The following is a 288,358-nucleotide window of genomic DNA, read 5'->3' as shown; positions in this document are numbered from 1 at the left end:
CTCCTCTGCCCAGCACACTCTATGAACGTGTTCTCATTTCGTCTTCACACCAATCTTACCTAAAGGTGGGTATGGTCACGGTCATCCCGTTTTTCCAAGGGCATTAATGCAACTTACCTAGAGCCAACACAGAATTTCTAACACAGAAATCTGATCCTGTCACTGTCTTTAGTGAAAACCGAGCGCATGGTGACCAGAGTGTATTTCCTTAATTACTCACCAACTTGATTTTTGGTAACAGCAGAACTGATGTTCTTCCCGTGCGCACAAGGAAAACTATACCAGTTATTAAAATACTGAAATACATCTGAGCCAGTTGGTACGCAGCCGCTGGCCCAACCTCCCCACAAAACCCCCTACCCTGCCCCATCACTGTAGCGCCTTCCAGGGGACCGGTGGGCCTCCCTGGGTGTCAAGTGCTGCTGTGTTCTGATTGGTCAGTGCCCACCTCAGGCTGGGTGTCACCCCCTTGGTGAAGGAAACCTATGCACATACACAGGCGTGTGGGACACATTCTTTACATTCACACCTGGCCCTATGCACTTGCCCACAGGGGACCCGGGAACTCAGAAGTGCCGATGTTAAGTTATTTAAACACAGACGTCGTCAGCCTGAGGGGGTTCCAATGTCTCCGTAGCTCACATTGGCAAACCAAAACCAGCCTGTAAATGTCTCAAGATTAAAGAAAATTGAATTCTGGAACACTGAAAAGAAATTTTAAAAGATAAATAAAAATTTTAAAAAATTAAAAAAATAAAGAGAAAAAAATTTTAGAAAAATTGAAACCTAAAGCAAACTTAATCACAAACAACTAAGCTATAGCTTCGGCTATAGCTGATCAGACGATTTCCTTGTTTTGCTTCGGGTCTCCCAGAGGAGTCTTACCCCTAGCTCAGGCAGTGGGGTGTTCCTCAGAGCACGTGCTCTAGCACTGCCCAATTTGAATTGACTGTGCTCACATAAACTCTCAAAAATTTCTGTTACGCTGCAGTTTATCTTTCAATGCCAGGACTCTGCCCAGCTTCTACGTACAGACCCCAGGCACGTGCGTGCACGCGCACAGATACACACATCCACAGGAATGCGCGCACACGCAAATGAGCAGGTGCGCCTCCCTCATACAGACCCCAGCTCGTGCCTCTGGCTGCCTCTCTGAGGCTGCCAGACATTCTTCTTCCCAGGCTTACTGCCAGCCTCGGCTTCTGAAATGCTCTCTTTCCTGCTCCATGTTGCCTTCAGCGGCTCCCTGGAAATCCAGGGCCGTGCCTCTCAACATGCGGAGGCAGAGAGGAGCGCAGCAACAACGGTCAGATGAAGGGGGACCGAGAGCACGTGCTTTGTCAGCCTGGCCTGGCACGCTGAGCACACACCGCAGCTCAGAGGGATAGAGGTCGCCTCGATGAGGAGAAGTCACCCGGTTGCCAGTAGGCAGGTGCTTTTGCCTGCAGCCTGCAAGCCTCCAGTAAGTCCTTCCTTGGGGAAGGAGGAGGCTTTGGTTCCACCAGCTTCCGGTGAGCCCCAGCTTGGCACCAGCTTCAGGGAAGGGACCAGGGACGTTCCTGATGCTTTCCAGAGGGTACTCTGAGACACTCAGGGAAGGTGGCCTTCCTGTCAAAGTGATAGAAATCTCCAAGAATGCATCACAGCACTTTGCTCTCAAATGAACTCCTGTGCAGGTCAGCTCACAGCTCTTGACTTGAGCACAGATGGAGGTGGGGGCTCCCTCAGCTCCCTGCCTCTCACTCCAGCGAGAGCCAATACGGTGCTGAGACAGGCCCAGGAGTGGAGATGGGCTGTACTTGTTCACCCAACAAACACTAAATGAGCACCTGCTACGTGCCCGTTGCCCTTCAAGGAGAGAACAACACAAGAAAATCACTTGATCCCGTCTGGAGTAGCTCTGCCTACACAGCCAATCCCTTATCCCCAGGGAGCACAGTGACATTTTGGTGGTTGGCCTCTGCAACATCTATTGGGGCCACAAACTTCCCTTCTGTTCTACGATGTATCTGGGTTTTAGAACCTCTCACATCCCTTCTAACGTAAACTTGTTTACCAGGGTAAACCTCCAGAGACGTCTAATCTCTCATGGCCAGGAGAGCAACTGAGCCTCCAAGGACAGACCTGCAGGGTCTGGAGGTCTGAGGAGCGCAGTGTCAGCCGTGGTCTCTGCCCGAGAAAGGAGCACTCCCTCCCAGCACAGGAACCGGGCTGGATCTCACTTTACCGGGAGTATCTCACTTTAGTAAGATGCCCCGAAATAAAACCCATCCCACCTGAAGAACTTCACCTAAAGGCTTGTCCATGATCCTCACTCACTTTTAGCTGCATACCAGCTGTCTCTGTTGCATTCCAGAGCTGTTTGGGGGATTTTCCAGCCAAATTTCTGTTCTCCAGCACTAGAGGGGCCACCCCAGGACAAATTCACTCTCAACTGGGGCCACCCACCCACCTGCCTATAGCCTGAAAGTGCCTTGTGCCCTTTCTGTGGGCCAAGGCCACGTCCCACAGCATCTTCACACCCAGTGAAGGATCAGGCACAGAGTAATGACCCCATACACATACTGATTGTGCTTTCCTCCGGCAGAATCAGCTCAGTGAAGGCAAGGTCTCTGTTTCAGACCCTCTCCTTTCCTGAACACTCATGTGTCCTTCTCCCCACCACCCATCACCTCTGTACTTGTACCACCTGCCTGCCAGGTAGACATCAGCTGAAGGAGTCAAGGTAGGGAGCCCATTTTCTGGGTAACTCCTGCCTCCAGGGGGCTGGCTCGAGTCATCCCTGCCACTTGTCTCCATCTTCCCCTCGCACCTGCAACCCACCGGGGGCAGAGGAGGCAACATCTGCACACCGGCTGTCCTTAGCCCAAGGGCACAGATATTTTATATGCAGCCCTGAGGTTCAGGCTAAGGCCCACTATTGGCTCCAAGCCAAATTTCCAAATTAGCTAAAGCTCAAAATGGACCAAAAAGGCTCAGCCCAAGAGAGGGATTTACAGAGCGTCGACCAAGCCATGGGTGTTAAGCTGATGGTGCATTCCTCACTGACTAGAGGACCAGTGCGGAGCAGACCCCTGGAGCTACTCTCGGACCCCCAAGTCCTCTCTAGAAGGGGGCTATTCTTCCCTAGCCTTGCCGCCCAACTTTGCAGTTCAGGGCAGGAGGCGGGGGTTTGCTCCATGTTGGACCACAGTCACTGTCCCTGACAACCAGCTGGATGCCAGAGAGCCTCAGGCATGGCCAGTGGTAGAAAGCCTTGCTGTTAAGCCTGGAGCAGAACGGAGCTTTGCTCTCTCCCCTTCCTGCACCAGGAACAGTACAAGAAGAGAAAAAGACAAGAACAAAATGCTGCTCTGACTTTGACTCACCTTGGTAATATCTGCCGTTTCAAGTACCTTCCATCCCCGGGAAACGTACTTGGAAGAAAACTTCAGCCCCCTCAGTAACATCAAGAATTCACACAATGTCGAGCATTTCCACTGAAATGACAGCTATACTGAGGCCTGAACTGTACCCCGCGCTCTCAATGCCCAGAACAAGGCAATCATGTGGCTCATATTCTCCAATGAGTGACAAGAGCCAAGTTATTTCTGTTTGGTTTGGTTTGGGGTTTTGTCCGTTTCTTAAGCCTCTCACCATGTTTTGTTCATGTCACACCAGGAAAAGCCCTAGATGTCCAGCCCATCCAAGAAGACAGGCATCCTGGGGCCCGTGAGAACTCAGGGCTTCACAGGAAATCTGCAGGACTAAGCGTAAAGCTGAGATGAGGACCCCACGTCCCACAGTCTGAGAAGGCGAGTGAGCATTGCTTCCTTTCTCCTCCTGGGGCTATTGGTGCTGGTTGTTACTCTCGTGTCTCTCTCTCAGGTTCTGTCCACTTCTTACTCTTTGTTCAGTTCTGTCTTCCAACGCCTGGCTGAAAACTTTTGGGGGGATGAAAAATCATGGCACCACCCAATTTATCAGATGTCCAGGGGACTTGAGAAAAGTGGGCATTCACCATCTGGCAAGTAGAAGGGTTTTGGGAAACACAGAACTCGGGTCTGAGCAGGAGTCCTATTTCAGGTCTTAGTTCTGTCCCCAGCATCCCGCGAGACCTTGCGAAAACCTCCTCTTCCCTCTAGCTTCGGTGTCCTTAGTTTCTTGGAAGGAGGCCAAAGGACAGAAAAATGTGGAGGGACCCAGAGAGCTGCCCTCCTGGAAAAAGATGCTGAAGTGAATGGGGTCCAACCAAGGACGGACCGATGAGGCTACTGTCCTGGCTAAGGTACAAGGTCAGGGCCTTCTCCTTGGCCCTTGGAATCATGCAAGTAGTCAGGTTCCCTAGACCCATACGAGGTAGGAGAGCACAGGCAGGGGCTCTTTCTTTCAACTCTGGGGTGCACGGCAGACTTCCTAAGTCACTACATGTAGCAAAGTCCCCAGGGCAGCAAGCCAAGCTATAGCCGGGCCTTTCTCTCACCCTGCGTCTGCAAGGGAAGTTGGTTAGCATGGTCTTACTTACTCAGTGTGAGCTTCTACAGGACAGAGGTCTGGCCAACCAGCCCTGAGGCAGTTTGCATGTTCTGTGATCTTACATGTGAGTCTTATTGAAATCTTAGGCTCAGAAAGACTAAGACACCATAACCTCTCCAAGAGTGAAAATGGGTAGTAATCTCCACATCCTCCTGGGATTCTCAGTGTTTCTGTGAGATGCCAACACTGTGACAACCACGTTTTCCTCTCCGCCTTCCCTCTGCCCTGGGAAACAAGGCTGGTGATGTGTTTTTGAGAATCAGGCAATGGGAAATTGGACCCCAGAAAGACAGGTGGAAGGCAAGCAGGGAGCCGGGGATTGCTCGCCCATATGATGCTGGGAAATGAACCAAACCAGCACCTCCCCAATCCCCCCTTTCATCCCTTTGCCCCAAGTGAAGCCCCAACCATGAGGATTCCAGAGTGTGCCTCACAGGCATCCCAAGACCCAACTCCTTATGAAACATTACCATACTCATTTGGGCACAATCAGAATTTTTTAATCATCTTCCTGAGCCTCAGTTTACAGGGATAGATCATTTCCAGATGTGATTCAACATACCAAAAAAAAAAAAAAAAAAAAGCACACTCATTGATTAACAAATAATTTCTAGATGGCAAATACATGTGACTAGAATCCCCACTCACAAGTTGTATCAAATTTTGTTTGAGTGGGAGAGATGTCAGCAACCCGCACCCGCTGACCGCCCGCCCCTAGAGAAGTCAATTTCTTTTCAGCTGAGGGCTCTCCCCCAGGCTGGCTCCAGGAGCATCTTCTTCCAACCAGATCAAACAGGAGCTGGAGAAAGAGCTCTGGCCCTTACCAGATCCCCTCTACCACTTTTACTGATGACTTCCCACAGCCCCTGTGCTTTGAACCAAGGGCAAGAGTAAATGATACCTAGAGGAAGAGTTCTGGGCTGCCAATCAAAAAGAAAGCTTTCTCATCCCTTCTCAACAACGAGCTGCCTATGTGAGCTTCAGGGAGACATTTCACCTGTCCGTTGTCCTCGCTCTTCGTTTGGCTATTTGATTTACAAATGTTTCTAAATCACTTACGCACTAGTCCCTGATTAGCCTAGGTGTGTGTGCCCTTGTCCACAAGCAGACATTGCTGACCGATGGTTGCACACTTTCCCAAAGAAGGTTCCCAAAGAACCTTCAGCCTCAGCACCCCCCACCTAAAATCTACTTCTGCCTGGGATAAGGACTTAGTACAGGTCTGGTTGGACTTGGTGTCCTCAGTGGAGCTGGCAATTCAACAAAAGAGGCGGATCCCGTCACAGCTGCCGCAGAAGGTGATGGGAACTGAAGATTCCAGAAAGGGAGGCATCTGGGCTTGGTGTGTCGACCCTGATGTAGGAGCTTACGGATTCAAAGGGGGGTGTGCCCATCCTAAAAAGAAAATAAAGACCCTGAGAATTTGGAAGGATGACCCGGAGCCAGTCAAAGTCACTGGACCAGCTTTCGTTTTGACCAGACTTAGCCCCAGGAGCCGACCCCTGCGCACACGGGGACACACTTTGCTCTTTCCCTGGCCTCTCAGAGCCCCTGCAGTTCCCCTAGAGGCTCCACATTCCATCAGTTAATTGGTTTGTTCCTCCCATTCTGTGGCAGCCGATGTCACGTGACATGTGCATTATTCTCAACCCTCTTTCAAAGGGAATCAATTCCTCCAGTGACCGTAAGTGATTCTTCGTTCCTGCATGTTTCCTGGGGCCACTGGAAGGACGGATGCGCCTATCAAAAGGGAAAATGTCTGCATCTTGGGCTGCAACCAAGCCACAACTTAATTTCCTCCTCTGGCTGTACTTCTGGAGAAGTTCATATGAAAAATGGGGCTGGGGTGACTTTGTCTCAGATAAATAGGCCACACTCTGTAACTGGACAAACAAGGTGCTTGGCTGGAAATAAGATGTTCTTTGGCTGGCATCTCCAAAACGTGACAGATTCTTCCCAGATGCTATTTAAAGCACGCGGCGAGCTTTCCCCGCAATGTAAGCATTGCTTACACCGGACTTTAAAAATCAGGCAAAGTAGAAACATAGCACCAGCAATGTTGATTTTAAGAAAACTAATGTTTTCCAAGCACATGCTAGGGAGCAGTCCCTGGGAGAAGCACTTTGCCAGTGTTTTCTTACTTAATGTTTACTGCAACCCTCTGATGAATCCGGGGTTATAATAAGGAAACTGAGGCTCAGTGAGGTTAAGCAAATTGCCCAAAGACACACAGTTAATAAGTGATACACTAGAGGTTTGAACTCAAGCATAACTTCAAAAGGCGTGGCCTTAACTGCTGGAGGCCATGCCTATCGGATCTCTGTCCACCTCTGTGCTCCTGGCTGAAGCTTGTCACCATGACAACAAGCCCCGATCTGGGCCACAGTGATTCAGCGATGATCAACAACTCAGAAAGCCTTTCTGTCTTTCTCCCAGGAAGTCTGGGGGCCATTTTCCACAGCTGGGGGCCCTCTGGCTGGCAGAGGGGCTGGAATGCTAGGTCTCAGCCTCAGCCGAATGGTCATTGTTCTGAGAGAGAGACAGGCAGGTTTCTGATGAGCATAGAGCGGGCTGAGAGGAGGTATGTGGCTGGTTACTGCCTCACAGAAGGGACGGAAATGCAGCATGAAGGCCAAAATACAGAGAGTTGACAATGTGTTACTTTTACAGCCAAAAGCCAGTGTTTCAGGCAAAGCAGAAATTCTATACTGAGCACACCCCCCTGTCACAGCCCAGGATGATGACTTTCAAATGCAAATATAAAATAACACACAGAAATTTGTCATGGATCTCAGTTAATGACTCTCTTTTACCCTCCAGAAATATCCATTACCACCGGCAAGCATTTCCAGCCACAATTTCTTTCCAGCTTCGTCTACATCTCTACATTAGGCCCAGCTTTTCATTTCCTGTAGAACAGTGGTCCTCATCTTGTGGGTCTGGATCCTTATCATATCTCAGAACTGCAACAAGGAGCCCATGAGGCTGTTCACACACTAATGCCTGAAGCCTTCGTATGTCTTATTTCACATAAACTTTGACTACTTTTTTAATCCCATTTGATGCTACCATGACTAAAACATACACATTTGTTTCACAACTTTCTCAAATTTACAGTAACTTGGTTATTAACTAATTTTCCAAACATTAGATTGTGAAAGGCCATCAACCATTCTGTGAGGTTTTGGGAACTTTTTGACATTAAAAAGGAATCCTTATAATCTCCCAGACATTGAAGTTCTTCTCAGATTCCCTTTGCACAAATTATCTGATGGCCTTCAAAGGGCTGGAAGGAAATCCTTAAAGCTACCAAAAGCACAGAGGACACCTGCGGTTGATTGCAAGAATTACCACAATTCTTTGCGGCTTCTTGCATCAAAAGGTGGAATCTATGTCTTGAGCTGCTGATTGGGTTTGGATGATAGAACTCAGAGAACATGATGTTCCTGGGCCTCAGGAGTTTCACACATTTCCATAGGCTGTCTTGGGAGCTGTTACGTGATAAATCTAGCTTTGCCTGATGGAGGATGGGAGAGCACCTTGTAGGGCCCTGCACCTCTGGGAACACTATATTCTTGAACTTGGCTGACACTGACCCCTGTCTTAGTCAGCTTGGACTTCTGTAACAAAATATCATAGACTGAACAGATTAAACAACAAACATTTATTTCTCACAGTTCTGAAGGCTGAGAAATCCAAGATCAAGTTACCAGCAGATATGGTGTTAGGTGAAAACAGGCTTCCTGTTTCTTCATTATATCCTTACATGGCACAGAGCAGAGAGGAAGGAAACAAGCGTGTCTTGAAGACACAAGCATGTGTCTTCAAATAAGGACACTAACCCCATTCACAAGGGCTCCACCCTCACAACCTGCTCACCTCCCTAAGCTCTACTTCCCAATACCATCTCATTGAGGGTTAGGATATCAACATATGAATTTGGAAGGGGACACAAATACTCAGTCCCTAACACCCTCTAAAGGCAGAGCCTTCACAGTTGCCAAAGAAAGGGATCTGAAATTTCAGAATGAAGTTAGGACAGTTAGCGCCCCTTAATTTTTTGACATCTCGCACCTGTTTGCTGTGCTCAGGTTAGCCAGACTGGAGATGTCGCTTCAGCACCCGTCCCTCCTCCCTCCAGCCTTGTGTATCTCACCCTACATTCCCTGTGAACATGAGTCCTTTTTATTCTCTCATTCCTCCTACTGGGATTTCTATTCTGACCCATTCTGTCAAAGGTTAAGATTATGCTCCAACCATTTTCAGCAATATACCTCAGATATTTTTTCCATAATAGCTTAAGTCCCTAATGCAATTGTGAACAAAGTGCCTGAACCATCTGACCACTTCAGGGGTCCAGGGTCCCTGGAGAGTCCATCAACATAATACATTTAAATCTTCTAATTAAACCGGGTCAGAACTAGTAATATAGGAATATGTCCAGAAGATCCATGTCCCCATTTTCTTATGATGCAAAGTCATCTCCACGGTCAACTGCTGTGAGAGGTAAGGACCAGAAGACAGTCTTCCTGGGAAAGGTTCATCCTCAGGTTGCAATGCTCAGCCTCTGGGCCAGGTCTTAGTCTATGGCCTTTCTCTTCTGACTGTTTCAAAAATTCCTTTTCCTCCTATGAGGTCACTGTTCATCAGTAAATCCTTGAATCGAGGAACTGCAATATTTAGGAACAACTTTCTGAGAGAAAAAGATCAGAATTTAGAGAAGTTTGCTTTAGTCCAGAACCCAAATAGCTGGATGGGCCAGCCTCTCTCTGTGAGACCCTGCCAGTCAAACCTAGTAGGATCTGGACTCTTCCTGATACAGAAAATAGAGCTTTTCTTTAAAAAATAAAACAAAAATTTCCCCCCAAAACAAACCTGGTATACTGGCTCTAACTATTATTCCCAGGATACAAAGGCGGGGAGTGGGAAGTGACCCTTCTTGCCCAGCCTGTTGAATGCCCTGGTAATAATTTCCAAATACTTGGATTGAAAGATATTTTGGTTAGTCTCACAATAATACTGGAAGCTTATTCCCAGGAAGGAGTGAGAGTTCATAGCCAAAGGAAGGAGTGCCTGTGTCATAGTAATTATCATCATTAAGTCAGTTCAACATTATGTAGGGCTCTGGGTGCCCCCACAGCCCCCTGAGTTCAACCCCATCAGGTTCTGCTCACTGCAGCATTAGAGTAAACCCTTCACCTTGCAAGTACTACCTGGGAGTGACAGAAGACTGTTCACAGGAAAGAGTCTGTCCAGAGACTGCTACCACCCTCCACAGAGACCTCAGAGCTAGCTATGGTCCAGGCTGCAACAAGCAATAGATCTTTTGAGACAACCAACTCTATGCCTAGATATGTCCTGGGTGCTGCTGAGCACAAGGGAAGAGAAAGGTCATCACCACCACTGTCACCACCACCACCACTATCATCACCACCACTATCACCATCATCATTACCATCACCATCATCATCACCATCACCACCACCATCATTGTCACCATCATCATTACCATCACCATCATCTTCATCATTACTCTCACCATCATCATCATTACCATCCCCATCATCATCACCATCACCACCACCATCATCATCACCACCACCACCACCATCATCATCACCACCACCACCACCATCATCATCACCATTACCATCAACTTCATCATTACTTTCACCATCATTACCATCACCATCATCCCCATCATGACTATCACCACCACCATCACCATCATCACCATCACCACCACTATATCCATCATCACCACCATGACCACCACCATCACCATCATCATTACCATCATTACCATAATCTTCATCATTATCCTCACCATCATCATCATTACCATCGCCATCATCATCACCATCACCACCACCACCATCACCATCTCCACCATCACCACCACCACCACCATCATCATCACCATCACCATCATCTTCATCATTACTTTAACCATCATTATCATTACCATCACCATCATCACCATCACCACCACCATCACCAGCATCACCATCATCACCACCATCACCACCACCACGACCACAATCATCACCATCATCTTCATCATTACTCTCACCACCATCACCATCATCACCATCGCCACCACCACCACTACTACCACCACCACCACCATCATCATTACCACAAAACTTATATAGATTGGTGCAAGGAAGAGTTCAGTATTAACTCCTTTAAGTAATCACAACTCTATGGGACAGATATTAACAATATCTCCCCTTTCACAGGTGAGGAAGTTGAGGCATGTAAAGATTAAGTAACTGGCTCAGGATCAGCCAGTTGCTGATCAGGTGCTAAATAGTAAAACTGAAATTTCCCCCCAGGTAACAAGCACCTGAGTCTATGTTTTTCATCCTTCCATGAAAAGAAATGGACTTCCAGCCCTTGGAATGGATGGACATCCAGTGTTCCTGCACACAAGAAACAAGAGAGCAGGTACCTGGAGGATTAAGTAAAAGAAAGGATGTAGAGAGTAAGGACTACAGTGGGCAGAAAGGTAGTTGACTAGTGATGGAAGTCTCTCCACATTCCAGCCACAACATGGTGAAGCATGCTTCTACTGGGTCCAACACTATGACAATCCTGGGGATATCATAATTTCTCTCTAAAAGTTGCCCACACCTGGATCATACTTTGTCCTGGGACACCACATGGGACATCATGACTGAGTTGATCCTAAGCTTGTCATATTGGGAAGAACTAAGTCCTTCTGCCAGAGCACAGAGCAAGCTCAGGGCTTTTTGGAGTACAGTACTGGGAAGGAGCAAGGTGGGTGGGCAGAGGAAAGAGGTTTAGGTTGGTATCCTTGGGACCCTCTCACCAAGCTTCACAGTGGCCCATTGACGGAGAACTTAACTGATAATTCCTACCACAGCTGTCACTCCCTTGCTTACTCAAAGATACATCCAAGGGACCCAGGCCTAACCATTCCTAGGAAGAGGTATTTCATATCCTTAAGGCTGAACTCTATTTCTTTGGATCGTGAAACAAACTTGAGAAGTTAGTCTTAGGTTCATGAGCAGCTATGAGCCAATAGGACATGGGTTGTGAGTTGCCAAGCGAAAATCCAGACAAGGCAAAACAGCAGCAAATGGTTAGTGCCTGATATAGGAGAGCATGTGAACTCCTGAAATCAAGAGTTGTTTGAGAGAGAAGACAATAACAAGCAACCTAATTGTAGCTACATCTTATTTAGTACCAGACTCTGTGTTCAAAATTACACACAAAAATCACATTTAATGCACATTTGATACAACAGCAGTGCAAATTGGTTCTCACTTGAATAAAGTCTGGCTTTCTGGTTCTGTTCCTTTGTGAAACCACTGAAGTGGTAGAAAAATAGACTCAATCAATACTGTAGCCCCTCAAGGAAATACCAAAGTGGTAGCACCATGCTAACGCAGAGAGAAACGTCTAAAGATTGTCATTCCCTAGTTCCCTCTGTTACCATGGTTCACCTGCTTGATGGATGCTCTGAAATCCTTTCTTCCCTCAGCCCTAAGTGCAAGAGAATTGCTCCCAACTGAGCCTGCACAACACCACCTCCCTCTCTGCTTTCCCCACTCTGTCTTATTCTGAGCCTGTAAGTAGCACCTGGCATTTGCAATGGAAATCCTATAAGGCTCTGTGTTTTACCCTCACCCTCCCCAATCTGGGTAATAACGACTCCAGAACTATCAGGCAAGGATAGTGGATGCTTCTTAGCCAGCAAGGGGAGGGCAGGGGATGGTAGAGACAGAGCATTTCGTATTTGTTGGACCATCATAAGTGAATTGTCAGCCATAATTTACAGATAAGAGAACTGAGGCTCAAAAGTAAGTACTTTCTCAAAACACACTAATAAATGGATTTGAACCCAGGTCATTTGCAAATAAATAATAAAAAGCCACCACTATCCGAATGCTGTTAGTTCATGTGGAATATATATGCTCTTCCCACCACTCTCTGCTGGATTGATATACAAAATATCTTACTTTTTATTTTTGACCTCCGGGATATCACAAACACAGATGCACAACCTGTGCATACACACTCACCACAATACACACTCATGCACAAGAAGCACACTCTCACAATCTCACCCACTGTGTGGGTGAAAACTCAGGCTGCTTGTACGCTGACCAATGGGAGCCTGTTATGGGAAATGGCTCCTGAGAATCCAGCACTTCTGCATTTAGCCTTGTCTGCTAATTTGCAAGGAAACAGCTTCTTTTCACCAATGTAGAAATAGCCCTAAGTATGTTTGTGCTGCAGTAAAAGAGGCGGCTGACCAACATTCAGTTACTGGGGCCATACACGTAGGCCAACCAGCTAGGGCACATCTTGCTACCCACTGGGAAAAGAGAAGGGAAGATGGAGTCTGCCTCCTGGAAGACGTAGTTGTTTGTTTTTTTTTAAATAAACACTTTGTTTATATTTGTAACAGAGAAACATTTTGAAAAATAAGGATTACTTTTTTTCTCTTTTGCATTCCCTTATGCACGACCTAGCCTTTAGCCAGCTGAGGTATATATTGGGTGGGTGAGGTGGAAAGGGGGTGGCTGATATTGTTATAACAGGAATGCATAAAGGAAGAGTTAATGTTCAGTTCTTATTATTGAAATACGATTTCACAGTAAGAGGATAGCCTGAAAGCTAGCCATTGACAAGAGAGAAAGGATGTTCTAAATCACTTTAGCTTCCATTCAACATATTGACAATCAATCAGGCAATATTTATTGAGCCCCTTCTCTGTACTATTCCAGAAGATTAGTTTTGTCCTCAAGAAACTCAGGGCAAAGAGACACACCACAAACGAATAAACCGAGGGAAGGTAATATTAGGCATTAATAAGTGCTATGAACAAGATAAAATTGGATAATGGGATATGGTGTGTGTGTGTGTGTGTGTGTGTGTGTGTGTGTGTGTGTGTGTGTGTTGGAAGGTGAGCAGAGGGCCTGTTTTATTTAGAGAGGTCAGAAAAGTCTTGTTGTGGGGGTGACATTTAACCTGAGACCTGAGAAATGAGATAGCAATCAAGCAATGATCTAAAGAACACCATTCCAAGGAGAACTAATAGCAAGTACAAAGGTCCTGAGACAGGAACAAGTTTAGAAAATCGGAGAGAAGGACATAGGTCACTGCTGCTGGAGTATTATAAAGGAGCAGAATGGAGAAATTGGGAAAAGAGGTGTACAGAGGATAGATTCTATAGGGCTTTGAGACTAATGCAAAATTTTAAATTTTATTCTTGTTGCACTAGCAATCCATATTGTTTTAAGCATAGAAGTGACAGGATCTAATTTATATTTTTAAAAGATCACTCTTGTCACTGTGTGGGGAAAATAAACCCTATGGCAGTATGGCAGGGTTTCTTGAGCTCAGTACCTTCTGGGCCAGGTGACTCATGGTTGTGGAGGGGCTGTCCTGCGCACTGTCAGATATTGGGCAACCTCTCTGGCTTCTGTCCACTAAATACCAGTGGCACCTTCCCCCCAGTAACAACAATAAAAATATTTTCAGACATTGCCAAATGTCCCTTGGATGGAGAAGGATTGCCCCCAAATGAGAACCTCTGCTCCTTGGAGACACAAGTAGGAGTCAGAATCCCAGTTAGGATCCGTAGCTATGGTCAAGTGAGAGAGATAGTAGCTTAGATGCTGAGGGGCTCTTCCTCTTCTTAAAAGGGCACTAATCCCATTCATGAGGGCTCCACCCTCATGACTAGTTACCTCCCAAAGACCTCATCTCAAAATATCATCACATTGGTGAATAAGATTTCAAATATGAATTTGGCAGATCAAAAACATTCAATCCCTAGCCAGTGGCCTAGGAAGATGTGATTAGAGAGGCCTGCCCCCCCCCCCCCCCCCCCGCCATCATGAGTCCTGACACCATCCCCAGAGGCACAATGTTACCTCGTGGAAGAAGTTCCTTCAATGCCTATGGTATCTTAAGCTGTCACCAAACCAGCAGGCAGAGATGGCCACAGGGAACTTCTGTCCCCAGCTCCTTTGCCAGCAGCACCGGCCCAACTGGGGTATTTGGATGGGGTGGGGAGGAGGATGGGAATATAAACAGAGTTAATACTTCAAACACCAGCTTTCTTAAGCTGCACTCTACAAAATATAGACCACTCAATTTTGTTTATTTTTGACTTTATACTTGCATTTTACTGAAACACATTCTTTGTATATAAAATGGGACCAACTTGCGATTCCATGCCTACCTTTCAATCTGGCAGTGAATCAGAAATCCAGGGACCTAGTTCTTCCATTGGCTCTGACACTTGCTCTAGAACCTGGGTGGGGTTCTTTACGTCTCCAGATCTTCCTTTCTGGGTAATGAAGGGATTAAACCTCAAGCTCTCTAAGCCTTCCAGCTCTAACCAACTAGGCTTTGAAGAATGAGCAAGGTATGACAGCATGCTTCCTGCCCACCCTCCTCCACTGTAGACAATGGGGGGAGAACTGAACCAGCCACCACAATCCTTAATTTTTTGATCCTCAATTCCTCAACCTTCAGGACACGCTGGATCTTGCTTCTCTTCTGGAGGTCATTCCTAGCCCTGCGGAGCTGGCCGTAGGGACTGGGAGTGGTAAGGAGTAGTCAACCAGGAAGACTTGAGAACAGTTCCCCTGGTGGCTAGGAAAACCCATCAGTAAGAAGGACCCTGTTTTCCTTCTTCATTCCCTCAGCACTTCCTTGAAACTGAAGGGAATGACATCACAACAAAACAAAGTTGCCAAGACATACTCTACAAAAATGTCCTCACATGGTTACATTTTCTGCAAATTATAGCGTTTGGAGTATAAATCAGAGTAATTGTTTAAATCAGAGTGACTGTTGAAACAGATTTCCAGTGATCAAATCAAAAACGCAATCATTCTTGCGGTCGCTCCGGTGCTTGGAGCCCCACATACTTCTGAAACTGTCGGTTGTCAGTTACACGGAGTGTTTACATTAGCATGCTGCCCTACAGAGAAAATATATATTTTAAGAAGAAAATGTGAATCCAGGGTTACAAGAATGTTTCTCAAACAGCTAAGTCATCTTGTTTCAAGTAAAACCAGATGTTTGCATCAAGAGAAAGCCAATCATTTCTTTTAATTATGCTCAATGGTCAGGCCACCAAGAATACCCACATGTGTACACATGAGCCGGTGGAAATCAAAGGCTTTGTGACAGAGAAAGCAATCAGTAACTCCCAGACCACCAAATGGCATCCCCAGCACCAGCTCTGGGCACTGTTGAAGTTCGTTCTCTGAGAAAGCCAGGATCCCCAGCAAGGCCAGGCTTAGGAAAGGATTCTCTAATCAAGGCTGAAGTTCACAGAAAAGGCACCTCAACAGTTCAACTATCCTCTTCAGTGCCCTCCCGGGACACTTCTCCATCACCAAAGGCTCAGGAACGTGACTAAAGACAGAGCCCATTCCCCTTGCCTTATCCTGAAGGAGATGCAGTGGGGGGTTCCCACACCAGCCTGCATCCCCAAGTCGTGGAGGAGCCGGAGTTCACAGATGACATACCTGTTGGCTTGGTCCTTGCTCAGGTGCACGATGAGGTCTGATGGTCCCGGGGGAAACTCATCCAGGTGGCTGGCATTGTTATCCCTGACAGGTGGGTAGAGGACAAGTCTTGGGAGCTGTCAGCTTCCGTCTGAGGTCTAGGCTCCACCCAAGAGAAGGTCCACTCTCTGAGCAGATATCACTGCCTGCTGGGTGTCTTTACTGGTGGACTCACAGAATCTCGCTCTAGGAAGATCCTTTAGTCAAAATGTTTCCCATAATCCAGGAGAATGGCCATGCCCTTGAGACTTCCTCCAAACACAACCACAATATCTGAGCCTTCCCCCAAGTGGATTGCAGGTCCTGAATATTTATTCTAAATAAGGCTGCAGAATCTGAGTATTGCTCCTAACAGTGCTGTTAGAATTCTCCTTTTAAATCGGTTCCCCAAACTTCATTGTGTAGGTACCAGCCTCACAATATCACTACATACTGTTATTAGTTTTCTTTAACTTAACATGCCTCTTTTTGTTCTTACTTAAATAGCTTCTTTAGGCTTTTCCTAAACTATTCATGAAATCACATGTAAGATGTGTTTGTTGTATATCCTTTTAATATGTGTTAAAATAGATATATGCCATTAAAATCAATGCCACTAAATAAATAACCACGAAATAAAATATATGCCATTAAAATATATTTGTTGGGTCACCTGGGTGGCTCAGTTGGTTAAGCCTCTGACTTTGGCTCGGGTCATGATCCTGGGGTCCTGGGATCGAGCCTAGCATGGCGGGGGGATTAGGTGGGGGGGGGTCCCTGCTCAGCAGGGAGTCTGCCTCTCCCTCTGTCTGCTGCTTCCTTGCCTGTTCTCTCTCTCTGTCTCTCTCTCACTGGCAAATAAATAAATAAAAATTTAAAAATAAAAGTAAATAAGATACATTTGTGAAAATAAATATATGCCATTAAAATAAAAATACTTGTCCGTGTCTTGGCTAGAATTATGTCATGTGCTCCCATTGGTACTCACCCACGGCTTTGGGAAATCCAGCTCTAAATTTGTGCATAGAAGTCTAGTGTTTCTCCCAAATCTTTAATCAATTTATTTAAATGACATGGCAATAAATGACATCCAAGGCCATACCTCTCCTTCTCTATGATTCTGTGAGCCCTAAAACCAACTTTCAGCGTGGTGTTTGCTGACGGGAGGATTAAAGCCCAGGCTTCATTCGTCCCAGGAAACAACCACCGTTTCCCATCAAGAGAATGAAGGAGAGACATTTCCTCCATGATTCATCATGACGGGGTGTAGACAAGAACTCAAATACACGCTTCTTGTTTTCTCAGAGTCTTCACTTGTGCCCCCAAACTTTCAGGGATGTTTCTGGGTTTTTTGGGCTTTGTTTGTTTGTTTTCCAAAGAGTCCCAGCATGGGAAATGGAAGCAAATCTTATATTATTATTACGCTAAGGGCTCTGATTTGAACTCAGCCTAGAAGTCAGAGCCATGTCTGTGAAGCAGGCCATTGGTAATCACTTCTAGGCTGGGGTTGACTGGTAATATCCTCAAAACCCAGCCATCATGGCGCTTCCCGAAGTCAAAAGACAGTGAATTGTTTAAAAATAAATCACTCCTACTTTAGGCCCCCGATGCCCATAAAATAGTGGGTTTAGTAACATAAATGATTGTTTTAAAAAGTGCTTTGACTCCATTTTGCCAAATGTTTACTTGGGTCTTTCCAGCACATCAACTGAGTACCCTGACTTGGCTCCAGGCCCTCTGTCCTATCAGGTAATTGTGGGTTCACACATCCAATTGCTTCCCACAACACTGGGACTTCATAGCCCAGAAGCTTCATCTGAAGGACAACTGTTGAGATTCCATCTATCCCTTCGACCATTCAGCCTTTTAACAAACAACTGTTCAGCACCTATTAAATGCAATGATCCAAGATACTTGCTTTGGGGGATTCAAAGATGTATTCCTCCTGCTGACAACTGACCTTTTTCAATCCAGAGACAGTGCCGGGAGCATTTAGTCCTCTTAATTTGTTAGAAATAAGTCTCAGAAAGATAGAGCATGCTGTTTAGGTGAGAAATTTTTTCAGAAAATCACTTCTTTTGGAAGAGGTTGAGTCAAAGACTGAAGGGAATTTAATTAGAGCTTTAACTGGAGATGCAAATAGGTGCTAATACCATCAGAAAAGGAAGAGGTTGGTGGAAGGGGCAAGACAGACAAACTCTGTGCCTGAAACATCTGGGCTCTCCTTTGGCAGCTCCAGAGAAGAGATGCATCCAGGTGCCTGGCATATAGCAAAATGCCCCAAGCAGGTGGACCTCATCAGGCTATGAGGTAGGTCCCCTGGAAGGAAGCTTCAGCTCTTGGTCCCATTCAGCATTCCTGACATTAGGTAAAGACACCCACAGGGAAGGAGACCAGCTGTGGGTAGTCAAGAAGAGATAGCACCAACTTGAGACTCAGGGGTCTCATACTGCCCACCCCAGAACCACTGTATTTCAGCCTGGCCATGCCAGGCAGTGCCCCTACAATGAACTCCACACTGGAAAGCCAGCTGCTGTCGAGGCTGGTGAAGGCTGCTACCTTAATCCCATAGCCTGAAGCCTTCCGTCTTCCCACACTTTGGAAGAGTTACTCAACATGCCAAGGTCTGTCCTGTACGCTCTCACACAGGAGTATTTCTCAAGGCAGGAGCCTTGGAGGAGACCTCACAACATACACATTGGGGTACCACACACTTCTCCTGGGAGTGAAGCTCACCTTGCCCCTTCGCAGAAGCAAACAGAATCTAGACAGCCACAAGCCAATCGACAAACCCAGTTGGAAGTCCATGGCGGCAGCAAGTTACCGAGCTCACCGCCAGAGGGCAGCCCTGCACACAGGCACAACAGGTCTCTTCCCATTTGAGAGAGGAGAAAACTAAGGTTGGAGGAGGGGTTAGCAAGGCTCACAAGGGGCATAGGACAGAGCCAAGCTCAGAACCCCAGCCTCCAACCTCCCAGCTGGCCCTTCTCCACTTGCCCCCAAGATGTCAGGAAAGGGAAGTCTGGGAAGGTTTGTGTATCTTTATTTATAGTCAATGAAGTTGCAGCAGCTTCTTCCCTCAGGGACTGTGGAATTCCCCAGCTGTCCCTGGGGTGCTCTGACCTTTTTTACTTTGAACCACTGCAAGAAATACATTGCACATTGCACTATCATTTACTATTCTGTATATCATACGCAAAACTGAAGCACATTTTTTACAAAGTAGTATCTGTATTTTTGAGATACATTCTGGTATTTTCTTTTTTTTTTAATTTTATTTATTTATTTGACAGAGAGAGCGCGAGCACAAGCAGGTGGAGTAGCAGGCAAAGGGAAAAGGAGAAGCAGGCTTCCTGCTGAGTAAGAAACCGGACATGGGGCTCAATCCCAGGACCCTGGGATCATGACCTGAGCCAAAGGCAGTTGCTTAACCAACTGAGCCACCCAGGCACCCCATTCTTATATTTTCAATTGTACTTGATTCTATGTCTCCTTTTACCCTTTTTTTTTTTTTTAATGCTTGACCACATGAATTTCACTCCCCACTAACTGGTTACAGGCTGAAGGGTGGCCTGAAGGATATTCAAGGCCAACGCACGGCCATCCCTGTGTGACCCAGGTCCTGCAGGCACATAGGAGAGGTCTAAGGACCGTGAGTTTCTCACCTTGAAGGAGAAAAATGGCCCAGGGACAGTGTCAAAGGCAACCTTGACTCACCATTCAGCCTCACTTAATCCCCTCAGCAAACACTAAGTCAGCCCTCAGAGTTCAGCCCAGTCCTTAGCCAGCTGGCCAGGAGGTGATTTCTGGCTTCAGAACTCCCTGGGGTCAGCCTTCAGGTCCTAGAAATCAGGTAGGGTCCCCATTCAGAAACTCTGTGTGAAGAAGACAGGAATGTGGGGGAACCATCTGAGACCAGAGGACCAGAAGAAGCTTGAGGCCTAGGGCCCTCACCAGACAGAAGCTTCAAGGGGAATTTTTTTGACCAGAGGCCAGAACCTCAGAGCAGGGGCCCAGAGGCAGAGTCCCCAGGATGCTCTCTCCCACAGCCAATATGGGACTCCCCCAGGCTCAGGCCACAGCCCCCTCCCCCCTGGGGCACAGGTAATAGATCTGCCCAGAAAGTGCTTCCTGACCTTCTGTCAAGTAGTTCACTTGCTCAATTTCATCCTCTTGCTCCCCACATGTTACTTTATGAAGAAACCCGAAGGAGGAGACATCTATCACTGATTAACCTTCAAGTGACTTTAGAGTTCTGCTTGAACCCAAGAGTGGCTCTTCAGTCCAGTTTCTTGACGTCTGGAAAGAGTCCTGGTGAGGCCCCAGCACTGGACTAGGACTCCCAGCTTCAGTCCTGGTATTCATCTCTCATGGGGGCAAGAAAATTCTCCAAACCTTGGGGCCAGGGCTCTGTCCTGAGGATGATGGCTCAGTCCCCCTCACAGGCAACTGTCCCTTACTTCCAGGCATAGCACAGTTCAGCAACGTGGTCCTAAAGAGAAAAATGACTCTGAAAGAGTTGAGTCAGTTCCTTGCAAGTAGTATATATTGGATGTCTATGGGGTACAAAGCAGTGAACTTAGCACTGAGGAAAGAAAGAGGTGGAGTTCACCCCAGTCCCTGCCTTCATGTTTTTCCAAGCTTGGGTAACAGGGCTCAGAGGAGCCTCCCAGCCTAGCCTGCTCCCACCCTGCTCTCTCCCTGAATCCTGCCTCATTCACTGTTTGATCACATTTGTTGGCTCACTTAGCTGCTGCTGAAATAGTGTCTCTTCTTTGTGAGCAGGTCAGACAGGTAACTCTGCTGGCTTTGAATGAAAGGAAGGGGCCATGAGGTGAAGAACGCAGGCAGCTTCTATAAGATGGAAAGGAAAGGAGCACCTTCACCCCAGGGTCTCTGCAAAGGAACACAGTCCTGCCAACAACTTAATTTTAGCCCAGTGTCCAACTTCGCCAGAACCATGAGATACAGATTTGTGCTGTTTTAAGTTACCGAGCTGTGGCGATATAGCACAGCAGCGATAGGAAGCTAACCCAGACGTTGGCCATTTCCTCTGGAGCCAGAACCTGTTGACCTCTCTTCTGTGTTCAGAGCAAGAGGAGAGAGATATCCTCATGTGAGACAAAGTGGACTTCTCTGGAAAGCCAAATTTCAGGAAGAGAATTATCTAGTTCCGCCTTCAAGGGGAAGGAATCAGGAGCTGGTTCTTTGAGGGGTCGAGGGAGGTGGACCGCCTCAAGGGAAACCTGCCCTGGAGAATGGAACAGATGTCTAGCCTCCCCACACACATCCTGTCTGCTGCAGGGTGCAGGGGGAGGGGCAGACAAGGAGCACCAGGGCCCAGCAGACCTTAACCCCAGAGACTCCCATGCAGAACAGGCCTGCACCTGCCCGTGGAGTTGGCTGCCTTCTAATGAAGCAGGGGCAGGTGTCCTGTGCGCGGCCCCTGGTTCTGCCGCGCCCAACCTGGATTGCAAAGCCTTGAGGTCTCAGTGTAACACAAGTGAGGAGGGGGAGCCGTGGAAAGTCACAGATCCATGGGGCGCCTGGGTGGCTCAGTGGGTTAAAGCCTCTGCCTTCGGCTCAGGTCATGATCCCAGGGTCCTGGGGTCGAGCCCGGCATCGGGCTTTCTGCTCAGCAGGGAGCCTGCTTCCCCCCTCCCTCTCTCTCTGCCTACTTGTGATCTCTCTCTCTATCAAATAAATAAATAAAATCTTAAAAAAAAAAAAAAAAGAAAGAAAGAAAGTCACAGATCTTGTACCTTAACTCTCTATGGGGGCACTTTTACTCAATTTAGTTATGCTGTAGGGAAAGAAGGACTTAGGACCTTCTTATGCCTTCACATCTCTTAAAGCCCTGGTTCCTGCCTTATCTAGGACCAGACTGACACTCCCACCTCCCCATTCCTCTCTCCAAACAGGGCACAGCATGCTGCATCATCGGGCCTTTCCAAGGACTCAGCAAACAAATAATGCGGAGGAAGCGGGGGCTGTCTCTAGGATGTAAGTAGCCTCCAGGGACCAGGGAGGCCCCTGTGGTCATCAATCACCGGCTCTGGCCAGCTGCACCCAGACATCTTCATGCTGGTTCACACCGGTCCACACTGCTGTTCTGGTGCAGCTCCTGTCCCTGAGGATCTTGGTGTCCAGGTCCCTGCCTCCCCAGGGCACATCACGCCACCCCCTCTGAGTGCTGACCCCTCCTTAGGGCACTATCTCAGGCGGAGTGGGCATCCATTGTGATTCCCAGAACCCAGAGCTCCCTCCTGCCCCATCTGGTCTCCCGAAGTCTCCTTCTGGACCTGGTGGGGTGGCTGAAGGGGAGTGTCTCTTTCTTTATGTTTCCTGCAGAATATCCCTCCCTCCGCCTCTGTCATACCCTCACTCACTTCCTCTACCTCTGTCTCTATCTCTCTCTGTCTCTCTCTCCCTCCTTTTCTCTCTCACCTTACACCCTTCCCCCGCCCCCCACCAGGCTCTAGCATCATCTCTTCAGTGGCTGTAGACATTGTGGAAACAAAATCCAGGGAAGACAGTCTCGCAGATAGCTTCTGCTTTCAGCCCAGCCGCAAGTCTCCCGAGGAAAGAAGCCCACAGCCTGCTAACTGCTGGAAAGGCGGATGGAACTTAGGAAAAGACAGGAAGGGATAAAAACATAATTAAAACCTTGAAAGCTTACCCTGACACAATACGCATCACAGCCATCATTTCTGCAACCATGTATCCAATAGCTCGTGAGCCAGTGCCCACTCTGTGCCAGACGGTGGCTGCTGAGGAACAGTGGTCCACACAGAAGCAGGGTCCCTGCCCTCACGGGCTTTCCTGCCAGGAGGAGCCAGACAACACACTGTTAAATAGAGAAGCAGGGAAGCATCCATGCCCCGCAGAAGACAAGGTGCTCAATGTCCCCAAGCTGGCGATTGCATTAGATGAGAACTGGGGGGTTGGAGGGGGGTCAGAGATGGTTCCTTGATGTTTACACCTAGACCGGAATGACCGAGGACACAAGAGAGACCAGGACTCACCTTTCATGTGCTGAGCACGTCCCATGCATTGTTTTATATGATTCTCACAGCTAAACTAAAGAACACCACTATCTCCATTTTACAGATGATGAAACTGAGGTTTGCACAGATTCGGTTTCTTGTCTGAGAAAAATACAGCCGCTGCAGGGGAGTGAGGAGCAGACCGACCTGCGGTGTGTCTGGTTCTAAAACCAGCTCCCCCCGACTCTGCTAGGAGAGACTCTGATTGCATCCCTCTGGGAATTTTCCCAAATGTTCCAGACAGAAATTTCTTTCCCACTAGGTGCTGACATCTCAATCTTTTCTCTTTGGTCCCCTGGCAAGGGCAACCTGCGAGGCAGTTTCCATACTTGTAGCTGTCTGTGTGAGAGGACAATCCTGCCACCAGCCACCTGGACTGGCCTCGCTCTGGCTTCATGCTGCCCTTCTCCCCGGGGCAGCCGCCTTCCTGCCACCCTTCTCCACGGGCTCGGGCTCGGACCACCGCGCCTCCTTGCAGCCCTGTCCTGCAGGCCTGTGGCTGGGGGAGACCTAGACCAGACGGGCTGCAAGGAACCCCGAGTGACCGGCCAGTGGTATTCAAACCTATTTTTATTCACAAAAAATCTGTTCTGTATTTTATTCAGCTTTGGGGCAAGGAGAGGTCAGCTCTCTTCACCTCTGCTGTAAGATGAGAATAGAGCAGGAAATGAAATGACAGGGAAGCCAGCCCAGGAGAGGGAGCAGGGCAAATTACAGGGAAATTAAAAACCTGTGTTCAGATCAGAGCGGAGGGTGTCAAAGCTCCCCTTCCACGGGGGCCCTTCTCCCCAGGCCGCCGGCCGTGTAGATGCCTCACTTGACAGACACCATGTGAGGGCCGGTGACTTGAGCGCTGGTGGCCTAGCACAGGTGTCACCCATCCTGGCCTCCCAAAGGAGGTTCCGGCTTCCGCCCACCGCGCATGACCTGCGCTTCCTCCTCCAGTGGGATGGCCGGAGCGAGCCCTGCAGCTGGGTGTGCTGGCGGCTGGACCACCTTCAGCCTCATCACGGTTCCTGAGTGACTTCTGCATGCAAGGCAGAGGGTCCGGGGGCCATCAAGTCAAACACGTGTGCAATTATCTGGAACTCTGGTTAAGCAGCTCTCTGTTCCCTCAATCTCACAGAGGCATGACTTTAGCTCTTGCATATCCTTCAAAGCCCACCTCAAATGCTCCCTCCTCCACTCAGCCTGCGCTGAACTGGAGCAGAGGCTGCTGTTTGGGTCCCACTGTCCCAACAACTGGAAAATGCCAGACAGGCAAAAGGTTCTCCCTTTTCCTCTTGGCCTGCTGGATGTAGAGACCTAATTTCAATTGTAGCCAGAAATTAATCTTTGAGCACCTGTTATACGCCGGGGCACTGTGCTGGGTCCTGGGACAATGGATGAGTTTCTGTCCCCCAAGATCCCACAGTATGGCAGGTGAGAGAGGTAGATGTGCTCAGCGCAGTGTAGTGCAGGGGAGACGCCGAAGAATGGGACGGAAACTTCTACCCGTTGTGGGAACACAGAAACGAGAGGCTCAGGGTGAGCTGCTTAGAAAAGGAGGCATTCAAGTCAGACCTTGAAAAGTAGGCAGAATTCCATTTTATTTGGCTTTGTTGGTTTGTGTTGTTGCTATAAGAAAGACAGTTGTGGAACCCTGAGGGAGGAGAACGGAGGCTACACAGAATCACAGGACACAGCACTTAAACCTTGGGGGGCACTCGGGGAGCAGTGGGGAGATCCAGCTGCCACAACAAAATACCACAGATGGGGGGCTTAGACAACAGAAATGTATTTACTCACAATTCTGGAAGCTGGAAGTCTGAGATTGAGGCATCGGCGGGTTGGTGTCTCCTGAGGCCTCTCTCTTGGGTTTGCAGGGCCCCCTCTGCAAACCTCACGTGGCCTTCCCTCTGCGCACACGCAGGGCTGGTACTTCTCTGTGTGTCCTCATCTGCTCTTCTTATAAGGACACGGGCCATATTGGATAGGGAGCTCCACCCTAATGGCCTCATTTTAACTTAATTACTTCTTTCAAGGCCTTATCCCCAAATGCAGTCGTATTCTAAGATCTTGCAGATTAGAGCCGCAGATATGAATTTTAGGGCAACAGAATTCTGCGCACAGGGACAGCATGCTTGGGGGAAGGGATCCAGGGGGATCTAGGGAGAAGGAGCAACATGGCTGCGAGACAGGGAGAACCTTAGGTCAAGGGCAGATTTCATCATCTCTTGAGTACACGCTAATTCATCTGGTCATTGTGCTGTAGGTTACTGTGATCAAACACCTCCCAGAGTCACTGTGTGCTAATAGATGTTAAGCAAACAAAAGACAAAGTCCATTGTCAAGCTTGAGAAGCCAATTTCTTCCCTGCTGGTCTTCTCAGGGCCCCTAAGTATGCTAATGTGTGTTGCAAATCCTCAAGAGCAAAACTTGATCACAGAGGCCAACTTTGAACAACACCTCCCGTGACAAAGAGTGCAGGGAGCACCGCTGAAGGGAGCCAGCCAAGATTTTGGAGCAGAGAAGCAATATGATCAAATCCTAAGTTTAAGGACTGGGCTTGGTTGAATACCAGCCATCAGAGACCGTTGAACACCAGCAGCAGGGCAAGGGTATGTTCTAGAAGGTAGAGTAGCCTATGACAGAGCGGAGCTATCTGACCTTCAAAAAGGCTGCTCTGCATGCGGCCTCATCGACCCTTCCATCTAACAGATATGAATTAGGGCCCCACTGTGTGCAGACCCTCTGGTCTCCCAACCCGCTGGTCCCCCAACCCAGAAAGCCAGGGCCAGGGCATACCTCCTCCCTCCTTTTTGGGCAGGTCTTCTGTTCCATGTGGATGCAGGCCCAAGCCCTGGGCCCCCCTCTCCTCCCCTTTCAGTACACAGAGACCTAGGACACATATGAGGGTGACTACGACCTTCCTGGTGCCTCAAGGCTGAGCCGAGGCCCTGCTGCTCTGGTCCAACAAAGCAATTACAGGGAACTCAAACGCATTCCTTTTGGAGCAAAGACTTCTATTGTCCAACTCCCGGGAGTCCCAGGAGGCACAGACACACTCCTAGGTCATTCTCAAGAATGGGGAGGTTCAGTCTCCGCTGAAGGCCGGGGCAGATTGCAAGTGCTGATTTGGGGAAAATGAGACCCAAGTATCGGCCTGATACCTGCAGAAAAGATTGTGCGGGACAAGGGCTGGAAGGAGCCTATAAATGGGGTGGCCGGGGCATGCTCCTGGGGTGCAGGATGGAGCCCGCAGGAGAGTGGCCAGGACCTGCTGGAAGGGGGAGTGGTGTGCAGAGATGGAGGGCACCGGGCAGGGAGCTGAGAGCCCTGGGGCTCCGGCCCTCTCTGTGGTCCTCCCCCAGGGCTGCTAAGAACCCAAGTGAGATATTTACACGCAGCACTTTGTAATCCGGGACTCTCTGAAGCAGCCCCTTCCATATATTAAAAACCCTTTTTTTTTTCTTTTTGGCTGCGTTTTTTGCCGGGTAATGTATAGGATTCGTACCCCCGTGTATCACCCAGCCTGCAAGCCTCACCTGGAGGCAGAGGAGCCCTCTTGCCCAGACTGTCAGTAATTACAATTAAAGAAAAAAAGAAAAATGGGAAAAAAAAAAAAAAAAGAGCTAAGCATTTCCCAGGGTATCTTTGTTTATATTTTTTCTTTCTAGTTTTTTTAAATTTTATTTCACGGAGTATTTGTTTTTATGCCACTACCACATGTCCCCATGTCAAAATGCCAGGTGCCCTCCAGGGCCAGGGGACGTCCTCTTGTCCCACACCTCCCACCCCGCAGCGCACACACTCTTCAGGAAACAGGCTAAGGCCCTATGGTGAATCTGGCCCGGAGGAGGCAGACAGCCTCCCCACCTCCCTCCCTGGGCTTCCTTGGTCATTCCTGAGCAGCTCCACGGGTCAAACCAACAGCCTGCTCCCATCCAAGTTCCCTTTCTTTGCCAGCTGGTCACTGGCATCTGCTGGGGCTTAGCCACAAAGGCCCATGGCAGAAATGGACACAGCCGTCCCTTCCTAGCGGGACCCATCTTCCCTCTGGTCCTGAGCTGGGGGGGGCGGGGGGGGCAATTAAGTACCCTGCTTACAACCAATTTCTCTTTGCCACAATCAAGCCAGTGACTTCGGGTGTCCCAAGGGACACAGAAATAAGAGACAGGTGTCCCTTAGGCCCACATCACCTCCTCACGGTCTGTGACCAAACATGGCCACCATTCAAAAGATAGGTGGCACAATTCCACTCAGCGGCTGCCTCAGATAACCCCGTGATACCGCCTTCCTGAAATGTGGCAAAAGCCCTGGGGGCTCCCCATCCTGCCCTTTCATCTTGGCTCCAGGCCGTGAACACCCTTCCCCAGACCTGAGTTTCTTCATTTGTAAAATAAACTCTAGAATCCCTTCCAGTTCCCAGAGTCTATAATCCTGTTCCCCTATGGCTGAGCATATGTAATGTTTATTTTGGGAGAAAGGGATTTTTTTTTTTTTTTTTTTGGCTTTGAAAGTGTAACTTCACACTAATAGTCATTTTGGATGACATCACACAAATTCAGGGCTAAGTGAGTAGCTAGAATATTGCTGTAGCGTGCTCTCTGTGGGGAAAACAGAATGATTTGGAAAGTCTCCTCTCCCTCTCCCCCAAAACATACGTTTTGAGCACAGGCACAGACTCTCTTTTTCAGCTTTACTTCTGAAATGGAATTTTGCCACTTTCTTCCAGACTGGAGGGACAGGTCGGGACACCCCCTCCTAAATCTTCTCAAAATGCAGGGGGGCACGGTGGGGGGCGGCAAGCAGGTGGTGAAAATGGAGTGGGTGAGTCTGTCAACAGAGAGATCGGACCTCCAAACAGAGCCTGGTGCTTTGCCCCCAACACTGTGCTTCTCTAGGGCTAAGGTGCCTAGTACTCCGGGGGATCTTCAGACGAGCGTCACACAGCTGTTGGGGCCAAATGGGGACAGGTGATCCTTTAACCCTTTGAGCATCAGCAGCCCTCCCTTTCAGCTTTAAGACCTGCCAGATGCCAGGGGGACCTGAGCCAAGAGGGCCAGCAACGTCCGGTGATATCAGCAAATGTGAGTGACACTACACTCTTTTTGGAACGCAGTTGACATGAAACAGAGTCTTGGGTTAAGGTGGTTCATAAACGTGAGGGGTTGCTACTGAGGACCTCACTATCTCCCCAGAAACTTTAGGGGTTTAATCCCAAGAGAATGTTCTGGGAGGCACAGAAGGGATCAGGTACTTGAACGGCCTTCAGGCTATTGAGTGCGGTGAGTGGTGTTGCCCAAGACCTCAGGTATAACCCTAATCACAGACGGTGCTGCAAGGTTGGCAGGGGCCCGGTAGGGCGGGAAGCAGCAGGAACATCAGAACCTCCAAGTAGGGCCGGCTTTACTGCCCAGTGGGGACCGAAGACTTGGGGAGGTTATTTTCAGGGCTTTTCTGATCTGAAATCATGCAGGAAATCATGCAGTCTCCCCCTGCTTCTCTCTGCAACAGGCCAGCACACCCCAGGAACAGACCTAAGCTCAAATCGTGAATTGCTAGGTCACAAGAGGACAGAAATCAATCACACTGTTTACAGAATCCTGTCAGCACACGCCGGAGGGAGCAGGCCAGCCCCTGCCAGGGACATTTTGTGGATTCCTTGTAGCATGTTCGCCCCATCCTTTTCTTATTAAACATTCAAATCCTCTTCACGTCCTCTGAAACAGGATTCTGTTGTCTTCTCACCCACTGAGAACCAGTAATCAAAGACACATGTCCGGAGCCACACTGGACTGGCTGTCCCCAGGGTCCCAGTTCTACCACATCATTCACAACACACACACAGACACACACAGCCGGGAAGGCGTCACGTCACGCAGACACTGCAAGGCCGGGGCCTCCCCTGAGACTCAATCTCTCAGCCTCTGCCCTGAAAGTCTAGAGTTGTCCCTGCAGAGCCAACCCCCCCAACCCCTCCTCGAGGCCTCAGCACAAAACACCTGGTTCCTGCAGGTGTTAGTGAGGTACGAGCTACCCCCTTGTTCGCATGGAGAAACTGAGGCCCAGATGAAAGAACCAGCTGGCCCAGGGTCACAGAGTTCTCTGCCCGGCCTCTCCACGCCAGTTTGGCGCCTGACCACTGATCATCACTGCCCTCCTGGCACTCTAACTCGTTATCTGACGGTGTCCTTCACAATCAGAGACTCAGAGCCTGGCTCAAAGTCTTAACACTGCTTCGTAGAAGTTGGCTTGTGCTGGCTCCTGACGGCCGATTGTTAAATGTTCCAGAATCTCGCTAGTCAGGTGTTTCAAGGTTGGTATTTTGAAATTGCCTGTATTGGATTATTGGTAATCTTCAAATGCCAAATGCTTCAAATCAGGGTTTTTTCTTTTCTTTTCTAGAGAATGGTTTATCAGCACATCGCTGCTGGCTAGACAGGATCACTGGGACTTCAACGAGACCTCTGGCCTCTGTGAGCAGGGGAGATTTATCAAAGCGTCCGCGGTTGTACGAACAGAAGCTAACTCTGGTAAGCACAAATGTGACTTTTAGGAAGGCTATCGGGTAGCTCACAGAATCCACAGGGAATATGGAGAATCCAGACCAGGAAACAGGCTGGAAGCCAGGGTGGCAAGGCAGGGTGTGCTGGGCCATTGAGGCCCAGGGAGGCTCACCTCTAGGCTGCCGGATGCTCGTCACAGGCCCTGCCACCAGGGGGCGCTGGACCTGGATCTCGGGTGCTTCCACCTTCTGCCAGAAAGGAGTCTAAATAGTTCCTGCCTCTTGGCATCCCCCGGCTCTGGTTCTGAGTGGGTGCACTTGATTGGCTGACTTTAAGTCCTATATCTGCAACCCCCAGCAGGGAGGGGCTTAAGGAGCAATCTCAAACCATTTCTGCTTCCGTAGCAGGAGGTGGGAGGCTCACACCTAGTGGATTTCCCAAACAGACAGAATACTGAAAATGCCAACGGCAGAACCACTCTGCTCGGACCGTAGGCTGATGAGTGGATTGGCCCTAGAACCCTCCCCTCAAATCTGCTCCCACCCTTACAAAACTATTTCCCCTCCTCTTCCCATTTAGTTGGGATTTTACAACATAAATCTTTCTTTTAGCCAATAAGATCCTTCTCCGAAATGGAATAACCTTCCCCATTCTTCCAGGGCTCCAGGGGCATATGACTCACCTCAGTGTGCATCAGTGTATTCTGACATTTTCCTTTAATCTCCTTGATTCAGCTCAACTAAGAGAGTGGGAGTCACTCAAAAACACATACATTAGTAGAAGAGTTAAGCATGGATAATCCAGAATAGCAGGTAACCCATGAAATAATTCCATGTGGCTCTGAGTGATGGCCTATGAATTTTTAATTATAAAAGGAATTAGAATTGCCAATGTAAATTGTGACTGCACAATCAATGGAGATAGGGCTGCTTATAGTCCACAAGTCCAAGAGTGCCTTTCAGCCTATAGACTATGAATGGATGGTACCACTTGTGCAGTGCACAGCCTATGCAACTGTATGTGGTAGCCCTGGAGGAGGCTGTTCGGGGCTTTCCGGGCAGGAGGGGAAGATAGCTAGGAAGACAGCAACCAAAGAGGACATCAAATTGATCACATCACTGAGATAAGAGAACAAGATTTAATACATAAAATTTAAGTGTACACATAGCCCACAAATACCTATAGTAAGGGGTCTTCACATTTATCCAGACTCACCCTAATTTATATTAAAGAATTAGGAGAAGGACCAAAGAACTTCTCAGTGTTAATTAGGCTTATGAAAAACAAAAAGTTAGGGACTGTTTTAGTATCTGAGGATGAGCTGGTGGGAAGAGGACAGGACTGCTGGGAGGCAGGTGAGAAGACACTGAGCTGCTCGTCAACCTGTCCTTCAGGCTGTGGGAGTCACGAGGGGCTGAGAGAAGACAAGCACAGGGCTTGCCCTGCTTCCCCAAAGGCATGTTCCTTCATAACATGGGAAAGAAACTTCGAGAGTAACAAGTACCCAATGGAAGAAGACTTTGGTCTCTAAGTGATCCCACGTTTGCAGCCTGTTGTTGATTTCACTCTGAAATGAGAAGACAACTCGCCACTGTTCTCTCGAAGGCCACAGCCACAGGCCTGCCTCAATTTTCTGGTCGTCCCGGCAGGCCACAAATCCCCAGCAGGAGTCTGAGCTCAGCCAGGCCCAGGCAGCAAGGCAAATATCCAGGGCATCCGGCGGGCCCTCAGGGTGAGGAGGCATGTGGGCCCCTCAGCCTCAGAGCTGAGTTCTCTAGTTCAACTGGAACCAAGCTGGGCTTGGGCCCCTGTGACCAGAGAACAATCCCTTGGCTGGTGGTTACCAGATCTGGGCTCCAGTCCTTCCACCATCCGGCTCACAGAGCGGCTGAACAAGCCCCTTCCCTTTCTAGGCTCCAGAGGGAGGCTGCGTGAGCTCCTGCCCCTCACTGTTATGGCTGCTAAAGTTCTCAGGCAGCTCTAGAGACCGATGCCTGACCCATAACTGCACTTGAGGAACAACACGGACCCAAGTGCAAAGGTACGTGCCCCTGTGTTCCCTTGTCCCTCCTTTTGCCACCCCCCAAAACCTGTTTGCTCAGGATCAATCCAGCCTCCCAGTAATACGCGCCGCCAGGTAGCACCTCTCAAAGATTAAACAGGAAACATGAAGGCAGAAACGTCCCTGGAGAAAACGCCAAAAAACATGTTTAATAATCCAGCAGGGGAAAGGCCTTTGTGAACATAAAACACACAGAACCTCAAAATCCACAAAATATGAAATTGATAAATTTGACTCAATTTCCACATAAAGAAGAAAAATACCAAACAGCAAGTGAAAAGATAAATGGAAACCTAGAAACAGTATTTGGGACTCCTCTCGTACAGGGAAAAGATGAATTTACTTAATACGTACAAAGCTGGCGTGGTGTTGGAGGACGTCTGATAAAGGGCACACCTTTTCCTACTAAAAGTCCAAACCAGCTTGGAATAGGAACACGAGGAGGCAAACGAGGATCTAAATATCAGCTTTGTTACTGACAGAGATATTGGAGAATGCGACTTGGGCGAGCAGATCAGGGGTCTCCTCATGCTGGGCCCCTGGATGAAGCACATCCGCCCCCCAAGCCACAGGGAGATCTTAAGTACCTTCACTGCTAAGCTCGGGGCAGAGCCAAGGGCCCCTGGGAGCACCTGTGTCTGCAGGCAGGTGATCCCAAAGTGTGAGGGGAGAGAGGTAAGGCTTATCCTCTTCCTCCTTCCAAACGTACTATCAGACCATTTACCCACTTCTCCACAGCTGGAGTGAATGAGGGGGCAGAAAGAGGACAAGATTTACACTTACTGGCATCCTTTTACTTGGAAATATAAAGCCATGGAGAAGGGAAATGCCTCCGTCTCTTCCAACAAATTCCCAATAAATCAGTAGAAAAGGCCATAATACAATAGAAAAATGGGAAGAACATGGGGGCACATTCCAAGCGTCAAGGGTCTTCACCTGTAAACAGATCAGGCTGGAGGAGATGATTTCTGAGATCCCTCCGGGCCCACAGAACGAGTTAAAGACAGATCTCAGAGCTTGTCTCAGTCAGCTCAGGCTGCTATACCAAGAAACCATAGACCAGGTAGTTTAAACAACAAACATTGACTTCTCACTGTTCTAGAAGCTAGAAAATTCAAGGTCAAGGTGCCCACGGATTTGGTGCCTGGGAAGGGCCCTCTTTCCAGTTTGCAGACTGCCACCTTTTTGCTTTGTCCTCCCATGGCTGAGAGAGGACTCTGGTCTCTCTCTCTTCTTATACGGGCACTAGCCCATCATAGGACGGACTTCATCTAAACTCGTTGATCTACCGCACACTCCCACCGACGAATACCATCACACCGGTGATTAGGGCTTCAACCTATGAATTGGGGAGGGATGCAAATGTTCAATCCACAGCAGGGCTGATAGGCGAGTAGAGCTGCTGAAAACCATCTTGAAAGGATACATTGTGCTTATCACACACCCTCCTTACAACCCTCCCCTCCCTTCCCTTCTGTCTGACCACCTGCTTGCTAGCTAAAGGCCTGGATTACAATTCTGGGGAACCTCAGTCTCTCTTCCAAGTCTTCATTCCCAGACCATTGCGTAGCCTGAGCCTTCACACCCATTCTTCAGGGAGAGTGAGGACTTTGAGCACAAGCCAGAGGGTAACTGGAAACCCCTTTGCTCTTGTGGTTCTCAGATCTGCCCCCTGAGGACCTGCACATTCGAGCTTGTTATTGTACTCATTTGCTAAAGCCCAACAAAGAACATGCACCTGAAAAACACTGAAATTTGTTTGGTACTTGGAGTTCCAGGGTATAAAACTGGAGGTTAATCTTATACTCCTGCACAAGGGAGAGAGCCGAGGAACCAGAGAAGTAGCTTTCCAAAGCACACAGCTGGCCCTGGACATCTTCCCAGCTCGGCCAGAGAAGGAAGGGTGGGTTGCTCCCCAAGGGCCAGGCAGTCAACGCCTCCACAGGCAAGGGGTCCAGCCAGAGGAACCCCATAGCCCAAGGTCCCTGGCAATCCTGAAGTATGGCTTGCAGGTATGATGGGAAGCTGCTAGAGCCACCTTCTTCCACCAGTCCTCTAAGGAGCATGGCTTATGGTTCTCATGACCATACAAATATCCAAAAGAGATGTTTAAACCATCAGAGATCCAAGCATCTGTCATTGCTCAACAAGCCACTCCAACCTGATAGTATTAAACAATGATCATTTATTATTATTGTTGTTGTTGTTGTTGATATTTTCATGGTTCTAGAGGCTGACTGGGCTCAGCCAGATGGCACTCTTCCAGGTCCCTCATGTGGTTGTGGTCAGCAGTGGCTGGGGCAGGAGAAACTCTAGACATTTCCGCACATCTAACAGACAAAGAGACCGGGACCTCCGCTGAACACCTCCAGCGTGGCCTCTCCATAGGGCCTGGCCTCCCATACTTTTGTCTTGGTTACATTGCTGCTCTGTGATGTGAGGTAAAGGGGAACAAAGAGGTGTGGGCCACGGTATCCACCCTCCCTGAACTCAGTCTCACTTGGAAGATGGAGAAAAAAATCAAGACGGGCTAAAGAGCCATAGGAAGTAGCATGAGGCCGGTGGTGTGGGCAGAGGAGAGATGAGTTTCCTTCAGCCTAGAGAGGGGTGCTTCCCCACCGTGCCAGACAGTATGCTGGGGGTTTGGCATAAACTTGACACAATGGACGGTGCCTCCGTTCTGCCATTGTCCCCACTGCTGGTCGAAAGTGTGTTTGTTAGCTTTGTTTGTGTTTGTTTTATGTTGTGTTGCTGTCATGCTGGAGTGAAGACAGCAGGGAAATTAGTTTGGCCCCCAGATAAGAATGGAGGGAAAAGTTCTAGTGTGACCCAATTCCCCTTCACCTTGAGTCATTTATTGCTCTCTTGGGGGGTTCAAGTTGACCCAGGGGAGGGTGGCAAAGCAGTCTGGTGCTCGTGTTTGGCATGCAAGGGTCAGAGCTGTCCTAGGAGGCCATGTCGAAGGTATGCGGGAGCTGAAAAAGCCCAACGGGGACACAAGCCAAATCCCAGACCATACTGAGCACCACCCAGCTTGACAAGTCAAGTTCACGTGATGAGCCCAAAGCAAACTGAGGTAACCTGACAGTGAAAGAAGCCAAGAGTCAAAGATGGACCGGAACAGGACTGAAGCCAGGGCCCCATCGCGAGCACGGGAGCAGCGTGTGGACCGCCCCGTGTGGGCTGTATAGAACTTTTTGCCCTGTGGTGTTTGGGGGAGTCAGACCCTCTGCCGGACAGCTGGATTTCTGCTTGTGTAACAGCAATGATGGTGAAGGCGCAGTGAGGGCTACCACGTGCCAGGCCCGCTGCCAAGCAGGTACCGTGCCGCTGTCCCTTAATCTTAACCCTGTGGGGCATTAGTATCCCCATTTTATAGAGGATAGCTAAGACTCAGAGAACTGTGCTCCTCGGCAGTCTGCCCCGTGTCCACGCAGGTGCCTCCCCAGAGCCACTGGCGAACCCACAAGGAGCCCGGGATGCTGTAGCCTCTGCTCTTCTTTGTCCGTGAGAAAACAAGATGAGTGACTTGCCTGAGGTCCCACAAAGCTGGTGAGTGACAGAGTGGGGATTCGAACCCATTCTAACTCCCCAGTCTAAGCTCTCTGCACTGCTCCGAAGGCTCTTACTTTGGTTGGGTGGGGGAGGGGTGGGGAGTCCTCCCCTGCAGCCCAGAATGGTCTGGAACAAAGTTAAGGAGGAAAAGAATGCCAAACAGAGCTCTCTGGAGCCCCAGCAGGGGGAAGAAAGCAGATTTTTAACAGAGGTGAAGGGCAGGGCAAGGAGCAATGCTAACCATATGCCATCTCCCATTTTTCCCTTAAAAAAAGAAAATCACCTTGTCATTTTTTAAAATTACCTGTCCTGAAGAGGGAGAGGAGCAGGTACTCCAAAGAGCTAGACACCTGCTTTCCTCACCGTCTGCTTCCAATCTGTTATCTGGCCTGGCACATGTCTCCTGTTCCTGGGATGTTTTAAGGGGCCTTCCTAGCTGGATCCAAAGAAAACATTCATTTTGATTACAGAAAAGAGGCGCATCTGCTAGCTTGGATTTGTGGGAGAGCCCATAATCCCTGCGTTTTACCTCCTATTAGCCCTCTTCTCCAGGAAAGAAATGTCCTGCTCTTTAAAGTCAAGGCCATAAAATTGTGACAGCTCGCTCGCAAACAGAGCTGACTCTGGAACATGAAACGACCCTTCAGATAAAATATACAGCTCAGGTGTGGGAGGGAGAGGGCCGAGGTCTTAAAACGGAATCAGTTGTTAGTTACATTTTGTTTGATGGATCTAGCTGGGCCATTCCCTACTGTAGAACATCACCCGTTCCAACATTTTGGACATATTTCCCATTAGCCCTTTATTTGAAATTTTATGTTTCCCCTCATAAAAACCTTCAGCAGATTACTGTGCTGGGGATGTTTATTTATAAGTACAGCTGGTCTCCCTGCGAGTTGCTTTTATTGTGGGGTTGCCTGAGTGTGCCCTTTGTGCAACAGCAAAATGGTGGGACTGCAGCCCAGCAACCAGCATTATCTCAAAGATGAGGAGATGCATGGGGGGCGGGGAGCTGGGGGTAATAGAGGACGTCAGGCAGGACTTTGAGGTTTGCCATACAACGGGGCACTTAGGAGCCATCTTTCGCCTGCCTGCTATTGTACGCACTGGGAATGGGCTATTTGGGGCTGCTAGAAGGGGAACACGAGATGGCCATCTTCTCCGCCCAGGGGCTCCTGTCCTGAGGGCACCTCCCTTCAGTAGGCAGGGACTGGCTGACTTTGTCGCAGCAAGGGCTGTTCCTTCCTGAGCTGAAGAAGAGGACTGAGTACTGCCCAAGACCTGCCAGGACTGCTCTAATCTTGGATGAAGAATCATCCCTTCCTTTTCAGGGTACATGACAATCACATGTCTTGAAAGTTTCTTAATTTGTACTGTTCTTTTCTTCATCCTCCTGCTTCATTATTTTTGCACTAAAGATGGGCAATATCATTCTTTTTAAGCTGGGTCCTTACCAGGTTGTGTGTGTCACTTTATTATTAAAGACCACCAAGCTATATGTTCTTATCATACGTTTGGCTGTGTAGGCACCAGGCATTATGGAAACACTTAGCAATATCACCAGTGAGTATCCCCCCAGATTCAGCTGTTTCCTTCTAGACCTAACAGCAACCCTGCCCTTTGGTTGTCAGGAAGTTCTGTCTTCTCTTGGCCTATATATACCACACTTTGGGCCCCTCTAAGGCCATACAATCTATTTCCTCTCCTTCCCTTTGACGAGTCCCCCCAAATCATCCTTTCCCTGGACAACCTGTCCTGGTGCCCTCCTGCTTTGACTCAGAATCCAAATGAGTGTTGGCAGGTAAATCTGTTCCATCTTCCTTGGCTGGTGGATTGTTCTGTTGGTGAGACAACTAAGCTCCCACCACACATACCAGCCAGTATGCATGTATGCAGTCTTGGCAAAACCATGGAGAGATAGCTTTTTATCACCCACATGTCTTTTGATTACCCAGACAGTACCAGAGGCAGCAGACAGGAAAACCAAAGAAAGAAATAGCAAGAGACTGAAATGTGTCTTACCTTTGCTCTCAGAAATGTTTGGTGATGTCCAAAGCACAAGAAAATGCAATCCCAGGATCAACTATTGAAAACTACTCACATGGTCTTTGGAGAGGCAAACACCCCATTCCCCAGAACTCCTTATGAGTCCCTCACCTCCTTGTTCTGTAACTGGTGCTCAAAGACCCTCTGAGTGTCAAGAAACTCATGCCATCCCCCCAAATTCTGGAGACTAAAGGGGGAAACAGAGGTAAAAGTGACTGTGGTCACAGGTTCTGGTCATTTAAGGGGAAAGATGACAGTTGTTGGCATAAGTAATCTCTTGAAAATACTTATGATTGTAACAAAGATGTTGCCCTAAGACTTAAAAATTTTCATTAACCCACAACAGGATAGAAGGCCCTGGGAAGTTGGGAAGAGCAGAGACCCATCCCTTATGCATCTGGGGCCTGGACCACACCACACTTAGGTACTCAAGGGGCAAAGTCTGTGTCGCACTCTTGCTAAGGTGTTCTGATCTATACATGGCCTCACTTCCATCAGCTCCCCCTGCTTGGTTAAACTCCAGGGTCCAAGTCTAAACTGGCCAAGCTTCCAGATTACAGTTCCTTAGGATAGAGAAGCCTTTCTGTAGGACAAGTCTAGAAGCAAGGCTGGGGTACTTCCCACGCCGGCAATTACCCAGGATGCTCCGGACTCTCAGAGGGTGAGGACCAGGACTTGGGATGGATGGGGAAGACTTCCTGAAGAAGGAGAGAACTGAGCATGGAAAGAGGATGAGAGGCAGTGCCTGAGGAATGGGAGTGTGAGAACCCAGCCAACAGTCAGCAACATACTTGCAGAGGGAGGAATGGACAAGATCAATTCATTAAACTAATTCAGGAAAGGATGTGGGTATCTTTGAACATCTCTGCTTTCCAAAGCTAAGCCAGTCTCCATGGTACAGAACTCTGGTTCCTGAGAAACATGTCTGTGCCCTTGGAAGCATTTGACCCATGCCACAAGGTCCAAAGACTCACACCTGGCACTCCCAGCCCCAGGTATCCCCCTCAGAACTCTTGGCTCCAGGCTCAGAGGAAATGAATCCTGAGAGGCTCCTTTTTCAGCTAATATGATCCAAGAACTGTTTTTTTTTTTCCTTATAATAAACAACAGAACTACAGTCCTGATTCCTGGATTCCAAAAACTGTAGCTCTGGTCCTTCCACCAAAGGCAGAAGGTTCACACAACTCTTAGGGAGAGGGAGAGCCATGCAGGGAAGGATTGCTCAGGGAACTTGCAAAGACCAAGATTCCTTCCAGAATTGCTTCTGACTGGAGGTACAGACCGGAGCTGCTTGGAACAGGCTTGCTTCTCTGATCGATGATTTTATCGAGAACCTGGTTGTCCTTTTCTATGTTACCCTGAGTCACAGACTGCTGAGCAGAGGCAGACCTAGGCAGAGCATCAAACTCTTCCCCGTCACTAGACAGGGCAGAAGTCCAGTCAAACCTCCCAAATAAATGAGAGCCTTTCCCAAAGCAGGGGCACAGGGAACTGGACATGGCTTTGGGAAAAGGTCCCAATGCTCCCATTCTCTTCCAGACCCAAAGCCTGCTTCATTTCAGTCTAAAATTGTCTCATGCTGCTTGCTACATGCCAGCGCCCCAGTGAGGGCAGAGGGGGGCTAACAGAGTTCTGGGGAGGTCTCACGCACGCAGGCACACCCCCACACAGGCATACCCAGCATAGCATGTCTTAGGGGCATTGCTATTCCCCAACTTACCCTGAGGGAGTTAATTCACTTGCTGAACAAGGCTATTGGATGAGTCTCACCTATGAGGAAATAGATTGCCCTCCCACGCTCCCACAAACGATTCTGCAGCCAATGCAGAGGGTCCATGAGAAACACCACGCATGTGTGTGTGAGGACGTGGGCACCTGGGCAGGCCCCAGGGTCAGCACAGCAGGAAGTCCTGAAGGAAGCAGGCTCCCAACACATCTCGGGATCGCACATGTTCTGGGTATTCTAGGGCTCCCCCGAGCTCCAGGAGTGGGTGGGCAACAGCTGCTGGCAGGAGGCCAGGAGGAAGGAAAAGTGAGGAACATGTCTCCTTGGGGTCCAGCGGCAGTGACTGCAGCCCCTAGAAGTGGCCCAGGAATGCTAGGGGGGCTCGGAAGGCTGCCCATTTGTCGTCCTTCTCTTTCTGGGAGGGCCAACGACCATCTCCGGACCCTGTGTCCCACACAGTGCAGCCTCCCGCATTATCTTCTTCGGGCAGCCTCTTGGTCCCTGATCCAAGCTCTGCCCACCGCAGACCCCCAGGTCTGTCCTCATGAGCTTTCCTCTAGCCAGGCCCCCACTCTGATTTTGTAGAGTCAACTTTTAAAAAATAAATTTTTGCACAGTTAACAAGGCCAGAGGTTTTGCTTGTTTTTTTTTTTTTGTTTGTTTGTTTTTTGTTTTGTTTTTTAAATGGGGGAGGGCGCCTGGTTGGCTCAGTCCATTAAGTGGCTGCTTTCAGCTCAAGTCACGATCTCAGAGTCCTGGGATCAAGTCCCGCATCGGACTCCCTGCTCAGTGGAGAGCCTGCTTCTCCCTCTCCCCCTGCCTGCCACTCTGCCTACTTGTGCTCTCTACCTCTTTGTCAAATAAATAAATTAAATCTCTAAAAAAATAAATAAATAAAGTGAAAAGGGGGCACACGGAATATGTGCAAGCCATTAGATTTATTAATTCAGCCAGATTTTTTTTGAGATTATCTCTAAACAATATATAAGGACCAAGGAATGTGGGGCAGAGTGTCAGCCTCAGGGGAGAGTGGGGCAAAGTAAGATCACAGGTGAGAAGAGCTTTGGAAATAATCATGCGTTGGATATGCTGAAATGTTTCCAGGATTATTCCTACCATGGCCTGGTCCCTGCAGTCTGGATCACCAAGGGCACTCTTTCCTGCCAGGGGGGTGTCCCGCCTGGGCTCCAAGTGCTGACTCCCGGAGGCTGATTCGGGTTTGGGAAGACGCTGGGACAGTCACTACATCTCACGGGGCTGATTCTCAGTGAAGGGGCCCCGGAGTTGTCAAAAGACAAAACAGCCCTGAGTTCCCTTCCAGTCTTATGTTCTACCAGTCCTTGGTCCTGCTTTGTCCATCGATCCCCTGGGGAGGACAGGGCTTCTGCAGGTTTTCAAGTAGAGCTGACCCAACCTTTCACATGGGTGCAGCCAGATCTCCATGGGGCCTCTACTAGTCGCGCGAGTGAACGCAGTCACCTCCCTTGCAGGTTCTGGGCTGCAAAAGGTGAAGGGACTCCACGAATGCTCTAGTTCATGTTTCACTGTGGACTGGAAGAAAAACTGCAGAAAAATAAACCATGTCAGTCAGCCCTGCTGTGTAAACAAGGGGTCGATGATAACCCAGGAGAGAGTTTGCATTTCTTTATGGAGTAGCCAGCCACAAAGATCCAAAAACAAACCTGCTCTTTTACGGTGATTTGGAAAAGGAACAAGGGAAGCATTTGTTTGACCTCTGGGAGCTACCCTGACCCAGCCCCTCGCTCCCTGAACAGCCTCTCTGCGCAGCAAGTCTGTGGTTCTTCTACGGCCTGGACCCCCACTCGGGGGTCCACCAAAGTCCCAGGGGGCCTGAGCGGAGGCTTCCAGCTGACTCCTGCCGACTACCACCCTCAGAGGCATGGCTGGGATCTCCTCTGGAGGGCTTTGCTTGCCCACTAGGCATCTTTGTGCAAATTAGGAAAAGACAGCCTCTACCTTGCAGAGGCAACCCTGGCTTGGCAGGCAGACAGAACCTTTGCCGATTCAAAAAATGTGCCTCTCCCTCTAGATCCATGTTCTCTCGAGGGCCAGGTAACTATTTTAGGCTCTGCAGGCCAGAAGGTATCTGTATGACTACTGAACTCTGATGTTTGTCTCATGAAATCAGCCATAAACAATTCATAAACAAATGGATGTGGCAATGTCCAAATAACAATAAAAATATTGTTATTTATAAAAATGAGCAGTGGACCTGATTCAGCTCATGGGCTGTTGTTTGCCAATCCCTGCTGCAGGGGGATGTAGGCCAGCACCAGGGCTTGTAGAATGACACTGCCTAAAACACATCCACTTCTCATCCCTTCAATTGTGCACATCCTGCACAACCCTACACGGTGGACCTGCCTCTGAATCCCCAAGCTGCTGGGGATTCAGAGGCAGGACAAACTTCTTGGACCTGGGATGGACCGACCCAGTAGTCTTAGCATCCCTGAAGCCCTACCAACTCTCCCCTGTTCCAACAGCGTCCAGATCTTGGGGTCAGAATACCAGTGGTACAGACCCAAAGCCCCTTCCTCATTCCACTGAGTAGCCCCAAGCCTGTGAACAGCACTGAGCATGGCTTTTAAAATCCGACTTCTTCTATCACGCGAAGAGATCAACACAAGGTCTGCAAACGCAGGAAGTCCAGCAGAGCCAAATCAGAGGGATTCTCAGAGGAGCAAAGCAGCGTTTCTCCAGAGACCTCTCCTTTGGCAAAACACCAATTAACCAGTGAATAATGGGTTAAAGTGGAAGATTAAGATAGTTGGCAGAAACAAATTATTTCTGGACATTTTCCACCTTTTTCCCAAACAGTCTTCCAATTATAATTAAAATATGGCAGTGGCTTCAAGGAAACTGTGGACAGTCCACAACGTTGCAACACAAGAGGAATCAATGGAAAACCCATTTCTTAGAGCACCAGAGAGCAGCCACAGCGGTCGTTTGCAGGAACTGATCTGACGTTAAGTAGAATACTCTGTTGTATGACATCACCCTGCCTTTGACCTTCAGAAATACCAAAACCTTACTACCCTGTATCCTGACATTTAAGTCTTTCCTGTCGTCTAATGAGGTCACATTTGGTTAGAAGGTCACTTGTCATTTACCATGCTGAGAGAGACATATTTCAGTGAAGCTCCTAATTCACAGTTAGTCACGAAGTTGTGGACAAGGTTACAACATGTGCTGGCCTAGAGACAGTGGAGGCCCTTGGACGTAGCCAGGCCATTGTGGGATCACACTAAAAGAATGAAAAACAACTGAAGGAGGCTGGCATTCCTTCATGAGCTGCAGAGTCTGGCCCATGTCACTCTAAATTCAATTATCTAGAAGAAAGTGTGGATTCATGTTAATATATTTTACAAGGTCTTATAATTTATCTTCTTTTGTTTTTCTTTATGAATAACAGATTTTCCCTCGGTTAAAAAGCACATTGGGGGTTGGTTGGATGAAAGAAAGAGCAAGAGCCACTTGATTTTTCCTCAGTGGACAAAGCCCATACAAATTCCTTTCCCCAAGATAGCTTGGCAGAGATTTGACAGGGAGAAGTGTGAGGAAGTACATGGTAGAGATCCAGATGCACCCACACTTCATGCTGGGGGGAAGGAAACCAGGTGAATGGAACATTCTAGAAAGACGTGATGGTTGATGATTACTCCAAAACCTCCCTGGCCCAAGAAGGTGAGGGTACAGACTTTATGAGCAACAGGAGGAACTATCCAAATACCACACAGAATTCAGCCCAGGAGGACACAAACCTGTATGCCAGAGGTGAGGATTTGATGTCATGGACATGGAGATTGACTTGGTTGGGAAAGGCAAAGCCTTTTCAGATAGCTCACTCATGACACCACCATATTCTAACATCATCTCACAACTCATGCCTTGGGCAGGGGCCAGAGTTTACCCAAAGACCTCTGATAGGAATGCTTCCTGCCATGCCATGCCTCCTCCTTGCCAATAGACACCCAAAGGATGAGATCTCATACTGGTCTCCTTCATGTTCCTGAGGCTGCCACATGTTGTTGTGGATGCAAATCTGGTCAAAAGCAGCTATGGAGAACCTTGGTGTAATAGTTTGAAGAAGCAAGGTCAGTTTCATTCTCTGATGGAAATGTGAGAACAGTATAGAGTGAGGTCTGGAAAGGGGGGAGATTTTCCCCTTCAGCCGACGGAGGCCTGCCTGGAAAGGAGAAAAGGCTGTAGCAAGAGGGCAGGGGGACATCAGACAGAGTGCCAGACTGGTGAGATTTTCCCACAGTGATTAACACAGATTGTATTTTCCAAGAATGAATTTAATAGGATCTCCTATTCACTTGCTTTTCTGTAATGTGATCTTGGCACTCTCTCGCCCCCTTGAATCTGAAAGGGCCCTTGGAAGATTTGACAAATAGACTGTGGTGGTGATGGCACCAGACCAGGTCAGCTTCCTGGCTCTTGGGATCCTACCTCTGGAAAAATCAGCCACCCTGCAGTGAGAAGCCCAAGCCACTCAGAGAGTGTTCCAGTTGGGTGGACAGTCCCACCAAGCTCCCAGCTGATGGACATATCAACTGCCAGCCACAGAATCAAGCCATGTTAGATTCTAGTCCAGCTGAGACTTCAGACAATGGCAGGCCCAGCCACCATCTGACCGCAGTCACAGGAGAGACCCCGGTGAGGAACCATCCAGCTGAGCCTGGTAAACCCACAGAACTTTGAAAGATAATAATAAACTCTTGTTGTTGTTGTTGTTTTTTAAACAGTGATTTTTTTAAAAAGATTTTATTTATTTATTTATTTGACTGAGATCACAGTAGGCAGAGAGGCAGGCAGAGAGAGAGAGAGGAGGAAGCAGGCTCCCGGCAGAGCAGAGAGCACGATGTGGGGCTCGATCCCAAGACCCTGGGATCATGACCCGAGCCAAAGACAGAGGGTTTAACCCACTGAGCCACCCAGGTGCCCCAATAAACTGTTGTTTTAAGCCACTAAGTTTTGGTGTGATTTGTTGCCTATCAATGGATAGCCAAAATGTATGGTGTAATGTACACACTGACCAACTGGAATTGATGCTGACTGGCAGTAGGGCCGGAGCACAGTCCTTAGAGATCTCCTGCTGTGTCAAATGATTATCCTTTAATTTCTGGGGGAAGGCCAAGGTGGCAGAAAGGCACTCAGGGAGACTGGGGCAGGAAGCATGTCAGTATATGAACACCAGTTATGGACAAACTCATGAGCACCAGCTGGACATCGTCCTTGGCCTCCGTCATGCTAGAACTCATGCCTACATCCTGGCTGGGTCATGTCACTGGGGAAGGCAACCTATACCCAGATCCTAGGACTCAACATTTTCACCATTTTTGTACCTTTTTCTATCCATGATTGCACTGGGTCTTCACAATAGTCTTGAGAGGCAAACGTTACTGGCCTCCATTTGACAGGTGATGAAAACTGAGGTCCAGAGAAATTAAGTAGGGATGGAGGCAATGATGGGAAGTGTATTTGTTGAGATACTTTATTTCTAATTCTGGTTCTGACACCACCTCTGTCTGGGACTTTAAGCCTATGCTGTGACTTCTTAGAGCCTCCCCATCTCTCAAGTGAGAGAAATGGAAAGATGATCGTTGAGGACCCATCTGGCACCACCATTCTCTGATTTTGTGACTTGCCTGAAGTCCCCAGGAAGGGGACAGAAGAATCAAGACCTGGTCTCAAGGCTCCTGACTCCTTGTGCAGTGCTCACATGACTGCCTCCATAGCTGCCTTCCTAAGACATCTCAGTGTTATTAGGCAATGGTGAAGCCAAACCCTATCCCTAGCTCCTAGACAGGAGACTATATTCGGGTCTCATTCAGATCTGCTTCTGCCTCTGGCCCCGGGCCTTCTGTCCTGATATGTGAGAACTAAATCCCCACCTTCATGCTTTGTAGGGGAGTACATATGGGGATAAAGAGAGAGGGGGATGGAGAGAGAGATGAGGTGCGGAGTTGATTCTGAATCTCAGCCAGATCTGCCCAAGCTAGCCCTGAGTAAATCTTGCGGCCACCACACAGGAAGCTGCTAATCAGGGCAGACACTGTCTTATTCAGGGGTCCAGGGCCCCTGTCCTGACCTAGTCCTAAGGCAGCATCAGGAGGTGATGAATCTTTCCTAAGATTGTGTGGTTTCCAGGAAAGCATTCCAGAATCTGAAACCGGCTTCAAAGGAATGCCTATCTGCACCCTCCCTCCCTGGCTGGGAACCAGCTCAGGGCACCTTATTCTTATTAGGCTGGAGATGTCTTAGACACTAAGCTTGAAAAATGCACCAAGGATTTTGACACAGATGGGGAATGGTGTAGCTATGCAGAAAACCCCATTGTTGGCAGCACTAGACTCTCTGAAAGACTTCTGGGACAGGAATTTAATTCCTCTTCATTTCACTTTTCCTAGCTTTGAAATAGAAATGAAAACAAAATTGTTTTCATCTTATCACCTTCCTATACCTGTGAGGATGGGACGGAGTGGAAGCTGAAGCATCTGTTACCCACTCAGAGGTGCAAAACTACAAATAGTCGAATCGAATGTGAAGGAGACTCTCCAGGTAGAGAACAAAGACGAGTGTCCAAACTAGGCAGTTGGAGGAAAGGAGGCCTGAAGTGAAAGTTAGGTTGGAGAATTGGGAAAGATCAGGTTGGAATGAGTAAATATGATTGAATAGGTATTTGGCCCCACACCTCCTATTCCTCCCTCCCTGGAGTGCATACGTGTGGTGAGCGTGGTGAGAAGGAGTGGGCATGTGGGTCCTTATAGCAGCTGTGAAGGGGCAGATTGTTCTTTGTTATGTATTGCTCTCATTTGAACCTGGGTGTGAGGCTTCCAGTGGGTGTCCCACCTTGTAATGTTGTTTTCTTTTTTAAGATTTTATTTATTTATTTGACAGACAGAGATCACAAGTAGGCAGAGAGGCAGGTAGAGAGAGAGGAGGAGGCACGCTCCCCGCCGAGCAGAAAGCCCGATGCGGGGCTTGATCCCAGAACTCTGAGATCATGACCTGAGCCGAAAGCAGAGGCTTTAACCCACTGAGCCACCCAGGCACCCCCCTTGTAATGTTTATTTTTAGGTATCAATTTGACCAGATCACAGTACCCAGATATGTAGTCAAATGCTAGTCTAGGTATTTCTGTGAAGGCACTTTTTAGATGGCACTAACATTTAAATCAGTGGATTTGGAGTAAAGCAAATTACTCTCCAGAATGTGGGTGAGCCTTGTTCAATCAATGGAAGGCCTTAAGAAAAGTTTGATGTCCCCCAAGAAGGAAGGAATTTTGCTTCCAGTCTGCCTTTGGATTCAAGACTGAAACATCAACTCTTCCTTCTGTTTCCAGCCTGTTGGCCAAACCTACAGATTTTGGACTTGCCCACCTGAATCCTCCCATGAGCCAATTCTTTAAAATAAATCTGTGTATCTAAACCTAAGTCTATACCTATATAATATATGTAAATATATGTCAAAGGAGAATAAAGAAATGATTGGAATGACATCAGGTTGGTTTGAAGTGGACTGTGAGCAGACGATGAGAATCCTGTGACAGACACATTTAACAGCACCTCTTTCTCAGCGTACCCAGAAAATGTATACCTTCCACCAAGACTTGCTCTCTGCCCTCCTCTCCTCTTATTTGACACATTTTGCCTGGTTGGTCTAATCTTCTTTCATCTCTTTAGCCACATTCCTTTTGTGGACAATTCCCAAACCTCTATCATCAGCCCTGACCTCTCTGTTGAGCTCCAGAGCCGTGTGTCCAACTGCCATTGGACAACCCTTCTGGAATTATCACTGGCACCTGCGACTCAACATGTACATCATCCCTCCTGTCCAAAACCTGTCCAAAAACCCTGATAACCCTCCTGGTGAATGGCATTATCATCTGCTCAGTTTCCCAAGTTATTATCTTAAGAATCAAGAGTGACTTCTCTATCCACCCCAGCTTTCACATCCAATACTCACTAAATCCTGCTGGTGTTGCCTCTTAGTGTTCTCCCCATGATAAAGTCACTGCCCTAATTCAGTACTCATCTCTGGCTTGAACGATCAAATACCCTCTAGTTGGTTTCACTGGTCCCACCTATAGTCTATCAACAGGATGCCCCCAAGTTGCCCTGCCCTTGTGTTGAGACACTTTCTACAAGGAACATTTCCCTACTTCTCAGAGGTGATGAGAATATACTGGTGTGAACATATCTAACTCGAGGGTGGCTACTTGCAAGTAGTAAGGTATTATGAGTCAACCTCCTCCAGGCAACTTGGGGTTGTATCATTTTTACATTCTCAGGTTTGCTGAGATCCTTTGGTCAATCTTCCCACATTAGTCTGGAGAGCATAAATAGAATTCTCTATCCCTCAAACCTACCAGGAATGGGACAAGAATGGAAGGGAAGAAAGGTACTCCAGATGACCTAGGTGAGCTTCAAGGCACATTTGTAGCGTAATGTGTCCTCTGGGGGAGTTGGCCTGAGCTATCAGCACCTTGGAGAGCGCCAGCTCTGACCTCTGTTGGGGAGCTAACCCGACCAGAGTCGGATTCTTCTGAAGGAGGTGACAGGGGGAGGGAAAAAAAAGAGTTGATGTTGAACACCTCCGTTAGCCAGCTACCCAGCCTGGTAATTTCCAGGATCCCAAAAATACAAATGGCCCTGAAGTCAGCCCAGAATTAGGTTTCAGGGAATCCGCAGCCTCTGCTCATGTGGTCCACAAGAGGTTGGTGGTTATGCTCCTGAATCATAGCTGAGCTAGTTTAATGCTAAAGACTGGTGCTCCACAAGTTTTGGTGCCTAGACTACACAGGATCCAGCAGCTTTCATGATTTCATTTCAGGTTAATTGCCAATGAAAAGACAATCCCCCTGTGAGTTACCCCATCTTTCTGGACTATTGCCACGTATGCTTCCTGGAGCCTACCCCTGTCATCCCACTATGGACATTCCAGCATCTCAGTCCTAGCAGCATAGGATGAACTGGGCAGCAAGGACAGCAGTGATGTGTGAGCCACCTGACCTCTGGCTCAGTGCCCATTTCGGGGGTGGGGGAGGTTTTGCCTCTGGTCACATGCTCAGTGAACCCTGAGGAGATTCATATACTGCGTCAGTCTCTGCCCTGTTCTTTGTTCCTACTGGAGCAGAAGCCTCTAAACCTAGAGTAGAAAGGAGTGGATCTCCCAAGTAAAGACATCCTATGTCTGTGGGGTGACAGAAAATATCTTTGCTCCCTGGAGATAACGCAATTATTCCTCCACTCACCTTGCTCCCTCAGGTCCAGCCTCGCCCTACTGCCGCCATCTCTGACCTGTGCTTCTATGGAACAGCCCTGCTGAGTCCCAGAGCTGAGCTCTCACAGCCCCCAGTCTGCTCTCATTGTTTGACATCTTCAGTGCCCCATTCAGTTTTCATGACAGCTCGGACAGGTAGATGGGACTTTTTTGTTATCTTTCCTTACAAATGAGAAGGTCCTAGAATAAAGGTTAGCTGACTTGCCTAGACACACAGAGCTCCTGACTCTAGTCAGGTGCTCTTTATAATTTCTTAAAAACTGCCATTAAACCAGGACTCCACAGTGGTGCCCAGAAACACTGCAGCATGAGCTTGGAATGCTGCCAGTGAAGGAAAAAAAAGCTACACAACTAAAAGTAAGAAACCTACCTTTTGAAGATTATACTCATCTGCCGAAGTTTGTCCAAGTCCATCTGCTACTCTCTGCCTTCAGAGCACAAGCAAAAGTTCACCGGAAGCCGGTCAGCAGCTTCCTCTGAGGTTTTGGAGATTTCCTGGGGACATTTCCACCCCCTCACACATAAATGTCAACCAAGGCTCCAAGAGAAAGCACAATTCTTTTTTAAAAAGACTCGCTGGCAAACATTTTGATCCCTATTTATTTTGTCAAACTTGCCTTTAACTCTTCAGGTACAGTCTCCTCAAAAACAAAATCTGAATCCCACAAAGGGAGACATATTTAGCTTTGCCCTTGACTCCAAGTCCCTGAGAGACATGGCCATACATAGGAGATGTTTCTGATCAGTCCAGAAAATTGGTGGGAAGAGGGGGGGGATGCCTCACCAACCATAGCTGTGATCAGCAGCAGCCATAATGGTGCACATTTTGGTCTCAAAGGATAACATTTTCCTTTAAGTTTGGTTACAGTATATCACTCCATGTTGTATCATTAGCCATACTGGACCAGACAAAACTCAAGACCACATGGGGAGCACCATGCTGGAAGCCAGTAAGTTCACACTCCTCTCACCCTCTTCCTCTATAGTTTCCTGCACTTATAAATAAATGCGACATCACACAGGATTAGCCAAGATGATTTCTAGGGCAGGCACGGCTTATTCTCTGGGAAAAAAATCCTCTTCATTTTTGTTTGACGACTCTTGAGGCTGTTATACACAAACAACGAATCATGGAAAACTGCATCAAAAACTAATGATGGGGACGCCTGGGTGGCTCAGTTGGTTAAGCAGCTGCCTTCGGCTCAGGTCATGATCCCAGTGTCCTGGGATCGAGTCCCACATCGGGCTCCTTGCTCAGCGGGAGCCTGCTTCTCCATCTGCCTCTGCCTGCCACTCTGTCTGCCTGTGCTCACTCTGAAAAATAAATAAAATCTTTAAAAAAAAAAAACTAATGATGTACTGCATGGTGACTAACATAATTATGATAATATAATAAAAAATTTTTAATTAAATTTTTTAAAAAGGGTCAGACCCAGGGCTATCCCTGTTCCAAAGGGCAGAAAACAGCCTCACTTCAAAATGCCCCACAGGATTGGGCTTTTTCTTTCCCTGCTTTTTCCTTGGGCAAAATAGGCAGGATGGTCTTATTCTTTTGTTACTTTCTCTCCTCACTGCTCAGTGACCCTGTCCTGCAACTTCAGTCTCTCAGGGCCCTCACGCTGTCTCTGCTCTCAAGGAAGAGGCAATGCCGGCCACTTACCCACCATGAGAATCAGACCCTTAGCTCCCTCTTCAGAAGTATTGGGATCCCTACCCTCCATTCCAGCTAGGGAAGGAGAGGTTCTATTTCCTAGGAATGGGTTTCAAGTCTTCTTGCAGGAGGAGGAAGAATGCCTGGGGACAGGAGAGACTAAAAGAGACCATTAGCCAGTTTCCCTGTAGGTAAGAACAACCCCGGAAAGGGCCACGTAAAATGCTGCCAGCAGCTGGGTGTTGGGCACCTGCCAGACAGAACCAGGGGTCAGGAGGAGCAAGAGGCTGAAGAAAGCAGTTCTGTGTGGCACATCCAACATGCTCTAGAGCGAGGCTTTTCTGGCCTTCCTGGGTGAAGCATGGGAAACTCTGGGTCGCTCTGAGCCATGGCCCGCAGGGAAAGTGCCATCTGTAAGCTGGGAATTCACAAGAGGTCACTGCTGCCCCTCGGAGGCACAATATGAGGTCCGCCCAGCCAGGAGAAGCAGGCATTGGGAAGGAAGCTGCGCGAGTTCTTCATATTCAACCCGAACACTTGGAAAATGACCCATCATCTCTGCCTTAAACTTTTCCATACGCTCAACATTATTAGAATTTCTCCTTAACTACACAAATCATCCTCAGGATCCGGGACAGCTGGACGAAAAAATGTTTCGCTCTCCACCCTCTCCCTTGAGTTCTTATAATGAAGGTGCTTAGTTAACACGAATCACCAGCTTTGCTTTTTACTTTTTTGACAGATGAACAAACATAAAACCATCATCAGCATAGAGGCCTGGCTGACCAAATCGCTTTCAATTACCCATCACCGGGGCAGAATTCTCTCGCCGAGATGGGAAGACACGGATGGAGATTTCCAGGTTGTACTGTTTGCTCCAGGAAGCAGCCTGTGTTCTGCTCCTAGTGGGACTACAAGAAAGCCTTAAATATACATCAAACTATGGCGTTGGGGTATCTTATTAAAGGACAAATAACATGGGTGCCTGGGTGGTGCAGTGGTTTGGGCCTCTGCCTTCGGCTCAGGTCATGATCTCAGGTCCTGGGATCGAGCCCCACATCAGGCTTTCTGCTCAGTAGGGAGCCTGCTCCACCCCCCACACCGCCTGCCTGTCTACTTGCGATTGCTGTCTGTCAAATAAATAAAACCTTTTAAAAAATAAATAAATAAAAGACAAATAACAGGGGTACCTGGATGGCTCAGTTGGTTAAATGTCTGCCCTCGGCTCAGGTCATGGTCCCGGGTCCTGGGATCCAGTCCCATGTTGGGCTCCCTGCTCCGCAGGGCGTCTGATTCTCCCTCGAACCCTCCCCCCTGCTTGTGCACTCTCTCTCTCTCATGCTCTGTCTCTCAAATAAATAAATAAAATCTTAAAAAAAAAAACAAATAACAATAAAGACACCTTTTTACTCAGATGAATTAGGAGAGATAGAGAATATAGTTGAAAGAGCTCTGAGGTGGGGTGCAGAAGACCTGGGTTCTCACCCCAGCCCACCACCTAGTCTCTGTGTGGTCTTGACATGTCCTTGTCATACTGCATCTCTCAGTTTACTCATCTGTGACACAAACGGTGAACTCAGTCAACAAGTCATATCAATACACTCTGGGCCCTAGAGAGCCAAGTTACTTTATGGATTCTAGAAACGTATTATTTCAAATTTATATATATATATTTTAATTTCTTTTCAGTGTTCCAGAATTCATTGTTTATGAACCACACCCAGTACTCCATGTAATACGTGCACTCCATATATTTTAAAAATATCTTTATAAGTTTGGGATTATAAAATAAATACATTTGTCTAGCTGATCTATTATTCATACCCTTACTTGTTATTTATTCACTTCTTTGTTATAAGCTTGAAATTGTACAATAAATATATTTGTCAATAGGATTTAATTAATTCTCATTAATCACTAATAAATATCACTATATTCCTAAAATCCTGCCTTGTCTGGTTGTGTAGTTCAAGCTTCTATACAAAATTTCATTTGAAAAAATGGCTCCAGTCTTTACAAATCTTAAAAACCACTGGACTAATTATCTCTAATTTTCCTTCCATCAAGAGGATACTTTATTTAAATCCTTCTCTGGGGATAGGAGAATTGTATGATTTCAGGAAGTTTCTGGCTTAATCAGAACATTCATAAAAAAGAAAAAAAAAAAACAAGCTTGATTCCCACATCTATAAATATCCCTGAATAGCTCTGCTCCTTTTCCATGGTAGAGGAGTCTTGACGAAACAGGTTCAGAGCAGTCCTAGTTGTGCGCCCACACTCCATGTCAGTTACCGTGCAAGACACAGAGGGTACCAGAAACAGGGATTCTGCCCCATGGATCTCACAGCCTCATGGTGGAGACTTGCCCGTAAACAGCTGACAGGGGCACAGGCAGAATGCAGCCAGGGAAGGGGAAGAAGCCTAACCCAGTCTGAGTACCTACTCTGTGCTGGACTCTGTAGCAGGCATTACACACATCACTTTATTTATTCCCTGAATTGCTACTCAAAACATTTTGCAATATTGTTTCTCTCTTATAGATGAGAAAATCAAGATGGTTGGTTACCCAGGCAGTGAAGAGCAGAGACAGGTCTCAGACTGTCACCACCCCTCCCCCCAACTACCTCCTAGCAAGTGGTGAGTAGCATCAGAAGCCCCCATTGGGGGACACCAGGGAGAGTGTAATCCATGCAGACCACCCCCAGCAGTCAGGGAAGGCTGCAAGGAAGAGCTGGCATCTGAGCTGGAGTTTGCAAGACGAAGAGAAATTCTCCAGGAGGTAAAGAAAGGAGATGTTTCCTAAGTAGAAAAGACAGTGTGAGAAAATCACAGAGAGAACATGAGGATGGCTGTTCAGGTGACAGAGAACATCTTGTGCTGCAGGAATGAGAAGGTTGAGAACACAGCGATGAGAACACATCGATGAAGCAGGTAGGGTGTGATCCAGGAGCAGAGCATGGTTCCCCAGGGCTAGAGACCAAGACTCAGCCTGGAATGCCAAGCTTCATGCCATCCTGTGCTGCCAGCTGCCTCTCCCTCCACCCTGGCACAAGGACCCTGGCCGCCAGCAAGTCCAGCAAGTCAGACTAGCCTCTGTGCCTTTGTGCACCTGGCAAGCTCATTCTAGCCCACTTGTGCCTGGGAAAGTCTTTCCTGTCCTTCCAGACCCCACCAAAGTGCATCTGCTAGATGAAGCCATGCCTGATCCCCCATAACTAGATGTGATGTCTCTTCCTTCTGAATCCCCAGAGTTCTTTTATTGGTTCAAAGTTGGGCCTCAGTGGATGAACATGCAGTGAATGTGTCTTAGGAGGAAATATTCTCTGGCAAAGATGCTGAAATGGAGTCTGGGGTATCAGCCTCAATAATATCTCTATGTCAACTTCACAGTTCAGCAACCAAAAAGCCCCAGCCTCTGGCCTATACTCCTTGTAGCTCAGGGTCCTGGAGTCCCTAGCCCCAACACTGTGAAGCCAGGCGTGGCCCTGGGTGCAGCGCACTCCAACTCCTTTGTCTGCATTTTCAGGACGATTCTCAGCACCATGGCAGAGCTCCAAGCACCTAGAGGGGCCAGGAAGTGTTTGTCGAACCCGGCTGAACACTAGTCCTAGCTTTCCCAGCAAATTCCCCTCCTGGGCATTATGCATCTTTTCAAGGAACTCAGGAACCTCTGACTATGACCATATTACTAACTTGCAGGAAATACTGTCATTTTTGGATTAAATGTAAAGTTAAATTTTCTCAGATTAAAGTTTATGTTTCTCCCAACAAGCAGGGTTTTCACTGCAAGCCCTGTTTCCAGGCCATTATCCAAGGGCTTCAGTCTGCCATTCAGACCACAGGCCCAGCTCAGACCACACGGCAGGGCCCGTGCACACACACACACACACACACACACACACACAGAGCCGTCCTCCCCCTTGGCCTCTGCTCCTGTATTCCCTCAATTCTCCCGGTCCGCTGCCCAGCCCGCAGGCTTCTACCCTCTTGGGAAGCTTGTGGACCAAAGGGCTGTTCGAGTCCTCTGCATCTAAATAAATTCTATCTTGCTGGCCAAATTTTTGCATGAACTCTGTCCCTAAATGGGGGTCTGAGGGCAGAGTGAGCGCCTTCTCTTTCTCTCTGATCCGCACGGCCTGGCAGAGAACTGGACCCTCCAAAGTGCTCAACAGAGACTCATCCTACAAGCTCTACTTCCCGTGCAGACGTGGAGCTGGAGCCCAGAACTTTCTTGGACTGGCCCTGAGGGAAGCATTTAGAACAACCTTCCAGAACAAAGCCTGGCCTTGAAGGCCAGCTCGGCATGCACAGAACATCAAATGGCTGGACATGAAAGGGCCGGGAAGGATGCTTGCTGGAGAGGCACTTAGCCCGGAAAACCTGAAACCATCTACTTGACGGAGGGCCGCTAACCACAGCTTCCATGAATGATTAATGATTATGGCCAGAGCTTATTGTAAACAGGCAAGTGACAGCAGAGCCACTACCCACCCGCAGGCCCTGCCCGCGTGATTGATGAGCCACTGAGGGGTGCAGAGGGGCTGCAGAGGGGATGGGCCGACTCAAACTGCAGCTGCCCGGGAGCACCCATCCTTGGGGTGACCTGGAGGGACACCAGTGTTCATGTTCCGGTGGCGAGGGTTTATCTCAGTCACAGGATCAAGCCAACCCACACTGACCATCTACCTGGGGGACGGGGGAGGGCGCAAGAGGGCTGGGCTCAGCTCCCAGGAGGAGAGAGATACCAAAATGGATGAGAAATGACCCCTGGCCTTGTAGCATCTCTAACCAGTGCTGTGCATCAAGAAATGGAACAATAGTTCCACAACTACCGAGAGAGTGCGTGGTGCTCTGAGAGAAAACTGAGAGCTCTATGCGGACAGAGCAGGCTGCCTGGCCCAAGACACCCTCCCCCAGCCTCCCGATGCCATTGCCAGCCAGAGACAGCCTCCCCTGAGCCCTCGGTCATTTTCAGCAGGATTTGCACGTGAGCAAAGAGAGTAACTGAAGCTCCTGTGGTCATGCTTTCTCCATCCTTCACCAGAGAAGGAAGGCAACGCTGTGTCCCTACGGCTTCTAGAACGGCTGAACCAGGGTTTCTGTGCCCCCTTCCAAAGCCAGCTCCGTTGGGAGGCAGGTCCTGACTCTGACACACGGATTCAGTACAGCCCAGCCGGATCCACGGGACACAGACTGTGGGGCTGGCAGAGACACGGCTCCTGCCCTTGGGAGTTTGTAGTCTCGTCAGTGAGGCAAGCTTCCCTCACGGGAGACACAACAGAACAAAGCAGAGCCCCCAAACATGCCGTCAAGAGACAGTGAGGAAAGGGAGAGTGATGTGGAGTCGAGAGGCCATGGAGGGTGGCCAGGGAAGCTGAGAAGGGCCCTCGAGCCCTCCCTGCCGCTCTCCCCCGCCCCCTGGGCTGCAGGCCTCTTCCTGCCAAAGCCACTATCCTGTCCAGTCTGGGCCACCTAAGGGCCCAAGCCCACCCCCTCCAACCTGGAGCTCCAGAGGCACCTCTGAGCAGGCCTGAGGCAGTGGCGGCAGCAGGTAAACCCAGCAGGGACCCGTGAGCTGGCGCAGAACCGGGCTCTGAGGTGACCCAGAGAGCCGGTCGGGAGCCCAGGACGACCCTTGTGGGGGCCTGGCCGTTCTGCAGACTCTGGCTCTGTTTCATCTTAATACACTCCTGCGTGTACCTGACATTGGATACTCGTCCTAGAGCATGCAAATCTAATAAATTCTTGGCTCCTGCAAGTTTCTTTAAAAAATATAAAAGAGGATCATATATAAAGAAGTTGATTAATATACACCCTGGTAAAACAGGCTGGAACATCTGTGTATTAAGTTCATTTATTAAATTACACCAATCTGTATTTTAATGAGTGAAAGATACAGTACTTATTCTGTCATCCATCAAAATAAACTCAGGAAATACTTAACATTATAATCATTTTTCTTGTTTGAACACGAGTTATGAAATATGAACCCCACACTAAGAATGCTGGACTTGCCATCATGATCAAATATGTTTTCACAGGTGCAGCAAATATTCAGTTTTCATTTCTTTCTCCAACTGTTGAAAATATAAACCATGCTTTCTAGTTCGTAGCTGGGTAACATCGCCTTCCCTCCACATGGCAGCCATTATTACAGACTTATTACCCCACTGTCTTTCTTTCCCCAAACACACTCCTCCTAAAGTTGCTTAGTAATGAAAACATAGGCTTCTGTGGGGCCCCCTCAACTCAGGCTCTTTTAGCTCAGGCTGGGCACCGTCCCCTTTTCCCCCATCCTGGTGGTATCTAGATCCTCTGGGTTAAGGCCTGAGTTTCAAAAGCCATTTGAAGCCAACCGTACCCTTGGTTGAAACACAAAAGACATTGGGCTTTGGTCTTACTGTTGAGCTCCCCCTGGCCGTGGGGGACCCATGCTCCACTTCTGCCCACCCAGAGACCCTGCTCCTCAGATGAGGAACAGCTTTCATATGGACTAGAGCCTGAGGAGTGAGTCCGGGCTTTACCTGGGTTCAGCTCTCCCAGAACCAGAGACCGCACGACCCGTTGGAGCGATACCATTAACAAAGCAGCATGGGCTCCGTGAGCCTCAGAAGGCTCTGCTCAGTGGCCAGTGGGAGCCCGTCGAGTCACAGGAGCCTGGAAAAAGGTCCCAACTGGGGTAAGGTGCTGGACCGAACCACAAGAGGAGGCTGATGAAACCGGGCTTCTGTCTGCTTACCATGCCTAGTGGCTCCCCATCGCCAGAAGGTAAGTCAGACATCAACTAAGACATCAACTGTCTCTTTGCTCTCATTCCAGCCACCCCACCCCGAACCCCTAACGTACACAACACACGTGCTTCTCTCCAGCCCTCCTGAACTGCCTACTACTGGTGGACAAATCCTGAGCTCCCTTCCTCCCCAGTCTTCTGCCCACACCATTCCCTCTGCCCGGGAAGCCCTTCTCCTCTCCCTCTTCTTCACCTGGGTAATTAAGTCGGCTTGGATCTCGGGCCCCACCAGTTGGGAGAGCCAGTGAGGGGAACCACCCATTTTGACCACTAGGAGTCAGAGAAACTTCACAGAGGGATTGTCCCCCATGGGAAGAAAGGGAAGGCAATCAAGGCAGAAGGAACCCAGTGAGCAAAGCCACGAGGACGTGGAGACTCCAGAGCTGTTTTGGGGATGGGTAGAAAAATGAAAGGTAAATGGGTGTCTGTGGGGAGGAGGGCCAGGGCACATGGGACAGCATGAGAGCTGGCCCAGCTGAGGGAAGATCCTATGTGCCCGGCTAAGGGATTTTATGCTACAGACAATGAGGAGCTTTTCTCTCTTTCTTTTTTTCTTTTTTTTTTTTTTTCCCAAACTCTCCCTTTTATTCTTGGCGTATTTCAAGAAAGTCCTGAGCTGTGGACATTAAAAAATATAAAATGATGAATGCAACCATTTCGGAGTAGTATAATCCCAAAATAATTTCAATCACCGAAGATTTCCTTCTCATGTTTTTCAAATGTTTACACCTAAACACTCGCTTCACTTTTGGTGAAGAACATTAAGTTTTTTGTTTTGTTTTGTTTTTATCCATCATATAAAGCTAAAAGGGACCCAACCAGTTATGCTCCCTGGATAACACAATACTAATAAACAATAAGGGGCTTTTGAAGGGTTTTGAAAATTCAAGAGATACGTCCAGATTTGTATCTTAGAAATAAAGTTTAGTTGGGATTTAGTGTCAAGAGTAGGTGTTTGGGGACAAGGCCAGAGCAGGCAGAGGCTAGTAGGACACAGAGTAATAGAGGCAGGTGTGTGGAGCTGCTGTGAAGGCAGTGGTGGTGGCAGTGGCAGGACACCCTCCGCCCACTCATGCCAGGGACAGCCATAGCAGGTGTTCAATAAGCCTTCCTCAGGAATGTCACTGATCGCCTGGGTTCCCCGAGAGCACAGCTGCAGGCCTCTGCTCTTCTCTGCCCAAGGGACCCCCGGTGTCCTCAGCCCGACCTTCTCCTAGGCCCTGAATCTGTTTGGCCTCTGACCTGAAGGCCTGCTGGTTCTCGCAGGGAGCTAAATGAGGGAGGCCCCAGCCTAAACCCTTCCCCCTCACCTACCCCACACTCACCACCACAAAAGCCCTGCAACCTGAAACACCATCCTCCTGGATAAGGTTTAGAAACTCCATAGAAAGATTGCAGAAGGTTATACCCAGGGCAGTTCATGGAAAGGAAACAGCTCCTTTTCAGGGCGATTTTCAGAGCAGACACGACACAGGCGCTGGCCCATGGAACGGCCTGGCTGCATTCCTGAGTCAGGGTCATGAAGGACCCCGGTGGTGCTAGACACCCCTGTGAGCACTGGATTGTGGAGCGGTCTAGAGGGTCCCAGGGGAGTGGCTGAGTTGGTGGTTGGGCCAGGTTAGGGAGGCGGCATTTTGGGGGTTCGAGCCGTGGCCATTTTAACAACTGATTTCAACTGGATAAATCAGCTTTACTAATGAGCACATAAAGACATTTCCAAAGTCCCCAGTAGTCGGGGAGATGCAAGTCAAAACAGCAATGAGATACCACTTTCTCAAGTCACATGGCAGGAAGACGTGTGCCCCGATTCCCATCTGAGAAAGGACTTGCTGTCCACCTGCGAGGGTGTCTTCAACAGAGCCGTGTTCAGGTTCGGCCTCACCTATCGTGGGCAAAGTGGGAAAGAAAGGCCAGGCCTTTGCAGCCAGCACAGGACACTGAGGGGCAGCAGTGACTCCCCAGCTGCTTTGCGAGGTCAGCCACAACCTGCCCAGCCTTCCCCAAGCCTGCATCACCCTTCAGCTTCCTCCTCCCAATTTTCCTTCCTCCTCCTTCCCTTCATAGATGTTGATCCCTAATAAATATCCTCTTGCTCACCAGATTCTGTCATGACGCCTGTTTCTGAAAAACCCAGCCTGCAACACAGGAAAGTCAATCTCCTGCTTTGCGAGGGATAGAATACATGGGCAGAGCCACTTTTGAGAGAAAGCTGACAATTCTTTTTTTTTTTTTAATTTTTTTATTTTTTCAGCATAACAGTATTCATTATTTTTGCACCACACCCAGTGCTCCATGCAATCTGTGCCCTCTACAATACCCACCACCTGGTGCCCCCAACCTCCCACCCCCCACCCCTTCAAAATTCTCAGATCGTTTTTCAGAGTCCATAGTCTCTCATGGTTCACCTCCCCTTCCAATTTCCCTCAACTCCCTTCTCCTCTCCATCTCCCCTTGTCCTCCATGCTATTTGTTATGCTCCACAAATAAGTGAAACCATATGATAATTGACTCTCTCTGCTTGACTTATTTCACTCTAAAGCTGACAATTCTTAGTGTGCACTCCCAGGTCTGGGTGTCCACCCCAGACAGGCTCAGTCACCCATCCACACGGAGAGGTGGCCAAGGATGGCCAGCCCAGGGCAGGTTATGGGAAATGGAGCTGTCACCAGGGAAAGGGATGTGTGACAGTTAGTGAACGCCCATGTGGGATTCCCTGCAACTGAAATGCGTTTGTGTACAGCAACTTGTGGAGTTCTCAAATGCAATGTTAAGTGAAAACGGAAGCAGAAGCTAAGACAAGGATCTGAGGGTAACTAGTTTGCTTGGGTAGGGATCACAGGAAGAACTGGTAGGTGAGTGGGGAAGGGAGATGTGGAGGGGAAGAGGAGGGAAGGGGAGGAAAGGGTTGGTTACAGAGCAGGGCGCCTCTGTGGGCAGCTGGGCCTCCCTCCTGCCGAGGATCTCCAGGGAACCCCCTAGAGCACACCCCAGGGTTGTGAGAAAGCTGGGGTTTTATTGCTTAATGGACTGAGGACTGTTCCCAGGGATGATGTCCACCCTGCCCCCTTCCAACCTGTCCCACTCTTACAACAGAGAAAGTTCCTCTCAAGTCGCAAGAGCAGGCAATAAACAGTGAGCGATGAAAGGATCTGGGGGGTGGGGCATTGAGAACAAGTGCTCCAGGAAGAAACCCTGGAGCACAACACCTTCTGCAAAGTAAAACACGCCCTGCATTTTACATGGCTGCCCATAGGTCTAAATGGAATTATGGCAGACGGTTTGGAAGTACATGTATGAAATGCACAGAGCACTATCCTCATTACTGCTCAACCCGTTGCCCCAAATTCTATGCGTCCTGCAACCATGGCAGTGGACCCAGGACAAATGAGACCGACCGCAGTTTATCAGTCACATGTACTCACAGCCCTGGGACGGAGGACACCACAGAGCACACAGGGCCATCGGGGGCCGCACTAGGGAGCAGAGACAACCCACAGGGGCCGCAGGCAGCAGGCATTTCGGGGCTGCAGGGTGGGGTGCCCCTGGCTCCCTGGGAGAACAGGACTGGCTTGTTTGAATAAATCTACAGGCTGGCAAGGAGGAGAAATCATTAGATCTCCGACCGAATGGGATGCGGCTGGTCCAGCCGGTGGGGGACTAACCCCAGGAGGAGAGAGTTTCCTGCTGGGTGGGGACATGTCTGGCAAGAGCAGGGACTTCACAGCTAGGCCTGTGGGGCTCTGTGCGGCTCAGCCCACAGCATTTCAGGCCTTGCAATATAAATGGGTTCCTGCAGAGGGAGAGAATGGGACAGAGATGGAGGAAAAAATAAAACACAAGGCCTTGATGGTAGTGTGACTTGAACTGGGACACATATATATACTTCACTTCTGTACACTCGAGGTCCTCAGAAATAAATAATATTATTAAAAACGACAACAAGAAGCAAGAAAGAATGCGGTTCAGGCTGGGGGAAGGGGTGGGCTAGGCTCTCAAGTACGACCAGGCTATAGGCCAGAGGCCTGTGTTCTCAGCAGAACAGAAAATGCTATTTGTTACAAAATGTCCTGAGAGTGATTGCCCACTGAGATAACAAGAATAGAAGGAAATAAAACTTCAAACAGAGTTTAATGGCTAAGCGAAGCCAGTTGGCTGGTCAGGCAGGCAGCTCCGTGTGTGAGCAGAGCGGGAAGAGCATCCAGTCAGGCCGAGGGGCTGCAAGGGGCCTCCGACTTGTTTTCTCTGCCACTTAGACGCTTTCCCCAGGAGCAGTGCTGGTGTTACCTTCTGGAGTCCACAGGGAGCCATGCAGAGACCTGGACACCCAATAAAATATAATGAGGCAGGTTATATCATCACGAAGCTTCTAGACGTCAGGGCTTTTCAGAAACATTGACAGGGACAGGCTGAGGTCAGCCACTGCAGATACATCTCCCAGCCTGTACCACTGGCGGGGAGATAACAAAAGGAGTGTGGCTCATCACAGCACCGTCTGAGAGAAAACGGGAATGCAAGTTCAGTCTGGGGCACCCACAGACCTCGAGTCCCCAGTTCGAGACCAACTCTTCTATCAAGCCTGCCCCCCCATGAAGTAAGTTGTCAGTCAGGCTGAAGGAAGTACATGGAGCCCAGTACAAACATGCGGAGGGCTCTTCTTGGCTGCTAGCTGCGAGCAATCAGACAGCTTTATGAAGAAGCAATGTTTCTTAGGGACCTTGCACTTTAAGGACATCAAGATGGTTCCCAGTGACATACTCCCCGACCTCACCCACAGAACAGGCTCCATTACCCATTCACTTGGCATGTATTTACAGCACAATCATTTGTGCATCTTATCACAGGGAAGTGAAAATAACATCATTTGTGGAGGAGGAAAGAAGGAAGAGTACTCATAATAAAACAACCACACACACACATGTGCGTGGTCACCGGGCCCAAAATCCTCAGAGAACGTTGATTCTGTGGGAGTCTGAGGTGGGCCTCAGAGTCACGGGGTCAGGAAGATGGAAGAGATACATTAAGCACAATTGCTGGGGAACATTCTAGAATACGTGGCATTCGTAAAAGAGCTGTTCTGGACTGAGAGACACGCACATTTTCGCAGTCAGACAGTAGGCACTCATTTATCCCTGGCTCTGGGTTAAGCCCATGCACATAATGGGGGAAATCCCTCTGTGAGCACACCAGTCTTTCAGAGCATTCATGCACAGTCCGAACTGTGATGATCTCACAGAGTTCAAGGTTACCCAGCGATGGTGCCCTTGACCCTACCCAGGGATTTAACCACACCCCAGGATCCCAAGATACTGCTTTCCCTAAGAGGCACAGCCATGCAGAGACACCAAACCTTGGGAAGGGCTCTAGGGTAGAAAAGAGGCAGGAATCACCCAGTTTCCCTGTGCTCCGCATCCTATAGCAACTGTAGGCCTGGCTCACAGCCTCGGGGATAAACTTCTGGCCAACTGCTCTTGGGCCACAGGCTCTGGGAGTCAGGGCATAGGTGTGACGGGTCCCATCTCTACTACTGATGTACCTTGGCCCAGCCGCTCCCACTTGCACTTTGCTCTGCCCAACCCAGCTCAGAGGGCATTATGAGGTTCAGATGAGGAAATAGGAAAACAAAGTTTTGTGAAATGCAAAGTTCACACAATCCTATGTGCTTAGGAACAGCTCTTCAAAGCCACAAGCGCTAAGGACACAATCGGCAGGAAAATGATTAAGGAGCCATAGATAGTCTCTTCTATGTAATGCCACTGCCACTCTGTCCCTGTTCCTGTTCCAACACTGGGCAGAGGACCACTTCTAGCCAGGAGACAGTCCTGCTCACTGTAGTATGAAGTAGTATTTCCCCTCTGCTGACCTGGGACACAGGAGAAATGGAGAGACAGAGATTGAGAAATAGGCTCCTGTGTAAGCCAAAGACTCCTCTTAGGAGAGATTTCCAGATTTAATCTATGACAGAAGGAAACAGTCAGGGCCAGATGAGCACCTTGTTTGCCCTGACTTGCTCTGTATCTTAGTGGGGCAGAAGAGAAGCTTTCCAGTACTGCAGATAGAGGAAGAGAGGGGAAAGGAAACTAAAAATCCTAAAGAGCAGTCTGAATAGGGGAATCTCCTACTAGCTTGTCTCCTTTTTCTTATTATAGAACAAGGTCTATCTCCTGTCCAGCCTTCAGTTATACTGTCAAAAAGTAAAAGTATTTTAATTTCTCAACCTTAGGAGGCATCAGGTTTAAAGATGAGGAGGTGATGGGGTGCACGGTACATTTGTGTGGAGAAAAGCCTGGCAGAGTGTAGTTAAACCCTAACACTGCTCCTTTCAGGGAGATAGGCTTTATACCTGACATGAGAAGCTTTCTATGATATCCGAATTTTGCATAACTGTATGTGACTTCTTGCCAAAAGAACAGTAGATTCTTTACATAAATGGAAGCATAAAGAACTATTTAAAATGTGGTCATGGGGTGCCCGGGTGGCTCAGTCAGTAAGCATCTGCCTTCAGCTCAGGTCATGATCCCAGGGTACTGGGATGGAGGCCCACATTGGGCTCCCTGCTTGACAGGGAGCCTGCTTATCCCTCTTCTGCTCCCCCTGCTGTGTCTCTCTCTATCAAATAAATAAATAAAATCTTTTTTAAAAATGTGGTCAAGTTTGAAAGAAATTGAAGATGACACAAATGAAAAGATATTCCATGTTCATGGATTGGGAGAATACATATAGTTAAAATATTGATACTACCCAAAAGAATCTATAGATGTAACACAATCTCTATCAAAATACCAACAGCATTTTTCATAGAGCTAGAGCAAACAGTCTAAAAATTTGTATGGAACTGCAAAAGACCCTGAATAGCTAAAGCAATCTTGAAAAAGAAGAACAAAATTGGAGGGAACGCAATCTTAGATTTCAAGATATACTACAAAGCTGTAGTCATCAAAACAGTATAGTCCTGGGACAAAAATAGATACATAGATCAATGGAACAGAATAGAGAGCCCAGAAATAAGCCTACAGTTATTCTAATTCATCTTTGACAAAGGAGACAAGAATATGCAATGGGAAAAGACGGTTTCTTTAACAAACAGTGTCAGGAAAACTGGAAACCACATGCAGAAGGATGAAACTAGACCACTTTTATACACCACACATAAAAATAAACTCCAAATGGATTGAAGACCTAAACGTGAGACCTGAAACCATAAAATCATAGAAGAGAGCATAGACAGTTATTTCTCTGACATTGGCTATAGTAACACCTTTCCAGATATGTCTTCTGAGGCAAGGGAAACAAAAACAAAAATAAATTATTAGGACTACATCAAAATAAAAAGCTCTACACAGCAAAGGAAACAATCAACAAAACTAAAAGACAACCTACTGATGGGAGAAGATAATTATGAATGACATATCCCATAAAGGGTCAGTATCCAAAATATATTTTAAAAACCTTACACAACTCAACACCCAGAAAAACAAATAATTCAATTAAAAATAGGCAAAGGACATGAACAGCATTTCTCTAAGGAAGACAAGCAGATGGCCAACAGACCCATGAAAAGAGGCTCGACATCACTAATCAGGGAAACGCCTATCAAAACCACAATGAGATATCACCTCATGCCTGTCAGAATAGCTAAAATCAAAAACACAAGAAAAACAAGTGTTGGTGAGGATGTGAAGAAAAAGGAACCCTCAGGTACTATTATTAGGAATGCAAACTCTTGCAGCTACTGAAAACAGTGTGAAGTTTCCTCAAAAAATTAAAAGTAGAACCACGATGTGATCCCAAAATTCCACTACTGGGTATTTATCTGTAGAATAAGAAAACACTAATTCAAAAAGATATACAAACCCTCATGTTTATAGCAGTGTTCTCTGCGATAGCCAAATTATGGAAGTGGCCCAAACATCTACTGATAGATGAATAGATAAAGAGTATCTTTATACAATGGAACATTATTCTGCCGTGAAAAAGAATAAAATCTTGTCATTGCAACAACATAGGGGGAACTAGAGAATATAATGTTAAGTAGAATAAGTCAGAGAAAGAAAAATACAATTTCATTCATATGTGGAATTTAAGAAACACAACAAATGAACAAAGCAAAAAGAGACAAACCAAAAAAACAAACTCCTAACTGTAAAGAACAGGTGGTTACCAGAAGAGAGGTGATGGGGGGATGGTCGAAGTAGGTGATGGGGATTAAGGGGTGCATTTATCATGATGAGCACGGAGTAATGTTTGGAAACAATGAATCACTATATTGTATGTTTGAAACTAATATAACACTATTTGTTAACTACACTGGGATTAAAATTATTAATTTTAATTATTTTTTAGGCCCTTCCTACAGATGGACATCTGGCTCTTATTCACAGCGTCCATCCCATCTTGTCATAACACTTTTATTTTTATTTATTTTAATTATAATTATTAAATTTACTAAAAAAATAAAGTGTGATCAAAGTCATTTGCTTTGGTCACTACAAAGGAGCATGGAAGTGTGTGCTCAGGGAAGCTCTGAGGGGACCGTAGCCAGGGGCTGCAGGAACCGGCCCCGGGCACAGTCAGGAGCCTGCTAGGCAGAGCAAGAGAAATTGAAAAGCAATCACCAAAGAGGTAGATGACCAGAGGGAGAAGGGCAAAAGAGACTCCTGATAGCAGGTCCTGATTCTGAACAGTATTCATTAACATGACGCTCTTGTTTTTAACTATAAAGCCCTGTTCCTTTGGGAATTTTTTGCTGTTGTCATTACTATAGGGGATGGGAAAGGAAGCCTCAAAAGGGCCAGGCATATCAATGGGACAGGATCTCTGTAAGGTTTGGTTTGGTTTTGTGAGAGAGAGAGAATGGAGGAGGTAGGGGAGGGGCAGAGGAAGAGAGAGAAGCTTAAGCAGACTCTGAGCTGAGCACAGGTCCCCTGTGGGGTCCCCTCTGGGCTCGATCTCAAGACCATGAGATCATGACCTGAGCCGAAATCAAGAGTCGATGCTTGACCGACTGCGTCACCCAGGCGCCCCTCCATTAGGTTTTTAAAAGAATGAAACTGCTGTCCCAAATCAGGGAAAATAAGTGACAGGGATTATCATACTTACAAATATTGAAGAGCTAGAAGAGCAATACAGATCCTTCTCGTCCAGTCTTCTCATTTCCCAGGGAGGAATTGGGGACTTGGAGAAGTCTGGGCACGGGCTGTGGTCCCACTGCATGCCCCGCCAGAGCCAGGACCGGGATCTCCGCGGCCTGCCTCCCGCCCAGAGCGCACTTGTGCACCTGCCCCCTGGCCACGCAGCCCGTCTGTGCTGTGAGGGCGCGTCCTTCAGAAGTCAGAGACGCAGAGCTCCATCCCAGGTAGCAAAACTTCTCGCTCAGAGTCTGAAGATAGGGTCAGACTCTCAGGAGACTCTACCTGACAGCAGAGGGGCCAGAGAACTCCTTGGTCATTGTTAAAGCATGAGCTGGCATCTTGTTCCAGCCACAGGGTGAGTGAGCCTGAGAAGACAAGTGCGCGGACACCGACGCTTTCCTCACACTAGCATCACATTCGCTAGCACCTGGGCTCCATAGCCTCTCAGCCCAGCCCCGACGCCAGCAGCCCCACAGATCCCAACTAGCAGCTTTCCTCCCCACAACGTGGGTGCTGGACGGAATTATAGAAGCAAGGGCAGAGGTGTGGGTGGAGTGAGGCAGGAAGGAGAGGTGGGGTTTATACAGATCCTACAGCAAGTTTGGAGCCCTGCTCACCATTCCGGTGTGCGAGTCACCTGTTTTCCTATAACTTCCTCTTTATTTTGAGTCCCACTGCACTGGGGCGGCAGAAGCTTAATCTCAGGGACCTCTGCTTTCCCTGGGGCTGTGTGTGTTCTGGGAAGCTCACGTAGTGCTAAGGGACCGGCTGGGAGGTCTCATGGAGCCTCTGTAGGTATCCTCCTTCTGGGCCATCAGTTTTCAGTCGTTGGCAGGACATCCCTCATTCTAAGCAGAAATCCCTTTAGATCAGACTATACCTTTAGCTTTCCTGTGCTGCTCACGAAGGCTCATTTTATGCCATGTCGGGGCCGGAGGACCTTTCCAGATGGAACTGCCACCAGGCCGACCACAGAGTTCTTTATCAAACTTCCTTCCCCCAGGATGGCCCTTCCTACAGACGGCACAAGTGGACATCTTGGCTCTTATTCACAGTGCCCATCCCATCTTGTCTTAACACAGAGTCCTTGCTTCTCCCTTAAGAGTATCAGCTTCTGGAAATGTATGTCAAGACAACCCTTCATTGTCCCTGCTTCCTAGTTTTCCCATCCCCTTCCGGAGGGACGGAGCACAGAACAGCCTCACTGCTTAAACTGGCTGAGTGGAGAGGGAAGGGCAAATAGTTAACTATAGGGAGAAAGAAAAAAAAAAATCCCATAAGTTCATGTCACAAAAATGTTGCCATGCTACTCATCCCATTGCTATAGGATGTGGATCTGAAGACAGCCCTTCATGTGCGCTGAATCTTGCGGGTGGGAGTATCCCTGAAGAAGCTGACAATAAATAGGGGAGATCAAGCATTTGTGGGCAATGGCAGGAGAGGAGAAATTCTTCCCTCTCTGGTCTCTCCTTGGCCCTAAAGAAGCCCGAGGGTCACCTGGAGGAGGAGGCCTGTGAAACACCAAGATGGTAAGGAGCATGGCAGACATGCTGTGCAGCACTTCTGGGCAAAAGGATGCCCTTCTGAGATGACAAGTTACAAAAAGATGCCACCTTCTGGGCGGACACAGCCAGGACCAGAGAGCAAGGCCTAGCAGGCAGAGGGCTGCATTCCAGTCCAACAAGTACCTCCTCATCCCCACCCCCAGCTACCACCACCCACCCCCCTGCCTCGGGCCATGTATTTTACACCTGGCACCAACTGCTGAGTAGGACCCGGCTACTTTTTGTTACAAAACCATGTTGCATTTTAGATAAGATTTCAAGGGAACCTGCAGGAGGGCATGGCTCGATCCTCAGTAATCATGGGTAGTTAAGAAACTCAAAACACCAAGGTCATCAGACATTCACTGTCTGAGGTCTTGGTTAACTCTGGTCTGTTGTTTTTGTTAAGGACCTCCACCTCTCAGGTAATGAGCCAAAGCTCGAGAATGACACGTCCAAAAAGTTCTGCGCTCAAAACTTCCCCGCTACCATAAATGGTTTTCATGTGTTAGGTATCGGTGCTCCCCGGTGTCCACACTGCGGGACCCTCTGTGGGGAACACAGAACTTTAGAAATCACCTCCCAAGATTACAAAACGATACACAAGAGCAGAGCAAAGACTAAAACTGTTAAGCCAGCCCCCCCCAACCCCCACACATGCCCAATTTTCTGGTAACCCCGATCATATCTGATGCAAAAGCTGCTTCTAATCAAAGGTGGTTGCCAAGCTGTTTTAATACTTTCCACATTGGACATTTTCACTAGTGCATGGTGGATCGGGAGGCCCGTGCATAAACAGACTGTCAGGTTGAGGAGGTATGCTCTCGCAAAGGAAAGCCTGCAGAAACACATATGGAATGATAAACCTCCAAGAACCTCCTGCCCTCACTCACAGTGACCCAGTGGAAAATTGCTAAGCAAGCCACCAAGTTAACCTGATTCAAAGCCGCTGTTTACACTGTGGGAGTGAGCTGTTCAACTGAGGCGCTTTCCAGGATCATCGGAACCACAGAAACAGGAAAAATTACTGTTGTGACAATTTTCCCACTTTTACAAAGATGGTATGGAACCGGGACCATTCTAAATGCACGCAGGAGAAATTGATTTGTTATGTACCATCGATGCTGCTAGCCTGTCAGTCAATGAATGGGAAGCCAGGAGAGTGTTAGGGAGGGTGGGAGACAGGGAAATACAGAGTGTTTATGATTTTATGGAGAAGGTTCCGATTTTGCACACATGACCGAGAGGGGAAAACATGTTCTGGATCTGCAGAAAAGTCCTGGATGGCAGGGGATTCAGTGGGCCACCGCAGAGCAGACGGCGTCTCGCATGAGGGGATGCCGCTGGGGGTCGGCTCAGCTGTCATCCTGCCCACGTTACTCTGGGACAGACTGTGCACAAACTCATGTAGAAGGGACAGCAATCAAACCCTTTGAAAAGCATGACTACGAAATTTTGGAAAATGTGAGGGTGGGTTCGATGTCAATGGGGGATTAAGATAATTTTTCACAGAAGACACATGGCCTGCCATGCCTTTGAAGGAGAATGTAATCAGTGCCTTGGGGATGGATTGTTTCCATGTGTTTATTTGTCAACAGCCTAATGAAATAATGCAAAAGCGGTGAGGATGTCCCAGCCCTGATCTTCCAACCTGGGGTGCTAAGCAGCCCACCAGGCTTGAAGGAGCTGGGCTCTATTTCCTTCCCCAGATCCAGAAAAACCTTCAGCTCTCAGAGCCATGTTGATAGGGTTGCACGTCAGTGGGGACTTTGCCTTTCCCCCATTGATCCTTTCCTCATTCTGCTCCAGCACACAAGGAACCTGAATGCCTTCTCCCCTTTGCTGGGGTCTCCTTCTTTTATGTAGAAAATGGTCCAACTTCCCTGTCATCACAGAGCTGGGGAAAGGGACTTTTTAAAAGTCTTTTTTAAAGACTTTTTTAAAGTGATAACAGTTGCTAGGTCTAATGTTTGCTTTGTCCATGGGGCCAACACCCTGGCCCTTTGGCATGGTAGACGGGATGTTACTTTGGCAATCCTGGGCTCTATCTCAGGCCAGGTAATGGGCTGACCCTGGATAAGAAAACCAACATCGGCCATTATCATGGACAAACACCTGTAATCATTTTTAAAATGTTTTGTAGTGAATTCATTAGGTTATAAGGATGCTTTTCTCAGAGACACTCTCCTTAAGTCAATCCGTCTCTTAAAGGGGTGGGGAGGGAGTAGTAAAATTATTCATAATAATACAGAAAAGAACAAGCACAAGCTTGCTTGTCCAGACCAATGTCTAGGTATGCCTAGGTGGTACTTTGGAAAGAGGTTTGCACCCAGGGAGCTCCCCATATTTTATGTCATCTTGATATTTCATATGAAACATTTAATGAACTCACTAACACGTGCTCCTTCTCTGAGGCTCTGGTCACACCATCCCCATGTCTCTCTTGGTTGCCATGTCCTGATGCTCCATTAGTAGCCATCTAATGCTTCATACACACTCAACAATGTGTGTCCACTGTTAGGGAATGATTTCTGAATCTGGCTCTGAAAACCAGTCACATCCAAAATTACCTGAGGGCTTTTGAAGACCATGAGCAATGGTAGGCATCAGAAGTAGATGTTCTCCCCTCAGGGACCCTATAGTCCAATGGCTGAGACAGAAGAGAACAGATGATTACAGCACATGCAAAGAAATTATATGGCAGAAAGGCAATCAGAGGGGGCACAGAGGAGGGGTCATGAAGTCCACTCTGTCAGGGATGGGAAGACCTCAGAGAGAGGGGATGTGGAAGTTGAGTCTTAGAAGATGAGCGAGAGCTACCCAGAGCATCATCCATCATTCCCAGGACTTTTGATTTTCCTATTCTGCATCAGACCTGCTCATACAGCTGTTTATAACTCTATACTAACCCCTCAAAAATCCTTCCCTAAGATGCTGACAGTTGTTGCCAGGTTGGATGTCTACAGCCACAGTGCTCCTGGCCTTGGCAAGCGGAGGCTGACTCTGCCATCACCCGGCCCTGAGCCGGCCAATCCCAGGGAAGGAATCTCTCAGACTCACCTCATTCTGCAAAGATCTCTCAGGCACACACGCTGCGACCAGGCCTGTGTGTTCTCAGTCATGGCATGGCTGTGTTAATATCGGTCACTGTTCAATTTAGAAAAGAAACAAGTGGGACCCTGAAGGCCTTTCCTTGGCTCCTGTTCCTGCCCATGTTTGTCCTTAGGCCTCTTTCCCCTCCCCTGGGGTGCTGAAAGCCTTCACTTTCACACTGCCCTTCCCTGAACACGGGGATTCCATCCTCCTGTTTTCTAAAACAGGGGACTACAATGTAGCTGAAGAACCAAGGCTCTGTGTATAGGAATCAGGGAGAGTTTTGAGGATGGTTCGAAGGACAATATTATCTTCCCACATGTGCAGGCCATCTGTTTTGCCTGTAGTTAGTTGGGGAATTCTTCTTTGCTTCTTAAAAACAACAAAAGTAACTTATCTGTAGTCTATGCCATCCTTCACCAGAACTCCCAACTGGTCGGGTTCCTCCACCAACCAGACTGGTTTGGTCACCTGCAGCTGTTGGGATATGGATGCTGGAGAAGATCCTTTGGGTTGAGATCAATTGTATAATCTTCTCCGGAGCCTCTCTCAACTGCAAGAGGCCCTCTATGCCCTTCACTTGTAGGTACCTGGCCAAAGCACCAAGAGATAATTCACATGGGGTGTGAAGAATAGAGAGCTGCCAGTGGGTTCCCAAGGAGCTGCCATATCCGAGGCAGAGGAAGAGGATCCTATCAAGGACAGTGGTATGGCCAGCCAGATGGAGGGAATGAAAGGGGTGAAAGCCAGCATTCATTCCAAAAGGATGCCCTGGTGCCAGGGACCACATGCCCCAAGGAAACCAGTTAGACAAGGCCTATATGGCTATCCACCAGACTCGGAGATCAGGAGGCTGTTCATGAATTTAGCAAGAGAAGCTTCAGTGCGGTGGTGTAGATGGCAGCAGAGGGGACCGTGGTGCTGTACTTCAAGCCCCCAAAGGTGGTGTACCTAATGCCCCCGAGTTATACACTTACGACACTTGAAGGGGTCAGCGTGGTGTCTTGTATGTTATATATATTTTACCACACACACAAAAGATAAAACACCAAAGGTGGGCAGGGTAGGGGTGTGTGTGCGGGGGAGGCAAGGAAAGAAGAGATGATGGAGGTGGAAGAGATATGAAGTCATGAATTTCTGCTTTGTTTTAAGACAGGAGTGACTGCAGCGTGTTCATAGGCCCAGCGGAATGAGCTGCTAACAATATGTGTCAGAAGACTCGATGGTCCAAAAAAAGGACACATGAAGGAAGTGAAGTCAAGGGCAAACCAGAGGGACTAGGCTTGGAAAGGAAGAGGACTGACTCCTCCTGGAGAGCCAGAGTGAAAGAGGGTGGGTCAGAGTGAAGTCGGCCCCCCAGGGTCGCAGTGAGACAGCCACATGTGGCATGGTGGAAAGTGCGAGACCACTGTGGTAAGGCTGGAGAAGGTGCTCACCTAGACATAGGTGGAAGGTCTCCTAGTTTTCATACCAAGTTTATCAAGTAACAAAAGGCGATGAGTCTTCTGTGTACTCTTGGTCACTTGTTCTCGTCCTGACTCCAGCTGCTAAAGTGTCTTCAAGAGGCCACCTACACACGTGCTTCTGGGCCCATAGGTCAGAGTGTCAGGCCACCACAGCTGGGCAGAAGCCTACGGGATTCTGACTGGACTCCCAGCCTGGCTCTGAGCAACCAGACATGGCCTGGGGATGACCCCAGTTGGGCAGCAGCTCCAGAAGAGCTGCGGGGACCGGGAAGACCTGCAGTTACTGGGCCCTGTTACTTAGGCTTCCCGTCTAACCAGCCAGGACAACACACACCAGACATGGCCAGACCAGTGGGTTCCTGCTTCTCTTTTTCATCATCACGTGGTTGTTGTGATTGCGGATGGTACCGTTACCATCATTGTCATTATTGTAGTTGAATTCTGCCCATGGGATCTGAAGGCCAATGTGGAACACCGAGGCAGCACAAAAGCATTTTTTTATCTTGCCTGCCTTGTATATTAAGTTTCAGTTTTATGGGATTAAAACCAGCTGAGGTCTGAGGGCCTCCTCAGGCCCACTTGACTACCTTCAGGCGTCCTGCTGTGGTTTGCCACCCACAGTGGTGAGGACCCTTCTGGGATGCAGACAGCAGGGCCTTAGGCCGGCAGGCGGGTGGTCTGGAGAAGCCTCTAATTAAAGCTCCTCAGACCTGCAACCATGGGATCCTAACCTCTGCTTCTCAGTGTCTGAACGCATCTCAAATCCCAGGCCTTTCTCAGGATTCTGAGGGACAGAAAACCCCGTAAGTAAGGGGTCTGCATGGAGAGTGGGCATGGAGGTGAAGGTTGGGCTGGAGGCTGGATCTGGCTCACAGTCGCCCCGATTTTTCAGATGGCAGACATCTGTGTCAGCCCAGGAGAGGAGCAAAGGGGGAAGAAAGCCAAGGGAGCAAGAGCCACCATCATGGTCTGGATTCAACTGCAGGAAGAAGCCCCTGGGAAAAGGAGTGTAAACACCCCATTCCAGAGCTTTTTGGGGACTCGTGGCATCATCTCTGGGCTCCCCAGCAGTCCAGTACACCTTGGCTGGAGCTCTGGAGTTGAGTGAGCACGGACACTCCTGCTCCTCTACTTCCCCACCTGGTCTCAGAGGACCTGTCAAGGCTTCCTGCACTCAAAGTCCCCCTTGGTGAAATAATTCCCTGTGAGAAATATGCATTCATTCAATAAAATATGTTTATTGAATTTCTCATGTGCACCTGCTTAAAACACAAAACCCCAAAAGAGATTCAACTCTGAGTGCCCCCTGAGAGATGGTTTTCACACTGGGAATGAGCTGCAGATCTCTGATAGGCAGAGAACCAAGAGTGGTGGTGGTATGGAGTGGTGGGTAAGTAGCTCAGAACAGGATTGGGTCTTGACTGCCGTCTTCAAAGACTTCCCAGACTTCTTGTGTGCAAAACTCCTTGGATACCACAGCAAGATGCCAGAGAATTCTTTGAGACTACATTCACGTTGTTCTTTCTGAAGGCTGTGATAAGAGTCCCCAGAGCCAGAATTCCAACCCAGGATGTCTTGGTTATAAAGCATATGTTCCTCTAGCTTTGTTTCAGTCCGACTTCTCTCTTGCATGCTCCCACAGGTGTTTTCTGGGACAGCATGCATTCCCTGGTTATCTTGGGGGATGTGTGCTCCCACTGGATGTACTTAGGGGTGGGCTAGAACAAAGAAGCCTGCAGAAATGAACATGGAAAAAATCAATCCCCATTGGGCCAGAGATCCTTGCGCACTGGGCTCAATTTTTGTTCTTCTGTCCTAAAGGGAAAATCCAGACAGAATCCAGGGGCCAGAGGACACTGTCTTCAGAGAAGCTATTGACCTCCTGGGTGCTCCAAGCTGATGTGGTGAGAATGGGAATGGACAAAGCTGGGGAGTTGGAGGAAAGACTAGTCCTATTCTTGGAGTAGCTGCCCATCATTGTGACAGAAAGGAATGGAAACTGGCCCCTTAAAGGAAAACAGATTTAAGAATGAGAAGAAAAGCTTTCTCATGGAAGGCATGAAGTGTAAGATCAGAAGGAGTGGCAAACAGAAAGAAAAAATACCAGCAAGAGAGTAAAACCCAAGACAAATTATATGAAGATGGTGAGAGTGAAGAAGTGACAAATGCACAAGAGTTACGTTGTCAGATAGTAGCTAGCCTCTAACTTGGGCTTTTTCCTGGTTTCTCTGAGAGCAAAGCTTGTTTTCACAGGCCACGATCAAAGAGGGTCATCGCAGCTTTCTTGAGCATGTCTACTTGCAGAAGATTAGTGACACTGAGAAAGGGTAAGGTTGGAATCGAATTCTTTTTTTTTAGTGTCTTTTTTAATAATTAATTTTTTTATTTTTTTATAAACATATAATGTATTTTTATCCCCAGAGGTACAGGTCTGTGAATCGCCAAGTTCACACACTTCACAGCACTCACCATAGCACATACCCTCACCAATTTCCATAACCACACCACCCTCTCCCAACCCCCCTCCTCCCAGCAACCCCTCAGTTTGTTTTGTGAGATTAAGAGTCACTTATGGTTTTTCTCCCTCCCAATCCCATCTTGTTTCATTTATTCTTTTCCTACCCCCCAAACCCTCTATGCTGCATCTCCACTTCCTCATATCAGGGAGATCATATGATAGTTGTCTTTCTCCGATTGACTTATTTCGCTTAGCATAATACCCTCTAGTTGGATGGAATCGAGTTCTAATCACACCCCAGCATATCAGACCAGACCCCCCATCCAATCAGCTCACAAACGTGTGTGGATTCATGTCATAGTTCTGCAACTTACAGACTTATGACTTTGGGCAAGTTTATTTAAATTGTCTGCATCCTAATCTCTTCATCAGTAGAATGGATTTATTATCTACCTCAAATAGTCATTGTGGGGTGGGTCTACATTAGATAAGATAATGTTATAAACACCTAGTATTATACCTGGCATACAGTAAGCCCTTTCTAAATGTGATCATTCTACTGATCCATCTGGATTTCTTGCATTTAATTACATTTCCTGGAGCAAAATATCTGGGACACCTCAAAAATTAGAGTGAACTTAAAAACCAGGCAAAGCCCCGCTAACATCCAGAGATGTTCCGCTATGCTTCCTTCCAGTGTTTGACCACCCTTCAAATGGCCAGAAAATAGGTCCCACTACTCCCAGCCCCCACCACCATTAAATAGCATTTGGATTATTGTTTTAGCCCTCTGTACCCTTGACAAGGGACTCTGAGTTATGAATGGCGTGCTGCAGCCAGGGTACTAACAAATCCTGGCTTATGTCTCCACCAGATGTGGTGAATGGGTAGGACACACCAAGTTACTCTTTGTGCTCTAGCATCGCAGTCATTTAAACTCCATGATCCACGCTAGTTCAGTAGTGTAGTATCCAATGTGGGTTTTGTTTGAATATGTAAAGAACTTACATGAGAAGCTCTTCATTCAATAGACTTACAATGATGAAGGCAAAGTGTTTCCCAACACAGACATGAGAACCACTTCTTCACTGTTCTCTGTATTTCCTATGGGGGCAGATGGTTTTCTCAGTAGAATTGCTCCTCTGGAATGAAATAGAAATTAGAAGAGAAGTACACATTTTTACTTTTCATTCAGTTTTTCATAGCAAATAGAAGTAAAATAAAATGAATATACATGTAATGTACATTATGTGTATATAAAATACTGTTATATACATTATGTGCTTTATGTATATGAATTATGTATTATATATTACATGTCTATATAAAATATTACGTGTGCATGAAATGTCATAAAGATCACATAGTAACTGTAGCAAAGGCAGTAATACTCACTATGCAGTTTGTTTGCTCTCTTTCTAGCCTGTCTGGTCAATAGATTCTGGTCAGAAATAAGACTTGCCACTTCAATGAGATTTCTCTGTGCTTCTTTCTTCCTCTGTTTTGGCAAATGGTTTGTTCCACATAGGTGTAGCAACAACACGGTGGAGAATCCATTAACTAGATCCCAGGAGCAGAGCCCCATCTCCCAACTAATCCTTTGGCTGGTTCACAATGGACAGGTAGCATGAGGGGTAAACCCTTGTTGTGTTAAGCCACTGGGGTGCTGCAAGTAATTTGTTATCCTGATATACCTTACCCTATCCTGGCTGATACCATAACTGTTCCTTGAAATTCTCTAAATTAGACCTCAAGTACAGTTTTAAACTCAGAGTGAATAGAAGCAATGATTGTATTCTATGATCCTTATTCAAATTGATGTTAAAAATCAAGTAATCACTCAATTTTATTAAAAATATGTAAGAGTTTTCCTCTTAAGCCTGGATAGTTTTAAAATTCCAAACTGTTTTAACTAAATGAGGTCTAGATGCTTTTAAGTCTTCAAAGTTCTTCTTATTTCTAGACCATCTTTCAAGCAAAGGGACTCTCCATCATAACTAATAAGAACACTTCCAAATCTAGTAAGACAGAGGGCTTGGAGTTGTGTCTCACTTGTATTACAGAAGGGGTTCACCAGATATTTTTGTGACAATAAGATAATTGAGCTAATGCTTACAATGTAAAAAAAAATAATAATAATAACAAAAACAAAAACAGCAGCCCTCTGTCAGCTTTATGGTTTATGGGAGACAAGATGAAATGGTAAGGAAACATTTTTCACAATTCTTCCATCCCAGCTGGAGCCAAGTGATAGAGAAGGAAGCAAACACACTTCAGAGGATTGAGCTCGAGACTAGGAAGTGAGAACAACGTACTGCTTGCTGAATTCCTCACCTCACAGAGGTTTTCTGAGGATTAAATGGTTAAAACGCTTTGAAGATGACAAATGCTTACGAGCTAAGCATTGTTATTATCTGAAACTATTATTACATCAATTCCTTGTGTAATCAAGTATTATTATTGGAAGCGCTGCAAAAAAATCTAATCTTTGGAGATTTTCAGCTCTATTTGCAGAACAAAGGGGCATGGGTATCATTCATCCTAAGCACTTCAGACATGTGAATCAAAAGTATCGAGACAGTGAGTGAGTATTTCTTGTTTGCCCATATTTCAACTAATAAGAACTTTGTATTTATTGGCATGACCCAAAAAGCAATATGGTACTTTGGGGAGGAAAAAACCCACAAGATTTAGATTCTAGAATAAGGTAAAACTAAAATGGAACCTACCCAAACATTCTCAGCTGAGATTAAAACCCCTCCTGGCTATTTGAATAAATTGTTCTTTAAGTAATTAAAACTGTAACTTATGGTCTTTAGTAAATTCTAGCAATTTCTCTGTAGTCAATTTCAAGTATTTTCTAACTGGCTTCCTTCCAAAGAGTACACCTGTGTGTTAGTTGAACAATGTCTTACTGAAAGATGAAATTAACTAATTTTGTTTGATTTGGATCTTGGTTAAAACTCTGAAGTTAGATATTTATATGCAGAGCCACATAAAGAATACTAGCTTAAATTATTCCGCCAGGGACTATAATAAGATTTCCATTTAGCTAACAGAACATTAGAATATGCTTAGCTAATGAAAACAATTTATCTCTGTTTTTCTATCAAACACAAGAATTGGAGGAGGGGCAAAGAGTTATTATTTTAAGTATAGAACTTCTAGTATTTTAACTTTCTTCCCTTCCACACTACATCCTCTTCCTAAACTTATTCATTTTCGTTTCTGAACTTTGAAAAGACCTTGACCTACTTTAATTCATGAAAACCCAATAAAACATTGTTTTGACTTTAAATAATGGGTCTTTCATGCCTTTGATCCCCCTTTCCCATGTAAAATAAAAGCCTAATGATTCCTATAAATGGGAGGAATAAAGTTTATTTCAATAACTATTTTCATTTTATGAGGGTAATTTAAGTTTTCACTTTTGTCCATTAATTATATGGGATGTCACAAGTGTTGGAAGATGGGATTTGTTTATGTTTCCAGTTTTGATCTCAGTTAGTTTTTGCTTTGTATGGAATTAACACGTAAGATCACGGGTGCCACCCTCCACCCCTGTACCACCTCAAGAGTGCAGGTGCACGCAGTAAGAACCTACCAGCATTCTCAACCTTACTACAATTCCTGAACAAGCACACTTTCCGTGGCCCCACCATGGCCTCCAACGAGCCCCTATCTTGCTGTCAGAACATGCAAGCTCTCCTTACCCTTGGACATGGGGACTTTATACACCCTTGATGGGAAAGAACGCAGCCGGTTTCCCATGTCATGAGCTCTGGGACCCAAACCTAGTCAACATCGGGAGAGATACTGAAGTTTATGAGAGGAGACTTTCAATTGTGCCTTGTGTGCCTCCTTTATTACCTCCCCAGTTTTCGCAAACTGCCTTGGGGAAAGTAATAAATGTTTGTGATTTTTTAAAGAGAATATTCAATTCTGCAATCAAAAAATTAGAGAAACAAATGAGGATAAATGAAACCAAGCATGGAAACAGATATCATGTGAGTAACATTTTGAAAAAAAAAAAAAAAATTAGAACACACATGTGTTAAAAACAGACTGGAATGGATGGAAGGCCCAAGTAGACACTAAATATTCATGAGGCATGTGAGCCACCAAATTTTCATGAGGCACTAAATAAATATTCATGAGACCTTTAATGAGCCACTTGGTGGTGGTACCTATTTAACCCCCATTTGCTGTCAACCCACTACACTGTTTGCATGCTTGTTCTGCAGCAGTATTCATGGGACACTAGTGACCCACAGGCCTAATGCCCAAAGAGTAGCATTTGCATTTTTGAAGGGCATATGTTCTAAAACTTTAAACAAACACACACACACACAAGAAAGTCCTAATTATATTAACATATATATAAAAATCCTTATAAATCAGTGAGGAAATATAAACACAAAAAAAATTGGCAAGAATTATAAACATGCAGATTTAGAGTAAGAAAAATATATGTTAAAGCATATTTTAGAAGTATTTAAGATCAAATAAAGAGATAGTCTTTCCGATACTCTCTTAGCCCCCACATTGTAGCTCCTCCAGGGTTGGGATGGGACCAGGGAAAGGCAAGAAAAGGCAAATGGATGCCTCACGGTTGGGACAGACAAGCCAATGGTGGTCTCCCATCAGCACACATGTGGTTCCTTGGAGGGTCACATACTTCTCAACTTTTACCTAGTTTACCAAAACAATGTTTTTCGAAGCATTCCCAGAGATGTCTTATGTATGCTGCCTCATACATAAGACTTCATGTGGCTGCTTCTATGCCAGTCCTTTTCCTGGAAAACTTCTTCAAGGATTTCACTACCCTGAAGTCATGATGTCTCCCTGCACAAAATGAGGAGACTGGACCCCTCCAGACTCTGCATCACCCTTTGTCACACAGCTTGAAGAGAAGCAAACAGCGACAACCTTACAAGACAGAATTCCATCACGAACCCGACTAAGGAGATTCAGTGGCAGAAGAATTCAAAGAATTCAAAGGACCTCCTCCTCCTCCCATGGTGTGGTCCACAGAGTAGCCATTAGGGTTTTATCCCTCCATCCTTCCTTCATTTCCGTCATTCCTTTTCTATGTTATCTTCAGTTTATAGCATTACTACTACAGTGGAGTCCAGCAACATGGCGTCACTGGGCAGGTCTTAGAAAGGTAGAGCCTTAGTCCTACCTGAGACCCACTTCATCAGACTCTGCATGTGAACAAGATCTTCTGGTCATTCGAAGGTACGTTAAGATTGGAGAAGTACTGATTTCTCAAACAGAATTTCTGGATTCTCCTGCTCTTGTCTCTCACGTCCATATGTGTTCTTAGCCGGGGTGGCTCCTTTCTCCATCAGACTCCACCTCGTAAAGCTGTCCTTGGCAACATTTTAGTCTCCGCACCCCTTCTTTCCGAATTTCTGTTACCCTTTCTTGTGACCTTTGGCCTTCCCTTCCTGCTGATAAATGCCCACTCAGGCTCCTTGGCTCCATTTACCTTCCTCCCAGAGAAGCTGGAAACACACTCCAAGGATAGCTGGGACTGGATCGAGGGACCCCGCCCTGCCTCTTCTAGTGCCAGACATGATTTAATCATTCCCAGAGTTCAGAGGTTTATGACTTGTTTCTTGTAGTTCCAAACGTGTGGTCAAGATGCTCTGGTGTTGGGTTGGCAGGACTAATGGCTTCTTTAAATATTTTCCAATTCTGCCCTTTCAGACCACTGCTTCTGCTTTGCTCTCACTTGGAAATATGAATGTAGTGAAATCATGAGGCTTCTGTCAAGTTTGCCTTTAAACTTTAATGCTGATTAAGTCCTTATACCAACAGTTTCTATGAACTAAATCTATTCTGAAAAAAGGACTATCTGGAATTGGGACCCGAAATCTTCCCATAGGTTCTTGGATGTAATTTCTGAGTGTGCTTTTGTTTCCTAGACAAGGCAAAAAATTTTGAATTTGAAATCCAAAAAGGTCGTGGATGACTTGCGTATGTCTGGGGTACTCGGAGAACCCACCTGCATTCACAGAGTGAGGTGCTTTTATCTGAGTATGCACACACACACACACACACACACACACACACACGCACACACACAACTGTTGTATCCTATTGTCCAAATTTCTTGTCCCTGTCAGAGATGGAAAAAAAAAAGGTTATCTTTAGGGAAAAAATCAACTCTTAAACTGGTGATATTATGCATTTTATAGGCATTGGACTATTGAGGACAATTCAGCTGAAAGACATTACTGGTTACACAAATCGAATGACGGATGCTGTGGTTCACGCAGGCCACAGAAGAAAAATATAGGTAAACTTGACTCCATTAAACTTGAATACTTTTGGGGGTGTCTGGGTGTCTCAGTTGGTTAAGCATCTGACTCTTGATTTTGGCTCAGGTCATTATCGCAGGGTCCTCAGATGGAGCCCCACACTGGGTTCTGCTCTCAGAGCAGAGTCTGCTTGTCCCTCTCCCTCTGCTCTTCCCCCAACTCATGTGCACTTGCTCTCACTCTCTCTCTCTCTCTCTCTCAAGTAAATTAATAAATAAAATCTTTTAAAAAATTCAAAACTTTGGTACATCAAAAGACACTATCAACAGAGTGAGAAGGCAACCATGGAAAAGGAAAAAATCTTTGTAAATCATATATCTGATAATAGGTTAATATCCAGTTATATAAGGAACACCTACAACATAACAACAGAAAAGCAAAGAGCTCAATTAGATAATGGGCAAAGGATTTGATATACATGTCTCCAAAGAAGACCTGCAATGGCCAATAAGCAGGTAAAAAGATTCTCCACATCACTCATCATTAGGGAAATAAAAATCAAAATCACAATGAGATGCCACCTCCCAGCTACTAGAATGGTTATAATTGAAAGGTTTAAAATAGCAGACATTGGTGAGTATGTGGAGAAATTGGAACACTCTGCATTGCTGTTGGGAATGTAAAGTGGTGCGGCCATGCTGGAAAATAGTTTGTTGGTTGCCCAACAAAACTAAACAAAGAATTATCATATTGAACCAGCAATTCCACTCATAGTATACATCTGAAAACAGGGATTCAAACAGATACTTATATGCCAATGTTCATAGTAGTGTTTTCCACAATAGCCAAAAAGTGAAGATAACCTGAGTGTCCATCAACAGATGAATAAATAGATAAAGAAAATGTGGCCTATACATACATTGGATTATTATTCAATAACAAAAAAGAATGAAGTTCTATGCATACAAAAATATGGGTGAAACTTGAAGACATCATGTCAAGTGAAATTAGCCAGAATGTTGAGGATAGGCAAATCCATAGAGACAGAAAATGGATAAAGTTTACCAAGGGCTGGGGGAAGGGAGAAATCAGTAATTATTGTAGAATGGGTAGGTCACTAGTTTCATACAGAGAAGCCATAGACCCCTCCCCATGATGGACGGAATCTCAAAGAATTGGGGGCCATACTTTAAAACTACCACACTCTCTGTAATAGGTTGAATTGTGTTCCTCTCCCTCAAAAAATATGGCCAAGTCCTAAGACCTGGTACTATAAATGTGAACTTTTTTGGAAATAAGGTCTTTGTAGATCTAATTAAGTTAAGGATCTTGGCATGAGAACATCTTGAATTTAGAGTGGGCCCTAAATCCAATAATTGGTATCCTAATTAGAGAAAGGAGAGAGAAATTTGAGATGCACAGACATAGAGACACAGGAAAAAAGCCAGGTGAAGATGGTGGCAGAGACTGGAGTTATGATAAGCCAAAGAATGGTGGGACCACCAGAGGCTTTGAGAGGCAAGGAAGGATTCTTCCCTGGAGACTTCAGACGGAATGTGGCCCTGCCAAGGCTTGATTTCAAACTTCTGGTCTCTGAAACTGTGGTAAGATACATCGCTGCCATTTAAGGCTGCCAAGTTTATGGAAATTTCTTATGGCAGTTCTAGGAAACACTACACCTGTGAAGAAATGAAGAATTGTGTAAGTTTTTAGCTTTTGTCTCTTCCAATAAATTTGGGGAGTCAGTATAGAAACTGTTTTCTCTACTCTTCTTACAATATGGCAGGGTGTCTGATAATAGTGCTGCCATCTTTGAACTGCCCTTGGTGGCAAACCAAGTTCAAGAGCACTATCACTCTGCTCCTGCTATCTGCTATCACTCTGCTCATGATACTCCCATTATTTCAAATAAGCAATTGTTGGTTTTGTTCCTCGGGATGAGCCATCTACTTTACAGAACTCTGCTCTGCCAGCTTTCTCTGAGACATCCAAGACATGCACCATCTCCTGATTTCTCCCATTTCATCTCCATGGCATTTCTTCATATATTGTGGTTCAAGGGTATAGATGTTTCCTGTTTTGTTGAAGATGGAGATACGTCTGATAGTTTTCTTTGTTGCTTTGATTTAATATCCAAGATGAGAAGGCAGCATAATCTTAACTTTATTCTGCCACTTGAAAACTGGGAGTCCAATCATGCCATCCTGAAGTTTGACCCTCCACCGTAGAGATTACCAAACTTTTCCTGTCAAGGGCCAGGAAGTCAATATTTCAGGCCTGGCATTGCAACCACTCAACTCTGCCATTGTGGTACAAAAGCAGCCATAGGCAACATGTAAATAAATGAGCATGGCTGCCTTCCAATCAAACTTTATGAACAACAATGGAATATAGTAGATGCAATGCGCAATGTGATTTTCAAGGCTGGGTCATAAAAGGTATGCAATGCAGCTTCTGGTCTGTTTTCTGGGACACTGAGTTGTCCAACCACGCTGAACTGCCATGCTGGAGAGCCTTTAAAATCCCTAATGAGATACTATGCACAGAGACGCATGAGGGAGCTCCTCACCTCCTAACTGCCACAAGCACCAAATGTTTCTAGCTCGATGAGTTCCATGACCACCATCACTGGCCACATGTAGCTAAGGAGCACTTGAAATGTGGCTGGAGCAACTGAGGAACTGAATTTTAAATTTTAGTTTACTTTAACATTAGGGTTAATGTAAAATATATTGCTATTAATTTTTATACTAATGACATGTGGAAATGATAACATTTTGGATATACTGGGTAAAATAAAATATATTATTAAAAATTAATTTTACCTATTTCTTTTTCATTTTTTTAAGATGTGGCTACTAGGAAATTCTAAATTAATTATGGCTCATCTTATATTTTTGTTAATTTTTATTTATTTATATATATTAAAGCCAGTATACTTAATATACAGTGTTATTATTATTTTCAGGAGTACAATATAATGATTCAACAATTCACTAGATGACTCAGTGTTCATCAAGATAAGTGTACTTTTAATATCCTTAATCTATTTCAGCCACTCCCCCATCCACTTCTCTGGCAACCACCAATGTGTTCTCCAAGTCTGTTTTTTTGTTTGCCTCTTTTTTAAAAAAGATTTTATTCATTTATTTGACAGAGAGAGAGAGTAATCACAAGTAGATAGAGATGCAGGAGAGGGGTGGGGGAGGTAGGCTCCCCGCCAGGCAGAGAGCCTGATGCGGGTCTCGATCCCAGGACCATGAGATCATGACCTGAGCCGAAGGCAGAGGCTTAACCCACTGAGCCACCCAGGTGCCCTGTTTGTCTCTTTTTTTAGGTCTGTTCATTTGTTTGTTTCTTAAATTCCACATATGAATAAGATCATATGGTATTTTTGTCTTTCTCTGACTGACTTATTTCACTTAGTCTTATACCCTCTAGATCCATCCACTTTGTTACAAATGACAAGATATTCTTTTTCGTGGCTGAGTAATATTCTATCATATATACCACATCTTCTTTATCGAATCATCTATCAATGGACACTTGGGCTGCTTCCAACAATTAGCTATTGTACATAATGCTGCAGTAAACATAGGGGTACAGGTATCTTTTCAAATTCGTGTTTTCATTTTCTTTGGGTAAATGCGTAGTAGTAGAACTACTCTGTTTTTCTATTGGAAAGAGTTTCTTGAGCATAATTTCCAAGCTCAGGAGCCCAAATCTAGGGACCATGGGCAGTTGTTCCTCACCTCGCCAGGTGAGTCACTTGAACTGTGTGACATTCCACAGGGCTTTCATGCCCCTGCTCTGTCCCCAAGCATGGAACAAACCTATAGTTCACAGTGGGTCCAGGTGGAGGTTGAAGGACACTTTGGAACAGACAAAAAGTTCTTTCTTTGTCTGATGATTTTTGCTCCTTTAGAGCACTAAGGCCTTTTAGAACAATTTTAGTTGCTTGCTTTAAATACCAGCTCATCTCATTATTAGCTGTATGATCTCTGAACATCTTATTCTTCATGTTAAAAAAGAGAGAGAGAGAGATTTTTTATGAACCCATTTAACCTGCCCTACTCTGTGAGTTTCTTGAAGATGTGATGGGATGCCTGCCTGGCAGAGATGTTGTGAGATCAGCCATCAGGGCCCAACAGCTAATGCTAAATCAACAAATAAACAAAACTCAGTGCCTAAGTATTCTGAAGGACCAGGAAGGAAAAGCCCTGGAGAACCCAGCTCTGATGAAAGAGTTTACATTCCTGTGTGTGCACGTATGTGTGTGCAGACCTATATGTGTGTATGTTGCTTGGGAGGAAAGTGGTGCAGGAGACAAACAATAAATAAATGCACAAATAAATACCTAACTCCAGATGGGGTCTGTACTGTGAGGAAGAATAAAAGGAGGATGAGATTCTGCTGAGGGCCAGGGTGGAGAGGGAAGGCTTCTCGCTAAGGGGACCTCCACTGAGGGCCAGCGTTGACCATTCTTCAATCCATCAAGTGCCAAGCCCACAGGTATATAGACTTTGGACATGTCCTTTAACACCTTCTCCTTTTGCTTTTCCTATATCCACCAACACTGTTTTTATTTTCACTCCAAAAACTGCCGGTCTAACCCCAGAATCACCAGAGCAGGGCAATTTTCTACAAAGACAATTGAACTAAAGCCAGTTGGTCTAAAATTAATCCCTCTAAAGTGACGCTGCATATAGGCAACCTGCTCAGGGATGCTACTGCCACCTACCTTTAAAATAATAATAATAATAAGTATTAGAGCTTTTTCTATGGAGTAAGTCAGTTTTAGCCTCTTGTGATATTTTTTTTTCTAATGATTTTTCTGTTTCAGTCAGTTGCTAAAGACATCTCTTATTTTCCTCTTTCTGATGAACATGTCTGTGGTTATTCCAATACAATTCACCAAATTGATCCCTCTTGCGATTTCTACCTGTTTGATTCTTGGTTTCTTTACGTCTATGTGTCTCTCTGAGATTTCAGACACAAACCCCACCTTCTGTGGTTTATGCATTTAATGGTGCATTACTATTGGGACAGAGACAAACCATTCTGCAGAAAGTTTCCTAGTAGAAAGTTTTTACTATGTGCTTCTAGCTTTGTAAAGTGGAAAAATAAAATGATGATCTCAGTGTGGGTGTGCACCTTGAACCCACTTGGCAAGGGCAAGCTTTGGTAGCCCACATGTGTGGGCAGAGACCGGGCAACAGGTTTTCTGACACCAGATTCAGTGTGTCAATTAAGCCCTCTACACTGCTTCTGTTAATAATTTTGTAAATGTACTAATTATGTTGCTAATTAGCTAAATAAGACACAGTTGATCTACCATTCCTCAAACATTATCTCATTTGCACTTCCAAAATGTCATTTTTTATTAGCACTTTAATGAGAAGGAAACTTGATTGAATGAAGGAACAGGCTTTATAAATCTAGTCCAGTGACAGAAGAAGAAAAAAAAAAACTAGACCAGGAAATAGTTGAACAAAGTAACAAAGAAACCTCCTCCTTTAGAACATATAAGCCAGTCATTCTCAGATGGGGGAGATCTTGTACCCAACCCCCATGGCACATCTAGAAGCATCTGGAAATTTTTATTGTCACATTGGAGAGAGGGTGTGATGGGCATCTTATAGGTGAAGTCACAGATCCTGCTAAAATATCCTACAGTGCACAGGACAGCCCTTCAGGAGAAAGGACTCTCTGACCCAAAATGTCAATAGTTGTTGAGGTAGAAAAACCCAGATTTTAGGGCAGCTGATGCAAGAGGTGGAAATAGGATGTACTCTGAGGACTAACCAATCTTGACGGGAATGGTCTTCTCTGTGTAATCTGTTTCCCCAACAGGCCCTTTGCATGTTTTGCGATTCACAGCCAAGCCCCATGTCAGAAAGAAATCCATGTTCCTATTTCATTTTCTCAGCCTGCAGTCTTGGATGAGGTTGTTTTGCTTGTCTGTTTTCTCTGGCACAGCCCCCTCTCCATCAGCTCTCTTTATATGAGCTTAACTCTTGCACTCACTGGAGAGAAAAGCCATTATGGCCTCAAGTTTTGTCCCTGTTCCCAGATGCATGGTCTGGGTGAGGCTCCCCAGTGAGGCAGAGTGGGCGGGGTCTCTGGCTCATTCTACTCCCTTTCTGGCCAAGGCCAGCCCCAAACCAATGTTTTCTGTTTCTTTCCATCTGTCCGTCTGACACCATGCTCCCCGTGTCTCTGTTCTTTCTCTTCTTTCTTCCCTCACTCCTCCCTCAGACAACCTGGCTTTCTGACCAGCCAGCCCCATGGATGTCTAGACCTTAGGACTCCTTTCTTTCAGTCTTCCTTTTAAACCCCATTCTCAGAGAGGCCACGCAGGAAAGAGTCAAGAAGTTGGTAACTCATAATTAGTGTCTGACCCCTTCAGGCAGAGCTGCCTTTAAGCCAAGGACTGTGACAAAGTAGGCAAGCTACCTAAGGCACCCCAACAAATGTGCAACACTTATTCCAAAGCCTGCCTTCATCTTATCACTGCCACGGTCATCTGGTTTTATTACTGTCTGCAGCTAAGCCTCCTTAACCCAGCTGGCCGCTCCCTGCCCTTTCCCTTGAAACTTCCACAGCAAGCCTACCGCTCTTAGTCCAAGGTTTTGCTTTGTCTGGTTTTGTTTTCACAGGACAATTACCTGTTCCAAATAACTTTTTTATTTTTAACCAAATGAAGCAGCAAAGTTCCCAAAAGTGCATTGGTTTGGGATGTTCTCCATCCACAGATTCGGGACATAATAATCCAAGGTCATGGGGATTATGACCAATGATATACTGTCCTATTTTAAATTAGAAGTGGAACCAGACAGACCAACCCAAGATACAACCTGTCCACTCTAGCACTTCATGCTCAGCAATCCTGGGATGGCTGTGAGGACCATAACACAAAGCAAGAATTCTGGAAGTGTAGGAGGGACAGTGATTACTAAAATCTAATCTAATCTAATCTAATCTTCCAGATACTGGAAAATTGGAAGATGGGAGGTGGAGCTGGATATTTAAGGCTGGTAGAAAAGGAGAAAGGCCCTCCAAGGAAATAGAACACCTCAGGATGGCACCATGGTAGAGAAGAGCCTGCAAAAAAAAAAAAAAAGAGTCCATCAGTGTTGCTGGAGATGGAAGCCCTGGTATAAAAGGGCATTAAAGGAGGAGAGGCTAGATAGTTGGGTCAGAGAAGATCACATAGAGCTCTGGATGACAAGCTGAATGTGGACCTTATTCTGCGTGTATTCCAATGACAAGTGACAGGCTTGGGAACTTCCACTAGGACACTTGCTGCCTAGAGGAGAAGAGGGGGAAAAGGAACTTTGTAGCAATCGAAGTGAGCCGACTGACATCAGGTTAGATATGGTGGAGTAGAGCCGAAAGGCTGGTATACAAGCCAATGATTAGACGATGTATATAGAAATATTTTCCCAGGGCAATGTCCGAGGCAGACACTCAACAAATACCTCGTGAAGTTGATGGTTCCAAGATTGGGAGTGTAAGCTACTGGTGATGACATTCACTGGGATCAGGAAAATAAAACTGGGCATTTGAGGGAGATAATGGGGTGACCCGTGGGCCATGTTGTATTTGAGGTGCCTGAGAAACATCCAGGTGGAGATGATTAATAGGTATTGGACATACAAAGCTGGAGCTCAGGACAGAGGCGTAGGACAGAGAGGAAATCGTCAGTGTTTAGAGCATAGGTGAAGCCACCAAAGTCAATGACATCTTCTGAGAATCAGAAAACTCATAGATCCTCAGGGGTTCTTGTGTTTTCTCCTTTAATTGATGGATTCCTTATTTTCTAACAGCCTCCACTGTACATGTGGAAAGGAGAAATGGCTCAGCCCACAACAAGCTCGACATGCAGTTAAAAAGGGTGTGTGCTCGTTCATAAGCACACACGAGTGCAAATAGCCAGCTGTAATATAATCTGTAAGTCAGCACTATATTCTGTGGGTGCATAAAGAATAGCACACCTAGTTCTGGCTTAGAAGTACAGATAAAGGTGGGAGATCATGGGATTGTTCACAAAAGTTACAAAAACAAAACCTTGAGAGCTAAATGAATTTGGGGTTTTGTTGTGGTGGTGGTGGTGGCTGGCTTTTCCCAGGCAGAAGGGACCACATAAGCAAAGATGATGAAACACAAGATAGCCGGGGCATGAACTGTTTGAACACCTGCAGCAGCGTCCCAGAAGGGTCTGAGAGGAGTGTGACATCACTGGATTTGTGTTTGCAAAAGATGCTTCTGGTGGCAAGTGTGGCTGTTGGATGAGAGCCTGGAAAAATGCCTGAACAAAGAACGTTATGCCAAGATGTCTTCCTTCCATCCCGTTTTCTGCCCACAGAGGCCGCAGGGGGACTGGACTTTGAAGACCTACCTGTGTGAGTGGGTTGAACCAGTAGAACAGTCTGTCGACCTGAGCACCTGAGCATAGACATGAATGCAGTTGTGGCCAGAAAAATGCAGGGAAGGCACAGACTCCAGATTGTGGGGAGTAAGAATAAGGCTGCTCAAGAACGTAGCTCCATGATTTGGTTCCATTTGTACTTCCAAGTCTTGATTTATCACAAATAAGATTTCTTCCAGCCGTTAGTAGGTTTACACTTAACTTCCTAAATCCCCTTCTGTGTTCTAAAGAGTTGTTTCATGTGTCAACACTGGCCCTGGCTCCAGTCCCAGCCCCAGCCCCAGCCCCAACCCCAGCCCCAGCTATAGGAAAAATGCAAAGCTCTAAACCTTGAGGGACCCAAAGGAAAAGTGCCTGAACTCAGCAGAGATGCTCTCACTAGGCTTTACGCTTAGTAACTTGTATTTTAAAAACTGTTAACACAGACCATCGTGCTACAAAATTCAAGTGGGATTTGCAAAGAACTTTTGCGACCTAATAGGGTCCCTAAATGGTATCTTGGAATATGCTTTAACCAGCTCATCAAAAGCATCCAAACCCATTTTTGCACATGTGCTTTAAGTATTTTGCACATATGTAACCAAATGAACTAGAGACTGAAACTCTAATTTCTTAAGAGCCAAGAAATAAGAATGGGGGATTTTGTTCCACAGTTTAAGATGCATGAGCCCTAAGATGTCTGGCAACAGAGAGAAGCAGAGCCACAAAAAGGACTGTCCTCTGCAGTGCTGGGATACTTCTACCCATTAATTTTCTCACCAAGAATAAAAATGCTCGGAAAGTGACCTCTGTCCCACAGTGGATGATAGTGTCAGGCCAGGATCTGCATCGGGAAATTTGCAGTGATGACCGCCTAGCATGAACCTTCTGAGTCCCATCTATGTCTGTCTTTGTTCTCAGCATCTCTTCTCTCCTGATCTGTGAGTAATGTCCCAGAGGGAGGTTTCTGAAATGTCCTGCTAAGTAAATAGAAACCCACATTAGCTCTCCAGAGCACTGTCATCCATGCATTCAGCGCAGAGTGCAGAAGAGAGGTGCTTCCTCTAGAAAACCCCTAGCAAATCCCGGCAGGATCGGCACTTCCGCTGTGAATGAGAGTGTATGCTGAGGGTCTCCCCAGTAAGAGATGAAAATCCACCCTGATAACCGGGATAGTCAGTGTTACCATTGACTCCCTCCAAGGGCTTTACTGTTCCACAAAGCTTATGTTCACCTTATATCTGAATTTTAAAAAGACATTTTAGCCCCGGGAAGTCACTTCTCATGATCACCAAATTACTTATGTTTAAAAATATTTGTAACATCAACCTACGATTTGTAACAATAGATAAAACTAAAATCATTTCCCTTTTTCTTTCTTCTTATGCTTTATTTTCTCCTGATGAACAGGAAGGAGCACTGGAGGAAGAGTCCAGAGTTCTGTATTTCAGTCTGAACACTGCCAAAGCCGCCAGAAAACTTTGACAGTCTATGAACTCTTTTTGGGTTCAGATTCCTCTCAAAAGGCACAGAAGCTTTCTAAGCTGCTTGTCCCGCAAAACTGTTCTGAGCTTCAGACCGGAACCATGTCTGAGAAAATAATCCGAAACCCATCGTGAGCCATAGCAAAGAGAATTTCAAATTTTCTACAGACATCTCACATCAAATGTCATGTCATTTCAATGTACTTAGTTTCCTTTGATATTGTCCATAGCTTTGGCCCTAAATAGTCCACATTTTTAGAATTAACTTATTAATAATCTGACAGGGGCACCTGGGTATTTCAGTTAGTTAAGCGTCTGCCTTCAGTGCAGGTCGTGAAATCCATGTCCTGGGATCAAGTCCGGCATTGGGCTCTCTGTTCAATGGGGAGTCTGCTTCTCCTTCTCATCCATCCTCTGTGCTCTCCCTCTCAATCTCTCAAATAAATAAATAAAATCTTTTAAAATAATAATAATAAATAACTTGACAGCTGTGTTCCCTGCATTATTTATAGCCTCCTATAAAGCCAATAACTTTCTCACCTGGGAATTAAAGACTGTGATGGTTATTGATCCATATTTAGTATCAGAGCATCACTGAAACCATTCCAGATCTAAGAGATTTGCCAACATGGCCTCAGGTACTGCCTATTACTATTGTATTATGCTTTGAGCCCACCAACACTGATGAAGCGAACGCTCGGCAGAGAGCTAGCCACAGAGACCACGCAGCTGCTGGGAACTAAGAATTGAGTGAAAAGCTTAACGAGGAACATTCCGTATGGACTGTGAATTTGGGGAGCATTTCGAGGGGAAATTTTTTTATGCAAAGCTTCTTCTTAGATTTCCACGCTTTATCATTAAAATGACAATGATTTTTTCAAAATGCATCTTTGACAGTGAAGATTATATCTGGCCTGATAAAAATCCTAGCAGCTTTCTTTTTTTAACCAACAGCTCGTCAAAAACCTTTTATCAAATTCAGAATCTAAAAGAAACTATAATGAAGTCTAGAGGGTAGGAAACCCAAAATCCGCTGAAAGGAAACTAAGCTTCGCTTGGATGCAGCCTGTGCAAAATCACATGTATTTCTGTATCAGACGACACCGAGCATTGTCCTTAGTGCTGAATGCAAAAGCTCCAGGTGCAAGGAGTAATGATGAAACTAGATCAGGCCCAGGAACGCACACTGGGACTAGAAAGAGCGATTTCCCAAAACTCTGAGTTTTGTTTTCATCTGTAATCAACTTGTGAATAAATAGAAATTCCATTATGAGAAATCCTGGCACCTTTTTGGCTACAAAAGAGCCACGTGTACAATTACTATGAGCTATTATACCTTGTCCTTTCTAGATCACAGAGAAAGTAGCATAGGTGCCTTCGAATGGTTAATGATCTCCAAATGAAGGGCATTTCTGGACAATTTAAATATTTATAACTGATCATCTGAGTTTCATTCCTTTGTTAAACAAATATCTGTTATATTGAATAGTCTGCTTCTGTTTGGGCTTATCTTGAGGAAATTTGAATTGTCTTAATATTTGCTAATCACATACCGATTTCAAGCACCGTATTTTCAAATTAAGCTTGCTTTTGTTTGAGATCTTTCCTTTAAAAAATACAGATTTAGCTAAGTAATATATATTTTAATATTTTAAGTAAAGACAGAAGGAAACTTTGAGGAAAAAGTTAGCAAGCACTCTTCTTTTTTCAATAGCTGTGAAGGAAAATAATGTGCTTAAGCAAAAGCAAATGACCAAAAGGATTGACAGGTTGTAAGACGACAAGTTTAGGAACTGGGTAACTAAAACATGTCTTCTTCAAGGGGTGCAGAGGAGAGATGAGCTTACATATATTTCCAGCAGCATAGTGGATTCAATCCTCTGAATGACTCCTGATAAACACCACCAAAATTTCTGAATAAAATACCTTTATTCACTTTTTTTAACTTGACAAAAAGGTCAGGAATCTCCAGAAGAAGAAAAGAAGTGGGGAACAGAACAAATACCAAAGTCAGCTAAATGAAAGCATGAAAGCGTCAGAGGAAAATATACGTGAGTGCCATTTTAGCTACAATGTAGAAAGAGACTTCTTTGCCATAACTCAAAATCCAGAAGCAATGAAACTGAGGAGAAAATATCCATGACAGATATGACAGATAAAGGGCTCATAGCTCTAATTTTAAAATTTGGCAGGAAAAGGGGCAAAAGCACAAACAATTCACAAAAAGAGATATAAAAATGGCTCCAAAACATGAAAAGGTGTTGTTCTTACTCATGGTAGGAAAAATAGAAGTAAAACCACACTGAAATGTCATTTCTTACCCTATAGATTAACACAATTTAAAAATGTGCAGTGCACTTTCTTGGCAAAGCTGTGGGAAATTGAGGGTTTCGTATGTTGCTGGTGGAGATACGAAAGGGGAAGGACCCCGTTTATGAGAACAGTTTGGCGATATCTAACAGAACCATGAATGCTTCTTCGGCCCATAAATCCCCCTGCTAGAAATTTACCTAGAGGAAACCCCTCCAACAACAAGAAAGTTAATGTGCACAAAGCTATTCATGATAGCATCTTTTGCAATTAAAAATGTTGGACACGTCCTGAACATCCAAGCACAGGAGAGCAGCTGAATCGACTCTGGGATATACACTTAATGGAATACTATGCAGCTGTTAAAAACGAGGGTGATCACTATGAACTGCTGTGGAGTTATTTTTAGGAGATATTATTAAGTGAAAAAAGCAAAATGCTAAAGACTATGCTACCTTTTGTGAAAGGCTGAAAAAAAATAGACATATACGCCTTTATTTGTCATGACAAAACAGAAATACAGGTTGCATTCACCAGAAAATAATGAAGTTGGTTACCAGCAAGAAGGGAGAATGCAGTGTAAAAGACACGAGAGGGAGTGAAATATCTTTGACTTTTGAAAGCATTCCATTGCCCTCCACATTCAAAAAGAAAATTAAATCAATCAGAACAGGAACACAGGGGTGGAAGCTGGAAGACACTAAAACTGAAAGAAACAGACACAGAACAAGAGAATGAGAAGAGAGAGGAAAGAAAGTGCACATGAGAAACCTGGCAGGGTAAAACATTGCCAACAGGGGTATTGGGTTGAATAGCATCCCCCCAAGAATTCATGTCCTTCCTGGAACCTCAAAATGGGACCTTATTTAGAACTAGGGTTGTTGGTGTAATTAAGGTAAACTGGGGTCAAACTGGAGTAGGATGGGCTCTTAATCCAGCGTGACCAGTGTTCTCCTAAGAGGAGAAGGGACACACAGACAGACATCACTGAGAAAAAAGATAATGAGAAGATAAGCCAGGGAGAAGGGCACGTGATAAAGGAACTAGAGGTTGGAGTGGTCTGTCCATGAGCCCAGGGATGTCAGGATTGCCGGCAGCAGCCCCAGCCAGGAGGGCACAGAGCCAATTCTCCACAAGAACCCCAGAAAGAGTAGGGCCCTGTCAACACCTTGATTTTGGACTCCAGCCTCCAGAATTGTTGGAGAATACATTTTTGCTGGTTTCAGCTACCCAGTCTGTGGCAATGTGTTACAGCCGCCATGGGAAACTAACACAATAAGCAGATCTGGGTAAAGGGAAGAGAAGGTTTACTTTGTATTGTTTTTGTTCTGCAACTTTTTCTAAATTTGAAGGTGTTTCTAAATAAAGGCAAACAACAAAAACAAAGAACAAAACAACAGGTCCTCTAAGAATCTTAGGGGCATTGTCCCATGGGTTGTGGGCCCTCGGGGAGCCTAAAGATTTGTGAGTGTAACTTTGGTCTAATGGAAAGGCTTATAAATTGATACATGAAACGCTCACAACATTTTTAAAGGAACATTTTTAAAGAGAACACAAATGAAAAGAGGGCTCTGCACTCCCAGACTGTCATGGGCAGAAAATAGCCTTAGAAAACTCCCCAGCTTCAACAGACCATTTCTTATGGAAAAGGACAGGGGACTCACAGAGGACAGAGAGCAAACAGTGCTGGAGAACAACTCCCAGGCAATCCCACTGAGCCCTAAGCAGGGAACACGTGACAGATACCTGGCTGAATTTCAGAGCTACTCCAAACAAGTAATGGCTGTGTACTCTCACGTCTCCTGTTTGGGAATGGGAGCGTCTATAGCAGCTGACTTCTGCGTGTCTCGTTCTTTCAGGCTGAATGCATAAGGGATAGAAAACTTGTCTCTTCTCTCCACAGGTGTTCAGGTTAAACAGAACGGTACTCGAGGAATTGTACCTGCGGGACAATGTCCCCCAGAGGAGTTTCATCTGCACCTGGACCAAGTCTAGATAGTAAGATCCCAACTTCAAGCTGACTGTTAAAAGGATTAGAACTGGTGCTCTAGGCGATGAGGGATGGGTGCATTTTGCATATGTAAGGGATGGCAACTTTTGTGCCCAGAGGGCAGACTGGGACGGGCAGAGGGAGGGTCTTTTCCAACTATGGGCACAACAATACTGTCATTTCACTTGCTCTCCTTACTATGTGCCTTTGACTCTTCTCCCATCAATACAGGTCTGTAAGAAGGTTGCCAGATGTAACAAGGGAAAAATGCAAAAAACCCAAATAACTGTTTACTATATGCGTGGCCCCCAAATTGCACGTGACACAGTTAAGGCTAAAAAATATTGTTATTTATCTGAAATCCAAATATAACTAAACATCCTGTATTTTATCTGGCAGTCCTTGAGTTCCACCCCCTTAAGCAGAGGCGATGCTATGTGAGTTCCTGGGGGAGGTCACGAAGGGTGGTACCACTGCCCGGTCCTCTCTCTTAGGTTGTTTGCTGTTGGAATATAGTCACCGTGCTGTGAACAAGCCCATGTAGCCTGTGGTCCACATGGAAGGCAACAGAGCTGCTGGCCAACAGCTCTGGCTAAGCCCCGGACAGCAGCAGGCAGCAATTCACTAGCCATATGCGGAGTCATCTTCAAAGAGGGTCTAGGGGAGCCTTGCTGGCTGAGCCAGTGGCACATGCAACTCTTGATCTCCGGGTTATGAGTATGAGTCCCATGTTGGGTGTAGCAATGGCTTTAAAAAGAACAAAATCTTTAAAAAAAAAAAAAAGTGGATCTTCACTCCAGCGCGTCACTGAGCTGGCCCAGCTCTGCCACTAAGTTTTAGGGTTGTTTGTTATGTAACAATAAGATAAGTAGAAAAACAGATCACATGTTATATTAATCAGGATTCTCCAGAAAAATGGAACTGACACTATAAATAGATTCACAGAGCCTATAGAGACAGACAGAGACAGAGAAAGAGAGACAAAAACAGAGATAAGGAGGGAGACCAAGGATGATTGAGAATTCAAGGAATTGTCTTAAATGACTGTGGAAGGTTGGGAAGTCCTAAATCTGCAGGATGGGCCAGAGGCTGGAGATCCAAGCAAGAGTTGCAGCTGTAGTCCAAAGGCAATCTTGTGGCATAATTCTGTCTTGCTTGGGAGTAGGGGGCAGTCAATCTTTCTTCTATGAAGGCCTTCATCTGCTTAGATGAGGCCCACCTGCATTACAGAGGGTAACCAAAGTCTACCAATTTAAATGTTAATCTCCTCCAAAAAACTTCTCAGAAATATCCAGAATAACGTTTGACCAAATATCTTGGCACCATGGACCAGTCAAATTGACATATTAAATTAACCATCACACACATCAAAGGCTTGTAGCCCATAATTTGTCTAAAACAGCACTTTTCTTCTCGGCCCAAGAAAGGTCTTGACTTTTGTATATGACTTCATAGGAAATGACAGAAGTACATGCTCTTTGCTGCCAAGATTTATCATGATTGGCACTGAAATTACAACTCTGGGGTGTAACAGTCATTAGATGACAGAAGAGGTTTGAACAGTCCCTTTAACACCATACAGAGAATGACCCAAGTGGCAGGTATCTCTCTCAGAACCCCAGGAACTGTGAAAGGAGGGCAAGTTACAGCCCTGAAAAAAGGCATACGTGTTTCAAGGTTTTGACACTAACAACCAGTGTCCAGAGATGAAAATGGATAGGAGGGTTACTTCGTACTTCCACTTGCCCCTGACTTATGGAAATGGGGCGGTGAGAACACACAGTGCTGCTGCAGCTGTAGTTCTCAAACATCCCAGCAAGGTGTGGACATGACAAGAGCATCACTTCCCATCCTGCGAGAATCACACGGTGGAATGTATTGCTTCAAGAAGTCCTTTCTATCATTCTCTTAACTCTCCACTGCTATGCCTTATTCTGGCCCCATCCCTCAACTTGCTTAGCTGAAACAATTTTTCCTCTTTGAAAGAAAAAAAAGGGATAACTCTTAATTTTATATACCAGAAAATATTTAAAAACCCAAGGTCACAAGAATTTTGCTGTCACCACAAGACTTACTGACTAGGACTCTGCCTTCCTTCAGAGGGATCGTAGATTGTCCTGGGACATAAAGAAAGAGAGAGTTCCACAAAGTGTGATTGAGTAGAGCCCAATCAAAAGCTCTGGAAAGAATGTCAGAACTACTCTAGGGGCCATTAGTAGCACGTTGACTGCTGCAAGGGAGTTTCTCTTTGAGAAGAAAGCCCCAAGAGCAAATGGCATAGCTCCTCGACCCAGGGGGTACTCACAAGGAGACTAGACATCCCGGGAGCACTGGCTTAACTTCTTTATTGCTCATGCATAGTGAATACCTTGGCTGCTTGCTCAAGGGAACACTGAATGGTCTCCAGATGCCATCTCTCTTCCTCTCGCTTGGTCTACCCTACTTTCCCCACATTCTTCCCTGGTTAATCATATCTTCTCCCTTTCTCTTTCAATGCCCCCAGCCTAAGGAATGTCTCCAAGCTTTCTCTTACCATTTAATCTTCCAGTCTACAGGCCAAATACTGTAGGGGAGTTCCTTCCCCTTTCTCTGAGACAGTCTTGAAACACAAAAACAACTATTGCTTTCTTTCTGTTTTCTGCGGTGTCTTTCCTACCCTGCTTCCCTGCCCTGGAATGCCCATCCAACCAGGTGGGAGAAGGGCCAGAAGGAAACACTGGGGACAAAACTGAATTAGTTTATTTCAACAGCATCATACCACAGGCATGCTCATTTTGAAAGCATGGAGTAGGTATGAGATACCAATGACCCAGTCAAGGTGAACGGCCACTTAGCAGACTGCGACCACAGCTACACCTGGAACCAATGTTTCTCCTTCAAAGTGCTATTTATTCATTCATTCACTCACTCACTCCATGACATTAACATTTTCAAATTTTATTTTGTTAGCTACTTTGAGTAAAGGAAGTGTGATGCATAAAATATCTAATAAAACGAGTAAGGAAAAAAAATCACTTTGGAAATGGACATAATTTTCCAAGTCAACAGAGGTCAGAAATTATATTGAATGAGTGAGCATCCAAGTGCACATTCTCATGTTGAACTGGAAAACACTTGTGAAGAACGAGGGAAAATATCAGCACTGACTATAAAGCACCAGGACTTTCAGTGCAGCCAACACTAATAGAAACAAGCATTCAGAGGGGAAGATGACCCATGAGAGACTGTGGACTCCAGGAAACAAATTGAGGGTTTATAGGGGAGTGAGGTGGGGGATGGGTTAACCCGGTGATGGGTATTAACGAGAGTACAGATTGCATGGAGCACTGGGTGTTATACGCAAACAATGAATCATGGAACATTACAAAAAACATAACATAACCACAAAATAATCATGGAACATTACAAAAAAAATAATGATGTACTATATGGTGACTAACATAACATAATAAAAAAATTAAAAAAAAAAAACTAGCGTTCATCTGTCAGCAGGTGGGATCAGATATGGAAATGTCACACGCCTCCCAATGGAGATCCTACTGTAATAAAGGTATTTTCCCAACAAAGTCTTAGTTACAATTACAGTAGAACATCAAAGAAAAAAGATTACAGTGAAAATACAAGCTACTTTTTCCTTCAGGAGAAACTGCTTTGTAGATGGAATTAGGGAGTGGGAGGGACTTAACCGTTGGAATCTCATTCACAGCAACTTGGAAAAACAGATGAAGAAGTTGTTAAAATTGCCATTCTTGGATAAAGAAGATGTGGTATATATATACAATGGAATACTATGCAGCCATCAAAAGAAATGAAATCTTGCCATTTGCGACGATGTGGACAGAACTAGAGGGTATTATGCTTAGCGAAATTAGTCAATCAGAGAAAAACAACTATCATATGATCTCCTTGATATGAGGAAGTGGAGATGCAACGTGATAGGTTTGGGGGGCAGGAAAAGAATAAATGAAACAAGATGGGCTCGGGAGGGAGACAAACCATAAGACACTCTTAATGTCACAAAACAAACTGAGGGTGGCCAGGGGGAGGGGGGGAGGGAGAGGGTGGTGGGGTTATGGACATTGGGTAGGGTATGTGCTATGGTGAGTGCTGTGAAGTGTGTAAACCTGGCGATTCACAGACATGTACCCCTGGGGCTAATAATACGTTATATGTTTATTAAAAAAATTTAAATTTTTTTTTAATTTTTAAAAAATTGCCATTCTCCCAAACTTTACTATTTATGCTATGGCTCATAGTTGCTCTTGCAAATTTGGTTAAAAAAAAACAAAACGTGGATTTCTTCTCTCCAAAAATACATAAACCTGTGATTTTTAACATTTATTTTTACTCCTTGAAAATTGATTTCTCCAGAGCACTGATACCAATATTGCAGAGTGGAATGACATTGAGCTGGCTCTGCCACGAGCATGGGCAAGTTCATGTAACCTCTATGGATCTCAGTTCCCCATCTGTAACATAAGAAGGTTGGATGAAATAACCTCCATGTGTCCTTCTGTTATGATGTGTTCATAATTGAAGGGAAGTTCAGTATTCCTTAATGGACAGCCTTGTATTAGAAGCAAGTGCTCCTTGTGGAAAGGGTGGCTGACCCCTTGATATACTGTTCTCACTCTTTCTTCCTGAGTTCTCCCTTACTCTGTGGACCCTGGCCAATTCGTGGCTACCATCATGCTAACTTAGAAAGACTCTGCCAACCCTCAGGCTCAGGATGGAAACAGGCGCTTGCCTTGGCACTCCCGAATAATGCTTAGATAGGGCTGAAACATTTAAAAGGTAAATACACAGAGAGAGCAGCATGCATCTAGAGCAAACCAACTTACAAGCTATGGCTTACTCAATTTTACTCTGTGATGCGCAACGGTCCCAACTCAATCTGGGCCCCCATCAGCATCCTCACCTGAAAGTGTCCTTTTGGAAACCCAGACTCCTCACAGTTCAGGCTCAAAGAGGATAAGAAAGGCCCAGTTATTTATCAGCTGGTTCCCCTTTACAATTGTTCTGGTTTTATCTGAAGACTTTGCCTGTTCTCTGGATGGTAGACACCAAGAATGACCTTTTGGGAAGGACCCATTCTCACCCCCAATACCAGTTCAAAAGTCATGTCCTGGCAGAACTCAGCACAATAGTCTTGCTATATTAGAACACAACACAGTAACCCTGTCTCTCCTCCTGAAAAGTAACAGAGTGGGGGACATACATATGAAAACAGACCAATATTATAATTTTGGTAATTGCTATAATGTGGATGCATTCGTCCCAATTAGAGTCGGTGAATATAAAAGAAAACCTAACTAACGAAGGCATACCACAAGCATATTTCAAATGCGCAAAGTGAATAAACAAATTCCCAATTTACAGAAGTTTACAGGGAAATCTTGGGATTCAGATAAACATAAAGGAGGGGGAAATTAAGAGATGGAAAAAAAGTCACAGATCTAATTCTGATCTATTCCTTTGTTCTGCCTTTTACAGATCGGCCTCCCCCACCACCACTTAAATTCTATGTCACTCTTAACATAATGGAGAGCCAATTTTTTAATCAAAAGCCATTTTTAGGATCAAAGAGAAACATATTTCTAGGCGGATAGTATGTTAGTTATATCTTGTAATATCATATGGTGAGGGGTATTCAACTAAAATTAGAGATGATATTTACCGAAATTCTCAAAAAAAATCAAATGCTTCCAAATCCAGGGGAGGCAAACTGAATCTTTTTTCTTTGGGGATACTTTTCTCAAGTGCTAGCGGAAGTGCTAATGAGAGACAGGCCTCCATGCCATCCAGTGACAAATGTAATAGGTTACATGAAACCACAGAAAACGAGTCTATTTAAAAATGTCAGATACAGCACTAAAGGAAAACTCAGTCTTGTATTTTTTCCTCTTGATCATGGCCTAATAGAGACAATTCAGAAATGATTCCTCTTGGTGATATTCATGATTGAAATAGTGTTGCTAATGATAACAATGTGTAGAATTATTACATGGAAAGTACTAATAATGCAAATCATATGGTCTGTAGATGCTGTTCCCCGCAGATTATTTTTTCCTAGGCATATTTGATTACCCAGAGATTAACATACTAGAACTCGGATTTGTGCTAACATATCAAGAGCTGGGGTTTATAAGAACAAAATTAGACATTTAACCAAATTTTCACTTATGCCAACTTTGTCCTGTACAATAATGACAATACAGAGAAAGACGTTTTGAACCAAATTAATATTTTCAAATATTTTGGCACCTTATGCTTTTGCTTTGATTTATGACAAAAAGTGCTCTATAAGACATAATATTAAAATAATTATAAAATTATATAAGTACTCAGCAATAAAAGTACAACTCAATCCGTGATTTCAAAATGAGATGCATATTTTGGAATCTTTTTTTTTTAAAGATTTTATTTATTTATTTGACAGACAGAGATCACAGTAGGCGGAGAGGCAGGCAGAGAGAGAGAGCAGGAAGCAGGCTCCCCGCTGAGCAGAGAGCCCGACTCGGGGCTCGATCCCAGGACCCTGGGATCATGACCTGAGCCAAAGGCAGAGGCTTTAACTCACTGAGCCACCAGTGCCCCCATATTTTGGAATCTTTAAACATTACCTGATTTCTTGAGGATGGTTTCAAGAAAAAATTGAAATGTTTTCTTTTTCCTGTTTAGAGGAATTTTTAAAATATTATTGATTTGAGAGAGAGAAAGTACAAGTGAAGTGGGATAGGAGAGGGCCAGAGGGAGAGAGAGAAGCAGAGTCCCCACTGAGCAGGGAGCCCAATGCAGGGCACAACTCCAGAACCCCCTCAGGGCTCAATCCCAGGACCCCAGGATCATGACTTGAGCCAAAGCAGATGCTTAACCAACCGAATCATCCCCCTTATGGATATCAATATAAAATCCTACATAAAATATTAGCCAGTAGAATATAGCAGCATATGGACATAATATTTTATGATTGTTTTTATCCTTTATAATACTCCCAAAATAGTACCCTTCATCACATCAGTGTTCTAAAAACACCGAGAAGACTAGGAATAGAACATATGGGGACTGAAACATCATCTGGATTTCCAATAAAGTTTATATTAGGGTCCACAGCCGGCATGTGAGTCGAAAGGGACTGTACAGTGAACCCCAGAATCAGATTTACCCAAACAGTGTTCTACTAGGGTGGAGACTTGCCCAGATTATATCATGGAGAAGCAAAGACCTCCTATACCCTGTGCAAAGCTAGCTCCAGGAGGAAACCAGAGACGAGTCAAGCATGCACAGTTTATTCTCCCAAAACTTACATATCAGACAAGTCATTCCACTTTCCTGGGGCAGAGTGAGGAAGGATTGAGAGGGGCCAGGAATGTTACATTTATTTAGATCCTTCACTTTTTGGAAAGAAACATTGGGAGTGGAAATTATATTCCAGCTTTTATTACCATTACTATTATCATTATTATTATTATTCATTTGGTTTGACCATGAGTCTATGGTCCATATCCCTCAAGAAAGAGATCATAAAAAGTCCAGTTCTTACCCTCAGAGGCTATTCCACCTCTAAATGTTCTTCACATGTCCTGTTCATGTCACCAATGAACAAGATGGATTTCTCTCCGGGAGGGCTATGAACTGACTCAGAAGAATACATTAACAATGAATTTTGGAACACTGAAAAAAAATTAAGTATAATTTAATTTAAAAAAGAATGCCTTAATTTTTTTCAACTAACATCTTCTCTTTTTAAAATTTATTTTATTTAAATTAAATTAATTAACATATAATGTGTTATTAGTTTCAGAGGTAGAAGTCAGTGATTCATCAGTTGTATATAACACTCAGTGCTCATCACATCACATGCCCTCCTTAATGCCCATCACCCAGTGATCCCATCCCCCCATCCATTTCCCATCCAACAATTCTCAGTTTGTTTCCTATAGTTAAGAGCCTTTCATGGTTTGCCTCTCTCTATCATTTTGTCTTTTTTATTTTTCCCTCCCTTCTCCTATGATCTTCTGTTTTGTTTCTTAAATTCCAGATATGAGTGAAATCATACGATAATTGCCTTTCTCTGATTGACTTATTTCCCTTAGCATAATACCCTCTAGTTCCAGCCGTCTAGTTGCAACCATCGTTGCAAATGGTAAGATTTCATTTTTTGATGGCTGAGTAATATATATATATATCTGTACATGTATATATAATATAATATACGTATATATACATATATATGTAATATATAATCAGCCATCAAAAAATGAAATCTTACCATTTGCAACGATGGTTGCAACTAGACGGTTTTATTTATATATATATGTATATATTTATATATATAAAACATATTCTTTATGCTTTATCCATTTATCTGTCAATGGACATCTGGGCTCTTTCCATGGTTGTGGACATTGCTGCTATAAATATTGGGGTGCAGATGCCCCTTCGGGATCACTATGTTTGCATCCTTTGAGTAGCAGTGCAACTACTGTGTCATAGGGTAGTTCTATTTTTACCTTTTTGAGGAACTTCCATACCGTTTTCCAGAGTGGCTGTACCAGCTTGCATTCCCACCAGCGGTGTAAGAGGTTTCCCTTTTCTCCACATCCTCCCCAACATTTGTTGTTTCCTGACTTGTTAATTTTAGCCATTCTGACTGGTGTGAAGTGGTATCTCATTGTGGTTTTGATTCGTATTTCCCTGAGAAAAGTACACTGTGTAATAAAGCCAAAGTCATGAGTCCTCAGGGCTGAAATTTTATTCTCCATTCTATTTTGTATCTTAATTTTTGTCCTTGCTGTGCTGTCTAAAACAGAGTTTCTGCAATCGGTTTAAGTGGCAATATTATAATACTCCAATGGTAAAACATAAATCTTTATTGTTGTCCTAGAAGCCCCAGATTGGAACCTTGAGGATGTAGTCAGCTAAATCCATTTTAGAGAAATTGGAGAAATTTAATAAAGACTAGGTAGTAAAAAGATATTACAGAGTTATTGTTAATTTTATGAGGTGTGATAATGCTGTTGTCATTCTGTTCTTAAAAGTCCCTATCTCCAAAAAAAAGTCCTTATGTGTTAGAGACTCATACTAAAATATATGAGACTAAAATAATATGATTTCAGGAATTCATTTTTAAATTTTCCAGCAAAAAAATAAAGCAAATAAACAAACTACAGTAATGTGAACATAATGTAGATGTAGTGAGTGCTAGATTCTAGATATGTTCAAGGTATCTCAAAAGCCCAGGAGCCTGATTCTGCCTAGGAATATGAGAGCAGTATTATTTGTGTGTTGGAAGATGTGTAAGGCCTTTCTGGTCTATTTGGGATAGGGTTACCAGGGAAGGTAATAGCATTTTAAACAGAGGGCCTGGGATATATAAGAGCACACAGGTTTGCAAGAGAATTTTGAAATATACATGAAGGAGCTCAAGGCAATTTTTCAATAGAAAATGTGTACCTTTAAGGTAAAAAGTGTTATTTGTTCTGATTGTGCAGAGTTGAGACTGAGTCAACTTTTCTCCACCGGATCATGCCATTTCAGACCAACTAATTTTGTTAAATTATCTCCTCATCTAAAATGCTATTTTCTTTTTTCCTTTATGAAAATACCAACTATCTTTCAAGACAGAACTCAAGAATACCCTTCAGTCAAAAGTTCTCCTTACCCAATTTATCATTCACTAAATTCCCCTTCTTCCGACTTGAGAGCAGGCTATTCAATGTGGCGTTAGATAATGAGTTCATTTACAATACCAGTATAGTTTTATGTGGAATCATCTCATTCCTTGGCTAGAAGAAGTTACCTCTAACCAAGCCTAGGACAATTTTTAAGATCTTGTAGGACTCATCTATGGGGCATTTCCCCAAACACGGGCAGGGAGAGGGCCAAATATGAGCAGTCAAAAGTCCATCCATCCATTCAATAGCCATAGATGCTCTTTGGGGTTGATATCTCTGTTTTTACCCTGAGGGGGTAAAATGCCCCAGAAAGGGAAAATGAATATGATTCCCTGATGTTTCTGAAATGTTACAAAAATGGGTAATATCAGAACTAAAAGTTGAGATGCTCTAATAATATTGGAATTTCAACATTTCTTCTAAAGTTTTGTTTGACTTTGTCCATTTCACTCAAGATTTCTAAAGAAAATCATGAATTAAAATGGAATCTAAGAATGGATTTGAACTCTAAGCTAACAATGTGGTTACATTTTGTTTTTCAGGAACTAGACTATGAAAAGAAAGTGCAAGCACAAGACTCTTTTAAAGGTATCTAAATCCAAGAAGGCAAGATTTAACAAAGAAACCCTAATATAGGGCAAGAGAATAGTAGACATTTTAGTTCTTCTGTTGTGTGGTACCCAGGATCATAGTGGACAGTATCTTTGATGGATAATTCAGAGAGCTGAACTGTAGGCCTGGGCATCATTAAATCTCTTAAATATGTGAGTTTGGTCAGGGTTGAGTATAAAATGGTTTTGCAACTTTTAAGGTCACAAAATACTGCCTTTTTGAGCTATAAACTTTAAAAAACTAACACACATGGCTAAGCCCAAAGAAAACTAAACATTAGAGAAAAACATGTTATCAGCTGAGTCAGTTGGCTTTCTCTCTGTGGAGACTGGATACTTGTCAAAAGTCACATCAAACGGGAATATTCAGCCAACAGCAGGATAAAGATGCAATGAAGGAGAAATGTTTGGTGGAAGTAAGAGAAGGGATAGTATTTTGGCAGCAGCTAACACTCTGAAGCTTGAAATCTACCTGGCTAATATTATTCCCTTGTTTACAAAACAGAAATGATCTAAGGCTTTATTTAGTTGGTATATTCCTTTACTATTGCTGCTGCCACAAATTACCACAAATCCGTGGCTTAGAACAACACAAATCTACCATCGTACAGTTCTGGAGGTCAGAACTTCAAAGTCAATTTCACTGGCCAAAATCAAGATGGTGGAAGGTTTGTGTTCCTTCTGGAAGATGTAGGAAAACACCTATTTCCTTGGTTTGTCCAGCAATTAGTTGCCTGCATTCCTTGGGTTTTAGCCCCTTCCTGCATCTTCAAGTCAGCAGCATAGCACCTTCTGACCTGTCTCTCTGATTTGGAGTGCTGTTTCCACCTTTGCATCCTCCTCTCTGATTCTGACCCCCTCCAATCCCCTCTCCTGTGGCCCCTTGGGATTACATTAGGTCCACCTGGATAATCCAGGATAATCTCCCTATCTTGAGATCTTTAACACATCTTAATCACATCTGCAAATTCCTTTATATCATGTAAGGTAGCATGCTCACCCGTTCCAGAGATTAGGACATGGACATCTCTGAAGAGCCATTTTTCAGTCCATTACAGTTTGATAAATGGGTTATATGGGAAGACATTTTGATGGACAAAAGTTTCCATTCTTATTTTACTAAAGAGTTTCCATTAAAAAATTTAAAAAGAAGGAATAATTTGTAAAAGTAGCAATATGATTAGCTCACAAAAACTTTACTGAACAGAGTCATTAGTTTCTAAAGAATCCAATAAAATGGAAACTTACAGTACTCTAAAGGAATACATGTGTAGCTAGTCCCAAACTCTATTTTGTCTTTAATTTTAGATAGTTGAACTACATGTCTCATATTTTCTTATCCTCACCAGTCCTGACATTAAAAGTGGTCTTTAGGATATGTCTTAAAAAAAAAATATATATATATATATACACATATATGATATATACTACGTATATTGTATATATATTATATATATTATATTTTTAAGACTTTTATTTTTAAGACTTTCAGAGTCATTCACCATATATAACATAACTGCAACTTCAAATGTTTTGTTGTAATCCATCGCTATGATCCTTTAATTCCCCTCAATGAAACCACATCATAAAGACACTTTTAATGTTATATATATATTTTTTATATATGTGTATATATATATTTTTTTTATTTATATATTGTTGCTGGCCCAAACATCTAAATGTTAATGAGTGCCAGATTTTTAAAATTCATTCTTTTTGTAAGCCCAGTGCGTCTTTGAAGGCAATGTTATCAGTGAATAGTCCTTTAGCAAGAATTTCCAAGTCTCACAGCTCAAGTGTTCTTGCTCTTAGGACCATCTATCTCTTTGCATCTCTGCATAATGAAATGTCAACTGAGGATAGCTATAATATAGGAGTTAAATATAGCTTTGTCAATGGTTTAGCTATTGGTTTTTAACTTATGCTTAAAATAAATCATTACATGGATCAGTTTTCTTGATCTAAGATGTTTGAAAAAGTTATTAATGTGGGTCTCAGGGTGCACCAGAACTATCTTAGGGAGGCTGTATGAAGCAATCACATGTTCACAAACTTTTAGAATTACATATACTAAAAAATTTACAAAGGAGAAAATTCACTATTAGAGTCAGTGGAAAACCACAATTCAAAAATTAACTGATATTTATGACTAGTGATTCTATTTCTAGAACATATATTGAGAATAAATTTTAGTTGTCTTCTATAGTTAGAAAAAATCTTTATTTTCTTCTATTTCTTTTCTCTTTTTCTTCCTCTTGTTCCTTTTTACATAATCTTCAATCTCCATATTCTAGTTCAAAGGTGGGGGGAGGTCTAGCCAAGAGTTTCAACTTCCTGTGAAATGGAAAAATGAGGAAGAGGAGAACATATTTTACTAGTAAGTACAGGTCCTTCTAACAGCTTTCTAACATCCACCAGAAGAGTTCTTTCCTGTCATAAATATCTAAGTGTCATACTTTTCTCTGTTTCATTCTCATTGCTATTGTGGGTCCTCCCCACAAAGTGTATCCAGTGACTCTCTTACCTCCACGAAAGGGTCCTCAACAACCGTGGCAATTTCTAGGAGTTATCTTCAAGGGTCCCTACATAGCCGATATGGATCATATCAAAAAAGCAATCATTTTTCCTCTCCTTCTCATCACGGACACTGCCCATTAAGTGCCAAGAGGCTCTGACACTACCTCCACTACAGCTCCCTCCTTGTAAGGGCTGCATGTGGTTGACAGTCCCCTAAAATCACTTCATATCCATGGGACACTGTGCAGAGGCTTCTCTGAGCTCAACAAGAGATATATTTCCTTGGTACTATACACTGCCTCAGTAGTTCCTAAGGAGTACGGCCTTGGGATCCCCAAACCTCTCATAGATTATGTGGGGGAAAATTACCTCTTTATGCTTCCCCGTATAATCCTTCTCTCTATGATACTCAAACATAAATTAAAATGTTTAGGGCTAAGAGGAGACCATTTACCTGAGATCATCATCCTGAACTCTGTCTTGAAATTTTTCTTCCCTTTCTTGAACTATATAAAGCATTTGGCACAAAACTCAGCAGATAGTAAATATTCAATAAATGCTAATTGACAAAAGTCTCTCTCTCCTTCTGGTATTTACGTTCCTTGGAGTTCTATTCTTAGCCTGTTCTACCTAAGCTAAGCTTTCTTTCCACAAATTATTCCTTGCCACCCAGTCATGAAGTTAAGTAATCAGAAAACCTTGCACTGCATCTTTTTGTGGACATTCTTTCATCCGTGAAATGTGAAGTCAGCTCCTAAATGCTTTATAATGAGCCCCAAGATGCCCCTGGAGTAGGTCGGCCACTGGCCAGCAGCCAGTGATCACATGATTGAGCTCACCTGTGGATTCTCCAGCCCCTCCAGTGGAGCTTGGAGATGTCTGCAGTTCTGCCCAACCAGCTTGGCTGAGAACTCGAAAGACTTGGAGCTGGATCCTTCCATCTAAGCTGCTCCTGGAGTCCTGACCCTCAAAAACTCTGTGGGATAATAAATGTCTACTGTTTAAGATGGGGTAATTTGTTAAGCAACAATAGGTAACCAATGCACTCCTCTCTCTTGATTCTTACCCTTTTAGTTCCCCCATCATTGTATATTAATGCATTTCATTTGTTTGTTGTGTTTCTGTGAGTGCAAGGGTTTTTCTCTCTGGATTGCTTTTGTGTTCTTGGTGCCTAGAAGAGTTTGGAATGTAGCAGGATGTCAATAAACATTGAATGAGTAATGAGAGTCTAAAATTTTTATGTAAAAGGTTAAAGTGTTTCAATTTCATATACTGTTTTTACATTTGCATACAATGGTCTAATTTTATAGCCATGTGTTTACAGTAGACACCCTTGTGGAAAGTTTGCCTACTCACTATGATCCACTTTACTGTAACAGAGGGCCCCTCTGTATAAGGTACAATATGACCCCTAGCCCTTGTCATTGATCATTGAATAAGTGCTAGAAACCAGACCCAAGTGGAGCCAATCAGAAAATCTCCCCTGAGTATTTGGAATTAAAATCAAGAGATGAGAAGAGCCTCTCTGTGTGGCTGTCCCTGTGTGTCAGTCTGCGCAGGCTACATTTTACTGCCATAACAACCTCAAAAATAACAACAGAGGTGTATTTCTTTCTCCCACATGTTCATCACAGGATGATCGATGGCTTTATGCAAGAGCAGCGACTCAAGGATACAGACTATTGGAACAGACACCATCTTGAATGTTGCCATCACCTTGTCAAAGAAACAGGTGAAGTTTGGAGGAACTCACATAAAGAATCAACTGCTCAACCTGGAAGTGACATACATTTTTCTTCACAACTCTCTGGACAGAACTACTCACATCCTCTCAGTCACTCCCATCTTCCCACCCTCCTCTGAACTGTGAAGGAAGTATATTCCTAGCAAGTGCCTAGAAGGTGGAAAGTATAAACTATTTGGACAGCAATAATGATGGCTCAATTCACAACATAGAATGCATGAGCCATAAATAGCCATATTCTGTCATGAACCTGGGGCTCAAAGAATGATGACAAAACAGATGCCTACAGAGAAGTGAAGACAGGAGAGAGAATTCTGCCTCAGCTCCCAACTGGTTTTTTTCCTCTCAGATCCTGTTTCAACTTTGTACTCAGATCTAGATGCATTCCTGCCCTTGGAGTGGGAAATCAATTGTTCTGGGTGTGAACTCGAAGTTAAGTTTGAGATGCCTATTTGACTTTTAAGTGGAAATGTTAGGGAGGCTGTCTGATCTATAAGCCTGGAACCCATGTAAACACTTTAGGCTGGAGATATGACATTAAGAGTTAGCTATAAATGGTATTTAACGCTGTGAGAGTAGGGAGAGTGTTTAGATAGAGAAGTGGATCAAGGACAGTGCTCTAGGATACCAGTCAGCTAGTATTAAAGGATAGTATGGAGGTTCCCCCCAAAATTAAAAATAGAACCACTGTATGATCCAGGAATCACACTACTGGGTATTTACCCAAAGAATAGAAAAACTCTAATTCAAAAGGATACAGGCTCCCCTAGGTTTATAGCAGCATTATCTACAATAGCCATACTATGGAAGCAGCCCATGTGTCCATTGATAGATGAATGTATAAAGAAGTGGTAGATATACATATGATGGAATATTACTGAGCCATAAAAAAGAATGAAGTCTTGCCATTTGCAACATGGATGGAACTAGAGAGTATAATGCTAAGTGAAATTAGCCAATCAGAGAAAGACAAATACCAAATGATTTCTCACACATATGCAACTTAAGAAATAAAAGAACAAAGGGACCAAAAAAGAGAGACAAACTAAGAAACACTCTTAACTATAGAGGAAAAAATGTTTACCGGGGCAGGGGGTGCAGGGGGTCAGTGGGTATGCGTGAAATGGGTGATGGGGATTAAGAGGACACATATCGTGATGAGCGCTGAGTGATATGTTGAATTACTACATTATATACCTGAAACTAATGTAACACTGCATGTTAACTACATTGGAATTAAAATTTTTTTGAATAAATAAATAAAGAGGGGCATCTGGGTGGCTCAGCCAATTAAACTTCTGCCTTCAGCTCAGGTCATGATCTCAGGACTCTCGTATTGAGCCCTGCAATGGGCTTCCTTCTTGGTGGGGAATCTGCTTCTATCTCTCACTCTGTCCTTCCTCCCTGCTCATGTGCGCTCGCTTCCCCCCCCCCAAATAAATAAATAAACAAAATCTTTATAAATGAATGAATGAATGGCACAAAGAATGAGAAGGAATGCAGTAATATCTTTCCACTACATCTTCTGGTTGATTCCTTACCATTTAGGACAGCTTAGATGCCTCCCTGACTACCAAACCTAACTGAGCCACTCTCTTTCACATTACCATTTTTTTTTAATTTTTAAAGACTTATTTATTTAAAGATTTATTTATTTATATATACTCAAAGATTTATTTACTTATTTTAGAGAAAGTATGTGTGCATGAGAGGGGGCAGGGGGAGGGGAGAGGGAGAGGGAGAGAGAATCTCAAGCAGACTCCCCACTAAGTGCAGAGCCCAACACAGGGCCAGAACTCACAACCCCAAGATCAGGATCTGAACTGAAATCAAGACTTGGAGGCTTAACCAACTGACCCATCCAGGCGCCCCACCATTTAATTTTCTTTTATTACTTTATTTTCTGCTTTCTCACTTTTTGTTTGTTGTCCTTCGAGAAGGCAAAGATCCTTCTGTTTTGTCTCTAGCACCTGAAACAATACCTAGCACATAGCAGCTATATATTCAAAAAAATCTTTCATGGAACTTCTGTTGTGAATGCTAGAAGTGATGACACTTATACATAGTCTTAGGTAAAAATGACTGTAAGTCAAGACCATCACCCTCCCACGACACATTGTCTCTATGCCCATCATATAGTGCAGAGCCAGGAGAAGTGTGACTTGAAGAATAGCAATAGTAGCAGCATTATCTCTGAGTTTGAAATGCAAATTCTAGGCCCCACTCAAGAACTACTAAATCAGAATCTGTTTTAACAAACTCTCTGGATGAATCTTATGCACATTAAGGTTTCACAAGCACTGATGGAGGATAATTCTAGGAAAAAATGATTTGATTTCAAAATATGCAGCTCTTCAAATAAATTAATACATGCATAAGAACATTAACACTCTTTACTCAAGGATTGTATATAGCATAATTTGCAGGGCAATCTCTGTCTTAATTAGACCTGAAAAACAGTGTGGGAGAAAAAGATACTCATATGAAAACTCCACAATACCAGTTCACCTGGATCACATGCCAAACAAATCCTATGGGCCTCACAGGGCACTACACTCTACTACTTGAGTGGAATCATTTAAATATAGACTTATTGAATGCTCACCATGTCTCACACTCTTTTCTAGACCTGAGGAATACAAAGATAAAACAAAGAAGGGGTACTTGTTCTCTGGAATCTCACAGTCTGATGTTGGAGACAAATAAGCACCATAACGGAAGAACGCAGGTGGTGAAACAGGACTATAAAAGAGGGACCTCACCCCACCTAGGGGCACCAGGGAATGCCATGCCAAAATGAATCTTGCATCGTGTGTTGGAGTTAGTCAGGCTACATGGAGGGATAAGGAAAGGAACCCCAATAAAGAGAACAGTGTGCACAAAAATATGAAAGCTATATGGAAGAGAGATTGGGCATTCCAGAAACAGCAAGGAGAGAAGATATGGAAAACAATGAGGCTGCTGCAAGTAACCCAGGAGTAGAAGAGTAAGAGCTTCAACAATAGCAGAAGTGCTGGGAACTCATCCAAGCATGATGTACCATACAGAGTTGTAGAATCCAGCTTTGCCAAGTGACTTTGGGCAAGTTAATTTCTCTGTGCCTTATTTTATCCTTCAAATAAAAATGGCGGTAATAATAGAGTGGTCATCAGTCTAGAAAGATAGTTTTTTAAAAAATGATTGAACTCCCTTGCTTATGTTTTCTGGCATAGGCTTATTGAAGGAAATCAGAGACATAAATCACTTGAGCAGTGCACCACAGAGGCACCAGCATGGATTGAAAGGCTGCATTAGTGAAACATGTTGATTGAAACGCACACATTGAGTCGTACATTACTAATGAGAGAGAATACCTCGAATGCGTAATGCCATTGTAATGTAATCATTCATTTATTTTGTGTATATGTTTTTCCAGACTCTGTGGTCACATGTTAATACTGACCTCATTGGGCTGCTATGAGGATTAAAAATGAGTTAATTCACCAAAAAAAACAAAAAACAAAACAAACAAAAACACCTCTTAGGCAGTGAGAGGCTTTTTCTAAACTCATCGTGTTAACTATTGTATTAAGGAAGTAAAACTGAAAAATGGAAAGGTCATGAAGAAGAGGTACCAGTCCATGCCCAGGACTGGTTGGAGGGTGGTGCTTATCAACTAAGGTTTTGAATACAAAAGGATCAAGGCTTCTTTCTTATCTGTGGCTAAGCTTCTACTCATCTGCTTCTACCCCTCGCTCCAAAACGATGTCACATTCACTACTGCACTTTTGGACAGAAAAACAGTGATCACCTACTACGTGGCAGGTGCTGAGAATGCCAACAGTTCACAAGGCCAGTATGACCTTTGTCTTCACGGAGGATGGGTGCGTTAAGTTTGAAATACCTCTGGAATCGACATTTTCCACATTTTGCTAAAACGAGGAGTAGCAGCGGCTGGCCGTATTACTGCTAATAAAGAAGGTCAACTGAGAATCCACTGTCCGGCGTATGTGGGTAAGGGGAAGGAAGAGATACAGCCATTAACGGAGGTGGGAAAGACCGAGCATGGAGAAAGGCGTAAGGGAAGCAGTGTATCAGAGAGACTGAAGTAAAAGGAAGAAGACATTCGGATGAAAGGGAAGAGAAAGTTTCAGAACAGCTTCACCCTTTCGACGGTCTCGCTAAACCTGGAACACACGCCCCAAATGACATTCAAGCACCGCCCAACCCTGAACCCGTCGCGCGTCTAAAGGGACCGCCTCCCCGCAGCGCCGCACGGCGCTGCTCGGCGCGGCGCGGCGCGGCGCTGTGACGTCAGGGTAGGCGGGATTTCCGCTCCCGGTGACGTTAAAGCAGGAGCGTTGCGGTAGAGCCCGCTGCATTCTAGGTGGACAGGTGAGGCATTGCCCGCAGTTCCGGGGTACGATTTTGCGCCAGGGCTGACTGGCAGGCAGGCACGTGCGAGCCAGAGCCCTTGCTTTGTGTGGCTCCTCGCAGAGCCCGTGCTGCCCTGGGCCGGACGGTCCGCAGGGGCGTGAATAACCGTGCTGCGACCGCTCGGGGTTCACCACCACTTTGGTGCTGTCCCAGCAGTCGCTCCTCTGGGCGCAGTACCGGGCCATTTATACTGCTCACTGCAGCCTGCCGGCCGGGCGTCTTACAGCAGCCCTTCGGAGAGGTAGGGGCTGGGATATTGGGCAACTGGCCAGGAGGAGTGACGAGGAGGGGCCAAAGTCTGGCCGGGGACTCCGAAGAACAGATTTCTTGTACCAGCTTAGCCTCTGACTAGCCCTGGACAAGTCACTGTCTTCGCTCCGTGCATCTGTTTCCCCACTTGTCCATCCGCGGGGTCATTAAAAGCTCTTTTGGTTTGATCTCAGGATTTTCGTAGGATCAGCCTCCTCCCCCACGCCTCTCCGAAATTTGTTACACCAGGTACCCTTGAGAATTAACTCATGGGCCAATCTCTGAACTTGACACGCCGCCTCTGACCACATGGTTGCTGTTCCGCCTTGGCTGCTCAAGTATCTTTTTGCAGCGTTGGACCGCCTTGGTCGCTCAGTCGGTTGAGCACCCACTCTTGATTTCAGCTCAGGTCATGATCTCAGGGTGGTAGGATCCAGCGGGGAGTGCAGCTCTGAGCTCAGCGCGGAATCCGCTTGAGATTCTCTTGCTCCCTCTGTCCCTCCCTCTGCTCACGGGTTCTCCGCCCTCTCTAAAATAATTTTTTTTTTTTAAGTATTTTTCTGTGGCACCAAGGTCAGAACCGAGCATGTTCCCCTGAATTTAGAGTGCAGCATGTTGGGGAAATCACAGGCTTTCAGTTGCCTCTACCACTTGCCCTGCATTGTATTTTACGGAAGGCGTCTGTGCCTCAGTTTTTCTCGTCTCTATAAAATGGGATACATCAGTATCCATTTGTTAATATTGTTTTATTCACTGAGGTAATTCATATAGCACTTAAACAGTGTTTTACACGCCATAAGCACTCATGAAATCCCGACTGTTTCGGAATGACACACCCATACCCACAACTCTCTAGATCTTTGCACAGGCATCGGTACTCACAGTGCTTTACAATCACCCTTCACCCTGGGACCTTAACTGTTTAAACTTTCACTCTTGAGTTTTCTTATTTTTCCACACAAGGCAGGATGAGACATGTATTCTTTGATTCACAAATTCATTTTTTCCCTCAGGAGTAGTAACCTGACACCTGCCTTGTGTCTGGTCTGCCAACCCTGGAACAGTTCATAGTCTAACGTTGGACCGGTAGTTCTTAGCCACTTTCATTCTAAGAACAGATCCCTGTGGTGAAAGTGACAGGTATAACAAAAAGAAAGAAGAAACCCAGAAAAGTTAGGAAAATCTCTGGAATCTTTATTCATGAAAGTTTCTTTTTAAACTTCTTTCTAAAACGATAAATAAGAATGTCTCTTTTGGACTTTGTTTCCCTCTATTTTTCCACCTAAAGGTAAAGAAGGCTTAAAGACCTATGGTCCTCTTCCCAGCATAGGTATATATATGGGAGGGGGCAATCAAAGCAACATTGTAGGTGCTCCTCTAAAGTCAGCGTTTATTTTAATAACTTAGACCTTTGTAATAGGTGATTTTCTTTTTCTTTCCTAAAAAGCCCATCCTCTTCAGCATTTTCTCATTTGTAGTACTATTATATTTAGGATATAATATTTAGAATAGTGCTAATTCTGAAATCTACTTTAAGTGTACTTCAAAGGAAAATTAGCATATTTTAATGAGTATATTTAATATATAAATAGAGCAGTTCATACAAATTTGTAGAATTCTTGGTTTTCACTGATGTCCAGAAGCTGACAGCTGCTTTCTGAGATATTCAAAAAATTATTTTGTGTGTGATTACAATACAGTTTGAAGTCATAGTTGGTGGCTTAAAATCCCCAAGAGAGTTATGAAAAAAAATTTTTTTTGCCTTTTTCAAGAAAAGGGAAAAGACAATTCTGCAAGTTTATCGTGAGTGTCATACATGCTTCAGTTTTGATATTTTCTCAGTGAGGGTGATGGACTTTATATTCATCATATAAGTTTATCCAGTTACACAGGTTGAGAAGAATCTCACTGGAGGTTAGTATGCAGTCATTAAAATAGCAAAATCTAATGAAATATAAAACTTTAAAAAAATTGTAAAATTGCTGGCCTCATGGCCACTTATGAAGCAAGAGCAAGAAACTGTTGCACAAATTTTGGTATAATGTGCATCGTGCCTATTCTCTGACTTTCTCCTACGATATTATGCTATTTTTTATGTTGGATTCTGTAATACTGCATACAATTTCAGAGTGATATGTGACTGGAAAATACTGGAATAGGAGTCAGAAGGCTATAGAATTGATTTTGCCATTTAAAAGCCCTATAATCTTGGACAAATAATATTACAACAGTTGTCCTGCCTATTTTGCAGGTATTGTTAAGGTCAATTGAGAAGGATGAGAATGTACTTCACAAACGAAAAGAACTACCAAAAAAAACCCATGGTTTTGTTGCTGTTGGGTGAGATGATCATCAAGTCAACATAGAAAACGATTACTTCTCTAAATATGTTATTTGGAGAAAGATGGAATAGATACAAATCTAATAGTTATAGCAGAACAAAAATGATTCTGTTCATGCATCTGTATTATGTGTTGATTCTTAGCTGTATGTTTTGAAGCTTACATGGGGCTGTGTGGTAAGATTCCCACAAGTTTTTCTCTTTAATTCCCCTTACAGCAATTGCAATTAAATAAGTACATGTGTAGTTTTAGTTTTCTTATTTTGTAATAATTATATATTAACAGGAAGTTGCAAAAAAAAATGTACAAGGAGGTCCCCATTTGCTATTCAACTAACCTTCCCCAATGGTAGCATCTTGTATAACTATAGTACAATTTTAAAATCAGAAAGTTGGCATTAATATATCCACAGAATTTACTGAGATTTCCCCCATTTCACAAGCACTCATTTGTGTGTATACACGTATATATCTCCATATAACCAACCATCTCATCCCACCCCAATCCCTAACTGCTGGCAATACTAATCTGTTCTCCAACTCTACAATTTTGCCTATTCAAGAGTGTATGTAGTATAAACATAATCATATAGTATATAAATTTTTTTGAAATTTCCTTACATTGCATAATTCCTTTGGGATCTGTTCAAATTGTTTAGTGTGTCAATAATTTGTTTCTTTTTGTTGCTGAGTAGTATTCTGTGGTATGATTGTACCATTTTTAACCATTTTATTGTTGAAGGACATTTGGGTTGTGTCCAGTTCCAGGCTATTACAATTACAACTGCTATGAACCTTTAAAGGTTTTGTGTGAATATGTTTTTATTTCTCTGGGATAAATGCCCAAGAATGTAATTGCTGGGTCATATGGTATGTATTTAGTTAATTTATATGATCATATGCTTTTTCTTCTTTAGCATTTTGATATGGTGGATTACATTGATTAATTTTTGAATGTTAACCATACCTGGAATAGGTCCCACTTGATCATGGTATATAATACTTTTTATACATTGCTGGATTCTTTTTGCTAATATTTTGTTAATATATAGATATGAGAGATATTGGTATATAGTTTTCTTTTTTGTGTGCTGTCTTTGGTTTTGTCTTTATCAGCATACTAGTATTCTGTAGTCTTTAGTGGTAAACCTGTATTTCATGTCTGATAGTAGTAATTTGTGCCTTCTCTCTATCTTTCTCAGTGGAGTTTTATTTTTTTTATTGGTCTTTAATTCATTTTTCTCTACTTCCAATTTTACTGATTTTTGCTCGGATATTTTTCACTTTCTTCTCTGCTTGCTTTAGGCTTATTTTACTTTTTTCTCTAGTTTCTTCATTATTCATTGAGACCTTTCTCATTTCTGATGTTAGCATGTAGTGCTATAGATTTCTCTCTCAACATGATTTTGTTGCATCTCACGTATTTTTATATGTTGTATTTTCATTTTCACTGAGTTTTATATATTCTTAAAATTTCCTTTGAAACTTCCTCCTTGACCTGTGGATTATGTAGAAGTATGTTCTTTAGTTTCTGAGTATTTGGAGATCTGTCTTGTCTTTCTATTGTCTTAAACACATAAGCTATATGATTTTAGTTATTTTACATTTACATGTGTTGTATAACCCAGAATATGGTGTATCTTAGTGAGTGTTCCATGGGCACTTGGAAAGAAGGCCTGTTCTGCTGTTGTTGGATGTCAGTTACATGTCAATTACATCCTGTTGGTTGATGGTGTTGTTCCATTCTTCCACACATTGTTGATTGTCTATCTAGTAGTTCTTTTCATTGCTGAGAGATTCCCAGCTATAACGATACATTTTTTTCTTTTTCCTTTTCAGTTCTATTAGTCTTTGCTTTATGTATTTTGAACATCTATTGTTCATTGCATATACAAGTTGTCTTTTGGTGGAGTAATCCTTTTATCATTATGACCTGTCTCTCCTTATCCAGTTTTTTTCTTTGCTGTAAAGTCCACTTTTTCTGACAGTAAAATAGCCAGTGTTGCTTTAAAGAAATAATGTTAGCACACTATATCTTTTTTCATTCTTTTATCTTCAGACTACCCCATCATGCTTGAAATGAGTTTCCTGTAGACAATATATAACTTGGTTATATTTCTTTTTAAATCCTTAATACCAATCTCTGCCTTTCAACATGTATAATTAGACCATTTATATTTAAAGTAATTATAGATTACTGTTAGGGCTTAATTCAGCCATTTTATTTTTTGTTTTCTGTTTTTTCCCCTCTTATTTCCTTTCTGTTTCTCTTTTCTTGCCTTCTTGTAGCCTACTTGAATATCTTTTAGAATTCCATTTGGGGGCACCTGGGTGACTCATTCAGTTAAATGTCTGACTCTTGATTTCAACTTAGGTCATGATTGCTGGGTCGTGAGATCAGCACCCGCCCCCCCACCCCACTGCCCATTCCTCCGTTGGGCTGCATGATGATCCTGGAGCTTATTTGGGATCCTCTCTCCCCCTCTCCCTCTGCCCCTCCCTTCCCCACTTGCATTTGTGCTCTCTCTTTCTCTTTGCCTCTAAAAAATATTCCACTTGACTTATTTATAGTGTTTTTGAGTTTATTGCTTAGTATACTGTTTTTTTAGTGATTGCCCTAGATATAGCAGTATATGTAAATAATGTCACATATCCTACTAGCATTGATATTTTACCACTTCAAGTGAAATTGAGAAATCTTAGGTTTAGATCCTTTTACCCTCTCCACTTTTTATATGTAATTGTCATATTTCCTCTATATACATTGAACACTACATCAAATGATGCTATAACTTTTATTTCACTCATCAAATATGATTTAAGAAATTCATAAGGAGAAGGATAGTCCTTTATATTAACCACTGCTTTTAATCATTCCATTGTTCTTCCTTTTTTGAAGTTAAACTTTATTCACTTATTTCTTTCTGTTTAGAGACTTCCTAAGAATAGGTTTGTTAGGGACCGATTCCTTTAGTTTTTCTCCATTTGAGATTATCTTTATTTCCTCTTAATTTCTGAGGGGTCATTTTTACTGATACGGAATTTGGGTTGACAGTTATTTTCCTTAAGTACTTGAAAAAATGTTGTGCCACATTTTCCTGGCCTCCCTGATTTCTGATGAGAAATCTGACATTCAAATTATTGTTCCCCTGTAGATACTGTGTCATTTCTCTACTTGCTTTTAAGATTTTTTTTCCTTGTTTTGGTTTTCTGAAGTTTGACTATAAGGTGCTTTTATTTCTGTAGTCAAGAAGCTTCCATAAGTATGAAAATTTATTAGATGAAAAATAATGTATTTTAATTCAATGGGGGGAAAAGATGGTTTCCTTATTAAATGGTATTAGCACACGTAGCTCTCTTTCTGAAAGAAAACAATAGATACTTATGTAGGTGAATTAAAAGCTTAAGTGTGAACACTAGAATAATAAAAATGAAAATAAACATCTAGGACATTGTATGTAAAATACAGGAGCCAAGAAAAGGGTTGAGGGTCAGTGGTATATAAACTGCTCTTACAAGCCAATAAGAAAAAGATAAATAACCCATTTGAAACATGGGCATAGAATATAAATAGACAGTTCACAGAAGAAAAAGTTCAAAAGCCCAGCAAACATGAAAAGATGTTTAAATGCACTAGCTGTCAAGGAAATGCAAACTGAAGAGTGAATTATTTTATTCCCCGAAGACTTAAAAATAGTGGTACCACTTATTAATGATAGGATTACAGAGGGAAAAGATGCCTTCCTAGATTGCTAGAGGAAATGTGATTCTTACAGTCTTTTTGGAAAGCAATCTGGCAATACCTATTAAAATTCTACCAAGTAATTCCACACTTGGGAATCTGGCCATTAGAAACAAAAGAACTGGTATATATGGATATATGTAAAAACAGGGAGATTAAGAGTACTTACTGTGACATTGTCCCAGTACCCTGGGAACTAATTGAGAAGCTGTCAACGGGGAAATGGTCACATGAATTATAGTGTATCCATATTATACAACCATTAAAAATAATGAATTAGAGTTATACTATTTGACTTGGCAGGATTTTCATGTGTTATTAAGTATGAGAGCAAAATGCATTGAAGTGTGTATAATATGCTCCTATTTATCAAACACTGACAACTCATATTTGTCAAAATGTGTATAGATGCTTATATATATTTGTAATTATAGAAGAACATGAGTTAATGACATGAGTTTCCAAGTGATATGCATGGAAGTGAAAAGAAGTAGAGATGAGGCATATAAAAGATTAAAAAATAATCGACTATTTAAAAAAATCCCAGCATATATTATATCTCATTTATCCATTCAAATGAAATTGTATCTTTCAGTCAGTTTTCTTCTCATTTGTTTTTTTGGGGTAGAGGGAGGAAACAATAGTATGCATCTCATAAGATTGTTGTCAGGATTAAGTGGTACAACATTTATAAAGTGTTCAGCACAATGCCTGGTTTATAGAAAGTTCTCTTAAAATGTGAGTTCTTACTATTGCCTTATCTCTCTCGCTCTTTGACACTTACATATTTTTAAAAATTCATTACCAGCCCCTAACTTACATGAAGCATCCCCCGGTGGCTTACAGGACTTTACATATCTTCTTAGTCCATGTATTTCAAATTGTTCCTTTTCATTCTTTTGCTGGCTTCTTTTTTTCTTGCTTAGGGATATCCCTCCCCACACTGCCCCCTCACCCCCGATTCTAGCAGGAGCTGTCTGTCAAAGAATCTTTTGAGTTAGGTGACTGGGTGAATAATGGTACTCTGTGTGGTGATGGAGAAGTCAGGATATAGGGTCTGTAGAGTTGATTTTTAAAACAAGATGATTTTTATTTTTGGCACTTATAAAAGTTTGCTGCATCTGTGAGGCACCCAGATAAAAATGCTCAGTAGTTAGTGTTGGGTCCATGGTCGAAGGAGCGAGACTGATACAAAGTGAAGGTCAAGCAAAGCTTTATTTCGCGCCAAGCATCAAGAATCAAACTGACCGGCCAGGGCCGTCTCTTGCAAAGAGGCAACGACCCTCTGCCTTACAGACTAGCTTTTAAGGGCAAAGGCCATGTGGTTGGGCCTGGCCACGCTCAGGTGGCCAATGAGTTTGTAACAGAGAAAGCTGCACAGTCCTGCTAGGTCACACATAAATGACCAATTGAATTACAATTTACCCTATAGTAGATATTTGAACTAGCCTATCACCTTGGTCAGAATGGGCGCCCAAAAGGCACCCAAAGGGCGGGGCCCATACTCCCTTGGTAGCTAGGAGACAGTATGTGCCCCCACTGATTGAATACCTCCACCTGGCCTGACCCACCCTTGTATTTGGGCTTTGTTACCTGGGACTGGTTTCCGGGACTTGTTTTTAAGTAAGTTCCCTGAAGGGGGGTGGGGAGTGGGCCCGGGGCAGGGGCAGGATGGAGCTGCTCTGGCTAAACAGGCCCTTACTTACAGTTAGTACTCAAAGGAAGAAGAGGACCCAAGGCAGAACCTTTGGGTTCAGGGAGTTGAGGAGGAAAGTGTTCTCACTGAGAATGGGGAGGCATCAGTGAAGCCATAATAAGGGAGCTCTTTAGGAAGGAGCTGGGCAAATCTTTTCTCTACTGTGACATTCTGGAGCTTTAGTTCTGTGGCTCCCACTGTTTTCTGGTCTTGTCCCTTATTTTCTTGAAACTTACTATGTTTGTAACTGAATCAACTTCCTTTCCTCCAACTAACTTCCCTTCTCTAGTAGTTCCTCTTTATGTGAGTAGTGCTTCCATTCTTCTCACATTGAGCATCAGAATCCGAGTCATCTTTGTCACCTCCCCTTCCCTGGCTTCTCATACAGAATCATTACTGAGACTAGAGTCTCACATTCACTCCTTTATTCCCACCCTCATTTCCTGCTTAGGTTATTTTGATAGTTTTCAAACTTTAGTGTAGTCTTTTTTTCCTGTCTTTCACTATCTTTTTAAAAGAACTACATCCTTCCCCATTTTATTTTTTTACTTAAATTCAATTAGCCAATGTATAGTACATCATTAGTTTCAGGTGTAGAGTTCAGTAATTCATCAGTAACATAGAAGACCCGGTGTGCATCACATCACATGCCCTCCTTAATGCCCATCCCCCAGTTACCCCATCCCTCCATCTACCTCCCCTCCAGCAACCCTCAGTTTATTTCCTACAGTTAAGAGTCTCTCATGGTTTGTTTCCCTCTCTGATTTTTTCCCATTCAGTGTTCCCTCCCTTCCCTTATGATCCTCTGCACTGTTTCTTATATTCCACCTATGAATGAAACCATATGATAATTGTCTTTCTCCAATTCACTTATTTTACTCAGCATAATACCCTCCACCCATCCACATTGATGTAAGTGGTAAGATTTCATCCTTTCTGATGGCTGGATGTTATTCCATTGTATGTGTATATTCATATGTATACACACACCACATTTCTTTATCCATTCCTCTGTTGATGGACATCTGGGCTCTTTCCATAGTTTGGCTGTTCTGGACATTGCTGCTGTAAACATTGGGGTGCAGGTGCTCCTTTGGATCACTACATTTGTATCTTTGGGGTAAATTAAATTATCTTTGGGGTAAATACCTAGTAATGCAGTTGTTGAGTCATAGGGTCACATTTTAACTTCTTGAAGAACCTTCATACTGTTTTCCAAAGTGGCTGCACCTGCTTGCATTCCCACCAAAAGTATGAGGGTTCCCCTTTCTCCACATCCTCGCCAACAATGGTTGTTTTCTGACTTGTTAATCTTAGCCATTCTGATGAGTGTGAGATGGTATCTCATTGTGGTTTTGGTTTGTATTACACAAGTTTAAAAAAAAAACTTTCTTAGACAATTGTCTTTGATCTCACTGATAAGAGGAATTTGAAAAACAAGACAGGGGAAGGGAGGGAAAAATGAAACAAGACAAAACCAGAGAGGGAGACAAACCATGAGACTCTTAATCTCAGGAAACAAACTGAGGGGTGCTGGAGGGGAGGGGGATGGGACGGATGGGGTGGCTGGGTGATGGACTCTGGGGAGGGTATGTGCTATGGTGAGTGCTGTGAATTGTGTAAGACTGATGAATCACAGACCTGTACTGAAACAAATAATACGTTATATGTTCATTTAAAAAGGTCATTCAGGTGTTGAGAACCATACATATGTGTGCATGTGTATATATGTGTTTCACTTAATAGATATATATTCATTAATCTTTGAATGGCTTGATGAGTCTTGGCTACCAGCTAAACTAAATTGTGATTTTATATTTAAAAACAAACAAACAAACAAACAACCTTTCTTACGTGGATGAATAAAGCGGAATTCTTAATTGAGTAGCCAAAATGAAATGCACACATTATTTGGATTTGAATGCCGAAGCTAAATGAGACTCATAACTCCAATTTCAGGTATTTGTGGTCATTAGTATAGCCTCATTGTTTTCACTGGCTGACTTTATAATAAATAAATATTATAAATTTGAACCTCTAAAATTCATACTCATCAAATGCTTTTCTGTTTTTTATATTGTCTTGGTTTGTGTGAGATTTAATCGGAAAAAATTTTTTACTAAATAAAATTATACTCATCAGCATAAACAGATGAATACCTATTTTCAGTGAGGCGTGCTTTAGCTGTATGCATTGTAACCACACTTGGTTTTTATCCAGCCTAAGTCTCGATGTGTATCAACACTGATTTCATTGGAGATTGCTTGAAGGCCATGACTGTAGGTGGAGCCATCAGCCTCTAGTATATTATCTAATTAGAACACATTTTCCCTTCTTCATCAGACACTTGTTAGCAGACTGAATTACCTTGGATTATTGGATAAGGAAGAATTTGAATTCTCATACTCTAAGGTTTCCTTTGCCCTTTTTTTGTTTTGTTTTTTGGGGCAGTGTAGGATTGATTCAGAAACATAAGAGTGAAGTAAAATAAAAAGTTGTTTTATAATATACAGGTTTACTCTGTGTTTCCCAGCTGTATTTTATTTGAGGTGTTTTAGAGGTGTAGTCACTTTTTGTTTGTTTTCCAAACTCTATAGACTGCGTTTGAGTTTCATATCTGTTTGAATTCTCATTAATTTTGTGGCTTGTCAAACTCCAGAGACGTTATTTGCTTAACATTAAGTATTTATAACGTTAAGTTATAAGCTTAACATTAAGAGTTGAATATAGTTCATAACTTGAGATTCTCTTCTGGTGCAAGTATTCAGTTTAGCCACTGTCTTCTCTGATGGTGTTTTATAAGAAGGCAGTATAGAACAGCTAAATCTAATATTGTTTCCAACATTTTATAAATGTCAGAAGACCTTTATAAATGTATTTTGTGACAGTTCAAGAGATTGGACTACAGTGACATTTATTCGTAAACTAAAAGTCCTTAAGAAAATGTGAGGTGATAAAGAGTTGTTCCCATTTTTTGAGTGAGAAATTTTTTATTTTCTAAGTAGTTTTATTTAAGAGGGTTTTAGACTTCTGGTCACATATGGAGGTTGGAATATGTTTATTTTTTTCTTCATTCCTAAATGCAATAAAAAGATGGTAATAAGGGCATAACTGAAGAAAGTGAATGAGGCAACATAATATCTGACTAGAGAAGCGAGGTGTTAGAAATATTAGAAAGCAGATGGAGAAATTATCACCATTTAGCAGAGCTGAGCAGTTTTGATTGAACATAATAGTGATCAGAAGATTGAATTATAATTTATCTAATCATTCCCCTTAATGTTGAGTCATATATAGCATGCTTAGTGCCTGTATAATGAATTATCGTAATTTATATAACCGTTCTCCCAATAATGATCATTGAAGTTTTTTCAGCTCTTCAGTGTTGTAAATAGCAGTCCATGCATTTGTTCTTTGAAAAAATATTTTAGATTTCCTTTTTCGACTTGTTTCCCCAAAATTGTTGAGTCACAGTTTATGTCTTATGGATATTGCTCCATTCTGCCAGATTGCTTCCGAAAGGCCATTCTCAAAATGGAATCTCTGGTGTCAGTACATTCTAGCTACTATTATGCTTACCTAAAGGTAGGTGTCAGTCAGGGGAGGAATGGGTGGTGCTTGCAGTTGATTTGTTGACTGTTGTGCTTTGAAAGACGTGAGTAACAAGTTTACAGATTACTAGGTAAAGTTTATCTGGCTACCTTTACCACTGTTGACTTATGATAATGACAGGTTGCTATGAGCTTTTGAGGAAGAGGAATTTTCCTTTATTTGAGATGTTCAGGGAAGACTTCAAGTAGGAAGTAGAATTGGAGTTACTTCTAAAATGGCAAAGATTTTAAGAGAAAAATTTGGATAATCAATGAAAGATATGTTATTCTAGATCCATTCAGGAGACAGAAACCACACAGTAACTTAAATAGTTAATCTAACATAAGGAATTACTAAGCTGTGGAAGAAGAGAAACTCTAAAGTTACTGTATAAAGAAAACTCTAAAGATACCCTAGGGCTGAGGGAGAGTACCCAGGAAAGGACAAACGCAGAGTATGGGTTTCGATCTCATTGAAGAAGGTGTGGTTGCAGGTATGTGGTAGAGAAATTTGGTGGTTGCCTGCACCAGAGCTGGTCAGCAGTCACTGTGTTGGCAGGTGAACCAAGACTGGTGAGAGGTTGTACAGAGTGAATCAGGGAGCTGGTGCCGGTGTGAGGTCAGGAGTGGGTGGCTCCTGTGTGGGAAGGGCCACAGTAAACACTCTGGGATCCAGGTGAGCTGAGACTGCTAAGCAGGTTCAGAGGAAGTTGGGGCACTGCCTCGGGTACTGCTAGAATGGAATGTTAGAGAAGTTTCCCTCTTAAACAACTCAGAGCTCTATTGGGCAAGGCAGTTCCAGGCTGCTATGTGGGACAAGGGTCAGGTAGCTAGTTCTTCAGTGTGCCTGTGGGCTGAGCAGAGCGTGCAGGGAGCAGCCACCTGGTCTGAGGTACACACCTGTGTTCCGTGGGACTCTTGCTGTATTACTGCTGTTGCTGCCCCAGCAGAGAGCTAGAGAAGGACCAGTTAAATGCTGGAGAAAGTTGTATCCTGTAGGTACCTTGGCAGTAGAGCAGGGTATTTTTTCAATCTTGGCGCTATTGACCTTTTGGGCTAGTTAATTCTTCCGTGCAAGCAAGCACTGTCCTCGGCACTGTAGGATGTTAGGCTGCCCTGCTGGCTAACCTGACCTTGGTTCACACTCCTGTTGAGTCTCTCAGTTCACTGGAGACATGTCTCCCTGTTTCTCCTTACTCTTGTGGTTTAATTTTGTGCGTGTGTGTCATCCTATAATCCAGAATAGTTGACTAGTCTTATACCTCCTGTATTTGCTTGTGTATACTGAAATTTACCTTTTTAAAACATCTTGAATATTGCCTTTGGCTCAAAGCTTTACCTTTTAGCAACTCACTATATTGTTTTTACCCCTCTTATTTAGAAATGGACTCAGAAATCAAGGAAGAAGTTCCTGTGCATGAAGAATTTATTTTATGCTGTGGAGTTGAAACCCAGGTTCTAAAATGTGGGCCCTGGACTGACCTCTTCAATGAGCCAAGAGCCAACAAGCCTAAGCTGCTTATTTTTATTATTACAGGTAAGTTTAAAAATCTGGATGAGGCGTCTTACTGTAGATATAGTAAATTTTTCAGATTTTAAAGAGAAATTGATAAATTATAGAAAACTGTGTGGAAGGAAATAAAATCACTTAAATCATTGGTAACAACTACCCTTTGTCCTTCAGTGGCTGGGCTTTGTGTTTTTCTTCTATTCATTTATATTATAATATATATTATATATATTATATATATATAATATGTATATAGTATACATATTATATATCAAATATGTTATCTATTATATATATTTTAAGTCATAATTGGAAGTATACTATACATATAGTTTTGTAATCCACTTTTTACTAAAATTTCTTAGTGGGGCACCTGGGTGGTTCAGTTAGTTAAGCCTTTGCCTTCAGCTCAGGTCATGATCCTAGATTCCCAGGATCGAGTCCCACATCGGGCTCCCTGCTCAACGGGGAGTCTGCTTCTCCTGCTGACCTCTCTCCTTTCATGCTCGCTCTCTCTCTCAAATAAATAAATAAAATCTTTATAAATAAATAAATAAAAATAAAATAAAATTTCTTGTATTTAGAGTAATCAAAATTATCACATTTTTGACAGTTTTCTTAACAGCTATTTCTGCCTCATCCCAAGATGATTAGGTTTACTGTAGAACATTTATTTATCCTGAGATTCGGCAGCTGGATCACTCGTGACTTTCACTGGGTCACTATCAATAGAATGTTAGGTAGGGGTAGATGTTTGCTTGTAGGTATTCAGAGTTCTTTTAAAATTGTGAGTTAGAACATATTTATATCATCCTGAAAGATCAAAAGTAAAACTGTAAATATGATCATACCATATATAGCTAAGTCAGTGGGGTATTAGGATTGCATTTCTTTTCTTTTTTTTTTTAAACAACTTTATTTATTTAAGAGAGAGAGACAGAGATAGCAAGAAAGAGGATGAGCAGGGAGGAGAGGGAGAAGCAGGGTCTCCCCAGAGCAGGGAGTCTGACGCAGGTCTCCATCCCAGAACCCTGGGATCATGACCTGAGCCCAAGGCAGACACTTAACTGACTGAGCCAGCCAGGCACACCACATTTCTTGTACATTTTTTCTTGTTTGTTCTCCCTAGGTTAATGATTGTCTTATTTGCGTAGTTTTATATTTTTGAATCACTAATTTATCCTAAAATTGTTCTCTAGGAAATGGGGAAAAAATCTTTTTATTGTGTTTGAGTAATCAGTCAGGTCTTGTTTTTTTCTTTCTTTGGAGCTATCCTTCTCAGAACTCTGTTCTTTGGCTCCAGTCTGGACTGACTGACCTGTGGGTCTGCTGTACAGGCCATCCTGGGGATTTTTTTCACTTTCTTCCTGGGTTAGATTCCATTTCCTGGATCCCATATTTTCTTATTTCTTGGTTTATTGCTTCAGCACATCCTGAGAAGAGGTGCTTGGGAAGTAATCTTTTAAAGATCTATCGTGTCAGAAAATGTCTTAGACTTCTAGGATGCAGATCATTTTCCCTGACAGTTTAGAGGGTGTTTTAGCTGTTTTCTAGGGTTCAGAGCTGCTTTTGAGAAGTCTCAATATCATTCTGATTTTCGATCTTTTGTATTTGAAGCTCCCCTGCAAGGCAGAACATTTTAGATCTTTTCTTTGTTGTAAGAGTCTGAAATTTTATAGGAAAAGCACCTTGGTATGGGTGTTTTTTCATCCACTGTAGGCTTTAGTGGACCCTTTTAAGCCAAAAACTCATACACTTCAATTCTAAAAGCTATGTTTTTTTTTCTTTTTTTATAGACTCTTGTTTCATGGGTGCATTATCATTTCTTTTGGCTTCTTGCATTCTTAGAGTTTTTAGTGTGCACTAGTGTTTGTTTTTCCTCAAATGTTTGGTAACCCTTTTATTTTTCAGAGGAAGACATAAACAGCTAATTGAAATCTTTGTCTTCAGTGTTGATGCTTGTCCACGGTTGCACCTAGAGTGACCAACTGTCATAGTCTGAGATATTTTCCAGGACACATGGTTTCTGGTACTAAAACCACAACAGCCCTAGGCAAAACAGGATGGCTGGTCACCCTAGGAATCCTCATGCTAGGGTAATTGGGTAGGGACCCAGGATTTCACTGGAGAATTTCAAGCTTTCAGTATCTGCAGCTGTTTCTTGGGCCATTCAGTTTTTCCAGGAAGGAATCTTCCAGTATCCAGTTTGAGGAGTGGAAGCCTGTTTGCTGATATTCAGGGCTGAACAAGGGGAAGAAGGTTGGGAGTTTTGGTGTCTAGTAACACTTAATCTGACCCCTTCTTGGTAAAGTGCTTCTGTTTGCAGCTGGCCTAAGATTCCTGATCCAAAATGCCTCTTCCGTTTAACCTCTTCTGGAAGTAAAACTTCCAGTCTCCTGTCATGATGAAAAAGTCTTTTTGGAAGGCAGTCTATTGATATCTCCCAAAATTAAAAATACACATGCTTTGCTAGCAGCAAGGGAGAGTTTGAAGTTATAGGCATGACACGTGCTATTTGATGGAGCAGAGATTTGAGGCCAGGGCAGAGTATAGGATTGAGAAGGAAAGTAGAAATGTTGTCTTAGACTGGAGATGGCATATTCTTCTGAGGCTAGCATGAAGGAGGTGACGTTAGTTACTGAAGTGGAGAAGCATGAAGGCATATCAGAGGGAATAAAGTAGTTTCTGCCTCCTGAGCTCTGTCTTCTCTGCTAATTAAGAGACGAGGTCATCTGTTGAGAATAAATGTGGCAAAGGGTAGATAAGGACCCTGAGGAAAGTGGTCAGCACTGAGAACAGCAGATATGTAGGATGAAAGGAATTATCAAACAAAACCAAATAGGCAGATTTTGAGCAGCACTGTGATGGGATAGCAGATGTATTGGGAGTGAGATCTCAAAAGAGTAGAAGGCCTGTCAGAGTGAGAATGGTTTGAATGTTAACCATTTCTGGGTAATTAGAAAATCTAAACCTGTGATTCTTTAAGTTGGGTTTGGGACCAGCAGTATCAACCGAGAACTCCCTAGACATGCAGGTTCTTGGGCCCCATTCTAGACCTTCTGATCCGGAAACTCTGGGGGTGTAACAGCCTCTGCGTTAACAAACCCTCCGGAGGATTGTGATATGCACACCACCAATTTGGGGCATAGCTCGTTGGGTAAGCTTAATGTAAGTGATGTTCTTCAAATTTGATTAAGGTAATGAGTTGTGGGACAAAGGTGTTGGCTCAGTGAATCCACCTGCATTTTGAAATTTCCTGACGTGGAATGGCAAGTGAGACTATCATTTAAGGGTCAAGGTTTTCAGGGAATGTGTGAGAATGACTAAACAGTTGATAGATGAAAGTGGAGAAGGAGAGGTTGTTAGAGTAAAATGGATTAGTAAGTGGAGCTGATTGCTCACTGTGCTTCCCCACTCAGAGGTGCTCATTCACTTACTTCTGTGCACTCGGTGTGGGGAATCCTTTGTCGCAAAAGTCTTTGCTCTCCTTGAGGCATAAGGGTGTTAAGAGAAGACTGCTTGCTCTCCTGCACAAGCTTGAAAGGAAGAGTCCATTATAGCGGAGAGCCAGGTTTAACAAATGATGGAGAGGTAGATACAGGGAGCATTCAGAGAAAACCTGGTGGAGAAAGGGAAACTTAAAACATTTGTTGTTTTATGGTGTCACTGTTTTATAGTGCTTTGACATTTTCAGATGATACTCGGTTTCTTAGTGTTCTTTCATGTTTGCCCTTCTATTCTCATTGCTGCCCTTGGCCCTTTTTCTTGGAGTTCATGGGACCTGTAGGCTGGTGCTGCTCATTAGTTTTGGAATTCAGAACTGTATTCAGACAGGGAGAACTGTATTTAGTATATTTATATTTGGGCTGAGTCTGTTTATACTGTTGGGGAAATTAGGGTGACAGTATTTCAAGGACTGTTAAGCCACTAGAGAACTCATGTTTAGTCTATCTCTGACAGACTGATACGACATTTCATTTTAAATCATTTTATATTTGCAGCTAACAAAATTAATCAATCACTTTTAAGTTAGTAATGATAATGAGAAGGGATTTAGTAGAATCTGCAGATTGAGCAACTTTTAATTTCATCTTTTCCGGTGAACCTGTGTTTTAAGAGTTTTTGTTAAGTAGCAGTATCCTTGGACTTTCTTTAAATAGGGAAATGAGCAAAGGGAGCCAAATTGAGAATTCACTCTAGAACATATTGAGTCATTCTAACTCTCAAGTGGTCATCTGGGTATAATAGTCATGTAATGTGTCTTGTGTGGAGTACAGTGATTGGAAATGGAACAGACAAGTCTCCATAGGGAAGCCCAAAGTTCTTTCCCCATGACAGCCTTCTATATAGGTGCCGTGCCGCATTAACTTCACATGTGGTGGTTTTGTCCTCTACAAGATTAACTAACTGGAAGGCATAGGTCTACAATTACCATGTTGAATAGTTAGAGTTTATTGCCAGTTAGGGTCTAGTGATGGTCACCACAGCTTCTGTTATATGTTGCTCAGGCATTTGACCATATGCTCAGCCAAGTATGTGTTAGTTAATAAAACATTTTGATATGCTTCGATACAGTGTTTTACTAGCATTTTTATATTAGAATGTTTTCAGACATCCCTACTTCTGAAGATACAAATACACATACATGCATGTGTGTGTATATCTGATTTTAGTTGCAGAAAAGACCCTTTTCAATCTTTTGTGGTTTCTCACTAAGAAGTTAAGTTCGTGGCTCATAACGTGTAATGGTGAAGTATGCAATGACATTTAAATCGTTTGTGTTACATTTTCCACTTCTATTTCAGTTGTAAGTTGAATCTTCATGATACTTACTGGCCATTGCGGACTCTTCTGTTTCTTCTGGAGCCAAACTCTTCATTGCTTGAGGGCCTTTGCACCTGTTCTTCCCCTGTCCTGGTCTGGGTGATTTGTTTTCATCTTTTGGGTCTTATCTAAATGCCACCTCCTCAAACATTTTTCTCAGGCCACTCTAATTTCTTCCCTTCTCTATCACACAATCCTCTTTATTTTCTCATAGAAGTTATCTCACTCTTGAGTTATCTTATTTACTTACTTAGCTATGTGTATATATTTCCTACTAGAATATAAATTACAAAAAGACTTTTATCTGTCCTGTGCCTGATACCATGACTTCCATGTAGTAAGTGGTCAATAAGTAATTGATAACTAAAAGAATATACAAATGAAGCTATAGCACTGACTAGAGTGAAATGAACATGGAGTAGTTGACATTATCATTTACTTAATGATGATAAAATGGTGAAAAAGAAAGCTTCAAGGGATTTGCTTAAGATCTTATAGTTATTAAGGGAAAGAACTCAGAACCCAGAGATAGGGAGAAAACATTGTTCTATAGCAGTTCATTAGCTAGTACTCTCAGTTTCATATTATAACTCATCATAATTATTGCATCTAAATTATGTAGTTGTTATCTATGGATTCTTCTGAAACCAGTTTTAACATACTGTACACCTTAAACCACAGAATGACACATGTCAGATTTATTCAATAAAAAATAAATATGTAGATTGTGTACTTTGCTGAGAGGAAGCAAGATGGCAGAGGATAGGAAACTGAAATAGCATTAGGTTCCAGGAGTTCAGCTAGATAGTTACCAAACCATTCTGAACACCTACAAACTCAACAGGAAATAGAAGAGAAGAAGAGCAGCAATTCTAGGAACAGAAAATCGACCACTTTCTGGAATGAAGGACATGTGGAGAAGTGAATTCTAAGCAACGGGAAGATAGACCATGGGGGGAGGGGCCGGCTCCCAGCAAGCGGTGGAGCAGCAGAGCACAAAATCGGAACTTCTAGAAGTCTGCTCCACAGAGGAATGTCGCTCCAGAAGCTAAGCAGAGGTGGAGCCCTCACGGGGACAGTGTGGTCTCAGGACCTGTAGGGTCACAGAAAGACTGGGGGTGTCTGAGTGGGCAAAGCTCCCAGATATCGGAGCAGGAAGCCGGCTGCAGAGACAGAGCTGAGGGTGGGGCTTTCAGCTCAGGGTTACCTTAAACCATGATCTGGGGCAGTCGGGCCACAGCTCTTAAAGCAGGGACTCCACAAGTGGCAGATTCGGAGAAAACCCCTGCTTCCTCCTCTGGGAGGAGCAGCGTGAGAACACATGGCAGGAATCTGCTGGGTTTGGAGACTCCAAATGGGGCCATGCGCCAGAAATAGAAATGCTTGATCACACCAGGTGAGCACAGAGCACCGCCGGAAACCAGAGAGATGGGAGGGATTGAGTGCTTTTCTCCGAGGGCACACTGAGGAGTGGGGCTCGGAGCTCTGGGCGCCTCTGGGCCTGAGATTGGGAAGCCACCATCTTCATTCCCGTCCTCCAAAGCTATAAGGAAAGCGTTCAGGGAACAAAAGTTCCCAAGAGTGAACTGAAGCAGATTACTTAGCCTGGCCCCTGGCAAGGGTGATGCAATTCCGCCTCAGGCAAAGACGTTTGAGAAACACTGCAACAGGCTCTTCCCCCAAGAAGATCAGCAAGAATATCCAGCCAAGACCCAAGTTCACCAAGCAACGAGAACTGCCAAACTCCAGAGCTAGGGGAAAGCAACACATAGAATTTATGGCTTTTTTTTGCATAATCTTTGGTCATGCAAAGTTAAATTTTTTTAATTTTATTTTTTTCTCATACTATTTTTTTTAACTTTTCCTCTTTGCTCTTTTAATATTGTTTAACTATTTTATCTTATCAATACTTTTTTTAAAAATCTTTTTAAATTTTCATTGTTATAGTCATATTTTATCCCTTCATTGTATTTAACCTTATTTTTTGTATACATATAGGGTTTTGTTTTTTTTTTAATTTTTGGGATATAATTTCTTCTAATAAAATATACCCTAAATCTAGCTCCAGCCTGATCACATTCTGTCTGCTTTTTTTTTCTTTTTCCAACCAACTTATCAATTCCTCTTTTAGAATCTTTTAATTTTCATCTTTACAGTCATATCCCATCCCTTCATCGTGTTTACCCTTATTTTTGTATACATATAAGGTTTTCGTTCTTTAAAATTTCTTTAAAATTATGGATTTTAGAAGATAGTTTCTTCTAAGAGACCAGAATACACCCAAAATCAAGTGGGTGGCTCTGTTCTATTCACCAGTCTAATACATATTTATTTTTATTTATTTATTTATTCCCCCTTACTTCTCCCCCCAGTTTCGGGTCTCTTCTGATTTGGTTAGTGTATATTTTTCTGGGGTCTTTGCCACCCTTTTAGTATTTTACTCTCTCATTCATATATTCTTATCTGGGTAAAGTGACAGGGTGGAAAAACTCACCACAAAAAAAAAAAAAAAAAAAAGAACATGGGGCAGTACTGATGGCTAGGGACCTATCAGTACAGACATTGGTAATACGTCAGAACCAGAGTTCAGAATGACAATTCTCAGGGTGCTAGCTGGGCTCCAAAAAGGCATGGAGGATGTTAGAGAAACATTGTCTGGAGAAATATAAGCCCTTTCTGGAGAAATGAAATAACTAAAATCTAACCAAGCTGAAATCAAAAAAGGAATTAATGAGGTACAATCAAGGATGGAGGCACTGACTGCTAGGATAAATGAGGCAGAAGGGAGAATTAGTGATATAGAAGACCAAATGATGGGGAATAAAGAAGCTGAGCAAAAGAGAGACAAACAACTACTGGACCACAGGGGGAGAATTCAAGAGAAAAGTGATACCATAAGATGAAACAATATTAGAATAATTGGGATTCCAGAAGAAGAAGAAAGAGAGGGGCAGAAGGTATATTGAAGCAAATTATTGTAGAGAATTTCCCTAATATGGCAAAGGAACAAGCATCAAAGTCCAGGAGGCACAGAGAGCTCCCTCAAAAAATCGATAAAAATAGGTCCACACCCCATCATCTAGTAGTAAAACTTACAAGTCTGAATGACAAAGAAAATCCTGAAAGCAGCTCGGGACAAAAGGCCTGTAACATACAATGGTAGAAATATTAGATTGACAGCAGACTTATCCACAGAGACCTGGCAGGCCAGAAAGGACTGGCATGATATATTCAGAGCACTAAACAAGAAAAATATACAGCCAAGAATATTATATCCAGCTAGGCTGTCATTGAAAATTGAAGGAGAGACAAAAAGCTTCCAGGACAAACAAAAATTAAAAGAATTTGCAAATACCAAACCAGCCCTACAGGGAATATTGAAAGGGATCCTCTAAGCAAAGAGAGAGCCTAAAAGTAATAGACCAGAAAGGAATAGAGACAATATACAGTAACAGTCACCTTATAGGCAATACAAAGACACTAAATGCATATCTTTCAATAGTTACCCTGAATGTAAATGGGCTAAATGCCCCAATCAAAAGACACAGGGATGAATGGATTAAAAAATGGATTTAAAAAACAAGACCCATCAATATGCTATCTACAAGAAACTCATTTTAGACCCAAAGACACCTCCAGATTTAATGTGAGGGGGTGGAAAACAATATACCATGCTAATGGACATCAAAAGAAAGCTGGGTGGCAATCCTTATATCAGATAAATTAGATTTCAAGCCAAAGACTATAAGAGATGAAGAAGGACGCTATATCATACTTAAAGGGTCTTTTCTTTTTTTTTTTTAATTTTTTATTTCTTTTCAGCGTAACAGTATTCATTGTTTTTGCACCACACCCAGTGCTCCATGCAATCCGTGCCCTCTCCAATACCCACCACCTGGTTCCCCCAACCTCCCACCCCCTACCCCTTCAAAACCCTCAGATTGTTTTTCAGAGTCCATAGTCTCTCATGGTTCACCTCCCCTTCCGTTTTCCCTCAACTCCCTTTTCCTCTCCATCTCCCCTTGTCCTCCATGCTATTTGTTATGCTCCACAAAAAAGTGAAACCATATGATAATTGACTCTCTCTGCTTGACTTATTTCACTCAGCATAATCTGTTTTCAACAAGAATATCTAACAATTTTAAATATCTGTGCCCCTATCGTGGGATCAGCCAATTATATAAACCAATTAATAACAAAATCAAAGAAACACATCAACAATAATACAATAATAGTAGGGGACTTTAATACCCCCCTCACTGAAATGGACAGATCATCTAAGCAAAAGATTAACAAGTAAATAAAGGCTTTAAGTGACACTGGATCAGATGTACTTCACAGATATATTCAGAACATTCCATCCCAAAGCACAGAATACACATTCTTCTAGTGCACATGGAACATTCTCCAGAATACATCACGTCCTGGGTCACAAATCAGGCCTCAACCAGTACCGAAAGATTGGGATCATTTCCTGCGTATTTTCAGACCACAATGCTCTGAAGCTAGAGCTCAATCACAACAGGAAAGTTGGAAAGAACTCAAATACATGGAGGCTAAAGAGCATCCTGCTAAAGAATGAATGGGTCAACCAGAAAATTAAAGAAGAATTTTTAAAAATTCATGGAAACAAATGAAAATGAAAGCACAATGGTTCAAAATCTTTGGGACACAACAAAGGCAGTCCTGAGAGGAAAGTATGTAACAATACAAGCCTTTCTCAAGAAATAAGAAAGGTCTTAAGTACACAACCTAACCCTACACCTCAAGGAGCTGGAGAATGAACAGGAAAGAAACCCTAAACCCAGCAGGAGAAGTAAAATAATAAAGACTAGAGCAGAAATCAATAAAATAGAAACCAATAGAACAGTAGAACAAATCAACGAAACTAGGAGCTGTTTTTTTGAAAGAATTAATAAGATTGATAAACCCCTGGTCAGACTTATCAAAAAGAAAAGAGAAAGGGCCCAAACTAATAAAATCATGAGTGAATGAGGAGTGATCACAACCAACACCAAAGAAATACAAACATACAAGAACATTGTGAGCAACTATATGCCAGAAAATTTGACAATCTGGAAGAAATGGATGGATTTCTAGAGATGTATAAACTACCAAAAGTGAACCAGGAAGAAATAGAAAACCTGAATAGACCCATAACCAGTAAGGAGATTGAAGCAGTCATCAAAAATCTCCCAACAAACAAGTTGAAGAGTCAAACTCTCACTCTTTGCCGATGATATGATACTTTATTGAAAACCTAAAAGACTCCACCCCAAATCTGCTAGAACTTGTACAGGAATTTAGTAAAGTGTCAGGATATAAAATCAATGCACAGAAATCTGTTGCATTTCCATACACCAACAGCAAGACAGAAGAAAGAGAAATTAAGGAATCAATCCCATTTACAATTGCATCCCAAACCATAAGATACCTAGGAATAAACCTAACCAAAGAGGCAAAGAATCTGTACTCAGAAAACTATAAAGTACTCATGAAAGAAATTGAGGAATACACAAAGAAGTGGAAAAACATTCCATGCTCATGGATTGAAAGAAGAAATATTGTGAAAATGTCTATGCTACCTAAAGCAATCTGTACATTTAATGCAATCCCTATCAAAATAACATCAATGTTTTCCCAAGAAATGGAACAAATAATCCTAAAATTTATATGGAACCAGAAAAGACCCCGAATAGCGAGGGGAATGTTGAAAAAGAAAGCCAAGGTTAGTGGCATCACAATTCCAGACTTCAAACTCTTATTACAAAGCTGTCATCATCAAGACAGTATGGTACTGGCACATATAGACACATAAATCAGTGGAACAGAATAGAGAGCCCAGAAATAGACCCTCAACTCTATGGTCAACTAATCTTTGACAAAGCAGGAAAGAATGTTCAGTGGAAAAAAGACAGTCTCTTCAACAAATGGTGTTAAGAAAATTGGACAGCCACATGCATAAAAATGAAACTGGACCATTTCATTACACCACACACACAAAAAAAAAGACTCAAAGTGGATGAACAACCTCAATGTGAGACAGGAATCCATCAAAATCCTGAGGAGAACACAGGCAGCAACCTCTTCAACCTCAGCCACAGCAACTTCTTCCTAGAAATATCGCCAAAGGCAAGGGAAGCAAGGGCAAAAATGAACTATTGGGACTTTATCGAGATCAAAAGCTTTTGCACAGCAAAGGAAACAGTCGACAAGACCAAAAGACAGTGGACAGAATGGGAGAAGATATTTTCAAATGACATATCAGATAAAGGGCTAGTGTCCAAAATCTATAAAGAACTTATCAAACCTAATACCCAAAGAACAAATAATCTGATCAAGAAATGAGCAGAAGACATGAACAGACATTTCTCCAAAGAAGACATCCAAATGGCCAACAGACACATGAAGAAGTGCTCAACATCACTCGACCTCAGGGAAATACAAATCAAAACCACGATGAGATACCACCTCACACCAGTCAGAATGGCTAAAATTAACAAGTCAGGAAATGACAGGTGTTGGTGAGGATGCAGAGAAAGGGGAACCCTCCTACACTGTTGGTGGGAATGCAAACTGGTGCAGCCACTCTGGAAAACAGTATGGAGGTTCCTCAAAGAGTTGAAAATAGAGCTACCCTACAATCCAGCAGTTGCACTACTGGTATTTACCCTAAAGATAGAAATGTAGTGATCCGAAGGGGCACGTGCACCTGAATGTTTATAGCAGCAATGTCCACAGTAGCCAAACTATGGAAAGAACCTAGATGTCCATCAACAGATGAATGGATAAAGAAGATGTGGTATATATATATACAATGGACTACTATGCAGCCATCAAAAGAAATGAAATCTTGCCATTTGCAGTGATGTGGATGGAACTAGAGGGTATTATGGAGTGAAATAAGTCAATCAGAGAAAGACAATTATCATATGATCTCTCTGATCAGGGTGGGGGGTTGTGGGGGTTAGGGAAGGCAAAAATGAAATAAGATGGGATCAGGAGGGAGACAAACCATAAGAGACTCTTAATCTCACAAAACAAACTGAGGGTTGCCAGGGGGAAGTGGGTAGGGAGAGGGTGGTTGGGTTATGGACATTGGGGAGGGTATGTGCTATGGTGAGTGCTGTGAAATGTGTAAGCCTGATGATTCACAGACCTGTACCCTTCGGGCAAATAATACATTACATGTTAATAAAACTAATTTTTAAAAAATATGTAATAATAACACTAGCAATAATAGCTACCATTTATTCAGCACGTACCGTGTGTCAGATATCATGCAAGTGATTGCCAGGCATTGACCCTAATGATAATGCCAGGTACTTTGTGGGCCTTTGTAAGATTAACTACAACAAATTATACAGAAGATCCTAAACCAGGTAATTTATGCTCTTTTTAAAATTCATTATTACTATTTTCTTTTGTATCTTCTTGTAGCCATCAAATATTTATTGAGCACTTATCATCTGTGTGGTCTTGGGCAAGCTGTTTAACCTCCTTGTGCCTCAGTTTCCTTATCCATACAATGGAAATAGGAATAGTACTACCTTATGGAAGGACTAAATGAGTTAGTACATGCAAAACACTTAAATGCTGCCTGGCATGTAATAAGGTACAAAACTTTAAAATGTGGACTAGGGGCACCTGGGTGGCTCAGGTGGTTGAGCATCCTACTTGTGATATCAGTTCAGTTCATGATCTCAGGGTAGTGAAATCGAGCCCCGTGTCAGGATCTGCGCTCAGCACGGAATCTTCTTCAGACTTTCTCTCCTTCCCCTCTCCCCCTCCTCTGCTTGCTCTCTCTTTCTCTCTCTCTCTCTCTCCTCTCAAATAAATAGATAAATAATTTTTTTAAATAAAATGTGGACTTATTTTCTAGCCATATGAAAACCACTGTAAAACTTTGCTGAGAGACAAAACATTTGAGTAAGACATGATGCATTCCTAGAAGATTATAATCAGTAATGTAAAAAAATCAAATATTTCTCAATTAATGTATAAAAGAGATGAAACTTCAGTCAGAATTCCGAAAAGATTTTTAAAAATTGAAGCTGGTGAAAATAATTCTAAAGGCTATGAGATCAGCCTAGAAAATTTAGGTGGGGGGATTAAGAGAAGGGATTTGCCCTGCCAGTTACTGAAACATTAAAATATAAATAGAATAAATATAAATAAATAAGTTAATTAAATATGAATAAATAAATACTGAGGTAGTAATCAAGACAGTGTGGCACAGGCAGAGGAAAAAAGGAAAAAAAATAAATGGAATTATTTGGAATTAGAATTGGAATTAGAATTTGGAATTAGAATTAGCAAGCTAATGTAAAAGACATTTCAAATCAATGCAGAAGGAGTGGATTATATTATAAATGGTCTTGGGACACTTTGCTAATCACTTGGAAAGAAGTTGGATTGCTACTTTGTACTTTATTCTCAAAAATATTTCAAACTTACTGAAGATTTAGATACAAAACATGCAGCAATGCAGTCCCCATCCACCACAGATGTTGCAGCCCGGTGCTACACACCCCTCGTCTCCTCCTCCTCCTCAAGCTGCCCTGTGACCACTCAGCTGACCAGAGAGCATACTGCTGCCTTTGAGGAAGTTTCTATGCTATTTAACAAAGATGACACTAGTACAGTAACAAAAAGATATTTGGAACTTGGGTCAGTAGGTGAGAATGCAACAGAAGCAAAATAGCAGTAAGAGTGCTAAGACCATTTATTACATATCATGGCTAGACATGGTAAGTCAGTAGCTAGCATTTCTGCTGCACTTGTGTATCAAGCGGTGTTTAAGTTCTTTGTATACATCAGTTCACTTAGTTCTCACATGAGGTAGTCGATTATTATCCTCATCTTATGGATGAAGATGCTGAGGCCCAGAGAGGTTAGATAACTTTCCAAAGGTCACACACTTGGTAAATAGCAAAGCCAGGATTCCGCCTCACACAGTCAGGCTCCAGAGTCTATGCCCTCCACCACTTTGCTTCTTGGCCTGTCTAGGAAACTGACAGAGGCAGGTCCTGAAGAAATAAATCCATGTTTTTCAACAAGGGTGGCAGAAGTTTTATCAGTGCAGCAAAACTGTGTCATGGAATTGCAAAGAGGAGAAAACCTAATAGGATAAAGAAATAATAAATTGATTGGAAAATTGGCATTGATGGAAATGGACCAGTATCTGTAAAAGCATTATACAAATGATGATTGCAAGATGAAAACCCCATCTCACTGTCTTTTCCCCCTAAAGATGTATCAGATTCTAAAAGGTCATTATTCATTCCATTTCTCTATAGCAAACCTATGTCAAAAATACCTTCTGTGTATACACAAGAAAAGTCTGTATGTATTAGTTGGTGGTCTTTTTCCCAAAAGGTCAAACTGTACATCTGCTTATAATCTAAGTCCTTGTGATAAATGACAAGGAAACCTCAGTAGACTCCTCAAAGTACTCTTTGTGAATGATTCTTACACTGATTTGTTTTCATGCAACTTGCTAACTGAGCACAGTAAAATCGTGAAGGCCTTTCGAGACAGGATTAATGACCTTGGACTACTAGGATGAGAATGGGAAGCCACTGAGAGGGGTGTAAATAGGATACTGCTATGAGTTGATTTGAAGTTTGAAGGTATCTCTCTGGGTACCCTGCAGAATGGGCTCCCAGGGGGCCAGAGTAGATAGAAGTCCCATGAGGAGGCTGCTGCAGGAAACTCAGTGATAACACTAAGGGAGAGACGTGAGATCTATTTTGGAAACAAAGTTAACAGGACTAATTGGTGAATTGGTTGTGAAAAAGAGGGAGAAACCAAGAGTGACTTCTGGTGTTAGGACTTGAGTATTTATTTGGTTTAGGAGTAGTGGTTCCATTTACTAAGCTGAGGAATAGGGAGGAAGAATTTATCTTCAAACCATTGGGGAACAAAGCAGGAGCAGAAATTTTCTGAGTGATCATTCCCAGATTTAAGGTAAAAAGGCTATTAAAATTGAAGTGTATGTATAAATATTAGTAGATTTGTAGAAGAAAGCGTTAGGTCAAATAGATCCTTCTTTTCCAGTCTGCATATCTTAAGTGAGTTTATTGCTTTAGTTAACTAAACTAACTCTATGTTTCTTTTCTTAGGTAATCCAGGTTTTTCTGCCTTTTATGTGCCATTTGCAAAGGCTTTGTACTCCTCAATAAACGGACGCTTTCCGGTTTGGGTTATCAGTCATGCTGGGCATGCTTTCGTCCCCAAAGGCAAGAAGATTCTTACAACTTCAGACGGTATGTCTTGATTAACATCCGTTTTCCTCTCTAGCGAGTGGGTGTTCATGTGTCTAGAAATTCAGCTAGGGTTAAGAGTTATACCACTGGAAATCTCTGCTTGTGGCATTGGGCCCATGCTGCCACGTTTTGGTAGTTTTAGGATTTTTAGAGCCCTTTTCATTTTCCGCAGGTAGTTTTCTCTAAAAAATTGAGTAGATCACACAGTTGTCTAAAACTTGCCCTGTCTGTGGACTGACTAGTAATCAAATATATTTATTGATCAAACACTGTATTTCCAGGGCTGTACTTAAGAGGATTGGTGGAGAAAAAATATGATCCATGGTCCTTATTCTAAAGAGGCTCGTACGTGAACATTTAGAGAATGATTAAGTGATCCACTCTGACCTGCTGATCATGTGGCTATTTGAGGAGTAAACGAAGGAAAGAACACAGTATGGGTTTGAAAAGACTTTGTGGAGTGGATGGGTTCCAACAGTTGAGTAGAATTTGGATCTGGGGGTTAGGGTGTGTGCAGAGCTGTAACAGGCAGAAGATATAGCACAGCAGGGACAGAGATTCAGTAGGTCACCTGGTGCTGGGCAAGGCCAGACCTAGAGGAACCTCAGAGCTGGGGAGAGAGCCATGACTGCATTGGTAGACTCCTGGAGGCCTTTAAGTGGAGAAAGTAGCTCTAGGTGGCTGCAAATTACCTGCTTCTAATATATGAAAATTCATCATGCTCACTCTTCTAAAAAAGAAATCTATAACTTCACTTCTCTGTACGCCTTCCATTCAAGGGCCTTTTCTCCTAAGCATGACCCTTAGTTAATTTGAGGTGGAAGAGAGGTGGCTGTGGCTTGGTTTGCTCCTGGTTCTGGTATGCCTCTCCTATGGTATGAGCATCTTACTGAGCATCTGATAGTGGAAACCATGTGTGGGGAGGGAGGGAGAAAGGAACAGGTGATATGGGAACTCTCTGTACTAATCTGTTCAAATTTTCTATAAATCTAAAACCACTCTTCAGAACAAAACCTATTAAAAAATACTGGAATTTAAAAATAATTTGGTATTTATATTTTGCTTTTTATCATTGCTGTGACAGAAACTGTAAATTAGGTAGCTTAATATGAATTTATTTTCTTATAGCCTGGAGGCTACAGGCCAACATTAGGGTTTCAGCATGGTTAGGTTCTGGGGAGAGCCCTCCTCCTGGCTTGCAGATGGGCTCGTTCTCTTTGAGTCTTCATATGACTGAGACAGAGAGAGAATGATTTCAGTGCTCCAGGACGCTCTCTGATCTCTCTCCGTACAAGGCCACTAATCCCATCATGAGGGCCCCACCCTTATTATTTAATCCTAATTAACTCTCAAGGGTCCTATCTCCCAGTACTGTCATGGCAGTCAGGGCTTTAATATAAGAATTTTAAGGCTCAGTCAGTTAAGTGGCCGCCTTCAACTTAGGTGACTGTGTGTGTCACCTCACTAGGAACATCTCAATTCCCTGATTCTTTTTCTTTTTCTTTTCTTTTTTTTTTTTTTTTGAGAGAAAGAAAGAGCGCTCCCAGAGCACAAGCTGGTGGGGGTGGGGCGTGAAGAAGGAGAGAGAAAGTTAAGCAGGCTCCACATACTCCACATCCTGCACAGATGCCCAGCTTAATCTCACAACCCATGAGATCATGACCTGACCCAAAATACAGAGTCAGACACTTAACTGAAAGCCTCCCAGGTGCCCCGCAACTCCCCAATTCTTGATCTCTCCTCTTACTTCTCACATGTAGAACTGTAGTCAGCTTCCTGAAATCTTAGTTCTGCTTCCAAAATCCTGAGTTAACTTTAAATTGATTTTAACATCAGATACCAGCTCTTGAGAACAGAATTGAATCTCCTTTTTTTCCCCCCAGTTTCACTTAATTTAGTCATTTTTGAGAACCTGCTGTGTACATGCCTCTTTACTAGCATTTAGGAAAAAATATACCTGTACTTAAAACACATTTGTTGCACTTAAATTGTTTATGGTTAGGTAATGTCACTGGCCAGACTTCCTATATCTCCTCTTTAAGGCATCCCATGTAAGATTACCCTCATCTCAGAAAACTCTCTACTCCTTTCTGCTCACAGCTTCCACTGTCAGTGCTCAGGCCCTTGGCGAGCCATCATAGAAGCATACTTCCATACTTCAGCTACTCGAGAGTTCTACTGCCCCCTCCACTACCTTGTTTACTGCCCTAATTATCTTCCATTTAGAGTTATAGATCTATAGATTCAGTGTGACCCCTGTATGAATTCCCACCAAAATTCCAGTTGTGGCATTTTTCAGAGAAATAGAAAAGAATCCCAAAACTCATATGGAATCATTAAAGTCACCAAATAGCCAATATAATCTTGAGAAAGAAGAAAAAAGCTGAAGGCACCACACTTCCTGATTTCAAACTATCTTGCAAAGCTGTAATCAAAACAGTATAGCACTGGCATAAAAACAAACCTGTGGAACAGAATAAAGAGCCCAGAAATAAATACACATGTATAGAGCCAATTAATCTTTGATGGGGGCTCCAAGAATACACAATGGAGAAAGAGATAGTATCTTCAGTAAATGGTGTTAGGAAAACTAAATATCCACATGCAAGAGAATAAACAGAAATATGTGTAAAATTAATTCAAAATGGATTAAATACTTAAATTTAGGACTGGAAATCAAAAACCTCCTAGAAGAAAACATAGGGGAAAAGCTCCTTGACACTGGACTGGACAGTGATATTTTGAGCATGACACCAAAGAACAGGTAACAAAAGCAGAAATAAATATTGGGACTGTGTTAAACTAAAAATCTTCTACAAAGCAAAGGAAACAATCAACAAAATGAAAAGACAACCTATGGAAAGGGAGAAGATATTTGTAAACCATCTATCTGACCCAAAATATATAAGGAACTCATATACCTCAATAGCAAAAACAAAAAAACAAAAAAAAACCCTAATAGTCTGATTTAAAAATGGGCAAATATTTCCAAAGAAGACATACAGATAGCCAGCAGGAACATGAGACTCACTTCACACCTGTTCCGATGACTGTTATTAAAAAGACAAATAACAAGTATTGGCAAGGGTGTGGGGAAAAGGGAACTCACGCACTGTTGGTACAACCATTATGGAAAACAATATGGAAGCTCCTCAAAAAATAAAAATAGAACTTGCATATGACCCAATAATCCCACTTCTGGATCTGTAGCTAAAGGAAATGAAATCAGTATCCCAGAGAGAGATCTGTACACCCATATTCCTTGTAGCGTTATTCACGGTATATGGATCATTCCGAGATATAGAAACAACTTAAGTGTCTGTTAATGGTTGAATAAAGAAAATGTATACACACACGCACGTGCGCGCGCGCACACACACACACACACACACACAAATATGCAGACACAATGCAATATTACTCAGCTATAAAAAAAGAAGGAAATCCTGTCATTTTCAACAGCATGGATAAACCTGGAGGATATTATGTGGAATGAAATAAGCCAGACCCAGGAAGACAAACAACTGTATGGTCTCAATTATATGTGGAATTAAAAAAAAAAGTCGACAAACTGATAGAACAGTGCCAGGATTTGAGGGATGGAAGAAATGGGGAGATGTTGGTCAAAGGGTAGAGACTTTCAGTTGTAAGATGAATAAATTCTGGGGATCTGATATATAACATGATGTTATAGTTACTAATACTATATTGTGTAATAGAAATTTATAGATCTTAGTGTTCTCACCATCACAAAAAAAGAAAAAAGGTAGTTAGTCCCTCCACCCCAAGCCTCCTGATGGCAGTGACCTCAATTAGGTGTGCCTGCTGTGCTTTCCCGGGACACTGGTAAGGAGCTCCCCAGACATTTCCTCCATGGGGGCCCTTACTCATGGCTGGGCTGGCTCTTGTGGTTCTTACTATGATTGCAGGATGCACTTCAGGAAGAAACCATGAGGGAACTTTGAGGAGCAAGATTTATTACCTACGGTTTCTGGAGGGTACATGGCAGGTGGAGCAGACCTGGGGCCCTGCCTTTGTTAGAGTCCGAGGGTGAGGTGCCAACAGTTTTGCAGGTTCTCTCTTTATTGGCTAATGTAAGGCATAAAAGCCAGAATTAGGGCTTGGGAAGGAAGAAGTTGGTCACACAAGGAGTCCGTTGTCTGAGTTACCCAAGACTTTCTGAAAGGTACCTTCGCAGGTGGGGTGGGGTGGCCTAGTTCCCTGTCTGGTTGTTTTTCTAGTAGCTGTGTCATACCAGTGGCAATATGTCTGACATTCATGACAGATGTCTTTTGAAATGGAGGCCTAGTCAATCAAAAGTTGAATGTCAGGCACTTACAGTACACTACGTGAGATAATGGATATGTTAATTTGCCTGTCGTAATCATTTCACAGTGTGTCCGCATATTAAATCATCACATAAAAACAATTATGTGGTACGACCGAAGTTCATACTATTTTTATTTGTCAATCCTACTTCAGTGAAGCAGAAAAAAACAATTGTAGAAAGTGGATGATGAGTACATGTAGGTCTGTTGTACTGTTCTCTCTACTTTTATGTATGTTTGGAAGTTTCCATTATTAAAAAAAAAAAAAACCTTTAAAGAAAGAGAAAGAATTATAGAATCTATAGAATTATAGAGCTAGAAGTATCCACATCAAATCCTTCCTTGAACTGTTATTTTTCAAGGAAGGAAAGTAAGGCCCAACAGGGCTAAATCACGGGCTAGTGAGTGGCAAAACCTGGACAAGAAGCCAGCACTTGGAATGTTTAGTTCAGTGTTCAGTCCTTTCGGTCATCTTAAGTGGCTAATGTGAAGTGCTAATGATACTCCGTTGTTAGATTTCGTTACTCCATGAGCTAATTCTCATATTGGTCCTTCTATGATCACCAGTTATACCTGGTTTGTGACCTTTTTCCTGCGGGTGTTCATAGGGGAACAGGGTCATGGGGTATAGAAGAAACAGTGCCGCTCATGGCAGATGCTTGTATAAATACCTCAAAGTGTCTTTTTCTCTGTGTTAATGCACATGCATGAGTGTGTGTGTGTGTGTGTCCCTCTATGAATGCAGTTCACTCGAGAGTCTTTAACACTTTGCTTAAAGACTAGGGTATACTTTGAAAGACAAGTAAGTATTGATTACCTAGCAGTGAAAGATTTTAAGAGCAGTCATGAGGTGAAACTGAATATATAGATTAAAGACCTGTATTTCAACAGCCATCGTATTGAAATGTGACCGAAGGTGAACAGTACGTGCAGTAGATACTTGCTCTGCTTAAAAGATACATCTTTATTGTTCTAAGTTTTTAATATATGCCCAAAGAAAATTTTAGGTTCAATACCATAGTTTTTCCTTCATCAGGAAATGTATATGTTTGCTAGGGAGTGTGTTTTCACTATCTTAGGTTGTATTTGGAAAACAGAGGTGTTAGAATTCTTCTTAGAAAACAGACTTGAGGGACACCAGGGTGGCTCAGTTGGTTAAGTGTCTGCCTTTGGCTCATTGGCTCAGGTCATGATCCCAGGGTCCTGGGATCGAGTTCTGCATCAGGGTCCTTGCTCAGCAAGGAACCTGCTTCTCCCTCTGCCTGCAGCCTCCCCTACTGTGCTCTCTGTCTCTCTGACAAATAAATAAAATCTTTATTAAAAAAAAAATATATATATATATATATATATATATATATATATATGGAAAACAGACTTGAGGGGCTCCTGGGTGGCTTAGTCAGTTGGGTGTCTGACTCTTGATTTCAGCTCTGGTTGTGATCACAGGTTGTGAAATCAGGCCCGGTCAGGCTCCGTGCTGGGTGTGGAATTGGCTTGGGATTCTCTCTCCCTTCCCCTCCCCTCCCCCCGCCCCAGCCCTGTTCATGTGAGCGTGTTCTCTCTCTCTCTCTCAACAGATAGATAGAAACAGACTTGATGAACTTGCTAAACCTCCAAAAGCCACCAACTCTGCTGGTCAGTTATTGCTGGCCTGTTACCTTACCTCTGGCAGAAGAGGAGATAAGCCCAAGACAGAAGGAGTTAGAAATTAGTCAAAATAACCTCAGGGTACACAGTGAAGGATAATACATCTTTGTGTAATGTAATGGTGACTAGGTTATGTGTCTAATTCCTACATTCTTAACCTGGATGAGAAGCTCTGTACTGAATTATCTAAGGGGAGCAATGTCAACTCCATTATCACAGTAAGCCCTTAAGTGAAGACAAAAATCAAGCATTTGAACCGGAAGAGCAACTCTGAAAGTTGAAAATAGATTCAAAGGGTAACCATAGATCAAAGCTTCTCAAATTTTGGCAAGCACCAGAATCACCTGGAGAATTCATTAAAACCCAAGCGAGTGGGCGTCACCCCACGATGCTAATTAGTAGATCTGGGGTGGGATCTGAGAATTGGCATTTTTAACAATATCCTCAGGTCATGCTGATGCAGTTAGTCCTAGGACCATATTTTCAGAATCACTATCAAAGATCTTGAGGAAAACCAGTTTGAAATTATCTGTTATGTGTTTGAATTTCTGGGAAGTGTCTTTCGTTCTCATTTTAAATTGACATTATTTATCACTTCGAGTATGCTTATTGCTTAGGCTGCTTTGTACTGTTGAGTTAATAACTTAGTAATTGGGAGTCTGGTTCCTTTGCTACCTAATGAGAACAGTGCCATCTAGAGGCATTAGCCCAAAGGGTCACCAGAGGGCCAAAGGAAGCTGTGGTTTTCTAGAGAGGTTGAATGGGCAGCTCATCATCATTAAGGATCTATTGACAACCTTCTAGGTTATTATGTGTGGGTACCACAAGGGTCTACAAAGAAATAGATATTCCAGTCACTGCCTTTTAGGTTAGTGACTTTCCATCTGTGTTCTGAGGAGCCCAAAAGTTCTACAAAGGGCAGGTAGGGCTCTGGGTCCCACCAGCACCCCCATTTAGCCAGACAGTTCTGCTTTCATCTGTTTTATGGAGTGAAGGTTATGTTTGCAAATGCACGCTATGCTTGATTGCTTTATATAGGCAGGGCAGATAGATTATACATCATCCAAGTTTATTGCTCTAAAGTACAGGTTTTCTGACATGCAAAATACAGTATGAAAAATATGTAATCACTGAGAGAGAGGACATAAGCTGTAACCACCCATCAAATGTTGAAAGTATGTTTTGGTTCATATTAGCACGTGTTAAAATTATGAACAGTTGGAAATAATATTCTAGTTGCACCATATTATCACAATCATAAATTGAGTATAATTGGGAGAACAGATGTTCACCAGTGTCAGGAGGGGGTGATTCAAGACAAAAAAAGTGTGAAAAGAAAATGTGAGGAATTAGAAGTATAAACTCTTTTTGGCTTTGATTTACTACAGAGTCAGCTTATTTGACGGCAGATTCATTATCAACTATTTTAAGTCATTTGTTCGAAAAGTGTAACATAAAAGCTAGAAATCACAGTGGTTTGGTTTCAGCTGATAAAACACTACCTAAAAAAGTTATACAGTCTTTCAACTAATGACGAATTTGGGTCATGCTTATCCAAAGAAACAATAAACCACTCCCATTCCAGTATTCAAACAGAAGGAAAGAGAGAAAAACAGTTGGGTTTTCTCTCTTGCCAGGACCATGATTGGCAGAGGAACATGGAGGCAGAATGGAGTGGCTGGAAGAGCCCGTGGCAGGGACAGTCCGTCAGTCAGTGTGAGGGGCTCACAGTCACTGAAAGCAAACAAGTCTCTAAGTGGGTGGGAAGAAACAGAAAAAAAAAATAAATATATAAAAATAAAAACAAAGGGCAGAGCAGTAAAAGAAGTTAAGAGCCCAGCAGATCATTAGAGGCTCAGGGAAGTGAGAAGCGCAGCAGGACGGAGAGCAGCAGTGCAGTTAGTGTCCTGTTACACCGGCCAGCTTGCTGCCCCGTCTTCGTGGGCCTCAGCAGCTCCTCACGGCTCACAACAGTGGAGTTCAGACTCCACGGTGATGATCGTGTCCTCCTTGATCCGGCTGTGGCCTTCCTTTCCGACCTCATTTGTTCCCCCTCCCTATAAACCACAAACAGCCACGGAACTCATCACTGTCCAAAACTACACCTCACACTTTTATGTCTTTGGCTTTTGTTATTTGCTAAGTCAATAAACATTATGTTCTCCTTGCTGAATTAATCTCTCTGTCTCTTTCTTTCTCCTTTCCCATATTTTCCCCACTGAAATCCTTAGCAGAGCACTGGGTTTTGTCAAGTGGAAAGCATACTTTAATGACCCTGGTTTTTAACCATCTATTGGGAGAATAATAATAAAACATATTTTATAAACCATGTTTGGGGTTTACTAAGTTTTGTTTGTTTGAGACGTCTGGGTGGCTCAGTTAGTTAAGTGACTGCCTTTGACTCAGGTCATGATCTTGGGGTCCAGGGATTGAGTCCCGCATGGGGCTCCCTGCTCAGCAGGAAGGCTGCTTTTCCTTCTTCTACCCTCCTGCTTGTGCTGTCTCTCTCTGTCAAATAAATAAATACAATCTTCAAAAAAACAAAACAGAGTTTTGTTTGCTTGATAGCAGTTTTAAACAGGATCCCTACCTACCATAGCCTAGCCACAACCTGTGTCGCACGCTGTAAAAGCCAAGACACTTGCACCAATGTTGAGGTGCAAGGAATTTGCAGAAATATTGAGGGGGCCAGGGACAGTGGAGGCGTAGACTATGAGAGTATGCTTTCACATTGGCTTAGTAAAGTCAGCGTACAGTCATAAAAGGAAGGCCTTTGGATCAGTGAATTAAATAAACATAAAGAATTAAGGACAGGCTAATAATGCATTATATGTTAATAAAAAATAAAAAATTTATAGGGACAGTTCTCATCTACCCTTTCACTGATGTTTTGTATAACCCTAGATAAAGTCCTTTGGGGCTTTTGTATTCCACTGAGAGTAATGGGGAAGCCAATGGTGATTTCCCCAATAAATGTCTTTTAAGCCAAAGACATAAAAGTGTGAGGTGTAGTTTTGGACAGTGATGAGTTCCATGACTGTTTGTGGTTTATAGGGAGGGGGAACAAATGTGGTCGGAAAGGAAGCAGGTAAGGTACAGGTAAGGAACAGGTAAGGTAGGTAGGATTATCATGTCAAAGCATTCTTAAGTAAATTTTTTTCTTTTATTTTGAGAAAAAAATCTTAAATGTAGAGAAGTACAAATAATCGTGTAGCAGTCCAAGATTCTGTTACTTGATTTTCTCTTCATAGTTAACACTTGGCCATAATTGCCATATTTGCCATAATTGCTTTAATATTTTCTCTTAATAAACAGAACAATATAGAAAAAGTCCCATTTTTACATTTATTTTTGTTATTATTTGTTTTAGGGATTGGGGGGAAGGGGAAAAGGGAGAGAGAGAATGCCCAGCAAGGAGCCCGACAAGGGGCTCGATCCCACAACCCTGAGGTCATGACCTGAGCTGAAATCAAGTCAGGTGCTTAACTTACTGGTTAACCCAATGGGCACTCTGATAAAATTCCATTTTTTAGGTCCTATCTTCAGTTTTACTGTCATAAATTTAGGGTAAATTTCATTTCTTTTTTTATATTTTTAGTGACATGTATGTGATGAACAGCATATGGTACTGTTCTGTGTTTTTAAAGCTTTACCTAAAGAATAAACCATATATAAAAAAAAAAAAAGAATAAACCATATATATATCTTCCTTAAAGCATTCTTTAAAATGTGAAGTGCTATTTTTAGCCTTTTAGCCTACGTTTTAATCTCCACATGTAGGTTGTTAATAATAATCAAGTTATTATTAAGATACAGCTTTGGAGTAATGATGGGGGCCGGATGGGAGAGTTCACCAGTTGAGAAATTCTGGTATGAGATTTGGAGAGTTACTGTCTGCAGACTCAGTCCTCGTGGAAGGCTCATGTGCACTAATCTCCAATTTCGTTAGTTCTGTGGTCACAGATGACTTGTAAATAAATACTGCTTATGTGATAATACATAGTAAAACTTAAGCATTTATATTCCGTATGTACCTAGACATACATATATGTGTGTGTATTGTTAAATTTAGGCCATCTGATTGCATTCAAGTATGTAAAGTTACACATTTATAGTAATGTGCATTAGTAAAGAATATTTTCTAGATATTTATCTTGGTTCATTTGGAGAAAGTCACAGTAGTTTTCATGAATCCAAAGGGGCATTACCTTTCAGTTGTGATGCAATAAAAGTATGTTCTTTTCTCAAGGAAATGCTTGAGATCTTACTTATTTCAATGTTTTATAATTGTGTTTTTATCTATTTGTTGGCTCTTATTAGATTGTGAACTCCTTGAAGATAAGGGAAGTATACATTGTATTTATATCTGTATTTTCAAAGTCACCTCCAGCCATTTAGTCATGGTTTTCTGTCAGAGTGGTCAATTTATTTGACGTGAAATAGCACGAAATAATAGTTATCAGATACCTGTGTCCTGAAGCTGTGTGCGATGCATACTATTTTGATCCATAATTGACCAAATATTAATAACTGGATCAATCAGTTTGAACTAGATGAAGAGTAAATGTGGAATACTAGTATTACTTAATTCCTCTATGAGATAAGCAGAAACAGATTATATGTACCTTTTGAAATAAACTCCAGAATCAATAAGTAAGCTATAAAGTAAATTCTATAGAACTGGGTCAGAGAAATAGATCAGGTTCCTTTTCTTTTTTCTTTTCTTTCTTTCTTTTTTTTTTTTTTTTTTGAGAGAGATTGAGAGAGCACAAGCAGGGGGAGCTACAGAGGAAGAGGGAGAAGCAGGCTCCCCACTGAGCAAGGAGCCCAACTTGGGGCTCTATCCCAGGACCCGACCCAAAGGCAGACGCTTGACCAACTGAGACACTCAGGTGCCCCAAATAGGGTCAGGTTCTAAAAGGGAATGGTCAATATCATATTTAAGACCATATCTTGATAAATTTTATGTTTCAAACATACTTAGTCGATTGTAACTTGAAGCGTATTTTTCTTTTTTTTTTTTAAAGATTTTATTTATTTATTTGACAGAGAGAAATCACAAGTAGGCAGAGAGGCAGGCAGAGAGAGAGGAGGAAGCAGGCTCCCCGCTGAGCAGAAAGCCCGATGCGGGGCTCGAACCCAGGACCCGGGATCATGGCCTGAGCCGAAGGCAGCAGCTTAACCCACTGAGCCACCCAGGCGCCCCTGAAGCGTATTTTTCAATGGAAAGAATGGCTCAAGTGATTTCTATATTATTCTTCTGATTTGGGTACAACTGAATATTTTTTTACTGTATTTTATGGAAAGTATGTTAATGATTTCAAGCATTTTTTCAGAGTATATTAAAATAATAATAGACATGAAATATATAGTGATTTATATAGTCCTTTAACCTTTAGTTTTTGCTAGTAAAATAATGTCCAGATAGCACATTCAGTATTTGCTGTCATTATTCCTAGAAAGTGTCTTCTTCTATTCTAACCTCATTACAACAGCAGATGCTAGTAAGTAATTTCTTTATCTCGGAAAGTTACTAAGCAGTTCCCGGAGGTAAAGCCAGATTTACTTCTGAAATACTCATTTGATTAATCTTTTGAATTACAATGTTCATTAAAGTTCATCTGAAATATAATCTTTTAGAACCTTATTTCTGGTGTCATTGAAGTTTTAAAATGTTTACTACGTTTACCTCATTTTCTTTTTCTTTGCACTATCCAAGTAAATGTTCTTGGTGTATATTTGAGGGAGGACTTAAATGACAGAAATTGAAATGATAGCAGCCATAACTTTCATTTCTCTCATAATTTATGCCAGACACTTGTGTTATGTGATTTTAAAGTATTATGCTTACACTCTTAGGAGGGTGGAATTATTATCTCTGTTATAGATAAGAGGATGCTGAAGCCAGGTTAAAACATTTGCTCTGGCCACCAAGTTAATAAGGTGCTCAGCTGGGACTTAGACCCAGATTCATCTTGTCTCCAATACCCAGGATGTTACTACACCATGCTGTCCCAGTGAAAGGAAGATTTTGACATTTTCAAACATTTTGAAAAATAAAGAATTTGGTTTGCTGGTACTATAGATACTTGTTTTGGGGTATCTGAAAATAATATGATCCCTTCTAGGTGGAGTGATCAGAGCAGATAAGCTAAGAGGGGAGCATAAACTGCTCAAGTGTAATATTCTTTTTTTTTTTTATTTTTTTATTATGTTATGTTAGTCACCATACAGTACATTAGTTTTTGATGTAGTGTTCCATAATTCATTGTTTGCATATAACACCCAGTGCTCCATGCAATCTGTGCTCTCCTTACTGGGCTAACCAATCCCCCCACCCACCTCCCCTCTAAATCTCTCAGTTTATTTCCCAGAGTCCGTAGTCTTTCATGGTTTGTCTCCCCGTCTGATTCCCTCCCTTCATTTTTCCCTTCCTTCTAATGTCCTCCCTGCTGTTCCATATATTCCACAAATAAGTGAAACCATATGATAATTGTCTTTCTCTGCTTGACTTATTTCACTTAGTATAATCTCCTCCAGCTCCATCCATGTTGATGCAAATGTTGGGTGTTCATCCTTTCTGATGGCTGTGTAATATTCCACTCCATATATGGACCACATCTTCTTTATCCATTCGTCTGCTGAAGGGCATCTCGGCTCTTCCCACAGTTTGGTTATTGTGGACATTGCTCCTATGAATATTGGGGTGCATGTGGCCCTTCTTTTCACTACATCTGTATCTTTGGGGTAAATACCCAGTAGTGCAATTCCTGGGTCATAGGGTATCTCTATTTTTTTTCTTAAAGATTTTATTTATTTATTTGACAGACAGAGATCACAGGTAGGCAGAGAGGCAGGCAGAGAGAAGAAGGGAAGCAGGCTCCCCGCCGAGCAGAGAGCCCGATGCAGGGCTAGATCCCAGGACCCTGGGATCATGACCTGAGCCGAAGGCAGAGGCCTTAACCCACTGAGCCACCCAGGCGCCCCAGGGTATCTCTATTTTTAACTTGATGAGGAACCTCCACACTGTTTTCCAAAGTGGCCGCACCAACTTACATTCCCACCAACAGTGTAAGAGGGTTCCCCTTTCTCTACAACTTCTCCAACATTTGTTGTTTCTTGCCTTGTTAATGTTTGCCATTCTAACAGGTGTAAGGTGGTATCTCAGTGTGGTTTTGATTTGAATTTCCCTGATGGCTAGTGATGTTGAACATTTTTTCATGTGTCTGTTAGCCATGTGTGTGTCTTCTTATATTCAATGAACATTTGCATTTGGAGCTATCAGGAGCCCTGCCAAAGTCAGCCTTCCAGATCCTCTCTCTCCCCCCATTCTGTTTTATGCTGAAATTCTTTGTTAAATGAAGAATGGATTCTAGGCTGACCTAGGAAGAAGGGTGAGTACAGAGCACATCTTACCCGAGAGATCAGTAATACCATGGAAAAAAAAGAACTAAGCCTCATTGACTCAGTAAAATGGCCTTCAATAACTGTATGCCAGGCACTGGGGACAGAGATAAGCAAGACATAAATTGTAAAGTAGGAATGAATTAGGAGTACTGTGGTAAGATAAACATGGGGTATTGGGGGAGCTGAAAGGAAGGCTACATTACTACTCACCCACTGAATCATAAAATGGCTTCTCAGAGGAGATAACAGCCGTTGGGAGTTTGAAGAATGAAGAGGAGTTAGCCAGATTAACAAAGGGGAGCTGAGCACCGAAGGATATGGAAAGAGCATACACAGATAAAACTGAAGAGCAGTCCTTCGCAATGGGTTCTGGGTACCTTTCAAAGGAGTGACATTGTGGCAAGAATTTTAGTATTCCAGTATTTCAAACTTTAATAACCAATTTACTACCTTGTGATATTTTGAAATATTCCAAGTGCATAGGGAAAACGTATTGGAATTTCCCATGTTTATAGAATACCAGAGCTGGCAGCATCCTCAGAGAATGTCCTGTGAGTTCATTTTTTTACTCCACATTATTTACTGTGCTCGTCACAGAGGACACAGGAAAAGGTGGACCTTGCCTCCAAGGAGCTCACAGGCTACGAGAGGAAATAAACAGACAATTATACAAGTATGATAAAGTGCTCTAATAAGAGTGGGGAAGACTGGTTAAGCACAAAGGGAGGCTCATTCATTTTTCTTGGAGATTAGCTAGATAAAGTTTTAATTAGCTCTTGAAGATTTCAGAAGACAGTTCATTTATGAAAGGAAGAAAGGATATTTCAGGTTAAGACTGCTGGTTAAAAGGAACAATTTACAACATTTCTCCTTAAGCCCTTTAGTCTAAGTTCTTTAACAAACAAAGATTATCTAAAATAATGAAACAGTGTCATGGGTTTTCTTAGTTGTCTATTAATAATATAAAATAGCCTAACCAGCGGTTCTCAGTGTGTGGTCCTGGGACCAGCAATATCAACATCTCCTGGAAACTTGGAAATTCTCGGGCCCCAACCCAGACCTACTGAATCATGGAGTTTGGTGGTGGGGCCCAGAAGTTACTGCTTTCCTAAATCCTGCAGAGGATTCTGAAACATGATCAAGTTTGAGAGCTAGTGGCCTAAGCTAACTATAGTTCATGGACTATTGAAAATTCATGGATTTTGAGGCCAGAGAGACCTGGGTTTGAATGTCACCATTCTCCCTTCATAGATGTGTGACTGTCAGTCTATCACCTAATGTCTATGAGCTTTGGCATTTTCATCCTTTCCAGGACTGTTTTAAAGACTTGCTGATGTAATTTAAATAAAGTGTTTAACACTGTAGCTAAGATATTGTAGGCTTTAGATAAATGGGAACAACTACTGTTGTTGTTTGTTAGTTGTTAGTTTGTAGATTGTTTTCCCAGTAAATTTATTACCTCCCTTACTGAGTGATAATATATTCATATTTTTGCTTTTAGATTCAAATGCTCAAAAGATCAATGACATCTACGGACTACAAGGTCAAGTGGAACACAAGCTAGCTTTCTTGAGAACTCATGTGCCAAAGGAAACAAAACTTGTGGTCATTGGCCATTCCATAGGCTGCCATATTAACCTTGAGATTCTGAAGCTTGCTCCTGAACTCCCAGTAAGTATGCCTCACGAGGTGATTGTAGATATTATGTAGGTGTCAGATATTATGTGAGATTATGTGAGGTGCCAGATTACGCATTTGCGCAAAGCCTCCTCAGCTTTCCTTCCCTCTTTTGTCTCTTGTTTAACTGATAAGTAGAACAGACAGGTGGATATTCTGTAGCTGCCTTTATCTTTATCCATATTACTGTGGGCCTATGTGAGTGTATGTTCATGCAGTTTCCATGTGTTTCAAAAAATAATACTGAAGGAGGTAGAAATTTTCCAGATGAGTGCCATTTAATCTAGGATTATCTGGAATTCGGAAGTTGCATATAACTTGTCATTTATAAAGGAATATTTTAGAGTAGTCACCAGCTAAGATCTGGACAAGAATCTGTCTTTATTGAGAAAATATTTTGCAATATCATCGTCATCAGTAAACAAACAGCTGTCCTTACAGAACACTAAATCTTTATTTAGTCATAAGCCTGGATCCTTCTCCATTCTATAGGTTGGCAGCCTTTTTGAGACATTCCATTCATTCATTCACAAATGATTGGGTCCCACTGGGTGTCAGATATTATGTGAGATACTGGAGACAAAAAGACCTATTTAAAGTGCCCAAGAAATCTAGTGAGCTAGAAGAGACTTCAAAACAAAATGGAAACTCCTACTCTCATGAACACGTACCATTGAAAGGATCTATTGAATAGATGCAATTCACAACATAAATTATTTCTAGATTCAACAAACACATTGAACACTGGCCATGTGTCAGGCCCTGAGCTGTGTTTTAAGGATATCCCAGTGAGTAAGGTAGTCTTTGAAGTAAGAGAGTCCAAAGTCTAGTGGAAGACACACTAACCCATAGGTCTGATAACTACTATTGTGTGGGAGTGTGAGGGAATGCTATTTAACTTCGTAATCTGAATGCAAGATAGGAAGTGATTCCTTCCTGGAATCTCTGTGTCCTAGGATTTTGACTTTTCTCATTCCATAAGATGAAAGTCTTAAGAGGAGTTTCAGAGCTCCCTGGCAATTTTCTTCTACCAGCTTGGCATACTAGGTCTCACTCGCAATTGCCCTTAGGAAACATATAACTATAGCCTCCCTGGGTGTGGTTTTTAATACCGAATAAAGGTTGTTAATTTTTGTTTATTGGGTATAAAAAATTTATTTCTCATTTCTAAGTGTGATTTCAATAAATTCAAGATTGTTTTCCATTCACTGTATTATTGTTTCTATTCTTTTTCTTTTTCCATAGAAAAGGTGTCTTAATTGGAAAGGAAGACTTTGTTTTTATTTTTAGCATTTTGCATGGCTCCTGATCTCTTTTTTGCCTTCTAAATCTCCTCTAATGTGATGAGATTACCTTATAGTTCCCAGCCCTGCCATTCCATGGTTCTGTCTGCACAGTTGCCAAAAGCCCTGGCTCTGGAGCCAAGACACCTAGGTTCATATACTTGCTGTGTATTTTGTCTGTGTGACTTTGGACAAGTTACTGAGTATCTCTGTACTTCCATTTCCTCATCTGTGAAATCGGGATGATAATATATGTTCTCCAAGGGAGAATTAAGAATGGTACCTCGGCCTTAAAATTTCCCTAATAGGTATTAGCTGTTCTTATGATGGTGGAAATGACAGTGGAATCATTGGCTCAGTCACTAGGTTAAGAACCATATTAGTTATCTACAGCTGTGTAATTAATTGCCCCAAAATGTAATAGCATAAAACCATACACATTTATCCTCTCACAGTTTTTGTGGGTCTGGGATCTGGCGACAATGTAGCTGGGTCCTCTGCTTCAGGGTCTCTCATAAGACTGCAGTTAAGGTGTCTTCCAGAACTGTAGTCTCATCTGAAGATGGGAATTGGGAAGGATGTGCTTCTAAGCTCACTTACATGGTTGTTGGCAGGACTCGGTTCCTTGAGGGTTGTTGGGCTGAGGGCCTTGGTCCATTAGTGGCCCTTGGATGGAGGTCACCCTCAATTCCTTAACATGTGGGTCTTTCTAACTTGGCCTCATTAGAGGAAGTATGGTAGAAAAGCAGAGAAAGTCTGCTGGCAAGATAGAAGTCATAGACTCTCCCCTAATTACAGAAATCATCCCATTACTTGTACAGTATTCCATTTGTTAGAAGTAAGTCCCCAGGTCCAGCCCCCCACCAAAGAGGAGCAGAACACACTGGAGCATGAGCATGAGAAGTGAGAGTCATGTCAGAAGCTGCTTACCCCACCACTACCAGTTAGTATTTCACTTGTGCAGTACATGATCAAGCATACAGATACATAGACATTCAAATACCCAGTTTACTTCCCAGTGTAAGAGGTGAGTTGGTCCTGTCCAGTAAAATGTAGCAAACTGATGTGAAATACAATTTGGGGTTATTAGTTATCCCATGTGTTTTGAAAACTTAAAAAAAAAAAAAAGACTTTGAAGAAAAGAATACTTGCATGTGTGAAAAGAGGAGAGCATTACTATTTGTGATGGTTAATTTTATGTGTCAGCTGGGCCAGGCTAAGGGACTGGTTATCAGTTGTTAGCTGGTAAAACATTTCTCAGTGTGTCTTTGAGGATGTTTCCAGAAAAGACTAGCATTTGAATCAGTAGACTGAGAAAAGATTTGCTCTCACCGTTGGGAGCAGGCATCCTCCAATCCACTGAGGTTCCAAATAAAACAAAACTCAGGAAATGGGGATTCTCTCTCTCTCTTTCTCTCTCCCCACCCCACCCCCACTTCTGTCTTCTTGAGCCAAGACATCCATCTTTTCCTGCCCTCTGACATTGGAGCTCCGGGTTTGCTGGCTTTCAGCTCTAGGCCTTAACACCGTCAGCTCCTCCGGTTCTGAGGCCTGTGAACTCAGACTAAGTCATGCATACCACTGGCTTTCCTGATTCCCAGTTTGCAAATGGCGTATTGTTGGACTTTTTGCCCTCCGTAATCATGTGAGCCACTTCCTCTCATGAATCCCCTTTCATATATATGCATACATATATATCCTGTTGGTTCCTTATCCCTGGGGAACCCTGACAAATACACTGTTCTATAAACATAGGGAAGAAAATACTCATTTCTAAGTCCTTCACAGTCTCTTAACTTAATCACTGATCTGTCCTTTTGCTTTTTGTTTGCTTCCCACTGATTCTGCATGTACTGCATGGTTTCTCTTATGCATATTTGCAAACAGTTGTTCAACACATTGGTTTGAACCCATCTCTCCTTTTTGGCATGCACTCACGTATCTAATGGGGAAGAAGTACAGTGCGTCTTAAGGAAATGCAGCTTCTTATAACTCCTTTTGCTTTAGAGCTTTCTAATTATTGCTCTCCTTCCAGGTGTTCTCGCCCTTACAGGAACCGTGGTGAAAAGGGGAAAGGGAAATGAAACATGAGCTTAACGTAGTCTGTTCGTGGAGGCATAACTCATACCACGATTATAGAGTTTTCAGAGAGACATACGAAACTGTGTTTTCTTTAAAAGGGTGTTTTCTAGAAAATAACGCATGTAATAAATTGTCCATAAAGGTCACCCAGGGAGGAGGGTGAACATCTGTATGTTTTTTTTTATTATTATTATTATTCAAAAGCTTTGTCTGGTTTCAATTAACTGCATTGTTGAAGTCCCCCCACCCCTCTTTAAACACCTGGCCCGGTTAATATCAGTGGTGTGATCCCCGCTGAAGTGTTGAAATTTCAGTGTCTCTGGGCTACTCTGAGACGGCACAGTGCCTGCATGCCTGAAGTTAGCATGACACGCTCCATTTAAGATGCGTTTGACAATCAAGTAAGTTTGTGTAAGCCAGAGTGTTGCAATCCCTAATCATTTTGCCAAAAATAAGTTAGCTGTTATGTTTTATAACATATGAAGTGTGATAATAAGAAACTTGTGTTTCCATCTCTTCTGTTATTTTTACTGGAATATTTGACTCCCATAAGATTTTGAAGACATATGTGTAGTTTAGTAGCTGGTTTATTTGGTTTTATTTTGGTTCAGTTCTTTACAATATTTTTATAACTAATTATAGGAAACTTTGGTCTTAAAATCATTTTAAGAGACTTATTACATACTTTAGACATATTATCTGACCTATATTTTAATACTAAGAAAACTGGCTCTTTCAAAAATCTGGTATTTGAATTTTTTTGTTTCTTTAAGCAAATTTGGTACATAGAATTATAGAGATTCTTCCTGTTTTGACAGTAATGTGCAGTAATAAAGAATTTTAAAAGAAGCCCGAGAAAATAGGTAATTGGAAGACTGTTCAATAGTATCTATCATGACTGGTAATAACATAGTTTTAGACTCATAGGATCTTAGAACTGAGATGGGCTTTAGAAGCAATCTTGTCCCATCTTTCAAAATTCATGGATGAGAACTGAGAGCAAGGTCCCTTGCAGGATGCAGCCTTAGCTCTGTCTGAATCCATGGGTGGGGTGCACTTTTATTAGCGGTGGGTATCAAGAGAGTCTAAGAAGATACTTGATGGCTCTTTCACACTTTGGATGATAGCAGAGCCTGCAGATAGCATGGTATACTCCTGGACTACACATAAGGAGTTTCATGTGGTCCATTATGGTGCAGCTCAAGGAGCAGGAGACCCCATGAATGCTGCTTTAGCAACTGGGGGCTGGAGCTGGAGTAACTGGAACAAAAAAGTGGTAGTCTTATCCCCACTATTTAGAATCTTCCTTCAACATTGGTCCTCTGTGTGTGAAAAATGTGCCATCTGATTTTGCCAGTAAATTGTCTGCATAAAGTTCAAGGTTGGAAGTTGAAAGACCTTGATTCTTAAGTGGACTCTGCACCAAGTTGTGAGGAGAATCTCAAGTAATTTTACTTTTATTCTCCTCTAAGTATTTATATAGCATTTTATGAAAACACTTCATTCCCTTCCAGGGATAGCAGGTCCTTCAAAAACTTAATTTTTTATATCGTTTGGCCTTTCTTGGGGAAAATGCACAATAACATAGAGCTTCCTTTGTCTGTCTGGTTGGCAAAACGATCTTCTGTCTGAATGAAATTTCCAGATAACTTAAACTCACTTTTTTAAGCACCAGACTCTTTTATCCAGTTGGATAAAATTTGTCTAAAATATATTATTTACTTATCTTTCTTCTTCAACAGTGCATATTGATGTAGAGGAATTAGTGATTCAAGGACATCATTTTGTTAATGTTACTGTACTATAATAAAATACAATCAAGGAGATTTTCCCTCTGTCCTGAAATTTCTTAGGTGATAGTGCCTTTAAAAAAAAAAAAACAAACACTTCTCTTGTCTGTTTATTTTATAGTTTCAATGTCTTCTCCCTCATTTTTGGTTCCCACTTCTCTTCCCTACTTACAATTTGTTAATATAATTTGCTGCTAGTAGAGAACACAGATAACCATGTTAGCATTTTGTCTCAAGTGAGAATGAACAGGTCTTAAATGCATAAACAAGAGTAAAATTGATGAAATTAAGTACATAGATTTTGTTATTGCTTGGAGCTTTTTTGTTTGTTTGTTTCTTTTGGGTCCCCAGTGGTGTTTTAGATACAAAAGCTGAGAGACTGAAAACACAACCACAGGTACAGCTGAGAAGCTTGAAAATTTTTACTGAAAGATTTAAAATAGCATGTGTATAGATCACGTGTATGTTGACTTTGGAGTACATCTTGTCTACAGGAGGGAAAAAAATAAAATCAAATATTCTGTAAACAATTAGATTATTTAGACCATGGTGCACTTAAACTATTCTATGAATCTTCATGTCTGCAGTCAAAGTTAGTTATGCTTGTGATAAACATTCGTGTAACATCACTGCATCGTGTTCAACAGACAAGACAAGTTGGAGAGAGGGGAATGAATAGGAGCCCATTCATATGTCAAAGTAACTGTTGCCAGAGCCCTGTCCCCTAGATTAACTGATAAGAAACAGAAGACAAAATGAGGAAGTCCCTACCATAAGGCTCTGAAGTTTTGAAGAAAGATGGCTCCTAACTGGGTAAATCAGAAAAAACTTCATGAAGAGCTCGTATTTGAGTGGGAGAAGACTGAGTCAATACTTAGAAATGTTTATAAATAGGAAGTTTGATGCGTTGTCGGTGATAGGGGGTTGTTTTATATTCTAAGCAGTGGGAACAGTATGAAAAAAAATGGTTTTTATCACCGGCCACATGAAAAGAGCAGCGAGTGTTCTGATTCGGATGCAGCCTAGGGTACATGCAGGGGGCAGTGGGGTGTAAAAACTGAGGCTGACAAAAGTGGGGATAAGAAATTTGTCCCCAGTGTGGATGTGGACTCTATATCCTGAGCAGTAAGGAGCCAGTGAGGGACCTGTAATGATAATAGTCCTGAATCAGATATGTTAACCTCTCACCAAAAAGGAGAGTGAATTGGCGAGAGTGTGTAGAAGAAGAAGCTAACAGCCACATGATAAGCAAGTTATTATTAGTTCAGATGAGAAATAAGATAGTATTTGGGATTTGCCAAGGGAACCTATTAAGAGAGAAGAGAAACAGGTCATAGATGTATATTAGGAGAAGGACTATTTGATAGAAAGGAGGATGAAGAAGAGAAAGAGGCAAAAGGTATAGTAATTTTCCAAAGTAATGACTACATTAGTCCTTTATTGAATTCTGAAGTCACCACAGTGGGTTGCAACCAGTGGCTCAGTCAAGGTAGGGTAGGCTGTGCTACACTAACACGGTGTCAGTAGCTTTTAACAACAAAGATTTATTTACTGCTCATGATACAAGTCTTTTGAGGGTTGGCTCTCCCATGTAGTTCTCACTGTGCACTGTGCACTCCTACTCCAGATTCCGGTTTAATAGGAGTAGCTTCTATCTGGCATACTCCAGTCTCACGGCAGAAGATAAAAAGGAAATAATGAATGACCCGCTGCATTTTAAAACCTCTGCCTAGAGGTGACATTTGTCCCACTCACACAGCTTTTACACAGAGCAAGTTATATGACCAAGTCTGCCATCAAAGAGGCTGCAAAGTGTCATCCTCCTCAGAGCAGAGAAGCATATGTTTGCAAACAATCAAATAGCATTTTTAAATATATATGTAATAAAATAGAATAGAAAATACTAGAGTGGATTATATTATGAGACTTCTGTTTCGCTTTTCGTGGGGTGTGTTGATTATCCTAGATTACAGTGTAGAGTATATATCTTACTATGAATCAAGGTAAAAAAAGGAATGAAAGCCATTACCTAGAGTGTACCACATTCTAAAAGGAGAGAATGGAGAACATCAAAAAAGGTAGATTTGTGGTGAATTAAAGATGGCCATGGATTCTTTGCTAGTCTTCTCTCAAGGGATGAAGTCTCTTTCCCTTCTCTTTTGAATATGGGCTGAGCATGTGACTTTCACCAATGGGATACAGTGGAAGTGATGTTAATTCCAGGCCTAAGGGGACTGGGAGTTTCTGTTCCTTTCCTCTTGGAAACCAGTTGCCATATACAAAGTGCAACTACCTGAGACCACCACACTGTGAAAAAGCCCAAGCTGGCCACAGCAGAGGATCATGTGGCACCAGATATGGGTGAGACCTTCTTGGACCTTTCAGCCTATCCCATCTGCTACTGAATGCAGCCCAGAGAGGGACCCTAGCCAATGACACATGGTGCAGAAGTCCAGCTGAGTCCTCTTTGAATTCCTGACCCCACAGAATAAGAAAGAGTAATCACTGTGGTTTTAAACCATAATCTGGGGGCATGGGACGTTATTAGCTGAATAACTGAAACAGGATAACTGAAAAACTGAAACAGGATAACAGAGTTGAGTTCAAAGAGAATGTAAAGCTTCTGGTATTGGTAATCAGAAGGGCATTAATGACCCAGAAGAGAACACTTTTAGTGAAGTAGTGGGAGAAGGGGGCCTCAGGCAGTTAGGTGATAAATGAATTGTGTTCCAGGAATTGGCCATTGAAGAGGAGGAGACAAGATGATAACTTAAGGAAGAAGCTGGTCAAGAGAACATGTTTTCCTATAAGTGGGAGAGAATTTGACATATGTCAAGGGGAATAGCCCATGCAGAGAGAGCTGCTGCAAAGGTGTCAGGAACATTGGTTGGAGGAACATCATCATCTACTTATCTTTTAAATCTGCACCCAGGAAAACTAGGAAAATGAAATTTTTCTTAATCTTTGACTGCATCCTTGCAAAAACATTTCTGTGATTTAACTTGGTCTTCATTTGATACATGTTCCCTGTACTTGGTTCTTCACTTGAGTCTGGAAACCTGAAACAGTTTTTTAAATTAATATATTGTCATTACGAACAATTAGAACCAACAGTCATTTGAAATTTACAGAACATGTTTACGTGTAACAAGGTCACGTGACAAGCTGACTCTTCCATTTTGCAGATACTAAGACTGAAGTAACTGGGAGTTGCGTGTCTAACCCATATGTCAGTTGGCCACGAAGGGGCACAACTCGGACTCTGCCTTCTGTTGTCTGACTTTCCCATTATCTGTTTTCCAGATGAAGTAGCTAGGGAGGTGATGATTGTAGATGGGATAGAGTAAGTTACTGTAACAAACCACCAAAACCTATTTGACCCAAACATAAGATTTCTACTACTGTTTCTTTACTACTTGAGTTCTTCAAATAACACAAGGAAGGCTTTAGTGGGAAGCAGGTCGATGCTCTTGGAGGAATTTCAGAGAAAATTCGGAGAAATGAGAAAATGTGTGTGTTTTCTAAAGCAAGGAAGATAGAGGGACTTGGTGTTGAGGCATGGGCCACGGGCAGAAAGTGAACTCAGAAGACAATGAATCAGAATCCTGGAATTGAGCTGGGAGCAGCAGGGGAGTGGGAGTATGAAAAGAAGTGGATGGTTCTGGAGATGCAGTGTTGAGGAGTGCCACACTTATGTCCTCGGGAGCCACCAGTGATCCCTGCTACATGAAAACCACAAGTGTCAGGCAGTCAAGAGCTACCCTTCTTGGTGGAAGGCTCCCAGCAGAAAACAATAAGTCCATCCTCTGAGGAAGGCTTATACTGAATATGGTGAAATGTCACTTTGCCAATCACTTGTGCATTTATTTAAATGCATATATTTATCTGTTTGTGTGTGTGCACACACATTATCTTTTCTAATTACCCAGGAGACTACCTTGCTGAAAGCCGAACACATGGAAAGTTTCAACTTTGCGACTTCAGCCATGTTTTAGTCATCTGCATATTTTTTTAAAATCCTAAAATTGCTTTCAAAGTGGAAAAATTGTGTGGGCTTTTTTCATCTTTTCATAACTCAAAAACTATTTAATATATTTTTCTCAAACTTAGCAAAAAAAAAAAAATCACCTTTGGGCTGAAACCAAGCATGGAAAATTTCACCACAAAGGGCTAATTTTTTGGAAAGCTGCAAGAAAGTGAAAACAGGGGTTTATAATAAAACATTCTTCATGCATGTTAATCCTTAGTACTTTATCTAATGCATTTCATCTGAGTGTTTTTGAGCCCTGTTCAGATTTAAATATTGAACCATTTTAGTATTGGTGTATCCATGATCCAGTCAGATACGGAAAATTTCCCCCATCTTCTCGCAGGTTCAGTGTATTAAGAGTTAGTGAGATGTGTTTAAAAGGACAAGTAGAGCAAGTGAAGTGAAGTGGCCATGAGGCAGAGAAAACCTTAAATATGCTCGCACACACGTTAGTACCTCCTCTTCCTGGCCTGGGAATCGGTGTGAGCAGAATGTAGTAGATGACAGTAGGCACTCATTCGGATAGCTAAGCCAGCATTTCTCAAAGCGACATCAGCATTACTTGGGGTCTTGTTAGAAATGTAAATTATCGGGCCCTACTCAGACCTTCTGAATCTGAAACTTTCTCAGGCTGGGACCAGGCTATCAGTGTTCTCTCTCACAAGTGCCCCACGTGGTTCTGACAGTTGGTCCTGGTGGGGAGCCACCAACCTAAGCCTTCCAAAAGCTGGGGACACAGGATGTATGGAGATGCTGTGGACAATTAAATCTGTCCTTGGTCTGTCAGCTCTGTCTTCTCACATCACACCCTGAACACTAATCAGGTTCTCTAAAGGAACATGCTTTTTGTGTCTATTTCACATATCCTAGCTCCTTCTGCTTGTGATCTGATCCACAAGCACTCCGACCCTCTTTTTTTTTTTTTTTTTTTTTTTTGTATTACCACATCTAAAGACTTTATTTATTTATTTGACACAGAGAGATCACAAGTAGGGAGCGAGGCGGCGGGAAGCAGGCTCCCGCTGAGCAGAGAGCCCGATGCGGGGCTTGATCCTGGGACCCTGAGATCATGACCCGAGCAAAAGGCAGAGGCTTAACCCACTGAGCCACCCAGGCGCCCCCACTCTGACCCTCTTGAGTAAAGATGGTGATATCCAGATTGTTCAGGGAAACAATGCTACCAAGAAGTATTTTCTCATTTCCTTGAGTTGTCAGGGTCACACCTGGGGTGGGCCTATGTATGTCATTCTCATTTCTTTGCTGCCTTAAGTTCCAAGGTTTAAGTAGCAAGGTAGCAGAAGTCTGTCAGTGAAAGCTGACTTAAGCCCCGTTCTTCTGTGTGCAAAGTCTCAATCTTGTGTTTTGCATTGGCCCTCTGCATTCCAGCAAACCCATGTCTATATTACTGTGTCTCTAGGCACTGAAGTAGCTGTGTTTGTGGCATTGTATCAAATTCTGCGAATATTCTCCTGGTGATGGAAGTCATCAGTCCGCTGTAGGTGGGCCTTGAGCTAATCACCCAGGGCTTTCTGTTAGGATGGAGAATTCAGACATAGCCTGGGGGAGGTGTTGAATCAGTATTCAGTAACAACCATCCCAGCTAAGCATGAATACAGCTATCTAAGCTGATACAGACGGGAAAGGGAAAAAAGACTCGTTTTTAAATTGATCATTTAAAATTTTTACCATGAAAAACTTAAAACAGAAAAATAAAAATAATTGTATAATGAATCCCCAGAACCCATTATCCAGATTAATGTAGCTACTAATATTTTGTTATCTTTACCTCATTTTCTTCCAGGTGAATTGTAGCCTTCGTGGTATTTCACCCATAAATACTTCATTGTGCATTGTTTTAAAAGGACCTTTTCTTATATAACTACCATGTCGTTATCACATCTAACAAAATAATTGGTAGTTCTTTTATAGCCCATATTCAGATTTTCTTTGTCCCCAAAATGTTTTTTTTTACAGCTGATTTGCAACATCTTTCTTTAGTTTAAAAGTTTTCTTTCCAATTATAAAAGTTCATATGTTTCTAAGTTTCAGGAAGTAGGAGAAAAAGTAAAAAATCAATGTAATTCTGAAGATTGGTATAGTATCCAGAGAGACTTAACATATGAAATGTACCATAAATTGCTTTCATAACTCAACAGAGTAGCTTTTTAAAACTGAATGTGGGGGCACCTGGGTGGCTCGGTGGGTTAAGCCTCTGCCTTCAGCTCAGGTCATGATCTCAGGGTTCTGGGATCGAGCCCCGCATCGGGCTCTCTGCTCAGCGGGAAGCCTGCTTCTCCCTCTCTCTCTCTTCCTGCCTTTCTACCTACTTGTGATCTCTCTCTCTGTCAAATAAATAAAATATTAAAAAAAAAAAACTGAATGTGAAATCGCTTAAAGAAAAGTATGGCTAGATCATGATTTTATGTAGGTCATTTTAAACCTAGCTAACTTGTCCCTTGAGTATCCATGTTTAGACCAGAGGATAATACAGCACACCCTCTCAATTTTTATTTAATGAGAAAACAGTGAAAATTTGACCTGTTTTTACATTGTTATTTATTAGGATGTAAAAATTTATGTAAGATACTTAGTTCTCTAGTAGATATTTAGGGTGATTAAAGTTTAAACTACAATTTTTGCTCTGATGATTATTATATCACCATTACTGTCATTTGTGGGTCTTACTGAGTCTGCTCAGCAAGTCTTTGATAAGCTCCTGTTCCCATTTTCTACTTGAGGAAACTGATACCTAAGACAGAAGTCACTTGCTTAGGGTTAGACAGCTGGTAAGTGCCTGTGCTAGAATTTGAACCCATGTGTGTTTGGCTCCAAAGTCCATGCTCCTACTGAAGAAGAGCTGGCTTAAAAATCTATCAAAAAATATGTAGCTAGCACAATGCATGACACAGTGTTTAATAAATTAGTATATGGTAGTACTTGGTTGTGTCTGCTTATTGAATATATAGTAGCATTTAATAATGCTTGATAAATGGACCTCAGTAGTAATCAAAATGAGCTGCTTCTATTGCAGTATTTAAAAGAAAAATGTAGTGTTGTGATATACTTCTGTATACACTTTTAGATAGTCTGAACAGATCAACACCAGGTGCCTTATAATGGTGACCTCTCGGGTTAGAGGTAAGGGTTATTAGAGGTAGAGACCCTGCATTGTTTCTGCTATTTTACTATGACTGTGTGTTATCAGAAAAAAAATTATTCCTCTAAAAATTGTCCAAACCCTTTGAACCTACTCATCCTTTTCTTTGGAATCTATATTAAGAAAATAATCTCAAAGATAGGAAAACACTCATGTACAAAAGATATTATTTGTTGTAACAAAAGTTGGAAACACCCTACTGTCCAACTCTAAAGAAAAGGTTGAGTATGGAATGTGCAAGTATCATAAATATATTCTCAGAAGACACTGTAGAATGTAAATTATCAAATGTAAAGGGTGTTAAAATATATACAGAATATAGAGTACAACTGTATTAAAAGAACGTACATTTAAAAGCTTGAAATAAAATTACCAAAATGAATATAGTGATTGTGTTTGAGTGGTGTCAGGGTGATTTTTTTTTTCTATTTACTTTTTATTTTAAAAATTGCCCTTAAAACGGCATATGTTTCTTCACTGTCCTAATCACTTAGGGGTTATACCCTTTCTCCGTTAAAAAAAAAAAAAATGTGATTGCAAGAGTTCATAACAGAAAGATGGTTCAGGAGAGAAAATTTTTGGTTATTTGTTACACAGCACTAGATAAAAAATAAAAGGGGAGAAGTAAAGGTAAGGTCACCGTCATGGTTTTTCTGCAGGAAAACTCCCCTCTGAGATCAGTAGTAGCACCCGCTCGGTAGCGGCATCTTGACCAATAGCAGCAACCCTCGCCTCTTACCTTATCTTACCTACTCTTCCTCCTCTACTCAAGTAGCTATGTGTTTGTCCTTCCTTGCAATTTTTCATTAACGAGCTTCTCCCCACTCCTAGAATAATTGGGATTATTGATAGGGATGTCTTTTTTTTTTTCAAGATTTTATTTATTTGAGAGAGAGATACCACAAGTCGGCAGAGAGGCAGGCAGAGAGAGAGGGGGAAGCAGGCTCTCCTCTGAGCAGAGAGCCTGAAGCGGGGCTCGATGCCAGGACCCTGAGATCATGACCTGAGCCTAACCCACTGAGCCACCCAAGTGCCCATGATAGGTATGTCTTTTGATGGTCTCTTCATGACTGTTATTTGAATGTGATTAAAAAAACAAAATTGATTAAAAAAAACACACACACACAGGCTGGGATTAGCATAATCATACTGCTAGAATGAAGCTGGTTCTTTTTTAGAACAGTAGCCATCATCAGACCATGAGGTTCATGGTGGCTAGGATTCTAAGAGGCTCTGGGTATGAGCGAGTGTTATCTTTGTGAATGCCCTTACAGTTAGATGAATACAATTCTGAAAAATAGAGCTCATACCTTGCCACATTTTGACTTCATTATGCCCATGAACTGGGCATTCACAGAAGAGCAGATTCACAGAGCCTTGGTGCATGGAGCATAGAAGAGATAGCTTGCAAGAGTATGAACACAGATGAACACATTTCTGTGAAGTTGTTCTTCTGTGGCTCCTGTTTATTCTATCCAGAAGATTCTTTTTAGGTCTATCAGTGTGTGGCGATGAGAACGTTGAATGTGATCTGAAGGAAGGAAAAGGCTCTCTAATACGGTTATCCTGCACGCTGAGGCTGTTCTACCCTCCCCTCTTGCTTTTACGGAAAATCTGTGAACAATATTCAACACAGGCCACAAAAAATTCCCTGAAGTGGAAAAACCCTAGCAGGCATTAAGTGAAAGATGCTTCATGAGAATAAAATGTGGTTGCTTTGAGATCTTGCATCCAAGCCCGTTCAGGCTAATTGCACTCGGCTGGGAAGAAGCCAGATTATCAGGTGTCAGAAAGGTATATTGATGAATGGATAAAGATTGAAGCCAGCATCATTTCTGGCAACCTGTCCCTAGGGAAGCAGACAGTAAATCATTTCCCAGTATCAGTCCTACAGAGACCAGAGGGAGCATGCATAAATGAAGCCTGAAGACAGTCCAGAAACTCCATTTCAACAAATAATTTTAATTTATCTCCACACCAGTGGAGCTCTGGGAGCTTCTGTAGTAAACTAAATTGAGTGTTAGGGAGATAGCCTTTTCCTTTTTCATAGCCCAGGACCCTTGGGGACATGCTGAGGAGCTTCTTGAGCCCCACTGCGGAGGAGAAAGGTTCTAAGGGCTTACATCATCTTATATCAATGTTGGCTGATACCGATTCAGAAGTGATTTCATAAAGTCTCAGGGGCAGATTGTGATTATCTGGGTGTCAGGGAAGTTCTCCTCAAGGTCCTCCAAGGGAGATGGCCTCCTCTGTCTCCTTCGACCATGGTCTCTGCACCTGCTCTGTGCATACCTAGTACTCCCTCCTCCCTGTTAGTATTTCTTCTTACCCACTTCCTTTCTGCCTCCTACCGCCACCCAACAGATGCCGTCCATCCATCTTCTGAAACCATCTTAGATGCCGACTCCTACAGGAATTCTTTCCCTGATTCTTCTCAGTCATTTTTATTATCCTTCCTTTGAAACCTTTTTCTCATAATTCTTATATACTCTACCTTGTATTATAGGTATTGTGTATTTATTTGATTTTCCCTATTAAATGTTTAAGCTTTTCTTTCCCTCCCCCTTAGGTTGAAGTATAATTTAACAATAACTCTTTTTTTCTCCCCCCGTTCAATCTCGGTATATTCTGCGACCTATTTTTCAGTCCACCAATCTTCCCTTCAGCTATGTGTAAACTCCTTTTACACCCACCTTTTGCAGCCTCAATTCAGTTATTATAATTTTTGCTTATGAACTTTCCATTTTATTATTTTTGTTGTCTCCAATTCTTGAAATTCTGTCGTGTCTGATCATTTCAATATCCAAGTTTCTTGCGGTTACATTTCTTTTCTTTTTCCTTCTTTGTTTCTGGTTGTCTCGTCTTGTCCCTCCGTATGTTTGTATGAGTCAGTTCTCCAGAGAAACAGATGTGTGTACCTATGTATGTACATACAGAAGGGGATTAACTATAAGGAATTGGCTGACACAGTTCTGGAGGCTGACAAGTCCTAAGAGCTATCATCCGTAGACCCATCCGTAGACCTGCTGGAGACCCAGCAGGGCAGATGGTGTATAAGTTCTAGTCCCAAAGCGGCAAGCTGGAGACCCAGGAAAAGCTGACGTCTCAGTTAGAGCCCAAAGGCAGAAGAAAAACAAAAGCAGCAGAAGAAATTCCCTCTTACTCAGCCTTTCTGATTGGTTGAGGCACATCAACATCAGGAAGGGCAGTCTCTGTTTGACTAGGTCTGCTGATTCAAATGTTTATCTCACTCAAAACACCCAGAAGAGTGTTTCACAAATATCTATTCACCCCATGGTCCAGTCAAGTTGACACAGAAAATGAACTGCTGCGGCATCTGAGTGGCTCAGTGGGTTGAGATCCAGCTCTTGGTTTCAGCTCAGGTCATGATCTCATGGGTCATGAGATGAAGCCCCATGTCAGGTTCTGTACTCACTGGGGAGTCTGCTTGAGGTTCTCTCCCTCAGGCCCTCCCCCCACCTCACTGGCTGGCTTGCTTGTTCTCTCTCTCTCAAATGAATAAATAAAAAAATAAATTTTTAAAAAGAAAAAAAAAAAGAACCATCACTGCTTAGTCAGGTTCTTTTTTTTTTTTTTAAATTGAATTCCTGACGTTATATTTGAAAAATTGCTAAGACAGTATGAGGCTTCTGTATTCCTCCATGGAGAATTTCCTTTTGCTTTTGACTAGCAATTACAGTAAGGACTGATCACATGTTAATGCCATCTGGACTCAGGCTGAATCAACACTACCTCAGTGAGAGTTGGTCTAGGTCCAGTTGGTCACTACTTCTAGGGGGTAAGCCTTTAGTAATTCCCACTGAAAGCCTGGGTGCCTTTTTTGAATGGGCACCAAAGGCCCAAATTTTGACCCTTGAGCCACAGTGTACTTCTAGAAACCCAGCTTCTTGTCCTCTTAGCTACTCATGAATTGGTAAATAAGAGCTATTTGAACACACCTTTCTTGAGTTTCTTTTTTCTCTAGGATTTTGGCCCTTTCGGCCTCTTCTGCCTTTGATGCTTTCAAAGGCAGTTTAAAAAAAACCCTTTCCCCAGCTTTTCTAATTGTTCTTGGCGGGGGGATTGCTTTGCAGTAAGCTATTCTGCCACCTGCCCCCCGCTCCTTTTCCACCGTTCCCGGCAGCGGGTTGCCTGACTTCAGGTTCTTCAAGCTCTGCAGTTGAAAAGTATGCCCCCTCGAGTTTTTGATTCTTTCTGTGACTTGTTTCTTCTCTGGACGGTTTTAGAATCTGCGCTTCATCCCCATTATTACATTTTATGATGACATTCCTTCGACTGCTTATCCTCTTTAGTTTGGAAACTGGCATCCTTACGTATCAAAAGCTTCTCCCGTATTTTTTTCCTCCTTGTTTTCTCATTCTTTACATGTTAAACATCCAGAATTGATTCTCTTGATTTATTTTAATCATCAATCTCTTTCTCCCTTCCTCCTCTTTTTAGTTCTATACAGTGAGAAATACCGGATATTTTCCCAACTTTTTCTTGTAATTTATATAATTAAGCTTCTTATTTCAGCCTTCATGAAAAGAATTTCTAAGATAATTTCTTGTTCTTTGTTCTGTTTTTGTAGTGCCCTTTTTGTTTCATGGCTCACTCGCTTTCTCTTTCTATCTGAGGAGAACAAATTTTTGGAATTTTGTTGTATTTCGGCACTATCACGATTGATTCTGACTTCCTTTTTTCATGTTTTGTTTGTGTTGGTCTGTCTAGTACCGTGGAAGGTTTGCTTAAATGTCTGAAATTCCTTTGTTATCTATTCATATTTAAGAATGAAGCACTGAAAATCCCAGGAGGTTTTGTGTGGGAGTGGGCCTTATCAGCTAATTGTCCTCCCTACAGGGTGATTGGACAGGTATCCTGACATTGTGTGTGTGTGAGTGCGTGTGTGTGTGTGTGTGTGTGTGTGTGTGTGTGTGTGTGTTATTCCTCAGTGTTACTATTTGTATGGTTTTTCTCTAGAGCCATTCAGTTTCTCCAAAAAAGTCTCCCAGTCTCCTGCCTAAGGGCAGCATCATCAGAGCAAAACAGCAGGAGAGGCTGGTGTTTGCACATGAGAGTTTCAGCATTTAGTGTTCGGACTTTCATTTAATCCCTCTTTCCTGTGGGCCCTTTGCCCTGCCTTTCTCTGAGCCTGTGTACCCAACTCAGAAAGCTCTTTCCTTCGGCTTCTATACAGAATAAATAAACCCACAGTCCTGAGCTGGGCTTGGAGAGGAGTTGTTGCTTGGGGGTATTGGATGAGGCCGTCATCTTGGAAGCCTCCCTGCCCCTCAGCCAGACCTACATTCATCAGTCCACTGGGCATCATGCACTGTCACCAAGTACCTGTGATAGGAAGGGACCTGTGAACAAAGCAGAAAAGAAGCTCTGCCCTCTCAGAGTTCACAGTCTGCTAAGGAGAAACGGTAATAAATATAAACAATGCAGAAATTAGTATGGTCACAGGGGGCACTACCTTGATAAAGAGTGGAACAAGATAAGGGGATTGGGAGTGCCATGGCTAGGGGACAGAGGGCGGTGATGGACTGTACTTTGTTATTTAACATTTGATTTGGAAACAGTTTCAAACATACAGAAGAGTTTGAAGAATAGAATAAACCATATACAGTTTACCCACATTTATGATTGTTAATATTTTACCTCATTTGCTTTATTATTTGTTCTCCCTCTCCCCACCCTCACACTCTACTGTCTCTGTCTCTGTCTTCTCTCATATATAGGGTAGGGGTGTGTATACACTACACACACACACACACACACACACACACACATATGTATATGACTGGCTGAAATTTGAGCTGGTAACAGAGTATATGGTGCCCATTTCCATCATGTAGCATTCTCAGGCACCATGGAACATTTTAACTGATACGTTAGTGACCTATCATATTCGTATGCCAAATACTCTTAAAAGCAGAAATGTTTGTAGGCTCTTAAGGGTGCCAGCCAACCCTGTTAGAGAAGGTAAGGAAGGGCCTTCCAGGGGTACTTGGCCTCTCCCTGAGCTCCATGGAAGCTGAGTTCTCAAAAGTTCAGTGAGTTGCAGCATTAGGACTCAGAAACTAACTCAGGTTTGGGCCGAGCCGGGGAGACCACCAGGGGGATAGACCCTCAACAACTTGGTGTGTCTGGGAGTCAGTGGGAGGAGGAGCACCCTGTTCAGAGGTCCAGGAGGGAGAAGATAAGTTAGGATACGTCTTTGATGCATCTCTGTTTTTTCCTGATCTGAAAGGAGGACAGATCCATAGCTGCTCTATTAGCAAAGCTGGTAATGGGGTTTCTGTGTGAACTTCAGTTATTTGGGCCTAACCCTTTGCTGTGAATCAATCACTTGTTTTCCCAAGTTTTAATCTCTGTCTCCTGGGGCCTTAGCTGCTCTGACTGTTGGATTTACTTTTTACCAGTTAATATGTAACAAGAAAACCATATTTTGAGGCTTCCTTTTGACTTCTGAGAAACTGAGAGTGTTGTCTGGGACAGCGTCTGTGGCAGAAGTCCCTCGCCGCGGGCTGCTCTGGCACGCACCCAGCGTGGGCCTCCAGCCATGGGCCTTTCCATTGCTCCCCTCTCACTTAGTCTGAAAACCCGTGATGGATACCTCGGCCTCATCTTAGCTCAGGTATTAAAATGGTACTTCAGTACATGAAACGGAGGTGTACGTGTTTCACAGTGTCTTTAGCAAAGTTAAATCGGGAGGAGTCTTATGTATAGGTTTCCCCAGACAACCCTATGCTCTGTCGTCAGCACTCTGCTTACGGACGTACCCCGTGAATATTTGTCAGTTTCTCTTTCCAAGGCCCTTCTCGAAGGTTCCTAGGTCATGATGAATCAGGTTTCTGGTGCCCATTTTATGGTTCTTTTGTACTCTTTCTTTCCCGTAGCATACTTCCTATCATGCTTTATTTTAGATGTCTCTCTGCTTAGACTTAGGTTCTCTAAAAGCAGAGGCTGCTTTGTCTTGTCCACCGTTGAGTCTCCCGCACTCCCCACAGTATTGGTATATTGTAGGTACCAGAATATCTTGAATGAATGAATGAATGAATGAACCAGAAAACAAGCAGTAGACCTAATGAATGATTCTTCTCAGTCATTCCTGGCTTAAGCTTTTAAAGATCACAGTTTCTATGGAAAGTCCCAACCCCATTGTGAACACTTCGGATATTAATTTATTTATTTATTTATTTAATTTTTTGCTTCCTGATCCACATAGACTGCTCCACCTCCAAATTTCTTTCTGATTCTGAGTAATAGTCCTGTGAGAATGTTGTAGGCAGAGGCATGAGGATAGATTTGCTGTTGTCATCATTCACCGAGGCTGCCTGAGGACACTGTTCAGTTTGGAGTGACGTGCCCTGTGGTAGTCGGCCGTGCTGCCCAGCAGCCTATGAAGAATCATCTGCAGCGGGCCTGTGAGCATCGCTCTTCTCTGAGTTCTTCGTGATCCTGAATCTGAAAGACTTGAAACGAAGTGAATTCCAAGAGATATTAAGCTGAGTAGAGCACTTTGCATTCAAAAGAAAATAAATGTGAAGTGTATGAAGTGACAAAAAGCTTGAGAAGAATGGTCTATAGGAAGACTTTGAACCTGTGTTTCAAATGTTCAAGTGTAATCAGTCATAAGCTATATAATTCTGTCTGCAAATGTGCAGGCATTCCTTGTAACTAGCAACACCGACATGTAGATTGAATGCGTGGAATGGCTTTGTTGGTTTTTTTTACATATAGGTAATTAAAGTGTAGAAAGTGTAGAAAATTCTCTGTCCCAGAAGGTCATGAGTATAATTCACATGAATGGAAATGATAAAAGTGGTCATTTTTCTTGAATGCCGTCCATCTTAAGCAAAAGTCGCATAATTTTTTAAACAATCAGTTGTTGAAAGATCTCTTGCTTTACTTCTTAGGGCGTGGGGTTAGTAGTTTCTGAAGCCGACTGATTTGAAACACTTCGAAATATTGGCCTGCCTCTAACAATAATGAGAGTGATTGGCTCACCCATCGGAAATTAGGCCACAGACAATAATGATTGCTAAGAAATGATTTTGTATGAAAGTATATAAGGAAACCTCATCTTTGTCTCTAAACCTCAGTTTTCTCTATGGAAAGAAGAAACTTACTTGATAAGGTTGTCACAGGTATTAAATGAGATAATGTATGTAAGGTGCCTAAACCTAGTTCCTAGAAAGTAGCAAATAACACACTACCACTGTTATTAGAAGCACTTCCCTACTGTGGGGCATATTCCTGTCTTACTCCTGTATCCTCGAGGTTGTTAAGCTACAATACAAGATGTCAGCAAGTGCTTGATCATTAGAATTTAATGGCATCTGCAGTTCATAAACTGTATACATCTGATTATATAAGCAGAGTAGTCTTATCGTAAGAAGAGGAAAACACGGCCTCATGGGGAGAAGAGATAAACAGTTAAAAGGAGGATGATTTCTAGGTCTGTGCCTTGATCCCTAGCAACTTTATCTTTCAATGCTATGTGGTTCTCTGACATGTCTTAATAATGTTGGCAATCATGTAAAAGGAAAAACTGTGTGGTATATGTTCTTGCTTTCAACGTGTGCAGTGCAGAAGCACCCTGCCATTACTATAGCAGGTGGGCTCAGCCAATAAACAAAAGTGTATTTACTTTCCTGCACTGTTCAAGGACACATGGTTGGGCTTCATCATCAAAGTTGACTCTGGTAGATTTCAAATGAGAATGTGAACTATATGAGAATGTTTCCTTAGAGTAGAATGAACTGGCCAGCCTAGAAGTTCTTTCTTTAATGAGCCAGTAACATAAGAAAATGTTTTGTCATGTACACAGATTTGGAAACCTTCTCTGCACAGCTGTGTTATAAAATTGGGTATACTTCCTTGACCTTGGTGATTTCTTTGCCAATAGGTTTCTATACGAATAAAAGAAATTTTTATTACTGTGGCTTATCCTATCAAATCTGGACTATAAATTTCATTGAAGTTCCCATTATGGTATCTAAGCAAAGTTTAAGTTTCACCAAACAGGTAATAACTGTTGTTCTCCAAAGGCAAGAGAGGAAAACCAGTCTCATCAACTAAGTATTAGTTGTGATAAGCAATCTTTGGTCTTCTTATAGTTTTGAGAGGTAATGGTGCATTCAGAGTATGTATTCGAACTTCCTTATTGTTTCGGTACATTCCCATGATTTCAGAGTGCACTTGAATTCTCATTTTGTTATTGATACAGATCAACCACATGTAACCCTGTAGTTGTTCGTGTATTTTTAGAGTTTCCCTTGCATGAAGTTTTGTTTAACATGGGTCACAGTAATGGATCATTTATACAAAGTAATAGATTGCTTCCTCTTTCTGCCAGCTGATTTGATCAGTCTGAAGTTCCTTTGTACTCTGGGTTACATAGCTAGTATGGAATCTGTATGGTATATTTTTTAGTATGACAGTAACTGTATTAACCATTTACATTCTCTAAATCTTTTAAGGACATTTTATTAAACACAAAAAGCCCTTGTTTTGAAGTAAATAAACTTGAAACTAAAATGAGCAAGGAGTTATCATAAAGGACTAAACCACCAGACTTCTTGGAAAGCAGGTCATTTTCATTAGGTGACTGTTCTGGTTTAACTGTGGACTGGCCAGGGAAAGAAATGAAAACATTTCTTTCTAGCTTTCCCATTTAACATATTTTTCTGCTTTTAGAAACAGTACAAGAGAACATACTCATTTTGCTTTCCTAATGAAGAATTTGTAGCCCCTGAAGGTTCTAGCTCTGAGTATTTTCCTTTATCATTCACAATGCTGTTTTATAAATGGCAGAAGGTTTAGTGGATTAGGATTAAATGTACTGATCTCACATTATTCCCTGGAATTAGTTTTTTAGCCAAATCCCTGATTATAGTAGTTGGTTTCATTTTTTTACTAATATGGTTTAAAAGTTGCCTGAAAGAGAAAAGAAGATTGAGAGTTCAACAGTTAAATTCCAGTTGGTGGGGGCCCCTGGGTGGCTCAGTGGTTAAAGCCTCTGCCTTCGGCTCAGGTCATGATCTCAGGGTCCTGGGATCGAGTCCCGCATCGGGCTCTCTGCTCGGCGGGGAGCCTGCCTCCTCCTCCTGTCTCTCTCTCTGCCTGCCTCTCTGCCTGCTTGTGATCTGTCTGTCAAATAAATTAAAAAAAAAAAAAAAAATTCCAGTTGGTGGAGACTGCATTATTCAGTGACATTAATTCTCCAGGTATCATTTATAGGACGTAGTTGAAAAACCTGAAAATAAGCAAAATTGCCTTTGTGTTTTCAGAATTAAAAGCCCAGAGAGTAGACGAGACCAAATGCATAGAATGTCTCCTTTAAAGTTTTCTAACTCCCCCTTTTTTTTTTAAGATTTTATTTATTTATGTGACAGACAGAGATCACAAGTAGGCAGAGAGGCAGGCAGAGAGAGAAGAGAAGAGGAGGAAGCAGGCTCCTCGACGAGCAGAAAGCCCGATGCGGGGCTCGATCCCAGGACCCTGGGACCATGACACAAGCCGAAGGCAGAGGTTTTAACCCACTGAGCCATCCAGGCGCCCCTGCTAACTCCCTTTTATTCACAGTCCCAACCAGCTGGTTTCCAAGAAGAAAGAGAAATTGGACCTCCTTCTTGTCAGCACATGCAAATCTACCTGAGGTCTCATTGCAATACAGTATTCCATTGTACGGGGACACACGACTGTATGTGGGGCCACTCCTCTTTATGAACTCTCCTCTCCCAGTCCTTTGCTACTCCCAAGTAATTCTTTTTTCCAGTTTTCCCAACTGCATTTATTGAACAGCTTTTTTTCTCCACTGATGACTTCATCATGAATTTTATTCCCACATGCATTCAGGTTTGTTTTGAGGCTCTCTGATGTTCCACTGAGCTATGTGACCCTTTTCTGATAAATAGTTTCAACTGTTGTAGCTTTGTAATCTGTCCACTATTTCGGAGCGCCCGTCTCTTTCTCTCCTTCTTCAGAATCCCTAGTTGGCTAATGCATTTCGTTTTCAAATGAACATTAATGTAATTCATTAAATTTCAAAATAAGAATGATCTTTTGGGGCGCCTGAGTGGCTCAGTGGGTTAAAGCCTCTGCCTTCGGCTCAGGTCTTGATCCCAGGGTCCTGGGATCGAGCCCCGCATCACGCTCTCTGCTCGGCGGGGAGCCTGCTTCCTCCTCTCTCTCTGCCTGCCTCTCTGCCTACTTGTGATCTCTGAGTGTCAAATAAATAAATAAAATCTTTAAAAAAAAAAAAAAAAGAATGATCTTTTAGTATTTTAATTGGGATTGAAGTGAATTGAATTGATCCATTAATTTAGTGGGAGAATTTATATCTTTTGCAATGGAAGACCAAAGAAATGTCCCATTGTGTTTTAAAGTTTTCTTTAGATAAGTGCACTACATTTCTTCTTACATTTGTATTTAGCTATTATTTTTATACAGGGGATTTTTAATGTTTTAAATATAAGTTATAAATAATGCTAATTTTGCCTTTTCAAATTTATAACTCGTTTTTTAATCTTGCCTAATTTCATTGATTTAGCACTTTTGAGACAGTATTAATAATACAACAACAGAGTAATTCTGTTAAAATGGAAGTCAACCACAGCACTCTTGTTTCTAAAACCCTTCAAAGGATTCTCAGCTACTCACAGTAAAACCCACTCCTGTCAGACCCTACATCCTCTGTCCTCGCTGCTGCCCCGGTGATCACAACATGAGCTGCTGTCCTTTCACACTGCTCACCCCAGTGATACTGTTCTCTGTGCTTTTGCTCAATATGCCAAATTAGGTTCTGTCTTACACCCTTTGCACTTGACTTGCTCCTCCCTCTCCCAGAAAAACTTTTTTTCCGAGTGTCTTCCAGCTCACTCCATGGCTGCCTTTGCACAAACGTCTGCTTTCTTTGTAGCCTTCCTTCAACACCCTGTTTAAAGATGCACCACCCCTTCCAGCAATTCCTAATCTCCTTTCTTTATTGTATTTCTTCCCTATATCACCATGGACTTGAGTTTACTAACATATGCATTTTTGTTTAATTATTATTATTGTTATTTATTATTTAAATTGTCCTATAATTACTTTAGAATGATTAATCATTTTTGGGACTTTAAGTGGTTTAATCACTTTTTGTATCATTTATTCAACTATTTAATATTTATTGTCAGTTATATTTATTATTTATATCTTTATTGTTGTGAAAGGAAAAAAGAAAAAAGGTGAAGGTATAAAAAAAATAAAAAACAACAAAGTAAGGTTTTAGGCTTGTATTTTAGACTTTGCTCCAAAATATTAGGAATTATTTAAATAAAAAGGAAGCAAGCATATTAATCATATTAGTTAAAAGAATAGAGAAAAACATCCACATATAATCTCTAAATATAAGGCCATAGAAAGGCAGAAAATGAAAGAGTATGAAAAGTTGTATTTTACAAATTCTAACCAAAAGAAAGCTGGTGTAGCTATGTTCATATTAAAATAAGCTCTAAGGGGGGCGCCTGGGTGGCTCAGTGGGTTAAGCCGCTGCCTTCGGCTCGGGTCATGATCTCAGGGTCCTGGGATCGAGCCCCGCATCGGGCTCTCTGCTCAGCGGGGGGCCTGCTTCCTCCTCTCTCTCTGCCTGCCTCTCTGCCTGCTTGTGATCTCTCTCTGTCAAATAAATAAATAAAATCTTTAAAAAAAAAAAAAAAAAAAAAAAGCTCTAAGGGAAAAGCATGCCAGAAATGCAGAGAGTTCTTTTTTTTTTTTTCAAAGATTTTCTTTATTCATTTGACAGAGAACACACACATAAGCAGAGGGAGCAGCAGGCAGAGGGAGAAGCAGGCTTCCCACTGAGCAGGGAGCCCGATGCAGGACTCCATCCCAGAGTCCTGGGACCATGACCTGAGCCAAAGGCAGACGCTTAACCGACTGAGCCGCCCAGGCGCCCCTAAAGGGAATTCTTTCATAATTACAAAGGTTTACTCTGTCAGCTAGTAATAGTCAGTATCAGGAATGAAAGAGTCATTCTGGACTACTACTGTAGTCCAGAGACTGAAGTATAATCACAGGATGTTATAAATAACTTTGTGCCATAGACGAACCACCAGGAAAAGATAACATTGAACATTTTGAAGAAGAACTTTTATTATTTTTTTCCCAAGAACTCTTAAAAGCCCAAACAGTCCTAAGCCATTAAAAAATTTGAATCCATCAATAGGCAGAACTTTCTAAAATATACTTCAGTCTTCACTGATGAGTTCCATCAAATATTTGGAGAATAAATCATTATTATTTTATAAAATCCTCTAGGCAACAGAAGAGGAGACCTTACTCTCCAACTCAGTTTCCTCAAACTAGCAAACCCTTTACATCCAAACCTGGAAAAAAGTAATGCAATAAAAGAAAGTCATAGACCAGATTCACTTATCAACATGCAGAAGTCCTACACAAAATATTAGGAAACCATGTAAAAAGGATGTATCATGACCACAGTGGGTTTATCCCAAGAATGAAAAGTTAATTTCACAGTAGAAAATCAACCAATAGTTTACATTAATAAATTAAAGGAAAAATATCATATAATCATCCCAATAGGTACAAAAAAGGAAATTGATAAAATTCAGCATCGATTTATGATTTTAAAAAGCAATTAGCAAACTAGGAATAGAAGAAATGTTTTGAATCTGACAAAGTATATCACTAGAAAACTTTCAGTGCACATCATGTTTTGTGATTATATTGGAAAAAAAATTTTCTTAGTTTGGGATCAAGAATTATTTCTGTTAACATTGTATTAAGATTTTGTTTAGCTCAGGTAATGTAAGAAAAACAGATACAAGGATTTGAAAGGAAGAAATAACACTGTCATTATATGTGGGTGATACAACTATGTACTTAGAAAATCCAAAGGAATCTACAGACAACTTATTAGAACTAAGGGGCTTTAATAAGTTTGCTGGACACAGAATCAACATGTAAATATTATTTATATCATATAGAAGCAGCAACCATTTAGAAAATGAAATTCTTTTTTTTTTTTAAGATTTTATTTATTTGAGAGAGAGAAGCAGACTCTGCACAAAGCACAGAGCCCAACACAGGGCTCGATCCCAGGACCCTGAGAAACCAAGAGTCGGATGCTTAACCAACTGAGCCACCCAGGCACCCCCTAGAAAATTAAATTTTTAAAATAACCTATTTACAACAGCACAAAAAAAGTTCCTAATAATCTGACAAAAGTTGTGCAAGATAACTACATGTAAAATGTGTAAACATTTTTAGAGACTCAAAAAGGAGAACTCTCCCATGTTCATGGGGTGGAAAATTCAGTATTGTGAAGATATTCCTTCTCTCAAGTTAATTTTTAAATTTAGTACAATCAGAATTTCAATGAGATGTTTATGGAACTTGAATAGCCAATTCCAAAATGTTTATGGAAATGTTGAGAGCCAAAATACCCAAAGCATTTTTGAAGAACAAGCTGGGGCTTAACTTAATGTACCGAATATCAAAATATATTATGAAGCTTTTGTTAAGTAAGACACTGTGCTCTTGGCACAGACTGAGAGAGGTTGGCCTGCAGAACAGGTCAGAGAGCTCCAGAAAGAACCCCTTCACATCCATATGGGATTCACAACAGGAGTGTCCGTGCGGAAAGGCAGGGAAAGGGCAGCCTTTCCAGTTCATAGCGCTGGGACAATCAAGTTTCCATATGTTAAGAAATTAAATTAGACCCATATTTCACGGCATACATAACAATCAGTTTCAGGTAGATTATGAATGTAAGTGTGGAAGACTAGACCACAGAGCTTTTGGGGATACGATTAAAGAATGCTGGCTGCTGGGGAGCCTGCCATGCCTGTGGACTGTGGCGTCACCCGGCTTCCTCAGTGTGGCATATTCCTAGGGCTCCTAGTGAGGCTGGCGAACGAGAGCCCAGCTGAACCCAAGAAGTCAGTTCCTTTCATTTTTTTCCTTTGCAGCCACCGCAGCTGCTAACACACCTGCTTCCAGTCTCGAGGGAGAAGTCTTCCTGGGTTTGGGAAAGGTAGCTCCTTCCTGGCCCTTCTGCTGGGAGGCCTCCGCAGAGCAGCGAGAAACCCTGCCTCTCCCAGCACCAAAGATTGCTCTGTGTAAATCCACCCCTGTTTGAATCTCTCAAGTCTTGTTAGGTCCAATAGAACATTGATAGCACTACAGGAATAAAAGAACTCGTGATGTTAGAACTACCCAGAAGATAAGGAAAGACTTCTGAATCTGAAGGTGTAAAATCAATGGTTAATTGTAACACCACTCCAGTTGCTGAGAGAATTCATCATTTCTACCTCTCAGACTCTTAAAGCATGCTGCTTTGGATCCAGGTGAAATGCCAGATCCCCAAATTAAACTAACATTCGAAAAAATGATAAAAATTTACATTCTGTGTGAGTTCCAGACACCCACCAAAGTGGTGTCTCAGAAACAGAGAAGAAAAGTGTAATAGTAATGCCATGCTGTGTAAGCGTTCTTATTGATCCCCGTCTTTAACACTTGGTACTGTTGGACTTCATAATTCTTGCCAGTCTGAAGGGCTGTTCCACGTCTATTAAGAGTGACCAGAGTCATACTTGACTTTGAGCACGGCAGAAAGGCAGGGGTGAAGTAGCAGCATACTGCTGTTCGCTGAATAGGGGCGCGGGGTCTGCCTGTTCAAGGGCCGTCGGGTTCTTTACGGGTGCCTCCTGCGGGGCAGAGGCCTGCAGTTACGGTGCCGGTGTAGCACACCCTGCTCACCCCGTGTCCTCACTCTGGGGGAGGGGGGCAAAGGCAGAATCCAGGATGCTGCGCCCCAGTGTTTCACCAGAGGGGAAGAAGAAGACCAAATATCAGAGAAGTCCCGGGATTCCAGAGCTGATCTCCCTGCTTCTCTGCCTGTGTTTGAATACACTGGGTTGGAATTCACACTGAAAGTGGCATTGAGGGAGGATGATTCCTTTAACTGACTTTTCTTGGTTAATCAGACTTCACGGAGATTCCACAACCTTTATGTGAATCTTCATATAGAATCTTTGTATAAACCCATTGCAGAATAGGCAGCTGGCTCTGAATGGAGGACTCCCCATCACCCCTGATACTTGGGAGTCCCGTCCTCTGCATCACAAGTCCCCATGAATGCCTTCGTTAAGCAGACACAGTCCATCCAGCATCTCCCCTGCTTTGTACTTAAGATGCTAAGGTGGCAGCAACTCCCTTACTCTGGCTGAAACCCTGCATTTGTTCCAAAAGCCCGGTATGAGCATTTTACATGTAAAGTTGCTTATGCAGCATTTAAAAGATCATCAGAAAAGCCTGTGGCTCCCCGCTCCAAATAATGTCTTTTTTTTTTTTTTTAGATTTTATTTATTTATTTGGCAGACAGAGATCACAAGTAGGCAGAGAGGCAGGCAGAGAGAGAGGAAGGGAAGCAGGCTCCCTGCTGAGAAGAGAGCCCGATGCGGGACTCGATCCCAGGGCCCTGGGATCATGACCTGAGCCGAAGGCAGAGGCTTTAACCCACTGAGCCACCCAGCCGCCCCTCCAAATAATGTCTTTTAATCACCACCAAGACCTCAAGGCCCAGTACATTCTTGCTGCTGTGACAGAGGAGGAGACCTAGTAGAGGTCAAATTATGACCAAACGAGAAACAACTAAAATATCTCAGCTACCATTGAGAGAAAAGGAAAAGTCTGTAGGAAATGGCTGAGCGCTCAGCTGACAGATATGACCATGGGAAAAACAAGAAAGATGATTAGAAGGAAAAGAGTCCTCCGCAGTTTGACCCTCAAATCCCTGTTCTTTATTAGAGACAGTAACAGAGGGCCTGTAAGTTAGTGAGAATTACAGATCAAATTGAACATTTGGGCAATGCTGCCCTACAGGTTACTATGGAAAAGGACTGTCAGTGATAGAGAGTGAAAAAGTCCGCAAAAAACTGTACTGTATTGTCAGGTCTTGCCAGGAAAAGTGCGTTCAGTTCATCCAAGAGGAATGTAAATAACATGAGGGAAATGGCAGATCACTGATAGCTGGAATCAAAGAACAGACTTGCGGACTCTGCTAAGAGGTAACTTTCCCTAATTTCTAAAGAAGCATTTTGAATGAAAAAAATATATATATCTTCATGATTTGAGGACAAGAATTTTTTGAGCTAGGCACAGAGAATAAGTATAGAAAAAAAAAAGATTAAAATTCAGCTGCATCAAACTTAAGAACTTATGTCCATTAAGAAAAACATAAGAGATCAACAGGCAGGCCAACCACAGCAACATAACAAAGGACTAGTATCTAGAATAAAAAAACAAAAACGAGACTACAAATCAAGGAGAGGAAATGATAGGCAGCCTAATAGAAAAACATGCAAGAGACTTAAATAAGCACTTCAGGGGATCCAGAAAATGTCAACACATAAAAGTTGTTCAACTCCAGTACTGGTCATCAGAGAAACACAAAGCCACAACGAAGTATACCACTGTTCATCAGGCTAGTGATCAGTGCCAATGTAGTGCCGATCTGTAACAATATGAACTCTCATGTCTCTCAGTATGGAAATACGTTAGTACTTAGGGAAACTATTTGGAATTATCTACTAAAGCTGAACTTAGACATACCATATGACATAGTATTTCTACTTCGAGTGATATCATCAACAGAAATACATGCATACATGCACCAAAAGACATGTATAAAAATGTTCATAGCAACATGTTTGTAATATCTCTGGACTAAAAACAACCCAAATATCTATCAGTAAAATAAGTAGCACTATGTTCGTACAGTAGAAAACTACAGAGCCAAGATAATAAGCTGTTGCTACATATATCAGCATGAATGAATCTTCATGTGTTGAGTGAAGGGAATAAAACACAAAAACATACTGCTGATTGCATTTATGTAAAGTTCATTAACAGACAAGATTTAGCTATAGTATTAAGGAATATGTATTAGTCAGCTCAAACTGCCATAAGAAAATGCCATAGACTAGGGAACTTAAACTGACATTTATTGTCTCGCAGTTCTGGAGGCTGGAAGTCCAAGATCAGCATGCCAGCACGGTCAGTTTCTGGTGAGACTTCCTGGCCTGTAGACGACTACCTTCTCCATGCGTGTTCGCCAGACCTCTTTGTGTGTACCTAGGAAGGGAGAGCAAGCTCTCTGATGAATCTCCTTGTAAGGACATTAATCCTATCTCTCAGAGCCCTACCCTGTGACCTCATTTATCTCGACATATAATCACATTGGGAGTTAGGACTTCAACTTGGGATTTCAGGGGAGTCACAATTCAGTTGATTGCAGGACGATAACTATTAATGTAAAACAAAATAAGGAAGTGATTACAGTATCAAGGAATGATAAGTATTGGTAGAAAGCAAAGTAAGGAAGTTAACCTAAGATGTGAACAGAGGTTCACATCTTAGAGGTTAACCTAAGATGTGAACAGAGGTAGGAGTTGGGATGGGAAGATGCCGTACTGGTAGTGTTTTGTTGCTGGATTCACATAGCTGTTCATTTTATCCATTATTTGTTAAATTGCACATTGATGTTTTATATGCTTTACTGTGTGTATCTTAAACTTTTTTTAAAAAGTAAAACTATTGTATCCATTCTCATTTCCTGTTCTATAATCTGTTAACACTGGTGCTCTATTTCACTTACATAACTCTGGTATTAATAGGGATTGTGCTTAACTATTTGCCTTTTCTGATTCCTCATAGAAGTTATGTTTATATATTATTTTATTAAATATTAATATGGTAGATAATGGTAAATATAAAATGTTTTAGTGATGCTCTTCGTCTTGTGGCATCTATATTTCCAGATATCCTGATGAATTCAGTTGAAATTATCTTTTTGTCCTTGAACATTTTCCCATGTAGGTAAAGATTTCCAGCTTTGCTTGTTTCTGGCCTGCACTTTTTATTCAGGTTAAATCACATGTTAGAAATGTATTTGGTCCTCTTAAAGGTTACCTTTTACTGGTAAGAGTAGGGAAAAGAGTAGCTTTTTCAAAGTGAACTATCCCAAATCTAATCCATAAAAGGAATCCTGACTAGAACGAGAGTTCTTTATGTAGCTCTACTAGTCAGTCAAGGTGGTATAACTACTGAAATGGGACATGAATTCCTAATTTCAGCAGTCTTCCAAAAGGATTGTGAATTGCTTCCCAATCAGGAAGGTAACAGAGAATCTGCTTTGCTCCTCACCCTGAAAATGAACCCCAGTAACTCAAGGGGACATCCTTCCATTCTCCCCCAGATGGCTTGAGCAGTGAGAAGGCAAGCAGGTCGTGGTTCTCTTTCACGGCAGATCTTTGTCATATTCTAAAACCCCATTTGTTCATACTGTATGGATGAAACAGTAAAACAGTGGGTTATCCCTTAAGAAAACTTCTCATCAAAATATGTTTTTTATTATAGATAATTCGCTCCTTTCTGCTCTTTCCAACAATCGAGCGATTATCTGAGTCCCCGAACGGCAGGATTGCCACTCCGCTTCTGTGCTGGCTTCGATATGCTCTCTACGTTTTTGCCTACCTTCTACTTAAACCGTGGCCTGAGAAAATCAAGTCCTTTATGATCAGAATTGGCCTTCAAATGATGAACCTACAGAATGAATTTTCGGTCCTGAATGTATTAGAACCGTTTTGCCTTGGTAAGCACCTTTTACAATGTATATATTTTTCCATTTCTTTGTGTCTTTCTCAATTTCTTTTGTAAGTGTTCTATAGTTTTCAGAGTACAGAACCTTTATCTCTTTGGCAGCTTTATTCCTAGGTCTGTTATGGTTTTGGGTGCAATTGTAAATGGGATCCGATGCCTTGATTTCTCTTTCTGCTGCTTCATTATTGGTGTATAGAAATGCAAACAGACTACTGTGCAGTGATTAAAAGAATGAAGTCTTGCCATTTGCAACGACATGGATAGAACTAGAATGTATTATGCTGAGCAAAACAAGTCAGAGAAAGACAAATACTGTATATAGATTCCACTCATGCAGAATTGAAGAAACAAAACTGATGAACATAGGAGAAGGGAAGGAAAAATAAGATAAGGAGAGGGAGGCAAACCGTAAGAGACTCTTAACTATAGAGAACAAACTGAGGGTTGCTGGGCAGGAGGTGGGTGGGAGGATGGGCTAGTTGGGGTATGAGCATTAAGGGGGGTATTTGATATAATGAGCACTGGATGTTACATATAACTGACAAAACTCTAAATTCTACCCCTGAAACTAATAATACACTATATGTTAACTAATTTGAATTTAAATAAAATCTAAAAAGTAAATAAAAATTTAGAAACAAAAGAAAAAGTAAAATAAAATGTATATGTTTAATCTCGTATCAAAAAGTGGTAAGGGAATAACCTCAGACAGTCAGTGAATATTGAGCAAGGAATTATTGTTGGTTTTTTTCTCTCACAAAAGCTTAAAACTAAACATAAAATAAAAATAGGAATGGAAGCTTTAATTTTAATTTTCATCAAGCTTTAATTTTAAAACTTATCTTTCTGATCCTCCACTCTAGCTGCTGGATGGTAGGAAAAATTCCGTATATAGTATATATGGAATCTTTATAGGAATCAAGGGGGCACCCTATTACTCCAGTGTGAGAACTTAAGGGAGACCAGCCAAGGAAACCAGGCCCAATATTCCCATAGAGTGAATAGGCAATACTTTTATTTTCCTCTTTAAATGTTTTTGGAGGGGTTTAAATGATAAAGTAACAAATGATAGTCATGGTAATACAACACTGGGTGTTGTGCTGATTATATTTTCTGAATGTGCCAGGAGATATTTGCTACTTTACTTTTTGGCTTCAACCTTGGTTTTTTAAATGTAATCTACCTTTTTAGTTAATACTAATTTATAGAGTATTTATAAATCATTTTCATAATAAAACAATCCTTTCTTAATCTATACCTCAAAAGTTTATTGTAGGATTAAATATGATAACATATGCAAAGTGTCTATATAATATTTTGTTTATAATAATATAAACATATATATATTATACATATATTATATATGTATAATAAAGGATTATGTATATTATATATATACATATATATATAAAGGATTATATATAATAATCCTCCAGCAAAGGATATAATGACAGTTGCAGCAGCAGCTAATGGCACCTTTCTAAGCTTTTACTTGTAGTCCTCTGAACTAATCAGGCTTGGGTATTTTACTCTCGCCATTTTATAGATGAAGATACATAAATACAGAGAAATTACAGGAATTGTGCAGTCATACACATAGTGGGTAGTGTTCAAACTTTTGAAATTTACCTGTATGCTAAAACTTCCTTTTACCATAGCTGCTGCTATCATCTTTTTGCCCAAGTCGACCATAAAGGCAGGACTCCTGAAAAAGCTTACCATGCTCACCTGTGTTAAGAGTGCCACACTGCTGTGTACATAATGAATCCAGAAACAAGTCACAGCCCTGTTGTACAGCTACAGATTGGTTATATGAGGTATTTTTATAAATATGTAGTAAGAAACAGTGATTGCAAATATCAAGTTCAATATATTTTCTGTGTTTGTAAATTTTTGTCTGTTCCATACTCTCTCCAACCCCCACTCTTTATTATAGACTTAGCATAGCAGTGGAAGAAGAGAGATAGGCAGAAGGGGAGAAGGGCTAAGGATAGTTATAAAAAATACCAAAGACCATTCGTCTGTTGATGGACATCTAGGTTCTTTCCATAGTTTGGCTATTGTAGACATTGCTGCTATAAACATTCGGGTGTACGTGCCCCTTTGGATCACTACGTTTGTATCTTTAGGGTAAATACCCAGCAGTGCAATTGCTGGGTCATAGGGTAGTTCTATTTTCAACATTTTGAGGAACCTCCATGCTGTTTTCCAGAGTGGTTGCACCAGCTTGCATTCCCACCAACAGTGTAGGAGGGTTCCCCTTTCTCCGCATCCTCGCCAGCATCTGTCATTTCCTGACTTGTTAATTTTCGCCATTCTGACTGGTGTGAGGTGATATCTCATGGTGGTTTTGATTTGTATTTCCCTGATGCCGAGTGATATGGAGCACTTTTTCATGTGTCTGTTGGCCATCTGGATGTCTTCTTTGCAGAAATGTCTGTTCATGTCCTCTGCCCATTTCTTGATTGGATTATTTGTTCTTTGGGTGTTGAGTTTGCTATGTTCTTTATAGATTTTGGACACTAGCCCTTTATCTGATATGTCATTTGCAAATATCTTCTCCCATTCTGTCAGTTGTCTTTTGGTTTTGTTAACTGTTTCCTTTGCTGTGCAAAAGCTTTTGATCTTGATAAAATCCCAAAAGTTCATTTTTGCCCTTGCTTCCCTTGCCTTTGGTGATGTTCCTAGGAAGATGTTGCTGCGGCTGACGTCGAAGAGGTTGCTGCCTGTGTTCTCCTCGAGGATTTTGATGGATTCCTTTCTCACATTGAGATCCTTCATCCATTTTGAGTCTATTTTCGTGTGTGGTGTAAGGAAATGATCCAATTTCATTTTTCTGCATGTGGCTGTCCAATTTTCCCAACACCAATTATTGAAGAAGCTGTCTTTTTTCCATTGGACATTCTTTCCTGCTTTGTCGAAGATGAGTTGACCATAGAGTTGAGGGTCTATTTCTGGGCTCTCTATTCTGTTCCATTGATCTATGTGTCTGTTTTTGTGCCAGTACCATGCTGTCTTGATGATGACAGCTTTGTAAGAGAGCTTGAAGTCCGGAATTGTGATGCCACCAACTTTGGCTTTCTTTTTCAATGTTGCTTTGGCTATTCGAGGTCTTTTCTGGTTCCATATAAATTTTAGGATTCTTTGTTCCATTTCTTTGAAAAAAATGGATGGTACTTTGATAGGAATTGCTTTAAATGTGTAGATTGCTTTAGGTAGCATAGACATTTTCACAATATTTATTCTTCCAATCCAGGAGCATGGAACATTTTTCCATTTCTTTGTGTCATCCTCAATTTCTTTCATGAGTACTTTATAGTTTTCTGTGTATAGATTCTTAGTCTCTTTGGTTAGGTTTATTCCTAGGTATCTTATAGTTTTGGGTGCAATTGTAAATGAGATGGACTCCTTAATTTCTCTTTCTTCTGTCTTGTTGTTGGTGTAGAGAAATGCAACTGATTTCTGTGCATTGATTTTATATCCTGACACTTTACTGAATTCCTGTACAAGTTCTAGCAGTTTTGGAGTGGACTCTTTTGGGTTTTCCACATATAGTATCATATCATCTGCGAAGAGTGATAGTTTGACTTCTTCTTTGCCTATTTGGATGCCTTTAATTTCCTTTTGTTGTCTGATTGCTGAGGCTAGGACTTCCAGTACTATGTTGAATAGCAGTGGTGATAACGGACATCCCTGCTGTGTTCCTGACCTTAGCGGAAAAGCTTTCAGTTTTTCTCCATTGAGAATGATATTTGCAGTGGGTTTTTCATAGATGGCTTTGATAATATTGAGGTATGTGCCGTCTATCCCTACACTTTGAAGAGTTTTGATCAGGAAGGGATGCTGTACTTTGTCAAATGCTTTTTCAGCATCTATGGAGAGTATCCTATGGTTCTTGTTCTTTCTTTTATTAATGTGTTGTATCACATTGATTGATTTGCGGATGTTGAACCAGCCTTGCAGCCCTGGAATAAATCCCACTTGGTCGTGGTGAATAATCCTTTTAATGTGCTGTTGAATCCTATTGGCTAGTATTTTGGTGAGAATTTTTGCATCTGTGTTCATCAAGGATATTGGTCTGTAGTTCTCTTTTTTGATGGGATCCTTGTCTGGTTTTGGGATCAAAGTGATGCTGGCCTCATAAAATGAGTTTGGAAGTTTTCCTTCTATTTCTATTTTTTGGAACAGTTTCAGGAGAATAGGAATTAGTTCTTCTTTAAATGTTTGGTAGAATTCCCCCGGGAAGCCATCTGGCCCTGGACTTTTGTTTGTTTGGAGATTTTTGATGACTGTTTCAATCTCCTTACTGGTTATGGGTCTGTTCAGGCTTTCTATTTCTTCCTGGTTCAGTTGTGGTAGTTTATATGTCTCTAGGAATGCATCCATTTCTTCCAGATTGTCAAATTTGTTGGCGTAGAGTTGCTCATAGTATGTTCTTATAATTGTCTGTATTTCTTTGGTGTTCGTTGTGATCTCTCCTCTTTCATTCATGATTTTATTTATTTGGGTCCTTTCTCTTTTCTTTTTGATAAGTCTGGCCAGGGGTTTATCGATCTTATTAATTCTTTCAAAGAACCAGCTCCTAGTTTCGTTGATTTGTTCTATTGTTTTTTTGGTTTCTATTTCATTGATTTCTGCTCTGATCTTTATGATTTCTCTTCTCCTGCTGGGTTTAGGGTTTCTTTCTTGTTCTTTCTCCAGCTCCTTTAGGTGTAGGGTTAGGTTGTGTACCTGAGACCTTTCTTGTTTCTTGAGAAAGGCTTGTACCGCTATATATTTTCCTCTCAGGACTGCCTTTGTTGTGTCCCACAGATTCTGAACCGTTGTGTTTTCATTATCATTTGTTTCCATAAATTTTTTCAATTCTTCTTTAATTTCCTGGTTGACCCATTCATTCTTTAGAAGGATGCTGTTTAGTCTCCATGTATTTGGGTTCTTTCCAAATTTCCTCTTGTGATTGAGTTCTAGCTTCAGAGCATTGTGGTCTGAAAATATGCAGGGAATGATCCCAATATTTTGATACCGGTTGAGACTTGATTTAGGACCAAGAATGTGATCTATTCTGGAGAATGTTCCATGTGCACTAGAGAAGAATGTGTATTCTGTTGCTTTGGGATGAAATGTTCTAAATATATCTGTGATGTCGATCTGGTCCAGTGTGTCATTTAAGGCCTTGATTTCCTTGTTGATCTTTTGCTTGGATGATCTGTCCATTTCAGTGAGGGGAGTGTTAAAATCCCCTACTATTATTGTATTCTTGTTGATGTGTTTCTTTGATTTTGTTATTAATTGGTTTATATAGTTGGCTGCTCCCACGTTAGGGGCATAGATATTTAAAATTGTTAGATCTTCTTGTTGGACAGTTCCTTTGAGTATGATATAGTGTCCTTCCTCATCTCTTATTATAGTCTTTGGCTTAAAATCTAATTGATCTGATATAAGGATTGCCACTCCTGCTTTCTTCTGATGTCCATTAGCATGGTAAATTCTTTTCCACCCCCTCACTTTAAACCTGGATGTGTCTTCGGGTTTAAGATGAGTTTCTTGTAGGCAACATATAGATGGGTTTTGTTTTTTTACCCATTCTGATACCCTGTGTCTTTTGATTGGGGCATTTAGCCCATTAACATTCAGGGTAAGTATTGAGAGATATGAATTTAGTGCCATTGTATTGCCTCTAAGGTGACTGTTATTGTATATTGTCTCTGTTTCTTTCTGATCTACTACTTTGAGGGTCTCTCTTTGCTTAGAGGACCCCTTTCAATATTTCCTGTAGAGCTGGTTTGGTATTTGCAAATTCTTTCAGTTTTTGTTTGTCCTGGAAGCTTTTAATCTCTCCTTCTATTTTCAATGATAGCCTAGCTGGATATAGTATTCTTGGCTGCATGTTTTTCTCATTTAGTACTCTGAATATATCATGCCAGCTCTTTCTGGCCTGCCAGGTCTCTGTGGATAAGTCTGCTGCCAATCTAATATTTTTACCATTGTACGTTACAGCCTTCTTTTCCCGGGCTGCTTTCAGGATCTTTTCTTTGTCACTAAGACTTGTAAATTTTACTATTAGATGACGGGGTGTGGACCTATTCTTATTGATTTTGAGGGGGGTTCTCTGAACCTCCTGAATTTTGATGCTTGTTCCCTTTGCCATATTGGGGAAATTCTCTCCAATAATTCTCTCCAACATACCTTCTGCTCCCCTCTCTGTTTCCTCTTCTTCTGGAGTCCCAATTATTCTAATGTTGTTTCGTCTTATGGTGTCACTTATCTCTCGAATTCTCCCCTCGTGGTCCAGAAGCTGTTTGTCCCTCTTTTGCTCAGCTTCTTTATTCTCTGTCATTTGGTCTTCTATATCGCTAATTCTTTCTTCTGCCTCATTTATCCTAGCAGTGAGAGCCTCCATTTTTTATTGCACCTCATTAATAGCTTTTTTTATTTCAACTTGGTTAGATTTTAGTTCTTTTATTTCTCCAGAAAGGGCTTTTCTATCTCCCGAGAGGGTTGCTTTAATATCTTCCATGCCTTTTTCAAGCCCGGCTAGAACCTTGAGAATCGTCATTCTGAACTCTGGATCTGACATATTACCAATGTCTGTATTGATTAGGTCCCTAGCCTTTGGTACTGCTTCTTGTTCTTTTTTTGTTGTTGTGAATTTTTCCACCTTGTCATTTTGTCCAGATAAGAGTATATGAAGGAGCAAGTAAAATACTAAAAGGGTGGCAACAACCCCAGGAAAATATGCTTTAGCCAAATCAGAAGAGATCCCAAATCGTGAGGGGGGAGAAAGGGGATAAAAAGGGGTTCAGAAAGAAAAAAAAAAAAAACTATTAAAATAGAAAGCCGATAAAGAAAAAATATAAAAAGGAAAAAAAAAATATATATATATATATATTAGATAAACTATTTAAAAAACGTTAAAAAAGAAAACAGTAAAAGTTAAAAAAAATTTAGCAGAAGAAGAGAAAAAAATTGAAAAAGAAAAAAAAATTAAATTAACTGCAAGGCTAAAGAATCATAGGGAGAAAGCCATGAGTTCCGTGCTTTGCTTTCTCCTCCTCTGGAATTCCGCTGCTCTCCTTGGTATTGAAACTGCACTCCTTGGTAGGTGAACTTGGTCCTGGCTGGGTTTTTCATTGATCTTCTGGAGGAGGGGCCTGTTGTAGTGATTCTCAAGCGTTTTTGCCCCAGGCGGAGTTGCACCGCCCTTAACTGGGCCTGGCTGAGTAATCCGCTCGGGTTTTCTGGGTTTACTTTCGGGAGCTTTTGTTCCCTGAGCGCTTTCCGTAGAGTTCTGGAAGACGGGAATGAAGATGGCCGCCTCCCGGTCTCCGGCCCGGAGGAGCCGAGAGCCCAGGGCCCCACTCCTCAGTGTGCCCTCAGAGAACAGCGCCCAATGACTCCCGTCACCCTGGCCTCCGGCCGCGCTCCGAGCTGACCGAGCCTGCGACCGGTTCAAGGTAACCCCGAGCTGAGAGTCACTCCTCGGCTCTGTCTCTGTAGCCGGCTTCCCTGTTCTAATACCGGTAAGCTCTGCGACACTCAGACACCCCTGATCCTTCTGTGACCCTGTGGGACCTAAGGCCGCGCTGACCCTGCCTGGGCTTCACCCCAGTTAAGCCTCTGGAGCGATGTCCCTCAGCGGAACAGACTTTTAAAAGTCCTGATTTTGTGCTCTGTTGCTCCGCCGGGAGCCGGGAGCCGGCCCCTCCCCCCGCGGTCTATCTTCCCGTCGCTTTGGATTCACTTCTCCACCAGTCCTACCTTTCAGATAGTGGTTGATTTTCTGTTTCTAGAATTGCTGTTCTTCTTCTCTTCAATCTCCCGTTGAATTTGTAGGTGTTTGCAATCTTTAGATAAGCTATTCAGCTGATCTCCCGCTACCTGAAGTAGTCTCAGCCTGCTACTTCTCCGCCATCTTGACTCCTCTAGACTTGATTTCTAAGAGCCAGTACATCTTTGGAAATTATTTGAGACCAAATGGAAGTCATTTCAAATTGTGGCAAGCATAGATAAAGTTACTCCACATAACATGTCAACAAATCATCTTATTTCTCTTTACAGTTTTTTTTTTTCTTTTGGAGTTTTTCCTTTTACCCTATAGAGAAGGTTATAAAAAGCATTTTCCAGTTAGGGGCTCCATTTTCTTCTGAGGAATTCTGCTTCCAGGAAAATGGAATGGATGTACTTTTCTCTGTTTTTCCTACTAAGTACCAAAACCCCTGCATATGCAGTAACACGTAGGAAGGCAAGAGAAAGAACATAGAGAAACAAATAAACAAACAAAAAACCAGAAAACAAATAATACAATGGCATACAGACTCTAATATACCAATAATTACATTACATGTAAATGGTCAAAATATACCAATTAAAAGACAAAGATTGGCAGAATAGATTAAAAAACATTATCTAAGTATATGCTGTCTTCAGACATCCCAGTTCAAATATAATTATATAGGTAGATTGAAAGTAAAAGAATGGGAAAAGATACATCATGTAAACATTAATCAAAAGGAAACAGGAATGACATTGCATTAATAATAAAAGGTTCGCCCTGAAGCAAATAATACATTATATGTTAATTTAAAAATTAAAATAATAATAATAATAAAAGGTTCAGTCTACCAGGAAGATAGAAGACATATCCATCCAAAACGTGTGTGCACCAAACAAAAGAGCGACAAAATAAATGAAGCAAAACTGATAGAACTGAAAGGAGAAATGGACAAATCCTCAATTATAGTTGGATACTTAAGAACACCTCTCTCAACAGTTGCTAGAACAAGACAGAAAATTAGCAAGGATATAGAAGAATTCAACCACAATGTCAACCAACAGGATTTAATAGACATTTATAGAACACTTCACCCAAATCATATGTTTCTGATGGGCATTAGATAGGTAGCCACCTGTGCTTTTCTTACACATCTTCAGAAATATTTTCTAAACCCAAACCAGGACATAGACTATATGAAAGTTTTATTCATTTTTCTATATACGTTTAGTGACTGTGTAACTCACATGACATATAATTAAGTGTTTAATGTTTTTAACTAAAAGAGGGAATTATATAAAGGTGTCTTCCAATTTTTCTACACCAGAGTTCTAAGCACCCTCTTTGAGAAATGGGGTGCATAAGCTGCACGTGAGAGAAAGGAATCTTCCTTCCAGCTATAGCAGTTGACCTCCTGCTGTGTCTTCCAGAGGCCCCAAGTGCAGGCATCAAGAAACAAGACTGTTCAGACTTGACACACTACCCTCCCTGGCTCAAGGCAACTAGAGCCTTCCAGCTGCATTGCTGCTTGGAGAGTCCCGGGATTCCTTTTCCTCACAACCACTGTTGTACAAGTTAGATACTATGTGCAAATTAGACTCTAAACTAGACTGAGCTCCCAGCTGCCTTGCTTCATCTCTGTTCGAAACAACCAACGTGCAAACAAACTTTCGGAGCACAGCTCTGCTATTTCTGCCATCCTTCCTTCTCTGATTTTCTGTTCTCTTTGTTCTGGATCTGGCTTTCTGATGTTCAAGTGAGCAGTCCTTCAGGGGTCTCTTTTCCCCATTACCCACTTGGACTGTGAAACCTTGGGTAAAGGGAAAGCAGGCAAAAATTACTTCTCTTTTATTTGGGTTCTTGGTTAGTGGTTTACATGAGTCTTAATTCAGTCTCCTAGTAGTGACCCTAGGCTGATCCTTAATCAAGCATTTCAGTCATCCTAGCCATCCTCTTCCTACTTGTCCCCTTGGGATCCCACATCACCCTTGCCTCCTCTTGCAACAAGTACCACAGAAACTGCCTTTGCCTGGGCTTGCCCTGGCTATCCCTTAGGTGATTCTGATGACCTTGCTTACTAGGAAAGGAAGATGATCCCAGCTGAGGGAGACCAACACTCATAAGATCCTGGCTTTTGCAGATGATTAGTGGGCTCCTGCTGAACTTGTATCCCATGAATGGTGAAGGTAATCAGTACTCAAGCCAGCCCACTTGAGTCAGAAGTATGAATTTTAGGTTACACAAAGAGAGGGCTCACCAAGAGAGGAAGACCCACTCCAAGATCATTCTCAGTGGTCTCTGCCATCTGTGACATCCTCTGCAGACCTGTTTCTCTGGCTTTCCTGTCATCCAGACAGTGACCTTTAACATGCCAGCCTGACTTTTAGGAGGCCTTGCAGTGTTTGCACATTATGTAATGTCTGTGCTCCAGTAGAAATCTTACAGAAACAAATGGAGGAAGTTTGCTAGTCCAAATAGTGGATAATAAATCCTGCCCTATCTAGATAGACACTGATTTTCTGTATCCTTTAGTTTATACACATATTTTTTTGTTGCAGTAAGGTCTGAAAAATTCACGGAACCAAAATATTCAAGTACTTCAAATGCTGTTGCCCTTTTGGCAAAGATGGTACTTGCTATGGGCTGGGATTCTACCTATTAGACTTCTTCAGCAGATTGAGTGAAACATCACTTCCTATCGCATCCAAAGAGTAACTCAGATTCTATTAGCATATTTTATAAACTTTACCTCAGTATTCATCAGATCAATTTGCATAATTAGATTATTTTAATTGTTTTTAAAGAAAATATGTGGGGTTTTTTAGTTTAATTTTAATTCTGGAATGTTTGCTACTGAGTATTTCTTTACAATAGATGGTCTTCTGTTTCATGAGAAACAGGCTTTTCACTGAGAAAGTTAAATTGGATTTCTTGATCAAAGCTAAAAGCAAATATATTTTAGCTTAGCAGTATCACAGGTCAAGATAATTAACTTTAAAAAATATTCTACGGTCTTTTCATTCATTTTAATTCCTTTCCGTTAACTAACTAGAAAAACATAGTGCAGATAGAAAGGACATTCCTGGTGGGCATGTTACTTCGTTGCATATATTCTTAAAAAAAAAAACTTTCATTATCTTTCTTTTCCTTGGTCTACATGGAAATAACTGTTTAAACATGTACTAGTAAACATAAGCTTTACTAAAGAAGCACATATTTCTTCTCAAAATATTTTTAATTCAATCTCAGAATAATTTTTTGAGTAAGACAAAATCAGACTCCCATGTTACCTATTCTCTCATTATGTGTGTAGCTTAGAAAAATCTCTTGCTAAAAGACAACTGCAGCTTTAAGAATTCATGGAAATTTAGCCTAAAATGCAACATGATGGAAGAGGGGTGTGTGTGGCTGTTGTGGGGGTGGGGTGGTCAGTATTAGGATTTAGGACAAAAGGTGGTTGGATACAACACTAGAAGATCATCTCTGATTTAGAATTCAGTGACTCAATGAAAGTTTTGCTGTATTTTTCTTTTTTCTTTCTTTTTTATTTTATCTTTTATTTTCAGTGCATTGTTTATGTACCACACCCAGTGCTCCAAGCAATACGTGCCCTCCATAATACCCACCACCAGGCTCACCCATCCCCCTACTTCCCTCCTCTCCAAAACCCTCAGTTTGTTTCTCAGACTCCACAGTGTCTCCTGGTTTGTCTCCCCCTCTGATTTCCCCCAACTGTATTTTTCTAAAGAAATTTATATGTATATGTTATCTGCTACTCTACAAAGTTGTATTTTTTTTTTTTTTTCAAAAAAAAAAATCATATACCTTGAGTTGTGTTTTTCCCTTTGGTGAACTCAGTGTCACAGAGGTGTTAAGATGATCTGTTGATAGACTATTGCAGACTAAATGGACGGTTATAATAACCAGTATAATGGCAAAACCAAACAAACAGGGGCATTCTGTGAAACCTGACAGGAGGCTCTAGACTTCCTGTCACCAAACCAGCAAGACAACTTGGCTTCCAGTCCCCAAGTTCTACCTCAGAAAACTGTGTGTGCATCTCCCCCCAAACTTCCTACTGTATCACTCACTGTGGATTTACTTCCCTCTGCATTTTTCCTCACTGCTGAGACCAGTGCTTTATGAGGCCTAATTTTTGTCAGTCCCAACAGAAGCTCTCAGATGCTTCCCTGAAGTGATTGTGGAAGTCTTATACTAGTACCTCCCAGCTCGGCTCACCAGTGTCCCTGTGCATCTGCCTCCAGTTCTGGCCTCCACCGTAACATCAGCTCAGGCACCACTCAGCAGGTTTTTCCTCCTAGCAATCGCCTCCCAGACCCCGCAGAAAAACCGACACCAGCACAATCCCTTCCCATTTCATTTAACAACCCTTACTGACACCTGTCGTTCACCAAGTACACAGATAAGCCCTGAAAAGAATAATAAATGAAATAAAGCACCTGCCTTTCAGCTAACTTCCAGCATGGTAAGGCAGATGATTGTGAAGAATTGTCATCTGTCACAGCTAGGGCTGTCATGAGAATTGATGTCCAGAATGAGTGATGCCAATAAAGGAGGAATCAGTTCTACCTAGGTAAGGAAGGGAAAAGACAAATGAATTGGACTTAAAGATGAGTTGGGATTTTTCCAGAAAGATGAAGTAGCACCAAGGTAGGTGATGGAGTTCAGCAGAAGACAGTTTTCCTTCCTAGATTACGTGTACTTGGAGAACTTGTGATGCCATCTCACCTGTGAGCTGAAAGTCCTACCAGTCTTCCAACATCAGTCCCCACTCCTCATTCCATTAGCCACTATCCTGGGAGGGCAAGTCCTGCAGTGATACTTAGTACGCAGGTTTCAGAGGATACAGTAGCAAAAAGACCAGAATATTAGACTCCTTGGTGAGTTTTCATATACCTGGACTTAGATCTGTGATGGAAAAAGAAGTAAACAATTCACATTTTTCTGAATCCTTCTCTTTCGTTCATGTTCATGTTTTTGTTTCCATTACTCCTGCTCCTGGATATTTCCTTCACTGTGGTGCTTGAAACTCTGAATTCTGCTGGGTTTCCAGGAATGCTGTTGACAGTCATTGCCAAGAGAAATGTGTTTTCCCCTTAGGAAATTACATGTCCATTTGGTATTATTATTTCTGACCATTGTGTTGTGTTACAAGCATTTCTGAGGAATGAAAAAGATGGCTTCCTTGGAGCAATTACTGGAAAGGAAACTGGTGTGTTACTTTCTTTAAAAAAAAAAAAAAAGTATACTTAGATCAGAAATTATCGGGGAAAAAGAAGAATAGAAATAAAGACAGAGTGAGGTACATTCCCTGATTTAAAAAAAAAATTACTTTTAGAAATACAAAATTCCTTATAAGCTATTTGAATTTTTTAAGTTGTTTCTGATTCAGGACTAATACTACAGAAAAGTGATTAAAACATGAATGTTTTTACCTCCACGAATTATCCCACAGTAAACTCCCACGTAACTCCCACTCAGCTCAAGAGTCCCCATTGCCCGGATCTCAGAAACCTCCCTTATGGCCCTGCACGTCCAAAATCCACTTCTGAGCTCATTCGGGTTGTTGGTAGAGTCCAGTTTATGTGGCTTTCTGACTGACGTCCCCACTGTCTTGCTCACTGTGAGCCAGGGGTCCATCTCAGCTCCCACAGGTGGGTCTCCATTCCCTTCCACATGAACTCCAGCTTCAAACCAGCAGTGGTTCTTCTAATCCTTTCAGCACTTTGAATCTCTGACTCCCTCTTCTCCCACCAGCCAGAAGAAAACTCAGATTTTGAAAGACCTGTGTGACTGGTTAAGACCACCAGGATGATCATCCTTAGTCATCTCTGCTGTATAGCATAACCTAGTTAAGGGGTTAAGATGTCATCAGATTCACAGGTGTCACCCACACTCCAAAGAGAGGAGACCATAGAAGGGCAAGGATTATTCACGTCAGCCTAGAATTCTGCCTACCACAGACCACTATTTTCTGCTGCTCTTAAATGCTACCTCTGTCTGTCAAAACCACGATATCCATATATGTGTAGTCATTTCTGGAAGAGTTTATATAAAATCAATATTATTTCTTCCTTAAATATTCGGTAGAGTGGACCAATGAAGTCCTCTTACCCTGGAGTTTTCTTTGTGAAAAGGCTCTAAATTACAAATTTAATTTCTTCAATAGATATAAGACTTTTCAGATTATCTGTTTTCAAGTAAGCTTAAAATTTCTGACTTTGTTCATTTTATCTCAGTTGTTGAATTTCTTGGCATAAAGTCATTTACAAGATTACCTGATTATCCTTTTGGTGCCTGTAAGATCTATAGGGTGTTACTTCTCTTTCCCGATATTGATAATGTTTTATGTCTCATGTTCTCATGTATTTTTTTTTTTCCTGATCAGTCTGGTTAAAGGCTTATCAATTTTACCGAACTTGTTCTTGGTTTCATTTATTTTCTCAATTGTTTTTCTGCCTTCTGTTGCACTAATTTCTGCTATGAATATTATTATTTACTTTATTCTGCCTACTTTGGCATTTTCTAGTTTCCTATGGTGGAACTGAGGTCATTCATTTGAGATCTTTTTCCATTTCTAAAATAGGTTTTTGGTGCTTTATAAATTACTCTCTAAATATTGCTGTGGTCATGTCCCACAAATTTGGATATGATGTGGTTTTATTTTTATTCACTTCACAATACTCTCTTATTTCCCTTTAGATTTCTTCTTTGACCCAGGGGTTATTTTGAAATGGGTTGTTTCATTTCTATATATTTGGCGATTTTCCAGGTATCTTTCTGTTATCGATTTCTAATTTACTTCCATTATGGCCAGAGAACATATTTTGTATGATTTTAATTGTTTAAATGGATTGATACATGTTTTATGGACTAGGATGTGGCTTAACTTGGGAAATGCTCTGTGGATACTTGAAAAGAAAGTATATTCTGTTCTTGATGGGGAGACTGTTCTATAGATGTCACTTAGGTCAAGTTGATTGATGGTGTCGTTTTTTTTCTTTTTCTTTTTTCCTTTATTTTTTTATTATTTTTTATTTTATTTTTCTTATTGTGTTACGTCAGTCACCATAAAATACATCATTAGTTTTTGATGCAGTGTTCCAAGATTCATTGTTGATAAACAATACTCAGGGCTCCATACAATACGTGCCCTTCTTAATAGCCACCACCAGGCTCATTCATCCCCCTACCCCCCTCCCCTCTAAAACCCTCAGATTGTTTCTCAAGAGTACAGTCTCTCATGGTTCATCTTCCCCTCCGATTTCCCCCCATTCACTTTTCCTTTCTTCTCTGATTCACTTTTCCTTTCCTTCTCCTAATGTCCTCCCTGTTATTCCTTGTTCCACAAGCAAGTGAAACCATATGATAATTGACTTTCTCTCCTTGACTTATTTCACTCAGCATAATCCCCTCCAGTCCCATCCATGTTGATGCAAAAGTTGAGTATTCATGATGGTGTCATTTTCTTTATCCTTACTGATTTTCTTTCTGACTGTTCCAATCAGTTATTAGAAGATGAGTGTTGAAATCTCCAACTATATTTGTGGATTTGTTTGTTTCTTTTTATATTTCTGTTAGTTTTTACTTCACGTATTTTGAAGTTCAAACATATTAGGTGCATAAGCATTTAGGACTTTTATACCTTCCTGATGAATTAACCCTTTATCTCCGGTAATATTCTTATCTCTGAAATCCAGTTTTTCTGATATTAATAGTCATTCCACCTTTCTTTGGGCTAAAGTTAGCATGATATATCTTTTTCCGTTTTTTAACTTTTAGCCGGTTTATGTCTTTATATATAAGTTCTATTTCTTGTAGGCAGCAAATAGTTGACTCTCGCTTTCTTATCTACTCTGTATATTGATTTGAATGTTGAGACAATTTATATTTAATATAGTTATGAATTGGGCTGGCTTAAATCTGTAATCTTGATATATATTTTCTATTTTCCTATGTCTTTGTTCCATTTTTGCTTTTTTCCTACCTTCCTATGAATCAGTTGGGTATTTTTTATGATTTCATCTCCTTCATTGGCTTATTAGTCATTCTTTGTTTTGCTGTGTCAGTGGTCACTACAGTTTACAATGAACACCTTTAACTTTTACAGCCTTCAAATTACATTATACCACTTAAAGTATGCCATAAGAAACTTAACAACAGTGAGTCCTTTCTCCCTCCCGCATTGTGATAGTGTTGTCATATATTTACTTCTTTGATATGTTATTATTATTTTCAGTTAAACAGTCAGTTGTCTTATAAATAGCTATAAATAACAGAAATGTAATTTAAATTTACCCACATAATTACTATTTCTGATGTCCTTTATCTCTCTGTGTAGACAAAATTTCCATCTTCTTCTTGCTTTAAGTATTTCTCATGACATTTCTTGTAGTTCAACTGACAGTTAATTCTTTCAGCTTTTGTATGTCTGGAAATGTATTCTGCCTCCATTTTTTAAAGCTATTTTTACTGACTATAGAATTCTAGATTGGCAAGTTTTTCCCCCTTTCATTACTTTAGAAGTGTTCCTCCATTGTCTCCTAGTTACATCATTTCAGAAGGAAATCTGCTGTCATGTTAGCTCTTGGTTCGTCTGTATGTAATACAGTTGACCCTTGAACAATGTGAGGGATGGGGCACCAACCCCCTGTGCAGTCAAAGATCTGCATATAGCTTTTGACTCCCCCAAAATTTAACTGTTAATAGCCTACTATTCATCAGAAGCCTTACCAATAACATAAACAGTCAATATATGCTGTGTATGTTGCATTTTTATATATTGTATTCCTACAGTAAAGTAAGCTAGAAAGAAGAAAACATTAAGAAAATCATAAGGAAGAGAAAATACATTAACAGTACTGTCCTACATTAATCAAAAAGAATCCCTGTATAAGTGGAACCACACACTTCAAACCCATGTTATAAAACGGTCAACTATATATCATTTTTTCTCTGTGTACTTTTAAGATTTTCTCTTTATCACTAGTTTGAAGCAATTTATTATGTACTTTGGTATAATATGTACTTCGGTATAGCTTTCTTCATGGTTACGCTTTGGGATTCTTTGAGCTTCTTGGATTTGTGGGTTTATGGTTGTAATATTTTAATATTTTTTCAGATATTTTTTCTGTACCTCCCTCCTTCAGAGACTCCAGTTACATGGTATATGACATATGACACCACTTTCAAGTTCACTTGTGGTTCTCTGTGGTTCTGTTCTTCCCCCTGCCCCCCAACCCCAGTTTCTTTTTCTCCATGTTTCCTCTTGGATAGTTTCTATTGCTCTGTCTTCAATTCACTAATTTTTCTTTTATGATGTCTACTCTGCTATTATCCCATCTGATGTATTTTTCATCTCTAGAAGTTTGAATTGTGTCTTATATCTTCCATAATTCTGCTTAACAGTTAAATATTTCTCACTTCTGAAATATATGGAATAGGTTACAAAACTTTCAATATCTGTAAATACCAATTTTATAAAAATGGGCTAATTTTGATATAATTAACATACCATAAAACTCACTCTTCAGTGGTTGTTTTTTAGTATATTACTCAGAGTAGTACAACCTTGACAACTATCTGACTTTAGAATATTTTCATCACCTTAAAAAGAAACCCATGCCTATCACTCCCCATTTCTACCTTCCCCCCAGTCCCTAACAACCCCTAATCTACTTTCTCTCTCAATGTATTTGCCTATAAGGGACATTTAACATAAAAGGAATTATATAGTATGTGGCTCTTTGTAACCTGCTTCTTTCATTTAGCATGATGTGTCCAGGGTTCATTCATGTTGTGGCATGTATCAGTACTTCATTATTGCTCAATAATATTCATTATATGGCTGTGTCATATTTTGGTTTTCCATTCATCAGTTGATGACCATACAGATTGTTTCTACTTTTTGGTTATCATGGACAATGTTGCTGTACCCGTTCATATAAAGTTTTGTGCGGACCTCTGTTTTCAGTTATCTTGGATTTGTGCCTACAAATGAAAGTGCTGGATATATGTGGTAACTCTATATTTAACATTTTGAGTAGCTGTCAAACTATTTTCCAAAGTGCCTGTACCAATTTACAATGCCACCCACAATGTATGAGGGCTTCAATTTCTCTGCATCCCTGTCAGCACTGGCTTTTGTTTGTCTTTTTTTCTTGTAGCCATCCATTAGGTGTGATGTGGTATGACATTGTGGTTTTGATTGCATTTCTTTGATGGCTAATGATGTTCAGCATCTTTTCACACACTTATTGGCCATCTGTACTTCTTCTTTAGAGTAAGGCCTATTCAGATCTTTGCCCATTTTTTTTTAAAGATTTATTTACTTATTTTAGAGAGAGAAAGAAAAAGAGCACATGCAAGCATGGGAGTGAGGAGCAGAGGAAGAGAGAGAGAGGGAAAGTCAAGCATACTCTGAGCTGAGCATGTGGAACCCAGTGCAGGGCTCAAGCCAGTGACCCTGAGATCACAACCTGAGCCAAAATCAAGAGTTGGACACTTAACCAACTGTGCCACTAGGTGCTCCTTTTTGCCCATTTTTAACCAAGTTTTTGTCATTTTATTGAGTTGTGAGAGTTCTTTATATATTGTGGATACTAGATCCTTATTGGATGTACAATTTTTTTTCATTCTATGGGCTGTCTTTTCACTTTATGATGGTGTACTTTAAAGTGCGTATAGTGGTAATTTTTATGAAAACCAGTTTATTTTTCCTTTTCTCACTTTTGCTTTTAGTGTCATGTCTTAGAACCCATTGCCTCATCTGAGATCACAAAGATTTATTCTTATATTTCCTTCTGAGAGTTTTAAATTTAGAACTGTGATCCATTGTAAATTAATTTTTGTATACGGTATGGAGTGGTCCAACTCATTCTTTCATGTGTGTATATCCAGTTTTCACAGCAACATTAATGTTTTCCAATTTTATTATCTTTGTCATTTTGGAGTCTGTTTTAATTAATTTTTTCCCTTATTTTGGGTTGTATTTTCCTGCCTTGCATGTTTGATAACTGTTTATGGGATGTTTTACATGGTTAATTTTACCTTTTTGGATGCTGGATATTTTTGTATTTATGTAGAAGTTCTTGAGCTTTGTTATGGGACAGTTATGTTATTTGGAAATAGTTCGATACTTTCTGTTCTTGCTTTTAAGCTTTGTTAGTTGGTTGCAAGACAGCATTTAGTTTAGAGCTAATGTTACCCCACTACCAAAGCAAAACCTTTCCAAGTTCTATAGTTGATACACCATGAATTACAAGATTTTCCTACCAGGCTGGTAGGAACAGTAACTACTCCCGGTTTGGGCACTCGTCCCTCTAAATCCTCTCGGGCGTTTCTTTCCCCAGCTGCTAGTGGTGTCCCACGTGATAGTGCCAATTAGTACTTAGCTGGAGCTAAAGAGGAGCCCTCTGCTTGTCTCTGGAGCTCCCTCCCCAGCCCCTCTTTGAGCAGCTTTCTCCCCTTCACTACTCTGACCTACAAAACCAGGGCACTGACCTCCCCAGAATACCAGCTCTGCCTCCTTGTTTTATAGTGTGTCCAGAATTTGTTTAAATCGGCTGTGGTAAAGTAACAGGCATGGAGAACTGCCCTTGGAATAAGAGTTTATTACCTACAGTTCCCAGGAGGAGACAGGGTAGAGGAAGGCATGAGGAAAGTACAGGGATGCCAGGGTCCACCTTGTTTGGATGGAGAGATTATAGACACTGATTAACTCCAGACAGCAATAGAAAAAAATATAAATTTTTTTTCCAAAATTTTAGGTACAGCTAATCACTCAGTGAATAAAAGGAGAATTCGTGCTTTCAGACTATTTAGTGAAAAGAAATTTTTAAGAGATAGTAAAGGGACACGTGGCTGGCTCACTCAGAAGAGCGTGCAACTCTTAATCTTGGGGTTGTGAGTTTGAGCCCCATGTTGGGTGTAGAGATTACTAAAAAAATAAATGAACTTTAAAATAAATAGAAGAAGAAAACATCATTCACACTAAAGGGGATAGAAAGTTGGAAATTAAAAGAAAGCAAAGCATATACAAAACAGGATGATTGGAATCAGACCAGAGATCTGTGACTGAGACAGATCAGACAGAGGTATGTGACTCTGTTAAGTCCCTTTGTTTAAGAGATACTTTTAGATTACATTTTTAAAGAGGCCTACTTATGATTTCAAGAGACATACTTAAAACAAAATGAGAAAAGATTAAAAAATAAAGAAAAGGACAAATATATGAGGCAGATGATGACAGAAAAGAAAGCAATATAACAATAATATGCCAATCAAAATGGAACCCAAGGTACACAACATTTAATGAAAATTTGTAGATGAGGACTTTCTCAGGTATGTGACATCTTGGAAGGGAGAGGGTCAACTTTGCTCATTACACAGTCAGTACATTGGGACTAACCCTCAATAAAAACTCTTAGGGAGCCTTTAAACACTATTTTGAAATAAATATTTATTTTAGTTGTAACTTTAAAAAAAAAAAAATAAAAGGTCAGGAAAGTTCCACATTAGTAACTGCATGCAGTTTCCCTAGTATACATGATTTATCTGTAAGTCTGTGCTTTTAATCGCACCGTAGGTCATTTGCTCTGGTGGCTGACGTTAGGCTGTTCTGTCGCTGCTGTGTGTCGCTGTTGAGAAAGGCAAGTGAGGGCAACATACCTTTCTTGGCCTTGGTGACACCTCACATCAGACAGTGCTTGCTGTAAGGAAAAGTGGGAATGGGAATTAAAACCGATTAGTTTGACTTTTGTGTTCATTGTGTATATTCTAAGTGTTTGACTCTTTTTTTAAATGTAGCTAATGCTGCCTACCTTGGGGGCCAAGAAATGATGCAGGTGGTGAAGCGAGACAACGAAACCATAAGGACATACTTACCTAAGGTAATCACTTTGGTGCTGCAAGGAAGTAAGTAGATGGGCAGAAATATTTACTGAGCGTGAAGTGCTAGAATTGGTTAAGAGTCTGTAAGACCTCCAGGATTTGTAGATTTCACGCAGAGTTCTACTTCTAGCTCAAATAAGGTGTTCTTGAAAGTTGCATAGGAAGTAAGTACAGCTGACTGTAGATTTCAGTATATGCTTAAATAAAGTTTACCACCTGTTTTTGTTAGGTTTGCTTCTAGAATCAATGCTTCTCTCTAGGGCCTTCTACTGAGGAGGTCTCAATAATATATAGAATAATGAGTTATATCAAAATGTAAATAAAACACTGGACAAAAACTAACATCACTATGACCTGCTGACTCAGCCTGTCTTTCTTTATTCTCCAGTGCATAAGAATAGGAAAGTTCAGCTCTGACACCAAGACCGGATTTCTCTGCAAGCAGGTGCAGAAAGGCAAAGATTGAAATATTTAGCATTTGGGAGTTACTGCTCCAAATGTTAGCGTCTTTTTTTTTTTTAGACTTTATTTATTTATTTCAGAGAAAGAAAGAGCATGAGCAGGAAGAAAGGCAAGGGAGAAGGAGAAGCAGACTCCCCACTGAGCAGGGAGCCCTATGTGGGACTCAGTCCCAGGACCCTGGCATCATGACCTGAGCTGAAGGGAGACGCCCAACTGACCAAGCCACCCAGGCACCCCCAAATGTTTGAGTCTTGCACAAACACATTTGGAAGCACCAGTCTCTGAAACTGCAGGGTACCGTGTTTGAGAATATGTCTAAGAACCCTAGAATTGGTGGCTCTGGTACTCCCATGGTGTCATTTGTCTGCTGTCCATTCTGAATAGGATGGAGCTGCACTGTCTAAACATGACAGCCACCAACCACGTGTGGTTCTTTGTGGCTAGTCTGAAAGGAGGTGTGCTGTACATATAACAGACACATTGGATTTCAGAAACTTACTACCCGTAAGACATAAAATATTTCACTAATATTTTTATATTGATTGCATGTTGAAATGATAATATTTTAGACTATTAGGCTAAATAAAATAGACTATTAAAAGTAATTTCCAAGCACCTGGGTGGCTCAGTCATTCTGCCTTCAGCTCAGGTCATAATCCCAGGGTCCTGGGATCGAGCCCCGCATCAGGCCAGGAAGCCTACTTCTCCCTCTTTCACTCCTCCTGCTTGTGTTCCCTCTCTCGGTGTGTCTCTCTGTCAAATAAGTAAATAAAATCTAAATAAATAAATAAATAAAAGTAATTTCATCTATTCTTTTATACTTCTTAATGTAGTTATTAGAAAATTTCAAGTTACAGATTAGCTTATATATTTTTGAGCGCGGGGAGCTGTGCTAATCTAGAGTTTTATGGTCAGTGCTAAGCTGTGACATCTGTAGGGTCCGACGCAGGGCGCCCTGCTGAGGGGCCAGCTCATCCAGGCCCAGGAACCCGAAGTCTGCAGGTCAGATCTCAGATACCCTCCCCCTGGGTTTAGAATGTCTTCATAAACTTTGAAACATTTGACTTCAGCTTGCTACAGTGTTAATTCATATTTTTAGAACCTCCCAGTACAATTATCTTAAAGCAAAAAATGTATACTTTCTTTAAAAAAATATTTTTTCAGAATATTGATCTATAGGAGCTTTACCCAAAGAGGACTTTTGAAAATCTGTGTTCGACTTAGGGCCATAGTGGTCATTTTTTTTTTTTTTTTCTAAAATAACATTTGGCTAGAGATTGAAATTTTGAAGCCAGAAGGAAACCCTCACTGGCTGAATGGGGGAGTTGGGGGCCTCAGAAAAACACTTTCTCCAGGGCTTTCAGCTGTTTCCAGTCATTGAAGGATGTAAAAATACAAGAAAAACAGTATTTTATTTTTCAGCTAAATTATAAGTGAATTTGTTTCAAAAATGCATTTAAGTTCTCAAGGCTAGAAGTTCATAAAAACAACTCAATTCCCAGTTAATAATCAGACTGACAGAAGCCTACTTCCAAAACTCACACTTGCAGAATGACTAGACCCATCATGTGTCAAAACCCATCTTACCACCTGTGGAAGCCAGCTGCTGTAAAATACTCATCATTTCTGGATTCTGTTTGTATGTTGTGCTCAGAAAGAGGTCAAAAGATGGTGCTAACTTATTCCTGTCCTAAGTTAAATCCATATGCAAGTGTAATCATTCCCAGATCGAAGTCTGCTTATGGTAACTGTGTCAGGACTGTAAGTTTACTAAAACTTTTATAAGAGAAATATGGGGGTATAATGGTAGACAGCAGCCCATTTCAAGGTTATTATTAACACAGTTACAGGAATAAACTTTTCCAACTATAGAGAATAGTTTTGTTTTGTTTTCTTAAGACAGCACGAAAGGTACTTAATGGAATTTGGGAAAGTGAGCCATTGTTTAGTTTAATGATGCAAAACTACCTTGCCATTAATTGATTATCTTTTGTACCGACTCAGTTTGATCCCTTCACCAGAATAATACAGTTCCAGTTCCTAAGTGAAACAAGGTACAGAGAGACAGGAAGTTTATTGCAACTTTTTGTTTCTGTAATGAAAAAAGAGGAAACATGCTGTAATTTAATATTGGTGAAAGTTGAATCAACATACGTCCCAGTCTGCTTGAGAAAATAAGGAAACTCGAAAGGGCACCGTAGTTTTAGGAAAGTAGTGGGCATTGCTTTCCAAACAATCCTGATATGTTGTTCAACTTGCAAACCAATTCCCAGGACTAGACATACCCATTTCTGGATACTCTAGTCAAGGATACTGTGTCCCATTTCAGCCCCAAACAGAGGCGGTCAAAAACTATATACCTACCCAGGACTGTCCAGTGTGAAGACTCCGTGAGCCCCACATATTTTGTTGCAAAAATACTTGGAGGTATCTCCATTATTCAACAAATTTTAAAGCAGTTCTGAAAAATGTGTCTTTGTGCCATTTGGTCAGGAAGCCACAAGCAAGTTAGTCTAAAAGTCTACTATAGCATGTGGATGGCTTTGGGATTTTTTCTGATCCCCTAGAAAACTATCGTACCATCATCTGCAGACTTTGGTTCTACATTCAGATTTTCCACCACTGGATTTCTATTGTCCACGTGTCCACTTTTTATCTTCCTGAGGAAAGTGGGTCTTTTTAACTCTGAAAAATCTACTGGGCTGATTGCCGGCCTGCCTGCTTGCCCTCCCAGGTCTAGAGACTTCATACATGGTACCAATTGCTTTTATTAACAGAGCTTCAAGACTACCTAGAGTTGCTGCCCTTTCTTGGAGCAAATATACCAGACTCACAGTTCTTTCCAAGAGACCTGTGGCATCATAGACTGTGTTCTATCTTCACCCAACTGAATCCTACCTGTCCTTTGAAACTTGGCTCCATTGTCATCACCAGGAGGCCTTCCCCAGCCCCTGGTTTTGGTTAGATGTCGCTCCCCAGCTTTCCTGGTTCCCTGTGTAGTTTATAATATTGCCTTTTTAACACAGTATTTAAGAGGTTAGTTTGCCCCTCTTGTCTATCTACAGGTCAGGAACTATGTTTTTTCTCATCTTGGTATCTCTAAAGACTCAGAACAATGTAGGACACCTGTGGAGTTAATAATTAATTGTGTACTGGATGCATGCATAGATGGATGGGGAAGCCATCAAGGTGGAGATTCTAAGCCTCTTTTGTGCCATGAGTCTGTTTGACCCTCTCATGCATGGACCCCTACTCAGAGTAATGTTTTTAAGTGCATAAAATAAATACATGAAATTACTACCCAAAAAAGCAATTATGTTGAAGTGTAGTTATCACAATAACTTAAAAACAGATTTGTGGTATATAGTTTGTGCACCTTTATTAACACATTAAATAATGAGATATAATAGCAGTCAGAATTAGTATTGTGAATTTGTAGCAGTGAGCTAAATAACTTTTTAGTTATCTTCACCAAATTTTCTGTGATTTGAAAATTTCCATAATTTTATAGGTAACAAAATATAGATGTTACTCAACTATCGTTTGTTGCCTGTATTCCTAACTGAAGGAAATACTAAGTTATAGTTAGAGGTTGGCAAAAACAAAGATGTCCTCTTTTTTCCCAAGCAGGTTTACATTACCCCTCCCCCACTGTCACCACGTCCACATGGGTTCATGTGGACTCATAGACCCCCAGTGAGGAAGCCCTACTCTAGAGACACCAGACAGGGTGAGGCAGCATGGTGGTGTGGCTTGAGCGCTGGCCTGAGAATAAGAAGCCACGAAATGCTACACTAAAAAGACGAGGTTATTTTGAGCTGTGGGGGACGTAGTACATGGTCTCAGCAAAAGGGTAATGATCAGGGTCATATACAAAGTGTTTGGCCACTGTCTGACAGCCACTTACTCATCCGAGCCTGTGCCATCGGCGAACCGCCAGCCCGTTGGGAACGACCGGTTCACATCAGTCAGCCCTAAGAAGGTGGCTGGTTAACAAGTGAGAGGGGTTATTGGGGTGGCGGGGGATGTATGGAAAATATCGGAGCAGAGGAGATTTGAGATAGGAAGATCACTTGAAAAGCTTTTACAAGGACTGAGGCAGTGGGATGGGGGCGGAGAGGAGGGAGGACAGAGAAGATTTAGAAAGTAGAAGCAGAAGCACTTAAACTAATAGGACATGAGAGAATAGAGAAGGAAGCGTCTCAGGTTATGTCTCTGTATTGAGATCGGTACAAGCTAGGGGATGTGGGACAAGTACCAGCAAGCCGTGGGAGGTGGTTGAGAAAGTAGTTCCTGTGGGTACTTTGTCTGAGAGAGCTGTGGGACCACCAAGCAGACACGTGTGAAGCTTAGAATGGTGGTCGGGGCAGAATTTCGATTCGGATAGAATGATGACAGACTTGAAGCCGTGAGCCTGGATAACTGTAGCAAAAGGAAGTAGTATGTGGAGAGAAGACATCTAAAGATTGATCCTTGAGAGAGCAGAGCTTGAAAGGTTGGGAGGAAGTAGAGGAGCTAATGAACAAGACAGGAGTTGGAGAGGAGGGATGGGAATGAGAACCAGGATAGAATAAACCCAAGTAAGAGAATCAGCTCTACCTTTTCCCCACCCCAATCCCAATTCTTTTGGGAACCCCTGGGGTATGTAATGCTTTATGAGGCACCTGGTGTGTCTGAGGCAAATAGGTCCGCATTCCCTTGTTCTGTCATTGTTCTAAACTGTAAGGGAATGTATGTCTCATTCACAGAAAAGCGAATTAGTGTTTGGTTTAGAAACTTGAAGTTTTCATTTAAAACTCACTTAGGAGGGAAATTCTAAACTGCCGTGACCAACTCTGGCCTAGGCGTATGGAAACAGCTGGTGTGTGCTACTGCCAGCCCGGATCTGAACCTCACTATCAGACAGCAGGGGTCTCGGGTCGTTCCCAGCAAGAACACACGAGGTGCAGCTTTGTGACAGAGGCGGGCAGCCGTCGAGGGACCACCTGCAAAGTGGTGCTGCCCCTGCCCCCGAGGGTCAGGCCACAGTGACAGGGTGGTTTGGGAAAGGGGCAGAATGCCCTCAGGAACGGGAACTCCTCCGCCATGGCTCTTTTCTTGGCCCACCTGAGCCCAGAGGTGCCTGTTGCCTTTGGGAAGAAACCCTGTGCAGTTGTTTGCAGATTGGGGCGTGCAAATCCTTCAGACATGCGCACGTCCTGCTTAGCAGAGCGTTGGAAGCGCTGCCTGGACCAGCTAACCCGGACTGCCTTCCGCCGCACCGCAGTCTGAAACGGATTGTGTTAGTTCTGCCGGTTTCATTTGAAACCTATTCGGAATGTCATAATCATCCTGGAAATACGTACATTTGTCTTTATCTCAATCATTTTGACCTTGAGAGCTTTATCTTAGGCACTTGTGTTAGCGTACCCGGAGTTCTCCAGGGGAGCGTGGTTGAAGAATCTGGTGTGTACTGGGGGGCAGTCTTCTGAGTCACAGCCTGAGGTTCAAACCCCAGCTCTACCACTCGCTTCCTTACGGAACCTTGACTAAGTTACGTGACCTCACTGTGCCTCCTTTTTTCATCAATAAAATGGTTTGATAATAGTATCTAGTATCATACATTTGTTCCAAAAATATAATGCTGTAATTCATATAAAGGCCTTCCAAGAGTATCTGGCATATACTAAGCAAAGAAGTTTATTATTATTATTATAAAGTTAGTTATATCCCTAGATATGCCTCTAAGTGCTTTCAAAAGACTATTTGCTTAACTTCTCCCCCCACACACTCCTTCCCAGATATTTTCATTCTGTAGCAAAAGATTTCGGTGATATTAAATATAGAGCCAAGAGACTCTGGAATGTCCTCGCCCCGTTCTAGATCACAGACACTGCTCCCCTTGAGATGCCTAGGGGAGATGTTGTACGGGAACGAACAGTGGTAAAGAGAAGTACTTAATCTTTCCAGGACTTGGTCCAGTACCCTCGTGCAGAGAATTCAGATGAGCTGAACTTGGCCATTTCTCTAAGTTAGTTAAACAAGACGCTTCAGCACATCTGCTAGTTTCCAGAGGCATATGACCAGGAAGAAACAGAAACACAAGGCGATAAATTTGTTCCCTATGCCTCAGACTCTGTAGCCTCGCCAGAAGAAAATCGACACCTCCGGTCAGCTTCTTATGCTAGTCCCGCGTAAGAAAGAGACAAAGCTGGTCACTAGCTGGTCCACTACCTTTAGGAGTGAGTGTGTTCTGGCCCTTTACACTTGAGTCACCCAGGAAAGAGAGATCCTCACTCTGCAAGCCTGTCGTTGTGCCACTGGAGAGGGGTCCAGTCGGTCACCCACCAGCCTGCCTCCTCCCCCTCTTCCTTTGGTGCCTCAGTTCCCAGTGCTCCCCGAGGTGCCTGCAGAGGGAAAAGGGCTCAGTGGTCATAAAGGGTTGTGTTGTCTCCTCCATCCCCAGCCATGTTTCTTCATCTTTGGGGATTTTAATTCTCATGTTCTCAAGAATGATAATGGAGCCAGTTCTGGATAAAAGGAAGAAAGGAAACAAGGTAAATTGGAAAGTGAATTTCCTAAACTGTCTCCCTGTCTTTAGCAATTCTTCAAGTTCCTAAAAAGGGTTGCTCAGAAAGACTGCAGCGAAATTGTAAAGCTCTGGGACTGCTGTCCCTCTGTTCCCAAGAGGAATGTGATTTTTAAATAATGGGAAAGAGGCTTATGTTACAGAATAGGCCTCTGAGGGTGGAGGGTTCGACTGTCCTGTCCAAGAGGGAAGGCAGCAGCCTACCCTGGGTTCTCTGCAGGGGTGGGTGCATGCAGAAGGCTTAGTACCCTGAGCCTCAGAGTGTGGCGGGGAGGAGAGGATGCAAACAGGGAAATAAAGCAGGACAGGGAGATCTAGCTGGGAGGTAACTAGGTGTTTGGGTACAAATTTGACCCCTTGGTAGTACTTTATGACCACTGAGCCCTCTTCCCTCTGCAGGCACCTCAAGGAGCAGTGGGAATCGATGGGGTACTTGGGGTACTAATTTGACCCTGCTTTGTATCTGATCTTTGGCTTCTTTGATCATAAACAAAACAAAAACCACAAACAAACCCAAACCTGTCAGGTGGCAGTTATTTCTGAGAAGGGGAGGGAAAGTGAAGAAAGCAGGAAGGACAATTTTTCTGACTTCTCAGAGCACAAAGGAGACAATGTGTCTCCTCCCTGAGCATCTACATCATTCCTCTGGTTACTGTCGCGATGATGCCACGGCTTTCCCTGCCACAAGCGTGACAGCTCAGGACTCTCTCTAAAGAGGTGGGCTTGTACACGCGCTGGGCACACAGGGAGCTGCAGCCCTTCGTGGAATGCTGGCAGGGGAGTCCCTGTGCGGCCCAGGAAAGCAGGAGGCCCTACCTCTGCTGCTGCTGGAGCTCAGGGGCTCCCCCCGGGAACCCGACCAGGAGGGGAAGTGGCAGCCTCCGAATACTGGTGCCGTCCTTTATTTTGGAAGACACTTGACCAGGAATATGCAGATGGCACTGCAGTGTGGGCTGCAGGTCTCATTAATAAGTAAAAGTGGCGAGAGTCACCTCAGCGAGCCAAGCGTGAGTGGTGGCTTGACGACAGGGCCTGTGCCTCACGGTGTATTTGGTTGGCGACTAATCTTGGATCTTCCAACCAATGTCTTTCCAGTATGTTCCCCGTGATCTTCTCAAGGGAATACAGCATGTGTGTGCACACGTGTGTGTGTGTGTGTGTGTGTGTGTGTGTGTGTGTAGAGAATGTGTGTGCGCTATGTGATAATATATATAATAAAATGCTTTGTTTTAGGCTTAAAGAAAGTATATAGGGGTGCCTGGGTGGCTCAGTCAGTTGAAGCAACTGACTCCTGATTTCAGCTCAGGTCATGATCCCGGAGTCCCAGGATCGAGCCCCACATTGGGCACCCCGCTCAGCAGGTAGTCTGCTTCTCCCTCTGGCTCTCCCCCATCTTGTGCTCTCTCTCTCTCTCACTCTGTCTTTCAAATAAATGAATAAATTAATTTTTCTTTAAAAAAAAAAAACCAAGGGCTCTAAAAAATGTATTTTAAGATATGATTTTTTGTTAGTGATTAGCTAAATCAAAAATACAAACTTAGGTCATAAGATGATTTCTAGCATTTCTTTTGCTCTTAAAATAAATCCTCTGTTCATAATGCATGAAAGCCAACTTTCAACTCAACTCAAAATGTGTACTAAAACCAAGCTTTGTTGACCCCTTCGGGGCAGAATTCTGGTTTTCCTGTGTTGGGCTCCTGTAACAGTTCCTCTCTTTCTGCCTGTTGTATTGAAGGGCCAGTTTGTACACGCCTGTGTTTTTCCCTAGTCTGGCAGCTTCTCCAGGCCAGAGCTGTTTTACTCACTTGTGAATTTCAACCACTTTGCCAATACCAGATGGGAAATAGGGTTAGAGTCATTTTTGGTGGGACTGCTTTGAGTCCGTGAGTTTCAGCAGCAAAAAGTGAGAGAAAAAAACACCCACACGAGAAAAGACCAATGTGGTTTTTGTATGGTGGCAAACTACAACAATTGGTAGAGACATTTCTGCAGGGATGGATCTCCTTAGGGGTGCACTGAAAGCTAAAGGAAAATACATCTGTGAGCGCAGAGACTTTCGTAACCGTAATTCCACCTTACCACAGAAAACACGTGAGGAAAAGCAAAAAGCAGTCCTGAGAAGTCAAAATGTACAACAACTGGGAAAATTAAATTTTGTGTTTAATGGAGAAGTGAATTACTTAACATGACAGCAATTTGGAAACACAGAATAATTTCCATTCAATAATGTGTACTTTTTATCAACTCTCATGCGTATCACAACGAGTGCCAAGGAGAAAGAAACTACAGGAAATAATTTATCTTCTAACAACCCTTTAGATTTAAAAGTGCCGCTGATAGCCTCAGATTCTCAGGTAACAATTCTGGTAATTTCCTGGCAGTTATCCCGCCCATGACACTCAGCACCCTGGAACTGCATAGACGGTGAGGAAGCCTGTAAGTAGAGGCGTTGGGGGGTGCCTGGGTGGCGCAGTCAGTTAAGCGGCTGCCTTTGGCTCAGGTCACAGTCCCAGGGTCCTGGGATCGAGCCCTGTGTCAGGCTCCCTGCTTGGTGGAGAGCCTGCTTCTCCCTCTCCTCCCTGCTTGTGCTCTCTGTCTCTCTCTGTCATTCTCTCTCAAATAAATAAATAAATCTTTACCCCACCCCCCCCAAAAAAGTACAGATGTTGGGTGTGCTCCTACCCTTGCTGGCCACACTCAGTTTTCAAAGCCAGTTTAAGACCCTCCCCCCACCCCCAGTCTTTAGGTTTATATGTTTTCATAACATGGGTCAATTCATTGTTAATTGTAGAGGGTAGTAAAGAGCTGTAGTAAAAAGAACTGATCAGGAATGTTTTCCCTGGATTTATAACCCACCACTTGTTTGAACTTAAGCAAGTTACTCCCACTAAGCCTCAGTTTCCTTTTCTGTCAAATAGGGATGAAATGCCTCCCTCAGAGTGTTGTTGTGAGGACTCCTTGAGTCCAGAGCTTAGCACGTTATTCTCAGTTTTTATCGGTTCATTATTATGTGTCATGATGGAAATTTGCTTTGACAGAGCGACATAGAGCAGTGTACACTCTTAACGACCAGGCTTCGGTGTCCAGTTCATTCTTTCTTTCTTTCTACTTCACCTGTCTGCCTCCACCCCCCACTAGGACCTCTACACACCCCATCCTTTTTCAGTTTCCTGTTTAGGGTTACAGATGCAGAGTTTTCTGTTCAGATCTATTGCCTGTGACTTGTAATCTATAGGGACGGGAAGTATCTTGAGCCAGTGTATGTAAAGGCATTAGAATAGCCATGTGTTTTATATGTAAGCCAAGATTTTTATAGAGGGCCCTTGGTGAATATAGTCCAAAGAAGAATTACAGGAAAAAAAAAAAAAAAAAGACCTTACCCCACCATCACTTAGAGATTTAACAAAATCTAGCCCACTCTAAATGGTTACTAGCCATGGAGAGTTGAACAACAAAATTTGATGAACATATGGGAAATCTGGAATCCTTACTACTACACGGTCTTGAACACTTAGTGTTAAGGTTCCTAGTACATGCCTTGGGCAGCGCATGCGCGTAACTGCTTGGATACGACTGGTCTCTTGGTGTAGGTAGGTGTAGGATCCCTGGGATCCATGCTTATTGTTCCTGCTCAGCTGTCTGACACTTTCACGCATGAGGGAAGGAATGGTGTTTCCCTAGTGCTGAGCCTCGCCAAGCTGGACTTTTCAGTGGAGGCATTTCAAGTGGTGATTGCCCCGCTGAAAAGGAAATGCCGAGTTCTCCACAGAAAGAGAATGAGGCAGAAATGGCAGCAGGTGCATACGGTAGTGATCGTCCTCCTCATCAGAGAGACTCCTGGGGAGGTCTTTCTGCCTGGCCCTCCTTCTGGGTGACCCTTTCATAGTAAGCCTTTTCACAAGACCTCACCATCAGCTTGGGCTGGTGCAAGGGCTCCCAGAGAGCCTTTCTCGGTGTTCAGGAATCTTCCAGCAAGAGAGTGCGCTGGAGCAGAGGAACACCCCTGATGGACGCAAGTCCAAGTCAGCATTTCCAGATTTCTCAGCACTATTTCATACTCTGAGGAAGTGCAGAGCCACTGGGCACGATGACTGTTCCATATGCTGTTTCCCAGATATAATTTAAAAGATTCTTGTGGGTAAGGGTAGGGCATGGTGTAGAGAGAATCTAAAGTTATTGGGCCTGTTGGTAGGTAATTAATGCCTGCAGGCAGCCAGTCCTCCCAGCAGTACCTCAAGGGAAACTGTGGCAGGGTGTTGCTGGCCAAAATAGTGGCCCACTGCCCATGAGGTTATAGCATGCCTGAGCTGTGGAGAGACTGACCCCTGAAGCAAGGAACCAGGCCACTGCCAGGCCCTCTGGTCTCCAGCAACAGAAAGAACTTCCCATTCTGCTAAGAGCCATGGCAAAATGAATTTCGGCTTTAGGGCCTTTGGAGTGCCCAGAAATGATTGTAGTGAGCAAAAACTAGGAGGATGGAACAAATAAGTGAGCAGCCTATGAGCCACAAAGCCTTTACAGCATTCAAAACTAAAACCCCAGGTGACACCCAGAAAAATCTCGATGACGTAATTCAGAGGAAGTCTGCACCTCAAGGTTTACTATTAGTAATTGACTCTCTGGACTACTGCATCACATATTTTCCTCTTTAAAGTATTAACTATCCTTTGAGGGGCGCCTGGGTGGCTCAGCGGGTTAAGCCTCTGCCTTCAGCTCAGTCATGATCTCAGGGTCCTGGGATTGAGCCCCACATCGGGCTCTCTGCTCAGCAGGGAGCCTGCTTCTCCCTCTCTCTCTGCCTGCCTCTCTGCCTACTTGTGATCTCTCTCTCTCTCTCTCTGTCAAATAAATAAATACAATCTTTAAAAATATATAAAGTATTAACTATCCTTTTAAATATTGGTTAAGTCATAAGGTGATTGTAATAAAGACCAGTGTTTTTGTAAACGCAGTCTCTCTTGTCCATATTCAGCTAGTGGATTTAATGGCTGTAGAGCAGAATCAGTGGACAGAGACGCAAAGCAACAGGACACAGACTTTAGAAAAGCAGGGGATGTGTGTGTGTGTGTGTGTGTGTGTGTGTGTGTGTGTGTGTGTGACGGACAGGTCTAGATCAGTTTCCAGTGTGTTACTATACACGTGCCCATCCTGTCCTCCACCACACCTTGACTCCTCCAGTTTCTCGTCACCATTGTAGCCAGAGTACATATCCTACCATGCAGACCTTATCATGTCACTTCATTGTGTGAAGTCCCGGGGACTTCCGGTTTCCCCCACTATCCCAAAGTCGAGCATTCCTGTGAAACCTTTTGTAAGTTGAAATGGCATAAAGCAAAGAAGCAGTTATCTTTAATCTGAATGGAAAAAATTTTTTGAGTGGTCCCAGACCCCGAAAATAAGCTCTCGTAGGCTTTTCTGATACCTTAGGACACATCTTGCTAGTGGGTGCACAGAGTGAATCGAGGTAAAGCACAGATGCTTGCAGACACAGTTCAGAGTTCTGGCGGCTTGATGTGGAATGGGGTTCCAGGGAAGGCGCTCAGGGGAGCCGTGCACACACACGCAGCACGCAGCCTCTCTCCCTGCCCACTGCCGAACGAACACTGAGCACTACTTCCACTTTTCCCCTTTATTCGTAAAAGCAAAAAATCTCTTTGGATTTCTTTCAGTTGGCAAAAACAGGTGCTAACATAAGTATTTCAGAGACGCAAAGCAGCAGGACACAGACTTTAGAAAAGCAGGGGATGTGTGTGTGTGTGTGTGTGTGTGTGTGTGTGTGTGTGTGTGTGTGTGTGACGGACAGGTCTAGATCAGTTTCTAGTAAGGCTCTTAGTAATGTCCTCACAGAGGCTGTGTCTCCCTGCAGCTGCTTTGCCCTCACCCGAAGTAGGGCTGGGTCACCCGCCCACTGAGTTAGCACATTCTCCTGCTACGTGGAGCCTGTTCTTAGAAATGTTACAGACACTCTCAGGGTTTTGGTCACTTTTCATCTGCTACCTTGAGAAGCCTGAGTCTATCTGATACATCTTTGGATGCATTCAACAAACCTATCGCATCCGCCTACCATGTGGCTGCGTGGAAACGGTGAGGTGTGTAATGAATGGTCACTAGGCTCTCAATGATTACATCTCAGTAACTCGTCCTCGTCCTCACCAGTCATCTCTCCAGTGCCCATCCCAGCCTCAATGTACACGTCCTTTGAGTGGATCACGGGTGATCTCTCACACAGGACTCTCCCTTCCTATACGGGAATGGATTTCTTTCCATCAGATGCCTCTTAATTCACTCCCATACACCATGAAGGTCACTGCCTCAAGAGAGCCATGCTCGGGAGGGGGCCTTGGGACTAGCCTGCAGGGCCAGAGACGGGAGCTGTTTCCAAAGCATTGCAGGTCGCTGGTGTCATGTTTGTGTTGGAAGAGGAAAATATTTTCTAATACAATGTTTTTGTCTTGTCTTTTAGCTTACATTTTACTATGGAACTATAGATGCTTGGTGTCCAACGGCATACTATGAAGACATAAAGAAAGAATTTCCAGAAGGAGATATTCGACTCTGTGAGAAAAAAATCCCTCATGCTTTTATTCTCCGTTTTCCGCAGGAAATGGCTGACATGGTAGCTGACTGGCTAAAGGATGATCTGTCCAAAATCTAAGTCCTGACCTGCAGAAACATGACTGAGAGCTAGTACATAGCAGCAGTGGTTGTGCCTTCTCTTAGTAATACCCTTAGTAGATAAGTGTTCATTGTTAATGTTTGATATTAGACAACAAAAACAAAAAGAACCTCTTGGCTTGTTATCTGCTCCCAGCTAGCTCCCCATACCACCGGCTGAAGTAAACACAATGAAATACACCACAGGTTTAACAGCACATTTTCCAAGACTCAGGGAACACAGTGATCAGTGACCTAAACAAGACCCTTTATGTTTGCGCGAGATACCCCAGTGGCACCCTGCAGTTGATTTTAGTAGGCAGGATCCTTGCAGACCAAAGGAAGTCTAAATTCAGTTGATTTTAATCCAATTACCATGTGGAATAGGCTCTCCTAGAGGAAATTATGAAACACGCACTAGGAATATGTGAAAGAGAGCAGTGAATGTAAAGTGTAGGGTCAGATATGTAAGTGTATGAGATCATGAGGACACACATTCCAGTAGCCGGAAGTGATGAGTAGTGGATCTCGGACGTGGACCTGCGTCTCCCTTAAAGACAGAAGCTGAAGATGAGCCTGGACTAACTTTGAGGTCATCAGAATCCAGCTGGCTACCAGCACAGCCTGCGTGCCCCCTGCACCTCGATACTACCTTGCAGCATGTCATGAACCACAAGCAGAGCCAACATCAGGGGAGGCACTGCTTGTCTGCATCTCTGAGAAGCTTCCCCGAGGAGTGAGATTTCCTGATCGCTCTTCATCAGACAGAGAATAAAGTTCACCAGACACTCCTTGGGCCAAGGAACTCGGTAAGAGTTGTTGACTGCGCCTCCTGCCACGAGACAGCCCCGAGCTCTATGCTGAGCACCAGCCTGGCAGGCTGTGAGCTCTCGGCAGGCTCCTCTCCTGCGGGGCCAGGATGCAGAGGCCTGGGGTGTCCCAAGGCCAGCCTGCACCTGCCTCATGGAGTTGCTTCTGCTGTGATTTTTCCAGTGAAACTACATTGAGGACCAACTAGGAGCCAAATACTTTGCTAGGCATCAAGGAGCGAGTTCTTAGCTATGTCATGATCCTTTTCTTCTGAAAAATCTTCCAGTAAGTAATTTTTGAGAGGGCATCTTTCAATCGGTGAAGAGAGAATTACCATAAATGAGTTCTGCATTTCCGCCCTGGCTTTGTTAGTGGGAAAGAAATTGTTTGACTGTTGAACCAAAACAGGCCATGATGGATTATGTGAATTCACCTTCTCCAGATGCCTTGAGGTCCAGTAGAGAAGAAGCTTGTTCTCCAGCCTAGAGTAGGCCCACAATATTTCTGCCTTCCCTAAAATCACTCAATCCTGGGACCCTAGGAGCCAATAATTCCCACTGACAGCAGTGATAGTTGACAGTTGATCAGAAACATTCAGTTTTCCCCTAGAGGAGACCCCACATGGTGTTATGATTCCTTAAGAACAATAGGTTGTTGTCCTTCCTTCCAAAGCCTAAAGCCCCAAAGAAAGATTCCGCTCTGATATGCTGCCAGCCCAGTGGTGAGTGTTGAGCGAGTTACTGTCCCTTGGCATGGCTTCTGCATCCGAGCAAATGAATTCTCGGAGGGGAAGAGCCAAGCCCCAGGCAAGGAGTGCTCTTGGCCCAGGAGAGAAGCCAGGAGACACGCATTGGCACAGGCCTGCACATACAGTCCCGATCGGCCTCTGTGTGGGAAGGCCTTCTGGAAATCTGATGTTAGAAGCTTAGGATTCCTGTCTCCAAAGTGCCTTGTGTATAGGAGATGCTCAGTCGTACCGACTTGAAGCCCTCAAGCAAGTCGTGGGTGAATCACACCTACTCAGAGAAGAACACCCCCAGCTTTCCTTTCAGCATAATTTATATTACTCCCTATTTCACAAGTCCACGTGTATGACATTGTGTCTTATTTTGGTTTGTCCGAGCCTAAAAAATGGTAAAAAGTAAAATGATAAAGTAAATGATATGGGCTCATTTTCTGTTTATCATCTGATCACCAAATGAATTTTCAAAATAAATGTTTTACCAGCACTTACGACTGCCCAGCCTGATCTCTGTGTTGAGGGAGGAGGATGTAAGCTCAGCAGTCCCCCTGAGTTAGACTCGGGCCAAAGTCTTTCTGTTAAACTCTCAGTACTTCTTCTAGGGAAGGAAGAATACGATTTTAGGAGATTAAAGTTCATTTTATTTCGTTAGGAATTAAACAAAAGACTCAATGTGATTTTTAGGCGACTTTCTCTAATTTTCCATGCCTCGATGTCCTCACTTATAAGATAGGATTAATAATAAAGCATGCCTCGGGGGCACCTGGGTAGCTCAGTGGGTTAAGCCTCTGCCTTCGGCTCAGGTCATGATCTCAGGGTCCTGGGATCGAGCCCCGCATCGGGCTCTCTGCTCAGCAGGGAGCCTGCTTCCCCCTCTCTCTCTGCCTGCCTCTCTGCCTACTTGTGATCTCTGTCTGTCAAATAAATAAATAAAATCTTTAAAAAAAAAAAAGCATGCCTCATATTGTTGGAAGAATTAAATGGGGTGATAAAATTAAAACATTTAGTGCAATTCTTGGCTGAGAGTATCTTCTCAATACAGATTGGCTCTAATAGTTATTTTCATTATTAAGCATCATCATCGTAAAAAAGAAAAGATTAAAATTGGTAAGCAGTGGATGAAATTCACTTTCCAGAAGCATTTCTTCCTGTATATACCAGTCAGCCACACAGATGGTCCTTGTCAAAGGTTTGTCTTCATATGGGTTTATCTAGCGCCGAGTGAGGGGTCTAAGCTAGAGTCAGAACCGGTGCCCCAAGGTGGTCCTCAGGCTGCACTGGGCCAGAGGACAGAGAGAATGTCCAGAGGCAGCTCCCGTGGTCCTCTGGGCTCATGTCCGAGGTGGCTAGGGACCTCTCACCATCCACTTCACCATCCAACCCTTGGAGAGCCAAGGACCACCAAAGGCTTGATTTCTCTTTACCCTACATTATATTAAAGTTAATTCCATGCTATCTTTTAAAAGATTTATTTATTTGAGAGAGAGAGCTCATGCAAGTCAGGGGAGGGCACAGAGGAAGAGAATCTTCAGACTCCCCAGGGCAAAATCCAAAAGAGGCCTCAGTCCCACAGCCCTGGGATCATGACCTAAGCTAAAACCAGGAGTCAGATGCTTAACCGACTGACTAAGCCACCCAGGCACCCAAAATTAATTCCATTAAAGGAGACTAAAAAGACATGACAACTTAATGTAACAATTGATTCTTACAAAAGAACATTGTTGGGACAGTTTGCACAACTCGATCAGGGTCTACAGATGACCTGGGAGTAAGAGATCAACGTTTATTGTCCGACTTCAGTGGTTGGATTGTGAAGAGGATGTCCTTATTTGTACTGAAGACACATTGAAGTTTCTGGTGTGATCAGGCACCAAATCATCTTACTAATGGTTCAGAGAGGAAAGAAAATGTTCTTTGTACTTGCAATTTTTTTATACGTTTGAGATGAGTTTGAAATCACTGTGCCGTCTTCCGCATCTGTCTTTTCTTCTTTCCTGGAAAGTAAATTTCTTCTTCTAAGCAGTAAGTGAAGATCTGAGTTCAAATCCCGGATCTGTCATTTACTGGGTTTTGAGGCTACCTTGGCTTAGCCTCCCTGAGGCTCCCCACCCCCCATCTTGTCATCCATGAAAATACTTGCTTTCATTTGGAGATGTGAGAATGTTAGATTTGGGGAGGGCTTTTGTTTTCCGTTAATGGGGCTAATTGAGGTCATGCGTGTAACAGCAGCTGGCACCCTGTCTGGCTTATGGAGGACGCTCTGTAAAATGGTACCTGAAGGAAAAGGTTAGCAAACTTCCACAGTCTCTCATATTCAGTGCTGCAGAGGACCCGGTGATGTCTCAGCTTCTACATGGTCTCACCCAGCCTGCAACTTGATTCTTGTGGTCTTGGCATTTCTGGTTCCTACTGGGGGGAGGGGACGGTTGCTCACCCAGCTCAGCTTTCGGGCTGAGGGCCGTGAAGCCCTCCCACGGACAGCACAGGATGCTGGAACATCACCTTGTTGAGGACCTGACGGTGGATTTAGAAAAGATGCAGGGAGCCAAACATTTCTTAAGTAACCGGAGATACCATCTTTGTTTCTGGCCTCTTGCAGGAGAGAAGACATACTTGGGCTGCTCCGTCGCATTGGAGGTGGGGTTTAAAGAGGGGTCAGTGGCTGGAACTTAGTGTGCCCTGTGAACAGATCTCTCTCTGAGGCCTTAAGACAGAAGCTGTCCTGCAGGAGACCTTTTCCAAAGTGCAGAGATCCCTGCCTCTGCTCCGTAGATGGGCGAGTGATGGCTCTGGTCCACGGGGGGAGCCGCTATGGGAAACATGTCTGGCCTCTTCTGCCAGACTGAAGGTTCTGGATTGCTGTAGTCCCGGGAAGCGGAAACCCCCAAAGGGAGAGGGGAGGCACCTGCTCCAAAGGCCAGAAAAGACAGGGAGAGCTTGGGCAGTGTGGGAGAAAGGAGAGAGCCCACAGAAAGAGGCTGCCGCTCCCCCTGCACTTTCACAGGGTCTCGGTTAAGCCTTTCGGTCCCACGGGCTGTGGCCGTACTCCCCACAGGTCACCACAGAGGGGAGAGGTAAGTGACTGGCTCAAGATCTCACAGCTACTGAGAGGCCTCCGGAATTCAAAGGCAGCCTCTACTCCGAGCCAAGGCTTCCTCCCCTTTCCACGGCACCGTGCTGCCTCCTGGAGGCGGGAGTGGGCAGCCCAGCCAGAGTAGAAGGCGGGACGAGCGAGTCAACAAGTCAACGGAAGGGCAAACAACGGCCAGTTTAGCAGGCCCGTGGAAGAGTAGGTAGTTTGTAACAAGAATAGTTTTAGAAGAATGAAAGAGAGAACAGACCTGCCGGCCAGGGACGGGGGCGGGGAGGGCGGTGCATCAGACAGCCGACTGCAAGGAGGAAGCCCTGCCTGCTGAGTCAAAACGAGGCTGCAGTGCCTCATTCTGCCCCTCTGCTCTCTGCGGCAGCCGCCTGGGCCCTCCAGGTGCTGACTTCCCGGACCGCACCTGTGCTCTGAAACCTCTGGAGTCACCTGCTCCAGCTCCGAGAGTGCCCACACCCCTCCCCTCCCCTCCCCCCAGACTTGGCCCCAAAGGCCAACTGCTCCTGCCACCTAGTATAGCCCCTCTCCTCCCCCGCCCTCCCTCCCTCTTAGCCCTTGGGGGGCCCTGGCCATGTCTCTATTGGAGTACTTACCAGTTACTGCTGGAATTATATTTTTCCATTCTGCTCCTCCCACCCCCACCACCAAACTCTTTCCTGCCCTTAAAAGGAGAGTCCTAGGACATGGAACTTGTGTCTTGTCATCTCTGTGCTCTCAGGGCTTATAGAATAGGGCCTGCCACACAGAATATTCAGGAAGTTTTACCTAAATCAATACAAGTTTCTACCATACCTGAGAGTCAACCTCTCAAGAAATAATTCTCTCCGTTGCTCAGACTCTCAGGGAATCACATCTCAGGGATTCTGTGTCCCTCTGTCCCTCTCGACTGAGTGCGTAAATGGAAATGGGAGGTGGACTAGCTCTTTTATCCCTTAAGCCTTTCCGCAGCTGAGCCAGCACAGCAGGGCCAGCTAGACTCCGGCACGTTGGCTTTCTGGCACTGGGGACTACAGAAAGCAAAGTCCCCACACTTCGTGGCCATTCCTGTCCCCTCCAAATGCAACTGTTACTGCCATTCTTCCATGGTCAGAAAGCCTCTGGAGTTTGAGTCTTAGCAACTACCAAATCTGTGGTAGTTATTTGTTGAGCGCTAGCCCAGCGCAGCACCCCAAGTGGGAATTACAGCAACAATACACGAGACCGGGCCCAGGGAAAGCAGAGCGTTTTCATTTTGGATCGCATTCCTCAGACATTCTGGCAATGGGGCCTGTGCTGACCTCCCTACGTTGGGACAGACTTCCTTGCTGGGTAAGTCTATGGGAAAATTCCTCTTCCCTGGGAGGGGAATGTGACCCCGTGACTGGGCGTCCATTAAAGCCAGGGGTGCGGGTGCACCTGCAGGGCCTCCCTCCTCACAGAGGGACTAGAATCCCATCTCTGCAAATCCACCCTGCTCCGGCTCCACACCACAGCTGGGCTTCCTCCTGCTGGCCACTGCCGAAGGGCGCGCACCTGCATGCGATTAGGACTGGCAGACGCCCATGGCCTCGCAGTCCGGGGCTGCACGCTGGTGACACGTTGCAACGGACGAGTTCCTCCCCAGATCCCTCCTCCTTCCGCACCGCAGAGTGTGGGATCCCCAGCATTGGAGGAGCACAACCACCATGCGGGGGAGGCGGTGGCGGGAGGGGTGGGGACGCCGCCCTCCACAGGGCAGCAGGTGGCACGCGTCCGGCTTGGCTGCTGAGCGCCGAGCAGGCACTGGACACGCAGTGTGGATCGGGCACACCAGGACCCACAGGAGGGAGAGCAGCCAGCAGGCAGCACCCCCGTCACTGGGGAACTTGACACTCAGTTCTCATCAGTGTTTCGGGAACAGGATAAAAGTCTAAATGCTACCCCCGACTTTCCACTCTCCCCATAACTCCCCCTTGTCTGCTAACTCGGTATCCCCTCACCAGGGAATGCCGGGGTAGGCCACGTGGAGACCGAGAAATAGGAAAACAAAGAACTGACTCAGGGTCCGGATAAACGATCACGATAAGACTTCACACTTTTCAATGGCAGAGTCTCAAATCTTATACTTGAATGCACCTACCAAGTGAGTTAGTTGAAAGGTGAACGTGATTTTCTTGCAAAGAAAAAGACTCCCTTATTTAGTAGGAATGAAATTAAGCAGCCAAAGGGAGCAGACTTTCTAGATCTACCTTTCACCAGAGAAAGACCATCATGACCACGGGGACTGGCATTAATCCGTGGTAGGAACAGCCCTATTCCAGTGGACGTGTGCCCTGCAGGAAGGGGGGCTCCCCCTGGCCACGTCCCTATCCCAGAGGAGGTAATTCTGGTAACAAGCCATTCCTGAAGGCAAGGCCCTGTCACCTTCCCCATATGGCTGCTCTATCACTAATCCTCTCCCAGAAGTATATAAGGAACAGATAAAATAGCTTTCTCCTTCCTGTGTTGTAGGGCAATGTCATGAGTGACTGACTGGTCCTCTCCTGCCCAGTCTGGGAGATGTACTGAAGGATGCTGGCTGGTGCCATAGAGCACGGATCTTCGTACTCGTCTGAACAGTACTGAGAAAAAGCGGCCGGATGTGCTGTCAGAATTTGTTGGTTTCCCTAAAATACATACCTGGCCTTGCAGAGGAAGGTACAGCTGCCACAGCTGGGCGTTACTATGGCTGTGGGTTGTGGAGGCCTCCCTGTGCAGCCTCAGAATGGGGGCGCTCAGGCTTCCTGCAGTGAGACAGATCCTACAGGGGCCTGCTGCTATGGAGCAAAACCTTTCCACTGGGACTGTGCTTGCCATGTCAACGCTCACCTGCGACACATGGCGGCGCCCGACCTCCAAAGAGAAAATGCTACCCGCTGCGTGTCTACCTCTTCACCCCCCAGCCCAAGCTTGGGTACCTTCCCGTGCAGTGGCTTCACGCAGTGCGGGCCGTGCCGTGTCCCACGGAGCCAGAACCGAGGCACGTGAGAGCCTGCTCTGTTTTAAGGGAGAACAGTGGGCACGACGTCCGACAGGCCCAGAGCTACCAGGGAGCCCCGTTTCTAGGCAGTTGTCCTAAAGCCTGAAGTACGGAGCAGTGGAAGCAGAGCCCCTGAGAACGGCGGAATAACAAGGCAAAACACAGTTCTCTGAAGACCAACCACCAGCAGCTCCATCAATAAAATATTTAATCAACTTGTCTGTACAAAATATTAAAATGGTTAAGGAAGAGCGTACAAGAGCATGTTTAAGAAATATATATACTGCTATATAACTGTCAAGAAAAATAGAGATTGCTGTTTTACAGTTCATTTACATTCCGATATGTACAATCTATTTAAACTTGAGAATACGTATACACAGTGGGTTTGTGCCTGACCTTGAGCTCCCTGTCAGCCGGCCTGGGCGGGCGCAGCGTTCACAACATGAGCTCCTGCTGCCGCAGCCGCCCGGCAGAGCAGCGGGGAGATGGCTGGGTCTCAGGGCCTCCCAGCCTCGGAGCTCTGCTCTGGCCAAACCAGAGCAGGAAGACATTCCAGCTTGCATTCAATGAGTTTACAATTCTCACCACTTTCCCCATCTTTCTCCCGAGGCAAGCCGAGAAATAGTGGGTATCCTTGCAAAGTGAAAGGGACTTCGCCCCCCCCCATAATACCTCCTGTCTTCAGCTGCGGAGGGAGTGTGCGTATGGAGCTGTGATGGCACTACTGTCACTTCGAGTTTTGCCCGTTTCCTCAGAACCACAGTACTGGCGGCAGAGTCCAGGTGCTGGCTAAGAGGCAGGGCACCCGTCGTGTCAGATGCTGCTGCCCACGCAGACGGAGGCACGCCGTGAGCCAGGTGCCAGGGTTCAGCAGCAACCTCTTGATATACATACATATATATATATATATTTTAAAGTTTTCCAAACTGTTCAGAATCCTCTATTCTCATCCGCTGAACGGCAAACTGCAGTCAGCATGCTAATCCTTGTTTAAAAAAAAAAATGCATTAACTTTTTGGGGGCAAAATACTTCCAGCTGAAAGACCTAAAGTGACTCAGTTATGATTCTTTGTCACAGAAAACACAGAAGCTGTTTACACTACCATAAACAGTGGACTACAAAAAAACAAAACAAAACACCCCAAACAACCGCCATGACAACAGAACAGCAGTTACCGTAAGGAAGCTTATGTTCGGACGGTGACTTATCCGAGGTGGAGACAGCCAGAGGAGCTCTCTGAAAGCTCGGCTTTCCAGAGTCTCTGTGCCTGGCTTGGAACCCTCCAGGATTTCCCAGCCAGGAAATACATTCTTGCTTTCTCCCAACATGTATCATCATTTTCTAAACAGCATGCTGCATGGCCGGCTTTCCTCGGACTCTGATAGGCCCTGACCTGGAAATATAAATTGCAGAGAAAAAGAAGCCCTCCTTGCTGGTGCACCGAGCCCTCCAGCCAGCCTGCTCATCCCCAGGCACGCTGCTGCTGTCCGGAGCCCCCAGGGAAGCCTCAGGACTCCTGGGATGCACGTGTCGTCTTCTGCCCCCAGCAGCCTCCGGCCACTCGGACAGAAACACGCAGACCAGGGAAGACTTCCCCGGCACATTGTCAGGCTTGCCTTTCAGACGCGCTCGGCTGACAAGTGCAGGCGAGGGCTGCCCACAGGTGCGGTCTGCGACAGGCCGGGCTTGTTGGGTAAGAGGGCTGTGGGTTGTGTGCCCAGGCACCGGGCCACCAAGCCCCCTCCCGTGCTGCAGCCGGGGTGGGGGGGCCTCAGGGGCCGGTTAGTCTGGGTGCCCCAGATGGGATTGGGGTCCCCGCCCGTTCAGCAACACTCCAATGAATAAGCCTTACAGGGCCTCTGGTTTCTGCCAACCACACAGGCACACCTCAGCCCCAGAAGCTTCAGACAAGGTTCTAGGTTCTGCCACTAAGTGTCTGAGCAGGATGTGGGCTTAGCACAGGCATCTCGCCCCGGCCCTCGGCTCTTGTCGCAGGAGCTGGGTGTGGTCACTGCCATGACCGGTGGGTCAGATGGAGCAGCGCCAGGAGGATTTTGCAAAGAAGACCAGCCCTCCTCCTGCACGGCCCAGTCCAGCTGCCCCCGCACCACGCTCCTGTTCACCAACAGCTCGAAAGATGGTGGAATAGAATAGAAATGGAGAAACCAAGCAGCTGGCCACCTCCTGGAAGGGCTGTGCTACCCAGCCGCAAGGTGCCTGGGACACGGCCATCAGAAGCCTGTCCTTGTTTTTCTAAACAACTCATTTCAGCTTCCTATCGCTTAGAAAAAAGAGAAAGAGTGTCTGCACTATTGCTCTTACCTCAGGGGCCTGTCTGGAATGAAGAGCTTCTAACCTAGGGGGAGGAAGTGTCTTCTAGGCCAGCGTGCAAAGCGGTCCTGCCCACAGACTCACCTGAGTACAGAAAACACCCCTTTGCAGAAGTCTCCGTGCACACAGCAGTCCTCTCGCCAATGTCGGGGCATGTGAAGCGGGAGACACCAGCCCCTTCCTCTGCACACACGCACACCCACCCCTGCCGGAGGGGCCTGAGGACTGCTCCCCAGAGGTAGGCACAGGCAGAAGCAAGCAGACCATCGCCCACCAGTCGTGCCGCTCGGAGGGCGCCCTTGCACTTTTCAACAGCTCTAAGCACAACTGGAAACACGGACCAGCTTTTCTGTGACCTCATGCTCTGACTCCACCCTTCCCTGGGTTGTTGGGCGGCAGAACGGGCGGTGGCCACCGTGAAGTGCCCCCCAACTCTGCCCAGTCAGGAGGCCTATGGCCAAGTCCCAGGACGGTTTCAGGCATGGCCCCTGCGCTGGCAGCTCTGGGGTCGGGGGAGAAGAAGCCCGGCTCCGGTGACGCCAGGTGTGCGCGCCTCATGAGCAGAGAGTACCCCTGAACAATAATCAGAGCCCACACTGCACGCATCAAGCCCTCCGTTGTCCCCACTGATTTACTAAACCAACTTCCTGCCCTCTTCCTAGAGCTGCCATCTGGACAGGTGACTCCACCTGTCCAGGGTGGAGACGTGTGGCCTTCCTGACAAGAACAGGCTTTTTCTCACCTTCAGCCCCATTGGTATTTAACTATTTAACAGATGAAAGTCCAGAAATGACACAAAAAGAGGAAGAAGCTTGCTCCAGCCTAAACGGCCAGAGGGCTCTAAGCGCAAAGGACAGAGCACCTGAAAATTAGAAATAACCTCTTTTCGATGCCTCCCTGTTGCTTAATGTTAAGGAGGGTCACTCCTCCAGCAAGAAGGACCAGACACGGGCATGGTAGTGAAGGGGGTTTGGGGAACTGCGGCGACCTGCTGGGGCCTGTCCCCCTTACGCAGCCCTGCTTGCCTGGTTCGGGGACTCTGGGACAGTCCCAGATCTCTGCCGGGCTCCCAGTAGGACCAGGGCTTGCTTGCTCCCGCTGCTCGCACAGAGGCACCAGCAGCAGGTGGCAGCTGTCCCAGGATTTGGTCCAGAACATTCTACCCCACCCCCACCCCCGCCGTGTGAGCCTGGGGGAGCTCCAGCCGGGTTGGTGGGGCTCTTCACTTGGAACACAGGAAAGATCGTGGCTTTGGTGAGCTGAGCCCTACCCCTGAGATCTTGGCTTCCCCTGCACCTGCTGTGACCCAGGTGGAAATCAAAGCCACATCTATGAGGCACCAAAAGAGGCCAGGAATGTAATCGACACACACCCGTACACTAGGCAGGAGCTGTGATACTTGTGAGAAGTGGCTCTAGGGTGGGGAAGGGACACTTTCCAGGAACGGCCACATCTGCTCTGCCTTTAAACTATGTTAGTGCGCTTTTGGACCAACTAGAACCCTAGAACTATGGGACTGGAGAGCTTCTCATTTTACAGGAACAGAAATGGAAGCTCTGGGTACAGAGGTGGCCGCCCACCACTGTCCCAGACCTCTCAGGAGGTGGAGCTCTAGCCCCCAAGTGACCCTGCAGCAGGTGAGCAGCAGACGACAGCGTGGAATGGTCCCCTCCTGGGTACGCAGAAGTCCCCAGACACACCAGTGCTGCTCAGACCTCCCTCAGAGGGGGCTAGTTCCCTCCCTTCTCACTCCCAACATCTTGCAGCTGCTGGGCTCACTTGTCAGCTGTCTCTCCTCCCTTCCCAATCCAGACACCAGAGGGGACCACGCAGGTCTTTCCCTGCCAATGACAGAAGGCTGCTTTCCAGACCCTCGGTCCTCCCAGCCCACTGGGCACCTGCTTGAGGCTTCCTGGCCCAGGACCGCTGAGAGGGCCCTGCTTTCTGAGCCTGGGGAGGTTTCCCCATCCCCATCGACATGTTCTCAGGTGATCGGCGAGGCCCCCATGATGTTTGTGTCCCACAGACGGCTGTAGCTCTGCTTCTTCCTCTCGCCCCATTTGCTGGAGACCAGATTCGAGCAAAGCAAGAGTCTGCCTTTTTCTGTGCACAAGCTTCTCCTGGAAAGAATTCAATTTTCCTCCCCACTTTAGGAAGAGAATCGGTCTACACTCCCAGGTTATTTTCTGCTACGAGTTTCAATAAAATTACAAACAGGATAAATGACTTGTAGGATTTGAGTTACACTCTGATTACAGCCACAGGGTGGTCCGTACTCCCTTTAGCACTGACAGTGAGGTCCCCACTCCTGCTGACACTTCCAGGAGACTGTCAGGGAGCAGTCACTGCTCTGGGCTTGCCGGATTTGACTGGACATCACACAATCCACAGCTCGTCTCTTCCCCCACGCCACTGTGGTACCAAAATGGCGGCACACTAGGCTGAAGGGGAGTCTGTGCATGAGGAATGGGCAGAGCTCCAGCTGAGACAGCAGAGCCTGCCACCCTCTCCGGCGGACCTGACCCTGCTGCTTGGAAAGCCAGAATTCAAGGCGAGCCTTTGGGCATCAGTGAGCGCAGTGTCCGCCACTGGAAATGTCTCCCCTGATACAGAAACCTGGTTCCAGCAGCAGTGACCGGACTGTCTTCGTGTTTAGCAGACCCAGCACCAACCTGCGTGGGCCCCAGCTGGCCTGCCCTGTGCTCCCCAAGCAGGGACGCCCACCCTATTCTCTATTAGGAAGGAGCAGTTCATATGGTCTCAACTAGAAGAGCCCGGGTCTCCCCCAACAGAATGGAAAATTCGCGGGAATTGAGGAAGAATATTGTGGTGGCCCCAGACCCAGGGGAACCTGAGTTGGGAAGGGGGCACTGCTTTCGCCCACAGTGCTGACACACTGAATCCCTGCTTGCGAGCAGACAGCTCTCCCATGGGTGGGGACCAGGGCTTCTAGCTGAGGGACTCAGCCCCGCACCCCCTTGCCTAGAAGATACAGCCAGTGTAGGGCCGACCGTGCCAGCAGAATCCTTCTCCGAATCCTGGCAAAGCAGCTCAGACCACATCATAGCAGCAAAAACACGTCTGCCTCTACATGTGGTGGCCCTTCTGTCATTTCTACAAAGTGTGACACATCTCCTCCATTCACCTACTTTTAACTCTGAGACGCCAGAGGCCGGAGCAGAGTGGTGGCAGGTACAGGTGGTCCCTGGGGGGGTGACAGGCAGCTCCAGAGCAATTCCTGGAGACATCACTTCTAGTCAGTCACCAAGGACACACTGAGGGAGTTCGAGACCATTAGAGGAACTGTCACTGCCCAAGGACATCCCCCCACCCCAACATGCAGGCGGGACTCCAGATGCAGGAAGACCCCTACTTCTACACCACTTACAGCACATCTTGATAGAAAGAGGTCATCAGGGGAAGAAGAAAAAAAAAAAACAAAACAGAGAAAATGGACATATTTTTCCTGCCACAAAAAGCTCAGGCTAAGTCAAAACAGGTCCTCTCAAAAACCTTGTTTTTCCTAGTCGCTAAAAAAGAATCAGAATGTTTCCTTTTGTCCAAGATATTAAATAACCTAGAATTTCTTCAAAGTATAGCTAGTTTTTTCATTAACTCCCTTTCTAAAACTTCGAATACTACAACCTTTAATATTTTAGTGTCATTCTTTTTTGTTCTTCGCTATGACAGACCAATCGCCATGCAATTATTAAAAACAGTTTAGGAATGTGAAGCTTCTCTGGCAAAATCCATAAATGTAAAGGGACCACCGGTCACTGAAATTGGGAGGAAGCGTACCATAGCGGCCACCTCAGAAATTTTGTGTGTTTTGACCTAAAGAGACTTTCCTTTTCTCATTATTTATAGCGACTCAGATAACTACAGCACATAAATTCACATTGTAAATGTATTTTCTTTTTCTCTGGGGGAATTTTACGGGATAGCATGGACTCGGGTGGGGCCCTTAAATAAATTAGCTATATCTAAATGTTTAGTTTTCCTCTCTCTTGAATGTTTGATCACTGAGAATTAAAATTCGTATGACTCATCTGGACCTTAGCATCCAAGACAAGGGTAGAATGGACCCCAAAGGCAACAGCCCACACAACCTTCAAGAGGAGGACGGGGTGGGCGCGTGCAGGGGTTTTCAAAGAAGCCCTCAGAGTCCCAGACAGGTGGAATCCAAATTGTTTCTTCTCCCTCTGTCAACCACTCACACAAAGCCACAAAGGACTCCCAACTAGAAATGAACCAAATAAAACAATGTAGCCTGGCGTGTTCTAGCTTCCCTGTGCAAGTACAGGTAGTGTACTTCATCAATGAGACAAAGACAGGACTGGGGGAGACGCTTCCACCTCTGTCCTCCCCAACGCGCAAAGGGCCTCACTGAGCAAAGGCCCCGCCCTTCTCAAGGGGCCACAGCCAAGCCCTAATGCCCCTCTACTGCTGCAGAAGTTGGGGGGGGGGCTTCCTCCTGCTCTGAACCACTGGGTTGTGCGGAGCTGAAATCTCACAAAAGCACTTTTGTGTAGCTTCACTTCCCGTTACTATCGCACTGCCAAAACCTACAGCAACAACACAGCGAAAGCGTGTAAAAGCCAACACAGACTTGATAGCTAAACGCAAGCACATGTTGGCCCATTCTGAGCACACCATTTGGAGAGGGTTGTGCCTACCTGGCAGAAAAGCCTGAGTCTTCCGCAGAAGCCCGCCCCAGGACGCCTCCCCCACCTCTTTCCAAGCCCTAAGAGCCTCTTTCCCAGCTCTTCAGCAAAACCTCCTGGCAGGTCTCTAGGAAAAGCACGGCTGCCTGCCTTTCCCCATTCACAGCCACTGCACTAAGCCTCCTCCTCAGCACCCCCCAAGGCACCCCTACACACTGAGCTGCCCAACCTAGGAGCTTCAGAACCCGGCACATACCATCCCACCCCCAAGTTCGTATCAGTTCAGACTGGCCGTTTATAAACCTCCCCTCCACTTCACTTTCCCCTAAAAGAAAAACATTTCTTTCCACATTCTAGATCATTCCCAATTGGAACTGATTTTTTAAAAAGGGTAGTGCTGACCTTTGCAGGGATCTGGGTAGTTCCACCATGAATTCTTTTGGACAAATGTTCCCTTTCAAAACTCAAGGCGCCTGTTAGATTTTTTCAATTAAAGAATAAACATGCCTTTCGCACCGGTTCCTTCCCAGAGTAAATGACCTCCCTGCAACGCAAAACCTTCAGAAAGGGCATGACAGCCGTTCTGACTGTCCCAGGTGCAACACCAAGCACCCAGCCACCCAGTCCGGAGTTCCCCCACACTCAGCCTCAAACAAAAAGGGGTGAGATTAAACCTACTCCCGTACTCCCATTAATTCACCCATTCTAGAACCCCCAATTCCCTAACTCATTTCTACCCCCATTTAGGGCCTGTTACTGCAACGTTAACACAAACACCATCCTCCCTCCGAAAGGGGATAGCGGATGCGATGGTGCCTTGGCTGAGTACGCATTCGGCTTGGTAGCGTCAGGTCGTCTCTTCCCAGGGCTTTGGTGCCCAAGATAAATGCGTGCGTGAGTGAACGAGTGTGTGGGTGTGAGTGTGAACGTGCGCTCCCCCTCCCTCGTGCGGGTGCGGGGCCAGAGTCTGATGCGCACCCACGCTCGGCGACAGACCCCGGCCGCAGCAGGGGGTCCTCGGTGGCGCGGCTGCCCCTCCCTGGCCCGGCCTGGCCCGCAGGCTACCTGCAGCCGCACGCCTCCACCACCATGTCCTCGTACTGCTTGTAGACCACGTTGTTGGCCGCGTCGATGTAGAGGATGCTGATAGGGCTGAGGCGCGCGGGCACGCAGCAGGAGGCCGGCGCCGCGTCGGGAGCCATGGAGTTGAGCAGCGTCTGAATGATGGCGTGGTTGGTGGGCTCAAGGTGCGAGCGCAGCGGGAAGTCGCAAACGCCCTCGCAGTGGTACGCCTCGTAGTCCAGCGGCGCGATGATCCAGTCGTCCCAGCCCAGCTCCTTGAAGTCCACGTGCAGCGGCCTGCGGCTACAGCGGCTCCGACCCCTTCGCCCGTGTCCCCGGCCCGCGCCCCCGCCGCTGCCCTGCGCCGCTCGCGCCCCGGCCAGCGCCGTCCGCCGCCGCCTGCGACCGCCGATGACCGCCGTGGGCGACCCAGTGCCGGGTCCCGGGTCAAGAGGCGGCTTCGCTGCCAGCGCGGCCCCGAGCGCGCGGGCCTGGGCGCGGATCTCCCGGAATAGGCTCCCCTTCCTCTGCGTGCGGGAGGAGACGACAAGCAGAGCGCGCTCTTCCGCCGCTACGCGGCCCCGGTCCGGTGAACCGAAACCCAGCAGCCGCAGTGCCAGCGGGCCCTGCGAGGGACCGGCCACTGAGCGCAGCAAGAGACAGAACGCACGGGTGGCACGCGGCTCCTGGCGGTGGCGCCGCACGGCGTCTGCCACGTCGAACACCTCCCAGCGCGCTACGGCCAAGGGCTCGGCGGCCCGCGAGTGCAGCAGGCGGGGCGCTCGGGCCGCCCCGGGGCAGGTAGACAGCAGCAGCAGCAGCGGCGGGGGAGTGGCGCCGCCTGGGCCCAGCTCCGGGCACTCGTGGCGCAGGACGCGCAGCTCGGCTCCCACCACCTCGTCGGTGTCGGGAAGGCTGGATACGTCGAACAGGAAGCTTTGGCCGGTCTCGGCGGGCGATTCGTCTGCAGGAGTCGGGCAGAGACAGAAAGAGAGCGCGGTGAGAGGCGAAAGCTAAGCCCGCACTCCGGGCCGCCGGGCCCCCGAAGTGCAAATAGTCCACTGTCCCGGGATGCGGGAGCGAGCCCGCTGGAGACGGCGCCGGCCGCCCAGTCTCGGCCCAGCCAGAAAGCTGCCAGCCTGGCCCAGAGTAAAGGAAGCCTTCGCCCTGACTATCGATTATCGGGACCGGGGCTTCGGTTCATCGAGCCAAAGTTCTGCCACCGCGACAACCCAGAAGCCTTCATTTATCGCCTATCGCCGAGCCCGGGGAGGGAACCACACCCCTACACCCGTTGCCACTACAGTTCCGCTCCCTGACCCTAGCCTCAGGCCTAGATCGGAAGCCAGACTTTTTGGGCGGGTGGCCTACAGAAGGCCGGGTGGGCGCATCAGAAGCCCTGCGCCCCTTCCAAGGCCCGGAGGCCAGGCCGAGGCCCCGAGCTGTTCTGGGACTGCTGTTTATTGCCCTGCTGATGCCCCAGGACAGCCCGGAAGTCCGGGAAGTCCCGGCTGTGCAAAAACAGAAAATTCGTGTCCCCTGACAGCTCTGCTCCTTCCGCTACCTCTCTTCCCCAGCCCAGCCTGGACACTCCTGCCGGTCACGATCTCCCGTGCAGGCTGGGCCTTGCGTGGGAGTCGTCTGGAGGGGAAGGACACAGCGGAGCTGCAGACCCTCTAGCGCATCCAGCGTCCTGGCTATGCTGAAGGGGAACTAAGGCCCACATGGGGAGCGGCGGGCTTGGCCCAAGGGCTCCCAGGAGGGAGCGCGGCTGCTCGAGATGGGAGCAGCCCTGGCTTAGCTTCTCCTGGCTTTCCACGACCTCCGATGGAGGAGGCAAGGCGGCAAAGGAGTCTAGGATCCTTCTCCCAAGGGTCTGGGGCAGCCCGGGACTGCCTTCCTCGCTGCAGTGAGGGCAGGGCTCCATGAGGTCTTGCCTCCAGGACCCACCCATGCCTTCGCAAACATATTCTTTCCCTCCGTTATGACTTATCTCTGAGTTTGGGGGTTTTATTTTGGTCTTGGGCACTTTTTTTCTTTTTAGGGCTCAGGAAAAAAAAAAAGTTGAAATTCCACGGAGCAGCAGATAAGGAGCTCCCTTTGAAGAAGGTCATATGGTTTCATTTTGCCCCAAACTCGGAGAGACTGTGCAGACTGCCCCCACCACTGGAGATCTGCTCACCAACCACTGCTTCGGGGCCCTTGCCTCCGGAGCTCTGAAGTTTGAGCTCTGTCAGTGGCTTCCGGGGACCTCAAGTAGCCCTGCTCCAAGTTGAACCTCAGAGTGGAGAGGGAGGGAGGCTCAAAGTCCTGGGCAAGTGCATAGGCCTCCCTGCCACTGCTTTCCCCCAGGGCTCCCTGGAACACTTCCTGAGCCTCCCCTGCAGCATCCTCCCCCCACCCCCTTTACAAGGTGCAGCTACTGCATCCCCTCCTTCCAGAGGGAGGAAGAAAGGATGCCCTCAGAGCCTTGCCAGCCAAGAAAACACTGAGCTCAGGCTGAGGCTAAGGGTCGGCCTAACTGTATCTAAGAAAGCAACTGGTGCCTCTGCCCACTCAGTGTCCTGCACACCCACACATCCTGTATCCCTGGGGGCTCACGAGGCAGCCTCAGGGCTGGGGCCTTCCCTGGCCCTGTACACCAGGGCTCCGGCTTTGTAGGAGTACTGCGGCATCCAGTCCTGGGGGCACACCAGGCCTTCAGAGAATGCCTGAGAGTTCGCACTGCACTATAGAGCCATCTGGGCCCAGTATATCCGGCACCCAAAATAAAGCTGGCTCTGTGTGTAGACTCGTGTGTGTGTGTGTGTGTGTGTGTGTGTGTGTGTGTGTGTGTGTGTTGGAGGAGGTGTGTGATCTGGTTACTGACCACCTCCACCTGCCTTCCCAGGTTAGAGTGTGCGGTGTGGGCCTGTCTGTTACTTCCTTTCCAGCCCAGGTCCCCTTTCTTCCCCTCCTGCCTTCCATGCTGGGTCTCTGGCTGGATAGAATTAAGGCCAACATTACTTGCATTTCCGCCTTAAATTAGTTAAATTTTCCCTATCTGTCTGCTTTAATGACTTCAATAGAGATTAATAAAATCCAGATGACACACAGCAACCACCACAGTCATACCCATGTCCTACCTTTGAAGGACCCAGGGCAGAGTAAGGTGGGGTGCTTGCTCCCGGCCAGGCCTGCCTTCTGGCAGGGGCTCCGTCCTCTCCACCTCACCGGGCTGGCGTCCTCCACCTCCGGCTGTCCCAGCAGCCCAGCACAGGGCACAGGCCACCATAGCCATGCACCTCCCCCTTGAAAGAGCCTGCCCAGAGGGGACCTCCTTGTACCTGGTGATGCCACCAGTCTCTCCTGGGGCCATGTACTTTAGCCTGCCTCCTTCCCTTATTCCCCTGAGTTCCCCCCAATTTGTGTGGCCCCCAGGAGACTAGAAGCTGCAGAACTGGCTGCACTGAAAGCTGCTGACGCCGCCACCACCATCACGGCACCGTCCCTCTCGGCCCGGGCCCCTTCTTTCTTCGGATCCTGCCTCCTCGAGGGGACCCGCCGGCCGGCAGGGCCAGGACAATCCTGCAGAGGGACTAGCTCAGCCCTCTGGGGCCGAGCCCTGAGAGCTTGCCGTGCCTCTCGCCACAGTCCAGCGGGTTCGGGTGCGTGGGCCTCGGCGGAGTTTCCACCACCTGAGGCTGGGACGTGAGGGGGTCGCGTCCCGAAGGGTCTGGAGCTGGGGCTCGGCTCCGGCGGTGGCCTCCGCCTAGGAGCCGGCAGGACGGACGGGCGCAGTAGAGGCGTCAGTACCTTGGTTCGCCTGGTCTGCGAAGCCGGTGATGGTGTCCGCGCGGCCGTGGCGGCCAGAGCCCGAGGTGGAGGCGGCGGCTGCCCCGGCCGGAGCCCTCCCGGCCAGGTTCCGGTAAAGCGACATCATGAACTGGTGCGGCACCACCGAGCCGTTCCTGAAGCCGGAGCCGGCGGCCCGGCGCCCGGCGCGGGCTCCGGGAGCTGCGGCGGCCGGGGCAGCGGAGACACCCGCAGCCGGGGCGAGGGTCCGCCCGCCGCCGCCGCCGCCGCCGCCTCCCCCCGGACTCCCGACCGGCCCTGCCCCCGCCGCTCGCAGCACTGCGGCCGCTTCAAGCCCGTCGCGGGGGCGGCAGGCGCTCAGCAGCCAGAGGCACAGCGCGGCGGCCGCGCTCAGGTCCATGGGCTCCGTGGGCCAGGCGGGCGGGCGGCGCGGGCTCCGTGGCTCCGGGAAGTCCCCCGGCGCCTTTTGAACATAGTGTTTAATAATGGGGGAAGTGTGCGCAGCAAGTCGCGGCCCCCCCTCTTCTCCCACCCCACCCCCGCCCAACGCCCGGAGCAGCGCCCCCTGCTGAACACTGGAGTGGCAGCGCCGCGCCCCCCGCTCCGGCCTAACGCGGAGCCGGGGACCGGAGCCTCCTCCCCGCGCCGCGGCGCTTCGCCCCACTCCCGTCTAGCGAGTGTTACCCGCCCGAGGCTTCCGCCACGACCCGGGGCCCCGCCTCCCCTCCCCTCGGCGGTGCGACCCCCCGCCGCCCGCGCCCCAGCCAAACGCGCCCACCCGAGCTAGGGGCTCCGAGGCATCGCGCGCACCCGCCCAGCTCCGTGCCCACTCCCCTGCGAAGCAACTGCACCCGCCCCTAGCCCGCTCCGGTTCTCTGAGTGCCCGAGACGCCAGAGGTGGGGTCGCGGAAGGGCGCGGCCCCGCCGGTCACTGCCGGGACCTCCGGGCCAGGACGCACGGAGAGGCCACGGGGCGTACGGAGGCCACAGGGGCGCTCAGGGCTGCCACAAAGGCGCGTTTTTCGTCTCCGGTTCGAAAGTTGCCCAGCCTGCCACAGCCTCCGAATACCGGAGCGCGCGACAGGAGCAGGGGAGGGGACCCGGAGGGAAAAGAGGGCTAGTGGCTGGAAGGGCAGGCCGGAAAGACAGATAGACGTGGACCGACAGTCGGAAAGCCAGGGTTTGGACGGAGAACTTGCGCTTAAGCTGGAGCAAGATCTCAAAGGAGCGCAGAAACTACGGAGGCAGAGCCGGGATGAGGAGGTGACCCCTGCGCAGGAGCAGCGCCCCGAGTTCATTCGTGCGTCGAAAGTGATGACCTTCCGCCCGCATTCTGGGGGGGGGGGGGGACCGGCCAACGGAAACGGGCTACCTGGTATGTTGGAGCGCAGCCAGAAGCCTGGAGGGCGGGCCGAGATCCCCAGGGTGGTGCCTCGGGACCTCTCTGGCCGAGGTTATGGGTGATGGGTGGAGGCCACGCCCAGCGGCCACGGCGGCGGCCCCCCGGAGCTCACTCGGATCGGTTAGGGAGGTGGCTGACCGGTACTGATGGTTTCAGCTCCGCTGCAGCCCGGCACACGTCAGTGCGGGAACGTGCAGCGGATGCACGAGGTCCTGGTAGGTAGATGGAGGGCCTGAGCCAGGCGGACCCTCGAAGCAGCGCAGATGCGTTCTTTGTCCTTTAAATTTTTTATTTGCTACCGAACTTGAAATCTAGACGGGGTCGGTGCGTCATGGTCACTTTGGATGACCAGCGTCAACACGATGCCACAGGACCCAAAGTCGAGGGAGTCCCGAGTCTCTCCGCGTTGCGCCACACTGGCCCTGGGAAGAAGCTCCGCGCAGGGAGCTCCCGGGCCGACTCCAGTCATCGCAGTGCGGGCCGCCGCACAGACCCGGTGGCTGCTCCTCCGGGCACTTTGGTCCACTCACCACCACCGGGGACAGGGACGTGTGGGGGCAGGAAGAGAGGTCTGGAGGGGGGCTACCCTTCCTGGACCGCAAGTCCCTCGGGTGAGCAGAGAAGAAAGAGCGGAGTTTCTTCTCTGTGGGGAGTTGTGGTTGGGAAGGGCAGCGGGCGGGGGGAGGGGGGGGGCCTGGAACGACAAGGGCTGCATTAACCCACCCTGCTTTGAGGACTGAGGATGGGGTGCCAGCCACAAGGCCTTGGCCCCAGGTCTCCTTCTCTGGGTGGTACTGGTACAAAGGGCCCCACAGAAATCTAATCAGGCTGTCTTCAGAGGGTGCCCCCAGAGACACTGGCCCTTTGACCTCTTAACAGCAAGGACAGAATGGAAAGGTGCCTGCGCAGATAAGGCACAGCCTGTGCCTATGATTCCCCTGCCCTGCGGCTGTCTTTGGGCCTAGGAATTAGTTTTGGAGTGAAACCCCTGCATTCTTGCTGCCCCGGCGGGAGCAGGCCACTTAGCTCCTTTGAGACCAAATTTCCTCATCTGTAAAATGGGCCGATTCTCACATCAGGGCGTCGATGTGTGGCCAGGATAACAGGCTGGCACGGATGAGGCTCAGTAGCCTTGCCCCCCTTCCGCCCCCTGCATCGGGTCTGTTCTGGGGCCCAAGGGTGATGATGGCCAAGAGAGGAGCTGCTCGTAGGCACCAGAAAGGCTCTGGAAAAGACTGCCCAGCAGCTGTTTTTGCTTGAGCCGGGGCTTAACCATTCTCACCTGTGTTTCTTGTCTGTAAAGTGACATCATCATTCATTCCTTGGTCATTTATCCATCCCCCAATTCATTCTTCTTTCCAGTAAATACTTACTGCCAGTAGCTTTCTGTGTGTTGCTGGTCCAGTAATGCCCAGGACAGATGCACAGGAAACCGGGGCTGGGGGGGGTGTTCGACCAGCAGCAGAGGACACCCTAAAGCTGAGGCCAGAGGGGATGGGGGCACAGGGATGCCTGGGACCCTGTCCTTCCCCTGAAATCGTGACAGTAATGCTTTGCTCTCGGACTGCTGGGCACCGTGTCAGCCGCTCAGTGTACCTCACATCATTCCCACCACTGCTATGTCCTGTGAGGGAGGGATGGTTTGTCCCATTTCCTAGACAAAACTTTGTCTATTCAACACCTTGTGCAGGTGGCAGAGCCTGGAGTCTCCAGCTGTTTTTGCTCTATCCTTGGCTGCCCTCAGGAGGCATGTGAAGGGCTTGGTCCCTAATACCCTCCCCAACCCCGAGGGCCAGGCAGAGTGCCCTGCCTTGCCTCTCTAGCTCTCTGGGAAATTCTCGGCAGAGAATGAACTCTCTGGTCTGGTCCAGGTGAAGACCACGGCAGTATCACCCTGGGGACTGCTTTCTGCCCCTGCTGCCAGCTAGGATCTCACAACATCCGCCGGGGAACACAGCCTGTCGTCCCTGACTTCAGGGCCTTCCCCCAGTCCCAGAAGCCACAGAGCTCAGAGCAGCACGGGTTCCCAGGAGCGTCTGTGACCTGATGGCCTCGTGGGTTAGGCCCACACACCCGGGGCCTGACGAGATCCTTGTCTCTGGATGTGCTGGGACCCAGCACTGCCCTCCCACAGGAGAGAGAAATGTGGGGCCAGGAGTTCCTAGTCCTCCAGCCCTGACTCTCTGTCCCTGTGAGGCTGAGGCCTCTGGGGAGCAGGCAGCCCTGGGTGGGCAGGCTGGCCCAGGCTGTGCTTGGCATCTCCTCCCAGGGGATGCGGGGAGCCTTTGGCAGGTGGGCTGGGCAGAGGGAGATAGCACTCCCTGCCTGGAGACCCGGAAGTTGTGTTCTTCCTGACGCTTTGGAAGGGAGTTTCCTCCATCCTCTGTGTTGCCCCAAAAGTCACTGGGAAGCCAGGGATGAGACCCTGAGGCCAGTGCGGAAGTTGCAAGAGGGCTGCCGAAAACTGGGGACACTTCTCACTTCCCCTCTTCATCAGTTTACTGAGAGACTGGCTGCAAAGGGGAAAGAGGGGTAAATGCAGCCCGGTGCGGGGGTGGGTGTTCACTGACTGGGGTGGGCAGGAAGGGTCCCCACCTTCTCACTTCCAGGCCCTTCCTGTGGAGAGCAGAGCTGTCTGCTTTCCCAGAGCACCGGGGCTCGGGTTCAGGTCACAGAATCCCAGAACCCAAAGGAACATTTTGAGTTATTTGGGCCAACGTTCCACACCATACCTGAATCATGACAGTTTGCCCCCAGGCTGAGCTTGTGTACCTGCAGAGATGGGAAGCCCGCCAGCAAGCACAGCCTTCTGAGAGCTCTTGAGTGTGAGCAAGTGCTCCACACTGCACCTGGGATGGCCACAGCCTCTCTCAAAGGCACCTTTACTGACAGGAGGTCACATGACATCTGCAGCACCAACCGGGCGCACTGTGTTGACGCCCCGGAGGAAGTTACATTTGACTCTTGAACGAAGCAAGGGTTGGCACCCCCCACTAACCCCCCGAACCCTGTACAGTCAAAAATCTGAATATAGCTTCTGACTCCCTCACAACTGAACTACTAATAGCATACTACTGGCCAGGAGCCTTGCTGATAACATGAAAGGTCGATTTTTGTTATCATACCTTTGGTATATTACACATATCATGTACTGTATTCTCAGAGTAAGCTAGAAAAAAGCAAATGTTACTGAGAAAATCTTAAGGGAGTAAAAACACATTTACAGTACTGTCCTGTGTTTATAGAGATAAATCCATGTAAAAGTGGACCCATGCAGTTCAAACCCTTGTGGCTCAAGGGTCAGCGGCTGTCCTGGATTCTGCCAGCTAGAGCCACCTCGTGGCGACCATCAAGTACCAGGAATTGCCTGGGCCCCAGTGGCAGCCCTCTCAGCCTCGAACAAGTGTCTCCTGCCACACCAGACACCGGGCCTCCCTGTCTGATGACAGGAGCACGGTAGGTCCAAAGACGACCTGCTCCATGGCTTCCGCTGTCCACAAAGAGGCCAAGTCTCTGGGAAGGGAAGCCGTCAGTGCTTGGTTCTGTGTCCTTGAACCATCCCTGGTGGCCGGTCCCTTCTGTGATCCTGTGCCTTTGCTGTTTGTGCAGCTCAGCTGGTGTGTCTCAGGCACGCCGTAGATGAGGCTGATGAGAGCTCAGCCTCCACCCTGCCCACGGCAGCCAAGCAGTGTTCTGGAAGGGTTCTGGGTCCCTCCAGCCAAGCCTATTCTGCAAGATGAAACAGATGCCCCCTGGCCATGACTGGTTGATGTTCCCGAGATTCTAGAGAATCCAAACCCAGCGCCTAACCTCTGGCTGCCTGATCCTCAGCCCCTCCTGGCAAATGCACAGTGAGGGTGACGATCAAATGGCCACTGTGGATCCAGCTGCAAGAGGCAGAGAGCATGTGAGGGTGTGGCGCTGTGCCAGGGACCCAGCTAGGAGCCTTCCTTGGTCTGGACCCACCATGGCCTCTGGCCTTTGCAACTCAGAGCTGGAGAGAGGGTTCGTAGTGAGGAGGCAGGGCCCGGGGTGAGCCTGGGTTTCTGCCCCTGAGGACAGTCTCCCTGGGAGGGTGTGAAGGGAAGATGGTGTCCACGGCCCACGGAGGGAGCCACCTACCATTGCATCCGGGCTTCTGGTCTCCGCAGCAGTCCTGTCCTCCAGGGAGACCCGGGCTGGGGCTGCCTGAGCTGCAGGTGTGGGAAGATTCCAGCAGGGCCCTGGCTCAGCCCGCTGCCTGATGCCCCCGCTTGGGCTTCCTCAGGCTCCCAGGAATTTCCCATGCTCAACCCAGGGCTGCCTCTCCCCAGGTTACCGGGCAACAGCTCTGGCATCCACACCAGGTCGGCTGCAGGCTGGCCCTGGGACCACCTGCTCGACCTGCCCCCTGGGCCCCAGGCTACTGAGTGGGGGAGGGGAGGCGACAGAGAAGAAAGGGGCGGGTGGCTTCTTTCCTGGAAGTTCCTACAAGCTCTCTCAGAGCCCTTCCTTCCCCTTGGGACAAATAGTGAAGGGCTGGTGGACACTGCCATCTGCTGGTCACTGGTTATAACAGCATCACTGTGTGGCTGAACACCCTCCGACGCAGACTTAAAAAGACCAGGACCAACCAGACAGTCTGGGGAAAGATTTGGGAGCCCTGGCACCGGGTTTAACCAGGTGAGTGGTTCTGCACCTGCAGTTAAACCAGGTTACCTGGAGCTGTAAGGTGTCCTGGGAGATGAGGGAACAAGCACTGTGGGCCTCCACTGAGGTCAGGAAAGAAAGATACGTATGGGGTCATGATAAAGACCTGCCTTCCAAACCACTTTGCAATGCACTAGCTTTATGACCTTGGTTAAGTTACTGAACCTGTAGTCCTCCATCTTCTCACCTTTAAACAGAGATGGGGTTCCCACTTGTCAGGGTGTGCCAAAGTGTGAAGGGCATAAATTTAGTAGGTAAAGTCACTGTCTTTGAGACATTTCCCTTCTGTCAGCTTGCTGTCTTGTGAATATCAGTAGTCTGAATGTTCTGGAGATTTTCTTGGAGACCTTTGTAGACACATAAGATCAAAAAATAATAAAACTCCTTTTGGAATAAAAAACAGGTACTCTTAAAATATTCAATGATTTAGAATGCCCAGTCCTTTAATCTTGGTCAAATAGGAGCCTGGAGTTTCTGTTCCAGTCATACAATGAATTAAGGACCATACTGTCTTCGTCTGGGAAGATGGGGGCTGGCATGGGTCAGGAGCAGAGGTAGAGGAGCCAGTTGTGTCCCCCAATCTGGGATGTGAGACCTTGCCACTGCCCCCAAGGATGAGGACATTGGGACCAAAAAGTGTCCTGATTCCCACAGCAGAGTGTCCAGGGGGGTTGACCTGGGGACCCAGTGTCATCAGGTTGGATGGCCTCTCAGGTCTTCTGGCCCCACGTGGCAAAGGCATCTGTGAGATCTGTCTGCAAGAGAGAGTCTCGGAGGCTGCCGTGAAGTGCTGGCTACAAAATTGGGAACTTGGCCTGAGGCCATGGCCACTCCCATATGCTCCCCACTTTCCTAGACAGCTGCTCCACCTCAAAGTAATACCTTAATTTAAGGCAACACCCCAGTTGGGTTCTGTCCTCCCAGACTTCCTTCCTGGGTTAGATAAAGAGTTGGAGGACCCTAATTAAATTGCTTATCCTGACTGCTGGGGACACAAATCTAAGAGTTAGGAAAACACTGGGTGTCAGAGTCAAAATCCCAAAAGCCACCAGCAAATCATGGCAAATTAAAAGAACAGGGAGATGCCATTTCTTCTTTACTTCTCTGGTTAGTAAAACCAGAGAAGATAAAACCCGCTATTGGTAAGCAGTGGACAAGGGGGCATTCTGCAGATCCTTGGCAGGAATGTAAATTCATAGAGTTTTCCAAGAGCAATGTGACAGCATCAACATTTGAAAGAAGGAAATGCTTTGACTCAGCACTCTTGTAGGAATTTAAGTTGTTATGTTTAAATTCAATATATGAATTTAAGTTGTTTACCCACATAAGTAAAGATAAATATAGAAGCATTTTTAAAATCGAGGAAATCGTGAAAACTGGAAATTACCCAAATGGCTTTTAATAGGGTCATAATAAAATAAATTATGACACACCCTCACGCGGACTGCTCTTCTCCTGTTACAAGACTGAGGTGGATGTTGGTGTGTGACATGGAAAGGTGCTTGCAGTATATCATACTGAAATGCCCAGTGGACAGAGTAGAGGAAGAGGAGGGAGCCTCCATCCACACAAAGTTCAGGCTGTGTTGATGAATGTGTGTCTGCCCAGCTGTCATGTGTCAGTCACTGTCCCATCCACTTTCTGTACCCCAGCCCTCTCCCGCCCTCGGGGTCTCTCTCATTTCTTTTGCCTCCATCTAAAAACAGGTGCAGGGGGCGCCTGGGTGGCTCAGTGGGTTAAGCCGCTGCCTTCGGCTCAGGTCATGATCTCAGGGTCCTGGGATCAAGTCCCGCGTCGGGCTCTCTGCTCAGCAGGGAGCCTGCTTCCCTCTCTCTCTCTCTCTGCCTGCCTCTCCGTCTACTTGTGATCTCTCTCTGTCAAATAAATAAATAAAATCTTTAAAAAAAATAAAATAAAAATAAAAATAAAAAATTAAAAAATAAAAACAGGTGCACATTGTTTACATCATAAAACAATAAATCTGCCTTGTAGAGCTTCATTATTACATGTCAGTATAAAGGGATTCCTGCGTAGCACTTAAAGATTAATTGACAGATCAAGACAACAGAATAGGGAGTCCAGATCACAATGTTTGCGAATAATAGTGTTTGTGAGTATTTAGGGTACAACATAGTCACAATTCCGGTGGAAGAAAGGACAAAGTGTTCCAAAAAACCTGCCAATGAATCATACTGGATACTTGACTGAGTATTTAGGGGGAAAAAAATGACCCTTATCTTCAGACATAAACCAAAATGAATTCTCAGTGAATCAAAGAATTGGTTGTGGAAAATATATTTGGAGAAAATTTGTGACTATTCATATAGTGTGGGGTAAGGGATGCTTCTTTAAGTATCATTCCATGGTAAAAACCACCAACAGGAATGTCCAGGGTTGGAACTACATAAAAATCTTAAATCTGCAAGTAAAAATATTCAAAACAACAGAGCTGACCCTAGGAAAACGATCCAACGCAACATCACCAGTCATGGGAGACAGTGGCATCACGTGCCCTTTGGCTGGTCACCTGCGTTGAACCATGAGAAATCACTAGGAAAATACCAGTCGAGGAGCAGCCTGCAGGATTGGTGTGGACCCCGTAAAGACGTCAGCATCACAGAAGACAGAAAAGCCTGGGAACTATAGAATGAAGGAGACTAAATGCACATGACAGTTAAATACGATGCATGACTGTCAGCTCGAGTCTTGATTGGGAGGAGAGGGGAGCTGTTGTGAAGAAAAGCTATTACTGCGACAAGTGGGCACGCTGGAATATGAGCGAAAGTTAGGTAAGAGTAATGTGTCCGTGTCCCATTTCCCGAGTATGAGCACTGCATCGTGGTTAGTCAGGACAAGGCTCCACACTGTGCATCTAAGAAAGCAGTTGCTGAAGGGTTTAGAGTGAAATGTCATGGCGTCTGTGAGGGAAAAGACAGAGAAAGGAGAAGGCAAACGGCCATGTGAACAACTGTGCATCTCCTCAGCTGGGGCACCCTCACCCCCTGCTCCCTCTCCGGGACTGAAGGACTCATCCACCCACTGCTGGGAGGACTGAGTCTCTGCTCAGTCCTCCCTGGGACTTGTGGTGACTGAAGAGAGCTAGCTGCCTCACCGCTAGACCCCTCCTGGGGTGGCCCACAATGGACAGCTGGTCTGGTCAGTGTGGGGGTATCAACTCCTGCCTCCTCCTCTCAAGTCAGAAGGGCTTGGGAGGGTCATTGGAGCTCCCTTGGCCCCGGGCTGGGCCTCTGCTGTGACTGTGGCACTCAGCCCCCTCCGTCCAGCCCAGCATCCTCCCCTGGCCATCTGCGGGTTCCCTCTCCAAAACCCAGTGTGAGCCCAGGTGAAGGTGCACTCGCGGGGTATGAACCTGTCCACTTCTCTGTGAGTTTGAAACTTTCTCAAAATAAAAACTTAGGGGAAAAAAATAAGTTAAAGACAAACGGGATAATACGTATCAGAAAAGGGTAGGCTCTTTCATTTATAAAGCATTCTTGCAAATCAGTAAGAAAAAGACAAACAGCCCAACTTTTAACATGCTCAACGGAAATAAACAGGATCACTAGAAAGAAAATTCTGAGACCAACAAACTGGTGGAAACATGCTTAAGCTCACTAGGAGTCAAATACATGTCCTTCAGATCAAGAGCTGTGACTTTTCCCTTACCATATTTGAGAGGATTTAAGGAAATGAATCCAGGGCTGGCACAGGTTTGGGGGGGAGCTCTACGCCAAGCCTCCTGGGGGAATGCTTGGTGGCGGTTCTCAAAGCCACTGAAAGTTTTGTGTCCCTGTGCCTGCGCTCAAGTTCTCCGGACTTCTGCAGTCCCATTCCTTTAGCATCCAAACAGGAAGCCTGGCTTTGCTGGGCCCCAGGGAGTGGGGGGATGTCCTGGAGGAGCATCACAGAGAAGAACAGAATCAAGGCAGCCACAGAACACTACCATCCCGGCGGGGTCCTCCTCTACAGATGGGGGGGGCCCACCTGTCTCTCCCAGAGCTCACAAGTTGCCCACAGGCAACTCCTCACAAACATCTATTACTTTTTAATGCAAAAGGATTAAGCTCTTGGTCTTCCTGCTCTTCTCCCCATCTCCTGAGATCCTCCTTCACTCAACAAAAGACACGGAGACCCACCAAAGTGTTTTTTGACACATTACCCCTTTTCTCCCAAGCAGCCTCCTGGTGGATCTGGCTCAAACAGCCTAGCTAGCATTCAAACAATCACCCATCCATCTCCCACCACGGACCCCACCTTCCCATCAAATGTCCGTAGCTTACAGACTGGAAAAGTAAGTTTCGTATATCAGCACAAAGCATCCTAGGTAAAGATTTAAGATGATGGTTTGGGAGGTAACAGTGAAAAATGCTTATGGGGTGATAAATGAAAAAGCAAGTCACAAAACAGTACATCCCAAAAGATTTTGTATTGTTTAAAGATGTGTGTGTCTGTGTGTGTGTGTGTATAGAATAAAATGCCAAGAGAGCAGGAACAACAAAATGTGCACAGTTGTTATGTCTGGTAAGAAATGAGCGGTGAATTTTATGTCATTTTTGCACTACCGTATTTTCTGTGTCTGTTCTGTAATGAGGATGAATTAGAGCTATACGACAGTTCTAGAAGCAGGGGATCTTCTAGAATCATGCTTCTGGAGAAGGATGCCTCCTCACTCACCGCCCTACAGTCATGTCCATCCTGAGGCCCACCCTGACTCGGGCCTCAGCTTCCTACAAGAATATTGTCCCTCACACCCCAGACCCCATCCTGAAGTACTCTTTCCCTTTGTTCCTTCTGTGAGTCCACTCGCTTCTTCTTCAGGATAAATGTCAACTCTTGGACACGCACTCAAGGCCCCCCAAGGGCAGATCCCCTGTGGTGCCTGCAGCCTCCTGATCCCACCCCCCACCACACCCCCCTACCCCCACATGCTCCCCCACCCCCCAGTCCCCAGGACACTGCGCTCTCCGGAAGCATGCTGGCTTTGCAGTGCTGGCTATGACACACTTTACATCATCTCTCCCTCCTCCTCCTCCTCCTCCTTAAGCACCCCTAAGCCCTACTGAACAGTTTTTAGTTCCAGCCTTCTGTAAGTGCTTTACAGCTGTACCAACTAGGAAGCCATTGCCGAAAACCCCACTTAGAGTGGTCTAAGCACTTGTGTGAGAAGTCTCGACACCTCTCAAGAAAGAATCTAGGGCTTGTACGATAGTTCATGAGCCATCAGGTCCCCGCCTCTTACATCCCTAATGGGTAGGCCCCAAATTCTTCCTTGTGCTTCACCGCCCCAAGATGGCTGCTGCCTCTCCAGCATCTCATCTCCTTTCCAGGCGGAAGACAGGGAAAAAACAAAGAGTTTTCTCCTAGCAAGGTAAATCAACTTCAGGAACTTCAGGATATGTGGCCAAAAATTGTCCCATGTGCCCTCCTAACTGGAAAGGAGGCTGGGAGTATGAGTGTCTCTCCTCCCTGCCTCCAGGGCAGTAAAGGTTAACAAGGAAGGGGACTGTGAATGGCTTCGGGATACCTAATCCATAGTGCTTACCAGACATTTCCTCTCAACCCGGTCATACTGAATCTCCAGCAGTGTGTGAATTAAAGGTTGCCATTACATTCACTTCACCAATAAGAAAACCCAAAGCTCAGAGATGACATTCATGTTTTTCATGACCCAGGTCTGGCCCCACTTCCTCCCAGAAGAGTTCCTTGAATGCCCCAGACGCAGGCAGAGTTAGCTGGATGCCCTTCCCTGTGCATCCGGGGCCTGCATCCGTGTTGACATCTCCAACTACTCCTGAGCAATGTGTGAGCCCCACCAAGGAAAGCTGTGTCTTCTGCATCCTCAAAGCCTGGCTGGGTGGCAGGCCCAGAACTGTGGCTGGGAGCGTTTGCTGAGTAAGTGGGGAGGTGGTGGCCCTGCTCCACTTGGGATGCCTACACCGCTAGAGTGCTAGACATCACATTGGAGGACAGAGACAAATCAGCAGATCCCCAGGAGAATCATCCCAGCAGAAACAATGGCAACGTTAGTGCACCGTGTGGCCAGAGCTCAGATCAGATTCCCTGCAGGCTGCGGACTGCGCTGCCCCTGGGGCCCAGCGACTTCCCTGGGGTGGAGGGAAATCTATGCCTGGAGCATTCCTCCAGGGCGGTGCAAAGGGAAACTGTAAGATCCTCGGCAATGTGGTTTGCATTACTGTAGCTTCAGCCATGGCAGGGGCTCCCTGAGTCAGGCAGGAAGCAGAAAATATCAGATTTAGATCCCACATTCCGTGCATTGTATACAATTATCCACTGGAGCCACATAGGGGCAAGCAGGACCCACGGAGACAGAAAGTGGGATTGCTCTCAGGGACCAGGTCGCTCTATCATGGGGAGCCAGTTGTGTTCTTGACAGCCTCCAGGAGCCCCAAAGACCCCAGCGCTGTGCACTTGGGAGCCCCTGGGGCCAGGGGTGAGTTTCACTTCCCTGCAAGGCCTGGGTGACAGGCAAGCTACCAGCTGCGGCAACAAGGGGGAGTCCCCTTCTCCACAACCTTGCACCTGTGCTTGGTGTATAAGTGCTTCCCTAGATCCTCCCCAGCGGTCTCCACAGGCTCAATGAGGGCTCAGCCCCAAGTGGCTTTAGCAGCTTCTGACCCAGGACCCTGAAATCAAGGGCTCGGTGTGTGTGTGTGTGTGTGTGTGTGTGTGTGTGTGTCATTAGGAAGGAAGGGCACCTGGAGAGACGGGTCTGCACATGGAGAAGGAGGGAGAGTGTTAGCAGTTCTGTGAGAGGGAGACTTTGGGGTGACAAAGATTGTCTCTTTGACCAAACTTTAGGCTCCTCTGATCCCTCATCTTCAGTCAGCCTTGACCTTGACTCCACTCTCACCCTGCAACCTGCATGGATGGCCCAGTCTTAGCAAGAATCCTCTTAAGCAAGCTGAGAGATGATTGTCCACCCCCACACCCACCCTCGGGGGAATCTGATCCCCCTCCACATCTGATCAAGTTCTCCATCTCTATCTTTGATGTCTAAGCCCTAGCCTGGCTTCAGCAAGAATCCTGCTAGGTTGGTTGAGCAAGAACCACCTCCCCTTGCTGTCTCCTCCAGATCCCTGGCCATCTATCACCACGTGCCCTGGCTGGACAGAGCTAGGCCTGACCCCACTGCTGTGACAGTCCAGAGCCATTGCAGTGGTCTCCGGAAATCTTCCGTGGGGCTTTAACGAGAGTCTGAATGATATACGGTATCTCTTTAGCAGGGGAGAGGAAAGAAGCTTTGGGAAGCTTTGGTTGAGAAGGCCCTGTTGGCTACTTTCAGGAGGGCCGCTGGGAGGCCTCCAGAATCGTCAGCTGCTGCTTCTTCGGACAGCGCCCCGCAAACGGGTCTAACTGATCTTGTTGGCTGGGGTATAGGTTACCTCCTTCGACCCTCCTCTGACCATCCCCAGGGCCATGACCACTGGCTGCCCTGTTTCCCAACACTCTCCCCAAGGCAGGGGAGCCAAGTAATTTGCCGTCTGACTCTGGGCACTCTGCTAGGAGCGAACCAGGCGCTGTCGCTGCCAGGACAACTGGCGCAGACCAGGCCTTGCCGTTCCCAACAAGCCTCCGTTTATCCTTCGGTGTCTCCTGGCCACGCGGTTGGCTCAGGACCCTGGTCCCGGGATAGGGGGCGTCGTGGGGGGCAGGGGGCGTGGCCAGGCTGGACCTGGGCCTCCGACAGCGCCCACCCGGCGCAGGGCAGTAGCTCCCAAGCACCAGGAAGGCCGCAAATTCACGGCGGCCGCTGGCCGAGCCCGGTGGCCACCAGGGGGCGGGCGGGGGCCGGGGCCGGAGCCGGGGCGGGCCGAGCGCGCGGGGCGGGGACGCGGCGTCGCCGTCGCCCGCGGGTCCCGTGACCGTGCGCCCCGCCCGGAGCCGCCGCGGTCATGCAGTCCCCGGCAGTGCTCGTCACCTCTAGGTGAGCCAGACCCCCGGTGCTCGGCGCCGCATCTCGGGCCGCGTCGACTCCGGGTGCGCGCGAACGAGCCGGATGCGCCCCAGTCCGCGGAGCAGGCGGAGGCGTTCCTCCCCGTGGGCCCGCGGCCGGGCCTCGCCAGCGCCCTGGCGGGTGGTCTGGAGTCGGCCCCCCAGCCGCCCCGCGGGAGAAGTGGGCGCATTGAGTGTCTCCGTTTTACAGATGGGGAAAACTGAGGCCCTTAAGAGGGTAACGAACTCGCTCCGGACCCATTGGAAGGCCGGGATTGGCTGGTCCCATAGGCGGGCGGAGAGGGGGGTTCCTCTCCCCTTTGCCGACGTGCGTTAAACCTCTTTTTAGCCCGAAAATATAGTTTATGCCTCCTGTCAGCGTTCACTGTGTGCCAGACCCCGTGCGCGGCACTGGGGATGGGGGTGAATCCTAAAAGGCCCGGCCCCTTAGGGGACACGGAATGAACCCAGGCCTGCGGGGGCCAGAAGGGGGGAGGGGGCAGTAGGCTCAGGTTGCCATGGGAGCGGTGCAAGGGCGGAACCCAGGCTTCTAGGAGGGGGCGAAGGAGGCCGAGTCCCAAGGAAGAGTAGGAGTTAACCCGGTGAGGGGGAGAGAAGCGGTGGCAGCTGCTCCAGGAGGTAGCTCCGGAGAAAAGTGCAAGTTACAGCAGATGCCTGAGAAGGTGCCGTGGTGGCCCAGCCTGACCCAGACCTGGAGGACCTGTGCAAGGTGGATCCTGGGAAGGAGGCATGTGCTTTGACTCTGTTATAGAGTGACTCACTTAAGGTATTTCCGCAGACGCCACTCTCCTTTCCCCTACCCAGGATCTTGGTCTAAGATGCCAGTTTCTTGCAGAAATGGATGTATTTGTTTCCCAGCCCAACGGTTCTTTTTCCCGCTGTAATCTGAACTCCCCTGTGACTTCAGGTCTAGAAAAATGTGATTATGTATGTGAACCCTGATGCCAGAACCTGCTTGGTGTCCCCTGCATGACCCAGTGAGGTCACAGGCTGTGTCTTCATTGGCACAAGTGTACCTGGGGTTCCCTAAGTCACCTCTCCCTGAGCCTGTTTCATTCTCTGCAAAAAGAAGTTTTGAGATTGGCAGGTATGAATTGTGCCAGCGGCAGACTCCCCTCTTAGCCCATATAGATGGGGTGCGACTTCGGCGCCCAGTGCTTGGTAAGGGGGTTGGTGGCTTTCCTTCCTGCACCGGGCCGGCAGGGCCTGCTCATAGGTCACGGGTGCCCAGCAGGTGGTGCTCACTCCTTCCCGCTGGCAGGCACCCACAGACCCAAGCCGCTGCCCGCAGTGGGGTCCAGATGCTTGAGACCGGCCACCAGGCAGGCTCCTCCCAGTCGGACCCCAGTTCAGCTTTCCGGCGCAGCCCCCCACTGCTCATCGCCACTGGCATTCCACCTGCGTTTGTCCAGCAGCTCCTGGCCCGGTGCCTGCTCTGTGCCAAGGACTGGTTCAGGTTGTAGGGTACAGCAGTGAACCAAATGAAGCCCATCTTGTGGAGCTTTAGTGGGGACAGCTGAACAGTAGGTAAATAGATGGTGTGTCCGGGACGATAAATGGTATGAAGGAAAATTAAACAGGAGGGAAAAAGAGGAGACAGGAGTGAGTGCTGTTTCATCCAGGAGTGTCGTTCTGACAGAGTGGCAGTTGGGCAGATCCAGACAGGTTCCCTGAGGGAGGGAGCCATGAGGATATCTTGTACAAGACAGTACCGAGCAGAGAGGACAGCAGAGTCAATGTCCTGGGGCAGGGCACCAGCAAGGAGACCAGCGTGGCTGGAGTGGCGTGGGCCTGGGGGAGTGGTGGGTGAGGCAGTGAAGAGCTGTGGGTTTGGGAGTGGGTGGGTGGGGGAGCAGTGCAGGGGTGGAGGGAGAGAGAAGGGACAAGGAAGACTTGCAGAAGTGTGCCTTGAGTAGGCGATGGCCTCAAGTAGGAGCCAACCAGTGTGTCCCCAGAGGTGGGGGAGGCGGGTGCAGGCCCGTTGTGAGGCGGAAGCTGGGGGATCTCTCTGATTGCTGCCGTTCTCGGGGAAATAAACAGGGCTGTCGGGGGTCCATCCGGGGTTTGTGGAGCGACGCGGCTTCGACCCCACGTCTTGATGCTCAGTGGATGGTCCCAGGAGCAGCAGAGTAACGTCAGCATCCCCGGGGAGCTGGCTGGAAAGCAGACTCTCAGGTCACATTCCCGAACTGCTGAGTCCAGACCTGTGCATTGACAGCTTCTGCGGGTGCACCTGAGGTTCCAGAAGCTTGGTGTCAGAGCACAGCCGACTGAACTACACCCGTGAAGCAGATCACACCCACCTCTTGCTTTTGTACATAAAGTTGGTGTATCGTCCTGGCTGCTGTCATGCCACGTGGCCGAGTTGAGTAGTTGTGACAGAGGTTATAGGTCCTACAAAGCCTAAAATGTTTATTGTCTGGCCTTTTATGGCCAAAGTTTGCCTGGGGTCCAGAGGCGTGGGAGAGTGAGTGAGTCAGGCTCAGGTGCATCGGTTACCTGGAGAAGTTGTCAACATGAAGCTGGTGGGTCCCCCTCCCCGGGGCTTCTGATGCAGTGGCCTGAACTTCCCAGGTGACACCAATGTGGCGGGGACCACGGTTGGAGAAGCCCAGTCTAGACCAAGGGAGGGGTGCCAGGCCCAGGCTGCGGCTTGTAGATTGTGGCTGTGAACTCCAGGTGGGACCAGGTGGCATATCCGAGCGTTTGTCCCTGTCCCGGGCAGCTGCTGGGCACTGGTACAAAGGAGGCAGAGAACTGGAGAATTCGGGGGGGGTGGGGCTGGAGAGCTGGGCCTGCAACAGTGATTCCAGCTGTCCTACCCCGGGGCCTCCCAGCCAAGGAGGCGTGACAGGAGCAGGAGGTACAGTGGGAGCAGTGGGATCGTGGGCTGAAGGTCCTGGTGTGGTCCGATGCGGGGTACCGAGAGGGAGAGCGTGAACTCGGTGTTAGGAGGTGCCTGCCGGTGGGAGGTCAGGGGCTTCTGCACACCTGCTTTTCTCGGCTGAGAGGCCCCCCTCCTCTGCACTTCCGCCCACCTGTGCTTCGTTGCCTTAATGATCCTCGTTCCTGCCTCCCTCCAGCCTGGAAGAGGCAGCGCACAGGCTCTGGGGCAGCGGCCTGGGTGTGAACGCTGGCTCCGGCTCTGACCAGCAGAGACCCAAGCAGGTGACTCCCTTGTGCCTTGTTCCCGCTCTGTAAATGGGTCCCAGCAGTTGTGTCCCCTGTAGGGCTGCGAGAGCAGGAGTGACCTCGGTGAGGTCCTGAGAGCCCACAGCAGTGCCGGCTGTTCCCAGGCTCACTTGTCATGGGCTCTGCGCTCCCACACTCGTCCCAGGAACACGCGTGCACACCGTGTGCTAAGCCAGGAGCAGCACCAGCTCGCTCCGCGGAAGGCCGAGAATGCTCATTCGGTCCCTGGCCCAAGGAAAGGAGGGCTGATGCGTGAGGTGTGTTTTTCCATCTCACAGAGGTACCTTTGGTGTCGCCTGGGCGTCCCTCAGTCATCAGTGCTTATGACAGCGAGCCCTGTGTCCCACGAAAACGCTCATGTGTGTGCGGAGGTCTGCAGGCTCTCTGCGTGTGTGTGCACTTCACACGTAGGCGGGTGGCACTTGTTCTCCTTGGTGGGGGACAGATGGCATCCCTGTGGTGACCATGTCGCATGCCTGTGTAGAGGTGGGAGAAATCCACGCCAAAGGAGTCCTGGGAGACAGAGTGTCTTTGAAGTCCTGCTCAGCCTCGAGGATGAGGGGTCCTGTCCTGGGTGTGTGTGATGTGTGTACGCGTGCGTCCGCATTACCCCCTTTCAGACGGTGAGCATGCAGTTGCCATAACGTCTCATGACCTGTTGACCCCCCATACACATCTGTGTGGTGATGACCGGTTCTCCAGCAGCTGCACTGTTTTGCTGGGCACTCTCACAAAGCCTCACGCCACAGGGCCTCGAGGGGCCCCACGGCTCCTGAGAACCCTGCACCCAGGGCCCTTTCCATCCTCCCTGCCCTGGGCAGATTCCTCTGTAGCCCTCTTGCCCTCGGGTTCGCTGAAGAAACAGGTCTCTGCCCTGGTTCCTGGCGGCGTGTCCGTCTTTCCCTGTGCGCCGACAGCCCCCAGATGCCATCCCTCCAAATCCTGCAGGGGCTGGTGCCCTGAGTGTGCGGAGCTCACCTCCCCGCTGGTGATTTTCCACTAGCCCTGTCTCTTCTGCTCCCGCTTGCTTTCCTGCTGGGGACGGCCCTTGATCTGCACGCAGCCCGAAGGCAGCGCCCACATGTGGGGCTTGGGAAGCCAGGCTTATGAGGGGCCGGTGTGTGGTGGGGCAGGTGGCCGGAAGCATCGACCATGGAGGACAGCCCTCGGAGTGGCCTCTCGCCAGGCCTGCGGGAGCACCCTGAGGCCCTGCCGCTCCAGAAGCCTGCCGACTTGAACCTGAGCTTCCTCTGCCTTCTCTCCCTCCGGCAGGCGAGTTCAGAATGTGCACACGGGCCTCGACCTGACAGTGCCGCAGCACCAGGAGGTGCGGGGCAAAATGCTGTCCGGCCACGTGGAGTACCAGATCCTGGTGGTCACCCGGCTGGCCGCGTTCAAGTCGGCCAAGCACAGGCCCGAGGATGTCGTCCAGTTCTTGGTGAGCGGGGGGTTGGGGAGGGGGTTTCCGGGGGGGCAGGGGCCCGGTGACACACCTGCCACCACCGCATGAGCAGCAGCAGGGAGCGGGCGCATCTCTAGCCAGCACTTGCTTGGGCCAGAGAGTGCCAGAAGGTGCCAGGCGGGGAGGGCGCGAGGGTCTCCCAGGCAGAGGGCCCAGCCTAAGCGGAGACTAGCCACAGGGCTGGGGAGGGGGCGGTTTGCGTGCAGTGGAGTATCAGCCTGGAGGATGCGGAGACAGCGGACAGGGTCCCCGTCACAGTCACAGGGGGCGTACAGGGAGCCCGGCTTGTCCTGCAGCCAGGTTGGAGTTTAAGAGTGACTCACTGGCCCCTCTGGTGGGGAGTGCTGATGGATTGGGAGGAAGCGGGCAGGGGCAGGGGGCCCAGTGATGAGGCCAAGGGAGGACTGGAGGCAGGCCAGCAGTGAGGGGGAGGCGGAGATTTGTGAAATATCTCCAAAGTAATGTGCATATCGTCTGCACCAGCAGAAATAAGGAGCGGAGGGTCGGGTCAGTCAGAAGGACACAAGAGGACCAATCCATGGGCTGGAGCCAGGGACCAGTCAGGCCCAGGAGGCAGGTTTGGGAGGCGTCAGCTTAGAAGTGATGTTGAAAGTCTGGGAGTGGATGAGGTTGCCCAGAGAATGGATGTGGAGGATAGAGGGAAGGGCTTAGGAGGGAACCCCAGAGACCCAGCCATGCCGGGATGGTCACGGAGAGGGAGGAGGCTCTGGGGCCTGGAGTCACAGGAGACTGGAGACGCTGGAGACCCAGCATCCTGGAGTCACAGGAGCTAAGGGAAGAGAGAGCTTTAAAATAAAGGCAAAATGGGGACGCCTGGGTGGCTCAGTTGGTTGAGCAGCTGCCTTCGGCTCAGGTCATGATCCTAGCATCCTGGGATCGAGTCCCGCATCGGGCTCCTTGCTCGGCGGGGAGCCTGCTTCTCCCTCTGCCTGCCTTTCTGTCTGCCTGTGCTCGCTCTCTCTCCCTCTCTCTCTGACAAATAAATAAAATCTTAAAAAAATAAAATAAAATAAAATAAAATAAAATAAAATAAAGGCAAAATGAACGAGAGCCCTGTGGTGTAGACAGGATCAGTAGCTACAGGTTTGCTCATGGTTCGTTCTGAAAGTCCTGGCAGCCGAGACAGAAAAGGAAACAGTGAGTGACCCGGCTGTGGTGCCCTAGTAGCAGAGACATCACCTTCTCAGAGATAAAAATGCATGGCCCAGGTCTGTCTTTGTGGGAGATGGAACACATGGTAGCATCTAGAGGACGGTATCTTTCATGTGTTGCTTGGACTTCCGGTGAGAGGCGAGGTCTAAGGTTAGGTGGTGGTTCTGGTTCTGCTTGGCTCTGAGTGGTGGGGGTTTGCAGCTTCTGATGTCTGGTCTGACCCCCCCATGGAGCTCAACACACGCCCCAGCCCCACCCCCCCAGCCCCATTTTCTGGGATGGGAGCTGAAGAGCGAATCCGAGGTCCAGTCTCTGGGCGTAACAGAGAGGAGCGTGTGGGGAGCGGGGAGCAGCGTCCACTGCTGTGCCGAGAGCCAGCCTCATGTGGGACGCTGTGCGCGAGGACAGCTTGACCCCTTCGTGCATCACACCAGCACGCTTTCCTCTGACCGGTAACACCTACGCCCTGTGAGGGGGGCATGTGCAGGCCTGGGTGGTCATTCCGGCGGGTGCTTCTCAGGCAGTCTGAACCCCTGTGAGGGCAGAGGAGAGTGCTTTACACCCGTCAGCCGCCATGAAATCTGGGGATGCAATCCAAAGCCTGAAAATCTCTGAAGTTCCATGATTTAGCTGCAAAAAGAAAAAAAAGCATTTGCCTTCTATTCCTGAAAAGGATACCCATGCTTTAATGTAAAAATGAGTTTAATTGCTAATCAGGAAGTAAAACCAATCCCCAGAGAGGGGCACTGGGTATGCTTGCTGCTGAGCGGATGCCCCGTGTGCTGGTAGCACAGGCCCACAGGCTTCCCTCGGGGACTCTGGGGAGCAGCGCTGTCTACCCTGTGTGTGGACGTACCAGGCAGAGAATCCTCTGCACTCCCTCTCTCCGAGCCTCCTCATGCTGCTGTTCGGGTAGCTACTTGAAAAGCCCTGGCTTTGGAGCACTGATGCATGTGGGTCCTGGATGGGGTGACTTAGAACTTCCTGCCCCCCCCCCATAGGCTTAGTGCTCTGGAGACTCACGACTTCCAGGACCAGGGTCCCTGTGAGTCCGTGGACTCTGCCCGCATGGAGCTGTCCAGCCAGCAGAGGGCGCTCAACCCTTAGGGTCAGAGCTTCCTGGCCAGGGTTCGGTCTCTGCCAGCTGCAGTCACCAGTTCTCAGGACCCAGGGGTCCGCTTGGAGCCTGCATCCCTTAGGTGAAAAGGATCCTCTTACCTTTCCTTGAGGGCTGTTCTTAGGAAAGCTCCAGAGCCAGGCTCTTGTGTTGACAGCCGCAGGCTGCAGTCACCTATCCCACTCCCCAGTGTGTGGGGGGTTGGGGGTGCTGGGGATCTAGATTCTGCCCCTGCCACCTGCCGGCATCTGAATCCCTGATAGGCTGGGGCTTCTGGGGAGAGTTCAAGGTGTCCAGGGCTGTGTGCTGTGACACTGCTGTGCCCCGGGGTTCCCAGGTCTTGTCTATCAGCCACACCAGCATTTCCAGCCTTGGCTTGGGAGTAGAAGTGGGACTGTCCCCATTTGTACACTCCGTGCTCCCTCAGAGGAGCTGGGGGGACGGGTCTCGCATACAGGGGGAGCACAGAGTCCAAGCCAAGCGGGGACGCTGGGCGGCTGGTGGGGTGTGTGCCTGGGTGCAGGGGGCCCGGAGAGCTCACCATGGGTGACATGGTCTACAGCAATTCCTATCTCCCACCGTGCTTCAGCCACTCACGCCACAAGAGGCCCGGGCCACGTGGGGCAGAGACCATGCTGGGGTGGCCTCACACAGAGCAAACTCAGCTGGGGACGGGGTGCTGTCTCAGGGTGACTCAGGGGGCCTGCTTCCCTGAGGTTCCAGGATGCTGGGGGTCCTAGCCAACAGCAGCGCTGAGAAACAGCCCTGCCGTATCTGGTTCTTCTCCCCGTGAGCACTGAGGACCATCCCCACTAGAAGGCTGCTGTTCCCACACAGGAGAATGACCGAGAAATTATGCTTAGAAGAGGCAGATCACGTTGTTGTAAGAAGACGACCTCATTGCCGCACAGACCATGAGGTCACCCCACTAACATGCTGCAGGCCCAGAATGGAGGCCGGCAGCCCCCACGGTCACCTGTGGGCCAGGCCGGGGTCCCTGTGTCACATGTCTCTACCTGGACCTGTGACAGCGCATGGAATCCCCCTTGACTGCATCTCCCCTTTGGCTACGAAGACTTTCATAATTTAGCCTAGCATGGATTAGGGGGTGTTGGGAACAGAGCCTAAGGCAGGGGTGTGGGGGGAGGGTCAGAGGGAGTGAGGCATGCCCCAGGCACCTGCCTGTCCTTTGGCAGCTATCCTGGGGATGGGCTCTCCCAATAGCCTGGCCCCCGGGCTGTCTGGGTGGGGTTAGGGGGAGAACATTCCGGAAGCACATGGCTCCTCTCATTCCAGGTCTCCAAAAAGTATAGTGAGATCGAGGAGTTCTACCAGAAACTGAGCAACCGTTACCCCACGGCCAGCCTTCCCCCACTCCCCAGGAAGGTCCTGTTCGTTGGGGAGTCCGACATCCGGGAAAGAAGAGCGGTGTTCAATGAGATTCTGCGCTGTGTCTCGAAGGATGCCGACTTGGCTGGAAGCCCAGAGCTGCTAGAGTTCTTAGGTACCTGAGGCTCTGTCCCAAACCTCTGAGGTCTCCGTTGGCCCAGAACTAGGCCTCACTCCCCTGGCTGGGCCAGAGCAGGGCCGCCACTGCTGGCGGGAGGAGACTGCCACCCGGGGCTCCCACGGGAGCCGCCAGACGGGGCCCCCACGGGGCCTTCTCTATAGTCTGACCCCACCAGTGCCCATCCTGGCCGTCCCCAGAGCCTCCCAGCCCATACGTACACATGTCCCACTTTGCCTCCTGCCAGCCAGGCCTCAGACCTGGCGCCCAGAGAGGTTAAATTTTTAGAGGGGTGAGGAATAAAAAAAGTTACACAGGGCTTATTTGCTGTGGTCTCCAAGCTTTACAAGGCAGGTGGGAGTTTTTCAGAAGACAACAGCAAATAAGCCAAAAAATTTTTAAAAGGGGTGAGGAATAAAAAAAGCAAAGCTTGTGAATGCACAGAGGCTGGGGTTGGGTGAGGCTGCAGAGCCCTGGCTTCTTCCATCCTTTTCCAGCCCCCCATATGCACCTGTGGGCCCCGAGTTGTTCGTTGTGAGATCACAGCCTACTTGCCTCCCAGTGGGCTGTGTTGCCTGTGATACAGGTGCCCCAGCTGATACCGTCATTGGAAGAAACTCCGGATCTCCTGGCCCCTCTGTTACAGAGACGTGGGTGGGATACAGTGGTCTGACTCTACCAGCCCTTCTGTGCCTCCATTTCCTTATCTGTAGAGCAGAGGCGTGAACAGGATCTCTCCTGCGGATTTTTACAGTAATTCAATGAGTCCATACCTACAAAATTGCTTTTTACATGATGCCTATCACACGGAATTGAAATTTTGAGTGATATTTCCACATTTGTTCTAATAACAAGCATAACATCAGGCAGCCTATCATTACTGCTTAGATCTACATAATGCAGTCGCACATATTGCTTTGGTGTATCCCAGGCATGCTGTAGGTTCTTTATCTGAGGGTGGTATTTTTTTTTAAAGGAACTGCTTTCAAGGGTCTGTTACTCAGTAACTATCTGGATAGAGGTGAACAAGTAGTCTAAACCTATGTTTCTCAATCCGTCCTTGGGGAAGGGCTAGATTTGTATTCCCGATCTGTCACGGACAGATACTTTCACAAATACAGAATCACATGTCTGGGTGTCGTGACAATGCCAAGCTGCTATGGAAGTTTCCAGATGCTTGCTCTCCCTTTCTGTGCTTACCACATCATGGATTTCCATCTGTGGACCATGCTTTGAGAAGTGCTAATGTAAGCCAGTTTGTAATGAAGCTGTTACAGTTTGTTCTGGAATCTTCCATGAGCTCACTGTGCGCCCCTTTGGGTTCATAGTCTAAGTGCCCAGGCCCTTGGAGCAGGTCTTCATTTATGGTTGGATTGCCAGAGCTCTCTGATAAGCCCCAGAGATGCATGCGGGCTGGCTTTCTCTGCCCTTAGCCCGTGGACATAGGCTTGGCTGTTGCCGTGTTGTCAACTTGTTCCAAGGCTCGTGCCTATAACCACTCCACTGTAGGCTTCGCTGCAGTCTCTGGGCTTGGAGCCCCGGCTGCCCCCCGTCTACCCAGACCCAGCAGCCTGTCCCAGCATGTTGCAGGAAGCCCCAGCTCAGGTCCTGGCACAGGAACTTGGGTGGGGCAAGGCCGCCTCATCCCCTGGCAGTGGGTGTCAGGTGCCTTCCTCCCTCTCCTTCCACAGGCACCAGATCCCCAGGGGCTACAGACCTTACCAGCAGAGATGTCTCTGTCCTGGATACACACAACCAGGCCCAGGAAGACGGGGAGGCTTTCGACTTCTTTGAGCAGCAGGACCGAGCAGAGCCTGAGGCTCTGCCCATCACAGGCCAGAAGGGCGAGGATGCAGGAAAATCCTCCGAGGAAGAAGAGGAGGAGGCACTGGATCCCCTGGGCATCATGCGGTAGGTCTCCACATCCTGGATAGGGCCTCCTTCTGGCCTGCCCCAAGCTCTCTGGTGAGGGCTTCCTCCCTCCATCCTTGGAGTCTGAGAACGCCTGTCTCCCTGGTCATCACTCCTTGTGGCCTGGTGTGCTCGGGCTGGGCTCAGATGTTACCTTCTCCTCCCTGGCCAGAGGGCAGGCCCTGGGTCCCAGCTCTGTACTGAGTCCCAGCAGGGCTGCCCCTGGCTGAGTACCCCCGGACAGCTCAGCAGCCCAGGAGCCCTGGGCTCTCCACCTGGCTCATCACTGACAGCCTGGGGCTTGTGGCATGTGATTGGAGCCCCCTGGGCCCTGTTGCACTGTCCTTAAAGCAGGGGTGTTGACCTGGGCCCTGCCTCCCCACAAGGCAGTTGTAAGGCCCGTGAATCACATGGATGGAGGGGATGGATAGCCTCTGAGGAGCCAGTTGTGTGTGATGGAGAAGGTGGCGCGAGCCCCCCCCCCCGCCAGTCCGCTGAGTTCCTTTACGTGCGCGGACACGCACACAGGGGCGCACACACAGGTGCCCTGGCTGGGAGGAAGGGTTGAGCCAGGTATGGTCTCAGTGGTCCCTCGGCTGTCATCCGCTGCCTCCTTCTTTCCTGAGCCCCTGATGCCTTCGCGAATCGGTACGCTGCTCCCGAGCCCCCACTGCGGGGCCGCCCTGTGCTGGGGGCAGGGGTCCGGGCGGGAGCGCTGTCTATTCCTGAGGCCCGTCCAGTGCGCACAGGCCGAGGTGTCTGAGCGGGACCCCCCCAAAACAAGACAGGCTTGGCCGCCCCAGGCCTTCACCCCCTCTCGGCCCGAATGAGAAACCAGGTAGGATGTTTCTGAGCATCTCCCACATGCCCAGCGTACTACCCGCTCTGCGTGTCCTGTGTGCCACGGACACCCTGCCTGCGAGGAGGTGCTGGTCTCCCACTTCACAGGTTAAAGAAAAGCCTGCAGAGGCCGAGTGTCCGGCCCGAGGTCAGTCAGCTGGTAAATAATGGTACTGGGATTCCAGTCTAGGTCAGGGTTCTGGATGCTGCTTGGCCTTGATCCTGGCTCTGCTGTTTCCCTTGATCCTGGCTCTGCTGTTTCCCAGCAGTGTGGCCCTGGCAGTGTACCCCTTGTCTTCAGTTTCTGCGGTGAGTCGGGTCATGGGAGCCCCTCTCCACAGGGCCCGGGTGGAGGCTGAGTTAACGCGAGTGCCAGCACTCGCTCCTCTCATGGCTGCAGCTTCCCGCCCCACCCCTCCCCCGAATCGGACTGTAGACCCAGGGTGACCGTCCCTCTGTTCTGATGAGAGATCAAAGTTCAGTCACCCTACAAGGGATGCCCGCCCCACAGGTCCTATTCCAGAAATCAGGGAGGGGCAAGTTCAGCGTAAAGGACATGAAAGTTGCAGTCCAGAAGGCTCTGCCCACCGCCCACCAGTCTTCCTGTCCTGGGGGAGTCAGAGGGATGTGAGGCTGGGAACGGGCAGGTGGAGGTGTGGCTGCACGGCCCCCCTGTGACCAGCCTAGAAGAGATGAGGAGTCACACTCTGGAGACCCGGGCCCAGAGCCAGAAGTGCAGGCCTGGGGTCTGGTCCTCCTAGCCCTCCACGGCCACCCTGACCCAGACGGGGGGTCAGCGGCCCTGGGGGAGAGGCAGCGAGGTTATGTGGGGAGCAGTCTGTAGGAGCCACTTCTTAGCAGCCTCACACGACCTGCAGGCCCTTCTTGGGCTTATTTTGATCAGGATAAGGCTTTGTTTGAACTCAGGCTCCCTGTTGTTCAGAGGAACCACACGTAAAGCCAGACCAGGATTTCAGTGGTTTGTGCCAGCTTTTGGCTGAGGGTCATGCTTAGCAAAGCGGCTCCTTTTTTGGGTAGGAAAATGCTGTTTGGGGTTGGCAAGGGCCGCTTTGAATTTCCTACTTATTCCAGTAGCAGATAGTCAAGGGACATGTCTGGGACCACCCGCCCCCGGCACTGTCACCAGCTCTGGGGGCCTCATTCTCGAATGCCGGGAGAGCGTAGCACCTGCCCAGGGCCCCAGAGGCTTAAGACCTTCTGCTGGTTTTTCCTGTAATGACGGGTGTGACAGTGGTCGGTACTGTCACTCTCATCAGGGAGAATAACACCTAAGGTCTTTTGAGAGCTTATTAAATGCCAGAAACTGATTTCCATTCCCGTAACTGGACATTTCTCTTCTATTTCTGCTTTTGTTTTTTTTAGAGGTCATGACACACCACATTGCTCTCAGAACCTGTGTGGGTTCGTGCGCTCCAGGAAGTGTGTGCGCACGCGCGTGTGTGTGTGGGGGGAAGCTGGAGTCTTGAAGTGTGGAGACAAACAAGTAGCTCCTCCAAATTCACGCAGCCCCATTTGGCAGGTCATGACTCAGTGGCGCCCCCTTGACTGTCCCTTGATTCCAGTCATTCTGCAAAGTGGGAGGAGGGCAGGGTCCTGGGATTAGTCCAGGACAGTTGAGCAGGGACTTGGCTGAGCCTTGCGTGTGGCCCCCCCCCACCGCCCCCCCATGTCCACACTCCCAGATGTGCCTCCCCACCCCTGTGGCCACACTCCCAGATGTGCCCCCCTACCCCCACCCCAGCACTCCTGTGGGCCTGGCTTTCCTGAGCCGCCTCATTTCCAGGCGACAGGCATCTGTCCTTCCTGCCGTGGGCCTGGCGGGGCGCTGTTGCTTCACGGCAGGGCTGCTGGGGGCGGTGGGGGGGGGGGTTTGCCAGCACAAAGCCCCGTGCCCAGACGGCCTGGCTTTTCTTTGTCTCTTAAACCTGGTTTTGATTAGGGGCAAAGAGTTGCTGCACCAGCACCGGGTGCTCCAAGACAGAAAGCGCTCTCCGTGGGCCCGTCCTGGCCATGCTGCTCCCCTGCTTGCGAGGGTTTGAGCATCCTTGTGCAGGAGTGACCCACAGATCTGCACGCCGAGCGCACAAGCCTTGCACGCTGTGCTCCTCTCCATGTCCTGTCATGGTCCCCTCCCCATCCCACAGAGTTGTCAGGTCTCGCTCTCTGTGTTAGAGACTTCGCACATCTGAGAAAGACGGAGTTCTACCATGATAGTTCTGCCTTCTGCTGGAAATACCTTGTTGGGAACGTTTTTAATCGTAACTCCAATGATACACGACTGGTACAGACAATTGAAAACACAGCAAAAGGCTTTTTCCCTGAAGGTATATGCTTCTGGATGTACGTTTCTCAAACCCAAAATTGGTGCGTTGTGTGCACCATTCCACAGTTTGCTTGTTTTCAGCTTATATATTGGGTCTTTCCAGATCAGTAAATCGACTTCTACATTCATAACTGTGCTAGTCTGCCGGGTCGATGGCCTGTAAGTGGCATTGCCAGGCCTGCCTGGGGGCACTGTGGTGTTTCCTGTAAGTTTTTGCTATTACAGGCGGTGAGGAACTTTATCCTGTGTGGAGCTTTCCCCCCAGTGAGCTGCCCTTAGAGCCAGGTCCTGGGCTCTTTTGCCCAGGGGCCTTGGTTGTGCCCCTCCAGGGAAGCATTCTTTAGGGACCCAGTCCCTCTCTTTTGGGAAGGCCTCTCTGCCTACTCGCGCGGCTGCTGCCTCCCACCTCTTCCCCCAGTGCCCAGGGAGTCCCTCCTCTAGCCCCCAGTCCCAGAGGACCCTTAGGGACAGTGGCACCTTTAGGGACAGGCTGGTTCCTGCATGGACATGCCTTCCCTCAAGGCTGGGCTTCCTGCTCTCTGCTCACAGGAGGTGGGGGCCAGTGCCCAGTGGCCTGTGCGTGGCCTCCAGCGGGGAAGCTGGACTTTTTTTTGGAGCATGAATCATGCGTTTTGTCACAATTGTTTATACAAATGTTGCGTTATCTTCACAAAAGAATCCTATGCATCTTAGTATAAAAATGTCTTACCCTACGTTTGGGTAACATCACTGATCTGGGATGACCCAGCACACTTCCAGGTACCCCTAGACTTGCTCCCATTGGAGACTGACTTATTTCTGCCCCAGCTTTATTGAGAAGTGGTCGGCATATGGCATTGTGTGAGTCTGAGGTGTACCGTGTGATTTAATGCACATATACACGGTGAAGTAGTGACCGTGGTGAGGTTAGCGGCCACCGCCATTGATCGCCACACAAAAGTACAGTTTCTGAGATTCAGAAGCACGGTGTCCCCCAGGTAGGCCGTGGCGGGGTGTGCAGGGAGTTGCACGGGTGGCTCCTCGCCCACCCCACTCACATGGGTAGCAGGCCCACTGGGAGCCCTGAGCACCCTGCAGCTCGCGAGAAGCCCCTCAGACTGGGGCTTTAAGGAATGCTCTAGGTGATCCACGGGGAAATTCCCGCTTGAGGAGCCCCAAAAGCCAAAGTTGATGAGGGCCTTGGGTATGGCAGAGGGAACTGAGACAGGAGCAGTAGGTCCACTGGCCACGTGGCTTCCAGGAGGGTGGTCCCAGGCACCCTCGGGGGGCCCCTCTCTGGCTCTCTGGCTTCGCTCCCCTCCCACCTGCCACCTGCTAGGGGGCAGTTCTCCCAGTCACAGTGGGGCCGTGCAGTCAGCCCTGGCCTGGCCTGGGACCAAAATCAATGAGGACTACAGGGGGCATGGTGACAGCTGTCCTACCGCTCATAGCCACATCCCCCATTAGGGCAGCCACACTTGCTCTACTGACCAGATCTCCCCATCCGTGTTAGCACAGAAAGTCTGGCCTGAATGAATGGTGTGACACTGCCGTATACTTTTTTTTTCTTTTTTAAGGTGACATTTTGAAGATTTATTTATCTGTCAGAGAGAGAGAGTGCGCGTGTACACAAGCAGAGAGGGAAGACAGGCTCCTCCCTGAGCAAGGAGCCTGATGTGGGACTCAATCCAGGATGCCGGGGTCATGGCCTGAGCCGCAGGCAGACGCTTACCCGACTGAGCCACCCAGGCATCTGCTTTTCACTCTTTTAATTCAGCAGCAAGAATTTCAGTTCAGGAGAAATCTCATACAGAGCCCCAGTGTGTATCAAACAGCCCGAGGGAGAATTGGCCCGGTTGGGACAGGAGTAGGGACTGGGCGTCTGCCCCCTAGGCCTCTGCTCACCTCTCCCATGGCCCTGAGTGGCTCTGTGGAAGTCCCGGCCCCTTAGAGCATGGTTTAAAGCCACTGGGATAGCTGGGTGTGCGGTCAGCCCAGAGCAGAATTAGAGGCCAGAAGGCCCAGGTTGAGATCCCCAAGGGCACTGGACAGGTCGTTGAACTTCTCCATGCGTTCTCCAGCTTGGGTGATGGGGGTGATGGGTTTTCGCAATTGCAGGGACTGCCAGGCCCCACGGGTCACATGAGCATTTGAACTGTCATCGGGGATGTGGGAATAAACCAAGATGGCCCGAGAGAGAACAGCCTAAGGTCTTGATTTGGAGCCGGCTGCGGCAAGGGAGGGGTCAGACCTGCACTTAGCAGACCCGGAGGCAGGCTGGAGTAGGGAGGCAGGCTGGAGTAGGAACGGTTCCTAGTGGGAAGGAGGAGGCTGGGCTGTGCCCGACTGGAGGCTGTTGGCGAGGGAGGCCGCTGCCTTTGTGGCTTCCCGCATGCTCTGCGGTCGGTTCGGGGAGTGTAGTTGAGCGTAGTTGGCTTTCTTTGGCTGCTGGATGAGGAGGGAAGCCGGGGTAAAGATTAGGGTAGCTGCCGGTTTGTGTTGTGGTTTGATTCCTTAGGCTGGCGGCTGCAGGGTGTGAGACACGGGTCTGTCTGACGTCTGCTCTGCCCATTGCCCGTTTGTATATTCAGTCCCTCGGGGGTGCGGCCAGACCTGGGGCCTTGCTTCCCAGCAGTTGGGGGTGGGGGCGACAGGTCCCCTGCAGCCAGACGGGCCTGGTTCGGTGGTGCTGCAGGGCACCGTGCTGGGTGAGAGGCAGGGGAAGAAACTTCAGCTCGCATGAGGTGCAAAGGCAGGGGAGTACTGGGGGGGCTGATCAGTGAGCCCTCAGGTGGGGTTCAGTGGCCTGGGGAGTCCGGCTCTGGCTGTTGAGAAAGATCCTTGAATGTGACCCTGGGCTTCAAAAAATGATGGGTCTTTACCAGGCAGGCCTTGTGTATTTGTCAGAGCACAGAATACAGTCGTGGGGCGGGAGCTTGATGTGAACCTAGTTGGTATCAGGCTCCTGCTGTGCCCTGCGCCGCCCTGCATGCAGGCTCCTGCTTCCAGAGCATTCCTTACTCCCATGTAATGGCTAAGGGAACAGGCCCCGAGAAGTGAACGGACTGACCCGAGGTCATACGTGGATTCCCTGCATCCCCCTCCAGGGCTGCTCCCCAGGAATAGGGAGGCCAGACTCTCCCCCAGGCCTTGTGGGCTCTGGCCCCGACTTCCCCTCAGACCCCCCTCCCCCATGTGCCTGCTGCCCGGCTCGTGGCCACTGCTGGCCACTGCGCCTACACCACACGCACTTCCTGCCTTGGCATTTGCACAAGCCTCTCTGCCTGGAGCGCTGCTTTCCCGACTCTGCTCAGCCCCCGTCCAGCGCTTCCCCGAAGCTCCCATCCGGGGAGGCAGGCACGGCTCGGGGGTGACTGCCTGTCCCCCATAACCCACGCCACGGTGATGACTGGGTCATCATGGAGGCCCCGAAGCCTGGTGCGGGTACAGATGACATTGTCCCGGAATACAGGTCGCAGAAGTTCATTCATGGGCACTCTGTGAGTTTCCCTCGAAGGAAGAGAAACTGAATTTAAAATCCGAAAATGAAAAATACTTTATTGGAAAACAGGAACGTGGTACGATTAGAAAGGAGATGATCTCTGTCTTGGTTACGCACCACTCCAGCTTGGAGGGTATGTTGTGCTGTCTGTGAGTCTAGGCGTCAGAAGGACCCACTGCCTTATCTTGGGTCCAGGAGGTGCTCCCACAACTCAGTGATGCAGGTCCTGGGCAGCTGGTGGCTCTCGGTGGTCGGCTGGGGCACAGGTGCACCTGGAAACATGGGCACAGGCCCCCTGGGTGGCCGGAGGGGAGGCTGCTGTCATGTGTCCATCACTGTCACCACAGCTGCCTGAGCCCCATGAGCGGGGCTGTGACTCACTGTCGGTGCTGTCGGCCTGGGCACCTGCCGCCTCCCTGTGTTTGCTCCTCCCCTGCCTGCGCCACATGGCCCATTCGGGACATCTGTCTGCCGGCAGACGCACGAGGCAGAAGAGCTGGTGTCTGTCCGTGCACAAACCTGCCTGCTACAGAAACTTGCTTCCACAGACTTGCACCCATCCAGGGAGGCCCTCCCCCACACCGCCCCACCTCATGCCCCCTGTGCCAGAGCCTGCCCAAGTTCAGGTCACCTCCTGCCTTCTCTCCAGGAGGTCTGTCCATCACACACTTCTCTGTTCTGTGCCCCGCTGCCCCAGCCCTGGTGACAAGAGTCTAATCCTATTGGCCTCCCTTCGGTGAAGAAAGGAGAGGCACCCTATATTGCGGTGGCACAGAGGGTGGGTGGCAGACAGGCATGGCGGGTGACAGACGGGCACAGCAGAGTTGCGCAGTGCATGCTGCAGAGAGCCGTGTGGACACTGTGGGGGCAGGAGCAGCGCAGGGACCGGGGTGGGTGGGGGACAGGTCAGGGCCATAGCCTGTGTATGCAGCCCGAGTCCGTGCTCACACAGTCTGTGGATGAGGGGAAGACAGGGGCTTAGAGACTCACCTCACGTAGGCCGTGTGCGACCTCGCCCTGAGGCCTGAGGTCTGGCATCCTTCTAGACTCGCCCCTTCTGCTCACTGATCACCTCACCGTCCATGTGTTCTGGGAGCTCTTTGCCTTCTGATGTCCCCCGATCCATTTCCGCATCATACTGCAGTGCTCCCCCAGGCCAGGCCCTGATCATTTCTCCGTGGACCACAAGCCATGCTGCCCTGGGGACCCGGTTCCTGATCGTGCCTGAGCCGTGCCTCTGGCAGACCTCACGGATGAGGGGCTCACTTCCTCTGCCTGAGTCCGTGTCTGTTTCACTTTGCCTCGTCCAGGAAGCCCCTAGGGCTGGGTTGGATCCTTGCCCTGTGCTCCGCACATTCCAGGACTCTTGCCCTGTGCGGTCATGATGGGTTTATGGGCCTCTGAGTCCGCTGTGAGCTTCTGGGGCAGTGGCAGGTCTCACTGCTCAGCCCAGGAGGTGCGCGTGGGTGAGTGCTGGGTCCCAGAGGGCATCCGGGGTGAACGCCAGCTGCTTACAGAGTGGCTGAGGGTGGGTGAGGAGACCAGCTGATGTGACCGCCAGCTTCGGAGGAGCGAAGCCTTCCAGATACTGTCTCTGTCTCAGACTGGTGCTGGGAACCCCATCTGCACCCCCTCTCTGCTATTCCTGGGGAGCAGGCGGAAATGAGTCTGGATAAGAGACGTACTGTCCCCTGTGTCCATCTCTCTGTTCACGTGTCTGTTCTTCCCTTTCCCCTCTTTCCTTCCTTTCTCTCCTTTCCTTCCTTCCTTCCATCTGTCCTTCCATCCATCAGTCCTCCTCTTTGACCCAGTATCTGTGGAGCGTCTTCTCTGAACCAGGCACGTGGGTGTGTCCCAGAGACTAGAGTTCGGGGGCCAACCAGAGCAGGACCCTGGGGCTTTGAGCGGTCAGTGCTCCCTATTTCCTGCCTGTTCTCTGCCTCCCCTGGGAATGCTCAGGGAGGGCTGGGGAGACGGAGGATAGCCCGGTCGGGGTGGGGGGTGGGGTACAGACGGTGCTCAATTGACTGGATGCCCCCACGTGCCACAGATTGGCTTTATGTCATTTCAAGACCATGAAAGATCAGAAATGTCTCCGGGGAGAAAAACAAGATCATTCATCCCATTTGGGAGGAAAATTCACATAGAAGGAAAGTCAGGCCAAACTTGTGTTCTCAGAACCAGAAGTAGGTGTAAGACGGGAAGTCACAGATCTCTCTGAAGACAGAATTCATCATGCTTATCCTCTCCCTTCCTTTGTTCTCAGGACTGCTCCCATCTTTCCACGGCTCCTCTGATTTCTGGTCCGTGGGAAGCCTCTGGCCCCCATGCTCCAGGGCTTCAGGTGAGGGCTGTCTGTTGGGTGACGGAGGCCAGCAGTGGGGCCGAGCCCACAGGCCTCAGGCTGCATCAGATTCCTTGGAGACTCCAGTGCGGCTTCCTGGGCTGGCCCTGGGGCTCTGACTCAGTAGCTCTCGGCTGGAGCGGTCTCCGTCTGGCCTGCCTCTGGCACCCACGTCCCAGGGGTCAGGAAGGCAAACCGGCTTACCCTGATCCGAGAAACAAAGAGCAGGTGTCCCTGTCAGGGCAGTCCACCTTGGCCCTTCAGGGTGTGTGAGGTGGCATGGCTGAAGGTTCTGGAAAGCACTTGTTATGAGGATGGAGAAGGCCTGGAACCTTCACAAGCAGGGCTTGGGGGTGGTACCAAAGCAGAGGCGTGTGCGCAGGAGGTCTGTGACCTGAGCCTGTCTGGGTTGTGCCCAAGATGGAGGAAGCAGGGTCGGGGCACGTGGGACCTCCTGGCCCACCCCTGCCCTGAGACTCTGCTCTCCATTTCATCCTCAAAATGTGCAGGCCTGAGCCTATTGTTCTCACCCCACCCTGGATCTCCCTGCTGCGGGGACACCATAAGGGGAGTGGTGTTTGCTCCTCCCCTTTTTTTTGCGCAGGACTGTGAGTAGGCCTTGGCCCTGAGCGCATAGGTGGGCTCCGTCCTGGAGGTGTGACCCCGCGGCAGGGGCATTTCCAGCTCCCACAGCTTCTCCCATCTCAGCTGAGCCTCTGATTCTACCGCAGGTCTGCAGCCGGACCATGGGAATGGGCTCCTCTGAGCAGCCTGCCCTCCGGCCTCCAGGGCCACTGGCGCTCTGTCCATCTGCTGCTGGTTGGTCTGTGCCATTGAGGATGGCAGGGCCGGCTTCTGCCACAGGTTTCCCACACAGCGTTGCCAGCAGGAGCTCAGACGGTGACCTCTGTCTAGTGGAACTGCCCGCCAGGCAGACAGGCACCCCAGAAATTCTGTTTCCAGTAAACAGTGTCTTTTCACTATTTGCAGGAACCTTATAATGGCTAATTTTGGCATCCACAGCAGGGATTGGATCACCGTGTTAAAATAAAACCAAGTTTGTTTGTTTATTTATCTGCAGTGTGACTTACGTATGCAGAGCTGCAGGGTCCAAGTCTGTAAAGGCTTCTGTGTGCTCTGCATCACTACCACCGAGGGCAGGAAACAAAGCAGGCCCATGGCCCAGAACTCTCCCTCATGCCCTCTCCCAGTTTCCCAAAGCAGCATCTTGTCCAAGACAGGACCTTGGCCAGTGGGTGAATGAGACATCAAGGGACCTTGGTGAGGGAGACAGAGCCAGTGGGGGATGCTCTGAGTAGCCGAGAGGTTTCCTTAAGGAGGTGGGGCTCGCTCAGTGGGACTGAAGTATTTGTTGGGGTGACAGAGGTTTCCCTTCTCAAGGGAAACCTGCTTTCCGCTTGTCCCTGGGTACTACCTGTTCCCAGCCTCAGGCTGCATCCACCCCCCTTTCCAAGTGGCTTTGAAGAGCCTGGCCCTGGGAACGCTGGGGGCACTTGGCTCCTGCAGCCTCCAGAAGGAGAGCAGCTGCTCTGCCTGGTGCCCGGGCAAGCAGGCCTGAGTCCTGGCTGGCCCGTTAGGGCGGGGAGCTGTCTGGCGGTCATCTCGGTCATGCCGACATTCCCCTGCTCCTCCCATACATCCTGGGGCACAGGGCCCAGCCACTTCCCATAGCAGGGTCTTACACCTCAGGGTACTAGAAAGTTCCTTCCTCACCCAAATTCAAGCTCACCTCCCCTGCATGGCTCTGACCAGGCCATCTGCGCCCGCTGGCCGGGCTCTCGTGAAAACTGAGCTGGGTCTGTGATTCCGTAGCTCTAAGAAGTCCAAGAAACGCCCTGAAGTGGCTGTGAAGCCCAAACCCTCACCCCGACTCACCATTTTTGATGAGGAGGTGGACCCTGATGAGGGGCTCTTCAGCCCAAGCTCGAAGCTCTCCACCCAGCGCCCCGCAGAGGACGTGCCCCTCCAGGACCGTAAGTAGAGCCTTCAGGCCTTCCCTCTACTCTGGGTGTCTGCTCCATGACCCAGCCAGACTCTTACAAGTGGGTTGGACCCACCACACGTGAGCACAGTGGAGATCTTCCCCTTGTCCTGTTTTGACGTGGTCCACGCTCAGCTTACGGAGATTTTCTGCTGGAGAGATTAGTCATGCGCTTTGTGTCTCCATAGCCTGGAACCTTCCAGGACTATATGTTTGTTCTAATCACCCTGGGGAAGTGGGGGTGGCATCTTTATCATTCCAGTGGCCAGATGTGGGCACTGTCTGGGAGGGAGATGCAAGTACCCAGGTGTGCCGCGACTCTATGATAGATTCTGTGTGACCTGAGTAGACCCCACTGGCGGGTCCTGGGCAGAGTCGGAGAGAGGAGAGCCGAGCGGCCTTGGGACTCCTCTACTTGTCCCGAGATCTGACCTTTCGTCACCCCACCCGGGTCCTCGTTCAGAATGGACAAATGCTGTCCCCCATTAACCCAGCACTTGGTGACCACCCACGGAGGGCCAGGCTCTGTACCGAGCCCGAGAACACATTGATGAGAATGACAGTCCCGGCCTCACAGCTCTGAGGACATGTCTTGGAAATTTTAGCATCACCTTTGAGTGCTGTCCCTTGCCCTCTTCCTGTCCCCACCCGGGCCTCTTCCTCCAGTTCTCTGCTCTGCCTTGTCCCTTGCTCACTGTCTCCTGGTTGGGCTAGGAGGCTGGGTGAGGCTGTCCCCACCTGTGCCCCCAGCTGCTGAGGACAGGCCAGGACATCCTTTGACCACTCTGCCCCTGCCTTCTGCACAGCCCTGAAGTTGTTCGAAGACCCTGACCTCGGCGGTGCTGTCCCTCTGGGTGACCCCTTGCTGCTGTCTGCCGCCCGTGAGAGTGGAGGGACCGTGTCCCACGCGGAGCTGTTCAGGTACCACCTGTCCCTCGGGCGCTCCTCTGCCAGCCCTCAGAGCAGCCTGGGCAGAGCCGGGGACCCGTCCCCGTGTGGGAGCGTCTCACCGGCTTCGGCCACCAAGAGAGGGCATCTTGGCCCATCAGAGGCAGGAGCCTGTGGGTGGGCGCTGACCAGGAGGCAGTGGCGGGGATTGGGGCAGGGATGGGGATGGGCCACAGGCCGGGTAGCTCTGCGAGTTCCAGAAAGAACTTCGTGAATATGAGTCTTTGACTTCCCACACTCACGCTTTCATAATTTATGTGAAGAATAATTAAATTATATAATCACAAGAGCAAGTATAACTGGCATAAATACGTTTAGGTACAACCATTAAAATGGGTTCTTGGTAGCACACAGCCCTCCTCGGGGAGAAAACCGCAGGTATGCTGGACCACAGCCGGTCCCAGGAGGGTCCCAGGGTCAGGCTATAGAGGGGAGGGCGAGGCATGGTCTGTTGCGCAGAGGTGGGTGGACGGAACGTGTGCACGGAGGCTCCTGCTTCAGGGTGCTGGCCATGGTCCATGTGCCACAGCCTACACATGGCCTGATTTCATCCTCACAGTGGCCCCCACCTAGATGCGAGCTTCCCCAGGACAGAGCTGGGCTTGGAACCCAGTCCCCTGGTCTGTGTCCTGTCCTCCCCGCACCTTCCAGGACCCTCGAAGCACTTAGAGGAGGAGAGGCTTGGAGATCTGCCTCCTGCCCTGGGCCAGCCGCTTATGCGTGTGCTGGCTGTGCTCTCTGCATGCTTGGTACTGTTTGTCTCTGCTGCGTCACTCGCACCCCCAGAACGCGGCTGTGCTCAGCGGTTTACAGGAGGCTGAGCTGTGTCTTTCCAGGAACGTGGTGCTGAGACGCTGTCCTCTGCGCTCTCGTTAGCAGCCTCGGGCTATTAGCCCTGTCAGTGCCCGAGTCACAGCGAATGCGTCTTGTCTTCACATCTCCCCATGGGCCCTGGCACCTGTTCACTGTCATCTGTGTCCTTGCCCCTGACCGCCCCAGCAGGCTGGGAGAAGCTGGGGTGGCGATACCTTGAGAGGAGAAACTGAGGCAGTAGAGTCAGTCCCGGGGAGGGCGTCAGGGCCCCGTGGAGTGTGCCCTACTCGGGGAGGCTCTGCCATCTCCAGGACTCGGTGTGTCCCAGGGAGGCCATTCCGTGGGGCCTTTCTTGGCACAGTCTTTCCTGAGTCTGTGATGCCAGCACTTCCTGACCCACGTTCTTCAGGGCTCCGGTGTCCCTTCAAGGGGTTCTGTGGCCAGACGGCTGGGGCAGTACCAGTGTTCAGCACAACTCTGGGCATGAGTAGGAAACAGCGTGTAGCGTTGCATGTTTCCATTGGTCTCTGGGGCCCTTTCTCTTTGTCACGCCTCTTGGCGTCCCCCACAGCCCTCTGAGAATTACTGGGGAATGGGTGTCCGCGGCCCTGCCTTCACTCTGCCACACGGCTGGTGAGAACGAACTCACGTTCTGAGAGCAGGAGCCGCGTCGTACTCTTTGTGGGGCTCCACGACTATCCAGGCAGCGATCAGGGTTCCTGACGATAAAAAGCTTCCTAATCCTCTTCCATTCGCTGGTGCTGTCACCCACCCGTTCATGGCATTGTGGCCATTAGTGAGCCTGAAGCCCCCCAGAGCACTCTGCCCCACAGGTGTGGGGGTCTCACAAGCCTCAGTATCCCCCTGCTGTGCAGCCAGGCCAGTGGTCGGGGCCTGTCCCCTGTGAGAACCTGGGGAGGTTTAGTGGGACTGGGGTCTTCAGAGCTCTGCGCTGCCTCTCTGTGGGAGCCGGGCCTTGGCATTCATGAGACCCAGTTCCAGCCGTGACTCGGGGATCCTGGGTAGAAATAGAGTTCATGGAAAGGGGTGCCCCTGCCACCACCTGTACCCCAAGCGTGACGGTCCCACCTGCCATGACAGCAGCTGCTGCTGAGTTCCCAACAGGGTTTGCCCCAGCTGCATAAATCCGGGCTGCTGACATGGGCTCTTAGCTGCTGCTGCTTCCCGAAGGCCCCTGTGGGAGGATAATTCAGTCCCCCTGAGCTGTTCCGGGGCTCCAGCCCGGGTGGAGGCTGCAGGAGGAGCCCGCACCTGCCCCAGGGCCTCAGGGATGAGCCGCTGCCTTGGGGAGCCGGGCCACAGCTGAGCTGAGGTGGCCAGGAGCAGCCGGTCTTGTCACACTTCGGGGATTGCCTCAAACCCAAGACAGCTACCTCTCCGAAGGCCTGGCTTGGGCTGGGCCCTCTCTGGCTGGGCTGGAGGGACAGCTCTGCCATCCTCAGAGGCTCTGACTCCTCCCTTTGGGGTCTCTGCCCCACCTCAGGGGGGTGACCCAGAGCTCCTCTGGCAGCTGGTACTTGGCAGGCCGCCCCTCCAGGGGAGAATGGTGCTGGGCACGCCACGCTCCAACAGACTGCTTCCTAGCCCGGTTGATGTCTGAGCTGGACCCCATTGACATGGGGAGACTGAGGACCAGGGAAGGAACATGACAAAGCGGACTGAGGCCACTGGTGAAGGCACAGTGGGAGGGAAATGGAGCCGTGTTCCAGGCACCGTGTGCTGTGCTTCCGGGCCCACAGCGGCTCTGCAGGCCTTGCTGGGTGATGTGGGCGTTCCCATCTCGCAGATGGGGACTCCGGGGTCTTCTGCCTCTAGCACCTGAGCCCTCTCTCCCTTGTCCCCAGCATGGCAGATGCGGCCTGCTGAGAGACCCTTAGACACCTTGGCCCAGGTGTGGGCAGCCCCGGTCCAGATGTCTCTGCTGGTTGCTGGTTTAGGAAGCATGTAAAGGGCAGGCATCCTCTTCTAGGAATTCAAAAATTGGCCCTTGGATTTCAAAGGGAGTTTTCCGTGTGACTCTGTGAAGGCCCCCCAAGATGGTGTTACCAGACTCCCCACTGTTCCCCAACCCTGGGTCTCCTGCTGTCTCCCGGTTCCAGACTAGACTGGCCGGCATGCAGCTTCTCCCAGAGGATAGGATGGAGGTTGCTGTGCCCCTGAGAGTGTGAAGCCAGGAACGCATGCTGTCTGCCTTGTGCCTGAGAGCATGAAAACCCTGGTCAGGCCATTTTCCTTAGCATCTTCTGGAAGCTAGAGCATCCCTGAAATGATCTCATCCAGCTCCTCGCTGATGGGGATACTGAGGCCCAGGGAGGGGAAGGGACCTGCCAGGGGTCACTTATTTTGCAGTTTTTTCGATTACTGTGTCCCAGATGGGACTGCCATCTGTCAAAGGACAGAAGAGTGGACAGCAGGTGTCCTGAAGCCTGACCCAGAGAGAATTTTCTGAGGATGCAGGTGTGTGGAGGTTTTCACAGAATCCCAAGAGAAGCTCCTCCCTCAGGGGAGGAGTCTGGATCAGGGGGTCTGGATTAGGTCCTCAGAGGCCTCAGGTCCAGTAGGTGTCAACTGAAAGGCCTCAGGGGGCCTGTGGCCTCAGCAGAAAGAGAGACCCTCAACCCTGGAGAAATTCCAGTCTGAAAGGGCTTCGTTGCATTGGTGCCCCAGGAAGGCATACACACCTGAGAGACCCAGGCACCCCCAGGACAAGTCCTGTTCCTTCACAAGCTGGCCATGAGCCCCAGACAAGGCCCTTTATCTCTTTGTACCTCAGTTTTCAATCTTCTGTCTGTGAAATGAGAGTACGACCTGCTCCCAGACAGCGTCTAGTTACCATTCAGTGAATTAGTGAACATGGAAATGCCTGGCCTCCGTAGGCATTCAGCAGGGTGTGGATTGGGTGGCTGGGTGCTGGGATGGATTGAAAGGGTCTTGCATTGTGCATCTGGTTTCCACAAACTGAGTTTCTCTGCTGCCTGTTCCAGGAACCAGCCGCAGAAGCTCGCTCAGACAAAGAGGGCAGAGGCAGGTTGTGGCCTCTGGGGTACCTGGTGCCTGGGGCAGGTCCTGTGTGACCGTCCCACTGCCGCGGGCTGGAGTCCCACCCAGCGATGGGCTGTTGGGTCCAGGACTCTGGCCCCGGCCCTCAGTGGGCCCACAGTGGGCACCGTGGATGGGTGGCACCACCCCACCATGGTCAGATCCCCTCATCAAGTCTTTCTCAGGCTGAACTTGGTGCAGACGAGGGCTCAGCTCCTGAAGTCAGACACCCTGGTCCGGACCCAGGCACCATCACATGTGGTCGTCTCACAGGTAGCTTGGCCTCCTGAGGCTAGAGTGTCCCATCTGCGGGTGGAGCTCCGCCGTACCCCCAGAGGGTTTGGGGTAGACCAAGGTACGGTGTGTGTCCGCAGTGCTTCGTACAGATCAGGAGCTCTGCGTCTGGCTGCTGTTAATCTTCTTGGGAGGTTAGGACAAGCCTCAAGCGCCATCATCTAGCGAGGGATCCCCTGAAAAGCAGAGGCCGCTGAGGGGCTGCAAGGAGGGCAGAGGCTGTCCCCTAGCTCCTGTGGAAAGGCCGGGTGGGGCAGGGCCCGTCGCCCTGCCCAGAGCGGGGTGCCCTTGCCTCGGGGCCTTGCTCCCTCTGCGGGAGGTCACATTCAGAGCTTCCCCTCTGGTTCCCTAGAGTTGAAGAGGACTTGGACCAGATTCTGAACCTGGGAGCTGAACCCACAGCCAAGCCCCAGCCTAAGCCCAAGCCGCCAGTGGCAGCTAAGCCAGCGCTTCCCCGAAAGCCAGCCGTGCCCCCCACAGCGGGCCCGCCAGAGGCTGTGGCGGGGCCGCGGAAGCAGCAGCAGCAGATTCAAGCCATGGACGAAATGGACATCCTCCAGTACATCCGGGACCACGATGCGCCCAGCCAGGCCACCCCCAGCCTCTTCTGACCCTCGCACCCCTGGACCGGCCCTGGGCTGGCAGAGCCTCTCCCCAAAGAGATGTGCACCGAGGGAGGCACCATGCGCCACGGGGCCAGGACCTCTGCTCCCAGGGGAGTGGGTAGACGCCCAGGTCATAGGACCCTGTACCACCTTGGTATTTTGTTTTGTTTTGTTTGCCTGTGGGGTCAGAGAACCCTGCAGGGCACAGACAGAGGAGTCCCCACAGGAACTGGGGTCAGATTGTCTCAGCCATGTGGGTGTGGAGGGGAGAGCGTCTGGGGTGCCTTGCTAACCAGGAGCTTAGCCCCTTGGATGAAGCTGAGGCCACAGGGGCCCCAGGGTGCCTTACTCAGGGCAGGGAAACTTTGTGTCCATCCATGCCTGCTGCAAGGTAGCGAGGGTCTGCCAGCTCGGGAGGAGGAGTGGAGTCCCTGGGCAGTATGGCTCCTGGGGACCTGCAGGCTCCAAGAGGGTCCCCGGGGGACAGATACGGAGTGGGTGCCTGGGAGAGCCTGGTTGGGTGGCATGTTCCTGAGCAGCCTCTGGTCCCCAAGGGCTAAGCAGGGTGCTTTCCCATGTGTCCAACTCGAGGGAGACATGAGGCCCAGTGCCTGTCTCTTTCGGGTGTGGACGGCCTGACAAGCCCCTGGTCTTCCTCCCTCCTTCCCCAGGGAATGCCTGGCCAGACCATGGCTCTGTGGGTCTCTGGCCATGGCCAGTGTCCACCTTTGCAGCTCTGAGCAGAGTGGTCCTGGCACCTTCCAGAACACTGCCTGGCCCGCAGCTGGGGCATCCCTCCTACTCACGGTGGGCTTAGGCATCATACTCTTAGCTGCTGCTTCAAGCACTTTGTCCAGCGGTGGGTGCTGCCAGGCCTTCCCTGTCCCCCAGATCTGGACGTGCTCACCGGCCTCTCGGCAGTGGGGACCACCTCTCCGGGGAGAAGGAGCCCTGTGCCAGAGCAGGGCCAGTGCCTTAGACTTGCCGCCCGCCCCCACACCCTGCACAGGGGGTGGGCATGACGCAGTGCTCAGGAAATTCAGTGAACCGTGTTTAATAGAGCAAAGAGTATCTTTTTAAATATATTCTTCATGTTCAGAACTAGTTTTTATTGAGACACAGTTTTTAATGAAATGCAACCCCTGTTGTCCCTTGGCTTCTCCTGCTTAATGAGACCCCAGAGGGGGTTTGGAGGTGGGACCCCAGATGCTTTCCTGATCGGGACCGCCAGCCAGCCCTGAGGGAGGCTCCAGACCAGGCTGGTTGTTTGCCATCATCAGTCTCCAGTGCCCTGCTCCTGCCCCACGTCCAGACCTGTGACCCTGTGGGGCACTCCCTCTGCTCTGTCCTGTGTCTAATGCACCCCGGCACCTGCGGCAGCTGTCAGGTCTGAGGAGGCTGCCCTCCCCCAGCCTGGGCCAGAGGGACAGGAGGGAGGTAGGCAGTCATGAGGTCTGAGGGCTGCATACCTTCTCCTCTGCCTTCCCCGGTCTCCCAGGTCGTTGTCCCCGGGGCACCGGCTGCCAGCTGCTGGCTGCAGGGCTCCTTGTGCCTGCCATCCACTTCCCTTTCACTGCCAGGCCTCGTGCCCCCACCCTGCAAGGCCTCAGAAGGAGCGCGTGCTGAGGGGAGGGCTGTCTCTCTGCTTTCCCTCCTGTGCCAGCTCCCCACCCGCTGCCCCTACTCAGCAGCTATGACACGGGCGGAGGGCACAGCCGGCAGGTGCCCAGAAGGGGTGGCGGAGGGAACCTACCGTTCTGGGGTGGGGTCACCCACTGCAGGCCAGCCTCCTCCCTAGAGGCCTAGTGCTGCCTAGACACCAGAGTGAAGACCGGCACATCCCCCAATAGTGGCGCTCGAGCCGCGGCTGGTTCTCCTCTGTGGGTCTGTGACCTGCTGGTGAATTGATGACGCCCGGTGATCCAGTAAAGGTCACATCAGTGACCCACTCCAGCATTTGTTGATGGTGGTTTCTCTGCACCCAGTCTGGTGGGGAGCGCTGGGGAGGGCAGGGGAGCATCCTGCTGGCAGCGGGCTTGGCAGGGGGTGCTGCCCTGGAAGGACCCTGGGGTCTGCCATGGCTCTGGCCAGGCTCCCCGGCTGCTGCTCACAGGGCGAGTTGAGGCCAAAGGGAGGATTCCACTGTGTATGCAAACTGGGGCCGAGGGGCCAGAGGCCCAGGCTCCGCAGGGGTCACTGCATCAGTAACTGGCCAGCCAGGACCCTTGGAAATAGTCTGGAAAGAGAACCTTTAGCTTCTCTTCACGGTGGGGACTGGCCTAGGCTTGGACTGGTCTTCGGCTCTTTAAGCTCCGACGTCAAGTACATCCTTACACACGCCTGTCCTGGCCTGCTTCCTCTGGCCGGAGCTCAGATTCTGAGACACTGCTCTGTGCCTGGACCCCAGAGGTCTTGGCCAGATGTTTATGCAGACTGACAGCCCCTGGGGAACTAGAAATGGGTCCCCAGGAGCCAGTAAGGCCCCAAGCTGGGGTGGGCTGTGGGCCAGCACCGGCCTCCTCCCCCTGCTTGGCTTTGGCTCTCATAGCTAGGCTTCACTTGGGGTCTTGGCTCCCAAGGACAAGCTCCCAAGGACAAACAGCTGGACTCTTCTGAGAAGGGCCCTGCAACCAGGATCCTGCCACCTACTGCTTACCACATGAAGAAAACCGAGAGGTGGAATTCAGGGGCAGTAGCCTTTGTTTTGAGGCCGCCATGAGCTCCGTGGACGGGACGCACCCTCCGTGGCGGGGGTCCCCCTCCCGCCCCAGCATGGTTCTCTCAGGAAGCCAGGAACTCCAGTTCTGCTGGGAAGTCCCCATCCTAGCACCCGTCCAGCTGGTCTGTGCAGTGGGGTTCGCTGGGCAATGCCTGCCCCTCCGAGCTCTGGCGCAACCGTGTTCACGTCCGTGCAACGGGCAGGAACATCCCCTCTCCTCCACGAGCTCGAGTCCTCACACTGGATGCAGACAAGACAGCAGACATCCAGCCACTTTCCAGGGCGCTCTGGCCTCAGTGCCCGCTGCCCACCCCCGGCATGGCGTTGGTACTCTGTGCAGAGATCAAACACCCAGCATCAGGCTTTGGTTTGCCTCCACCCTGGAATCTCCGGGGAGGCCTGGTGTGGGCGGTCATGCCCAGTCATCAGCTCCCCGACCATCCGGCTGAGCATATCCTCAGGAGGAAAGAAGCTGTGTGGCTGCCATTCCCTGGATGCCGGTGCTGCTGGGGCTCTGATGGCTGCCCAAAGCAGGCCTGGTCAACCCTCAGAGCCTTTTGGAGTGGCTGCCCTTTCAGTGTCAAGTTTCGGAGGAAACAATTCAGTATAAACCCTGATCACTCCAGACTGTTCCCCGTCAGCACCCTGAGGCCTCACAGCAGGGATCGCTGGCTGAAGGAGCCTTGGAGAAACCGGCCACTGGGCTCTGGGCATCGAAGGTTTGGGTCCAGTTGGGCTGTGTGACATCCCCTCCCCCCACCGCTCACAGTGCCAAGTGAAGAGACTTCCCTGGGCTCTTGTGAAGGGGCCTGCAGGACTGTGACATCCTGTTCATGCTGGAGGAATTTTCGTGGGGTGGTCACCAGCGCATCACGGGGGGACCCCGGCCCAGGACGAGCTAAACGCTGATGGGAAGCGGCCGGCTGTCAGTGGGTGGTCAGAAGGTGCCGGCGGGCTCAGCTCGGCCTGGCGTCCAGCCCGGGCACTGAGCCCTGATTGCCAGGTGCTGAGCTATGTCCACCGTGGAGAACAGAGCGACTTGGGGAGCATAACCTGGAGGGCCGGTACCGACCCCTCTCCCGGCTGACCTCGGCTCCGGTCCTCCGTGGCTCTGGCCACAGGTCAGAGCTGAGAGATTTCATGCCTTAAGTCACACTCGGGATAAAACCACGGCTTCTGGAGCGGGGACTGGGGGCTGACCTCGTGGCCTGGGTAAGCGGGAATCCCCGCGGACGACTCTCAGAGGCACCGATGCTTCTCTGCCAACGCAGCAGATAGCAGCAGCCTCTAAACGGGCTTTTTAGTACAGCTGAGTTCGCTCCCCGCAGCCCCGCAGCCCCGCAGCCCGGCCGGCCAGTCATTCCCTGGATCTGGGGCGAGACAGAGGGAGGCCAGGACCAGGTGGGAGGCACAACCCTGGGACTAGGGGCACGCAGGCAGCGAGAGGTGCCGTGAACATTTCCTGAGCATCTTTCCCGGGCAC

General features: G+C 45.8%; 3 protein-coding genes and 1 long non-coding RNA gene across 6 annotated transcripts; 2 read left to right on the top strand and 2 right to left on the bottom strand.

The window, feature by feature from the left end:
- Positions 1 to 107,440: 107,440 nt before the first annotated feature.
- On the bottom strand, positions 107,441 to 113,474 carry LOC125109045 (uncharacterized). Its single transcript, XR_007130086.1, has 2 exons — positions 113,316 to 113,474; positions 107,441 to 107,505 (listed from the first exon to the last, which is right to left on the bottom strand). It is a non-coding gene; the product is annotated as an uncharacterized LOC125109045 (long non-coding RNA).
- A 170-nt stretch (positions 113,475 to 113,644) lies between these two features.
- LDAH (lipid droplet associated hydrolase) lies at positions 113,645 to 225,549 on the top strand. 3 transcript variants are annotated; one of them, XM_047745640.1, is made up of 7 exons: positions 113,645 to 113,806; positions 126,848 to 127,003; positions 141,925 to 142,068; positions 156,952 to 157,121; positions 188,901 to 189,135; positions 209,743 to 209,825; positions 223,320 to 225,549. In XM_047745640.1, exons 2-7 carry the CDS (start codon positions 126,850 to 126,852, stop codon positions 223,509 to 223,511), a joined length of 978 nt encoding a protein of 325 aa, XP_047601596.1. In that variant the 5' UTR covers positions 113,645 to 113,806; positions 126,848 to 126,849; the 3' UTR covers positions 223,512 to 225,549. The 3 variants fall into 3 exon arrangements, with proteins under 3 accessions (XP_047601596.1, XP_047601598.1, XP_047601597.1); XM_047745641.1 differs by lacking the exon at positions 113,645 to 113,806 and adding an exon at positions 114,067 to 114,089; XM_047745642.1 differs by lacking the exons at positions 188,901 to 189,135; positions 209,743 to 209,825; positions 223,320 to 225,549 and adding an exon at positions 157,190 to 157,269 and having other exon boundaries at positions 113,650 to 113,806; positions 156,952 to 157,149.
- A 5,784-nt stretch (positions 225,550 to 231,333) lies between these two features.
- Positions 231,334 to 243,398, bottom strand: GDF7 (growth differentiation factor 7). Its single transcript, XM_047746740.1, has 2 exons — positions 242,999 to 243,398; positions 231,334 to 240,167 (listed from the first exon to the last, which is right to left on the bottom strand). The coding sequence occupies exons 1-2, from the start codon at positions 243,396 to 243,398 to the stop codon at positions 239,203 to 239,205; spliced, it is 1,365 nt and encodes a 454-aa protein (XP_047602696.1). The 3' UTR covers positions 231,334 to 239,202.
- Positions 243,399 to 256,927: 13,529 nt separating this feature from the next.
- On the top strand, positions 256,928 to 286,109 carry HS1BP3 (HCLS1 binding protein 3). Its single transcript, XM_047744939.1, has 7 exons — positions 256,928 to 257,034; positions 261,528 to 261,693; positions 265,304 to 265,511; positions 267,206 to 267,425; positions 278,268 to 278,428; positions 279,243 to 279,357; positions 283,904 to 286,109. Exons 1-7 carry the CDS (start codon positions 257,003 to 257,005, stop codon positions 284,160 to 284,162), a joined length of 1,161 nt encoding a protein of 386 aa, XP_047600895.1. The 5' UTR covers positions 256,928 to 257,002; the 3' UTR covers positions 284,163 to 286,109.
- Positions 286,110 to 288,358: the final 2,249 nt, after the last annotated feature.

The sequence above is a fragment of the Lutra lutra genome, chromosome 9 (genome assembly GCF_902655055.1).
Source record: "Lutra lutra chromosome 9, mLutLut1.2, whole genome shotgun sequence".
Taxonomy (NCBI): Eukaryota; Metazoa; Chordata; class Mammalia; order Carnivora; family Mustelidae; genus Lutra; species Lutra lutra.
This window is presented reverse-complemented; position numbering and strand designations above follow the sequence as displayed.

What these genes read in the sequence shown, in the direction of transcription:
- LDAH (XM_047745640.1), top strand. Translation starts at nt 126,850, where the DNA reads ATGGACTCAGAAATCAAGGAAGAAGTTCCTGTGCATGAAGAATTTATT. An exon ending in GCTTATTTTTATTATTACAG is followed by an intron (nt 127,004 to 141,924) that starts GTAAGTTTAAAA and finishes TTCTTTTCTTAG; the next exon opens with GTAATCCAGGTTTTTCTGCC. An exon ending in TAAGGACATACTTACCTAAG is followed by an intron (nt 209,826 to 223,319) that starts GTAATCACTTTG and finishes CTTGTCTTTTAG; the next exon opens with CTTACATTTTACTATGGAAC.
- GDF7 (XM_047746740.1), bottom strand. Translation starts at nt 243,398, where the DNA reads ATGGACCTGAGCGCGGCCGCCGCGCTGTGCCTCTGGCTGCTGAGCGCC. An exon ending in CGCAGACCAGGCGAACCAAG is followed by an intron (nt 240,168 to 242,998) that starts GTACTGACGCCT and finishes CGACTCCTGCAG; the next exon opens with ACGAATCGCCCGCCGAGACC.
- HS1BP3 (XM_047744939.1), top strand. Translation starts at nt 257,003, where the DNA reads ATGCAGTCCCCGGCAGTGCTCGTCACCTCTAG. An exon ending in AGAGCTGCTAGAGTTCTTAG is followed by an intron (nt 265,512 to 267,205) that starts GTACCTGAGGCT and finishes CTCCTTCCACAG; the next exon opens with GCACCAGATCCCCAGGGGCT. An exon ending in GATCCCCTGGGCATCATGCG is followed by an intron (nt 267,426 to 278,267) that starts GTAGGTCTCCAC and finishes GTGATTCCGTAG; the next exon opens with CTCTAAGAAGTCCAAGAAAC.